The sequence below is a fragment of the Ictidomys tridecemlineatus genome, chromosome X, assembly GCF_052094955.1.
Source record: "Ictidomys tridecemlineatus isolate mIctTri1 chromosome X, mIctTri1.hap1, whole genome shotgun sequence".
NCBI lineage: Eukaryota > Metazoa > Chordata > Mammalia > Rodentia > Sciuridae > Ictidomys > Ictidomys tridecemlineatus.
In genome coordinates, this window is record NC_135493.1 from 95392297 (window position 1) to 95680654 (window position 288358).

Genomic DNA, 288358 nt, shown 5'->3' on the forward strand with positions numbered 1-288358 from the left:
CATCAGAGTTATTTTAACTCACTTCAAAGTGATCCTGGGGAGGAAGAACATTAAATTAGAAGCATTTGGTAAATTATTTTTATATAGAATTATTGCTCAACTTATTAGAATTATAATACTAAAATGTCTTCATCAGTATTTTAGTTACAGTCTGACAAAGATGCAGCATGACCTGTTACCTCTTTATTTTCAGGTAGACTTATGTTCCACTGTTGTAAGATTAAGCATTCATGTGACACTTTAATGTTTACTAAGTGGTTAAGTAGCATATGCAAGTTAATTCTCATAGGAGATTTTTTAAAGTCAGCCTGGATTATTTAAATGGGAAGATATTGCTTTGGGAAGGAAGTATATACGAACGGAGTTAACTGTGAAGGAAATATATGCCACTTTAATCTGAAATTATCATGAGAAGCTGAAAAGGGGTATAACTATTGTCAGAGCAAGCTTCTAACAGACCACATCGATTCTCATCCTAAGGGCTAAATAAGGTCACCTCTTGGGTCATTTCCTTTTCATACAGTCAAGATTTATGGTTTTTTACCATTTCATGTATCACATTACTCCTTTTATATCTGGGTTTTCAGTATTTGACCCATCTCTTCCCTCACAATATCCCTCAGTGAGATACATCCCTTATTCAGGTGATCATTTTAAGGTCATAAACCCATCTGCTTTTCAACTGGAAGAAAAAAAAACTATGGGAGGAAAATTTCTGATGTCAGTCAAATAGTATAAACCTCAGTAACTCTTTAGGTTTGAAGGTTTTTTAAAAAAACCCTAATTCACCCTAGGAGCAGATAGAAATAAACAATAAGGTCATGTGCAAATTATATTTGTCATGAAAATGGAACCTTGACTTCTTTGACTTAGATGATTAAAATAACAGAGTCAAATAGCACAGTGGCTTATTTTTCTGCATTTTTAATGTTCATGTTCAAAATCAGAAGACACTGTCCTTTTGAATTGAGCAAAATCTAAATAGAATAGCTGCAAACATGAATGAACCATATTTCAAAAACCACGGTGTACAAAATGATTAGGGGTAATTACGTTGTTAAAATGGACAAAATAAATAAATTGCCTCACCACAGACGTAAAAATTACATAATTACCTGAGTGAAGGAATAAAATCTAATCAAAGGGCTTCTTTCTTATATAACAATCATGCTCATGTTGCCATGACCTATGAAGACATGATATCCACAAATACGCAGCATCATGGGCTCATCTTGAAAGGGAAATTTTTACTACAAATAAGAACTTACACTTTTAGATAAAATTAATTTTCTCAATCGAAAGAAGAAATTTTTTCTTTGAATCAACAAGAGTAGACAGTTATTTTATCTTGGAATGATCATCAGATCTCTGTCCCAAAAAGAAAAGAATTGTTGGTGAGAAATTGACCTTTATCAAGAAAAGGTTAGAATTCATACCAGGTGTTACATCATAGAATTAGGCTGTTCCTGCAGAATTACAAACACATCTTTGGGGAAAGATTTAGCTTGCTGAGATAGGAATGTGTTTGATCTTACCAAAAAAAAAAAAAAAAAGATATGAAGCTCTTTACTTCTTCCTTTGTGAAAGGCATCTTTCAGATTAATGCTGGTGACAGTGACTCACTCCCCTCCTCCAGTCTCACAGACCTTGGTTCTCTAACTTTGTGTTGTGACTCTGCTCCTCTCCTCCTCAGCAGGATTGTCCTGCCTAGCTATCCTGGGATCCGAGCAGTCTCTTTACCATCATGAGTGTTGCTGTCTATGCTGATCATGCTATCTCATCTTAGTCTCCATTTCTTCATGATTCACTATATGAAACCCCATCCTCTACCTTTCCCTTTTGCTAAATACTCAACATACATTTAAATGCTTTGCCAAGGGCCCACATCATTGTTGCCTTAAACTTTTAGAACAATCTTTATTTCACTGTGTTTCACACCTAAAAGATCCCTATCCTTCCCCCAGTCTTCCTCAAAATAAGCATTTGCATAGTAAATCTCCATATGAGTTGGATGTGTTACAACAAATCATTTGTATTCAGGCACAGTGGAGCATTCCTGTAATTCCAGAAACTCAGGAAATTAAGGCAAGAAGATTTCAAGTTCGAGGCCAAACTCAGCAATTTAGCAAGGCCCTGTCTCAAAATAAAAAGGGCTGGAGAGGTAGCTCAATGGTAAGGCACCCCTGGGTTCAATCCTCAGTACCAAAGAGAGAGAGAGAAGAAAAGGGAAGGAAGGAAGGAAGGAAGGAAGGAAGGAAGGAAGGAAGGAAGGAAGGAAGGAAGGAAGGAAGGAAGGAAGGAAGGAAGGAAGGACAAACAGAACAAGTCATTTGTGTTGGCTAGGATCTGATTATTGTTCCCTGTTTTCTTAACAAAGCAAACACAGGGGCCTCCTGCTTAGTCATCCCTACATCAGAATGGGAAATTATTCAAGCACACTACACCTCCTCAAAAGAACTTTGATTTGTGCCAAGTTAGAACAGAGTTTCTTGGTAACTCAGGAGTTGGTGTAAGCAAATGCTCCCCCCACCTCCAACACACATGCCACCACTACAGTGCCACAGGCTGTACCACTTGTGTCACACAAAAGCATTTACATGTCAGCAGCCTCCTCATTGAGCAATATTTGTCATCCCTTGGCTATATGACCTGCCTTGGATTTGAGGGCAGTGTTTCATGTTCATTTTTAAATGTACACAAAAACACAAACCAATCATTTAAAAAATAATAATAAAAATAAAATGTCTCCTGTTGCTCAGGCACAGAGACCTAGTGATTGGAAAATATTAGATATCCCTAAAGATTTTTTTTCCTAGGGAACATATTGTAATATGGACATTTTGCCTGCCTTGTTTGTTAAAAATATCTGTGAACATGTCAAATTCTAGGTTTAAATTTTTTAACTCCTGCAACCCCTGAATTCTACTAGTTTATTAAAATAGATGATTTTGATGATTTTTAATACACGTTCATGCCCCTAAGAAGTTAATACCTCAGAAAATATATTATTGCAATTTACTGTAATTGAAAGTTCTTTTTACCTCTTTGTAGCAAAGCCTAATTGACATTTGGGCTCCTTCCTACAAGTTGTACTTGCTTGGAAAGAAGGCATTACCAATTGTCCTGCCCTGCAATGAACATGAACAAAGAATGGAAATATGAGAAACTCAACAAGGTCACATTTCACACCCAGACTCAGTAGAACAACTAGGAATTGTCATGCCAGATCATACAGAGACCACCCTGAGTGATTATGGTTACAAATGAAAGAAAACAAGGATAAACACCAGCAGGAAGACTCTGAGCTTCAGTTTACTTTTGGATTCACCAAGGACCAGAACCCAGATTCCTGCATATATTTCTCCTCCCCTTTCCTATGTCCAGGATTCCCACACTCTCTTTCCCAGCCTGTAGTTACTTTCTAGTGTCTCATCAGTGTGGCTCAAAACCTGGGCTCCCCACCACCCATCTCCCACATCTTGCTGTGTGGCACCAGGCACTGTGGTCATGCTGGCAGAGGATAAGGGGAACAGTGAGATCATTAACATCAGAAAGAAATGGTCTGCAGCAAAGAGTGTTAGCTACTGACGCCAATAGCCATTCTATTCTCTCTTTTCTCCTTAGTAACAAAACTTTAATTTTTAGCTGGGCTTGTTGCCACCTGAAAGAAACAACTGCATTTTCCAGCCTTCTTAGCAACTAAATATAGTCTGTTAATATAAAAGCCAAAGTGTTTCTGAAGCCTTCAAGTTGTAAGTTGTGAGTAAATTGTAACCAAAGATCTATACACAGAATTATATGTAGAAGGACTGGCATTGTTGCTTATAATGGAAATGACTCAGTTGAAAGCAACCACTTAGTACTCCTCTGCTTCTTTCTGCCTGCCTTCCTGCTGCAAGCTGGAAACCAACAAGATATTCGATATTTGGAGCTCTGGCATCCACCTTGAATCATGAAGTATTCTTAAGGAGGGACAATCAGGCAATGGAGCAGAAACATCTGAGCCTTGTGCTTCATGGACACTGAAGGGACAGGACAGTATTTCTGGATGCCTTACCTTCATGTTTCCTTTTATGCAAGAGTGAGAAATGATTATGTTTCATTTAAGTCTTTTTTGTTTCTGATTTTTCTGTTACATTGAGATATGGAGAAAGAATGTTCCAGAAGAGAGGGCAGCAAAAGAAAGAACCACAGAGCTAAGGCATACCTGGAAAGTTTAAGGAGCATCAAAGTGACTGTTACAGAGTGACCAAGGAGAAGAATGCAAGATGAGATCAGAGAAGTACTGGAGTCATTCTACGCAGGATCTTGAATGGCCTCCGGAAGACTTTTACACCAAGAAATAGGAGGAGTCATTTCAGGGTTAGATCAGATGAGTGACAGGTGACCTTCATTTTGGTGACATCCATCAGGCCACTGGAGAGGGAAAGCATAGATGCAGCCACACTTGTTAGGAAGCTACTGCAGTAATCCAAAGGCAACATCATGGGGACCTGAACAAACATGGATAAATGGGGGTGGAAAAGAGTGTCACATATTTTGTATTTTCTAAAAGCAGAGCCAATGAGATTTCCTGATAAATGGATGGTGAGAAAAATTGAGGAATCAAGGGTATCTCCAAAATTTGGGGCCTGGACAACTTGGAAGGTTACAGTTGTTATCAACTTACTAGCTGAAGCTAACTTGGAGGTATTGTGTAAAACCAAAATCATCTTTCTCTTTAAATTTAGCGTGTTCCTTTGCCTCTGGTGCTACTTCAGACCTAAATCTACTCAGACAAGCAAGGAAGACTACCAAGGGTCACCTTTCACTCCTTCACTTTGTAATCTCTATAACATCTCATCAGGTCCTCTGATTCCTACTTTCTAAATATTTCATTTATCTATTCACTTCTCTCCTTCTCTACTGCCACCACTTTATTTAAGGCCACCATCATTTCTCATCTGCATTATTACAAGAGCCTCCAAATTGGCAATGAGTCCTCCCTGGATTGAACTATTCACTGCACCACCAAATGAGGGAGTTATTCAAATAACCACCAAATGGGGCAATTATTCAAATGCATAACAGCCTCTCACGGTCCACCATTGCCTATTGTTCTTAGATAAAGTCCAAAGTGCACAGGGTGGTTTGCTAAAACTTATTGTTTTGAGCCAGGCACAGTGGCATAAGCCTGTAACCCCAGAGAGGCTCAGCAGGAGGATTGCAAATTCAAGGCCAGCCTCAGCAACCTAGTGAGACTCTCACCAACTTAATGAAACTTTTTTGTTGTAAAATAATTTACAGAGGGCTGGGGATGTGGCTCAAGTGGTAGTGCGCTCGCCTGGCATGCGTGTGTCCTGGGTTCGATCCTCAGCACCACATACCAACAAAGATGTTGTGTCTGCCGAAAACTAAAAAATAAATATTAAAAAATTCTCTCTCTCTCTCTCTCTCTCTCTCTCTCTCCCCCCCCTCCCCTCTCTCTTTAAAAAAAATAATAAATTACAGAGAAGTTTCAGGAACTATCAAAAAAAAAAATCTTTCTGTATACTCCTTGCCTAGATATACCATTTTACTTCTCTCTTTCTGAATCACTTGAATATAAATTGCAAACACAATACCCTTTGCCCATAAGTACTTTAGGTTATATCTTCCCAGGAATAAGAATAATAACTTAGAATTATCATAATCATAAAATTAACATTGGTGCAATATAGTTATTTAATATATTGATTTTATTCAGATTTGTCCAATTAAGAAAATTGTGTCTTTTATGGCAAAAGACATACGTATACACATATATGTTAAATTTTCAGCTCCAGTATCACACACTGTATCCAGTATTACACTTGCAGTCTCTAAGTGTCTTTTATCCTACAATAGTTTCCTCCATTGTTACCTTTCATAACCTGACACTTATTAAAAGGATAGGTCAGGAGGCTGGATTGCAGCTCAGTGGTAGAGTGCTTGCCTCTCACATGTGAGGCCTGGGTTCGATCCTCAGCACCACATAAAAAAAATAAACAAATAAAAATAAAAACAGTATAGGTCAGATATTTTGTAGAATGTCCTTCCATTTGGATCTGCCTGATGTTTCCTTATGATTAAATTTAGGTTGTGCATGTTTGACAGGAAGAACAGAGAAGTGGTGTATCATTCTCTCACTTCATATCAGAAGGCAGAGCCTTAGCATGTTTTTTAAAAAACTTTCTTCATGATGTTGTTTCTTGTTATTTCTCACTTTCTTCCCATGCAGATCCAAGGCTTTCAAATAGCCCCAGAGATCCATACCAGCCCCATCTCCACTTGGTTAATCTGTGGTGTTCTCTAAAATCTCATAAAGGTTATCTTGTCCACAAAATTTTTCCTTAATGCCCAGGCCTGATTTAGGGTCCTCCCTGTGAGCTAGCACAGCACCATGCACCCAGCTATCTAGCACTTCTTAAGCTATATTTTAATTGCCTTTTTAATTGTTTTTAGCCTCGTATGGATAATAAGCATCAGAGGGCAGTGGCTATGTACTGTTCACTATTATCACCAGCACATAGCCCAATGCCTGGTACACGGTAGGTACCCCCAACATTTTCCTGAGTAAAGCATCACTTCCATGAATCCTCCTTCACTTCTGCAAGCTTTCTCCTGTGCCTTCACAGAGCTCTTCGGAACTCCATTCTCTCTCATAGTTTTGCTAGGTTGTCCACATTTGGTCTTTGTTAGGAGCCTGGAAAATCCTGGAACCACATGGAAGCTCTTTTGTTGATATCACAGCACCTTAACACAGACCTGGAAAGGAAAAAGAAAGGGAAGAGAGGAGGGAGAGGAGGAGTGGGCCTTTGTTTTAGAACTTTGTTCCTTCTGAGTTTGTGTTAAGCAGGTGCAGACTGTTTTGGAATGTCTCTCCAGCCACTCCTCCCCCTCAAAGCCCACTTCCTGTTTATTCTGCCTCCCAATTTCACAGTGGGGAGGAGTGGGGGATGGGAACCAGTCTCTTCCTTTAGAGGCCTTTCCACTCCCTGCAGGCCCAAATTCGGGAATGAATACTTTGAATTTGAGCTTAAGCTCTTTACAAGTCTTTAAGAGAGTTATCAACAAGAATCTAAAACTTCTACTGTGGATTCTCATTGGTGGATATATTAATAAGCAATGAAGTGAATGAAAGAAGAAAAAAGGGAAGAAAGAGGCCTGGGAAATGTGCAGATTGAATAATATATCAGAATTTGGTTGCTGAGTTTTTATAAAGCTTGAAAGAATAAGTCAGGTGAAAGAAAAAAAAAAGCTCTTTTCTCAAAGAGTTCCTTTTTCTTCTTCCTTCCTTGGCCCTCATATTTAATTAACGACTAGCAGATACTTATTCTAAGATTTTGCAAGTTAGAATTTAATCTTCATAATGACAATTGGAAATCCAGTTCCTTCTCTTGTTTCTCTGCTATTCTCAACATGTTGCTACATCTCATTGTCCATTGGTTGCTGGAGCTCCGGCCATTCCAAGTCATTCCATCCAGTAAGAAAGGGAAAGGAGTAAAAGGGATTCTCTCACCCTTTAAAGATATCTAGAAGTCATAAATCACACTTTTACCTGAGCTCTTTGATTAAAACCTTGTCACTGTGGGGCATGGTGATGCATGCCTGTAATCCCAGCGGTTTGGGAGGCTGAGGCAGGATCATGAGTTCAAAGCCAGCTTCAGCTATTTATCAAGGCCCTAACCAACTCAGCAAGACCCTTAATATTAAAAAAAAAAAAAGGCTGGGGATGTGGCTCAGTGGTTAAGTGCCCCTGGGCTCAGTCCTTGGTACAAAAAAAAAAAAAATTGTCCCAAGCTTATTCCTAGCTGCAAGGAATGCTAAGAATTATCTGTTTATCTGGTGTGATCAAGATCAAGGTAAGAAAGACTTGGGGAACTAAGGGAAGACTAGGTATTGGTAAACAACAATCTTTTTTCTTGTACCAGGGATTTAACCTGGGGCAATTTACCACTGAGTCACACCCCCAGCCCTTTTTATTTTTATTTTTTTTAATTTTGAGGCAGAGTCTTGATAAATTGGTCAGGGCCTAATTTGCCCCAGGCTGACCTGGAACTCATGATCCTCCTGTCTCAATCTCCCCAAGTCTCTGGGATTACAGATATGTGCCACTATCCTCAGCATAAACAAAAATCTTTGACATAATTTACTTATCTTTAAAATAAGAATCCTAGGGGCTGGGGATGTGGCTCAAGTGGTAGCGCGCTCGCCTGGCATGCGTGCAGCCCAGGTTCGATCCTCAGCACCACATACCAACAAAGATGTTGTGTCTGCCGAGAACTAAAAAATAAATATTAAAAATTCTCTCTCTCTCTCTCTCTCTGGGTCCTTTGGAGAAAAAAAATGAGATTTGCACCAGTCCTAGCAACAAACCTATCAGGAAGGAAGTATACCCCATAAGTGCACATTAAGGGATAGTTTTTTGCTATTTATATTAAATCTTTATGGTTGTATCTCCATTTTGCAAAAGAGAAAACTAAGGATCCAAGAAGCTAATTAACTCCCTGAGGAAACAGAACAAATTGACAGAACTGGGGCTAAAACCAGACTCTTTGATTCCAAGTCATGGTTTTTCTTCCACTACTGTGTGCCACCTTTCCCTCTACTTCACCTTGCCACAACCACCTGTCTTATTATGTATGACCTTTGTGTTCATGGAGTTGACATCTAATACACTTCTCTCCATTGCAAATCTTTTATGCTGCATTCTCACACTAAATCATCACCATTCAATGAGAGATAAGAGTGTTAGGTACCAGTTGTGAGGACATTGTCAATAAAAAGGCCCTGGGACAACTGGATCTCTCCTACATTCGTTGGCAAGAGAGTAAATGTGGCAATCGCTTTGGAAAACACTTCCAGTAGCTTCTGATAACATTAAATATATACCTATCCTATGAACTAGCAATCTCATTCCTATGCATTAATTATTTATGTCTTTTAAGAGGATTGTACGAGAATGTTCTTTTATTCATAATAACCAAAATAAATAAATAAAATGAAAACAACCTCAATGCCCATCAAAAAGGCAATGGATAGAAATGCATACAATAGGAATCACAGAAATGTATACAAACAAATACTGTTTAGTATTAATAAGGAATGACTACTCAATCAGGAAAATGGGTGAATCTCAGAAATACAATGTTGAGTGAAAGGAGCCAGACACAAAAGTGTACATACTATGTAATTCTCTTTCAACCAAGTTCAAAAACAGGCAAGTTTTCAACCAAGTTCAAAACAAATTACACGGGCATGGGGGTAGAAATCAGAATAGTGTTTGCTTTGGAGTGGAGGGGTCAAAGAGGGTCATAGATTAGAAGTGAAGATGCAATAACTTTCTAAGGTGATGGTTATGTTCTGCATCTTGATTGAGATGTTGATTATGGCTATATGCACTTGTCAAAATTTAATGAACTGTATACTTAATATCTGTGTATTTTAGTACATGTAATTATATGCAAATACAAAGAAAAAATAATAATGAAACAGGAAGCACTACATTAAAAATGCAAAATACTTTGGAAGGGAAAGAAGTGATGATGAAGCAAAAAGGAGAGGAAGGGTCAGATGCATTACATGCCTGTAATCCCAGCTACTCAGGAGGCTGAGGCAGGAGGATCACACTGGGGCAATTTAGTGAGGAGCTTAAAATAAAGTACAAAGGATCTGGGGATGTAGCTTAGTGGTAGAATATCCCTGGGTTCAATACTCAGTACTACAAAAAAAAAAAAGAGAGAGAGAGAGAGAGAGAGAAAGAAAGAAAAAACGGTGAATGTAAGAATTTAAGCACAAATACAATAATAAATGATGTCACTATATTTGAAGCAAGCTTATTTAATAATATAATAGCAGCTCCATAAATAGTGTCTTATTATGCAGGGCCACAGTCACCAATATTAAAGCCTAAAAGGAAAATCAACTTTCTTTCAAGAAAAAAGACAAAAAGAACCTTTTGATAGTATTTTCAGGGGGTGCTTAGAAATTCTACTTTAACCAACCCAAAGGCAACAAATAGATTAGGTACCAAGAGTGTGTAACCTTTTCATTTCCTGGCTATACACTAGAAAGTATGTATTTTAGTTTCTATTGCTTCTGTACAAAAATCCCACAAAGTCAGGGACTTAAAACAACATGGCATTATCACCTTTCAGTTCTGGAGGTCAGAGGTCCAAAATGGGTCTCTCTCCGCTAAAAAGGTGGTGCTGGTGGGGTGCATGCCTTCTGGAGGATTGGAAGAAGATTCTGTTTCCTGACCTTTTCCAGCTGCAAGAGGAGAAGCTGCCTACATTTCTTGGCTCCTGGCTCCTGTTCCCATCTTCATAGCCAACAATGACAAGTTGCTTTCCTCATGCTGCATCTCCAGGACTCTGACTCTCCTGCCTCTACTTCCATCTTTTAAAGAGTCTTGTGATTACATTGGGCCCATCCAGATAATTCAGAATGATTTGCCCCATCTGAAAGCCAGATGACTTTATTTCCATCTGCACCTTTAATTACCCCTTACCATGCAAATTAATATATTCAGAGGTTCTGGTGAGTGGGACATGGGCATATTTGGGGGAACCATTTTTCTCCTTACTCTGATCAATTTTAACACAACTATAATATGTTATTTACAGCATCTCTTCAGCCATCTACTATTTCTAATCCTTTTGTACTCTGAATCAGTCATCAGATGAATATTTCCAAAGGCTCCATATTTATCATAAGTGACTATTCAGGTAAATGTGATAAAATAGACCCCCTCCTATAAATTCTGTTCTACTTTGAATTGTTTTCATTTAGTCAGACAATCCTCTGAAATTTGGAAAAAGGCCTCTGTTTCAGTTATCTATTACTGTGTAACAAACCACTTAGTTGTTTAAAAGAATGAAAATATTTTGTACACAAATCTGAAATCTGGGCAGGGCTCAACAGGGACAGCTTGTCTCTACTCCACTTGGCATCAGCTGGGGTGGCTCAAAGGCTGGGAGCTGGATTCATTTGATGGCACACTCACATGTTTGGGTGTTGATGGTGGCTGTTAGCTGGGACCTCAGTTGTGCTGTCAGCTGGAATACCTAGATGTAGTCTCTCCATGTAACTTGGGCTTCCTCCCAGTATGGCAACTGGGTTCCAAGGGCCAGCATCTCAAGAGATGGCTGTATATTTCATATAAGAGGAAGATATATCTCCTTTCATGGCCTGGCCTTGAAAGTACCAGCCAAATTCATGCAGTCCAAGCAGTCATAGTCACAATGATCCATCTAAATTCAAGGGGTGGGGGGAGATGCAGATTATACCTCTTGATGGAAATTGGCAATGTTGTGAAAGAGCATGTAGGGCCAGAAATAAGGGCAGCTATGTTTGGAAAATATGATTTGCCACAGTTTCTCTGCCCTTGTTCCATTTCCTCGCTTCATTCTTGTCTCTTCCCATTTCTTCCACTCTATTTGTCTCCTTTATATAATTGTCCCTTCCCTTTGGTCTTTTTTCCCCCTTACCCTTTCTATCTCCAGATTAGGACAATCCTGAGTTGGCAATCATAAGATGATGGAAGAGAACTATGGGACCTTCACAAGAGGGGAACCTAAATGCTGACATCAGGTATTATTTAACCACTTGGGACCTACAAAAATGGCAATTTCATATTCTTCAATTTAAAATTTTTGGCTGCCTTTCCACTCAGAGAAAAAGTTACCATAGCCTGATCCCAGGGAAAAATGATTTCTTACTTCCCTTACTCATACCAACCCAGAGATGGTAGGGTGAAATGTGGTAAATTTGGAAAGCCTAAATTAGGTAGTCTTGTCTTGGCACCTCTCTTTTGCCACATGGGGCCAACATGGCTGTAGGATGCAGACATTTTCTTTAGCTCGCAAACCCACTAGGTTTTGGAGATTCCTCCCAGACTTCAACACCGGGGTTAACCAGCTATATATGAAGGAATTGTCAACAAGTACTTAGCACAACAGAAACAAATTATACTCCCAAAGCATCCATGAGTTACAAGCTGCAATGTCAATTAGATACCATAAAATACTATACCTTCTTTTGAATGAGTAATCTACACTAACTACACTCCTTGCATTCTGCACATACTTTGGCTACTCTGGAACATATAAATGTTCTTTCACAATATATATATATATAAAATTTTTTAAAAACAGTGCTTAAAATTAATATTGCATGTGAACAACTGGAAAAAGTTGAAAACCTTGGTCAGAACCAACAATGCAGTACTTTCATTTTTATCTTTCCTTGACTACCAAACAGGAAATTTCCTCAATTAGATGTCTGCCATGAAGGAAAAAAAGGCCATTATCCAAGGACACAGCAAGTTCTGTCAGGTATTTCAACATGGTGGAAGAGTAGTCAGGCTTTAATTGGCCCTATTGAGCTCACCCACAAGCTACAACATTCTTTACCTCAGCAGTATGGTATTCAAAAGGGGGAAAAAAACTACAAAGTTAGTTTCTACCTTTGAAAACATCAAATGAATCATGTCCAGTTTCATCCTGCAAACTGAATGCTGGTTGATAAAAGTGCACATATCAACACTACTAAGATTGATATTGAAAAGTAAAATAGATTCCAGAAAATGCCCCACGCCCAACATTGTTTATTGTGCTAGTTAAAAATAAAGAACTAGGCTGTTTTGCTAGTATTTTTCTACTATTCTTATCTACTGTGTTAGAAACCACTTTCTCTAGACAATTCAAGATCAGAAACTTACCATCTATAACCCTGTACATAACTAGCAATAAGGACATTGTACAATCCAAACCCTTACCAGCTTCAGTTGGGCACACTGGCAGATAATATTTTAAAAACTGCTAGGCAGAGGGTTCTGAAAGAATAGAAAGAGGTAGCAGAATATAAGAAAAAGCTTGAGAAGGTACAAAAAAAAATGTTCCTCTTAAAAACAGAGAATGCCAAAACAGGAAGGACTGACGAGATGGTTGTGGTTTTACTCGGCCTCATTTAGACAGATGCACAACTATATGTTTTCTGTTTTAACTTGACTAAGAACGTTGACATTAAAAAGAAAACAGCAAGCTAAATTAAAACAGGATGGAGACATTTTTGGCAAGGTGAAATCTTCACTGCTTCATGGAAAAAGTATCTGTTTGGATCTAGAGTAGCTGCCTTTGCTCTATTTGCCACCATTGGAGTGCTAAATAATAAGCAGTGGGGAAAGTTCTGTGTACAGATGTGGTTTTCGTTTTCTTTACCAGACATTTCACTAATTAAATACCACTCTTCAATGGAGCAAGGAGACTCCTAAGGAATGGGAGGAATGTGGGAGGTTGGGAGAAAAGCCATGGAATCCTCATTAGTTGAACCAGGAAGAGACTAAAGCTTGAGCTTCTTATTGCCTTTCTGCTGGCTTTACACCCTTTGTTCATCTTGAAAGCCAAGGAGGCAGGACAGAACAAATGGGACTCCTACTGTCCATTCTGCCTCCTTACCTTCCCTACTCCTAAGGCCTTGCCACTCTCCATGGAAAAATGGGTCCTCAAAGCTGACAGCTTATGTCCCTACTTCTAGGCCATACTCTGGGTATGTGAACTCCCAGGGTTCCCTGTCTAAATGGCCATTGGAAGAAACAAACCCAAGCCAGTCGCCAAGACCTTCATAGGCAACTGGCTAGGGTTTGTTTTTTCCAATGGTTGATGAGCTAGTGGGTTGTGCATCCCTCGACCTGAGGCTTGGCAGGGAGCTATGGAAGGGGCTTAGATATGGACACCAGGCTTTCCATAAGTTTGCATGCAAAGGCCCTCTGCAGTGCAAACTGGAGTTTGAGTAGGAAGGACAGAGTGAGGGACTTCTACAGTGGGACCTGCAAGGCAGGAGCCACAGATGTTGAGTCAAACAATGGTACTGGCTTCCAGATACAGAAACTATTATTGGTAGCAGACTACCACAACTATTGTACCTAACAGAAAGCTCTACACAGCTCTAAATGAACTAGAGGCCAAGTCAAGTGTTTTGAGTAACTAAAGAACAAACTTTAAATTCCCTTGAGTTATTTAAAAAGATGGACATCACCTTAAAAGAAAAAAATAATATTTTTCTGCTTAAATTATCTTGCTAATTAAAGCAATATATCCTTGGTTAGAAGTTTTTAAACTTCAAAAGGACTAGTATTTAATTTTAAAAGACCAATCCAATATCCAACATGTTTAAAGTCTCCAAAACTTTCCAAACAACCTTTTTTTTTTATTAGTTGGGGACAAAACATTAACCTCCAAAATTTTAAAGAAAGCACTCCTTCTGGCATTACTTTATCCAAAACTCTTTAAAATAAATCACATGAGAACAAAATGATTGATAAAAATGTGCTAGATGCCCCATAAAAATGATAAATGCTTTGTTGGGTTTTTTTTGTTGTTTTGGGAGGGATTGAATCCAGGGGTTCTATCACTGAACTACATCCTCAGCCCTTTATCTTTTTTGAGTCAGGGTCTCCCTAAATTGCCCAGGCTGGCCTGTAACTTGCGATCCTCCTGACTCAACCTCCTTATAGCTGGGATTACAGGTGTGTACAGGAATTTGCACCCAGTAAGTGCCTTGCTTTTTTTTTTTTTTTTTTTTAAGATATATGGTATAAGGTTTGAACTCTAAGTCTACTGGAACTATGTCCAATGTGCAAACATCTGAGAACCACTGGCAATGTAAAACAAAGGAGAAACAGAGTAAAAAGGAAGAAACAGAAGGACAGAGAGACAGAAAGAGACAATATTTCCCAAATGATTTTTTTCAGCAACTAAAAATAAGGGGAAAATACTGAGGAACACATAAATGTCAGTATCATTCTTTTTTTCTTTTTTTAAAATCAGAAATAGTAAGTTAGTTTTCAGACTAGTCCAAAGAATAAGAATCCCATGCCATACTCTCCAACAAATTAGCTTCGGAGAAGCTAAGTTAGCCCAAACCACTAAGTAATGTTGTACTAGCATAAAAGGTGAAAATCTTGAAGCCAGCAAAGCAGAAAGCTGTTTTTCAGATACAAATCCAGGTTTTCTCAAAGACTGCAGTGTTGAGGTTTTGATGTAGAAAATTCTTCTTAAATGTTAACAATGTTTGGAGGGTAATCAACTCCAATGTGAGCTGTCCTTTTCTGTCCAGTTCATCTATCCATGTCTTCCCTTCAGTCATAAAAGTACATGGACACGGGCACTGTGGGATAGCTTTTCTCTCCCAAGGCTCTATGAGGAGGTGCTTCATAATGTAAGCAAATATTCAAAGACCTTCTGAAGAGATGAAAGTCACTTATGACTTTACCTCAGAAATTGAGCAAACTTGTAAATAGCTTGAGAAGTTGTACCAGGTGAGTCTTATTGAGATGTGTCCTGTTTTTATTTCATAAACTGAGCTTCAATAAAATGCTCAGTGGAATAGTACTTAATGGGCCTGGGAAACCTTATTGGTTCATAAAAAATCCAATGCTATTTAGCAGTAAACATCATTAGTCCTCAGTTCGTATCACTATTTATATATAAAAACACACATGCAGCAGTGTTTTCAAAAACAAAGTTCATAATTGATACACCATTATTTAATTTTGCTAACTGTATCTACCTTTCTGTATTCTGTATACCATCAGAATATTCTAAAAACAAATTGCTTCTAACAAATAGCACATAAAGTTCTTGCCTTCGCTATGACTGTTCAGTTTTAATTGGGACTCCCTCTCATGTCTTGGAGAAAATAGTTTAATAATAGTTTCATGAATGTAATTGAAATTTTACTTTTTAAAATACACATCCTGTCCAAAACCTCATATTTTCAGGGGAGGAAATGGACATATGAACCAATATATGAAGAAAGAAACCTGTAAGGTATTTCAGCAATGCCTGAGGAAACTTAAGTATGAAACTATCTCTATACATATACCATTTCATTTAATTCTCACTGCAACTCCAAAAAATAATTTAAATTATTATGTCTGACTTCAAATGTAGCAACAGGTTATGAAAGTTGAATACACAAAACTAATAAGTAGTAACAAGAGGATTTATACACACAATTTTCTGGCTCCAAAGTCTTTGTGTTTCTTTCTACCATGTGGCCTTGTAGTTTCTTCTTTGAATTTTTTGCTTGTACTTTCAAGGGAACACAAGAGGCTATACACCTTTCTTAGGGTGTTACCCAGATTATCTTCATATATTAACCATTAACTTTCTCTGGCAACTGGCAGGCACCCGTCTTGAGACCTCCCCGTTTTTTTTTTTTTTCCACTGCTGCTAAAAGCTGATAATAGACTTGAGCTGTGCCTGCCTTCAATGCACACAATATGCTTTTTCCTAAACTGTACAATTATATCATTTTAAATTCAAGCCCTATTTGTTTCAAGAATGCCTCATGACTTCCAAGATTGAAAACTGAAGTTGACCTGACATTTATCCCCTCAACACAAATAATGAAATAAACAAAATGCAGAGTGCTGCTTCAGCTGTCCCACCATTCCCATAGGGCATCTTAAAAATATTCCTAAGGGCCCTACAGCAGGCTTGAGCAGATATGCTACCTTTGGTTGCAGACTTGGGGGTCACTAAAAAACTAGAAGCAGAGCTAGGCACACTGATCAACAAAGCTTAGCACTGTTGGGAACTACTGAAAAGGGGCATTGCTTATGTTTTAATACACATAACTACCTCCTAAGGTCAACATAAAACACTTGTAAATAAAAACCTGCTAGGGGTGCACACTAGGATCAATTGGTGTTTCTTTGTACATTTTCTTTTGTCCATAGTAAAATTTCAGACTTTAAAGTTTTTAAACCATTTCAGCTGGTGCTGAGAACCTTAAAAATTCAAAATGGTGATTAAGCACTCCAATAAGCTGGCCAAGTTGGTTGAAAGATACATGTACCTTCCCAAACACTTTGAATATTTTGACTTTTTGTTGAGATGTATGATCCTATTTGGGTACTAAATTGGCAATATAGCTTGGAAGTAAATCTTGTCAGTTGCTACTTTCCAAAAAGAACTAAATACTTGCAGAGATGAGTATCCACCACTCTGAAATACCAGAGAAAATAAAATTTACTTTTTGCTATAAAATATTTTTATTTAACGACTAAGCCACTCACTGGTAGAAGAAAAATCAACACACACTCGTCCAGTTTAATTAACACATTTGCTTTTTTTTTATTCTTTTAGAATATAGTCTACATCTGGATTAAAAAAAAGTTTTAAATAAACTTAAAACATATAACAACTATGGAACCCTTCATCATTCTATGTACAACACGGATAGAATGTCAGTTGGTTCCATTTCGGATACATCCATTTTCTCATGTTATTAATTTCACTGGCTGAGAGGCAAGCTTCATACAAGCTTGTGCACTGCCAGTTTACACACACTGGGGTGGGGGTGGGGTGTCGTGAAAGGGATGTGGTGGGGTGCCACAGGACTACTTACTGTACAGTGTAACAGAAAATCATTAATAAAGTAGTACCGGTTACCAACAGTGCAGTTTGTGCGCTTATCACAATGGAATCGCTGAAGTTTCAGAGCAAGGAGGGGATTTGAAATACTTAAGACAGGGCCACTGTTACAAAAAGAAATAGTGCAAACAGGAAAACTGATGCAATCCTAGCAACGCCAGGGCCTCCACCGGCTCAACAGCAGGGCGGGAGGGTGTTTGCGCGCCCCGCCTTCCCGGCACCCAGCTCCGGGTTGCGTTCCCAAGTGTGGCAACCCAGCACCGCGCCCTGGCATGGCTCCTTCTCAGGCCCTTTTCCTCCGGAAAGAACAGAAAAGAAACCCCAGGAAAGGCACAGGCTGAATGTGGGGCGTCAGCCCAGTCCCATTCCCAGCAACGTAGAAGGCAGGCCCCCTCCTGGGGGGTCCTTGAGCCCCTCTCCAGCCACCAATTTCCTCTCTGCTCCCCAAGGGGGCCTTCACCTCACATAGCCCCACCAACCCCCTGCACATACACAGCCCAACTTTGCCGTCTGCCCTTCGTGCCCCACAACCAGGAAGAAAACAGCTTTTAAGGAAAGAGAGAGGGTGAGAGATGGGGACCAAGTGGATGCTGGGCAGCTGCAGGCGCCCCGCCTCAGTGGCCCCAATTGCCGAAGCCGATCTCTTGCTTATATCTGTTGGTGAGGATGTTGGCTTTGCGGGTGAGTTTGGAAAGAACAGTGTGCAGACCGCGCAGGTGGTAGTGGAACTGCTGCTCCAGGTCTTCCTCACCGGCGTCCGCGCTCTCCAAGTGGCTCAGGTCCACCAGGATGTCCTTGGACTTCCAGGCGGTGCTCTCCTCGCTCCCTGACTGCGAGGGCGGTGGCTGGTGCAGGACTCCCCACTCGATGTCGTTGCGGATGGACTTGAGCAGCACATAGTGGCTGTACATGTCCCGGGAGGGCGCGAAAAAGCTGCCGTTGGCGCTGCCCGGGCTGGAGGTCGGGGTCGTGCGCTCCTCCAGGCAGCTGCCACTGCCGCCTACCTCCACGCCGACGTCGTTGTCTAGCCCGGGCTCCGCCAGGGGCACGTCGCGCAGCAGGCTGGGCACCATCACCGTCTGGTCCATGTTGTTCACGGCACCGATGAAGCGGTTCATGGCGTTGAAGAGCGAGTGCTTCTGGTTATAGGTGTCGCAGATTTGCATCATGGTGGCCGCGCGGGAGTCGAAATGCAAGGGTACAGGGATGGCCGGCCCGGGCAAGGGGGTGCCCGCCTTCAAGCACTCTCTGAGGCCCGCGCAGGGAGAACGGCTATAGCTGGCAAGGCGGGATTCCCACCTCCTCCTCCGCCCTCTCCAACTCTCGTCTTTCTCGCAGCCCGGCCCTGCTTGATGCGCGTTTTCTCCTAGCTTTGGCGTCCGGAAGCTCTTGATGGCGGTGGGTGGTCGATGGGTCGAGCCTTGCCTGATTGGGAGACAGGGACGAAAGAACAGGAAGATTATTCACCCTGTTAGCGCGCTCAGCGCCCCTGCCCGCGCGCTCCTCCCTCTCTGGCAACTGCTAGCCCGGGACGGCGCCAGGGTGGCTCCCTGCGACCAGATGGTCCCACCTCTTCACCTGCTAGTTGAGGGTCACGGAAAGAAGGGATCTACCCCTCTCCCCAGCTTCTCCCTCCGAAAAACCTGAGCTCAAGCATCCACGCTGGCCGGGGCAGCGATGGGGCGAGGGCACCCACCCACCTTCTCTTGTGCCTCGAGATCCCCCGCTCCTTAGCAGCTCAGTGTTTTTTCTGCGGGCAGCTGCTGCCCAAGGGCGCTGCTTCGGTCAGTGGCAGGACTGTGACTGAGGGTGGTGGCCGATGCGTCAGCCCCCTACCCATCCCAGGTGCCCAATTTATAGTCCAGGAAAGGTGTCGGCGTCGTCCTGTGCCACCCCCGGTGTCTCCTCCTCCTGCCTCCCCCAGCAGCGCCCAGATAAAAGGCCCCAGCCGGGATGACCGCGAGTAACACTCGCCCGGCCCTTTCTACAGTGGGGGCGGGGCGCGCCTGGCCAGCTCCGCCTCTCGCCTGATACCCCAGCTGAGGGAGGGCGCCCGGGCAGGGCAGGGCAAGGTAAGGCAGGGCCAAGCGGGATGGAGCAGCGGCGCCCCGCCAACACCAAGCCCAGGGCAAGCCGGCTGGGGGAGGGCCAGGACAGCACCGAAAGCGCCCGTGTCACGACCGTCGGGAGGCCGGGCTGGTGCGCCGGTGCTGGGCGGGCCTGGCGCGCGCTTGCAGGGTGGGATGACCGGAATGCACGTGTTCGGGTTGCAAAGTGAGCCCTCAACCCCAAATCTGGAGTGACTGCAGCCTGGAAATTGATGCCTCAGTTTATTATTAGCCACCGGAGAAGTGGGACCCGCAGCTGCCCCAACTACATCCTGGGACTCTTATGTAAGAAGGGCGACTGGACATGCCGGGTGCACGTGGACGAGCAATGCTCCCGCCATGGTCAGCTGCTGGGGGAGGGGAGGTCAGAGGCTTTTGCCTCTCCTGGCAGGGTCTTTCCCAATCTTTCCTACAACAACTGCTGCCAGGAATGAAGAGCAGTCTACTTTTTTCGAGAGTAGAACATGGCAATGGAGAGAAATGACGTTGGAAAGACCATCGGGGCCCATGTAACCTTTTGGCTGCTCAAAGCTAGTTAGGCCTGGTGTTGGGTGTTCTGATTTAACAGAAAAGTGGAGATGTGGCCAATTATTTTTTGAGAGCGTGTGTGTAACATAAGTCTTTCAAAAGATAGTTCTTAAGCACACGGTCACTTAACAGGGCATAAGCTATGTACCAAATCCCTTGATGTAACTTTTAAGAGCCTTTCACCTTAAGTTTCACTTTGAGGACTTCCAAACCATAACCCATTTTTGTTGTCCCATCTCACACCCTTGCCGAGTCCCTCACCCACCAGTCTTTTACAGTCCTACAGATAATCATGACTGAAGCTTCTAACTTTAAATCCCTTGCCCCTAAAATCTTGGAGGGAGGGGTCCTTAGTATAGTATTTTTCCAACAGGACCCAAAGAGTCAAAAACAAGTATGTAATAGAAGGATTTCTTTATCTTCCTCTTTCTTTCACTTTAAAGACCTATACTTAAATGACTTATACATAAGTATTTTCCATGACAAACCATTTTCCTAATTGTATTCTGAATAAAAGATGACTTGGTGAAAACAGAATGAAAGTCTGGAATCCAGTCTGGGAGACCACCCCCCCCCCCAACCTAGTAGCTCTAGATCATTCTAATCTGTAAAACTGAGACGTTACTTGCTTGTCGACCTATTTTGAGATGGATGGAAAGAAGCGTTATATAAAATTTTAAAAGTATTAAAATAATCTCACCCTTCCTTTTTGCATACATGGGGACTTAGAAACTTTCCAGCCTGTTTCCTTGTCAATAAAACTGGAGTTTCTCCCACGGACTGTACCAAGGATTTTGGTTAAGTAAAAGAATGGATGTAAAAATCATTATGTAAATTGAAAAGTACTTTACAAAGATTAATTGTACTTAGTATAGGACCTCATAACGTAACGCTGTTTATTCCTTACAAAATGTGGAAATGGGCCATGATGAGCCAGATCCTCTACCTCCCCCTCCCGCCCCCCAATGCTTAGGCAGCACTAAAGTATAAAATAGCTCAGGATGGTTTTTAAACCTTATGCCCAGAGACAGAAAGATCATGCGTTCTAAGAGGAAAACTCGAGAAAAACAAATATCCAATTTCAGTAGTTGATCTCATAAATTAAAACGTTCTTTATTCCTCTTCCCAAACCCTCTTGATATTTTAAGTTAGGAATGCGTCCGCTTGAAAACTCAGCACTCAGATTTATTAAATGCTGTAATCCTGCCCTCGTTTTCTCTTCTACCCAGTTCCAATACAGTGTGATTAGTAACTGACGAAAACGGAAAACCAAATGCTCTAGCAAAAGGATCCCATCCCGAGAAAAAAGTCCAGCTTGAGAGAAACCCCCTAACTCCTTCCTTTTGCCCTCCACCCTTTCCTTGATCCGCTTCCTTCCTTCTGTCTGATCTGGATCTCCCAGTTTCTTGACTCCCGGCCACTGTTCTTGCACATTTCTTAAACCCTATCAGAGAAAGATGGCTCATGCACCTGCCTGAAAAACTTCCCAAACCGGGCCACCCAGCTCCCTCGGGCCCACGCAACAACTCACACCCACCGGGGTAACTCCGGAACGAAAAGGTCCTCGGGCCAGAGCTCCTGGCCCTTGGAATCACCCCACCGCCACCCCTCTGGCTTTGGCCAATCAGAACACGTCAGAGAGTGTTATGCAAATGAACCTTTGCAACCCAGCCAGTCAGAAGCCACGGACCCCTCCCCCGCCAGCGTCCTCTTTCACCCCAGCCCCGCCGCGTGGGCGGCCGCGTCCCTGGTAACCGCCCGGCAGCCACCCACCCCCGCCCCGCCTGCGAGGCTGTAAAAAAATAAAAACGGTTCCCTGGGGTAACCTGGGAGCCAAACGGGATAGACCGGGCCCTTCAGAAAGCGGACAGCCTCTCTGGTTGCTCCAGATACATTCCCTACTGCGATCTGGATGTACTGGAGGTGTTTAGCAATCTTCTCAGGACTCTTCTTGCCTCCAGAAAACAGGGGAAAGTCATCCTTTGAACAAACAACTTTTGTGTACTTTTAGTAAGCCTCAAGGCAAAGGGCCTGGTCCCTTACTTTCTAAACAAAATCCAAATCTCCACTAAAAGCCTGGTTTTAGAGCTCAGTGGTTGAATATTTGCCTAGCATGCATGAGGTTCTGGGCTCCATCCCCAGCAGAAAAAATAAATACATAAACTTGATCTGAGATTGTACACCAAGAACATTTCTTGGTGCATAGCTCCAATTCAGGACTTCTTAAATCCTGCTTCTTATTTCTACTTGGTTACTTCAGCAACCAAGAAATCATGTTTGACTGGCTTATCTCCCAAAAAGCCCACAAATCAACCTTTCTGCTATGTCTTTTGGATAGTTTGAGAAAAGACGGCATTGCAGAGGTGACCAGAAATCCCTAAATAATAATAATAATAATAATAATAATAATAATAATAATAATAATAATAATAATAATAAACAAGAACAATTGGTGGGAGAAGGCAGAGTAAAAAAATCAGAGGTCTGGCTTAGAGCTGGAGAGAAGGTGGTATTTTAAGGCTAGAAATCAGCACAACCCAAGATACTGGAGACCTTGGATTACTCTGATACAGAAAGAACCACTTCATGAAAAGTGTCTTGGAAATATGACAATCAGACTGTCCTGTTAAAGGCCATATATCCAACCATCCACTTGTCTTGAAATTGCTCACAACATCTCCACCAAGTGGCTGCCCTGACCCACATTCTTTTGTTTTTCATCCTCCAATATTAGTTCTACTGCTTTGGAGTCTTTCAGAAAGCCATGAAGCATTCAATCGGATGTTTGAACATAGGTATGGCCTTCCTTGAATTCACTATTCTTCAAGTCAGTTATCCTGGGTTCATGTAACAATTCTTCACATTCTCCTTGGAGATGTTCATCTGTCTCAGTACCTGTCTTTGGAAGTAGCTCCACTTTGCTTGTGAATATAGCATTTAGAACTCATTCCAAGTGCCAACTTTTCTGGGACAAAATGGAGTGGCAAAGCCATCTGTTTTATTAGTGAGTGGTAACTTTTCTAGGTCGTGTTTATTGAGCACAAGTATTTAGACATGGTAAGTCATTTTAACTTCACAACAACCCTGAGAAGACAGTAAGGGTCAAAATGTTGAAGAATCAAAGAAGTAGAATTGGAGCTTGACCCAATTTTCTGATACCAGATCCAATGTTCTTTCCACTACCCAACAGATAACTATTTCTTACAATGCTGCCTAATATTTGATCAGTTTTAACAGGTACATCGTATGTTATCCACATAGCAAAATTTTGTGCATCCTATTCTTCAGCAGTAGAAATCTTTTTGGACGAATATACAGAACTTTGTATTATCCATTTAAATTTGATCTCATTATATCTGGCCTATTACTGCAGCCTGCTTTCATATTTTGGGTTGTGATTCTGAGCTTTAAGACACTTAGATATTACCTATACACTTGATAAGTATTTTATATATTCATCCAGTTTTGATAATAGGTACCACCAGTGGGCAAAGGGCAAAAGCTGGATATAAGAGAGTTACTTCAGCTTGATATCAGTCCATTTATTAGCACCTTCTGGCATATATTGTTTCAGCCAGCTAGGAATCATGTTAATTGTACACTCATCCAGTCTGGATGTTTCTTCTTGAGCACAGGACATTATAAGTGACCTTACTAAAGTCCCAAGTTAATGGCCAGTTTTCTTCTTAAGGAGTCAAGAAGGAGGATTTTTTTTGTCAAATCATTGTCACATGATACCCCCAAAAAATAAGAAATAGCAACACAATATTCTGAGTTAATGTGTGTGTGGGGGGCGGGGGATGAAATTCATTGCTTTTGTCCTTATAGGAAACACCATAAAGATTTAGTTGAAAGAAATATAAATAGGATGATGCTTAAACCCAGGAACATTCAGTAGTGAATCTACCAGCTTCAAAAAATTCCTACCTTCAGATATTGGAATGTCTGAATATGTTGGAGTTGGCATTTTGTCACAATTGTGTGTGTGTGTGTGTTTAACCTTCCTTAATGACACATTCAATTTGAGGATGGCAGATAGGAAAGGGCATGCCTCATTTCAGGCTTTCTTACCATCCAAGAACTTTTAAATTTGGTTGTTCCTGGATTTATTAGAATGCCAGGACCTTCTTGTATCATCACCTTCATAGGAATAATGAGAATGTTCCTCCTTTACTCTATCCTGTTTAAATGTGTCAATTTAGTTAGCTTAACTTGTGAAATTAAATTCAGCATTTATAAGATATGACACTGAGTTAACATAAGGAGAAAAGATATAATTATTGATCCTTCATAAGTTCAAATCCTACCCTCCCACACATATATGCATTTTGTTGTGGCTTCAATGTCATAAATAAAATATTATCCAATGAACAGTTTCTATATCCAAGTCTTATAATTTATTCATTTCACCCTAATAATAAAAGAAACAAGTCCCAGATAAATTTGGAATCCATGAGAATTCACCTATATTATACAAGATTCTACAGAGCATGTAAGCTAATTTCATAATTATGAAGAAGAACAGAATAGTATGGCCAACTAAAGCCAAAAAATGATAACACATGAAAGATACATTTGGAAACAAATACAACTCACAAGCCCTTGTAGATTTTGAAGACTGATAAGTCAAGCAAAGATAATAAACCATTGGGAAGCTTTGAAAAAGGAAATTGCTGAGCAGAGGAAACAAATTTTTTGAACCAAAACATCATTAGAAAGCTGATAAATGAGCTAGAAACACCAAGGAGCAAAACAGGCATGCCAGAATTAAATTAAGGCAGAGTGAAGGGTTCAGATTACACAAAGACACAAGAATTAAAGGAAATGTTGAATATAGAAGACAAAGAAAATGCAATCTGAGTATAATCCATGTCACTAAAGAAGAGATTTTAACAAGTCAGTTAGAAATATTTAGATGTTATATGGAAAATTTCCCTTGACAAAATGTGTTTATCACTGGGCCCATTCACGCCCAGCTATAATCCAAGTGGCTCAGAAGGCTGAGAGAGGAGGATTGTGAGTTCAAAGCCAGCCTCAGCAAAAGTCAGGTGCTAAGCAATTCAGTGAGACCCTGTCTCTACATAAAATACAAAATGGGGCTGGGGATGTGGCTCAGGCGGTAGCGTGCTCGCCTGGTATGCGTGCGACCCGGGTTCGATCCCCAGCACCACATATCAACAAAGACGTTGTGTATGCCGAGAACTGAAAAATAAATATTAAAAATTCTCTCTCTTTCTCTTAAAAAAAATTCAAAAAAAAATAATAAAATACAAAATGGGGATGTGGCTCACTGGTCCAGGGCCCCTGAGTTCAATCCCTGGTACCCCACCCCCCCACCATACACACACACACACACACACACACACACACACACATACACCACTGTGTTTATATGCAAGTGTAGTAGATGCACTTATAAGCAGGTAAAATTATTCAGAACAGTTGAAAACACAGCTAGTTTATTTTCAACTTTAAGAAAGAAGTCTTTACATACCAAGCAGGAAACAACGTCACCAAAAAGATGGTGCAGGGGAGGGGAGAATCAAGGCAGCTTTTTACAAGAACATTCCTTGATAGGAGACAGTGGAACTGTAAGAAAGAATATGTTATTCCAGAACATTCTAAAACATGAACTCAAAGCTTTTCTTGAAAAATTTATTCAGTGGTAAAATCTTACCACAAAAAAAAAAATTAAAAAATGAGCCAAAAATTTTAAAAAGTGAGGAATAAAGAAATTCTGATGAAGAGATTCATAGTGGGCTTGAATCCCTTTAAATATAGAAATAAGATTAAATAGTGTAGATACTATGGTCGCAGATCAGAATGTAAATATTTAAAACCCCGACAATGAAAAATTAATGTAAGCAACAAAATTGGAAGATGGGGGAATAAATAGTGGCAGACCTAATCAGCTTTTATTACAGCAGATGAATCAATGATGTTTAAAACCAAATTATGCAATTTAAAAAATGAAGACACAACACCTTAATACTTTTCAAAATATTTTTTCTTGACTTACATGGATCTTTGAAGAACTGATGTATTCTGTAGCAAAGAATGTCTTTTCTAAAGTTTTGTATTTCTTTCAGTACACTTCAGTTAGTACCCAAAATTAGCCAGGTGTGGTGGCACATGTCTGTAATCTCAGCAGCTCAGGAGGCTGAGGCAGGAGAATTATCTGGTTTGGAATTAAATGGTCTTAGTATTTGAGGCAGATAAAAACATTTGTGAACTCAAGTAGTAGTAAAAAATCAGTAAGTCCTCTAAATTTTGGCTCCTTAGGGAAAAGCCACAGTTCTTGCTCTCTGTCCCTGTCAACTACAATTTAAGAAGGTCACTGTTAGAGATTTCCAAGCCTTGCTCATGGAGAGATGATATTCTTGGAGGTAATTCTATAAAAATGATATTTTTCTATAATCCCTGCTTAAATTTTCATTTTTTTTATTGGTTGTTCAAAACATTACAAAGCTCTTGACATATCATATTTCATACATTTGATTCAAGTGGGTTATGACAATCCTCCTACCTTAGCCTCTCAAGCTGCTGGGACTACAGTTGTGTGCCACTGTGTCTGGCCTACATGAACTTTTATAAAAGAAACTGTGTATCACTGCATTAACCAATTGCATTGGTAGGAACATCAGATTGTTGGGGTACAGAAAAAAATAAAGAAAATTTCTTCTGTATGTCTGTTATTGCATACTATTGTTTTTAAATGTTCACTGTGAAACAGATTCAAGTTTGGGCCCCTCTAAAATTGAGAACAACTTCCTCATACTGACAGTAAAGGCTGAAGGGTTCTAACTCCACCCCCTCATGGGTACTAAGGAAACAGAGCAGGAGATCACCACGTGACCGGCCTGTCTAGTACAGGCTATCTAAATCGGCACATTCGTATTTCCTGTCTTTTGTCTCACTTTGCTGCCTCTTCTCTTTTTAAAAGCTTTGCTTGCCCTCAGAGATTCTGAAGATGACATTTTTGAAAAGATAACTTTCTTCTATCTTCCTTCAAAGCTGGCTTTGAATAAAACCTATTTTCCTACCAATTTGACTCCCAATATTTCTGGAGCACCAAGTGATGTGACCTAACCTCTTTCCCTGGAGAGTATTAGGTCCCCCTTCCCCACTCCATAACAATTGTCCTGTACATTTATGTATGGATATTCGCCTCTGTTATGCTGATCTATTTTATTTTATTTTATTTTATTTATTTTGGTACTGAGGATTGAACCCACAGGTTCTTCACCACTGAGCCACATCCTCAGCCTTTTTTATTTTTTGAGACAGAATCTAAGTTGCTTAGGGCTTCATTAAATTGCTGAGGCTGGCCTTAAACTTGGAATCCTCCTGCTTCAGCCTCCCAAGCCACTGGGATTACAGGTGTGTGCCACCCTGCCTGGCCTGATCTATTTGAAATATCTGGAAACCTGATGTCTACTACCATTTTTGTGAAATCTGTACTTCCAATCCTATAGATAGAAAAGATCATATAAGAGGAGTTCTGAGTCTCTCTATGCCCTGATCTACAAACTTAACCTGGCCAGGGACATATTATTTATGTATATATTCTTTTAACCAGGCTGCAGTGCAAAGATTACCAATTTGGACTGCAAATATTGACTTCAGATCAACATTAGTCCTGGGAAGACCAAAATCCAACTGGAGCACAAGAACAATTTCCTTATTTCCTAAATGATATCACAATTAGTAAAAATTTGGTAGTAAATTTATGGGTACACCTTTAATAGGCATCTTGATCTTTCATAAAATTACCATTTTGTTCCTGGAAAAGTATTTCCATCTTTAAGACACAGAGTGTCTTGTCTAATTTCATTTTGTGCAAAGTAGGTGATTACCTCAGCTGAAAGTATAAAGTGTTTGCAGCATGGAGTTTGTTCAGTAATATTTGTTGTAAATATTTATTTGGAGCTGCATGGTATCCATAGAAATGACCCTTTGCTTTCTACTGGCCGGATTCAAATATCTTTCCAGTCCTGACTTAAAATATTAGCAAATGTAAATGGAAGTGGTGAGGCTATTCACATAGTAATTAGATCTTGGATTTTAGAAAAAAAAAAACAACTTGATTTACTTTATCAAAAAGTCTGTTAAGTAAAATAAAAAAAGCAGCATAACCAGATATTAAAGCACATCTTTCTCATTTAGTCTCTTTGTCCGCCAGAAAGAGTTATCTAAATCATTGGGTTTTGGATGTAGGATCCAGACTATTTCAAATGGAAGATTCTTGGGAGTCTATGAAATATTAAATTAAGAAATCTGGAGTACAGGCTTGGTGTTCATTCATTCCATTCTATCTCCTTCTGTTTCATCTAAACATCTGACTTTGTTATATCCAAGATGAAGCAAGTTGGAATCCATGAAATGACCAGTTCATCTGCTTTCATAAATGTTGTTCTTGACCTCATGAAGGGACCAGGCCTTCCATAGGTTCAGTCAAGTACATCACATTTCTTCGTGCCATTTGGGGACTTATTCCATGGTGGGAAAATAGACTGCTTGTGTTGTTACTAGATAATGTAATGTTTATTCATATTTTTATTTTTGTCTTTAATTAACTCTAAGGCATTTACTCGCCTTTCTTCTCACACCCTGTTGTATCCTCCAGACAGAAACAATCTCTCTTTCCTATCTTCTCTTCTCCTCGCCTCTTCTCTCTTCTAGAGAGTCAGAAATTGAAATGGGAAAAATGCCTGGTGAGAATATAATCTATTCCCAAGGCCCCAGTGATTCTGGAGTGCTCTATCATTTACTCAAAAAAGCAAGGTGTACTAGGAGGGCACATTTACCTACAAGACACCACATAAGGTGATATAATAAATTAACAAAACAGAAGAAAACTTCACTACAAATTATAAAGCCAAGGATCAATTCTACAATTATTACTACATTCTTTATAAAGGCCAGAGAAGCAGCTGAGTAAATTCGTTATAATATCAAAATTAGGTTGAAATCAATTTTCCCTAATGGGTATTCTATTTCCTTGAGAGAGTCAGGATGACAAACCACCTAGTGTAACAAAAAAGCAAAAGATCTGGAATCAGAACTATCCTTGGTCACCCCACCTCCTATAAATATTATCCCTGCCATTTTTAAGCTTGTGATCTCAGAAGAATCACCTCCTCTCTGTAAACCTCAGTTTCCTCACCTTGCAGAATTTATGAAAGCATTAAAAATGAGGTGTACACCTTGGAGAATATCAGGCACATGATAGTAAATATGAATGTGTTGTGTGGCTTTTTCACTGTGTATTGTATTTGTATGTGTCTTGAGGTTATATATGAGAATTGTGATTGAAAATAAATACTTTTTTGTAGTTCATCTGTATTTCCTAGTGTAAAACATTGCTTGGGATCTTAAACTTTATCCAACTTGAAAATTTTGGAGCTATGTCATATATTGTCATCTTCTTTCTTTTTTTAAAATATTTTTAGTTGTAGATGGACACATACTTTTATTTATTTATTTTTGTGTGGTGCTGAGGATCAAACCCAGTGCCTCACACATGCTAGGCAAGTGCTCTGCCACTGAGCCCCAGCCCCAGCCCCTTTTCTTCTTTCTTGCCAAGCCTCTTGCTGTGCTTTTCATGTCAGCACATATTCATAAACAATCCACAAATTCCTAATTATGCATAAGGCAAATATTCATACCAGTTATCATTTGAATCTCTGAAATTACGTAGGCTGAAAAAATGGTATTTGAAGAACAAGTCATTTAGAAAGAACTCATAAATTGGAGAAGAAGTCAACATGAAGATATCTGAGGAAAGAGCAGGCCAAACAGAGAAAGTGGCTTGTGCAAAGGCCCTGAAGCACAAACATGTTCAGATTGAGAAAGAGGTTTCATGTGTCTGGAGCAGAAAAAATGAAGAAGGGTGTTTAGGAGATGAGGTCATAGAAGCAATGAAGTCAGATCATGTAGAGACGTGTAAACTATTTTTTTTTTAAAGACAGAGACAGAGACAGACAGAGAGAGAGAATGAGAGAATTTTTTAAATATTTTTTAGTTTTTGGCAGACACAACATCTTTGTTGGTATGTGGTGCTGAGGATCGAACCAGGGCCGCACGCATGCCAGGCGAGCGCGCTACCGCTTGAGCCACATCCCCAGCCCTGTAAACTATTTTAAAGACAAATTTTACGGAGGAAAGAGATTTCATTGTAGTATTTTGAGCTAAGGCATAACATTTGATTTGCATTATAAAGAAGCCCTGTGTTGTTCTCTGGGCTGAGAACAAACTTTAGAAAAGTAAAGGTAGAAATTACATAGGCAATAATCCACGAGAAAAGTGAAAGTGGTTTAGGCAAAAGTGGCAGCAGTGACAAGTGGTTGTGTTTGTGTATATTTTAAAAGTTGAGCAAATCAAAGTTGCTGACATTTTATGTTGAGGTGAGAAAAGGAAGAGAATCAAGAAAGTCAAACAATTGAAAATAGAAAAGAGAGGGGATTCTGAGATGCAAAGGACTGATAGCATATAGCATGTTTGAGAAGGATCAAGAATTCACTTTATATTTTTTCACATTTTTTTCTTGGTGCATTATATTTGTACATTTTGATAGAATTAATGTTACATATTCATATGTGCACACGATATAACAATGTAATTTGACCAATTTCACTCCCCAGCACTTCCCCACTCTCTGCTTCCACCTCTTGATCCCTTTCCTCTCCTAATCTCCCTTTTATTTTATTGTATTATTGTATTGTATTGTATTGGAGTGCATTTTTATTTTTTTATTTTTTTTAAAGAGAGAGTGAGAGAGGGGAGAGAGAGAGAGAGAGAGAGAGAGAGAGAGAGAGAGAGAGAGAGAGAGAGAGAATTTTTAATATTTATTTTTTAGTTCTCGGCGGACACAACATCTTTGTTGGTATGTGGTGCTGAGGATCGAACCCGGGCCACACGCATGCCAGGCGAGCGCGCTACCGCTTGAGCCACATCCCCAGCCCCTGGAGTGCATTTTTATATAATTATAAAGGCATGGAATAGAACTTATTCTAATTACAACCCGTCTTATGAATGTACAGCCAATCCCCAAAATTCAATGGTCCAACGTTCTCTCTGATATGCAAATGCTAACCCACAATAAGGTGGGGGTTGAGGAAGAATAGCAGTTCATTGCATTAGACAAAGGGGGATGAAGGGAAGGGAGGGAGGATAGCAATAGAAAAGAGTGAATGGGGCATAATAATTCATTTTTAACACGTTAATTTTGAGTTATCTGTTAGACATCAAGAAGGGATTTTTCAGAAGGCTGAAGCAGAAGAGTTCAAAGCCAGCCTCAGCAACTTAGCGAGGCCCTAAGCAACTCAGTGATACCCTGTCTCTAAATAAAATATATAAAACAAGGGCTGGGGATGGGGCTCAGTGGTTAAGAGCCCCTGGGTGGAATCCCCAACATCTCCCCCCAAAATAGTAAAAAGAAAATAGGTGATGGTGAAATATTGGAGTCTGCATCATAGTATTTCTTTTAAAGTGTTGCCCCAAATTTTAGTTCCCAAAAGAATGTAATGGACCTAAAAAGGATTTCAGTATAAAAATACACCAGCAACCAGGAACATGCCTGATCTCCTTACCAGCCCCTCCGTCTCTCTGGTATCAACCTCCCTGCACCCTCAGCACCTCCCATTTATTCCAGTGCTCCTCAGAAATTGCTCTTGCTGATGTTACTAATCACTGTTCCTGTTGCAAATCCACTCTTGAGTTCTTATAATGCTTGACACTCAGGGCTAGGGATGTGGCTCAAGTGGTAGCCCGCTCGCCTGGCATGCGTGCGGCCCAGGTTCCATCCTCAGCACCACATACAAACAAAGATGTTGTGTCCACTGAGAACTAAAATAAATAAATAAATATTCAAATTCTCTCTCTCTTTAAAAAAAATGCTTGACACTCTTAGCATTTGACAAGGTTGATCACCTCTACATTGAAAGGGGCTCTTTTCTTTATGTATCCCCACTCCCTTCCAGTTTTCCTCCTTTCTTCCCCTCAGTCTCCTTTGCTAGACCCTAAGGACTCTCTCTTGCACACTGTTCTCTTTTTACGTTTTACTTTTGCCTTGGGCAATCTCATCCACTGCTGGTGTCAAATATTATCTATGTGTGGTTGACTCAAAAATATGTCACTGACACAACCACATCAATATTTATAGCAGCTCAATTCACAATAATTAAGCTATGGAACCAACGTAGGTGCCCTTCAACAGATGAATGGATAAAGTAAATGTGGTCTATATACACAATGGAATATTACTCAGTCATAAAGAAGAATGAAATGATGACATTTGCCCCATAAATGGATGTAGCCAGAGACAATCATTTTAAATGAAATAAGCCAATCTCTAAAAACCAAAGGCCAATGTTCTCTCTGATATGCAGATGCTGACTCATAATAGGTCAGGGGATGGGTTGAGAGAATAGAAGTTTATTGGATTTGGGGGGAGAGATGAAGAGAAGGAAGGGGGGATGGGAATAGGAAAGATAGTAGAACAAATAAGACATAACTTTCCTATATTTACATATAAATACATGACCAGGGTATTCCACATCATGTTCAACCACAATAATGGGAAATTATACTCCAAGTATGTATAATATGTCAAAATACACTCTACTCTCACGTATATCTAAGCAGAACAAATTTAAAAATTAAGAAAAAAATATGTGTCACTAGCCAAAACCCCTCACCTTCACTTTAGCCTCTGGTCTATGGATTCTGCTACTCGTCCGCTTCTCCATATTGATGCTTCCCAGATAGCACACACTCAACACATCCCAAACTATACTTTCAAGAAACCTGCTCCCTTTCAATATCACTTTCTCGTGATACTTTCACCACCAAGCCCAAAATTTGGAAATCATCCTGGACACATCTCTCTCCTTCATTCTTCACATCTAATTAGTCATGAAGTCCTAAGCCAATTTGAAATTTGGCACCTTCAACTCCTTTGCCTTAGCCTGGTGTCCTCTTCTTGTTTTCTGTATGGCTAGCTTGTTCTTGTCTCTAATCATTCTAAGACAAATCCCCATTAGTGTTACTGCAGATCCCATTATCCTGTTGATATCCCTCATAGTATTAATCACAGTCAGTAATTATCTTTATTAATTTGTGTATTTGCTTATTGGCTTTCCCCAAATAGAATATAAGAAGATAGGCTTCTTGTCTGTTTTGCTAATTGCTATATACCCAACACCTAGTGCAGGCTCTGATACATGAAGCCCTTCTTAAATATTGGCTGGATGAATGAGTTAAGTTTTTCTCAGTTAAGTGTAATTTGATTCTGATAAGCAAATATGTCCTATAATATACTGACAGGGTTTGGGTTCTTGTTTGTTTTTTTTTTTTTGTGTGTGTGTGTGTGTTTGTCTTATTTTCTTTTTGTTTGTTTGTTTATTTTTTTTTTCTTGTTTGCAGTACTGAGAACAGAACCCAGCAGTGCTCTGCCACTGAGATACATTTTTTTTTTCATTTTGAGACAAGGTCTCATTAAGTTGCTGAGGCTGGCTTCAAACTTGCAATCCTCCTGCCTCAGCCTCCAAAGTTACTGGGATAGGTCACAGGTGTGTGTCATTGCACCCAATTACTAACAGGCTTTTAAATTAAGAATGATTTAAATCAAATGCCTTGATGGTAACTACTGAGGTGATTTCATGGGTTTTCTCCTTTTACCAGTAAGTATGGCAAATTTGATTAATAGACTCCCTAGTATTAGACCATTCTTATATTTCTACACAAAACATTATTCAGTTGTTGGTTTTCATTCTTTCAATGTGTTGATGGATTCTATTTATAAAACCAATATGAGGGCCTGTGGATGTGGCTCAAGCGGTAGCGCACTCACCTGGCATGCGTGCGGCCCGGGTTTGATCCTCAGCACCACATACAAACAAAGATGTTGTGTCCGCCGAAAACTGAAAAATAAATATTAAAAAAATTCTCTCGCTCTCTCTCTCTCTTTAAAAAAACAATATGATACAAAAAAAAGGGCTGGGGATGTGGCTCAGTAGTTAAGTGCCCCTAGGTTCAATCCCCAGTACCAAAAAAAAGGAAAAAGTTGGGGCACTGGAAGTCTGCAAGCTCTATTTTCCAGACACCATTGCCAGCCAGCTACCTGTCAAGTCTGGTAATAGGAGGAACTAGAGGGAAATTAGAATGTAAGCTGAGGGAAGATGGACTTTCTTTGCATTTTCTGTTGTTGCTGTCAGATTGCCCTAGCAGCAATGGTTCACTCCAGAAGCAGAAGTGTTTCCAGCCTGCAGCTTCTTCTGGTCCCATCCTCATGCTGTCTTCTAACAGCAATATGACAGCCTTCCTCAGAAGTCCTTATGCTCAGAGTACCAGCTCTGAGCATAAGGACCCAGCAGCAGGTAGGTAGGGAACCTCTTCAAAAGTCTGAGCATCAATTTCTCAAAGCCTCTCTTCTGAGATCTTAGACTTGAGTAATGCCAGCCTCTTCTTTCTTGTCCCCCCACCCTAAGGATGGTAGCTTCTTATAGCTATTATGCTTATATGACCTCAATTCTCCCTTTTAGTTCTTTCATCCCTCCAGTGTCTTCATAATTATTTCACCATATTAAAATCTCTCTATTACAAGACTGAGGTGGTTTCCATTTTCTTAGAAGGATACTTACTGACATCACCACCTTGATTATTAGCACATTTGGGTTTCTCTTTTATGGTAGTGGGATTGAACTCAGGGGCACTCGACCACTGAGCCACATCCGTAGCCCTATTTTGTATTTTATTTAGAGACAAGGTCTCACTGAGTTGCTTAGGGCCTCACTAAGTTGCTAAAGCTGGCTTTGAACTCGAAATCCTCCTGCTTCAGCCTACTGAGCTGCTGGGATTATGGGTGTGTGCCACAGTGCACAGCTTGGGTTCTTAAAATATAAGTCAATTTTCATGGTTTTTATATTTGGGGGGAAATATCCATTTTGTCCAGAGTTGTGCCAAATATTTTCTTCTAGTTCACTCAAGTTCATATTCCTGAGATGTTAATCCTAATCTTATATGTAGATTCTTGCATTTGTTTTTATATCCTTCATATTTTTCTTGTTTAGGCTATCTTACTTTTTGACTTTTTTTTTCCTGAAGAAACACTGCTCTTGAATTTATTTGTGATTTCTGCCATTTTTCTAACTTACTGTATTTTTATCTATTTTGTGAATTCATCCTCTGCTTTCTCTGCTGTTTTTGGTGTTCTTTTATTTTTTAAATATCTTAGGTTGGTTATTACTTCATTTGTTCTCATCTCTCCTACTTAGTCACAAAAGTGTTTAAGGATATGACCTTTCTTCCAATTACTGCTTTAGTTGTTTTTAATCATTCTTCACTAGATATTCTGTTTGTGGCTGTTGTATCTTCTTTGGCCAAAAGAGTTGTTCCAGAGTTTTAAAAGTTTTATAAATTAGTCCTCCCTTATCCCTGATGGAGTTTTCCAAATTTTCAGCTTACTGCCTTTGGTCAATGGTTATGCAAAAATATTAAATGGAAAATTCCAAAAATAAACAATTCACAAGCTTTAAATTGCAGGCTGGTTATGAGTAGCCTGATGAAATCTTAACTATCCTGCTCCATCCTACCTAGGATGTGAATCATCCCTTTGATCAGTGTTTCCATATTGTAATAACCCACATGTTGATCACTTAGTAGTCATCTTGGTTATCAGGTCAACTGTTGTAGTATTGCAGTGCTTGTATTCAAGTAATGATCATTTTACTTAACAATGGCCCCCAAATTCAATAGTAACAATGTTGGCAATTTTATTATAATATATTGTTATAGTGTTCCATTTTTATTAGTTATTATTGTTATTTCTTATTGTGCCTAATTTATATATTAAACTTTATTATAGACATGTACATATAAGAAAAACTTAGTGTATGTAGAGTTTCGTATTATCTGAGGTTTCAGGCATCCATGGGGTCTTGGAACATATCCTGCATAGATATCAGGTGTTATTTTATTGTGTATCATAATCCTATTGGATTATTGTGTATTTTGTCGTGTTTTGAAATTAAAGACATAGTATTTTTATTATTTTATGAATACATAAAAACAAGATGTAGTTCCTATTTTCAGAGTATAGATTTCTTAGTCAATTGAGGTTGCTGTAACAAATTATCACCACCCGGATTACTTGCACAACAAACTATTTCTCATGGTTCTGGAGGCTGGAAAGTCTAAGGATCAAGATGCCAATACTATCGGGTTCTTTCTAGTTTGCAAATGGCTCTCTTGCTGCACCTCACATGTGCAGAGAGAGAAAGCTTTCTTGTGTATTCTTATAAGGGTACTAATCCCATCATGAGACCTATACATTCATGACTTAATTAAACTCAAGGCTCCATCTCCAAATACAATTACTTTAGAGATTAGAATTTCAACATATGAATTGGCGGGGACAAAGACTCAGTTCATAGCAATAGAGTTCAATATATGTCTATTCATTCAATTATCTTAATTATGTGATTCAAATCCTCTGTAATATTCTTAGATTTCAATGATGGTGATAGGTAGGAAGTTGGTGGTATACTTGATCTGCCTTAGAGCAGACAGAACTGTTCATCACTTTAGAGCACTTTATCAATTTCTCACTGTAGCTGTTCATTTTTGGTTGTTAATTAATGTATTTTGATTATGTATTATTTGATGAATAATGTTAGTTCTCTATTTGAGTTGTACCTTTTATCATAAAAAATTCATTCTCCTCACCATTTTGATGTTTTCTTAACTCAACCTTAGCAGATATTTATTTTGATGATTTATTCTTTCACTTTGATTCAACTTGTCTTATATGTTTTTGACCATTTTTTCTAATTTAAAACTTCGTATAGCAAATTCTTTTTTTGCTATAATTGTATTTGGTCAGCTCCCATATTCCCTGGGTATTTGAATTCCTTTTTTTAATTTTTTTGGTTGGCTTTTGTCATCAGGTGATTTTTTCCTAAAAAGAACTTGTGGATACAATAGTCTCTGAGTTTTTCTGTATGTTTTAAAACATCTTTCTGGTTATAAAATATCTGGACAATAGCTAGACAGACTATAATATTATTAGGTCACTTTTTCCCCTCAGAGGTCTGATACATTATAATTTTCCCAGTTGAATGATACTGTGGAGAAGCCTGAATTTCACCTGGTTTGTTCTAGCTTTGTTTATGGATGCCCATAAGATTCAATGTACTCACAAAAGTCTAGGAACGTCAGAAGTATATGTGTATTTACCAGGGTAAATCAACTTTTTCTCTGAATTCAATATGTTTTTTCAATCCATAGGTTTGTGTCTTACCTCCTTTCAATAAAGATTCCTTTAATTTTATCACTGAATAGTTTTTGTCCTTTAGATTTCTTTATTCTTTTATTTTGTCTCTCTTCCATAGCTGTCATTTCCCCCCTATATACATTCATTTATTTTCTCTTTTTCAATTCATATTGTTCATTTTCAGGCCTGTTTATTTATTATTTGTTTTTAATATTAGCAATATCTATTGTACACTTTGCCTTTCAAATCTGCCACTTTTTTTTAACAACATGAATTACTGTCTTTTTTGTGGAGAATGTATAACATTTGATAAAATTATGTTGTAAGCACACAGATTGCCATATTATTTTCTGTAGTTTTCTATAGACATTATTTTTTTCTTTAAAAATATCACAGACTTAAAATTTTATTAACATATTTTATGTATATTATTTTTTAAACTCTTTTTAATTCTAATTTGTTATATATGACAGCAGAATGCATTACAATTCATATTTCACATATAGAGCACAGATTTTCATATCTCTGGTTGTACACAAAGTAGAGTCACACCATTCATGTCTTCATACATGTACTTAGGGTAATGATGTCCATCTCATTCCACCATCTTTTCTACCCCCTTGCCCCCTCCCTTTTCCTCCCACCCCTTTGCCCTATCTAGAGTTATTCTAATCCTCCCATACTCCCCCTCCCTATCCCACTATGAGTCAGCCTCCTTATAACAGAGAAAACATTCAGCATTTGTTTTTAGGGGATTGGCTAACGTCACTTAGCATTATATTCTCCAACTCCATCCATTTACCTGCAAATGCAATGTTTTACTCTCTTTTATTGCTGAGTAATATTTCATTGTGTATATATACCACATTTTCTTTATCCATTCATCTATGGTGGGGCATCTAGGTTGTTTCCACAGTTTAGCTATTGTGAATTGTGCTGCTATAAATATTGATGTGGCTGTGTCCCTGTAGTATGCTATTTTTAAGTCTTTTGGGTATAGACCAAGGAGTGGGTTAGCTGGGTCAAATCGCGGTTCCATTCCCAGTTTTCCAAGGAATCTTCATACTGCTTTCCATATTGGCTGCACCAATTTGTAGTCCCACCAGCAATGTATGAGTGTGCCTTTTCCCCCACATCCTCGCCAACATCTTTTGTTGTTTGTATTATTAATAGCTGCCATTCTGACTGGAGTGAGATGAAATCTTAGAGTAGTTTTGATTTGCATTTCTCTAATTGCTAGAGATGTTGAACATTTTTCATATATTTGTTGATTGATTGTATATCATCTTATGAAAGGTATCTGTTCACCTTTTATTGATTGGGTTATTTGGTTTTTTAGTGTTTAGCTTTTTGAGTTCTTTATATACCCTAGAGATTACTGCTCTATCTGAAGTGTGAGTGGTAAAAGTTTGCTCCCAAGATGTAGGCTTCTATTTGCCTCACAGATTGTTTCTTTTGCTGAAAAGAAGTTTTTAGTTTGAGTTCATCCAATTTATTGATTCTTGATTTTAATTCTTGTGCTATAGGAGTCTTATTAAGGAAGTTGGGGCTTAATCTGACATGATGAAGACTGGAGCCTACTTTTTCTTCTAATAGGCACAATGTCTCTGGTTTAATTCCTAGGTCCTTAATCCACTTTGAGTTGAGTTTTGTGCATGGTGAGAGATAGGGATTTAATTTCATTTTGTTGCATAGGGATTTCCAGTTTCCCCAGCACCATTTGTTGAAGAGGCTATCTTTTCTCCAGTGCATGTTTTTGGCACCTTTGTCCCCATAAGATAACTGCAATTATGTGGGCTAGTCCCTGTATCCTCTATTCTGTACTATTGGTCTACCAGTATATTGTGGTGCCAATACCATGCTGTTTTTGTTACTATTGCTGTATACTACAGTTTAAGATCTATTATAGTGATGCCACCAGCTTCACTCTTCTTGCTAAGGATTACTTTAGCTATTCTGGGTCTCTTATTTTTCCAGATGAATTTCTTGACTGCTTTTTTTTATTTCTATGAGGAATGTCATTGGGATTTTGATTGGAATTGCATTAACTCTGTATAGTGCTTTTGGTAGTATGGTCATTTTGACCGTATTAATTCTGCCTATCCAAGAACAAGGGAGATCTTTCCATCTTCTAAGGTCTACTTTAATTTCTTTCTTTAGCATTCTGTAGTTTTCATTGTAGAATTCTTTCACCTCTTTAATTAGGTTAATTTCCAAGTATTTTTGAGGCTATTGTAAATAGGGTAGTTTTCCTCATTTCCCTTTCAGAGAATTTGTCACTGATATACAGAAATGCCTTTGATTTATGGGTGTTAACTTTGTATTCTGCTACTTTGCTGAACTCATTTACTAGTTCTAGAAGTTTTCTGGTGGGATTTTTTGGGTCTTCTAGGTATAGAATCATATCATCAGCAAATAGTGCTAATTTGAGTTCTTCTTTTCCTATCCATATCCTTTAATTTCTTTTGTCTGTCTAATTGCTCTGGCCAGTATTTCAAGATCTATGTTAAATAAAAGTGATGAAAGAGGGCATTCCTGTCTTGTTTCAGTTTTTAGAGGGAATGCTTTCAATTTTTCTCCATTTAGAATGATGTTGGCCTGATAGCTTTTATGATGTTGATATATGTTCTTGTTATCCCTAGTTTTTCTAATGTTTTGAATATGTATGGGTGCTGTATTTTGTCGAATGTTTTTTCTACACCCATTGAGATGATCATATGATTCTTATCTTTAAGTCTATTGATGTGATTAATTACATTTATTGATTTTCATACGTTGAACCAGCCTTGCATCCCTGGGATGAACCCCACTTGACTGTGGTGCAATGTCTTTTTGATATGTTTTTGTATTCAATTTGCCAGAATTTTATTGAGAATTTTTGCATCTATGTTCATTAGAGATATTGGTCTGAAGTTTTCTTTCTTTGATGAGTCTTTGCCTGGTTTTGGCATCAAGTTGACATTGGCCTCATAGAATGAGTTTGGAAGTGCTCCCTCCTTTTCTATTTCACAAAATAATTTGTAGATTATAGGTATTAGTTCTTCTTTATAGTTCTTGTATAACTCAGCTGTGTAATCATCTGGTCCTGGGCTTTTCTTGGTTGGTAGACTTCTGATGGCATCTTCTATCTCCTTGCTTGAAAGTGATCTGTTTAAATGGTGTATATCATCCTGATTCAATTTGGGCAACTCATGTGCCTCTAGAAATTTGTTGATGCCTTCAATATTCTCTATTTTATTGTAGTACAAGTTTTCAAAATAATTTCTAATTATCTTATGTATTTCTGTAGTGTCTGTTATGATACTTTCTTTTTCATCATTATGTTAGTAATTTGAGTTTTCTCTCTGCTTCTCTTTGTTAGCCTGGCTAAGGGTCTGTCAATTTTATTTATTTTTTCAAAGAATCAACTTTTTGTTTTGTCAAATTTTTCAATTGTTTCTTTTGTTTCAATTTAATTGATTTCAGCTCTGATTATAATTATTTCCTATCTTCTACTGCTTTTGATGTAGCTTTGTTCTTTTTTTTCCCTAGGGCTTTGATATATAATATTAAGTCATTTATTTGTTGACTTTTTTTCTTTTAAGGAATGAACTTCATGCAGTGAACTTTCTTTTTAGAACTGCCTTCATAGTGTCCCAGGGATTTCGATATGTTGTATCTCTGTTCTCATTAACTTCTAAAAATTTTTTAATCTCTTCCTTGATGTCTTCTGCAACCCATTGTTCATTCAGTAGCATATTATTTAGTCTCAAGGTGTTGGAATAGCTTTTATTTCTTATTTTACCATTGATTTCTAATTTCATTCCATTATGATCTGATAGAATGCAGGGTAGTATCTCTACTTTTTTATATTTTCTAACAGTTGCTTTGTGGCATAGTATATGGTCTATTTTAGAGAAGGATCCATATGCTGCTGAGAAGAAAGTGTATTTGCTCATTGAAGAATAAAATACTCTATATATGTGAGTTAAGTCAAAGTTATTGAGTTCTTTGTTCAGCTTTTGTTTGGAAGATCTATCCAGTGGTGAAATAGGTGTGTTAAAGTTATCCAGAATTATTGTGTTGTGGTCGATTTGACTCTTGAACTTGAGATGAGTTTGTTGATGAATGTAGATGCTACATTGTTAGGGGAATATATATTTATAATTATTATGTCTTGTTGGTGTATGGTTCCTTTGAGTAGTATAAAATGTCCTTCTTTGTCCCTTTTGATTAACTTTAGCTTAAAGTCTACTTTATTTGATACGAGGATGGAAACCCCTGCTTTCTTCCGAAGTCCATGTGAATGGTATGATTTTTCTTAACCTTTCACCTCCAGTCTGTGGATGTCTTTTCCTATGAGTCTCTTGGAGGCAGCATATTGTTCAGTCTTTTTTTTTTATCCAATTATCTAGCCTATGTCTTTTGATTGGTGAGTTTAGGCCACTAACATTCAGGGTTATTATTGAGACATGATTTGTATTCCCAGCCATTTTTGTTTGTTTTTGTTATTTAACTTGACTTGGTTTATCCTTTGATTAGTTTTTTCTTTAATTTGCAGAACATTTTAATTATGTACATCCTGAAATCCTTCTCTTTAATTTCTTCTGTTGTGCTGGCCCTGGATTCTAACAATGTGGTATCTTGATTTGTTTGGGGCACTTTCTTAATTTGTCTTTTCATGTTGCTTGTGTGTCTTCTTTTCCAGCTCTGTGGGTCTGAGGCATTACCATTTTTACCCTTTAGGCTTACAGTGCCCCTGCAAGGTTCCAAACCTCTCCTTTGATGGGAAATACAATGTTAACAGATCCCAATGTAAACAAAATGCCACCTAAAATCAAATAGCTGCTATTAAGACATTTACAGTTTGGTCACAAAGTACAGAGATGGGAAATTTGATTATTATCTACAATATAATCAGTAGGTTTGTAAAAGGGTTTACAATTTCTGATGGTGAACAAAGAACTAGGGGTGGGGTGTAGTAGGATGATATGCTGAGGAGGTAGGAGGTGAGGATATAGAGTTATTATATCTTAGGATGTGTGAAAGAGAAATCTAAAGAAGAAAGTTAGTAGCAGGAGAATAGAGAGGTAGTAATTTGGGGTAGACAAGTAAGAGGGAAGACAGTAGAGTACATGAAACACACACACACATACACACACACACACACACACACACACATATATATATATATAGTAAAATAAAAATGTTATAATAGTAAAAATTGGAGAGGAAAAAATAATATACAGCACAACTGTAATATACTATTCATTCATCTCAGTCCTCAGTATCCTAATTCATGCAAAGTACTTGGTTTCACATATGTTGGGGATGTGAGGGTGGGAGAATAAAGAGGGAGAAGAAAAACAAATCTTGAAGGAAGAAACAAGGATTATTTTGATTGGAGACCAGTGTCTTTCCTGCTTCCCTTCTCATCCAATGGTGGGGTTGTCTGTTCTTAGTTGGTATCTCCATCCTCAGCATGATGGGGGTCACCAGCGTGTGAAGGTTGGTCTTGGGTGCAGGCACCTGGAAGTGGGGTATGGCACCCACCAGGCGTTTGGGAGACGGCACCTCCAGGATCTCCTTTGGGGTGTGCTCCTGTGATGTGGGTGCCAGGTCTTATCTCCTCATCTCGCCTGTAGACCTCACAGTTCCTGCCCTCTGGATAATTCTCTAAAGTGTATCTCCCTCACCCTGTCCCTTTCTACTTCCTAATCAGCAATCTTCCTCTCCAGGGGTCTTGTGTGTGGACTCTGGTGGCTGCACACCTGTCGTGGAGGGCCGTTTTGCATTGGGAAGTCACTCTGCCGAGTTAGTGACTGCTGGGGATTGGGGAGAATTAGAAAACTATGGGTACCTGGCTATCCAGTGTTCCAAAATGGTAGTTGCCCCAACTAAAGATGATGATGGAGGTGACCCAAGATGGAGGCTGCTGCTTTCAGTGATGGGGTGTTGGGTCGGGTGGGGGGAGCCAGATGATGGCATTGTGGGATGCGTTCAGAGATGAGCTTTGAGGTGTTCAGTGTTGCAGCTGTCAGCTTTCTTCAGAGCCTGTGATGTCCCCAGGTGTAGGGAGGCTACTGTGAGTAGGGAACTATGGCAGTGGCAGTAGCTGCCGAGTCCCAAGATGGAGGTGACTGGGGAGCCCCATGTTGGTAGATGGGGGTCCACACAGGAGTGGCAGCCAGAGTTCCTGCACATGGGTAGCAGCTGAGTGTCCTTCTTGGAAGAAGCATCCGGGGATTCTGCACTGGTGCTGATGCTGATGGTCCCTCTAAGTCACCTGGGAGACCTGTGTTGGCGAGGAGTCAGGAGTTCTGCTCTAAAGCTGAGGCCCGGGGCCCCACATGGCATGGTGGCTGTGATTCCTACACAGGAGCAGCTGTGGAGGGGTCCTCTATCAGTCTTAGCAAAGTAGCATTCCCACTAGTTGAGACCTGGGTCACAGAGGGACACAGAATGCTGCTTCCCTCTGGCCCACTATCATGGATTCCTAGAGTTTATTTTTTATACTTGATTTTTTTGTCTGTTGTTGTTATGGGGGATTAAACCAAGGGACGTTCAACCACTGAGCCACATCCCCAGTCCTTTTATATATTTTATTTAGAGACAAGGTCTCGCTAAGTTGGTTAAGGCCTCACTAAGTTGCTGAGGCTGGCTTTGAACTCATGATTCTCATGCCTCAGCCTCCTGAGACACTGGGATCACAGACATGAGCCACTGTGCACAGTTTTACACTTGATATTTTCCAAAAGGCCAAGAAGTGATTAGACTTTATATTTAGCATAGTCTTAGGCTCATAGTTCAATTAAATGGAAAGCACAAAGTTCCCATATATCCCTTCCCCCATGCATGCACAGTATCACTCCACCAACATCCAGCACCAAAATGGTATATTTGTTAAAATTAATGAACCTACATTTACAATCATCACCCAAAAATCCATAGTTTATATTACAGATGTGCTTTTTATTTCTATAACTGTTTTGTTATTATCCATATTTCCTGTTCTGCCAGCATAGTCTTACAGCTCTTTCTCAGCATCTTACCATCTCTTCCTATCTCTTCCTTGAGCCCTTTTTCCGTTCCTCTTTACAATTTTTCTATGTAATTTATTTATAATTGCACATTTCTTCTTAATTGAGGGCAGCTGCATTTCCCCCTCGTGCATTTTTGGCTTCGCTCTGACTACCATAACTTCACGTCTCACTCATCAAGAAATCACACTGGCTCAAGTTTCAAACTATCTCCAGAATATGATCACATTTTATGTCTCCATGTGCCAAGGAGAGGTCAGGTGTGGCCAATGATATGAAAGAAAAAATTTTTCTTTAGCTCTGTAGAAAAACTTCATGAAATAGAACAGACAACATTGGATTGTGCCTTTTGCCTTTTTCTACTTGCTCTTCGTCTCTTCTTACTGTCAGAGAAGCAGCTGGGTACCTCAGGTGCAACATCCATTTATCATGACAAGGAAGGGTACCACATATACTGAGAATAAGGCATGAATCTATAAGAAAACAGAGTATAAATGATATCTATGAGCAGCCATACCAACTATGAACTATCTATGTCCATACTTCTTGTTACATGGGAAAAATAAATCCTTATTTATTTAAGCTACTATGGTCAATTTTCTGATATCTACAGCTGAAAACCATCTTGACTGATGAACACCACCTATATAGTATGTATTCGTTCCCTAGGGGTGCTGTAGCAAAATATTGTAAACTTGGTGGTTTAAGGCAACAGAAATTTATTCTGTCAACATTCTTGAGGCCAAAGGTTCAAATTCAAAGTTTCATCAGTATTGGTATTTTCTAGAAACTCTGAGAGAGAATCTAGTCCACGTTTATTTCCTGGCTGCTGGCCATCTTCAATTTTCCTTGGCTTGTATATGCATCACTATAATCTCTGCCTCTGTCTCATATGGCCTTTTCCTCTGTGCTGTGTCCTTTTCTGTTTCTTAAAGGACACTGGTTATTGGATTTAGGGTCCAACCTAATCTAGGAAAATCTCATCTCAGGATCCTAACTTTATTTACATCTTCAAAGATCTTCATTCCAAATGAGGTCACATCCAGAGATTCTAGATAGATATATCTTTTCAGAGCAGGGATGCTATTCAACACATTATACTATATGTAATTTTAAACATACATTAATGGGATTAGATGCATCATTTTTATTTTAGAGTAGTCTTATTATTTATATATTTATTGATCTGTGTTTTACTTTTTGCTTCTCCTCTCTTCTTCTCTTCCCATGTACCCTTCTCTTATTCTCTTTTTTTTCTTTTTTTTATTGGTTGTTCAAAACATTACAAAGCTCATGACATATCATCTTCCATACATTTGATTCAAGTGGGTTATGAACTCACATTTTTTACCCCAAATACAAGTTGCAGAATCACATCGGTTACACATTATGTAAAAATGTGGATGTGTAACCTTCTCTTATTCTCTTCCCATCATCATCCCCATAATCCAGGCTAACATATTATGTACCCTTTCATTTTTGTCTGCAGACATCTAATCCAATAGAGACAAAATGTGCATACACACTTTGAACACAAAAATAGAGTATTAGTTATTTTGCCTAATGAACTACCCTAAAACCATGTGACTTAATAGGGAACTTACTTATTATTATAGTTTATAAATCATAAGATTTGAATTAGTCCCTCTTGGCCTGGCTTGACCATATAGCTCAGAGTTGGTTGGAGTCTCTGCTGTAGGTTGGGTCTGTCTGGGGCAACAGAGGCTCTGCTTCATATGTCTCTCATCCTCTTCCTGGGATCAGGGTGTAAGAATATCCTTTAAACGGAGATAGTGGAAGTGCAAGAAGGCAAGGTCAGCCACAAAAACACCTTTCTGCTTGTGTTACATTAGCTCACATCCCACTGTCTAAATTCATAATCAATGGGTAGGGAAATATATTCCATCTTGTGAAGAAAGAAATTATGAAGTTATATTAAAAGGTCATAGATACAGAAAAATTTAGGCCCTTTTAATTAATACAGTCTATCACATAGAAAATACAAACAAACACATATGACTTCATTTGAGTAATGTTTGCTTTCCAAAAATACTATCCTAACTAGCTGAGCATGAAGGTACATGCCTATAATCTCCATACCTCAGGAGGCTGAGACAGGAGGACCTCAAGTTCAAGGCCAGCCTCAGCAAATCAGTGAGGCCCTGACTCAAAATAAAAAGTACTGGGGATGTGACTATATGGTTAAGGACCCCAGGTTCAATACCCAGTACTACAAAAAAATGGTCTTATCATGTAATTTGTTTGAATCTCCCTTTTCTCAACTACACCTAGTAGAAATACCTCTAAGTCATCGTATTTATCTCTTAATACAGTTTTTAAGTGGCTGTATGTTATTCCCTATTCTGAATTTAGTATAATTATTCAGCATCTTTCTTCCTTCTCAATGAGCATTTTATTTGTTTCTATTTTGAGCAGTAGAGAAAAAAACATCCTTTAATATACTTATATAAAAGAACTCTTATCTCTTTGAGGTAGATTTTCTGGAATAGATTTCCTGTGTCAAAAAATATGTCTATCATTAATTTTAACATAAATGACCAAGTTACTTTTCAAATAAAGCTGCAATGCTTCACTTATACCAGCAATTTATAATACTTTTTCCTACATTACTTTCAAGAGGCTGTAGCATCGTTCTTTGTTAATATTTGACACATTACTGTGCATAAAATCATAGTTCATTGCTTCTTCACTTTTCATTTCCCTAATTACTCATGAATCTGGGCATCTCCTTATATAATTTTCCACTTGAATGTTCACTTTCATTATTAGTTTGTTTATACCTCTCTCTGTTTTTCATTGAGTTGTTTTTAATTTTCTTGTCAATTTGTAAGAGCTCTTTGTATATGATAGATATTAAATCATTGTTAGTCTTCTGTGTTTCGATACTTTTCCAGATCTTTGTTTATGGTATTCTTTGTCATATAAAAATTTTGTTTGTGACTGTTTTTACTATTTAATATTTATTTAATTAAATGGTTCCAGAAACATTGGTATGGAGGCTAATTGATGTAATCATCAAGAGGTCAAGTGCAGTAAGAAAGGTCATCTCTTGACATTTGCCTGGAGCTTCCTCCAAATTCTTAGTTCATGCAAATGAGAAATGAAGTAGGATATTTTAATTAAGCCTTAATAAAACTGAAAAAAAGAGAAAGAGAACTGAGAAGTCACAGGTAAAGGACATGTGATTGAGGCCCAAACAATTCTAATCTAACAGAAGAAACCCCACTTGTGTTAACCAAGACTAAAGGAGGAGCTGAGCTACAGTAGTATATTACTTTTCTATGTGTCCCCATGTGACCTACTTATTGGGATGCCAGTCATTCCATTTAGGGCCCACTCTACAGCATGATCACTTTATCTTAACTACATTTTCAAAGACTCTATTTCCAGATAAGTTCACATCCTGTGGTTTCACATGAACATGAAATTTTCAAGAACACTATTTAAGCATGTATAATCTGCCTTCTGCCTATTCCCCTCAAAAAAGTTATAGCCATTCTATATTCAAATTGTACTCCCCCAAATCTTGACCCATTCTAACATTAATCCTAAATCCAAAATGTCATCACCTTAAAATTTAAAAATGTCAAAAAGTTTCAAATCTCAAGAACTAAATCAACTAAATGGGGTTTGGATGAGGCTTGATATGTCCCATTCTGGAGCAAAATTCCTCTCTATCTCTGAACCTATGAAACTAGAAAATAATTCATCAGCTTCCAAAAATACAATGGTGAGATGGGCATAGAATAGACATTCCCATTCCAAAATTGAGAAAATGGTTATAGGACCTAGTAGCCCATCAATCCAAAGTCTCCTTCGGGGTCCTGTCCCAGACAGAGTGATGCAGCAAGCCTCTACCATCAACAGCTTTCCTTGACACTTACTTACATTTTTGAGTATTTACAGCCAAATACAGCTTTTGTTTTTCTTTTCATTTCTTTAGTATTGGTGATTAAGCTCAGAGGCATTCTACCACTAAGCTATATTCCCAGTCCTTTTATATTTATTTATTTTTAAATATTTTTACTTGTAGATGGACACAATACCTTTATTTTATTTATTTATTTTTATGTGATGCTGAGGATCTAACCCAGGGCCTCACATGTGCTAGGCAAGTGCTCTACCACTGAACTACAACCCCAGCCCCTCCTTTTTAATTTTGAGACATGGTCTAACTCAGTGGCTAAGCCTGGCCTCAAACTTTAAATTCTCCTGCTTCAGCTTCTGAAGTCCCTGGGATTACAGATGTTAGCCACCACAGCCAGCCATCTTTTTTTTTTTCTGTACATTCTGCTGTTAGTCTTGGTTCAAAGTGTTTCCTCTGACTCTATATTATACACATAGTCCCATAATTTCTTCTAAAGATTATAGTTGCTTAATTTTACATTTGCATTGCTAAATCTTCTGAAATTAGTTTTCTTTTTTCATGAAAGATGGAATCTATTTTTATTTTTTTTCCAGAGGGATATGAAATTTTAATGTATCACTTACCTTAATGAATCCATACTTTTCCTAAAAAGTAGTTTGAACTATGTCTTTTGTAATTTATTAATTTCTCATATATACTGTAGTATATATAGTTCTTGATCCTCTATTCATTTCCATTGATAATTTCATGTTTTCTTATGTCAATGTCATATCGATTTGATAAAAATAGCTTTTTGATATTTTCTGATGTTTGCTAAAGCCAGTCTCCCTTCTCTGATTTGATTTTCTGAATTTCTATTTTTTTTAATCCCTCAGGGAGTCCATGCACTATCCATTTGGTTACTACTAGCCTAAATTGGATTAATTAAAATTTAATACCTTTAAATTAGTTAAAATTAAAATTAATCAAAATGGGATAAAATTAAAAATTTAGTTCCTTGGTTAGTCTACTCACATCTCAAGTGCTCAACAGTCACTTGTGGCTGGTGGTCACCATACTGAAGAGCTTGGAGGTTGAATATTTCCACCATTGCAGAAAGTTCTATTGGATGGTACTGGTCTGGGTTATCTGACGTTTTGTTGTTTCTAAGGATTATTTTTCTGATGTAAGTTGTTTTTTTAATTTGTGTTATATTTTTATTTTCTATTTTTTTCAGATTGGAGAGTGGTCATGTTGCTATTATCTATGTATGGACCATGCATGGCCCTTCCTTCATTTTGCTCATCTTTAAATGGTGGAAATCCTGGAAAGGGCCACATCTTAATACTATTGTAAGAAGAATTTCTGCTCCCAACCATGACAGAATAACTGGAAACAGATTTATCTTTTCACCATAAATTGGACAAAATATGAGACAAGGGTTTCCAAGCATAAGGCAGTACAGAAGTGTGATCCTTGAGAGACAAGAGACTCACACAAGGTGAACCTGGCATTCACATCATCTTTTTGCCTTAGGGTACTTTTTGGAGTATGGTGCAGAAGATAGAGACCAGAAAGAGTAAACCAGTCTCACTTAGTGGAAGAGCTCAAAGTTTGGGGCAGCTGAAACACTTGGAATTTTCTCACAGGGTAACTAGAGAGGAGGGAAGTAAGCAGAAAAAGACCTAGAATACCTAATCCAGTGTAAGATAAAAATAACAACAGCAACAACAACAACAACAACAAATTACTATCCAACTTTAAGGATTACTAGAAAGCTACCAAAATCAAAACAGAAATTAAGGCATAGAGAAAGACAAGCAAGTTAAACCAACAAAATACAATAAAGATAAATGATAGATAGGTAGACAGATAGATATGCACACAGTAGATTTTTTGGCAAAGAGGCCAAGACAATGCAATAGGAGAAAGGAAAGTCTTTTTAAAGTGTTTTGCTAAAACATCTGGTCATTTATATGTTAAAAACTTATCTCACAACATAAGTAAAAATTACTTCCAGATGAACCATAGATCTAAGAAACTAATCTTTATTGATTAGATATAAATTGGGCTTTATTAAGAGTAAAGACTGGGCCTGGGGATGTGCCTCAGTGGTAAAGTGCTTACCTGGCCCTGGGTTCAAATCCCAAGCACCAAAAAGCAAAAAAAAAAAAAAAAACAGTAAAGACTGGGCTGGAGTTGTAACTCAGTGATAGAGCACTTGTCTGGGTTTGATCCTCAGCACCACATAAAAACAAATAAATAAAAATAAAGGTATTATGTTCATTTACATCTAAAAATTATATTGTTTTTTAAAAAAGAGTAAAGACCTTTTTTGCCAATCCAAAGACAATTAAGAAAATGAAAAGGCAAGCCAGCCTTGGGAGAAAATATTCACCACATACACTCCAAGTATCACAAGAGAATTTCATCTCGAATTTATAAAGAATGTTTTCAATAATAAAATGACAAACAGTTCAATTTAAAACTGCATAAAATATTGAACAAAAAGGGTGATTAGGACAGGCTAAGTGAATGGGGAGGGCTGGGGATATATTAGTCAAAGGTTGTAAAATTTTAGTTAGATGGAAGGAATAAGTTTAAGATATTTATTGTACAACATGGTGACTATAGTTAATAATATATTGTACTCTTGAAAAATGCTAAAAGAATGCATACAAATTGTTCTCACCACAAAAATGATACCTACTAAAGTTAATGCATGTGGTACTTAGCTAGATTTAGTCATTTACAATATATCTGTACTTTAAAACAATTTTGTTGTATGCAATGAATGCATACAATTTTATCTGTCAATTCAAAAGAAGCAAAATGAATCAGTAAATGAATAAGAGACTTGAAAAAAGACAATAGACAAAGGCCAATAAGTACATGAGAAAATGTTCAACATTACAATTATCAGAGAAACGCAAATTAAAACTATAATGTGATACTACTTCATACCCACTAAAATAGCTTATATGTGAAAGTCTGGTTGTGCTATATTATACACATAGTTCCATAATTTCTTCTAAAGATTCTAGTTGCTTAATTTTACATTTGCATTGGTGAGGATGTGGATTAACTGAAACTCAACATGAATGTGGGAGTGTGGAATGGTATGACCACTTTGGAAAACTGTCGGTTTCTCATGAAGCAAAACATCTGTACTAGCCTATTAGTTGCACTCCAATTTTCTCAAGACATATGAAAACTTGTGCCCACAAAAAGGTTTGTATAAGGATGTATAGCACCTTTATTCATAATAATCCAAAAGTGGAAATCAACTAATGTGATACACTCATACAAAGGAACACCAGTCAGCAATAGAAAAGAACAACAGGGAAATCTCCCAAAGACATAATGAGCAAAAAAAGCCAAACACAACAGAGTATATACTCTTATATTACATTGATATCAAGTTCAAAGAGAGGCAAAACAAATTGATGGTGGGGCTGGAACTAGCTCAGCAGTACAGACTTGCTTAGCATGTGTGACACATTGGGTTCAATCCTCAGCACCACATATAAATAAATAACTAAAATAAAGGTGTAAAAAGTACATTAACATTATTTAAAAAACTAATTGTTGGTGATGGAAATCATAATGGTGATTATTTATGGTGGGGAAAGAAGCAGGGTGAGTTAGGGATTGACTACAAGGAGGTATACATGGACTCTCTTGAGTAATAGAAATGTTGTATTTTGTTTTTGATCAAGATGGTGATCATAGAGATATATATATACTTGTCAGAACTCATTGAATTGTACACTATAGATTTGTGCCACTTATTGTAGGTAAAATTTTGCTTTTAAATAAACAAAAAAGTAAGTGTGAGGAAGATAATTGGGAGCATGGTGTGGTTAACTTTTGCCTTTAAATCAGGTATGCTGGTTTTGGAAACTGTGGCCAAATGTAGATCTCTTTCCAGGAGGCAACCCTTCTGTTTGAGCTCTTGACACAGCCTTAAAGGGAGACTAGCACTCACATGGGAGATCTCTTAGTCCAACTTGTCAGTTTCCTGAGCTTTTTCTTTCACAGAGTTACTAGTTTTTGTCTTCCTTTTTTTTTCTTTGCTTTCCAACTCTTGCCACCAGACACTTCCTGGTAAGCTGGTGTCACCCCTGACTCATCTAGAGGAAGTTTATCTGAGTTGAGGAAAGCAAAAATGACATATCCATATTGGCTTTTCTTCAGCCTCACTGCTTATCTTATAGTTTTTCATGTGAAAAAAAGTCTACACAGTGATGATCCCTCTTACCCCCGGCCCACTCATTCCATAGTGTCAACTCTTAACATTACATCTAAACACTTACTTATGGACACTTCAAATGCCTCACATTCATGTGCTTAGATATTTACATCCTTCTTGAGATCTGGAAAGTTATTTGTTAAGTCCCAGCATTGTTCCATAACCCTGTCAAAGTTTCACTGTATTTGGCAACAAATATTTTTCACTATTTGGCTTATAGTAGCCATTTCTTAATTTCATTGTGGATGGATTTTTCTTTTCTTTCTCTCACTCAAACCTGTAGATTTGGAGGAAAAGAGTGCATTTAAATAATATTGAGTCTTCCAATCCATGAACATGAACTGTTTATTTGTATCTGTAACTTAATTGAATTTCTTTATGAGTTGCAAACAGTTTTTTTTTTTTTGATGGAGTCTTTAAGGTTCTCTCTCTATAACATCATGACACCTGCAAATGTAAAATTATACTTCTTCCTTTCCAGTTTGGATGTTTTTTTCTTGCCTAATTGCTCCAGCTAGGACTTTCATTACTATTTTGAATAGAAGTAGTGACAGTATGAATCCTTTTCTTGTTCTTGATCTTAGAGAAAAGACTTTCAACTTTTCACATTGAGTATGATATTAGCTATGACATTGTGATATGTGGCCTTTATCCTGAAAGGATAACTCGATAACAAAAAGGTAATCAACTTGATTAAAAAATGGACAAAGGATCCAAATAGTTCTTTTTCCCAAGAAGGCATGAAAATGACCAACAAGTATATGAAAAAAGTGCTTAACATCACTAGTCATCAAGAAAATGCACATCTAAACCACACTGAGATATCATTCCACACATTTAGGATGCCTATTAATGAGAGAGAGAGAGAGAGAGAGAGAGAGAGAGAGAGAGAGAGAGAGAGAGAGAGAGAGAATCAGTTTTTTGTAAGAGGTGGAGAAAAGGGACCCCTTACACACTGTTGATGGGAATATAAATAGATATAGCCATTACAGAACACAGTATAGGTATTACTCAAAAGATGAAAAATAGAAGTACCATACAATTCAACAATTTCACTTCTGGTAATATATCCAAAGGAAATAGAATCGGTATCTCAAAGAGATATCTGCATTCTCATGCTTGTTGCATCATTATTTACAACAGCCAGGAAAGGGAAATAACCTAGTGTTCATCAATAGATAAATGGATAAAGAAAATATGACATATGCAATTGAAGATTATTCAGTCATAAAAAAGGAAATCTCTTATTGGAAAAATAGATGAACCTGGAGGATATTATGCTAAGTGGAGTAAGATAGACGTAAAAAGGCAAATACTCTATGATCTTACTTACCTATGGAATCCAAAAGGTCCAAATTTCAGAAGCAAAGACTAGAATGATGGTTACCAGGGGCAAGACAGAGATTGGGGAAAATGGGGAGATGTTGGTCAAGGAGTACAATCTTTAAGTTATAATATGAACAATTTCAGAGGATGTAATTTGCACTATGGATGTTGAAGGATGTGTTAATTTGGTTCTTGTAAACACAACACAATGTATGTTTATCAAATCATGAGTTTTTTCTCATCATTTCCCCTCAGCATTGTATTTTAAATTATAGTAAATATTAATAAAGACTATGTGCCCAGTAATAATGGGCTGGGAATTTTGTGTGAATTTTCTCATTTAATCCTCACAACCACCTATGAGGTAAATATTATGATATTCCCATTTCATATATGAGGAAATTAAGGCACAGATTGATTAAGTAATTTAGCCAAAGTAACTCAGATGGAGTGTGCTGGAGCTGGGACCCAAACCCAGGTAAAGAAAGCAACAAAACCATCCTGAAATAATAAAACATTGTATGACATTGATAAAATATTCAATTGATACAAAAGAAGACTTATAATCTGTCTGTGAGGTATAAGAAGTCATGATACAATGAAAGAGAAATTACCCCTTGTCCAGTTTAAGTCACAAACCCTTACTTGTGACAGATCTGCAAAATGGCCTTCATAGAAGTTGTGACAATTGGAATTAAATAGCATCTGGGCCTTAAGGTTAAAAATTACCCAATGTAAAGAAAAAAAATACTTTCTCACCCCTTAGTATATGGTAGGTAGGCCCTTTGCTTCTGTAGGAAGTCTAGATCAGTTGGGTGCTGAGAGTACAGTGCTAGTGGATGCTTCTCAGGTTGGCCCTCCCCCAGCTTCAGGAAACTTCTGCACTGAGAGAAACTGGGGAAATCAGAGCAAAGTTACCTCATGGAGTGGTCCAAGCTTGCTTAGGGAGGTGACTCAAACAGCCTTGGGAGTAGTGACATCAAAGTGGCCAGTGATTGAGGGCCCAATAGGTATCTGTGCCTGTGGCGAGAACAGCTCATGCTGAGCTCTCTGGGTGGACAAACCAGGGATCATGATGCATTCAGAGACAGCACTGTGGTGGCAGCAGGAGAACTTGTTATCTCACTGAGCATGCTATGCTAAATACACTGCTTAATGACATATCCCAGAGATGCATTTATGTGTAGAAATTATTCGCAACCTTTTTGTGTTGGCTTAATATTCCACTATGAGGATATTTTATTTTTTCTGAACAGTTTTTCTGTATTGAATTCATGGTGTTTTAGTCAGCTTTTTCATCGCTGTGACCATAAGACCTGACAAGAACAATTTTAAGGAGTAAAAGTTTATTTGGGGCTCACAGTTTCAGAGATCTCGGTCCATAGACAGCTGACACCATTCCTCAGGGCCTGAGGTAAGGCAGTTACCACCCAGTTAATCTCTATTAGGGATTTAATGCACTGATTAAGTTAAGGCTTTCATAACCCAATCATGTCACCTCCTAAACTTTCTAGCATTGTCTCACATATGAGCTTTTGGGAGACACCTAATATCTCAACCATAAGACATGTTTTTTTTTTTTTAAATCCTTCCATTGATTCCTAATTTAATGAAAAAAAATGTATTTGATAGCAATGTCACTTCCCTGCTCACAAATCTTTATGGCTTTTCATTGTTTGCAAAATCCAATTGCCTTAGAAGAGTTTTAAAAGTCCCTCAAAGTCTACCTTTCTGCACTTCCCACCCATCTCCATCCACCTTGTACCCAGTGTGGCATCCACAGGAGATCTCATCTTTTCCCTATCCCAAATTTCCTCTGTAGGCTGCTCACACAGTTCTTGCAACAAGAGTCCTCCCTTCCATCCCTGCTTCTAACTCTGCCCTCTACATTGGCTGAAATTATTTGTCATTTCCTAGAAAAAAAGCAATCTCCTCCAGGACTCTTTTACTGATTATTATCCCCATCCACACTTTCCTTTAATTCAAATTAATCATTTCTATTCTGGTATTCCTAAAGCATTGTAGTAGTATTTTTAGAATTTATTTTTGCAACTTATATCATGAAATAATTTTCTGGTTATTTGTGTGCATTTCTCACCTACCCACACCCCTGTAGCTCTTGGAGAAACAATTCCTGTACCGGGCTGTTACATGGTTAAGTGATCAATAAATATATTCCTTCTATTGTTTGTTTTTATTAAATGTCTGTAAAACTAAAGCATACATAATAACTAAGGCCAACAGTGCTTATGGTTTTAAAAAAGCAAATTCACGCCACTGCCACTCATCTTTTTACTTGCTTTGTTTTATGCTATTTGGTGTTGGGGTGAAGATCCAAAGCAATTCCTGAAGAAATAGAATTCTATGAACAATTGAAGTTGTTATTTTGTTTTTCCAGCATATTTACATAGTTTTTAAATTTCCATGCTTTGACATATCAACATTCCTCTTAATAGCTTTTTGCCATCTACACTGAGTTTCAAATTAAGTTATTTAGGTTCTGTCCAAAATGACTTTACCAAGCATTGGTAAAGTCTGGATGTTTTACTGATAAGTTAAAATCAACATTTAAACATGTTTACCATGGAGCTGGAGTTGTGGCTTAGTGGTAAAGTGCTCGCCTCACACCCATGAGGCCCTGGGTTAGATCCTCAGCACTACATAAAAATAAATAAATGAAATAAAAGTATTGTGTCCAACTACAACTAAAAAGTAAATATAAAAAAACCATGTTTAGCCATGACCAAACCCATCAAGACACACACATTCAAATGTGTGCATGTTTTTGGATAGCAAATATACTTTGATAAAGCTAAAAAAATCCCAGGACATTAATTATTACTGCCCAATGAAAGTAACCTGACAGACTGAAACTATTTATGGAGTCTCTTTAACGGATAATGATCTGTGGGAATCTACTAGACAATCTTTGGCCATTCTTATTTCTTCCTGTGATAAGAAAAAAAAGTTTTGTGATCATTATAAGAAAGAGTTGTAATGAACTCTTTCAAGGAAATTTTGTCATAATTTAGAGAATCAATACAAAGTTTCTGGTTCTAGAGATAAAAGTCTTTCTGGACTTTTTTGGACCATCCCCAGAAAGTCACTTCAATACCGATGGGATTCTGTCAAATTCTAATGGACAAGAATATAGGCTAGCAAATGTTAATTGTGATGAGTCATGTATTTGGTTTATGTATAGAACATAAAGTCTATACGTTAAAAGGCTTATAATCTCATTAAATACATCAAACTTCCCAATGGAATAACTGCCAAAGAATCTGTGGTCACCTTTAGTTCACCACAGTATTGGTCCAGGATGATGACTCCAAAAATAGCAGCTAGAGCCCAGGCCTATCCTTTGGTAAATATTTATTGGATTAACAAATAGACATTAGAGATATCCTGGAGGGAAAAAAATGAACAGCTGGGCTTTGTGGTAAATTGTTTGCAGGAGTCAAAGGTGAAGAGAGAAAACAAAGTGATCATGATATATCTGGGAAGTTGATGGGCCCTTTGATATTCATATTGACAGCAGTTTTAAGGAATGAATTTTATCTCTTCTTTTACAAATTAACCTCAAAAACCACTGAGGCTGCCCCCTAGAAATTGTCAATTAAAGGTAAAGGACATAGATAAAGATTTGCAAATCAGAATTCCCAGCAATGGTTAAAAATGAAGGAAATAAATTCATCCATGGGAGAGACTGTGGCAGGAATAATTTTAAATAGTCCCCAAGTAGTTTTGTTAATGAACATTAACAAGAATATTTTTGTTGATGTTATTAGGGCTGTTCTCCCATGAATAGTAGGTGCTCCAGAGAGGTCAGTTGTAAAGACACCTGAATCCTGAAAAAGAATTGTTTTAGTGCTAGAATATCAGCGGCTTCCCAAGTTGTTAAGTTTGTGAAGATGAAATATGGTCAAAAGCATAGAGCATCCCTGTTTAAAGTTTACACTTTTAAAAAAAGTGGTCTGGCTGTCTCTAATTCAGCTGAAACAGAAACTTCTTGGCTGAAGCTTATGGGGGGTCTCTTCCAGTCTCTCATTTAAATCCCTCCCTGCTTTCCTGTAGCACGAGTTGTAAAGTGCTCCATAACCCCGTGACCAGGAGAAATGAGAGGTTCTGCTGAGACTGTAATCTTCCTTTAAACAGGTCTCCAGTGAGGGCTGGTGAGTGGTGATATATCACGCAGCTCTCTCCTCTAAGGTGCCCAGTGTCACCTCCACAGCGCTCTCTGCTCCAGCTGCAAGATAGGAGAGCTTCCAGCCAGCCTTAGCTGAGCTCCAGGTCTCCCATGTAGTAGCACCACACAGTGTATTAGCTGCTGAGCAATAGGTCTGGCCCACAGCCTAATTATTAACATTTGAAAGTCGGCTGCTGGGCAACTGCAGGAATAGCTTCTATGACATTTAAAAATATGGATTTTTCTCCTCCTACTTACTGGACAGGCCTATTGCATATTCGTTTGTGGATATACTGTCAGTGTGATTGGAGAAGCTTCACTGTGACTACTGTGACTATTGATTACAGCAAGGACGAGGCAGATTCTTCCAGGGACAATACACTAAATACATATCGGAAAATAAATAAAAGAGATATTTATATTACTATTATTATTTAGTACTAATATTAAGTATATTTACTTAAGCATTTAGGTGCTGGGTTGTATAAAAAGCAAAGCACCACTAAAACGTCATCATTATGGATAGTAGCTCCGTCAATGGGACATTTGACATTCTGTTTAGATAAGGGAGACAGACGCATTAGAACTACATCTCACAACTCAGTCAATAGCCATAATGATTCATAAATATAGAGAGTTCACTTAAAGTCTGACCTTCCAGCCTCTGAAAAAAGCTTTTGGAGTTCCAAGGATTTGCTAATATGTATTTAAGATGGTATTTTAGGCTGGACAGATCATGGAATGCTGAGGGATGTGGGTTGCCTTTCAGAAAAAAAGAATTTCCTCCATGCCCTGTCCAACATATGAACCTAAATTGAACATGGCTCTGGGGAGGTAGTGGGGGTGACCTAACACTGGGTCCAAGATTTTCCTGCAGTTGCTGACAGATTCTGAGATAAGTCACATCCTGAATGTGGTTAACGCTGTCATATGGCTCCTTTCTCAAGGGAAGCGAAGGACCAAGGTATCCATTGAGCGCTCAGCAGATGATGGGAGGGAAGCATCTGTTCCAGAGATGAGATGTGCCAGGGAAATGGTTGGGAGTCTCTCTTCTTAAACCTAGATAGCCCTGACATCAAGGACAGGAGATTGCTTAATCTCTGGCTTGTTGATTTGGGAGAGTCAACTGCCATTTTGTATTGTGGCTTCAAGGGGGAAGCATACATATTCAAGATCATTGACTTTTTATCGTATGTCTCAGTCATTTTACATAAAAACAAATCTGAAAGAAGAAGAAGAATGCCTAAAGAAAAGTGGCCGTAAAAAAATAATGAACACAAATATTTTAAAAGCCTTTTTTGGTAATAGTTAAGAAAAATAGTAATACTTTACATGTGTAGACTACTTTATTGTAGCTAGTGCTTTGTAAATCACTTTACATACATTATATAGGACATTTAAATCTCAAAGCCAACCTACAAAGTGTACAAACATTTTATAAATGATAAATAACTAATACTGAAAGGCAATTAGTTTAAAAATTAACTTACAGATGACATTATTTTAAATGAATGAGAAATCATTCTTTTAGTAATTTAACATTGGCACCAAGACGCCAGAAAGATAGATGATTTGACCTCGGCTTTAAAGTTGTCTTCATTGTTAATTTCCATAAAAACCTCAACATTGTCTAATTATAGGGTTCTGCATTCATTGATCTCACTAATTCAACTGTTTTATCTGAGGGCCTCTCCTGAATTGATAAATCTAAATTGCACATTTTCTAAACTGCTAAGCTCATGAGAAATCTTGAAGGTGGCCCAAATGGCAGTTGGATCTTTTGTACCCATCTAGCACCATCTACTGTAACTTTGCAATACTGGATTTATCATCCTTTTCTCAAGTCCGCGATGTTCAGATTCCTTTACATTGTGTCCTGGCAGTATTCAGGACTAAAGGTGTATGCATATTTATGGTTAAACGGGAAATCAAGCAATTTGGGTGGCAAAACAGGGGTGGGCATGGAGTTTAAACTTCATGATATTGTTCAATATTGTAATCAAGGAATAAGTTTCTCAAATCACCTGTCTCATCTTGAAGTCTGTTATTGCACAAGTTATGTTTTTGCTGGAAACCTTTCTAAAGGGAATGAGTAGCCACACACACACACACACAAAAAAAAAAAAAAAAACCCTGCAAAACCTTTGCAGTTGCTTTGTCCCAGAAGAATGTGTGTTCACATGATTCACACAACTTATCGTTTTATCATTTATCTGCCTCCCTGGAAGTAATAGGACATAAAGAGAATGAAATCAATATTCTTTTCTACTTGCCTAGCACAAATGGATACTTACTTGGGGTCAATAGTCCTTTTTGAGGGTTTTTACGTAATGTACAAAAATACCTTTACTGTAGGTAGGAAGAAGCCAGAAGATGGAATGATGAGAGAAACATATGGTTAGCTGTAATTATTAGCATGTTCCTGGCTTTTGTTTGGGGCTGCAGCTTTGCAGATGCTTCTTGTATTATTCCAACTGATCAAATAAACAATGAAAAATTGACTCAAGTAGGCCATGAGTGGACCAGGGATAGAGTCCATCCTGGACCAGGGATAGAGTCCATCCTGGGTTGGTTCCTTCCTCCTCCAGGCAAATGCTAAAAAACAAAAAGAAAATGAAAAGACAGATGCAAAAATGTGCAGTGCTGTTCATGATAGTCCCTAACTAGAAACCGTTCAAATATTCATCCACGAAAGAATGGATCGATACTGAATACTCACACGAAGCAAAACTCCACCACAATGAAAATGAATGAACCACAGCTTCCACAACAATACAGATGACACTCACAAAAACAACACAATGTGAGAATCCATATGCAAAATAGTTTGAGAGAGAGAGAGAGAGAGAGAGAGAGAGAGAGAGAGAGAGAGAATTTTAAAATATATATATATTTTTTTTTTAATTTTCGGCAGACACAACATCTTTGTTTGTATGTGGTGCTGAGGTTCAAACCCGGGCCGCACGCATGCCAGGCGAGTGTGTTACTGCTTGAGCCACATCCCCAGCCCCAAAATATTTTATACTACATAATTGCACTTATATGAAGTTCAAAAAGCAGCAGACTTAAACTATTTAAGGAAGTCATGCTTAGGTGGTAAAACTATAGAGAAAAGAGAAGTAGTCACTATCATCAAGGTCAGATTAGTGGTTACCATTGAGGGCCTGATATAGTGACTAGGAGGACATGTGAGCTGGAGGTCTGTCATGGGTTGGAAATGCTCTATTTCTTGACCTTGGTGTTTACTTTATGGCAATACCCTTAGCTGAACACTTATGATTTATTCACTTCCCTGATATTTAAAAGTTACAGGAAAATCATTTAAAAACAAATAGTGAAAGCCATATGTGTCTCTATTTCCCACCCACATTCCCCACTCTATTAATTTGAGTTTTCTATATCTGCTCCCAGCTACTGATTTTGTCTGGCTTCATCTTCTCTCCACCGTGTACACTATGCTCTGATCATATTTTATTCTTCAGTGACTTTGCTCTTTTCCAATTTCCATGTCCAAATGCCCATCCCTATTCCCAACCCATCTCTACCCATTGAATGCACATCCATTTATTTAAGGCATAGCCAGAGAATTTCTCCATGAAGTCATCTTTGAACACCTTGGTCCAGGGTAGTGTTTCCTGACTCTAGATTCTCACCCTCCTTCTTGTTGTAGTTGTTGTGCTGTGTCCTTTTTGTCCATAAGCAACACAACTTTGAGCCCAGTAAATATGGACTAAATTCTTTCTTTAATGGAGGAATGCGAATTATCTATTCAGCTATTTGGGACCTAAATTACTTTTGCAGAAGCTTGCCCACAGAAATGGGGTCACTGTTTGTTATGGGGACACTGTTTGTTATGGGGACACTGTTTGTTATGGGGACACTGACAAATAGCTAAACTTACTAAGTGGAGTTTACTGACTGTAAAGACTCTTAAGGCATCAGATGGTGGCATTGGTTAGTTATTTGTATGCATAAAGATGTTCATAAGTAGTTCATTCCTGAGTCAAGACATACCTATGTTGTGAGAGTATGGATATGTTTGTGTGTACATGTTATGGCCTATATTGGGGAACCTTTTCTTTAACAAATGAGCATCTATATTTTAATTGACTTTATAGAATTATTAAAAAATAACTGGTCACCATATTTTGAAGGAGGACTTATAGCAAATGTTGACTTAGGTAGGACTTAAAGCTAATTAAGAAAAAAAGAGCTCTTTAGAGAAGATTCTTGAGAACTGTGCTTGGTTGATTTTGAAAGACACAGAAAGAATCTTCAGATGAAAAGTTCTTTTAATCTGTTAAACTGAGACTGGAACTAATTGTTCCACCATAGGGGTGTTGATAAAAGTGGTTATTGTGCAGGAAAATTAGTATAGTTAAAGGATCACAAATAAGTTAGTTTTATATGTGGGCCCTAAATGCATTATACAGTATTAGATGCAAAGTGCAGTTAATGGCTAACAAATGTTTGAAATTTAAAGCAATTCCAGGAAAAGAAGAATGAAACAAGTCCATGTTATATTCATTAAGCAAATGGCCTCAAACATTTGAGATGTTTCCCAAACACTCTGTGAATTATTGGCTTTAACGTGTTGCAATTTTGTTGCTCAAAGAATTATTGAGAAAATTCCATAGAAGTCCTCAGAACAAAATGGCATAGAATGGCATGGGAAGAATACTATTGTAATATATACTTAGAAAGAGTACAATGCTCCCTGTGCTTTTTCTCAGGACCTAGATGAAGTATAATTCAGGAAATGAAGTCATGTGATTAGAAAATGTCATTAACGTTCTTCATTATGATGTCATGAATATCCTTCATGGTTTAGATAGTTTCTTTATAAGTCCCTTATGGTTATCTCTGTTTTGGAAAAATTTGGAACTGTCTGTGAAGTTTCTGTAGTCTTCATAAGGAAATGCAGCAAAAGATAGGCTTCTGTTTGTGTTTCCCTTGAGTTTACTAGTTTCAAAGCATTGTAACTGTGTTTTCATTGGGGTTCTCTGAAGAAATGGGAAGTTTTGATTCTGAATTTCAAGGTTGTTCTTTTTTTTTCACCACTGTCATTGTGTCTTTGGCAGTTTACAGGTACTTTTCAGTTGTGGATGTTGGAGAAAATGAAATCAACCATAATAAAAATAATTTTGTCCAGGTGGAACATAAATCAGCTGAGGAAATACAGTTCTTTGTGGCAAATAAAAAACATATGTATTACCTAGTGCACTGAAATGTTATTATTCATCAAATGAATGTTATAGATGTGTCAGGATTTAGATACATGAGGAAGAAGAATATGAGGGTAGAACATTGCAATATTACGTGTTTTTGCCTAATGTGGAATAACTGGAAACAAATATGTGAGAAATTATATATGAATTAGAACTACTAAAGTTCACTTCAAGGGTATATGCGGATTTCTCCATTAAGAAGATTATCTGCTATTTCCTCATAATTTACAGTTTGTTGAATGTTACTGAATATCACTACCAAACTCCAACTATAGAACTGAAAAATAAATATTATGGTAGATACAGTGTTAACCAGAAAAATACATGATTACCTGGAAGCAACAGGAGTGTCTAATTATATGTATGTCTGCATATTTGTTTGTATGTAGTGTATATGTTTGTGCAATATATATTTTTTATTTGATAAATTGCTATGGTATGTAAATTATTTTTCTTACCTGAAATAGACATTTCCATCAGTGTCCTTTCTGCATTTATGTGTATACTTTGTGCTATTTTAGTTTCTTATTAAGTGCGCTGTTTTGTAAATATGTGTTTTGCTTCCCAGTTTAATTACGACTTTAGACTGTTTTGTAACTCCTTTGTAACCTTCCTTCAACTATTCCCATAAAGTACTTAATACATAAGACATTTAGGTACTTTAAAAGTCCTTTTAAACAAACAAATGAATGTATTTCTTTGCTATTATTTACCATTGTCTTATTTTAGTAGATTAGACAGAGAGTTTAAGGAACTAATGCAGGAATCTAAAAAACTTTAGAATGCTATAGTTTTCTGGATTCAGTTATAGTAATCATTTTTATTTTTCATATTTTCTTCAATTCTTTGTTCTTTTTTTATGCCGACTTTACATCAAAGCTAGGTGTTCCAGGCTTTACCGAAAGTAAGTAAAAATACAAATTTTCTCCTTTTCTATGACCTTTACTAAGCAGAAAGAGTAATTTCAATTTTTAAAAAAATATTTTTAGTTGTATATGGACTCAATACCTTCACTTTATTTATTTATTTGTATGTGGTGCTAAGGATCGAATTCAGTACCTTCCATGTGCCAGGCAAGTGCTCTACCACTGACCTACAGTCCCAGCCTTCAATTTTAATTTCTAAAATATTTCTCATGCATTTTTTTGTCCTCAAAATATTCCTTAATTGGACCAGAATCTTGTATCCCAAAATCTATCATCTTATAGAAACTTTTTAATAGTTATTTTTCTCTTAAAGCAAAAAAATCTATAAATTAGATTTATAATGATGAATTTAATATAAAATTAATACTACTATCATTTACTTTTTAAATGAGCTTAATGTTTTTATCACTGAAAACTAAGGTTTGTTTGACTTGTCGTGCACACTTGTTGACCTGTTATGCACAAATCAATTCTTCTTTGATAATAAATTAATTCTCTTTCAGTTTCTATTGACCTTCCCTCTCTCCTCCCTTTTCCTTAGTGGTTTTCCTCTTCCTCCTTCTCTTCCTGCTTCTCCTCCTCTTTCTTCTAATTCTCTTCTTCTGCTCCTCTTTTTCTTTCTGTTCTTTCTCTTCTCCCACAAATGAAAAGGGGGAGGGCAGAGGTAACAGAAATACATTCTCAGGAGCTTATGAACATTTTTAAAAATAACATGAGTTAGAAAAGATCTGTGCGAATGAAGACCTGAAACAAACAGAATGTTCTTCCTCATATAAGAGTGGGAACACATTAATACAGGGGCTTATCCATTTCAACACGGGTCAGACTATGGTTTTTAAAAAGTCTACAAATAATGAAATCAATTAGTAGAGATTACAATTATTGCATGCATAAAGTCATGTTTTATAGCATCAAAACTCTTGATACAAACATGTCATAATGTGAAGGTTCCCATAAGGGAATATGTGTAGCCCCTGTGGTTGTTTTTATGTGCAAATATCACAAGGGTTTAAATAGCAAATGGAGAGGAGAGGATTCGATTGAAATACTCTCACTTGACTTGTCACTTAGTTAAAATTCACTTAATGCTAGGTTTTTAAAGTGAAACCAACTGGTGATTAGGATATATCAAAGGGAGTACTGATCCTATAAAAAATGCTGAATGAATGAATTAATAGGTGAGTTGAATGAAGCATGTATCATTTTATTACAAAGTTCAGAATTGTGTATTGCCCTACAATTCTGGGTCCTAATTTCCAAATAGGGGATAATATCTGTTTTTGGAAGATACTTTAGGAAATCATAGTTTATAATTGGTGTGTATTTGGTGGAGTGTATATGGAGGGTAATAATGATGATGAACCTTCTCCACCCCGCTCACTTTGGGGACCGGAAAAGGATTGACAAGTGCTTCAAGGAAGTTGGAAGATGGAAGAGCTGATAGCTTCTTGGTGGTTCAGAGCACTCAGATTATCTGACATTTTCAATATCCTTTATTTAATATAAGAAATGTCATACTGTGTCATATCAGTGGTCCACCCATCTTGTGCTGTCTCCAAAGGTGATACCAATGTTTTATAAGAATGTTGCAATTTGCATGCACGAAATCCTCAGAGGTTAGGGATGTAACTTGAACCTGCCTAATTTCCCCTTAGTGAACTGTTATGATTCTGTTATCCATGAATTGATCCAAATTCACCTTGACCATATTCGCCTTCTCATTCTGCCCAGCTATGTGGGTAAAATGAGTTCCATATGTCTTCTAGTCACTGTATAAACAACTTCTTCATGTTTGTTTTAAACCATTCTCCATAAGTTTTAGGGTATAATACATTCTACGTTTTCCTCAGTAAGCTCATATACGCCCTGGTCATACCTTCTGGGTGCCTTAGGTAGGGGTGGAACAAAACCCTTCCATTTTAGAGGAGAACTGTTGTCCAAAGAAATTAAGGTTTCTAATATAACCCTTCACATTTATGCCCAAATAAAATACACCCATATTTTTAAAGTTCTGAAAAATTCTCCCAGAACAAAAGAAGATTTTTGGTGATAGATTTTGGAAACCTCCACCTCCCTCACTACAGACTGGTTTTCTAACAAAGGCAAAGATTTGGTATGCAAACACTCCTCACCAGAGTACATACAGACTTTCATAATTCACTCAGATATACCAGTCTAACCCTCAATATGTGATAAAAATTGATTATCCATTTAAAGTTGTTTCATGGTCCATGCATGTGTTTCCACTGGTGTTTTAAGTGGCTTTACACAGAGTGAAATAGCATTACTTAAACAGTAAAGTATAAACATAATATGGCTCGTTTATTAAGGTCCCAATGCTGCAGCTGGAAGGCATTCCAAGCAGTCTGGACGCACAGAAAATGTCAATGTCCTTGACTTCATAGAAGCTGAGATAATTAAGACACCTCAATGTAGACTATGACACTTCCCTCCTTCCTCTTTCACAATAGAGGAGGCCCTGTGTTTTATCTTCCTTCTAGTCCAATTTCTTTTTAGTCAGTTATGCATTGTTCACTGTTTGTTAATAAATGTTGTAACTAAAGTTGCAGAGTGGACTTAGGTCTATTCCAGTGTAAAAATCTGGAGTTGCCATCTTTGGTAATGATTGCTACCAAGACAGGGAGTATAAGGTCATGAAAAATGGCAAATTTTTCAAACTATTGGAATTTTGCATAACATCCTGGTGAGATTACCCAAATCTAGTCTACTCTGAGCCTTGGCTGTACCTCAAACAGCAGATATGTGTGTGTCCCAGCCATAGTTCCTAGATAATCAGCATCACTGTGCAAGCCAATCAGAGACTTCAACTGAACACATCCATCTGGTTGCCACAACCCCCTTGGGTCACTTAGATACCCAGTTGACAGTGCCAAGAAGTCAATGATAAAAGTGACACCTCCATATATTTGCAACTAGGATGAAGTATTTCAAAGACGTGCTCCTTACCAACCTCCACAGTTCCCATTGCGATTGCGCTCTGGTTTCCTGCAGCATTAACTTGCTCCATAACACATGCCTTCTTGGCTTTCTCCTTTTCCTCCCACCCCCATCAGTGAGATTCCTAGCATTCACCTCCCAAATGAACTCATTGCTTTTGCATTCTTATCTCAGAGTCTGCTTCTGAAAGAATTCAACCTTACATATTTTAAAAAAGATATTCTCTGGCCCAACCTCAGGTCAACCCTATCAGTATCTCAAGGGAGTGAAACCCAAGAAATTTATACCTTTAATACATATAGTTATCTTCAGACTTTCAGAACATGATGGCCATCAGTGAAGATGGAGTGTTAGAACATGGTTTCCACCACATTCTTCTTGCTGAGGATCCCACAAACTCTAGGAAATTGTGGGTGAAGTTTGGATTCAGACAACTTTCCCTTATATCTTTAGACTTCAGGAGCTCATTTTATTTCTCACATTGGTGCCATAGGTTAAATGAAGAATTCTGAGTTGGCTGCAGATTCCAGTAAATTATTACTGGGAAATACTTTAAAACTAAACTGCATATTTAGAATTGACTCTGGTTGTTTCCAAGAAAAGAAAAGCAATATTCTACTATGCCTTTCAAGAGAGAAGCCATCACAGTTTAACAAGGTAGCATAATGTGAACTGAATTTAGGGGCAAGAACTTCATTGTGCCTATTCACATTTTTTTAGTAATGGGAAGAAAAACAGGCAAAACCAGCTTCAAACCTGTGCCAAACCAGGAATAATGAAGCACTGAGGGTTCAGAATTCACTGGGGCCAGTTCTGAAGGCATAACTTTAAAAGTATAATTTTGAACAGTGTGAATAAAATCACTTTTAAGGCTAAACAATGAATATACATTTTTTTCTGGAAAAAATGTATGGAACTATGTTTATTTAATCTGCAGAAAAGACTACTAACAGGGACAAAAACAAATTGTCATACAACCTACCTTGAAGAACTGGGCTTCTTGTAAGCATACGTTTTAAGTAGAGAGTCATTCATTTAATCCAACTCATGCCTTTGAGTTTCCAATATGGACTAAGTGCTGTGTTAGGCATGGGCGTTACAAAGGCAAGTTGGATATGATTCTGGTTTTTAATAAACTCACTGCCTGAAGTATCACATGTTTTCCCACGTGTATGGAATCTCAGGGGAAAAAATAAGCCATGAGAGTAGCACAGAAGCTATTGAAGAGGTGGAGGAGGGGAGAGGAGAAATGATCAAAGTGTATTATTTATATATATGAATATGCCACAATAAGACCCATTTTCTGTAAACTAAATTTTAACTAATTAAAAAACTAAATATAGTATAGTAATAAGTTTAAGAAAACATATAAGGTAGACTGCATTTAGTATAAAAATATATATGTATTATACATATAATAAATTTTTCTAGTATTTAAAAATAAAAAAAAATAAACCCAGTGGTAGACAAAATGAAATCTAGTGTTTTCGGAACAAGAACATTAAATTCCTGTAATGAGCAGAATGCTGTGTAGTTACAAAGGAGAGAGTGGCTGGTTAAAATAATATAGAGAGGAAAAGATACATCCAATTTCTTTTAAGCTATAAAGCAGTATGTAAATGTGATTTTTTAAGAACATCTTGCCTTGGGGTGGGAGAGGTGAGGAACCTGGTCAAAGAAGATTTCAGGGAGAAAGTTGCTTTCAACCAGGAGTTGGAACACAGTACAGGCAGCAGGCCCAGTATAGATGAAGTTGGGGAGCTTGTATGGGGGCATCTTGCTAACTGTCTATGCAATCATGCATGTTTGTTCTAAACATTTTTCTGCTCTCCTCAAGGCCTCCAAACCCTTCCTGCCTCTGTTTACCTTTCTTCAATATCACAGATACCCATGTGAACTTACTAATCTTTCTTCCTCACAGCCTGTATCTGTATCCACCTTCCCCTTCCCTGACCTCAGAGATGACATGCTCAGAAACTACAAATATAGCATCACTTCTGACCCCTTCCAGCTAGATTCTCTGCTCCTAGACCAGCCCTTTCTTCTATGATCTCAACTATTTCTCCTCTTTTGGGGGCGCAGGAGGACACTGGAGATTGAACTCAGGGGCACTCACCACTTAGCCACATCTCCAGCCCTATTTTATATTTTATTTAGAGACAGGGTCTCACTGAGTTGCTTCATGCCTTGCCATTGCTGAGACTGGCTTTGAACTCGCAATCCTCCTGCCTCAGCCTCCAAAGCCGCTGGGATATAAAAAAGTGTGTGCCACTGCACCCCCTGCCTCTCCCTTTTTGAGATTCTTTTTAAAAAATATTGTCTTAGTTCTCAATGGACTTTATTTATATGTGGTGTTGAGAATTGAACCCAGTGTTTCACACATGCTAGGCAAGTTCTCTACCACTGAGCCATAGCCCCAGCCCCCTTTTTGAGATTCTTGAGCATGCTCTGCACCACTCATCCTAAGTATTCCTACACTACTGCTGTTTGTTTGTTTGATTGTTTGCCTTTTCTGAAATTGCATATTTACATTTCCCTTACCTTTAAAAACAGCTAATGTCCTTCTTTTTCCCTTCTTTCTATGTACTGCTAGTTCATCTCTCTTCCCATCTTCTCCAGGCTTCCAGAAAGCTTCATCAATCCCTGCCCCACCCCCACTTTAATTCTTATTCCCTCTGCTAATTTCTTGTAATCTAATTCTATTTCCTGATAATAAATCTTTCCCTCATAGCACCTGAAAGCAAATGCTTCAAGGGTTTATCCAGGGCCATCTATGGGGTTTGCAGCCTCTGTAGCAATTGGCTCTGCAGGCATCTCTGTACTCCTCCCTGATCTGTTTTTCTCTCTCTTCTCAACTTAAAGGGGCAGAATTTACTCCCTCATTCACTAAATATCCATTGTCTGCCCCATTTCTGCTGGGTATCAGTACAGCACAAACACAAATGAAATCCAGTTTTCCCATAAGGCATTCACCCTTGGGCACCAATGCACCTATCAATGTGTTGGAATGAAATCATATGCCAAGGACTCCTGGAAAGATGAATAGGAAGTGCTTACTTGAGTCTGAGGTTGATGAAGCTTTTGGGATGACCTCTAATGCGTTCAACCCCAAATAGCAATGTAGCTGGTTATAGCAATAAGTCAAGAAGCCAGAAGAGGAAACTGGTTTGTGGATGATGAGTTCAGTTTGGGCTGTGCTTTGTGTGAACTCGACATCTGGGAAATTGAGCCAGCCTTCCTGGTAAAGAGAGGTAGGTTGTGGTAGTCACCTGCCAGGGGGGTGGCTGACACCAGAAGAGTGGGTGAGATCACTAGGAGACAAAGCTATAGAAAAGGAAGTCTAGAGCCAGGTGCAGTGGTGCTTGCCTGTAATCCCAGCAGCTCAGGAGGCTGAGACAGGAGAATCAGGAGTTCAAAATCAGCCTCGGCAAAGGCGAGGTTCTAAGCAACTCAGTGAGACCCTGTCTCTATATAAAATACAAAATAGGGCTGGGGATGTGGCTCAGTGGTTGAGTGTGCCTGAGTTTAACCCCTGGTAACTCCCTGCCCAACAAAAAGATTAGAGAAGTAGGGATAGTGCTATATAGTGAAGACAGAAGGGAAACTAGCCCTGAAGGAGGGCATCTCTCTTTCTACATCCTGCTCCACACCATTGCAAAGGTGATAGATTTGAATCAAAGATCTGTTCTGGTCATTTTGCTGCTTAGAAACCAATCCTCAGTGGCTCTCATATTGTCTGCAAGATAAAACAGAAAAAACAATCTCCTTAGCACCAGGCACTTCAAGACCTAACCCCGTGTACCTCACCTTGTTTATCAACCCTGTCTAGCAGGAGCCATACTCTAACTCACTGGTTCTTGACCTTGAGCTTGAGAAACACACGGAGGGCTTGTTAACACACAGATGGCGGGGCCCCACCCCCAAGTTTCTCATTCCCTAGGTCTGAGGTGGAACCTGAAATTCTCCTTTCTAACAAATTTTCAGAGATGCTGATGCTTTGGGGCCAACCGTACTTTAAGAACCACTACTCTAACCACAGCAGGCTGCCCTGGCCAACAGAGTTCTCTGCCCTTGTGTTTTGTTGGTGATACTGCATGCCTGTAATGCCACCCCGTCATCATTGTCTGTGGCAAAGTTCTAGAAAATTTCCTAGACTGATTCTCCTCAATGGCCTTACATCCTGATTCCTGTCTTCCTCCTGCTACCAGTTATGGGGCCCCTCTAATAAGGTAGGCACTAGGCTTACAAGTGATATGCCAAGGCAACTAGCCCTGAGCCTCTGCTTCCTGGGCCTTAGTCTTAATATGTTGATGTGCTGTCTGCCTCAGCCAGGACCCTGGGTGGTCTTGAGGCTTGCAGTGAAGGGGAATGGAGGGGGGTTAGCAGCTCTGCCCATGAGTCTCTGGAAGAAGAATGATTCAGGGGCTGACTGTTGACAGTATTGGTACATTTGTCTTTTGTCCTCTTTTAGAACACAGATTGCTTAAATGCCAAAGCAGAACTCTTTTCACATACTGTGCCGCCTATAACTGTCTTGTACATAAGAGGTGCTTATTTCTGAATGAACAAAATGAGGAGCAGCAGTGTGTCCAATTTGTTATTTGCTCCTAAGTTTATTTAAACAGAAGAGGCCATGACAGATGACATCTGTGCCGTACACATTTGTCACATTTATGTTAACATGCAGCTTTTGAAAGTGCATTTCATACTATCTCCATTATCTTCTGTTATCCTCCCATTTTTATCTGATCAATTAGGAGGTAGCTTTTGACCAGCTGGCCATTAGGCAGCGAGACATGTATTTACCTAATTGATAGAGCTGGAAAAACTGGGACAATTCCAAATAGGGCATTTCTAAACAATTATTTTTAAAAGTAAGATATTTACTTCACATAGAACTTTGTTTTCCTAAAATACATTTAAAAATTAAAAAGAAAAAAAAAGTGGATTCAATTTTTTTTTTTTTTGAAAGGTTTAACTAGGCTTTTTCAGGTCACAACAAAGTACCATAGCACCATTTTGCCATCTAGCGTTGCAGGTCAGTATTGCGACCAGACTTTTATTAAAGCTTGCGAAGACATGTATGGGAGTTCACTGTATCTTAGAAAACACAAGAGATCCAATTTCCAAAAAGTCAGACTTCTTTCCCATTCCTTTCAAAGTCTACAGTAAACAGCCAAGCTGAGCTGAATTCAGAACATATTGTAATTTGTGCCCCTTAGAAATTCCTCACATGCATCTGCTGGGAGATTTCCCCCAAGATGGGGGAGGATGGCAGCTGACAGCAGGACTGGAAGAGCATCTAAGTTGCTAGACTGCAGCTGACATGAGACTGAGTCTGGCTTTAGTAGTAGACCTGAGTTGATGAGAACACCCAGTGTGAAGGTTACGTGGGTAGTGACTGGAGCAGTTAGCCTTCAAATCCTTATTCAGCCATTTACTAACTGCAAGTCCTCAGCAAGTCATTTAATCTCTCTGCATGTCAATTCCTTCACCTGTAAAATAGGGATGATAATACTATCCTGTTACCCTCAAACTCCTGGGCTCAAGCACTCCTTCCATCTCAGCCCTCCTGCCAGTAGCTGGGACTACAGGCCTGAACCACCATGCCTGGCTATACAATCCTAATTTGAGTCCTTGTTCTATGACATATTATTTGTTAGTCTTTAAGCAAATTTCTTAACCTATTTGAGTTTCAGCTCTTTTATTTCTGGGGATACTTCAAAGCACTGCTTTGACACCCAAAGCAGATTGTTTTGAACACTTCCTCTCTTTATATGACAAAATCTTTTCAGTAGTAATCATGAAATGAAACCTACCATTATAATGGACCCCAGGAAACACCAAGAGTGAATATTTTTTCTTTTGTTGAACTTTCACACCAGTAGAAGAGTATAGGAAACAAATTTTTAAATATTGTAGATCAAAAAGGAAAAATGTTGAAATTAACATTTTTATTTATATTAATCATTTTAAGGAAGGAGGACCTGCATGAGGAAACTTTGTCCAAGTGAGTGAACATCACAAGGTTCCAAGGCTGATTTGCATATTCAATGACAAGTCTCTTGTGTTTTCAAATCTACTGTATAAATGCAGGGATGTGTAGTACCGCAGGGACTGGAGATGCAAACTGCATCTGAAGTGAGCTCAAATGATTCTGAACCAACTCAAACCTACTCTAGGATCGAATATGCGTGGCTAAGGATGTGTGTCAGCGAACTCACTGAGGCTAATGGAGAGGGGACTCTTTGCATTATCTTCCATGCAGAAAACACTGGTTATTAAAGGGAAGTGATGAAGATGTGCCAATTTGAAGCTTACAAATGTGTTAAGACTCAACAGTAACTTATGGAATTGTAGAACTTAATCCAAAAAGATATTTAGGGGACAATGAGAATAACATTTTATCACTGACATGGTTTCAATAAGCTTGCACATGCTGTTAAGTAAAGAGACCAACTTAGGGTTCATTTTATTATTGTTTTTTCAAATATTTTTTTAGTTGTCAGTGGACCTTTATTTTATTTATATGCCATGCGGAGGATTGAACCCAGTGCCTCACACATGCTAGGCAAGTGCTCTACCACTGAGCCACAACTCCAGCCCTCATTTGTTTTTAATTTCTCTACAAACAATGCATCCTCTTCTTCCTTGCACTGAGGACAGAAAGACTGCTTCCACTGCTCTGCCATTGGTACCCATTGCTTCCAAGAGTTCAATGAGATGCTGGGCACAGTGGTGCATGCCTATAACACCATCAGCTCTGGAGACTGAGGCAGGAGGATGGCAAGTTCAAAGTCAGCCTCAGAAACTTAGTGAGGCACTAAACAACTCAGTGAGCTCCTATCTCTAAATAATAATAATAATAATAATACACTAGTTCTGGGTTGAATCCTTCAGTCTCCTAGTACCAAAAAAAAAAAAAAAGAAGGAATTAAATGAGAAAACTTGCCAGGACAATATATTCTATAGTAAATATTTAACACACTTCATCTTCTTTCATGAGTTATCTCCTAATTTCTCTCTTAGCCACCCAAAGCCTACTCTCCATCCCCTCATGCATACAAGCACATAAGTAGATAGTTTTCAGCCTTCAGGTGATAAATGAATGACAAACTAACTGACAAATCTGGCATCTTATACTGTTTGAAGACAAATAATCAGCAGCTTAGGGCTTCACTTGGAAACATGGGCCTTCTCTGGAGTCCCTCTCAAGACATCTTTCAATACTGAAAGGTAGACATTCTGAGTGACATTGGTTCTTGAGTGTGGTGGTGCCAGAGTAGGGGTTGGCCTATGAGCCTGTCATTTGTTCCCAGCCCTTCTTCTCCTCCATTCTGTATCACAAAACACTCCATTTGTCTGGATTCTGGGCAGGTTAGGCCAACAGAAGACTGGAGGGGGAAAGGAAGAGGGCTACCTATTTTTGAGCCCTGTGACTCCCTCAGGCAGTGTCTCCATAATACCTGTGTCTCATCCACAGACAAGTTTCAAGAAAAATGAATGAAGCTGAAGCACTAAGGCCTCTCACTTTTGCACAGGCCTCTTCCAATGGCCTGCATATATAATTTTGAACAGATTTATTGAAATGTAATTTATACCCAAGCACAGTGGTGCATGCCTGTGATTCTGAGACAGGAGGATCACAAGTTCAAAGCCAGCCTCAGCAACTTAGTGGGGCCTAAGCAACTCAGTGAGACTCTGTCTCTAAATAAAATACAAAATAGGGCTGGGGCTCAGTGGCTGAGTGTCCCTGAGTTGAATCTGTGGTACCCCCAAAATATATATACATGTAATTTACATACTATAAAATTCACCCATTGTAAGTATATGGTTCAATGTTTTTTAGTAAATTTATTGAGTTGGACAACCATCACAATAATACAGTTTTAGAAAATTTCCATCACCTTAAATTTCCATCACCCTTAAATTCCCTTGTGTCTGTTTTCAGTCATTCTAGGCTCCCAACCCCAGGCCATGGTAACCACTAATCTACTTTCTGTCTGTATGGATTCCCCTATTCTGGACATTTCATATAAATGGAATCTTAGTATGTGGTCTTTTCTGACTGGTTTCCTTCACTAAGCAGAATATTTTGAGGTTCATCCATGTTGGAGCACATATCAATACTCCATTCCTTTTTATTACCAAATAGTGTTTCATTGACTGGGTCTTCCCTATTTTGTTTACACATTCGGCAGTAAACATGCCTATGTCAGATTTTGCATTTGTAATGTCGATGTACATGTCCATGTAATTTTTCTTTCTTTTTTCTAAAAAAAAAAAACATTCTCCAGATAGTGTAAGTTTCAGGCCCCCTCAAACCTAGAGCTAACTCTGCCTCTGTCTTCAGCCTCTAAGAGTCTCCCTGTCCTTGATCCTTGCTTCCTGGTGTCTGGCCCCTCTCCTTGAGTATGGACTGGACTTAGTGGTTTCCTTCTATCAAAAAGTATGTGGCTAAAGTGTTGTGATATCATTTCCAAGACTCCTTTATAAAAAGACTGTGCCTTCCATCATCCTCCCCCTTTCTTGAATGCTATGCCTCTCAGAGTCCTTGCTCTAGAGGAAGAAAGTTGCCATATTGTGAGTAGCCCTATGGAGACTTCCACTTGGCAGGAAAATGGTCTGTTCAACTAACAGCCAGCAAAGTGAGGCTTGCTGGTCTCCATGCGAGTGAGCCTGGAAGGATATTCTCCCCTACTTGAATCTTAACATAACTTCAGACTCAGCTGAAACCTCCATGAGAGTCCCTGAGCTAAACCCACTAGCTAAACTACCCTCATATTCTTGACCTACAGAAACTGTAAGATAATAAGTCTAGTGTTTCCAGCTAAGGTTTGGAATTTTTTTTTCTTTACACAGAATAGTCAAACACAGTCCCCACATAGGAACCCCTCTTTCTGTGGTCTCAGCACCCATCTTGTAGCCATGTCTCTATCTCCTGTCATATGGCCCTGCTTCTGGCATCCGGTAATCTTCCCATGTCTCCCCATCCTAAGAATGGTAGCAACAGCCTCCTGTGCCTAATCTTTGTGTTGCCTTACTGGCTCCTCTTTAACTTCTCATTCTTCTCTGACTCATGTAACCAACTTCTGGTATTAAACCCCCTCTGTTTGAAATACCTAATGTGGTTTCTGTGTCTAACGTTGCAGGGAAAACATTTTATCTTCTATGACATGTAGCCTCACTTGAGCCTTCACAAGTCTGTTTAGAGAAAGAAAAAAATTAGTGTGGGACCAAGAGTCCTGTAGGTCCTAAAATCAGTCTTCACAAATAAAATAGGCTAAGACAGAAAGCCACCCGCTGAGCTTGCAGATAGCGCAGCAACAGTTCTGAAAGGTGATGACAGAGTGACTGAGCAGCTCTTCTCACCATCCCTCTCTGCAGAGAGCATTCTGGAGCAGGGAGAGGTGTTTGAGCAAGTTTGTATTCTCAAATAGAAGCAGCCATCTTTGGAATTCCCTTTACAGAGTCTCAGAGGCTATAACAGAAGGAGGGAGGCCAAAGGACTGCAAAAAGGGAGGACATGATTAGGATCATAGGGGGCCAAGCCCAACTCCTCTGGGGTTTGGGTGGCTTCATTATACTCTAGTGGAGCAGGAAAAGCAATACATTCTTGTCTCCCTGGGGGACAAAGAGGCTGTGCTTCCCTAGACCAAGAAAATAGAAAATAAGCTTTGGTGTTTGATTCCTGTCTTTCCATCACTATCTTAGTTGGGAGAAGGGGCTGTTGGCTGGGATAATTGTTTTCCAAGGAAACTCTGTTTTTGCTTCTTGTCTTCAACATTGTTGGGTGGAGGCCCAAGAGTAAACCTACCAATGGAGATTGCTCCTGGCAGCTTGGGCTCCCTATGGAGCTGAGTGTCCTGCACAAGCAGTGATCATTCTTCACTTACACCTTGTTGCTCAGTTCTTTCTCCAGTGCTTCTGGCAGCTTCTCCCTTTCCCCAGTGTTATTTCATTGTCCAGCACCTTCAGACCCACTCCCAACCTCTGACTGAGGAATTGGCAGCTTCTTCTGACACAAGTGGGCTCCGCAGCTCTCTCTGAGTCACAGAGGTGATGAATTGCCTTGGAGCCATCGTGCCTCTCTCATCAGTGCAGACACTCAGCTGACAGAGGGACAGACAGAATGTTGGCAATAGGCGAGTCTGATGTCAGAAACCCTATGTGGAGTTTGTTACCGAGTGCACAGTCAGAACAGAGAGAAAGGGTGTACAAAGAGGGAAATTTGGAATAAAATGGCTAGGAGGATTATAAGATTGATTTCACTCTTGCTGAAACTGTCAGCTGTTTGGGGAATCTGAGCCCAGGCCTCAGCTAGAGCTGGGGAGAAGTTAAAGAACAATGGCTAATAAGAAAGGCAGTTCCCCCTCCTTCTACCGACTACTGCTGTTTTCTCTTGCTGGAATAGATTTCACCACTCTATTCAGTATTGACTCTCATCATTTACATCTTCATTAAATATTAATCAGATATCTTGTAATTGTTCATTGCTTTTTAAATCTGGGCTGGCTTCTGGAAGGCAGGGGACTGATTTGTTCTCCTCAGGTTTGGGTCCCCCAATCTCTTTGGGGTGTCTTCATCACAAACAGTTGGGCTCAGAGCTCTGGTCTGAGCAGGGGACCAGCTCAGAAGCAAGGGAGTCACTCATTGCCCACCAGTGTGTTTGATGGTTATTACAGGTGTGATAATGGGAAGTAATGTACATTACGCAGCCTCTCAGGGCTCTTCCAGTGAATTACACATCACTTTGTCCTTTAGTCTGTTAGCACTTCCATAAATTACTGCACAGCCTGGGCAGAACTCACATGGAAAATCACCCATAAAAAAAATGTTTTCTAGTGTCTTTAATTTGGGGACCACAAATCAATTAGGTTAGCAGTCATCATAAACACTTAATGAATTGAAAAACAGGAACCATCTCCATTTTGTGGATATGGAAGAAAATTTGAGGACAAGCAGTAATGGATGTGAAGATTTGGTTTGGTGAGGACCTGTTTCTCCCAGTGGCAAAATATTGTCACATATTTTATGGGGATCATTAAGGGAAAACTGGGTTGGGGTTCTACTGAAATACTTGAAAATGAGAGCGTTCTTTTGATGTATAAGTTTTAATGCTTTTGGATGCATGTAACTAAACATGCAACTAGAATAGTTATAACACTAAGGCTACTTCTCATTTAATATACTCAGAAATCCAGAGGCTGGTGGTTTCAGGGTTGGATAATAGGTTCCACACTAGCACCAACCACACAAGCTCCCTCCATCTTCTTGCTCTGACCTCCTCAGGGCATTTGCTAGGTACATAGACCCTCCCCCATATTGCTGCAAAATGGCTAACATAGTTCCAGGCATTGAAAATAAACATAACAATGTCTGTTTTAGGAAAGAAGCTTTCCCAGGAGCCTCCCCTCTTCATTTCTTACTGACCAGATTGGGTCATAGCCTTACCTATCTGCAAGGGAGGCTAGAAAATGAGAAGCTGGTATTTTCAGTGTCTGGGGTAGTTCTCTGCTATCAAGAATGGAGGAAATAATTTGTGTCCTTATAACCAACAGTGTCTGCTACTTAGCACGTGTCTAGCACTCTCTTAGGCACCATCACATGCATTGTAACACTTACCTAAATAATCTATAATGAAACCAGAATGATCATTAAATTATCTTTAGGGGTTTTAGAAGCCACTTGTTTATCTATTTATCTTTGTAGCCCTAGAGCTATTCATTTTCACAAATAATACTATCCAATAACAATTTCTTCCCTTATTCATGAGTAATATGTTCCAAGATCCCCCCACCCCATGGTTGCTGGAAACTGCAGAAACTACCAAACTCTATGTATATTATGTTTTCTTCTCTATACACATACCTATGACAAAGTTTAACTTATAAATTGGCACAGTGAGAGATTAAAAACACTTATTAGTGATAAAATAAGATAATGATAACAATATACTGAAATAAAAGTTCTGTGACTGTGCGTTCTCTCTCTCTCTCTCTCTCTCTCTCTCTCTCTCTCTCTCTCTCTCTCTCTCTCTCTCTAATATGGAATTTTCCATTTACTCTTTTGGATCATGGTGACTGAATCCTTGCAAATAAAAATTGTGGATAAGGGAGAGTACTATAACTCTAATAATCAAATAAGCTGAAACTTATTATTAAAAGGAAAGACTGACAAATGTTCTCAACATAGAATCAAACAATCTGGTTATTGAGCCTTCATTTTATTTGTTTGTTTCTGCAGACAGTTAACCCAAGAAAAAGACCAAATGGGGTATAGTTAGTATTCAGAGTAAAAACCATAAATTAAAAGGTCTTAATTTTTGTTCTTTTAAGTTGGGTAAGAAGCAAAATTGGCCACAGATATAGACTCACCACAAGGAATGTCTCAGAAAACAGAACTTCAATACTGCGGTATACCAGCATATTAGCTTAAGTTGACCCCATTGGCTGGGCTGATTTCATTTGAGCCCAGTGAGAATACATTATCATTCACCTATGTTTTGCATTGGAGTTTCTGTCAACAAGTAATCAAGTCTCTCCAGATGTTTCATTTGCTATGACAAAGCCACTGTCATGAACAATAATGCACAGATGTTCCCTTTGAAAAGCAGATTAAAAATGTTTCTGTTAATGCATTCAAATTATCAAATGAATTGGGAAGAATATGGATGTGAAATTGGTTTCAGGACCATCTATTTGAAACTGGATTTTTTAAAAATTAATTAACTATAACCTCTTTGAGTAAGATTAATCAAACTTCAACAAATAAAGTAGAAAAATAAACGTTGCAGGTTTTGTTGTCAAGTAAGATTCAAGTGGCTAGAGATTATGAAATTTGACTTTTCACAGAAGGATTTTATTTCTGCATGTTTTGTTTCTTTTCCTCTCCTTTATTTCCCTTACTGTACTTTGACATGGATTCTCTTTGCATTTGTGTTACTTTAAATCTTTGTTTCTGAAATGATTTTTCTTTATTTCCTAATTTTCTCCAAAGACCTGAAAGCTGTGTTCACATTCTCCTGTTGGTTAGCCTTAGTATTTCAGAACTTTGCCCTTTTCAATTTATGCTCCTGTTTGCATAGCTTTCTTATATCTCTTTTAATTTCATTTATATTGTTATATAATTAGTTTCATCTGGGTTTTTATCATATTTTTCTGCTGTTCCTTTGTTATCTGTAGATGTGTTATTTTATTCCTTCCTTCTTTTTATTGATAATATCTCTTGTAAGGGGTTTGAGCATAACCTTTTTCTATTGTTTATCTTTAAATGAGGTGTGTTTTCCTATATTTTTAGGATAAGGATCTTGAATAGTGAGTAAAGTAGAGCTGTTGTTGTGGACAGATGTTAATGCTCCTCCAGAATTAATAAATTGAAATCCTAATCCCAGTGTGATGGTATTAGAAGGTGGGGGTCTTTGACAGGTGATTAGATCATGAGGGTGGGACCCTCATGAATGGGGTTAGTGCCCCTAGAAAACAAGCCCCAAAGAGCCTCTCATCCTATTTCTACCATGTAAAAATAGGATAAAAGGAGTCAGTAGTGTGCAACCCAAAAGGGACGTTCCCCAGAACCCAACCACACTGGTACCCCGATCTCAGGCTCCCAGCCTCTGAAACTGTGAAAAATAAATTTCTGTGATTTATAGGACACCAGGACATGTTTTATCAGCCCAAATGGACTAAGACAGCTCCTTTCCTAGCTCCCCTGTTTGAGGGCTCCCTCTCTGCTTTGACGGAGAAGTGGGGCTGGCCTCATGGGCATATGGCTTGTGCAGTCACACAGGGTCCTTCCTGCTCTGGGTTTCATGCTCTGCTATTGCGGTCATGAAATTTTTAATAGATTTTTGAACAAGGGGCTCTGGTTTTTTATTTTGCACTGTGCTCTGTAAATTATGTAACTGGTCCCACTGAGGAGTATTAAAAACACTGGCTTTTCCATGTAACTGCCTGCATAAGCCCTGAAGTTGGCCTCCTCTGGATCCCTCCCAGCCAGTATCAATCAGCCAGTATGTGAATATATTTCCCTCCCCCCTCCCTCCCCCATGTCTCCCTCCCTCCCTCCCCCCTCTCTCCCCCACCCCCACCCCCCTTCTTTTGGCTTGTTCAATTTGGATTCCACTCCCAACACGATTCTTGCCTTCACAGGGTAGGTTTCAGTTATTCTGCATGGGTGTATTATTGGGTATTTCTGTGGTTCCTGTAGGCTTAATTCATCTCAGTGCCCTATGACCTTCTTGCAGCCTCTTCGTGGCTCCTCGGAGTCTTATCTAGATTCACCTGCAAATGGAAATTCTGAAGATGTCTCGCAGGTCAGCTCACTGAGCATCCCACTCAAAGCAAAATACTCTTCTTTCAGTAATCAGTGTTCATTGGCAATTTCTGTGCCCTAGGTCTTTTAAGATAATCATAATATCCCTTTACTTTCCCTTCACTAACCTCACACAGCTACTAAATTCAAAGGGGTCCTAATGGAGTTGAAATATTCTGGGGTTCATGGACATACTTGTCAATTAGGTTTGTTGAACATGGTTCTTTTACTATCCTGGTTGGTAGGGGAGGACTTGGAGATCTTAAAATATTTCACTGCCATCATAATCTTGTTCCGAGGTACATAAGAATTTTTGGATTTGATGCATTGATTATAGAATCATTAAGCATTATTTACATACAACACCAAATTTTTGCTTTTTAATATTATTTTTAATTGACCAATCATAATTGTATATACTTATGGTGTACAATGTGATGTTTTGAAACATGTAAATAACGAGAAATGATGCACCAGATTTTCAGACTGCTTTCTAGAAATATACTCAGACACATATCATCCAAAAGGCTGAAACATGAAGTAGGAGAAGATGCAGTGTAATTCTAATTGGCAAGCCACATGTGGTCTCATTTATGCCCTCAACAGTAAAATAATTTTTTAATTTGGAACAATTAAAGCAAACGAGAATTGACCAATCAATCAACAATTAGCAAAAGACACACCGTTTTGGAAAAAAAGAAATCATATTTACTGTAAATAAAATGAGGCAATAACATGAAATTTTCCCTCAGTATATGCAGCATTATTTATTTTGGCAAAATAAGACTGTTTAAGTAGGGCAGATATCAAGGATATTTAGAATCATAGTCCATGATGTTCCAACAAAGTCCCTTTTCCACCAAAGGTCACCTGTTATTCATTCATCCATTCCCCAGATACACGGGAAATCTCTTATTTTCCACAGATGTTTAAATGAAGTGACAGAGGCCCTGCTGACTGAGAACTAGGTAGGCAGCCTCTTAAGTTGGCTGCTCAAATAGGGACCAGAAGAAGGAAGCCTGAATCAGTTCAAGAAGTCAGAAAGGATACAGTATTGTATTCCACTTCATTTCTACTATTTTTTTTTCGTGGTATTAGGAATTGAACCCAGGACCTCATGCATGCCAGGCAAGCACTCTACCACTGAACTACATCCATAGCCCTATTGTTTCTCTTTTCTAAAGCCAATTTGCCATCCTAGCTGAAGTAAATCACATTCTTTCTGAAGTCTTCACAATTCTTCAGTTACAACTTTCCTCATTGATGCCACCTTATACTGACATTTACCTTTCTTTGAATTCCAAAGTTCATAACATACTTTCATATTTGTCTACATATTATTTTAGAATTATTCTACAATTGTTTTTGTTTTTTATTGTGTATTTGTATGTGATTTTCTGTATCTGGATTCTAAGCTCTTCCATGATAGATGTCATATCCTCTGTTGCTTTCTATCTTCTCTGAAATCCATTATGATACTGGGTGCATGGGTGCATAATAGACACTGTATTTAATAAATGCCTATTAGAGAGGAGAACAAGTCAGGAGGATCACAAGTTCATGGCCAGCCTCCGCAACTTAGCAAGACCCTATGTCAAAATAAAAATAATAAAAAGGGCTGGGGATGTAGCTCAGTGGTAGAGTGTTCCTGGGTTCAACCCAGAGAGAGAGAGAGAGAGAGAGAGAGAGAGAGAGAGAGAGAGAGAGAGAGAGAGAGAGGGAGGGAGAGAGAGAGAACAAATGAGTGAGTAAATGAGTTGTAGAATTCAACTGCTGCAAACTACATCATGAGATTTGTTTTTCTATGATGGTTTGTTACATGAAATGTGATAGGACTGATTACACATCAAAATATGGGAGAAGGGAGCTGCTTCTGGGATTCAAATTATGCAACTATATTGGCTTTCTTTTGCAAGGTGCTGATTTTAAAATGTACCTTCATGTGAATTGAACAATTATTTCAAAATATACAGCTTGTAGCACATAGAGTGACATAATGTGGTGGGGAGAACATAAGGAGCACCTAGCCTCAAATGATAAAATGTCACATTGACCCTGGCAATGAGTGAAGGTTGCCAAATCTGTCTCACATCTGGCAAATGGGGACAACTGCACCTATCCAGTACACTAGACTATTCTCAGGATTCAATAATGTCTGCAAAGGGATTAACTCAGAGGCAGCAGATAGTAGGCAACCACTAAACATTATCATTTTTTTTCCAGCTCCTTTCATACCATGAAAGAATCAGCAATTTTTCTAAGACTGAGAATGAAATAGAAATATTCCATGTTGAAGGACACTGAACACATGCTTTTTGATGATTCAGAGACTACTTTGAGATTTTGGAATTCCTCAGCATTACATTAATTAAAACATTTCACTCACTATATCTTTTAATCACTATTATAACTAATCATGATTAATTTTCTACTTCTATTTGCCTAACTATCTGCCTGCCTGCCTACCTACTGATCTGTTTACCTATCAAAATAAATGGATTAGTAGGTATTTCCAGAATAAAATAAATACCAAATGGCTAACTTTTCTAAATGTGTATTTTATGTACAATTATAGGCCTTCATTCTTTATAATAGTCTCTCAAATCAGCCCAATATAATAGGTTTACAAATCTCAACAACTGGGAGTCAATTGATACTATAAGCTCTGCATTGATGTTCTAAAATTGGGTCCATGCCATCAAAGTTTCTGAAGTTATGAGACAGATTTGGAGAATAAATCTTTAGCTTTCTGTAATATAGACAAGATCTTTCATCCCAGTCCCCAGCGATCTACAGTTAGAATACTGTTTGGAAAATGTAACAGCTGCAACTTTTCAAAAAGACAAGTCTAATTCTTAAACTCGTCATATATGCAAGGCAGTAATCACAGGGCTGAAAACCATAAAATTTTGTACTGAGCTTGATGTAAAAAGGAACGAAAACAAAAACATCTTTCAACCAAATCACTGGGACACCTCAGCCTGTGATAGAGAAAGAGGTCAGATTCAATTTATTATTTGTTTGTTATCATTCAGCAATACAGTTTCTCTTATGTTGTCAAGTTCACAGGAATAAGATCACAGGAATGTTTAATAAAGCAATGAGTGTCTCTCTGTTTCAATTATTTTCTTGTAAGACTATGAAGCTAATAAGAATGAATAACTATGTTGACAAGAAAGAATAAAAAGATATTTTTAAAAACTACTACCCTACGTTTCATCCTCACCACCAAAGCCTCACTTAGATGTCAAACTGAGACATATCATTCATAGATGTAAGGAAAAATACTGTTCTCAATTAACCACCCTTCAGGTTGACAGCTCAATGACATGATGAAAAATAGCAGCATACAACATATATGATGAAATCGTAGGTGGCAGTATCTCCAATGATTAGGTAAAATATACTTTATTACATTAAATATACTTTAAGAAAGCTCTCACTCTTCATCTGTCTCCCAGATATGTGCATGTGGTATGAGCACACTGTACACATGAACAAACACTGAGTAAGTCCAATGATAAGTGATTTAAGGATGCACAATTATTTCTATATAGTAATTTTGCTTATTAGTGAGAGACCATTTGAAATTTTGGAGACATCTTTATAATCAAGTATACAGTCAACTGTTTGTATTCTTAGATGTTCTTGAGAAAAATATCTATTCACAAGTTGTCAGACTCAATTACATTCATGTGTTGCTTAACAATGAGGGCACATGCAGAGAAATATTGTGTTATCTTAAAATTTTAAGAAAACTTTTAATTTGTTCATTTTACATATACATGACAGTAGAGTGTATTTTGACATACCATACATACTTGGAGCATAACTTCACATTCTTATGGTTGAACATGATGTGGAGTTTCACTGGTCACATATTCATATATGAACATAGGAAAGTTCTGTCTAGTTCATTCTACTATCTTTCCTATTCTTATCCCCCTTCCCTTCCCTTCATTCCTCTTGTGTAATCCAGTGAACTTCTATTCTCCCCTGTCCCCCCCCACACCCACTTATTGTGAGTTAGCATCCACATATCAGAGAGAACATTCAGCATTTGGATTTTGGAACTGGTTTATTTTACTTAGCCCGATATCCTCCAGTTCCATCCATTTACCAGCAAATGCTATAATTTTACTCTTCTTTATGGCTGAGTAATATTCTATTGTGTATATATGCCACATTTTCTTTATCCACTCACTGCTGAAGGGCACATAGGCTGGTTCCATAGTTTAGCTATTGTGAATTGAGCTGCTTATAAATGTTGATGTGGTTGCATCAGTGTAGTATGCCAATTTTAAGTCCTTTGGGTATAAACTGAGATGTGGGATAACTGGGTCAAATGGTGGTTCCAATCCAAGTTTTCTAAGGAATATGTATGCTGCTTTCCAGAGTGATTGCATTGATTTGCAGTCCTACCAGCATTATATGAGTGAACCTTTTACCCCACATCCTCTCCAACATTTATTGTTACTTATATTCTTGATAATTGCCATTGTGACTAGAGTGAGATAGAATCTCACTGTGGAATTTGCATTTCTCTAATTGCTAGAGATGTTGAATATTTTGTTAGTCAATTTTGTTTTTGTGTGAACATGAGAGTATATTTACTAAAACTGAGATGACTATAATGTCATTAAGTGATTTACTCTTATGAGACCACTGTCACACATGCAGACATTGCTGACCAAAATGTAATGTGGCATAAGACTGTATATGCACGCCCTTTAGATAAACCTTATGAATTATGTTGTTTGAATCATCTATATCTTATTAAAGTTCCCCTTCTTGATTAATATATTTATTAAATTTTTCTACAAACTGTGAAGTTGTTAGTTTTTGTAAGCAATGCTATTTTTCACTTTATATATATCACTTTATATATATTGAAGATCTATTGTTAGATGCATACCAGTTTGGAATATATATATATATATATATATATATATATATATATATATATACATACACACACATATATGTACATATATATACATATAAATAATATTTTTCTTTTTATTACTATATAATTAAGTATTTCATCTCAAATAATACTTTCTTACCTTGAAACATATTTCATTTAACATAAATACTGTTTTATCTGATCTCTTTGTGCTATTCTTTACTTGATATATCATTCTTCTTCATCTCTTTAATTTTAACACTTTGGTGCCACTATGTTTTAAAAACTTTTATGGATTATCTAAATAATTTTTGGGATTAATTCATATATATTATTGTGGCTATTGATTTTTCTTTATTTCTAACATCTAATTTGCCTTGTCTTTGTATCATGCTGTTTCTTGGTTTCTTTCTTTTTTTTTTCTTCTTTAGTTGGTCTTACTTTTAATGGCTTCCTTTCCCTTTTTTTTTTTTTTTTTGGTACTGGGGATCAAGCCCAGGGGTGCTTAACCACTGAACAACATCACTAGCCCTTTTAAAATATTTTATTTAGAGACAGGGTCTCGCTGAGTTGGTTAGGGTTTCATTAAATTGCTGAGACTGGCTTTGAACTCACAATCCTCCTGTCTCAGCCTCCAGAGCCGCTGGAATTATAGGTGTATGCCACAGCACCCAGCTAATTGCTTCTTCTTTATTCATCTCTGGTGTCAAGGTTTTCATTGAATTTCAATTTCTATTCCTTCGTGGTCCATTCTTAAATGCTTAACATGTGTACTTAACATGAAAAGTCCCTATCTTTGCCCTTCTCTTGAAGAAGACCTTAAAACACAAACTTGAAACACAATATTCCCATCTCCCATGTTTTTTTTGTCTAGTATTTAGTTGCCCCTTATTTTCAACCACTTGTTATTCACCACATTTATTATTGTTTATAGTGAATGTTTATTTAGATTTTATCTCTATTTTGAGCAAAGACCTAGCTCATTAGTTCTTGCATTCCACTTCTTCTAAAATTTAGTTTTCTCCTTATTGATGCACATCCTTGGGGTTTTTATTTGTTTGGCTTTGTTTTTGTTTTTAGCAAAGATCTATGAGTGGTCAATGCTTGTCATTCTTTGTTTTTCTAAAAAAAGTCTTTGTTTTGGTTCAATTTTGAACAAGAATTTACCAGAGAATAGAATTAAAATTGACAGCTAAAAATAATACTTAACCGAATTCTGGTATTGTTGTTGTTGCTGCTGCTAAAAATCTCTTCTCAGTTTAATTTTTGTTCTTTGATCTCTTTTCTCTGGTCACTTTATAGTTTTTTTTTTTTGTAGTTTCACTCTGTTGTTTCTATGTTAGGATTTATTCTTATTTACCATTTTTGGAATTGATGATTAATGAATGTCTCTCTTCAATTATTGAAAAATTTTCTTAATTATTTTCTTCAAGAATTCTATTTATTTATTTATTATTTTTTATTTTGATATCAGGAATTGAACCCAGGGGCACTTAACCACAACCATATCCCCAGACCTTTTTATTTATTTATTTTTAAATTTTGAGACAGGATCTTGCTGAGTTGCATAGGGCCTCACTAAGTTACTGAGGCTGGTTTTGAACTTGTGATCCTCCTGCCTCAGTCTCTCGAGACCGTGAGATTCTTCTGGAATTATTAGATGTCTGTTGGACCTGCTCATTTTCATGTCCATGTCTCTTAATCTTTTTGCCATTTTTTTCTTAATTGATCTTTGCTGAATTATGAGCAATTTCCTCAGGTTTATTGTCAGCTGTATCTAACCTAGCTATTGAGTTTTTATTCTAATGACTATTTTTTGGTTTCTTTTTAAAGTTCTCTTCTTTCATAATTTATTTTCCTTTTGTTACAGTTTGATTCATTTTTTAGCATTTTTAAATGTCTCATTTTCAACTCTTACACTTATATAACTTAAAAATCTATGATATATCAAAGTGCATAAATGCATTCTACTCCCATGTATAACTAATTAAAACAAATAAAATTTTTTAAAAAATCAAAACAACATATTCCTACCACCCAAAATTAGTTAAATTCATATGTTAGTTTCTAATGTACTTTTCCAGTATTTCTTAATGCAAACATAAGGATTTTTTCACTGTATGTTCTGTTTTTCTTCCTTTATCACCTTAAAATAGAATCATAGATTATATAAATGGAATTATGTCTTACATTTTCACAATAAGATCATGATTTCATAGTATTACATTGTATGGATACACCACAGTAAGTCAAGCAATACCCAACTGGTAGATTTGGGATGTTTCCAGTCTTTTACAGATAATACTGCAGCAAATAACCAATACATGTGTCATTTTATTTGTGATCAGATGTGTCTGTAGGACAGTCATCAAGTGGGATTTCTGGGTCAAGGCATATGTGCATTTGTAATTTTGAGTGATATAACCCAATAGTTCTCCATAGGGGTTGGCACATTTTGTATTCTCACCAAATAGTGCACAAAAGTGCTTCTGATTCTCCAAAGTCTCACTAATAGAATATGCTGTCAAACTTCTTTAATCATTTTTAACATATCTCCTAATAATCTCTTTCAGATTGTTGCATTGTCTTTAATTCTCAGCATCTTCCTACATATCATCTGTGGACTTCTCCTTCATGGAAGATCATTTCTTCCCATGTTTGTGATTCATGTTAGTGAGCCCTACTAGCAGAGTTTTCTTTTTCTTCCTCCTTCTTCTGATTACCTATTGTTATAAATGAATTCTCCTAAAATGTAGTGGCTTAGAGTGACTATTTTATATTGCTTACAATTTTGTGGGTCAGAAATTCGGGAAGGATTTGACTAGGGCAGTTCTTGATTGGATTCTTTCATGCTGTTGCAATCAGATGCTAGTTGATCCTGTGGTCATTTGATATTTTGCTAGGTGAGATGTTATGGTGGCTCTCAGGGCTGAGATGATACTCAGCTGACACTATAGGTGGGAGCATCTACATATCAACTGTCCAATGTGGCCTCTCAGAGTGGTGATACCTCTTTACATGATGTTTAGGGCTCTAGCATAAATACTTCAGTAAACAAGGGGGAAGGTTCAAGATTCTTTAAAGCCTAGCCTCAGAAATCATGCAGCATCATTTTTGCTATATTCTGTTGATCAAAACTGTCAAAACATGCTTGGATTTAAGTTGAGGGACACAGACCCATCTTTGAGAGGAATATTAGTAATTTTGACTAATGCCTTCTAGACCACCACATTTCTGACATTCCATGTATCCTGGATTGTAGAAGGATCCCTACAAGTGTTTTACCATTTGCCCAGTTAGCTTAGAAGTTTTTCCTGGTCTGAAATCACTTTTTATATGTGGGTAAAGAAAATTCACCCTTTATACCCACTTGTAGGACAAACATGGGAACTTTGTTTTCTTTCAGGAACTTTGTTTTCTTTAATTATGGGCAAAGAAAGCTTCCTTTGCTAAATCCTGAACCAATCAGTAGAATTTTTCTAGTTTACTTTCACTACTGGGACAGCACTTCAAGAATCCTGGCTTTATAAAGTGAAATAAATTCAAACACATTGTCTTTCATAAACACAAGGTCATGTCTTCTGCCCCTATATGGGCATTAAATTGCAACACCTGGCCATGAAAATGTACACCCAAGTCTGATGCTGTACCCTTTGACTAGGATGCTCATGAGGACTTGTTTTTGTTGTTGTTGGTACCAGGGATTGAACCCAGGGGCCCTTAACCCCTGAGCTACATCCCCAGCCCTGTTAATTTTTTATTTAGAGACAGGGTCTGACTGAGTTTCTGAGGGCCTCACTAAGTTGCTGAGGCTGGCTTTGAACTTGTGATCCTCCTGCCTCAACCTCCAAAGCCACTGGGATTACAGGCGTGCACCACTTCACCCAACTGAGGACTTGGTTTTGATTCCTTTTTAGTTTTGTATTTGTATGGATTTAATAAATTTATATATTTAAATTTATTCACTAAGGGTTGGAAATAGCTCAGTAATGGAGTGTTTGCCTAGCATACCCTAGCCCTGGGTTCAGTTCCCAGAACCACACAAAAAAAAGTTCTTGTTGATGTATTTCATCCACTATCCCATGCATTTGTAGTGAGAAAATCATCTATAGTAATCCAGTCCACTATAATCCCAGAACTCCTTATTTCTCAAATAATTTTTTTAGGTTAAAGAAAAGAAAGAATTAGTGAATATCTGAACTGAAACTAAGTTTATGAGGTCATCATTAGTGGGCAAGAATGAGTGGTTTCCCTTCACTAACCTACTTTTCTGTAAGGGCATCTGCTTCATATTTTCTGATCTAGATCAATGGGCAGATGCCATTTCAGCCAATCCTAAATGGCAACTGACGCATGTGAAGTCACTGCCTTTTTGCCATCCAGAATAACTATTCTTCTTGTCGTAGATTTGGCAGCATAATCAATAGGACCCAAATGGCAATCAATTTCATGTGATTGCACTTGGTTTCCCATTGATTTCAATGCTGACTCTGTGGCAGAATAATGAGGAAAATCTGATGCCAATCATTGCCTGTGAATGCCACTGCACATCTTGCTAGGTGACTGAACAGCATGAGAGAGAGAGAGAGAGAGAGAGAGAGAGAGAGAGAGAGAGAGATATGCTGGCAAAAAGAGGACAGGGCAAGGCCCAATGACGGAGATGAAGAAAAACATGTTAATGGAGTTGCAAAGAGGAAAGCTTGAATTATGACACTCCTGTGAGCCAGAACACCCCAGAAAAACCTTCTTGGGTTTGTACGGTGGAGGATGAAATCAGCCTCAGGCCCACATAACTGAACAAGAATCCGGTGTATGTTTCCCTGACAATCATGGTGTTTAATGGCTTAATCTTAGGAAATCTTGGCTGTGAGTCCCCAGTAGGAGCTGATATGTCTAATCATGTCATTTTCTTGAAGCCAAGGATCACATTTTTATTTTCTCATTAAGTATCCAAACATCCTCCACCATATGGACATTCAATGAATAATTTAATTAATGGAAATATATGTTGTGCCTACGATCTATGCTTTTTTTTAATCTATGGATCTAAGAAGGTATAATTAGTATTCTCAAACTTTTTCTGTTGACAGTGACTTACTTGTTTGACATCTGATACAATCATCATGCCAAATGAAGGATCATGGTAGATCCTAATAAGGAGACATTGTTAACAATACAATGAAACACACTCAACTTAGAGTTCTTCTAAAGTGTAAACTTTCTTTCACCTCTGTGCTATTTATCTTTGACAAAAGTTTTCAGTAGCATATATTTTGATTTTTTAATTTACACTCTTTTGGAAAAGGAAAGTATTTCCAACAGTTAAAGGTACATGTATCACTGCACATATTGTGTGACTCTACATCATATACAACCAGAGAAATGAAAAGTTGTACTCCATTTGTGTACAATGAGTCAATTTTCATTATGCTGTCATATATACCAAATTAGAATAAATAAATAGAGAAAAAACAAAAAATAAAACAAGATATATTCTATGCTTTAAAAAATAAAAACAGTGAAAGTGAGCTGGACACAATGGTGCCCATTTATAATCCCAGAGGCTAGAGAGGCTGAGGCAGAAGGATCACAAGTTCAAAGTCCCCCTCAGCAACTTAGTGAGGCCCTGTCTCTAAATAAAATACAAAAAAGAGTTGGGGATGTGGCTCCATGGTTGAGTACCCAGTGAATCCCTGGTACCAAAAAAAAAAAAAATACTAAAGTGATAGGGAAAGACATATATGAAAACATGTCCATCCTGCCACTTCCTCCATCCACCTCTTTTACTCCTGCCCCCATTAAGTAAAAACCATACTAGTTTATTATATTCCAGCGTTTCCTTAAGCACATACAATTAATTACTTTTAAGTTTCCTACACAAAGGAATCATATTTGGTGATCCACCCCTTTTTTTCATTTAATAGACCCTACATTTTATTTTTCCATATCAGTACTTAGAGAAGAGTGTTTTCATTCTATTTTAGCAGCTGCATAACACTCCATTATGTGGATATGGCAAAGTTTATGTAATCAGTTCCCTATTAGTGGACAATCAGGTTGTGTCTTGTCTTTTGACATTACAAACAGTGCCACAGTGAATAATCATGAACATGGATCATTTCTCACATTTGCAAATGCATCTGTAGGATAGATTCAAAAGGTAAACACATTTTTAATTCTGATAGTGTCAATTTGGCCTCAATATCCATAACATTTGCATTTCCACCTGTAATGTATAAGAATACCTGCTGTCCATAACCTCACAATAGAAAGTGTTACGAATTTAGATTTTTGTCAATCTGAGAGGTGAGAAATTGTATCTTATCATAATTTTCATTTGCATGTCTATAATTTTGATTGAGATTGGTATATTTTTACAATGCTTAGAGGATGTTTATGTTCGTTTTTCTGTGAATCATTTATGTAGGTTCTTTATCATATTCACCTATTATACTAATCTGTTTTCATTTGCTAATAACAATATCAAAGACTGGTGACAAAGAAAAGACATTTATTTTGGCTTATAGTTGTGGTCTAAGGGTGAGGGGCTGCATCTAGTGATGGCCTTCTTTTTTATTGATTTTTAAAAATAAATAACAGTAGAATGTATTACAATTCTTATTACACATACACAGCACAATTTTTCATATCTCTGGTTGTATACAAAGTATGTTGATACCAATTTGTGTCTTCATACATGTACTTTCAATAATGATGTCTATCATATTCCACCATCCTTGATAATCCCCTGCCCCCTTCCTTTCCCTCCCACCCCCTCTGCCCTATCTAGAATTCATAGTGATGGCCTTCTTGATGGCAGAATCCCAAGGCAGAACACAGTGTATCACACGGTAATAGACAAGGAGCATGTATACATGCATGCACCTCTTCTAGTCTCTCTCTTATAAAGCCACCAGGACTCAGTCATGAGACTTCACCCTAATGACCATGTCTAACCATAATCACATTCCAAAGGTCCCACCCCTCACTGCCATAGTCAGTATAAGTTTCCTCTCTTAATACCTCACACTGAGAACTGAAGTTCAACACAAGGGGATTTGTAGGACACTCAAACCGTATTCAAACAATAACACCCATGTTTTTTGAAGAGAAGCTTTTATGGTTTCTTTTTTTTTTCCTGTTTACATTTAAACCTCCAGTTGATTTAGAGTTTATTCTAGTGTGCAGCTTTACAGTTTGAGGTATGGCTGTAACTCAAATCACTACCTAGTGGTCTAAAAGTCCTCTTGAACATTTTGATTAGAAACGCCATTTCATCATGTATCTACCATTTGTATCATGAAGTAACAGCATGTATGTGGTTCAATTTCTGGAGTTTCTGTTCTCTTCCCTTGGTCCATCTTTATTTGAGCTCTTTCCCAATCTCTAAAATGTCATTGTATGTTTTAATTCTGGTAGAGTTAGTGTCCTTATACTGGTTTTTCCTTTCAGAATGTCACTGGCTACTCTTGCTTGTTTTTGTAATGAATATTTCTTTTTCTTTCTTTTCTTTTTTTATACTGGATAGAACTTTGAGGCTCTTTACCTCAAAGAGTCACATTTTTTTTAAATAGGTCTTGTTAATTTCTTAGGGCCTCACTAAGTTGCTGAGGCTGGCTTTGAACTTGAATCCTCTTGCTACCATGCCTGGATGGATGAATGCTTTTTTTTTTTTTAAATAGTATGGTGATTTTTTTTTTCACAAAGCACACTACATAAATATATTATCATAATGAGAATTTTGACTTTGTGGTTTCAGTCAAAGATGCATTTGCCAATTTATTCAAATAACAGTTTATACTTAGATATTGTGATACAGAACTAATTTGAACTGGGCACCATGTTTGGATGAACCCAAAAAGCTATGCAGACCAAACAAGAGCAACGAACTGTTATCATCTTCCACCTGTCTTCAGTCTGTATAGTGTTGTTACTGCCACATGATCAAAGAACTCCATCTTTAGCCTTTGCTTTGTCCCCCCAATTTTTTTTATGTTGTACATTTATTTTTAAGAATAGTTTGAAGGCAAGATAACCACAAACCCACATAAAGGGTAAGAAAATGCTCAGAAAGCAGAATGCACGGTGGAATAACACCCTGGAACCCCACTGCACCATCAAGTATCTGCTCCTTTGGGCCAGAACAATGGACCCCATTTATGCACACATTTGCAAATTGGTATTTATTATTTACACAAATTTACTTTTATAGTTCAACTGATTTATTTTTATCTCTGCAAAACATTTTGTGGATATTTGAGGTTGGGTTAGAGCACAACCCAATCTTCCCCAGTAAGATTAATGTGTGCAGTTTTTCATGAAACAGCTTTTCACATAGTGGCAAGGGTTTCAGAAATATATCAGGGCTGGGGATGTGGCTCAAGCGGTAGCGGCCTGGGTTCGATCCTCAGCACCACATACAAACAAAGATGTTGTGTCTGCCGAAAACTAAAAAAATAAATAAATAAATATTAAAAAATTCTCTCTCTCTCTCTCTCTCTCTCTCTCTCTCTCTCTCTCTCTCTCTCTCTCTCTCTCTCTCTCTAAAAAAAAAGAAATATATCAGCCTCCTTAAGGGAGGAGTGTAGAGAATCACGGAAGGCCACCTGCATCTACACCACACTCCTCCACACCATTCATGGCTTTCCAGCATCCCAATGTATACAGCAACCCCAGTGGCTTTTAAGAGCCCCTTCCTTACTGTATGAGATAGATTTTGCTTATTATAAAACGAAAAGTGGAGATTGAGGTTGTGGCTCTGTGGTAAAACGCCTGCCCAGCACATATGAGGCACTGGGTTTGATTCCCAGCATCACATAAAAATAAATAAATAAAACAAATGTTAAAAAGGCTGAATGTTTTCTCTGATATATGGATGCTAACTCACAATAAGCAGAGGGGGGACTAGGGAAGAATAGAGGTACTTTGTATTAGACAGAAGGGAGTGAAGGGAGTAGGAAAGATAGTAGAATGAATTGGACATTATCCTATGTACATATGATTACATGACTGATGTGATTATACATCATGTACAACCAGAAAGATGAGAAGTTATACCCCATCTATGTATGATGCATCAAAGTGCATTCTACTGTCATTTAGAACAAATAAAAAAAACAAAGGTTAAAAAAAGGAAAAGACAAAGTCTACAATAAAAATACAGCAACAGATATCCTTTTACATCCATAATGAAGTGTTTGTAGAAGAATATCTGCAGGAGAAATTGGTAGGGGTCAAGGAATGTGTGTTTTTACAATATGAAAGTGAGTGGTGAATTGTTCTTCCCAGAAGATGCACCAATTTACACTCCCATTAACATTAGACAAGAGTTCCTACACCTTCACGAACAGAGGAGGAGAGCAAACATTTTCATATGTAAAAAGCAGTGATTTGTTGTTTTCCATGCATTTCTTTGAACGTGAGTGAGGGATAAGTATGAACAGCAGCATTTATCATGTCCTTATAGCCACATGCGATTCTTATTCTCTGAAATACCTCTTCATGCCCTTTGTCCATTTTTCCATTAACTTGCTAGCCCATCTTTTATTGAATTGGAAGACTTAAGGATTTTAAATAGGGTTGGAAGACAATTGCATTTTAGAAAGTTCTTTTGCTTTATAGCATCATATTGATATTACAGTTTATCATTCACTCAGCTAATGTGCTCATATTTTAGAGATTTCTGGAGAATCCGGGTATAGGTTTCTCAGAGGCTCTGTGAAGGAGAAAAGCTCCTATAAAAATATAAATTTTATAGGTTCTCATAGGCTAGGTCTCACTGAGGAAGCATTTTATTCTTCTTTTTTTTTTTTGAAGTTTGAGGGATAGGCAGAAAATAACAGTAACCAGGAAACGTGACAACAAAAAGATCAGAGAAATTGTACCTTCTGAAAATGAAATAAAAATTTAATATGTCAGGCGATTTCAAAAGTAGAAAATAAAAGGTATACCACCATTGTATTAATTTCTCTGAAACAGTGCTTTGATTTCTCTCTGAAGGTCAGGAACATTTCTTCTTACCCCTCTTTGAAGAATACACACTTGGTCACTGTTTGTTGATGAGGATAATCCTTTTTCTGCACTGAACTTTCTATTTCCCCTTATATAAGATCTGAAGACTCCAGGTGGGTATCCATGCCCTTAAGACCTGGCTTTGAGCTACCTTTTTAGTAGAATCTGTCTGTATTCTCTAAAGTGAAATGGCTGCTCCATCCACAGTACATGCTAAATCCTCCTCCTCTTGGCCTTTTGTGTCATGTTCCCCTTTGCTGGTGAATCCTCCACCCATCACCCATTTGGCTCTCAAGGTCAGCCAACTCCTGCTTCTCTTTGAAATCTTCTTGGCCTCCTTGTTCCCAGAGTCCTCTAGACCTTCCCTCCCCCACCATTTGGCTTTTCCTTAGGTTTTCCTTTCATCTCACACCTCCCATCTATCCCTTCAATGTTGGGAGGTAGCGTCTGAGGATTCAGTCCTTGCCCTTTTGCTCTATCCATCTTCTGGAAAAATCTCATCTACCTCATATTTCCTGTCACCAGGGACCTAAGTATACAGCCTAGACATCTCTGGGGTCATCCTTAGGTTTATCTGGCTGATAGGAACATGCCTGCCAGACATCTATAGGTAGACATCTCTGAGACACCTCAGATTCTCGACCTATCTAGAACTGGACTCATTGCTGCCCTCAACCCTGTTCCTGTCCCTGCATTTCCCATCTCCACTGAGGCCCCACCACCCTCCCAGCCATCCAAACTAAAAATCCAAGTGTCATTCTTGATTTGTCCACCATGCTCAGCTCATCTTCATATGCAGTCAGTTACCAAATCTGCCAATCTGAACCCCTAAATGTCACCCCTTTTCACCCCAACTCTCAGTGCCTTAGCTCAGGCTTGCATCATCAGGATAATTATAGCCACTTTCTTTCTCTTCTTCTTTTTTTTTCTTGGTACCAGGGATTGAACCCAGGGGCACTTAACCACTAAGCCACATCCCCAAGTCCTTTTTTGGTCGACACAACATCTTTGTTTGTATGTGTGCTGAGGATCGAACCCAGGCCACATGCATGCCAGGCGAGCGCGCTACCACTTGAGCCACATCCACAGCCCCCCCCAAGTCCTTTTTATATTTTATTTTGAGGTAGGCCCTTGCTGAGTTGCTTAGGGCCTCGCTGAGTTGCTAAGGTTGGCTTTGAACTTGCGATCCTCCTGTCCCAGCCTCCCAAGCCACTGGGATTACAAGTGTGCACCACCACACCCAGTTGTAGCCATGTATGCCCCTCAAAACCTTTCAGAATGGCCAATTTCCCCCACTAGAAAGTTCTCCAGCTCTGATGCCTAAGGGACGAAGTCTCAAATCCTCAGCCTGGCATATAAAACCTGCAGAGTTCTGCCCATGCCTTCTCCTGCTTTGTTTCTCACAACCTCCACTAAATACAACCCCGCCTACCCCACTGCCACCACCCATAACTGTCCTACACTTGATTTGCCTCCTGTTCCAAATGTCTGTCCTTTGCTCTAATGGTCTTACACTTTCTCTTCACCTGGCCACCTCTATTCATCCTTTAGCACTGAATTCGAGGTCCTCTTCCCTAAGAAACAAAGTATTTTTCTGATACTTTATTCCCTTCTATTTTCCTCCCCTGCTCTGACACACATTAAATGCTTAGTTTGCTGAATGAAAATCCATCAATTTTTGTTCCTCAGCACATAGACTATTGTGTTGATATAGATAAGATTGCTAGGGGGTATTTCATAATACAGCTTTGATTGCTTTATGAAAAGGGATGTTTTTGTGTATTTCTGTGGGACAAAGTTTTCAGAAATTGGCATGAACACCATGACTGATTATATACATCTGACACTTAGTTCACTCATTTGTAACTTTTCCTGACTAAACTTCTAATAGTGTCTCCAAGTGGGAGAAGTGAACCTGTTATGAAATGGGCATGGTACAGGGTGGATGTGTATGGCAATGGGCTGCCCTATAAAGTCAGATGGGTGTGGATATTCCTTCTGGAATCAGAGCACAAGTTGCCCAGTGGTGAGGTGAAAACAAGGGTAAGCCAGAAGCAACCAAGTGACCCTCAGGATGAAGAGGGAGGTAAAACTGGAATTAGACAGCAAAGGAAGATAAAACAACATTGTCAGGAATGCTTTTGTGTGGTTATTACCTTAGCTCCTGGGCTGGTATATTTTACAAATGGTTACTTAGGCATAACAGAGACAAGAGAGAAAATTGGGCAATTTTATCCTGGCTCCTGGTTTATAATAAGGAAATAAGATAAATTCAAGTTCAACCTGGCAGCAATTATCAGCAGTCTCTCTCAACTCACTTGAGCGTGAATGGGTTCTCCAGGTATCCTATTAGTCCACTTCTGTCCGCTTCTGCCCCCTAGTGGTTCATTTGGAGTTGCTAACACTTTCAACCTGTGCTTTTCTGAACCACTTTTTTTTTTTTTCCTTTTGTTCAGGAAAGGGAAGTCGATTTTCCCTGGAAATGGAGAAAAGAGTATCTTTGTGTATAGACCTTTGCATTTTAAAATTGGAATTTATGGAGCATATTTAATTTATTTTGTAACTACCTGCTCCTGAAAGCCTAGCATAACCTATAAAGAACTATTTCAGCTCTTACTTTATAGAAGCTTGGCCATGCTTTCCAAAAATATTGTGGCTTCTTGATTCTAGTAGAATGATTGACACATTGATTTTATTACCTTCATCCTGTCTAGAATTATTAATAGTTCGTTGTTCCGCTTGATCTTCCTTCTCTGTTAATCTTTGTGAGACTTGTGGTTTGTAATCGTTATGTAGCCAGCATTCTCAAATAATGTAGTTTTCATTTTACATTAATCTGAAATGGAATGTTATTGGGTAAAATACCCCTTAGGGGTATAATGAAAAGGACCCATTAATTTTCAGGGCAAGAGGGCTAATTACTCCCCTCCCCCCTAAGTCTATACTAATTGCTAATAACTTTTTATAGAATTGAGTACATGAAGCTAATTTTGATTTCTTCTTTCCAACATATAGCATATCTGAAAAGCTTGTCTAGAAAAAGAAAAGGAGTTTTAGAAGTTCGGGTGCTTGATAAATATGCTTTATGATATTGCAGTTTGTAAATGAGTCAAAATTGATAGAAATTTGGTACTCTGAGAGGCAATGTTCATATTTTTAATTAAAGTAAAGTGTAATTGGGTGACCTGAACATTTTATGAGTGCACACATAAGCAATGTTTCAAAGGAAACATAGGGCTATTTCATAATACAGCTTTGATTGCTTTATGAAAAGCATCATTCTAGAAAATAAAGATGAGGTGCTATAGCATATTGGTTAAGAGTACTGTATTCTTGCTACTAATTGCATGATAATCCCAGCTCCACTGGTGTGTCCTCCTGGAAAGTTTCTCAACCTCCCTGTTCCTTGGTTTTCAAATCTACAAAATGGGAATAATGAATGCACTCCCTAGTTTGTACCCTTCTTGTGAAGATTAAATGAGATAATATAAACCCTTTAGAACACTCCCAGGCATTAAAGCCAACAATGCTAGATATTGCCTCTAGTTGGGGAGGTCTCAGTTGGTCCTCATTTGTCTTGAGTCCAAAGAATTCTCAAAGAACTTTGGTGGTCACTGACTGACCAATCATTGAGCCATATCAAAGTGGTTTGGGGGAGTCTTTAGAAACATTCAGTTCCACCCTTGTCATTTTTGCTGGTGAGGAAATTAAGTTACATCTTTTAAGAGATTACACATGACTCCTGGAACATTCTGAAGCCTAAACTGAGACTTAGGTCCCTCTGGATTCCCATCCTGACATGCTTCAGCTAATGGTACCACATTTCTGTTTAGTAGATATGGCCATGTTAGTGTACCAGTAACATTAGATTCTCAGGGCATTACTGAGACACCATTATTGCTGATTTACATTTACTTCACTCTCACTCTTTTTTGGGGGGGAGGTGGTACTGGAGATTGAACTCAGGGGCATTCCACCAATGAGCCACATCCTCAGCCCTATTTTGTATTTTATTTAGAGACAGGGTCTCACTGAGTTGCTTAGGGCCTCACCATTGCTGAGGCTGGCTTTGAACTCAAGATCCTCCTGCCTCAGCCTCCCAACATGCTGAGATTACAGGTGTGAGCCACCACACCTGGCCACTCACACTCTTAATATTACCTCACTTCTAGCTTGTGAGCAATTTAAACGTTGAGGACTGTGATGGGTGTGTCCTTTCCTGAGAGTGGAAGAATGAAAGACTTTCTGATACTGCTGCAGAGTGGTCTAGAAAACTAGGCATTAGTGGAAAATGAGTTTGGAACATTCCAAGGGTATTTAATTTGGGAACTAGAGGTTCTCAAGAAAGATTGTCTTGCCAGGCACGGTTGTACATGCCTGTAATCCCAGCTGCTCCAGCAGCTGAGACAGAAGGATGGCAATTTCAAAGCCAACCTCAGCAACTTAGTGAGGCCCTAAGCAACTGAGTGAGACCCTGTCTCTAAATAAAATATGAAATAGGGCTGGGGATGGGGCTCAGAGGTTCAATGCCTCTGAGTTCAATCCCTGGTACCAAAAATAAAAAGAAAAAAGAAAGATTATCTTTTCATACTTCCTCCCCAGTTTAAGGCGGTATAATGGACCAATAAAAGTTGTATACATTTAAAGTGTTCAATGTGCTGTTTTGATATATGCAAACACTGTGAAATGATTACCACAATCAAGATAATTATCATATTCATAACCTCAAATAGTTACTTTTGTATGTGTGTGTGTATGTGTGTTTGTGTGTGTGTGTGTGTGTGTGTGTGTGTGTGTGTGTGGTGAGATTTACTCTCTCAACCAAAATCAAGTATACATTATTATTAACAATAATCACCATCTTATTCTTAACTGAAAGTTAATACCCTTTTACTGAAATTCCCAGTCTCTGGCCACTACCACTCCACTCTTGTTCCCATGAGTTTGCCTTCTTTAGATTCTACATATAAAGTGAGATCATGCAATCCAAAGGTGTCTTTTGGTGCCTGGCATAATGTTCTCTGGGTTCATATGCATTATCACAAATGTCAGGATTTCCTTTTTTTAAGGCCAAACAATGTTCCATTATATGCACACACCACGTTCTCTTTATCCATTCATCTCTTGATGGACACTTAGGTTGTTTCCATAGCTTGTCTATTAGGAATAATTCTGCAATGAACATGAAAGTGTAGATATCTGTCTGAGATACAGATTTCATTTCCTCTGAATATATACCCAGAAGTTGGGTTGCTGGGTTATGTTGTAGTTCTATTTTTAATTTGTCAAGGAACCTCCATACAGTTCTCCATAATAGCTATACTCATTCACATTCCCGCCAACAGTGTATAAGGGTACCTTTTCCCACATCCTTGACAACTATTATCATGTGAAATTTTTATAAAGTAACCTCACACCCACATTTTGAGTTTTAAAGAACATACAGTAAAACACATGGATCTTAATTTTTATGAATTTATATTCTTTAATACCCATGTAACTATCATTCAGATCAAAACTAAGAAGATTCCAGAAATCATTCCATAAAGTCTCCTCATGTTCCTTTCCAGTCAACACAGTAACCACTACTATAACTTCTAACCATTGATTAGTTTTATCTGCTCTTGAATTTCATATTAATAGAATAATATACTCTCTTGTATACTCTTTCAGTCAACATTTTGTCTAAGAGATTCATCCATGTTATTGTGAAAAATAATAGTTTATTTTCTATTATTGCTGCATAGTGTTTTGTTCTATGACTATACCATGGTTTATTTATCCATGGCCCTGATGGATTCTCAAGTGTGGAGCTTCTGTGATTAAAGCTGCTATTGACATTCTTGTCTTTTGGTGAACATACACTTTCAGTGTTTTGAAGTATACACTTAGAATAACTATATTATGAAGCATATCAGAATGCTTTTAATATCTATATTTTAACTTTGCTGATAATTACTTTTATATACACAATTGTCCCTCTAATTATCATGGTATGACCCTAGCTACCACCTAGCAGAAGATATCATTCCTGGTTACCTTTTCTTCCCCAACATGAGTCATTTGTCCTGCTAGGCCATTAGGAATTAGGTTAGCTGGCAGCAGGAAGGCCTAGCACAGGTCCCCAAGATTGTTTGGAGGGTTTTGAATGGAACCCTTGTTATCTTTATGTTGACAGGGAATCTTCAGAATATGCCAGGGGACAAAGCATATTTGTTTTCCTGAGGAAAAAAAAAAGAGGAAAAGGGGAATACTTGATTGTCTTCAGCTGAACCAAGTATAAAGCAACAGATTATTGGGCAAAACGCAAGAGGCTGTCAAGGCGATTACATTCTCTACCTAGAACGCCTTGCCCCTTGCTGAGGTAGGTAACAGATCCTGAGAACTTTTGGCCTCCTGGCTTTGATTGCTTCCTGTTTCAAGATATGCAAGATCCAGGGCTGGTTCTACAGCTGGGGTCCACTTCTCTGTGTGTCCCACCTTCATGCATCAAGCACAAGGCTGTAGCCCATAATGCTTATAATAACTTTCACCATTTTGTGAAAAAGACACAAGTTGTTTACCCAAAGGGTAACAGATGCAACTGATTGACTGAGTCACTTTGTTCCTGTCTAGATTGATTTTTATAGTTTTTTTTTTTTTTTTTTTTTTTTTGTGTGTGTGTGTGTGTGTGTTTTGCTGGGGAAGGAACCCAGGGCCTCATACATGCTAGGCAAGTGCTCTACCACTAGGCTATATCTCCAGCCCTTTATTTGAACTTTAAATACTATCTCCCCACAATCTCATGGGACTTTTTGTGAAAGGGCACATTTATCCTCTTTACCTGGGAAGTTATTAGTGATCCTTTCTCTTTTGCTCCTGATACTCTTTGGGGATTACTCTCTGCTGTGTTGCTGGCTTGCAGGTAAGGGGTAGTCTGTGAATGGGTTTAGAGGAAAACTGGGCCACCTTGGAACTTTTCCTGGTAGAAGCATACTTACTTATCTTTAGAACCTCAGTTTTAGGAGACTACAAAGATCAGTATGATAAGGTAATGCTGATGTTGGAGTGGAAATAACTTACTACCAGTTTTGGGGAGGAAAGCTCATACTTTATCGTCATGTTTCATTGTGGTCTAGAAACCAGGTTATGGCTGATTATCAGTTCAGAGAAACACACCAGCCTCTGGAATATTTCTCACAGCATGGCCCAAGTGCACAACTATATTCTTAAAGCTGCTAGTAGGACTTTTACTTATCTAAGGCTCATGAGAAAAAAATCTATTGGAGGCTGGAACATGGGATCTGAGAAGACACCATGTACAGGGAATTCTTTAAAATCCTATTTTCTCATTAACCTATGATTTCAGACATCATGACTTCAATATGGGTAGATTTTCCACTAGTAACGTTACCTAATACTTTGGCTTTCTATTTCCTTCTACCCTTATCACCACAACCCATTTCAGGAAAATTATTACATTAAAAAACCTCTGTTCAAGCCGGTTGTGGTGGCGCATGCCTAAAATCCCAGTGGCTTGTGAGGCTGAGGCAAGAGGATCTTGAGTTCAAAGCCAGCCTCAGCAACAGTGAGGCCCTAAGTAAATAGGGCTGGGAATGTGGCTCAGTGGCCAAGTGTTCCGAGTTCAATCTCTGGTACCCACTTCCTCCCCAAAATCTGTTCCAAAATTTCCTGAAATTTATTCTTAAAGTTAAAATGTGAACAAGGATACGGCCAACATAGCCTTGTACCTACCTTATGGTCCCCTATCTCCAAAGCATCTCTCCTCTCACCCTGTCTTCTGCCAAAGTCTTCCCAAATCTTGCATTCAGACAAGAAGCAAATATTTGGAAGATAAATACTTAACATTTACTCCCAAAGAACTATATAATTAAAAATTATTCGGGGATGGTATTGTGATAAAGCCTATTAATCATTTGAAACTTTGTTTTCATTGATACAAAAGCAATAGTGTTACTGTCTCCCTGCCCCACCACCACCATTTTCATTCATAGTGACCCTAGAATCAGCAAGGCAAAAAAAAAAAAAAAAAAGGAAAATCTTCAAACTAGTCCACCATTCCCTATCTAACAAGGATCTAATGGTGTCCAAATATGCTCAGAAGGAATTAAATGAGAATAAAAATTGCTGGGGAAATTAAAATTCTTAGTTCAAAACATTTTCATGGAGTAAGTGTTACTCTGGGGCATACAGCTACATTTTAGACTTCCTATCTCGTTATAAGACCCAAAACCTCCACAGAGAAAGACCAGAATCTCTGGGAATGAAATGATGTGATTTCAAAGGGAGCTAGTTGACATAGAATCACTTATTTTCAAGTGGACCAGTCACTCTGCATTTACCCAATGACCACATGTGCCCCTGGTAGACAAGCAGTGAATATTTCCATGGTTAACTTATATGAAATGGGACTCATATATGGAATAGGAAATCCAGTTCTGCCATGTAAGCACACTCTGGAATTATTAGCTGCCCTGAACACTAGGTTTGGAAGATCAAGACTCCTGGAAGCATCAGTACGATTGTCCATGAAATTAAAAAACAAACAAACAAAAAACCTACCTTCTCAGGGTACCAGCTTTCACTTCCAGCATGTTACTATAAGTATGCACACATGAACCCATAACTAAAAGCTCAATGCAGCCTGCTTTTTGAACAAGCAGATAGAACTTCACACATACCTCCCCTTAACTATATCTTAGTTAAAGTGGCTTTGGGACCATGGAGAATTGAACAGAGTGGAATTTTTAAAGTGTCTATGTTCTCCCATCCCATGATTTATTTTCATTTTTAAAAAATTGAAAATGCCTACTGCAGATTTAATTTTTCGAACCATGTTTCCAGGAGACAGGGAGAGAAGAAGGGGTGTGCACCCCCAAAGGCAACCTCTTCTGAAAAAGGCATCCAACCTTCTCCCCTTTTCCAGCAATCCTCTGCTGTTTGCTTTATGACTTAATGCATAAGGCCATTCTATTTACTATCTTCAGTGGCTTGAGCTATCCATGTGGCTGCTTTCCCTGGAGGAATTTCACAGATAAATTATTGCATACAATTACATAAAATAAATTCAAACTGAATAGGTGAGTAGCAGGCAGGCTAGTCGGAGTGTTTCTACTGAGTTAATCCCTGGTGAAGAGGGAAAATTGCTGCATATAAATGAGATCTCACTGCTGTCTAAACCGGCTGATAAATGATACCATCTGCTGGCAAGGAATTCTCAGTGCCCTTGACATTTGTCCCACCCACTTACCAGAATAGCCATTCTCCATTATGTTCTAGCTTTCACATGGAAGAAGGAGGTTGGGCAAGGGGCTGTCACCTTTCCTCAGGGGTAGAGGGTTTTAGCTGATGGACTAACACTATAAACTTGGTTCTCTGGGTGACCAAAGAGTCCATATTTTGGGGACATCAATCATATCAGAACTCAGTCTGTGGCCTAAATCAGCATTATTAAACTTGGTCACACATCAGAATCCTTTGGGGAGCTTTTAAAAATCCTAAAGCATAGTCTATCCCACAACTCTCAGGTCACTGAAAAGTACAGCTAAGTTTGGAAACCACTGGCCTAAATCCTAAATCAGTACTTCTTAAAAAAAATTTTTTTTGTGAATATGAATCCTCTAAGGTCTTGTAAAAATGCAGACTCTAATTCAGATTCTGGGTGGGGCCTGAGATTCTGCAGTTTGAATAAGTTCCCAGGTGAAGCCCACACTGAGGAGAACAGATATTTTATTCAGCTCTGAATTCCTCATTAGCATAATCAAACTCAGTGATTTTTCAAACATTTTTTCTTAAAGCTATCAATTCAGTTCTTTAAATCCAATCTTTCAGCAAAACCCCATATATACAACAGGTAACACTGGGGTGGTTCCAAAGGTGAAGGGCCAGTTAGTCCACAATGCTATTCAATCATAATTACAGCATGTACATTCCTTGCTAACGTACATACCATAAACATTGTTAGGCTCGTCTGTCTGAAGTCAATTCTTCTTTGTGAGGTGGGATCTATAATTAGCAAATAATTGAATTTCTGAAAGTTTCTTCAGGATCCTGATTTGGAAAAGTTGGCAGCTTTATTTATATAACCATAAGCCGCTGGTTTCTATATATGCAAAAGCCACCTGTGATCACATTGCCCGGCCCAAAGCATTTGGCTTACACAAATCTGACTTCAGTCCACCTTTAAGTGAACAGATGAGATCATGTTAGAACTTGATGGCCCAGGTTCATGAACTAATTCAAACACACTATGAAAGTTCAACTATTAAAGTAGCATTGCCAACATCACTCATTTTCACTTTTGAAAGCCTATCAGTGATCTTATATATTCAGACACTTACCTTCTCTGCCAACTTCTGTGGAAACATAAGTTTCATAAAGGTAAACCCTGCTCTGTGTTGACCACCATAGCACCACACTTGAGAACAGTGCCTGGCTCATAGTAAGCGTTTAATAAAAAAGTTACAGAATAATTGCATATAGAAAATACACCAAAAATTCCTGTTTTTTCTTTGTGTTAGTTTTGTTTTTGTTTGTGGTGTTGGGAATCAAACCCAGGGCCTTGCATATGCTAGACAAGTACTCCCCCACTGAGATATATCCCCAGTCCCCAAATTCCCATTCTTTTCAATACAAACCACACTGATAGGAATCTTTCCTAGATGTGAGTCCCAGTTAATCTCACCATTACCACCACTCTGGGTTTTCAGTCTTCTTTTAGCCTTATAGTTGTTGGCAGAAAATTGTACATATCTATTACTCCAAAGAAAAGTGTAATCTGGGTATTTGAAGATGGAAGTCACTGCCACATATATGGAATTGAAGCAGCAGAGATGAATAAAATTGCCCAGGAGGAGAGCATAGAGAAGATGACCAAGGTTTGAGCTCTCATGAACTCAGGGTTTAAATAAGAAAATGATTTCCTACTTTGCCCAATTTCCCCAGCATATCTCATGCCATATGCACCAACTATCAGAAATTCCTCCAACTGTAACATGATTTCTAGACCCTTACTATTTGGGAGAGTACTTTGCAAATATTCATTTATCAGTTTATTAATATCCTCTTAAAAATATAATCTTTTTGCTTCTGAAGAAATCACAAATAAAATAATCCCATTATTAACTTTACTGTATCAACCATCACTTAAACACATCAATCCTAATGAAGTTAAAGTAATGGAAGAAAAAATAAAATCAATACCGATGTATCTATTTATCTATCTATCTATCTATTTTTTATCTATTTATTTTTTTATGGTACTAGGGATCGAACCCAGGGATGGTTTACCACTGAGCTACATCCCCAGATCTCTTTATTTTAACATGGGATCTTGCTAAGTTGCCCAGGCTAAACTTGTGATTCTGTTGCTGGAATACAGGAGTGGACCACCACGCACACCTCCCCATATTTTTTTTTAAAGAGAGGAGAGAGAGAGAGAGAGAGAGAGAGAGAGAGAGAGAGAGAGAGAGAGAGAGAGAGAGAGAGAGAGAGAGAATTTTTTTTAATGTTTACTTTTTAGTTTTTGGCGGACACATCTTTATTTGTATGTGGTGCTGAGGATGGAACCTGGGCCGCACGTATGCTAGGCGAGCATGCTACTGCTTGAGCCACATCCCCAGCCCCCTCCCCATATTTTTAATGATATTTTTCAGGGCTCCTTTACCATGAGATATATGGTAATACAGAATTGAGATAATTACTAGATTTTTAAAGGAGAAAGTAGATATCTAGAAACTAGGAAATCTTCCAAGAAAATGAAAAATATTTTTGATATTTATGAAAACTTGCAGCATTTGATTTTGCTATCATGACTTCTAATTCTTAAAGAGATTTGAGGTGATGCCAAAAAAGCCTTGGCTAGCCATGAAAGAAATGGAAGACACCAAGATCAATGAGAATGGAGTGTCAACTTATTTGCTTAGTTGCTTGCCATTCTCTAGTGAGTTAAATATGTGAGACTTTGAATAAGTTCCAAAGGAAAGCAAATCAAATATAATTGTGGCACGCTGCCTGCTAGGAGATGCCCAATGATCACAGCCTCCTGATAGTCAGAGCCTTGTATAATCCTTTCCCCCTGTTTGTGGGCTGCACTTCTTCCCTGATTTCCAATATATACAATACTAAGAAAGTGATAGCCTGTCACTTTACAGTTTAGGTTATAAAACAGTGGCTTCTGTCTTGGACACTATCTCTTTGATCGTTCATCCTGGGGTGAATCAGTGTTAAGCCTTGGGGTAGCCCTATGGAAAGGCCCACATGGCAAGGAACCAAGGGCTGTCCCCAACCAAGTGGATAAGCCCAGGAACTCATTCCTCTAACCCAAGTTGAGCCTTCACAGGAGATTATGGTCCTAAACAATGGCTTGACTCATGAAAGAACTTGAGAGCCAGAGGCATCCAGCTAAACCATACCTTGATTCCTGATCTACAAAAATTGTGATAATAAATGTTTGTTATTTTAAACTGTTAAGTGATGGAGTACCTTGTTATAAAATAGCTAACTAATGCAGTTGCATTTATAGAAGATATTATATTAGCCTTTTCACCATTAACTGTACAAACCTGAATTATTCTGGTAGAAAGATAATCAGCTTCCACAATTTGCTAAGTATATGGAAATTAATCAATATTGTTTGAAAGTGAATATTTTACTCTTCTTCACATATCCCATGGTCTAAATCCAGTAAGTCTTCAAATAATCAGTTTTGAGTTCAATGATGATTCCCTGGAAACATCATAAAATAGGTCAAAACTCCTTTTTTCAATATTTTTTTAGTTGTTGATGGACCTTATTTATTTATTTGTATGTGGTGCTGAGAATTGATCCCAGTGCCTCACATGCTAGTAAGCGCTCTACCACTGAGCCACAACTCTAGCCCTAGGTCAAAACTTCTATGCATACATATTGAATACTATTTGTTGCAGAGAGCTTCTACAGCTAGTTCATTTATCTGTTCTTGGATCATTTTTGTGTTAATCAGCTTATTTTTACACATTTAGGTTATATTAGGAAACAAAGGCCACCTCTTTGCCTCCTCCAAGAAATAAAAATCCAGGGATTCTAAATCTAGAAGAAAATCCAGATTAGACGATAGTAGTACTACTCAAGAACTGACTGTATTTGGAAAGATAAGTAAGAGGTGGGGAGGAAGCAGCTACAATCCACACATGCAAGAAAGAACTTCTATCCAGAATATATAAAGAGTTTCTACAGGGGCTGGGGTTGTGGCTCAGAGGTAGAGTGCTAGCCTAGCACACGTGAGGCACTGGGTTCGATCCTCAGCACCACATAAAAATGAAATAAAGATATCGTGTCCACCTACAACTAAAAAATAATAAAAAAAGAACAAGTTTCCACAAATCATTGAAGATGGGTGAATTTTAGAAAACACACGAGACTTGAACATCTTACAAAAGGATATCAAAATAGACAATAAAAATTGAAAATGTTCAATATCATTAGTAGTAAGAAGAGGGCAATTTTTTTTTTAAAAAAAATACCACTATCCACCCACTAAATGGCTTAAATAAAACAGAACAGGAAGTGTTGATGAGAATGTAAAATGACCAGATTTTTTTATAACCTTACTGGTGGGAGTATAAATGAGTACAATCATTTGGGAAAAAAATGTTAAACATAAAGCTAAACATAGTGTATTTCTGAGCAATTCAGTGTGTGTGTATGTGTTTATATGCATCAGAAAGCATATCCCATAATGCCTGCTGCAGCTCTGTCCATAGTAACCCAAACCTGAAAACAATGTAAATGTCTAGCAGTAGTATAATAGGTGCATAATGCTATATTCAGAGCAGAATCCCACATGGCAATGAAAATAAGACCTTGTTTATGTTCACCATGTCACTCTTTCAGACAGAAGATGACAAAAGAACCAGTCTGTACCTATGATTCTATTTATATGAAGTCTGAGAACAGATAAAATAAATCTATGGTAATACAATGCACAGAAATAGCTGCTACTGGATGGAGGCAGGAGTCTAGGGTTTGCTGACTAAAAGGGGCACAAGGGAAACCTCAGAAGTGCTAAAAATATTCTGTATCTTGTCTGGTTATACTGGTTTCTATATATGTAAAACTCCAAGCTGTATATTTAATATTTTGTGCACTTTACCATATGCAATATTGTACTTCAAAAAGAGGAAAAGGTGCTAGGTGCAGTGGTGCATGTCTATAATCCCAGCAGCTCAGCAGACTGAGGCAGGAGGATCATGAGTTCAAAGCCAGCCTCAGCAAATTAGCGAGGCCCTAAGCAACTCAGCAAGACCCTGTCTCTAAATAAAATATAAAATAGAGGTGGGAATGTGGCTCAGTGGTTAAGTGCCCCTGGGTTCAATCCCTGGTACCAAAAAAAAAAAAAAAAGGAGGAAAAGGTATTTCAGTATTCCAATTTACATTTTAAAAATTTCATTGTAAGAGGGATATACATTACACACAAGATACTCAGAGTTGAAACATGATTACTACAGTTTTAAAGTAAATTTAACAATGTAAAAGTATGTAATATAGAAATCTGAATTTAATTTAGAAAATATATAGCTGTCTTACCCAAGTTTACCAATAAATGCATGGTTTGCAAAAAGATGAGCCTTAGGTTGGGCTCTATTTAGGATTTTACAAAAAAGCCGCATTTCAATATAGAATGGAAATTTTTAAGTGAAATTGAAACGTTCTGAGCTATGTAAGTTTGCACACAATAGCTCTCCTTGATTCTCTAAAAATGCTGGGCTATTGAAGAAGAAACTTCTGAAGGTTTGGGCAGTGCTCTCTATAAGTCTTGTAGGGTTTAGCCCACACAGAGTTCAGGTGAATAAATGCATATAGTTAGAAAACCATCTCCACCTTAAATAAAGCTCATTCTACAGAGAAGAGGGAGGCTTTCCCCCAACTATTTATTTTTAATTAGTGCTTTATAGATGTACATAAAGGTGGAACTCACTGTGGAATACTTATATGTGCACATAGCATCATTTTGTCAAATTCATTCTGCATTTCCTTCCCTTTCCTGTCCCTCCTCCAGAGGGAGCTTTTTAGATCTATTCATTTGGGAACAGATCACTTTATGCTTTTACTGGATTTTTTAAATTTTTTTTTTCATGAATCGTCAAGAAGAAAAAAAATGATTGCAGATAACATATTATACTGCACCTATTGTTAAAATGCTCTTTAAATCAAGTGTAAGCATTTTATACTTGAGTACAAATTAGGGCATTGGGACAACTGAATTGTTGTTCAGATTGCATTTATTCAATCCAACCCAGAGAAGGAAGAAGGAAGGGAAGAATATATGCTCATTAGAAATGATGAAAGAAAGAATAGATGCTTATTGGCTTTTTAAATGAAATTCAGACTTTAAAGAACCCTGCTAAAATCTTATTTATTTCGTGGATTGCAGAGGCCTGAAATAATACAAAGGCTCTATTTTTGCAGCCAACAATCTATCCCGTCCGTGATGAATGATTCAAATTTCTGAAATGTCCATAATAATAAGAATAATAATAAAAACTAACCCATCAGTTTTTTTGCTGCTCCATGCTATTTTGGTGGGGTTGGAGCATCTGTGTGGGGTTGGGTCTGCATGTAAGGTGGGCCACCTCTAATACCCAGAGGAACAGGATGGAATGGAAATGTGTGTTCAAAAACTGTTATAACAGCCAGGCATGGTGGTTCACATCTGTAATCCTAGTGGCTCAAGAGGATGAGGAAGGAGGATGGAGAGTTCAAAGCCAGCCTCAGCAACTTAGTAAGGCTCAAACAACTCACTGAGACTTTGTCCCAGCCCTTTATTTTATGCGTAAATAAAATATAAAAAAAAGGGCTGGGGATGTGTCTCATTGGTTAAGCACCCCTGGGTTCAGTCCCTAGTACAAAAAAAAAAATCATAACAACTAAAGAACAGAATCACAACACAACCATTTTTAATTGCTCTATTTATTAATACATATATCACAAATGTTCACAATATCAATGCATTCGTGTTGGCATGCTAGACAGAGGCATTATTTTTAAAGATCTTTTAAAAATATTTTGACTTTTGTTCCCCCTTCACACTCATTTTTCAATTGATCTGATGAGGTCCTCAAAGTCTGTAATGTCAATGCAAGAAAAAAAAAATACAGGAAAAATACAGGAAGAAGAAGTAAAATAACACAACAGCAATTCATTGGGGAAAAACAAAAGTAATATCATTGCCTTCACAGGAAGCAACAACAGCATTGTAACAGGATTATACAGGTTTCAACTGAGAGGCATAGGCGCACTAAACTGTCTCTACATACCCAGGTATGGAACAATAACGAGCAAGGAGGCTACCTAACGCTCCAAGACCATATCCTCATGCGTGACACATGCTTTCTTCTCCGTAGGAACAATTACTAGTGTGTCTCTTTACCTGTCCTAGGCAGCTTAAAGAAGGTAGGAAAGCATTTTAGTAAAGGGAAAACTAAACCAAATGAGATTAAGTCAAAAGAACAGATAACTAGCATCTGCTTATCTACATAAAGGTATGTGGCATTTATCCACCACGGTCAGGGGCTAACAGGAGTTTCCCATACTACATGCAGGACTCCAAGGGGCCAGTGATGGTGTGATAACCAGTGACCTACGATGAGCTGCAGGTGGACCAAGTACACGTGAAGGAGCTGGCACGCATGGGGCCTCAGGGCAGGGATCACTAGGACTAGCCGCAGGGGGCCTGACTACACTCTGTGGCACAACAGGGCTTCACAAGATGGACACTACACATGATGCCGGTGGAAAGATGAGAGAGACTGGGTAGGAGTGTCAGTTGCACGCAGGGGGTGGGTGGGTAGGATTTGGGGTAGGGGGTAGCAGGAGCAGGGCAGGTGTATTATGTACTGTGCTCTAACATTCTTTGGAAGTCTTTCAGAGATTGCTGCAGTTCCTTTTTAAAACAGGTCTCTTATTCCATCGCTCTTGAAAGACTGAGAGAGAAATTAAAACACAAGTGATTCACCATTAATAAGGACTTGAACAAAAAGGTAACATGCTGAAAAGAACATTTCCATATTTTATGCAATAGCACCCAGCGCACCTCCTCCCAGCACCTGGGAAATGAGATTTCTGCCTATGGACAAGTGCCACCCAGAACAGGTATTTAAGTGGCCAGGCAGTCCTCTTGCAGAGTTGGTTGAAGGGTATATGGCAGTAGTCCAGGGACACTCACCAAGTCCAGCACTCCCCATTGCCACTCACCTTCTTACACCATCTCATACTGATTGGCCGTGATGAACCGGGACAGACAGCAGGCCAGCAACATGCCAATCAACTGTTGCCAGGGAGACAAACAAAAAGGAGACATTCAAGTCACATCAGATGTAATTTTTAATTAAACATTTTAAGTTGATACATAATGATTAAATATATTTATGGGATATAATATATTTTGATATATGGCTATATTTAGATGTAATTTTTAGCAATGGAGGGACTGAGGGTTTCCATTATGTGACCAGGGAAAGGACGCTAGAGATAAATAAGAAACCAGATTTCAATTGTGGGAACTAAGCTGGAGGAAGGCTACACAGTCAACTGAAGTTCTGGAACTGGCCACAGGGTTCCAGAAGAAGCTTGCTCTGGTCAGTTAAGAACAACTTTTGACAATAAGATAACAAATAATCCAATCAACAAATGGGCCAAGGACCTGAACAGACACTTCTCAGAGGAGGACATACAATCAATCCACAAGCACATGAGAAAATGCTCACCATCTCTAGCAATCAGAGAAATGCAAATCAAAACCACCCTAAGATACCATTTCACTCCAGTAAGATTGGCAGCCATTATGAAGTCAAACAACAATAAGTGTTGGCGAGGATGTGGGGAAAAGGGCACACTTGTACACTGCTGGTGGGACTGCAAAATGGTGAGGCCAATTTGGAAAGCAGTATGGAGATTCCTGGGAAAGCTGGGAATGGATCCACCATTTGACCCAGCTATTGCCCTTCTCGGACTATTCCCTGAGGACCTTAAAAGAGCGCACTATAGGGATACGGCCACATCAATGATTATAGCAGCACAATTCACAATACCTAGACTGTGGAACCAACCTAGATGCCCTTCAATAGAAGAGTGGATAAAAAAATTGTGGCAGCTATACACAATGGAGTATTATGCAGCACTAAGAAATGACAAAATCATAGAATTTGCAGGGAAATGGATGGCATTAGAGCAGATTATGTTAAGTGAAGCTAGCCAAGCCCTAAAAAACAAATGTCAAATGTCTTCTTTGATATAAAGAGAGCCACTAAGAATAGAACAGGAAGGAAGAGCATGAGGAAAAGACTAACAGTAAACTAAGACGAATGGGGGGAGAGAAAGGGAGAGAGAAGGGAAAGCATATGGAAATGGTAGGAGACCTTCAGTGATACACAAAATTATAAGAGGTTATGAGGGGCAAGGGGGGGAAAGGGAGAGAATTGAACAACAGCAGAGGAGGTAGAGAGGGAAGATGGGAGGGGAGGGGAGGGGGGATAGTAGGGGATAGGAAAGGTAGCAGAATACAACAGTCACTAATATGCCATTATGTAAAAATGTGAGTATGTAACAAAAGTGAGTCTGCAATATGTATTTGGGGAGTTCAAAACCCAATTGAGTCAAATGTATGAAAGATGATATATCATGAGCTCTGTAATGTTTTGAACAATCAATAAAAAAAGAACAACTTTTGATACTAAGTAATATTAAAATCTGTTCATGTTATGAGAGTAATGAAAAAAAATCAAGCAACACGGAATTAGTAAGATATTAAAAAAGGCCAAAATTTAATTCAAAGCCATAAGCACATGCATTTGTAAAATTGCTCAATATAACATGATACTCTAGTCAAACTTAGCTGACAGAATAATAGTTGTTTCCTTGTGACAGCAACAGAGACACTATTCTTGACTAGGTTCATTTGCTTGTGAGGTAAGAAAAAATCATGGTTTGTAAGAAGTAGAAGGGGAAAGAGGACAGTGGGGCTTTACATTCTCTTTGTCTCTCGACCATATAGCTATCTTAGGCCTAAATGGAATCATCCTCACACAGGGTACGTCTCCTACTCTTTCTGGGGCCCAAAAACAACCAGTCACAGAGTACTTCCACCTTCTCAGAAGGCCCCAGTCTTCCACCTGTCTTTGTGCCTTGGCCTAACCTGTGGCACAGGTGCATGTGATAAAAATGGCTGTGATACTGCCAAGGCACCCTTACGCACATCTTGCTCTCTGCTCATTAGAAACAAAATTCTCATTCATGAATCTGGAGTATCAGCATTCTTTGGATGGGAGCCCAATAGTACACTTGAGCATAGAGGCAGCTTTGGCTGGGCCAATACAGTCCCTTCTATTTAAGCAACTGGGCACATTTTATTAGATCAGAGGTGGGAAATGACCTTTAGAGATAATCTGTTACAGTGTCATTCCACATGTGGTCCCAGAATCAACAGCATGGATTTTGTTAGAAATACACATTCTCAGACATGCTGAATTGGAAATTTTGGGATGAAGCCCTGAAACTGGTACCTTAGTAAGCCCTCCAGAGGAAGGAACCACTCATCCATTCTACCTAGTTACCCTTATCTTATAGACAAAATTCCTGTGGCCATGCTAGTCTGTACTATTGGTCAGCATGACCCTTGAATTCTATTTTCCTGGCTTTTAGCTTAACAGTCTCCAATAATTACCTTACCTCTAAAAATGATAATTGTGTATTGAAATATGCAACCTACAACTTCTAACAGGTAAGGAAAACTCATCAACTTGCTGGGCCCACACAATCTCCTGTCAAGGCTCTCTGGCTAAGAACATTCCATGGCACAAAATATATACATCATGTACTGCCAAGTGGCCAAAGGTATCATGGCTGTATCCTTCAGAATATTCTGTCAAATGAGAATCTAAAATTCCCCCATAAGTGTAAAGACTTTGAACTTTAAAACTTGTCACTTTTTATCTTAACTGCCATTTTCCAGGACCATCATATCCAGAAAAATAATTGATAGTGTCAAAAAATTAGATTCCAGCTAAAAACTAAGTGAGTATTGGGGGCACATCACATGTGTTCAGGCATATCTGGAAAGTTGGGATTATAATATTGCACAGGGTTGTAATAAAGAGTCTATTGAAAACAGATTTAGGGGAGGTTGAGGAATCTTCCCCCAAACTACAGAGGTAGTCCATACATAATGTCACAAAGTGAATAATACCAGTGTTCAGGCTCAGTACCCCATGACTTCTAGACTATGTAAGGTACTGGGAGAAAGTTGTGAACATGCATGATCTCTTCTGCCTCAAGCCCTCTTGAAAGAGTAGCTGCCAAAGACATAGGGAAGAAGTATCATATTCAAAGATGTGCAACCTCCTGCTATAATTTATAGGGCAGCAGGACCTGTCCATCAAATCCTGACAGATGGGCTTTTCCTTGATAGGTCAAAGGCCTTGGGAGCTTGGGGAGAGAAGCATTAAATGATTGACCAAACCCTGCTGTCCTAACAAGAGTTTTAAGTTGGCCAAAATAGCTAACAGGGGGAAAAGTTCTTGCAGTCTATTAAAAGACTAGACTTGGCCTAGTTTCCCTTGTATTTGATACCATCTTTAATCTCTGAGACAACAGATATGCGAGGCTAGTTTCTTCCAACAGGTGACAGCACTGATGTCCCAAGAGAGGGCCAGGAGAAGGAGACAGTGAAGTGGGGGTGAGGGACAAAGAAAGGGAGAGCTCTGTTATTTCCTACCCACTTGGGCCTTTACATAGTAGATCCTCCTTTATTACAGGAAGGCAAAGGCACAATAGTTTCATCAACATCAGTCAACATTTGTGAGATTTACTATAACTCTGGCTGTAAAATTTATGAACAAATGTAACTAAAGCTTTGCTTCTAGGTCACAGATCAATAGGGCTGGATCTTCCTAAACAGGCACATGGTAAGTGGCTACCATCATCCCAGGGGATCTGAAAACTAACTTTGGCTTCCAGGAACCCCGAATCTGCTGGTACCATAAACAGCTACAGTTGGTAGTACATCTGGCTGGAGAAAGTCCCAAGTTGAGCACGGTAGGTCTCAAAGTCTCTGTTCTGCTGGATAAGCCTCACCTTGTGGGTAAGTGGTACTGGCTGAGTGATATCATCATTGGGCTTTGTATTTTCTTTTCTCATCCCAACAACTATGTGGTACATTGATGACACCTAAGCTTGTTGCACAGTGTTTCTATTTGGGGTTTCTTAGGTCCAAAGCTCTTCTCCTCCCAGCATGCCACAATTATATTCAACCATGTCAAGGATTTCTTGAAGGCAGCAGAGATTAATGTGCAACAGGCCAGCTAATCATTTCTCTATGCATAAATTCCTTCTTAGGGATGTGTGAAAGAAGAGTGGAGAACAGCTATTCATCAGATTCTTCACGCCTTAGGGAAGGACCTATATGACTCAATTTCATCTCTAATGAAAACTGGATCCTGCTCTCCACCACGTATATACTCAAGGAAGGCCACATGTGTGGGGATATCCTTGCATAATAAGATGCTTTATCCATGAGATTCCAGATTCACTGAGGTGTTTGTCTCCTCAGTGAATCTGGAATCTCATAACTGCATCATGTCCCTTTATTTTTCTAGGGAAGCCACAAGAGGAGACTTTAGTGATATATATTTTTTTCCCTCCAAGGGGACAGTCCTCTTCCCAAACAGAAGTCTGTGTTCCTGGTGTTAACCTGATGCTACATATAAATGTGTTAAGGAAACTGTATGTTCAAGACTTTCAAATGTATCCTGCATGTTTGAATCAGTCACAAGGTTTTGGATACACTAAAATGTCCCTGCAGTCATGACAGAGATGCTACTGGATGTTACTGTTGAAACAATATAGCAAACTAGAGGAAACTTCAGGGCAGTCATCCCTTTGAAATGTCTTTGGAGGCTGTGTACATTGTGGTGTTTGTGACCCACTCTGGTTTGTCTGTGTGTTGGCATGTTGAGGGTTAAATTCACTTCATGAGCTACAAGAACAATGAAGTGTGCTAAAAGAGAATTTTGAAACTGCAGCAAGAAATGTACTTATATTGACTAAGTCTGCATGCTCTTGTGAGATGAAATGTCACACAGGTTTTTAATAACTGCTTAGGAAGAAACACATTTCTACTTCTCTGCAGCTAAGCTCTCTAATTCACAAGAACAAACCACCAGGCTATGGTTCTTTTCCTTGATCTATGCAAGGGCTACACAGGTCTATTCATTTTGTGATCATTTATTAAGCTGTAAACTTACAATTCACGCATGTTTCTGTACATTCAATTTTTCAATAATCGTTTTAGGAGTGAGATGAAATCTCAATGTAGTGTTTTTGCATGTTTGTTTGTTTTTTTGGTACCAGGGATTGAACCCAGAGGTACTTAACCACTGAGCCACATCCCCAGCCCCCTTCTTAAATATTTTATTTAGAGACAGGGTCTCACTGAGTTGCTTAATGCCTTGCCAAATTGCTGAGGCTGGCTTTGAACTTGCAATCCACCTGCCTTAGCCTCTGAGTTGCTGGGATTACAGGTGTGTCCCACTAGCCTCAACATAGTTTTGATTTGTATTTCCCTGATTGCTAGGAATGTTGAACATTTTTTCATATATTTCTTAGCCATTTCTATTTCTTCTTTTCAGAAATGTCTCTTCAGTTCTTCTGAATAACCCATTTATTGATTGGTTTCTTTGGATTTTGATGTTGTGAGTTTTTTTTAAAGTTCTTTCTATATTCTGGATATTAATCCCCTGGTGGAGGAGTAGCAGGTAAGAATTTTCTCCATATGCAGTATACCACACTGAATTCCACCTGTATGTATTCCTATAAAACACCAAAAATAAGTATGTAGAAGAAAGACAAGTACAGAAGAGGAAGGGAACAGAGTGAGGGAGGAGGAGACAGACAGGGGAAGAACTAGGTACTGCTTATATGATTACGTCAAAATCAACTCTATTGTGTATAGCTATAATACACTAATAAAAATATTTTAAAAATACAATCCAGGGAAGAAAATTTTAGAAGCAAACTTGAATAAATTTAAAGTGCATCTGCATTGCTGAGCAGGAGGGACAGGGGTACAGATGGGCAGATGACCTCTATAGTAAGTAGAACACTGGAAAAATTATTGAGACAATATTAAATGAGCTTTGCTTGGAAAATAATCTGTTGATCTGAAAAAGGCCTCAGTTAAACAAAGTTGTTATTTGGTTGCTAGGTATACATGCTGATCCTTCTGCCCATTGCAATATTATAGCTAGAATGTAACATTTTGCTAGGAGATCAGAAGCATGTGGAGCAATACCCTGCCTGGTGGCAGTAGACTACATTTCAGATCTAGTTTAATCTTGTTCCATTCTTTAATATGTGTGGTTTACTTAATCTGCATAATTATTTCTCCCTTTGTTTTTTTAGAGGGTGGATAGAAATGAGGGGATATAAAACTGAATACCCAAAAGGTGGATTTTCTTTGAAGAAACAGAATAGTCAAAGCTAGAGATTAAAATAATGATCACAAGAGGAAGTTTGATAAATGTGAGCTTTCTTTAAAAGGAAAAATGTCATGCATAATCCACAGGAACTAAGAAAGAACAAAAAAGGACAGGTCAGCCAGCAAAAAACCTCCCCCCAATCCGGATCAGCCATTTGATGTTTTGAGTTGTTTATGCTCCAATTAAGCCAGCACCTTGTTCAGTTAACCTCCATTTGACCTACAGAAGAAGCAAGTTGTTTTTCTGGAGCTAGTCATTAGTTGAACTGTAACCGATATTCCCTTGATGGCAAAACTTCATTTAAGTTGAAAAAGGAAAATCAATAAACAGATGACCTGAGGACTAACGAGCAAGGAGCTCTGACCCCATCTATCAGCCTTTCCCTAGGCACAGGATGGCAGGCTGAGAATGTGGAGGCCAGGGAGGGAAACCAGAGCTGGAGGCAGGGGAGAACCTAGATCGAGCCCCACACAATGATGTAGGTAGGCTACCTGGGAGAATGCAATTCCAAACGCCACTCCAGCGATGATCCCCATGTTCGTCTCCATGAAACTGGTCACCAGATCATAACAACCCTGGAAACAGAGAGAAGGGGTCTCAGAGATGTGTATTGGCCAGTCTAGGCTGGGTTATACACACTTACAACATTCTCTCATATACTTTGACTTGAATTTGGTAAACACAATTGCAACTCACCCTAGGAAATACTGGAATTCCATTCAAACAAATTCAAATGTACAAAAAAGTTTAGAGAGTAGTACAATGAACCCACACCCCACACTTCCCCTAACATCACAATTAATATATAGTCAATCCTATTTCATCTAAACATCTCTGACTTCCATTCCCTGGCTGAGTTACTTTCAAACAAATCCCAGACATAATTTCATCTACAAATGTCTCAGTAGGATTAAATTTAGCATGAAATCTGTAAGCTCTATGAAGCAAACACTGTACAGGCAGAGAAGTAAATGGAAACAGATAAAAAGGCATTCTATATCCTTGAACAGAAAACCCAAGTATCATAAACATAGGCACAAGCATTTTGACAATGAATGAGAAAATCTTGGATAAACAAAGACAAATCATCTGGTTAGAGGGAGGTGTTTGAAGATCTGCCAACTCTCTGGAGTTTTATGGTTCTTCCTAAGGGAAATGCTAAGATTTTGTTTTTTGTAGAGAAAAATCTATTTTCTAGAGTAATATTTTCCAAAATTTAGTACATAACCTTGAACAAGTCACTTCCCCTTTCTGAATGTCAATAACTTTATCCATAGAACTAAGTAAATTTCCCTTTAACACATTATAATATCTTTATGTGGCATGCTTAAAGTCAACAATTTCACAAATTCTAATGTAATTTGAATGCTAAGAAAGTGAATTACCTTTACTTAAGATCTGGTTGGAGTTCAATCACAGTGCTCAACAAATTTGTTGTTGTTGTTATTCCAGATTACATTTTACCAACCTAATCCAGGTAGGAAACACCGAATTTAAAGTCAACTGGCAGTAATAGGAGTGTATGAGTGTGAATATGAGTGTAGGTATATATATATATTTTTTTTTAATTGAAACCAACCAAATCAACCTAGATGCCCCGAATTGATTTATTCAGCTAGGAAGACATGGTCTTTTTCTAGTTTTCTGATAAATGGCTTCAACTTGAATGTATCAGTGTGTGAAAAATGAAGACATAAATTCAATAAATCGGATAAAGGTGGTTCTTGTTCATCGAGAAAGGCATAGTAAGTTGTAGCCAACATCTGAAGAACAGAAACACCCCACTGTATCTCCTATTTTAAAATTCAAATCTTAATTTAACATTTGTCATAGCTTGTGAAAATTCTGCCAACGTCCTATCTTTGAAATGATGTTTTTATATTCATAGTCCGTTTGCAGACAAAAAGTGCATTAACTTAGCAGTGGTTGTAGACATGTGGCTTCCATGCAAGTCACAATCTGTATTCATCGGTTATCTGACACAAATATGAAGGGTAGCACATTATTGTTTCTGGGGACTTGTGGAACTTGACTCTCTCTAGCAGAAGTTTGCTGCGTTTCCTTTTAATAATGAAATGATGTACTACTTTTTAAAAGGTAGTGGAAGGGAGAGGAGTTTGGGTTAGGAAAGAATCACAGCAGGAAGAGAAGTGGATATTCTAATAATGTCCTAAATGGTATAGCAGCTAAAATAGCATTTTGTTGAGCTGGCCATCATTTCCATATCTTCTCCCCACAGTGATGGTCAGGTGAAGGAATGAACTCCAGACCAGCACCATTGTTAGGTCAGTTCAAAATATGGAAACACAAGCTGATAATACCATTCAGAGAGAAGTAATTGTTTTCTTCCTCTGCAAAATGGGTTAGCACAGATTCCACCCGCTACCACTGGTCTCAATTCTACACTTAAGCTGAATATGTTATTTTAAAATTTCAATTTCTTCAGGATGCGGTGGTGTGTGCCTGTAATCACAGCGGCTCAGGAGGTTGAGGCAGGAGGATTATGAGTTCAAAGCCAGCCTCAGCAATTTGGCGATGTGCTGAGCAACTCAGTGAGGCCCTGTCTCTAAATAAAATACAAACTAGGGCTGGGGATGTGGCTCAGTGGTTGAGTGCCCCTGAATTCAATCCCCAGTACCCCCCAAAAATTATGATTTCTACTCCATTCTTCTTTTTTAATAAGGTCACTCTAACCAGTGAAAAGAATCAGAAAAATGAAATAACTACCTGGTATTGGTACAGTGGTACCAAAATAGTTTTCTGTAAACCCTGCTCCTCAAATGTCTGGTTCTTAAATGAGTAGTATCACATCACCTGGGAGCTTTAAGAACTACCCAATTGGAGGCCCTACCCCTAGACCTGCTGAACCAGCACTAGCCACATCCCAGGTTATTTAGAATTAATTTAATGACTTTTAACATTTCCAGATGATTCACATACATACCCATTGAAGTTTGAGAAGCACTCCACTGTAAGGAAAGTTTCCTATTTTGTATTCCAAATAAGAAAGCAAATTAATGCATCATATCAGTAATAGGATTAATCAAGATGAGAAGATGAAAGTGATGTCAAAATAAATGTTTTCCATCTCTGGTTTTTTTTTTTCTGTTATTCACCACATGGACCCAGGGCCCATTTTGCAAATCTCACTATACCTCTGCAGACTGTGAGAACTGCTTTGATATTACAACCACAGGCCATGTTCACATTCAACCTTAAGTTCTGCACTAAAGTGTGATCTTATCTACCCACAATAATCTCTCTCAATTTCCTAATATGAAAGCCTGGTTTTCAGGCATGAGATAAATCTCATGAGTTGCTAAGTCTCCTAGGAAACACCCAGAAACAGAACAGTTAATTTGCTTACCCTCTCAGCATGTCTAAATCAACACAGTCACCAATGGAAAACATCTGCAAGTGGCAGACTTGAACTAAGGAAGAGAAGGCTAGTTCCAGACAGGTTTTGGGAAGAGGTATCTCTGTAGCTGTCAAGCAGAACTCTTTCATCTTCTTGCTCTTACAAACTGGCAAGGCACTCTTATGGAGTAGGGTTCAGCCAATGCTATTAGCCAACCAAATCTGGTAGCAAAACCAAAAAAAAATCTGCCCCCCCAAATAAATGATAAATATCCTGTGTTAACTGTTCACACCTCCTCCCTCCTGCTCTAAGTAATCTGGATAGCATAGGTTTCCTTGGACTGCCAGGAAAAAGCCAAGAATCATCTTTCTGTGCTATCAGAGTGTAGGGTTCAAAACACCCAAAGATCTATACCCAATGACCCATCTATCTACACCACAGGACTCCATATAGCTAGAATGTGGCAGTAGTTAAGTTCTTAAGGGAAAATAAGTCAATGAAGGGGGGCTGGCATATATGAGCACCTACTGCTACTTTCTCTACCCCATAAACAATTCCCTTTTGGAGAGGTCTATAAAAACTAGACAGGAGAAATAATTTGTCTCAAAGATTTGTGTGGGCATTAAATGAGAATGTCTAATGAAACTCAAAAGACAAATTTTAGTGTCCATCCACTTTTTGTTCTCTGGAGGAACCAGGCTAGAGAATACAAGGGCAGTGAGAGAAAAGTTAAGCACCTCTTCCAAGTATTTTAGATGCCCAGAGAAATACAAAATAGGCCTGCAATGGAAAGATGGGGAATAAGTTCCATATGTAGGTTGTCAATTAAATTTCTTTCTAGAAATTATTGTAAATATTATAGATACACTATAGGATATGCTCCCAAATTTTCTTTTAGATATTAACAATAGATCCACCGTATAAGGACCTGATGTACCATTTCTAACAAAAGATGGTGTAATACAGAGGAAGACAAACTTCATCACTGTCATCATCAGGATCACATTTATATCACAGTTGACATTTTTCATCAGAGTTAACAATTACAGTACCCTTTGTCTGTACGAGGCACTATGCTTTAGATACTTTATCTCCTTCATTTTTAATGAATTTAAACCAAATCTCCTGATACTTTCCAATAACTCTAGGGGACAGGAACTATTATGATCCCCATTTTACAGATGGGAAAAGAAAAATCAAGAAAGGTCAAGTAACTTGATCAAGATCACATAACCTACAATTGGCTGAAGCAGAATTTAAAGTAGGTCTGACTCCAGACCCTGTGCTCATGATTTCTGGATCCTTTACTTTGATAAAAGAAGAGCAAGTTTGGGTGAAAAAAAAAATTTTTTTACCTAACATTGGTAAGTTCTGCTTTTATAAACCAGCCTCATGAGCCAAATATCTCATTACCATATATCACTCTTGCCTTCCATAAACTGGAGTGTCCACCACGTGCCAGGTCTGCTTGGCACACCATATAATGGCAGCCTAGTGACACATATGGGTGTTCAGTGGGGATACTCATGAAAAAAGCCAAAAGTAATCTTATTAACTAATGAGAGGTGAAGGAAGCCCCAAAAGTTTGAGAACAGATATTCTCTTAGCCAAGACAGGTAGCTTTTAGTATTGCATCTTACTGAATCATGCCAAAAGCAAAGTAATAAGCCCGGAATGACAAAAAAGCTTCCAGGATGGCAAAGATGCATTGCAGTGTCCATGTTACAAATACCAACATGAAATGGGTGAAATATAGTAACCACCTCTTTTTAAAATTTTTTTTAAGCTTGTTTATAGACCTTTCTTTATTTATTTATATGTGGTGCTGAGAATCAAACCCAGTGCCTCACACATGCCAGGCAAGTGCTCTACCACTGAGCCACAACCCCAGCTCTGTAACCACTCTTAACATTCTAATGTTGAGAGAAGGGCTGTAATCTCAGTAATTGGCCCAGACCATATAGAATTTTGAAGACATCAGAAGAATAGCCTATCATCCCAGCCAATCAGGAGGTTGAAGAAGGAGGACAATAAGTTTGAGGATAGCCTCAGCAAATTAGCAAGACCCTGTCTTGAAATAAAAACTGAAAAAGGCTGGGATGGTTTTCTTAATTTCTTTTTCAGCTGAATCGCTGTTGTGGTATTTAACAAAATCATGTTATATGCATACATAAATGTACCAGAGGGAATTTCACCTTTATGTATATGTATCAAGTACCAATCAAAAATAAATAAATAAATGCATGACAGGAAGATCAGTAGAGGAAGAAGATGGGGAGGGAGAAGGATAGGAAGAAAGAGGGAGGATGAGGACTGAAATAAAATTCCTTATATGTATAATTTTGTCAAAATGAACTCATACTATGTATAATTATAATGCTCAAATAAAAAAAGGACCAGGGATGTAGTTCAATGTTAAAACACTCCTGGGTTCAATCCCCAGTACCCCCCACTAAAAAAAATTTTGGAATTTTATCTTAGTAGAAAAATATGCCCCATGGCTGAATAACCACAGATAAACTCAATAGAAGGCTTATTTTCTCCCCTTTGGTTCATTAAATCACATTTGGCATATGACATTTCTCAAAATCTTTGAGAATATAGACAGCTTTCACATATAGTTGTCATGTCTTCATCATATTCTCTGCAAAGCAGAATACAGAATTGATTTCCCTTTTCCCTAACTACAGAAACTTCATTTCCATCATTTGCACTATGTACTGACTTTCAAATTTCTTTTAGCCATCTTTTTTTTTCGCTCTGATTTCATTGAGACTCAGGATGTTGACAGTGAGTTGAATTGGAGTTGCTGATTTCTTTTCCTATAATGGCAAACTCCCTAAAATAAGGGCCACCCTCCTAGCAGAAGCAGATGATGTCTGTCAACTCCACTCCCTTCTTCCTGCCAAAGACTGGCACCCAGCTGCAAATAATTTCATGTTTAGATGGTGTATTAGCAGAAGAAAGATACCCAGAAAGAAGAAAGTCAACATTCTCTGTCTGACACAAGCATCAGGGTTAACAGGAACCACTTGCTGAACCTTCATAACTGTGCATGGTAGAAGCTGTCTGTGGAGAGCAGTGGAAAGCTGATCTGAGCCACAGTTCTTTCTCTTTTAGAAGGGAGCAGCCTCAAGTGCTTTTCCCAGGCAATCAAGGACCACAAAGGAAGACACCTGACAGCCTCCTGGACTATCCTTTGTAAACTAGGTTGTCAGATTTCACAAAAACAACAAAGTCCTCCCAAACATTCACAACTGCCAGGCATGGTGGTGCATGCCTATGATTCTAGCTACTCAGGAGGCTGAGGCAGAAGGATCACAGGTTTGAGGGTAGCTTTAGCAACTTAGTGAGCCTCCACCTAAAAAGTGAAAAATTAAAACATTCATAACCAGTCCTGCCAGGGTTGGGAGAAAGCAGGTACCTTCTGGTTAACTTTGGTGGCGGCCACAGTCAGATTGTGGAGATCCTGGGGGTTACAGTCAGTTTCGTTCATGCAGCAACTTGGGGGGATGCCATGCTCCAGGAAGTAGGGGCTGGTGCTCCAGTTGGTGTAGTTCTGCACACCACAGCAGCTCAGCTATTAACAGAGAAAGGAGACAAGTAGAGTAGATGAAGGGAGTCAGAGGGAGGAAGAAGGGAAGTACTGGAAAATCTAATGCATAAAATTATGTTGTGTGCATGTACAAATATGTCACAATGAACCCTAATATTCTGTATAATTTTAAATGCACCAATAAAATATCAAAATAATTTTAAATACTGTTTCTGTAATATTAAAAAAAACTAGAACAAGAAAACTCAAAGCCAAAAACCTTCCCAGGTAATCCTGATGGGCAATCAGACTTGTACTCTAGCACCTGACACCCTGAGAGCCTCCCAGCAGCCCAGGCCATTCCCACACCTGCCAGATTCCTTTGTTTCTCCATACACTGCCCTAGACGGTGGATGCAGCTCATCCAAGCTCTCTATATTTAAGACACTGATTCCAGAGAGCCAGCCTTTGGAAACCAACTCAAAGCTAGGCTGTTGTCTACTCTCTGCCTAAATCCTTTCCCAGGATTCAGATTGTAAGGGCAAATAAGCTGTCATCAGAATGCTCACAATCCTTACTGATACACAGCTTACTCAAGGGAGTGGCCTTCTTTGACATTAATTACCTGGAGAAATAAAACCTAGGCAAATACCAGTGTCAACTCTTGAAAATGGACCTTGACCAAGAGCTAAAGAATGGAAATTCACAGCAAATGCTGGTAGCCCAACCTACTGGTTGCCTACAAGACTCAGCCCAGACCCTGCAGGGAGATCCCATCCCAATCTCCTTCCCTGGAACTTACACTGCGCTGCACGTGGTCCACGGCCCGGCTCCTCTCATCATTGCCATTGTAGTTCTGCATAGCATCCGTGTAAGTCCTCAGGAAGGTGTCCTTGATCTGTGGAAGACAAGGGGCAATATGGTTCTAGGCCACTGCAACCCAAATTGACTCAGATTCATACCAACTTCAACCCATGGTAGCCTCTTCTGAGAGTGTCTGCATACATGTTGATCGGAGAGGGAATGCCCTGTTTTCTGAGACAAAAACGCTCAGAAAGTTCACCAAGGGATTTATTAGCTCAGGATTTTTTTCTAATAAAGTGTTGCCCTCACCCCTAAACCAGAGGAAGCCTGGCTGATTCAATGACCCAGTGAAGTGGCTAGTCAGTTTCTGATAGGGTTGGGATTGTGAGCTGCCAAAATGTTAGGCATGAGTTTTCTAGTTATTTTCTTTGCATTGATTAATGCCCGTCTTTCTGTAACTTTCTCTGACCTTGTGCAAAAACAAGGGTAAAAGGACAGGCCATTGGAGTGACAGGAATACTGATGTTTCATCCAAAAACAGATCCTATCATACCATACAGGAGAGGGGAAAAACCAACTTTCACCTGTCTTTACTGAGGCCAAAGTAAAATAAGCTAAAGGACAAGAACTTTTTCTGTTAATAAGGAGTTAACAAAACATGAATGAATACATTTGTAGGGAAATTTTCAAGTTCTGTATTCCTGGTAATTTGATGAAGGTAGGGTGATAGGTATGTTACCAGGTAACCTGGCTTAAGTAAAACTGACCCCTGATTAGTGAAATGCCTCTGGACAGCAAATGACCATATTATTATTACCTGCTGGGAAGCATAAGCTAAGCACGTTGACTTTCCTAACTTGGTATATTTCTTGCTGAAATACTGGAAGCTATGTCCAATGGACAGTTAAAGAAGGGAAAGAACAGTTAGTTACATGAAGCGTCTAAGCCAAGGTGGTGACCATACCCAATTGTGTTATCTCATTTTACTGTACCTGAATTGTTTCATGGACAAGGGAGCTGCACAGAATAGGCCCTGCACCACACTGAGGACTCATGCTGATGGAACAGGCCTACTGTTGCCCTATAGGATAGTTGGGCATCCTTCTGAATAAATGGCATTAAGTGTGGCCTATTTTCACCATGTGAGTTTAACTATTTAGCCAGACTCAAGACCAGAACTGGTGGCACTACAATCCTCCCTACTACACTCAGAGTGTTTCAAATGAAAACAGGTGAGGGAGATAAGGATCTCCAGATCTTAGGGAATGAAACCCATTAAGAGAAAACCCCTATGTGGAACACAGTCATGGCAGTATCCCAGAGAAAGTGGGCAAGGGCTCAGGTAGGAGTCAGACTGCTCCTGAGGTTCACACATGTACTTGGGGCACCTATGAGGGGTATTGAGGCCATGATGTCATCAATTTTCATATCACCTGAAAATAAGAATGAGGATTGCTATAGTTTGGGTTTTCAATGTTCCCTAATGGTCCATGTATTAAAGACTTGGTTTCAGCTCATGGAGCTATTGGGAGGTTGTGGGACTTTTAAGAGTTGGGGAATATTTATATGAAGTCTCGGGTCATTGGGGATGTGCTGTTGAAGGGGATATTGGGACCCTGGCTTCTTGCTCTCTTTTTTGCTTCCTGGGTACCATGAAGTGACAGCCTATTCTCCCAGACACTCCCACTCACCACGATATACTGGGCTACCACAAAGCAATAGCACCCAGTGACCATTGACTGAAACCATAAGCCAAAATAAACCTTTCTACTTTAAGCTGTTTATCTTGGGTATTTTGTCATAGTGACATTGAGCTGACTAACACAGCGGGTCTAATTCTAGATGCAGCACTGTGTGCAATCCCATGTGAATGCTTTGGCATCTGGGATACTGTCTCCAATAAAGAAAAAAAAAAAAACCAAGGTAACAGGGAAAGGAAGAGAAAACACCTAAGGCAGACTCCCATGGGATTTATCTTGACCAAACCCAAAAGCGGGACCTGAGACTAGATAATATCAGACTCAAGGGTCATGGCAATACTCTACCTTGGTAGGATTTCAACCTATACCGTGTTATATTTTCCCTTTTCTACTACATGCCTATGTCCTTCTGCCTTTATAGGGTATAATCATGGATTTCCAAGCAGCAGGACAAGTACTTTGACTTCCCTTTATAGTCTCAGGAATCTTGTTACACAGATACACATGTGTGTCCTATAAAGCATCTATTTTTAAAGGAGTATTTAATCTGTACTGAAGGTCACTACTTTAAAACAGAGTGTAAAATCATATTATGTGATAGCTACATAGTGAAATAGGGTCAACAATGAGGGTTTTGAATCTGGTAAAGTACCTGCACTTAGAACGTTACTAGAATTTTAAGCCATATTAGATGACATTTGGAAAATAGCAGTATCACTAGAGAAACCAGGTAGCCTATATGCACCCTTTACACATTTCAAGCCGTCTCAAAAAATCCCCCTTCCAAAGGCTCCTTAACTGAGTTCTCTACCTTATGTGTACTCACCTCATGACGAAACACAAACCCTGAAATGCCAGCAACGAGCTCAGCTAGGAACACCAGGGACAGGAACATGGCATACTGAAAATCAAGTGGACAAAGACAAAGTCAGACCTCAGAAGTGAGAAGAGGACTTTCTCAGGGTAGGTTACTTCCTGCCAGTGGAAAGTAGAAAAGTCCTCATTCTCCCTACTCAAAATTTAGAAAACACGTGAAACTCTCCAGCTTGCAACAGTAGCACACACCTGTAATCCCAGTGACTCAGAAGGCTGAGGCAGGGGGACCAGTTCAAAGTCAGCCTGGTCAACTTAGAAACCCAGTCTCAAAATACAACATATAATGACTGTGGATTGGGCCAGGGATGTAGCTTGGTGAACCCCTGTGTTCAATCCCTAGTACCACCCCCCCTCAAAAAAAAAAAAAACAATTCTCCAGATTTACCCACATGAGCCTCAATATAAGAATGTGTCTATTTAATATGGATTAGCAATTTAGGGTACCTAGGATGAGTAGAATTCATCAGTGACTAACATGCCTGTTAGTTCAGTTCAACTAGGAGAAATTCAGAAGGCCCAATTAAAACTAAGGTATCCACTATTTTTAACACTGAAATCTTTGAACTAGAAAAAAAATCTGCTCTGGGGTCACAAACAGTTCTTCCCTGCCTGTGAGTCTTTCTTAGCACCTTCCTCATGATGATGATCCAGCACCTGTGAGCCCACCCTCTGCTGCCTGTTCTGTTTTGAATCTGTTCCAACTGTTGGAAAGATTTCCTTTCCCTTGGCTGCAAATCTCCCTACTTCTAACTTCCACTTGCTGGTGTTGGTTCTGCTTTTAGAAGATACAGGAACCAACCTCTCTGACTTCCACTAGCCCTTCATATGTGTGAGCATAGCCAGGATATAAACCTGCTGCTTCTCTTCATTGGGGCAAACTCCTTCACTTTCCTTGGCCACATCTCAAAACCATTTCATTTGGAACTACACCCCTCCCATCTGGGCCTACAGACCAGAATGTGCACAAAATGATACACCTCTTCAGTATGCTGGACACCCCTGAGCACAGTACTCTCAGCACCTTTCTATGGGGCTGCTCACTTCTCTGGTCAGAACACTGCATAGCCTTTTAAAAAGCAAATATGTTGCCCTACTAACCATGTTGCAGGCATTTAAAACCCTTAGTGCTTCTCATCTCCTGCTGCCTACATTTCTTGAAGAGTGTGTGTGTGTGTGTGTGTGTGTGTGTGTGTGTGTGTGTGTGTGTGTGTGTTTGCAAGTATGGGTACTTGAGTTCAGAGATATTAAGGGTTTCCATCTTTTGACTTTGAAAAGCAGATAAAAGGAAGAAAAATGGACTTCTTACCAACAAGGCATATGTTTTACAATCTGCTTCTTCTCATCTCAAAATAAAATACAACAGTTCTGAATGTTTGCAATAGGCTGAAATGATGCCATGAAATTTGGATGGACTTCACGTGGCCATATTACTTATCTGTAAAGTGTACATGTCGTGTAAAAAATAAATATGCATAGAATCATTAGTTATTTTTCTCAGCTACTGGCACATATAGCAAAAATGGAAATACTGGCTTAAAAATGCCAATTTATTTCTAAATATCAACAAAATCCTCTGTAAACACAGCAAGTCACTAAAATATCAAACATGTACTTATGATGCCCCATATACACAACTTCTCTCTCTCAACTTCATACAAAATGCAATTAGAAGCATTGCATTGCTTCTAATTGGGGAGAGTCTCTCAGCAGACCTAGAATCCACCAGAATGTAGTATGGAGCAGTAGTTCGCAAGGAGGCAACTGGGAGAAAGTACATTTGTCTCTTTGATCAGAAGCCCTCCTAGGAGTAAATCTTAAGTCATAATATTTGGGCTGGAAGAAACCTTGATGATTTACTTCAATAATGTTCTTTCATAATTGGGGACAATGGCCTAGAATGGTCATATTCACCAGATCTCCTCTCTTCTTGTTTGTGAAGACAGTTTTCTAGTATCTTTTTTTTTTCTATGCCTCTAAATTTTCCCTTTGCTATTTATCACCAAGGTTCTTAACATTGACTCTAGAGTAGAATCACTGGGGGAGCTTTATAGAAAATGTGATGCTATAGCCTCACCACCAGAGGTCCTAGTTTAACTGGCTAGAGAGGGAACCCTGGCAAAGGTGTTTTCAAAAGGCTGCCCAGGTGATTTAATCATACACCCAGAGTTGAGGGCCATGGCACTAGACCACAAGAAATTAATGCTTATGAGAAGTACTAGAAGGTAGACCAGGGGAGCAAGGATAGAGTGTCAGGTGACAGCTACATGTGTCCCCATATGGCTTCCTTATGGCTTTTCCACTAAGGAAGTGGTACCTGAGGTATGTAGGACCGACCATGATCAAGTCATGTACTACTTCCAAGAGTTTGCCAACAAAACAACTAATTCTTTGTTGCCAGTTGGGAAGGTGATTCCTTTGAAGTGAACCACCCTCATGCCCACAAGTGTCACTAGGTAGAATTAAATATATTGTCACAACCCTAAAGATAAACAAGGATAGGTAACATGACCCTAGTAGAATCTCTGCTTCCCCACTTTTTTGGCTAAGTTTGAAGACTCAAGTTTCCATGAGCAAGATGGTAGATGCTCTAGGATGAAATTAGTGGGGATTAAACCCAGGGGCACTTTACCACTAAGTTGTATCCCCAGTCCTTTTTATTTTGAAACAGGGTCTTGCTAAGTTGCTGAGAGCCTTGCTAAGTTGCCCAGGCTGGCCTCAAAATGGCCTCCTGAGTTGCTGGGATTACAGGGGTGTGACACTGCATCTGGCTTGAAATAGCTCATTTTAAACAAAATTTTCTTCTGAGAAGAGGTTCTTGCTAACTTTTATTTATAAAATTCTTCAACATTAGTGCACATCAATGAAACACATAGTGAGTAGGAAATTAGACAACTGGTCTACCAGAAAGTTAAAAATAACCTTTCAATAGTCTTCCTTTACCCTCTGGGATACACCACTGCTTCATCTATCCCATTAGAGTGTAGGAAGCCAAGTATGGGTCCTGGTAGACCATATTTGCCATTGTATCAGCCCTCTAGTTAGCTCCAACAGCACTGAGCCAGGGAGTGCATGATAAAAGAAGAGGATACACCCACATCCATGCATGGCCAGAGTCAAGGAGGCAGGAAGTATTTTTCTAATGGGAACTTGGACTTGACAGTCAGCTTATGTCTGGATGATGCATTGCCCACCAAAGCTGCACATCATATGCTTCAGGAGATTTCTGAGAGAGTTCAAAACTGGAACTGGACATCTTGCCAGAAGGGCATCAACAGCCTATTGGAATCACAGGCCTCTGCTTTCTCATCATCTACTTCAAGAGACTAAATTTACTGTGCCAGGTTATGTTTGCAGTTGTTTTTCCTACTGGAGGATTAAAGGGTGGATTAAGTAGGAGTTTTGATTAAAATAAGAATAAAAAAATATTAAAGTCTTTTCTGTGGCCTCACAAGGGGACACATAATTTGATTTATATTTTTACAAAAAATGCAATTGAGAAGTATTTTACTGCAACATACTCACCAGCTTCAGCATCCATGGGCTACCACGGCATGTAGCAAAGCATCCAAACAGGCCAAAGACGACAATAGTGGTGCCAGTTCCGATGAGCACATAGGGAGCATTTGTGGAGTTCTCGGCAATAAGGGAGATATAGGTGCCCAGAGTAAGTTTTCCCCAGACTCCAACAGCCAACAGGATCACCCCAGTGATCTAAAAGGGAGAAAGAAGAGTAAGAAATCATTACCCATAAAGTTAAGAATCAGCACAGAATAAGGTGGCTAAGTTTGAAGACTCAAGTTTCCATGAGCAAGATGGTAGATGCTCTAGGATTCCTTAGGCTGCAGAAAGTGTCAGAGACGATTAAGTAAAACCATCACAGGGTAAAGACGCTTTGATTTTGTACAATTAGATCTGCCCCTCACACAGCCTCATATGCACTTATTGTGCTAATTGGAATTCAAGCCAATGATAAAGAACCTTTATTTAACAGTTATTTAAAAAGTGTATCATAAGATCTGAGAGCTTTCCCCCAGCTGCTGCCAGACTCTGAGCTAGGTACAACTCCAGGAATGCATGTGTATATATCGTATGTTTTTATTTTTTTTTGGGGGGGGGGAGGGTTATTGAAGTGAAATGTATATTGTATGTTTTAAGGACATCCTACATGATGTTTTAGGAACAAGGAGATTCTCTTTGACCAGTATCACAAAGAGCTCTATAAAAATAAAATATTTCAAATATTTTTTAATCCTCATTGATGTACTGCCTTATTTATAATACTGCATTCAACATAAAACAACAGAAGAATCTGAATAATTTCTGGAATTAGCTGTAAAGCGATTTTTCTAATCTCACTGATCAGTCCAAAGGAAATCCCTGCAGCTGTCTAAAGTCTAGAAACTTGCATCTATTAGGCCCTTACTATAGAAGACACACCCAGCTTGAAACTCTGCTTGAGTCTCCATTCCCTGCAGGCCACAGGCCCCACCAACTGGGCTAATAAAGCCATGGGTTGCTCTATGCTTCTACCCATCTTCCTTTTCAATTTACCAATATTTTGGCAACGCATTCAAATGGATGGTCTTCTAATTACTACCCCTTCTGACACCATGTGAGGCCTGAAAGGAACTCAAGTGTCCAAGGAAGCCCTTCCTCAGCTTTGCCCCACCCTACAGTCCAATGCCTCCTATCAAATGCCTCAGATACTTGCCTAGCCCACTAAAGCAAAGAGGCAAGATGAGAAAACCCACATGAAACAAATCTACACCTTGCCAAGTTTTCCTTTATCACTCAATATTCTCTTCTGTATCTGTAAATAAATATCTGTAAATATCTGTAAATGAATGCACCAAATACATTCTATACTATGTGCCAAATGACCAGGGTAGTGAAGGTGCTTCTCCCCTTTACACTCTGAAAACACGTTCTGTAGTTTTAAACTATCAATCTCTACTATCAACTTGATTCTTTGTATAAAAAAAAAAAAAGAATGTACTGTGTACCTTTCCCAACTTCGGATAAAGGTGAGCTCTACCTATTTGGGGTGAAAGGTCAGCAAAACAACAAAAGCTTGATGATAGTCCCTAATCCCTCTCCCACCCCAATAGTCTCTCTATTTTCTAGAACCACCATGGTGAAAGCTAGCATTAAAAGTTTCAAATCAGAAAAAAGATTAAAGAGTGAGTGCTAGTTTTATTAGGAAAAGGTGAACGATTGTAATGTGGTGTTGAGGAGTAACTGATACTAATACTTGGGAGACGGTAGCCCAGTGGGGGTTGACTGCCAATGGGGTGGTGTTGGTGAATTAAGAAAACCAAGATCACTTTGCCAAGAATTCCAAATCCTCTGCTGACACCTGGTGGTTGCTAAAAAATAAGTACTTTTCTTGAACAGCCTTTTGTGCCATACTCCTCCAGATGGAAATAAATTGGGAATTGAAATTGATTAGATTATGTTACATGCATGTATAAATATGCCACAATGAAACCCACTAGTCTGCATAATTAATATACACTAATAAAACAATAAGTAAATATGCTTTTTACCACCTGGAATCAAAATTTAAGAATCAACTCAAGTCATTAGGGGTAAAAATGCAATGATGCCTATGTATAAAAGGTCAGTTATTTCTTATTAGTCAATGCCTAGCACAGTCCAGGCACAGGGCTTATTATTCATGAATGGAAATACATTTTCTTTCTTTGAGTCTTAGAACCTATATTGTATAAAACAGAAATTTATTAAATTCTAAATACTTAAAAAATTTCGACATTAGGTAATTACTGTTAGGGAATTTATGGTGGAACCAAACAGAAATTTCCCCCATACTTTCCACTTTAGCATTATTGAAAAACTTCAGTTAAGCTAGTCACTGTTTAGGATGAATGTAAGTCTCATCTGGAGATTTTTGACTCCCAAAGATTTAATAACACTTCAGATATATACAGGGTGTATTATTTACAACTGCTACAGGTTAGTAGGATAGGATTGCTTCAATAAAAATGCATTATCTGATATTATCTTACATTTCTTTAACCAGTGATTTCACAAAGCTCAGTTACTACCATAACAAATTTTATATACAGTATGTTAAAGTTAATACAAATCCTGATTTTAAGGCAAGTGGTTACATAAGACCATTTTTATGCCTTTCTTTCAAATATAATTTACCCTGATGCAATCATTGTTTTGTTTATGAAGAGTATATGAAGCTAGTCTTCACTTAAAGTATAAACCCAAAATACTGATTTTTTAAAATGTACCTACACCATAAATTATACAAATATTCCATTTTTAGAAAAAGTCTCCTTTTGTGGACTACAGTATGCCTCTTAATTTTCGCCAGTCGGTGCAAAGAAACACAACATGGAGGGCACCATATTGCCAGGGAGAAAAACAATTCAACATTCTAATCTTGCGCAGGTCAACCACTTTCGAAGGAACTCATTCTCCTCTGAATAATATGGGGACTAAGTTAGATATACCCCTTCCAGCACCTGTGTGCTAGAAATCTAAGAATAACCTGAAGAGGAAAGGCCTTCTCCAATGTTACTATTATCATACCGAAACACCCCTGATGGAGAAGGTGTATTTGGAAGCCCAAATTCCACAAAAATAAGGCTTTCTGCACATACTACAGCCCACCTTTTCATCCTTATCCCCCTTACTGCCCTATAAGCACCAAGCAGGCTAGTAATCTGGGGAAATAATAATGCTAAAGACAAAGAAGAAAAGACTCAGTATACAAAGGAGAAAATGGATGGGCTATAGTATGTCCTTAGACAGAGTAAGACATATTTGGCAGTGGTAGTGGTGGTGGATTTGGGGTGGGTGTTAGAAGAAATTGTTGGGACATTGAAGGAAATAAACCACAAGCAAAGGCTAATGAGCCACGAAAGAAAATAAACTAGCACATGTTCAAAATTTTCCTACTAGAAAATACTTCTTACTGAAGATGGAACATATATAAAGACAAGTCAAAGACAAAGTCATCATCATTTCTATGATGTTTTTCCTGGTTCCTTTCAACACACATTCACCCATACACACACCTTTGCAAGTACCCACAGAGGAACCACTTCTCAAAATCTGGAAAGTCAAAATGAAAAGCAAGGGAAAAAGTCTTTTGATCTCTCTCTTTCAAAGCAAGTTTGTATCTGAGCTTCTCAGAGCCCTTAAATTTCTAAATTAATCATCAGCCCGTGTTAATCTTTCTCAGGACAGTTTTGTCTTTTATAAGCAATTAGGAAGCAGCCAATGCTGTGGTCTGAGGAGGAGTCAGATAATAGATCAGAGATCTCATCACTACTTCACATGCTCCCAAATCAACACCAAGCCAGGAGGGCAGGCCCAATGCTCCATCAGCAGTCACCAGGATGAGGGTCTCCATTGCTTGCTAACTCTCAGCATTTCAATGCCTGTGTGCTTACACCCCAGCTCAAGATTTATGGGTAACAGTGTACCACTAGCTACTACTAATATAGGCTTGATGATGAGGCTGAATAAAACTATAATTGCAGCATTAGAAAAGGAAGATTAGAACTACAAAACCTATTGTGTAATAGTATGTACTATTTTAAAAGTATAGAAAGAAAACCATATGCTAAGAGGCTTCTGAAAGGCTCTGCAAGAGACTTGTTCAGGGTTCATTTTAATCCTAACGTTGATATATGGGAAGCTGGCAGCAGATATAAATGACTCCCCTTCCTTCTACCAGGTCATCCTGGCTAATGCTGGGAAGACTCCCTGCAGACTTTTCAGCATCCAGATTTCTAGAGAAGAGCCAGGGATGGCGGGCTGCCGTCTTACATCCAGAGGCTTTAGACTTATGCCCAGTCCCTGCAACACAGACCTTCTGATTAAATTGCTACAGCTGCACTCATGTTATGCCAGGTTTGAGTCTGAGAGGGGAAAGTCCTTATTTCTTCTCTTTAAATCCATACCTGGTTTGTGAATCCCACCTTCTAAATGAACATGCATGTCATTCTAATGATGCCATGTGTTCATATTTAGCATATCATAGAATTAAAGAAAAATTTAAATAGAAGTTGAAAATTAAATCATAGAGGTATAATAAGATACCTAGAAGAAACTTCTTCCTATGAAGTCATATGGGATAGAAAGTATGATATCTAAAATCTGACCAGAAGAAATATATAGGAGAGGCAGTAAGGTGAAAAATTTCAGCTAGCTTGCATTCTGAGTAAAAGTCGCAATTCAATCATTCCATAGGTTTATAGGTTAATTCATTCCTGGTATTGTCAAATATCCTTCCCTCATACCAGATAATTATGTAACTCAGAAAAAATGCACAACATAAAAATTCCATAAATATCATCAATATCTATATCTATAGATACCTTATATCAATATCAATATCTATAGATACCTTAGATATTAGGATTATTTTTTGGTACTGGAGATTAAATTCATGGGCCCTATACCACTGAACTACATTCCCAGCCCTCTTTATGTTTTTCTTTTTGAGACAAGGCCTTTCTAAGTTGCTGAGGCCTCCTAAATCGGTGGGATTACAGGCATGTGCCAAGGCACCCAACTCATATGTTAGATTAAGGGGGTTCAAGAAATTTTACATAGACATGTAAAAATTCATAAGCTCACTGACCTAACCAAAGTCTCTCTTTTTATATGAAGATGACTGTCATCTTAATAGAAATAAGACATGTGCTTTGAGCTGTTTCTTTGGAGGCAAGTATTTTTGACACTTAAACCCTTTTGTTCCATCATAGTCATGTCTGTGTGTGTGTGTGTGTGTGTGTGTGTGTGTGTCTGCATATTTGCTCGTATGTGTGTAGAAGAGAGTGAATGTGGCATGGCTGAGAGATGATTGGTATCTTTACAAAGGGATAGATGCCGGAAAGCGAGGAGTGACATCATCCTAAATGCTGATTTATTTAAACTGAATTTAAGAACCCACAGGAAATCCAGAGAGCATGTGGTCTAGGCCCTTGTTTTCTATGTGGCTTGAGGTGACCAAAAGCCACACAGATATCATGTTCAAAAGGCCGTTGTAGGTATGGGGCTGGAGTTCAGGAAAGTGTCAGAATGGCAAGTGAGAGGTTAGGGCAGAAATGACGGCTGAGGGAACAATGTACCTCAGGAAACAGAAGCAGAAGATAGTGAGAAAGTCAAGGGCTAAGGCCTACTTATCACTAGATCATGGAGGAAAATGCTAGAAGATGAAAACAATGGAGACACTGAATAGAGTAGATAAATCCATGAAGGTAACTATCAATGGAAGAAGACATGGAATAAAGGGACTTTCTTCTTTCTTTTGCTCCATTAAAGACCTATGGGAAACCAAACACCAGCATAGTTTATTGACCATGGAGAGAAGGGTGTTCGTGAGCAGACATGGTACTCTTTATTTACATCAAGGAAGACCCACTAAGATTATATTCTGTATTTAAACATACTACATCCTAAAGTCAATTCATAGACTTCAAATTTCAGGAGCTAGGTCACAAGCCTAAAGCAATTGATTACAAATTCTAGCTTCCATTTGGATTTTATCAGTGGCCATAAAACCAGGGTTAAACATGCAGATTGCCTAACAGATCACAGATGCTTTTGAAGATATATAAAGGGCTTTGATGGACACTATGAAAAGTCAGACATTCTAGCTCTAACTGTGCATCCCTCATAGGTTCTTCATGTAGGTAGTGAAGGAACTGATCATTTCATGGGAAATGGACCCAGGCATGCTCTAAGTCTACCAGACAATGTTTCCTTCTTTCAATTATCTCTGAAGTTGTAACCACCACTTTGCACCAGCCATGTTGCATATTTGTGCTTTAATTTGTCTTCTATACTCACAGAACAGGCCCCAGTGACATCTACAAGGGCCCTTTTATTGCTAGAGTTCTTTATGTTTCTTCGAAATGCCCAAAGGTCTTCAGAGGGGCTGATATCAAGCCAACTGTTAACTAGGATGCCAAACATGTTTGTCAAGGGCCTGCACAGACTGAGATCTCTACTTAGCCTGGGGGAGTGTAGCTGGAAGCATTAAGGAGGAATGGTAAGGGCAGGTTATTCTGAGCCCCTTGGTATTATTTTTATTTTTTAAGCACTGATGAGTTCTCCTTGAAAATGTTTAAGACAGGATTTAGATTTCAGATCTGCAGTGATAGGGAGTATCCTCCCCCAACTTCAGATGTTCAAGAGCACATCAAAGGAAGAAAGAATGAGCAAACCAGAGCTTAAATTTTCTAGATGTAGCTCACATCTCTACTTTCAAAATGACCCAGATATATAAATAGACATCACAGAGGTAAATGCCTATTAGGAATTGGGGCCGGCAAAGCCACTTACCAGGAGATTTATGTATTTAGAAATTAGGACCAGCTGTAGTGGCTGAAGTGACAGAAGCTTAATGTTTGGGGGATTCCCTCTTTACCACACCTCCTTCATGAAACCCCCAAGCTGATCTCACTTGTATTAAAAATCTGTTGGTATACTTTAACACACACAGAGGCCACATGAATGCCAGGAGTACTAACAGTGTTAGTGCCACTGGCAGGTGGCCAACCACCACTGAAGGAAGAGCTGTGGAGAAGACTGCTTCCCTTGCTTCCTTTCTCAGGTGATCAGAACTATAAAAATATGGGATAAATCCCAGTTTTAGAACAGATACTCTGGGCTGGGTTTGTGGCTCACCAGTAGAATGCTTGCCTAGCATGTGCAAGGCACTGGGTTCCATCCTCAGCACCTCATAAAAATAAATAAATAAAATAAAGGTATTGTTTTTTAAAAAGAACAGATACTCTCACAAAGATCATGTCAGAATAAGTTTATAAATAAGAACTAAAACTACATGAAAATTGAAGGTTTCTGCTGACCATATGTTTATCCTGTCCTGTATTGTGAACTGTGTACACATCAAGATCTTGAGAGTCCTGTGGAACAGAATACAGTTCTTTACCTCCTTTGTATCCACCAAAGCCTCAGCCAAATCCTCTGCGTGATTTTCCAAAACATTTCATTCAAATATTCTGTCCTAATATCCATGTAAGCAGAATCACTGCTTGTGTGATTATGAGTCCCAGTTTTTAATTTGAAAACCAATCACTCTGCCTATAGTACATGTCCCTCTGGAGCACATAGTGGGAACTTGATGAATACAGAATGAATCTTAGTGATGAGCTCTTCTTCAGACTCAGCTCCCTTACAGTGGCTGTGTCCTCGGGAGTTACTGGATGGGAATGAGTCTGGATAAACTAATCCTAACGATTATACCATAAATGTGAAATTAAATGCTAATCCTGACAGAGCAGCACGTGTGTCTCTCATAAACGTGTTGTTGAACAGATTTGGCTCTCCAGGAGTCCCATTATTTTCAAAAGGGAGAATTTTCTTTCCACAGTTTCTCTATAGGATTATCATCTTTCAAATGTCAAAAACAAAACCAGTCCATATACATATATATACCTATATATGTGTGTATATATACATATATACACATGTGTGTATATGTATATATGTGTGTGTGTATTATATGTATATATGTAAAGTAAATAGGCCAAATGTGGTGATGCAGACTTGTAATCCCGGCAGCTTGGGAGGCTGAGGCAGGAGATCGTGAGTTCAAAGCCAGCCTCAGCAACTTAGAGAGGCCTTAAGCAAATTAGCAAGACCCTGTCCCAGAATAAAAAATAAAAAGAACTGGGGATGTGGTTCAGTGGAAAAGAGAACCTCTGGGTTCGACCCTAGTACCAAATAAATAATAAAGTAAACAAGATGCTGCTAGAACTCAGATAATGAGGAAGTCACTGAATTTCCATGTTGTCTGTGCTATGTGTGGTGGGGTGGTTTGGCAAATTCGTGCCTTCTTTCCGGTTAAATCCAAGCTGATGAGACATAATTTCAGATAATTTAAATGAGGGAAAACAAGGTGCAGAAAACATGTATGCAGTATTCCAGAACAAGATATCAAAAGTGATCTGAGGCTCTCCATTTTGGTGGTTCTAATTTCAACCTGAAGAGATTTAAGGAAAAACAAACCAAAAACCCACTTCTATTATTGATTTATTTCCTCTCAACACTCACATATTCACACTGTACATACATGTGATACTGCCACCAAGTCAGATATAAAGTCATGCACTACACAATTTTCTGAAAATAGTGCCACATATATGTCAGTGGTCTTATAAGTGACATTGTAGCCTTCTTAGTTTGTGTAAGTACACTCTATGACATTCACACAATGAAAAAATTGCCTAACAATGCATTTATCAGGACATATCCTTGATATGTTGCCCAGTGACATGTAATTTATACAGAGAAAATTTACAAATCTAATATTGACAGGGTGTTATGAAAAAAATAACTTTAAGGTAATCTGTTTCTTTGCAAAAATTCAGAAAAGCATCGGGGACATCAACCACTACCATTCAGCATCTCTGGGATTACAAGTGTGCATCACCACATTTGTCCTATTTACTTTACCATTCAGCATCTCTACTACTACCACCCTGTGCCAAGCCTCCATCTGTCCCATCTTTCTGTGCCTGAACCTTGCACCCATGCCCTATTCTCAACACAGCAATGAGAGTGATCCTGTTGAAGCTTAAGCCAAATAATATTATCTTTTTGCTTAAAACCCTTCCACAATGTTCCATCCCCTGGAGAAAGTTCCAATGTTCCTACTCTGAGCTGCAAGACCCAACCTGCTGGGCAGCCTGGGCTGGTTCCTTTGATGTGACCTCCAGTGGCTCTCCTCTTGCTTTCTTGCTCCAGCCTCACAAGCCTCTTAGCTGACCTTCAAACATTCCTGGCCTTTTGCATTTGTTCTTCCCTCTGCTGTATTTCCAAAATCTCTCATTTCTCCAAGTTTCTACTCTTCAAAGAGCCCTTCCCCGATGGCCCTATTTAAAAAAACGAGAGGCTCCTGCTTTATTTTTCTCTACTGCCCTTTTTGCCTTTGAACTATTGATTTACTTGCATAGTCTGTGTCCCAAAAGGCATGCAAGCTCTGTGAGGACAGGATATTGCCTCATTTATTGGTAGATCCCTAGGCACAAGGCAATGCCTGTTCATAGTAGGTACTTAGTATATATTTATTAAATGATTGAATATAAGAGGTGGGTGAGCAAGTGTAAGCTTCAGAAGCCATAAACTCTATCTTTGCTAGCACTGCACTGAGTGAGGAATCCAAATAGTGGACAGGATTCCCAGAAGACCCATGCAATTGCACTCACATAAAAACCTGTTCCTTGGCCAACTCGCTTTCTAATCCAGCACACTGCTTCATAAGTGTCTGTTTTTGGCCACAAGGGGGACTAAATGAGAAAGCATGGGAATGCTTCCTTCTAATCCATCATCACTAATGGAAAAGTAATTTGAAGTTCTAACATCCTAAAACTCCAAGGGGTCTGTAATTGATGGTTAGGAGTCTAAAGAATGAATAGTGCTTATGTCAGAAAGATTTCTCTCCCTTTTAAAAAATGTACAACCAGGGAGCTTACTCTGTGCTGGGTCCTACACTAAGTGCTTGAATACTCTATCTGCTACAATCCTCCCAGTAATTCTATGACACTTGCCTTAGGTCATTACCACTAAGTGGAAAAACAGGTACTCAAAGCCCTGGCTTTCAACTACTGCCTTTCCTTAATGTCCTCTTCAACATGTCTGCAACCTGTCCTTCTCCCAACTCTCTATGCCAAACTTCCATAAGAGCTCAGAAACCGATGTCATCTATCCTAGCACTGATTTGTCTCTGATAAATCAAGGACAGTGTTCCAATCAGTGTCTGAGAATTTGATTGCCACCATCAAAAAAATAAAATCTGCAGTTACGGTCATTAATTCATCTCTTTGAAAATGCTGTCCATTATTTTCTCCCTTGCAAGCATGTAAATCTATCGAAATGAATACATGTTCTACCCCAAGCCATATTAATACTTTAAAAGCCAGAATGGAGAATAAATATCTTCATGTATATGTTGGGATGAGCCAGGAATGTTAAACATGAGAAGCACCAAGCATAACTTATGGAAGGACCAATCTTAAGAATTGGTAGAGCTTGACATACAAACCAAAAATGTAGTGTCTTGAGTACTGTTTTCCTACCAAGACCTTCTGGCAAAGAAGTTTAAGGGACTAAAGTATTCTAATTTGGACCCTGAGAAGAAAATAAGAAGTCACAGTTTAAATATGTTTGATGAGAACCCTCTTTGAAGCTGTGGAATCATTTGTCTTTCAAAGTAGCCCCAAAGCAATGGGCCAAGTCACCAGCTAAGGCAATGGCAATCAAATCTGCTCACCCTACAACCTGGGCACAAGAAAGTTTGTAAACAATTAACTCTGTATTTGTGTGTACGTGTGTGTGAGATTGTGTGTGTGTGTGTGTGTGTGTGTGTGTGTGTGTGTGTGAGAGAGAGAGAGAGAGAGAGAGAGAGAGAGAGATCTGACAGAAAAGAGAGAGAGAGAGAGAGAGAGAGAGAGATCTGACAGAAATAAGACATTTATTGAGCAGTATTATGCTCCTTATATGTCACATTTGTGACACAACACATTTGTTCTTCATCTGTTTTACACATGCAAACCCGAGGCTTTGAAAGATTCAACAACTTGGTCAAAGTCACAGAACTAATAAGTGGTACAGCCCAGAGTCAAATCCATTTCTGTTCAACTTGAAGGCAATTTTTCTGATTATTATGGTACAGTACTTCCTGCAGCACTATATCCCAATGTGGGAAGGACCTAGGGCTGAGTTCTTCCTTATCCAATATTACCCAGTCACCCACTCTCTCCTCTAGATAGGTAAGTGTCATAAAGAAAGGCTCAACTTTACACTGCCTAAGGGTTTACTAAGAGTGAGTCATGAGGAAGCCAACATTCTGAACCAATATCCACAGTCAGTTTTCTAGGCAGTTATTTGTTGTTGTTGCTGTTCTGGGAATTGAACCCAGGGGCGCTTAACCACTGAGCAACATCCCCAGCCCCTTTTTCTATTTTATTTAGAGGCAGGATCTAAGTTACTTAGGGCCTCCCTAAGCTAAGGCTGGCTTTGAACTTGAGATCCTCCTGTCTCAGTCTCTGGAGCCACTGGAATTACAGGTGTGCACCACCACACCCAGCTCTTAGGCAATTTTAAATTGTCAACACCCAGAAAAGATGAAAAAAGGCAGGGTGGCCAGACAGACTCTATACACTGATCCTGTGGGTGCTGGCCTCATCCCTTCTCCTTTCCTGGGGCATGCTTCCTACGTCCCCCACTGGGCATTCTCCAATTGATAAACTAGGCTGTGTTCCAGAATATTATTTATACATTACTTGTTTGGAACTAAAATTGCATTTTCGTTGGAAATAGTGTTATACATGGTAGCTATGTTTCTAGGCCAGTCCTCAAAAGTCTATATTTAAGCCACTATTAGGGAAAGTTATAGGGAAACAGATTTTTGGCTCAATATGAGGAAGAACTTGCTAATAATAGGCATTGCCCAAAATGGAGTGAAGTTGCCTTGGGAGGTATTCCAACAGAAGGTAAATAGCTTTCTGAGTATCCTATCCCCACAGAGGCTCCAGAGGCAGGACACAAGGACAGAAGTCCTATAGAGGGAAAGTCAGCAGGAAAGACTGAATTACACCGATTCTCAAAAGCTGTTCTCATCCTAACTATTGTCTGGGAAGCCTTGTGATTTTCCTAGCCAATTATCTCCCTGGATTTTCATACATGAATGAATAGGAGCTTTAGCAACACAGGAAGCAGGGAAACCATTTTCCCAGACCCTGAGTTTCATTTCCTTTGATCTCCAAAAGGAAATGATAGGGCACATAATTTTGTCACATGAAGAGCAATAGAAATATCTGTGCAGTGTAATGAGGTTGCAACTGAAATGAGCTGTATTCTACACTTGAAGGAGCATTTGCCCTGTTATTTTAATACCTCTATTTTCCCTAGGCAAATATACTTTCTCAGCTAGAGTCAGAAATCCTGCTTGACTTTGAGACTCAGTGAAGCTGAAGCTGGTTAAATTTAAATGTACAGAAGCTACAGAAGTGACTTTCATACTTTTCACATACAGACAAGGATTCTGTCAAAACCCTGACATACAGATTGGATCTAAATAGAGAAAGTGTCTATTAGTAATGGTCTACTGCACCAGTGTTAGCTGAAACTGATTGGCCCACTGACCAGAGATCTATTTCTATAAAACCATGACATAGCTCCTTAGATGGACATGGGGCAAATCCAACTCCAATTTTTACCCCTACCTAATACTGCTGCTGAGCTTGATCTTACAAGGTGTGTGCTGGTTCTCCCTGCTTGGCCCTATCATTGCCTGGCCAGGTCCTACTTGCACTTCAAAGCACAATTCAAATCTCCTGTCTACCAAGAGGTCTTTTCTGATGCTCAAAGATAACAATCATTTTCCTCCTCTGAATGTGCTTAGGATTTTCCATATCTTTTTTTTTTTTGTGTGTGTGTGTGTGTGTGTGTGTTACCATCCCAGCCCTTTATTGTATTTTATTTAGATACAGAACATGGCTGGGTTGCTTAGGGCCTTGCTAAGTTGCTTTGAACTCCTGATCCTCCTGCCTCAGCCTCCCAAATAGTTGGGATTAACAGGCATGTGCCACTGTGCCTGGCCCTAATATCTACTGAGTGACAATTCACCCTGCATTCTAAGACTCTGACCATCTTGTCTGCATTTCCAGTCACCTGCTCCTCAAAGACAGACTAGTCCCTATGTTATTACCTAGTCCCTATGTTATTACGTGTCACACAAACACACACACACACACACACACACACACACACACACACACACACACATCAATCCTGTGGCATTTAGTGCTTGTTTTTGATAATGAAACATAGTCAGAAAGAGTGCTTTTGATCATAGGTAGCTATCATTTAGGACACATCCATTTCCATGTTAGTCTGAGATTTTCAAAGACCATGGGATGAGAGAGGCAGGTCATAGAGCCTGAGAAATAAAAAGGCTAAAGACACATGACAGTCATGTATGGCGCCAGTATTAAAAGCTGTTGCATTACTTAAATGTTGTGTTTAGGGGGAAGAAATAATTACTGTGGTCTTAGGCAAAATAGTAGTTCAGAAAAGTACAACTTGGGAATCAGGCCCCTAACTCAGAGGCCATTGATAATAAGCCTCCTTCCTTCTCCCAAGTCACCATTGGTAATTTACTTTAGAGTGCTAGTCTGATCAGGAAAAAGCAGAAGTCCTTCCCTTCTGGTAGTGTTAGCTGAAAGTGACTGGCCCACTGGCCATTCCCTAAAAAAGCATGTAATAGGCTGAGTCCTACTGTACTCTGCATAAGTTAATAACCAAGGATGTGTTTTCCTGGGTACAGGGAAGTCCCTGGATCTAACTGAATGCTTGGACATGAAGTCAAGTATCCCATGAAGCAGTAGCACACACTGTGAGTGACTGTGACTGGCTGCAATGGCTTACTGGCAGGGTGAACTAGCAGGTCCCACAGATATATTCTGACAAATATATATTCTGATGCTGATCTTAATGTGTGATAGCTTTTGCTAAACCATTCTCCCAACTCATTTTGCTTTGTATTGTTCAATCAGAAAGCATCTTTTTATTAAATATTTTTTAGTTGTAGTTGCCCACAATATCACTTAGTTATTTTTATGTGGTGCTGAGGATCGAACCCAGGGACCCACATGTGTGAGGTGAACGCTCCACCGCTGAGCCACAACTCCAGCCCCTCAATCAGAAAGCATCTTAACCACAGATCATGAAGCTACAGGAAAGAGAAGTCAGATAAGTTACCTTGAGCCTAGGGATAGTTTCCTGATGGCCACAGGCATCTTGTAAGGAACCAAAAGCAACTGGCAACTCCAGGAACAGAAGCTAGGGGAGCTACTCTTTCCCTCCCCCACAGAAAAGGCTCTGGGATTCACCGATCATGCATATCTGCCATATTCTCTATCCATGCAGACTGGCTTTCTCTGTACAATGGCAAAAGTCTGACATTAAAGTACCTCCCAATTCAAATATCCAACAGAGACTGATGAGCAGCCTTGGACAGTAATTTCAACTTCATGGAAGAGAAAATCCAAGGGACAGTCTCAGGTCAGGTGACCTCTCTGATGTATCAGCTGTGATGGGGGCAGGGTCATGTCTCAATGCCTCATCTTATCAGCAAGTGGTAGAACAGATGCTCAGAATGAGCTGTCAGCAAAGCAACCCACTAATTAACATGCCTGTCACCATAACACTTAGCTATCCCTTTTCTCCTGTAATACAGGACAGGGACTGTGAAGCAGTATAGGTATTCAGCCAGACTTGAAACACTCTGCAGTCTCTATGGTCCCAGAGAATGCTGGTGGCAGATCCATTACCAGTGCAATCCTCTGGCTCAGGTCCTTGACGACACTTGACATTCCATGCCAAATGACCTCAAGCAAATAAAGACATTATACTGAAGTAATGGTTTGCTGCCCAACTCACTATACTCTATGGACCATTTAAAGAAGGCCTATCTTAAATGATCCAATGGCATTGGTGGGATTCTCTGGATATCCTCTGACCTGCATTGGGGCTTCCACTACATCTGGATAATTATTGCCCCCTTCTGACTTGTGAGCTCGGCTTCCACTACAAGAGCAGAGATTTCTCCCAATAAGAATGAGGGCTGGGCTGGGGTTGTGGCTCAGTGGTAGAGCGCTTGTCTAGCATGTGTGGGGAACTGGGTTCAATTCTCAGCATTACATTATAAATAAAATAAAGGTCGATCAGCAACTGAAAATATTTTTAAAAAATTGTTTTAAAAAGAATGAGGGCTTGATTGTCAGGAGAGATGTGAACAATGTAGTGTCTCACTGCCATGATATATTAACATATTCATTGAAGAAGTAGAAAGAGCCTAAGAACCAAGGATACATAGCCATCCCTCAGTATCCATGGGAGATTGGTTCTAAGATCCCCAGTGGATGCCAAAATCCACAGATGTTCAAGTCCTTTATATTAAAAAGAACAGTATTTGCATATAACCCCCACACATTCTCCTGTATACTTTAACTCACTAGATGACTCAGAATACCTAATACAATGTAAATGTTATGTAAATAGCTGTCACACTGTATTGTTTAGGGAATAATGACAAGGGAAAAAATCTGTATGTGTTCAGAACGTATGCAATTCTTTTTAAGAAATATCCTCAATCCATAGTTGGTTGAATCCATGGATGTAGCAGGGTTGTCCCTTCCCTAACAGGAATAACAAAATTGTCCTCTGTTAATCATTCAGTTATGCTAAAATGCAAATGCCTAAACTAACCTATGGTGATAGAAGTCCTAAGAGTGACTATCCATGGAGATGTGGAGTGATGGGAGGGGCAGGAAGGGTGAAGAAAATGTTCTTTATCTCAATTGGGGTGTGTTCTGAGGGAGAACTTAAAGATACTAGCAGAAAAAAGTGAAGAAATGTTAATATACAATCATTAGAAACAGCAGAAGGCAAAAAATGGCTCTTGGATTTTATGCAAAAAATCAAATTAAAATATCCTCTTACAATCTGTAAGGTGCTTTACAATATAAAAAGTATTTTCATTCATCAAATTCCAGGAGCACCAGTATGGTGTCCTACACATAGGACACACTCAATACATGCTCTTTTCAATATATTTGGTACCTTCTAGAAAGTAGTAGTATTAAGAATACATTTCTATATGCAAAAATCTGTATCATAGACTAAAATGTATCTCAGTAAAACTCAGGACAAAGTTACCATGATGGTTTATGTATTAAGTGCACATGCTCTCTCACTTTAATCCAAATGGGAGAATAATTTACAGAGCTTAATTAAAGAATTCAAGCAAGCAAAATCAACCTGTAGAAACTTCTGTTAGAATAGTGAGCCTAATTTTTTAAATGTTTTTTATTAGTGCACTATTATTAAGCATAATATTGGGGTTCATTTTGACATAATCATACATGCATGGAATATAATTTGCTCCAGTTCAGTCCCCAGTACTTCCCCTTTTCCCTTCCCTCCTCCCTCCCCCATTCCTTCTACTCTACTAGTCTTTCATCTATTTATTTAAGTTTCTTAAATTGGTGCCTTATAGATATACATGAAGATTAAACTCACCATGGTATATTAATACATGCATATAGCATAATTTGGTCAATATGAGCATAATTTTTAAATGTCTATATTTCCTGCTAAGTGTAATCAGAAGAAAGTCTATAGGCAGAAATGTACTTTCCAAAGTGTGAAGCCTATCTTCTCCCCCAGTGCACCCCTAATTCTTACCACAGGTTACATGATTTTCAGGTTGCATTACCTTACAGATACAGATCAGCACTGTTCTAAGTGGACCACTAGGGAATTTAAGCACTGACCTCAGTGAGGGACCAGGAACTGAGAAAAACTGCTCTCCTGTGGCCACCAATCTCTGGCAATGTAAAGACACAAATATCCCAGAAGTAAAGATAAAAGCAATGAAGTTGCTTGGTTGCACCTGTACTTTCTGTCTTAAAGGCAGAATTTAAAAAAATTAAATGACATCCCCAAATCCCATCGCCTTCAAGCAATTTCTGAAATTTATAATCATTCCACTCCACATGAATGCATATAATTACAGTATATAAATAACACATCATTATACACTTGAACTGGGAAGTAATTAGAGCTTAACTTTTAAAGTGATATTCCTTTTGGTAAGCATATTACAGCTCATGTCCTCCTTTAAGATTATCTGGAAGTTCAAAACCTCTTCCAAGCAATAGGATTGTGAATACACTTTCTCCAACTATATCCACTTCCTTCCTTTGGTTTCTGACATCTCCTATGAAGAACCAGTTTTGTGTGTATCCATCACAAGGTTTTCTGTGCGATTCCACTGCCATCTCAGGAAGAGAGGAAAAACAAACACTACTTTTACAAAATCCCACAGCTACACACATTAAGATTTATATAAGCCAAACTCCTAAACAAAAATTACTAACTGAAAACATAGCCACATCCTCTCTCACACAAAATACTGCAACCTTTTCTCTAATGAACATGAAATATTATAGCAAAAGTTCTGTGTTATTATATCTACATTTTGTAGACAACTTTCTCCAAAGTTTTAGCATCTTTAGAGATTTCATTAGAAAGCACACTAACTACTACTTGCTAAAACCAGAATTTTAAATCTGCTCGACCAATAAAAGTCAAGAATTTGCCAGATCAACCACTCATTGCCATAGAAATGACAAGTTCAGGAACTCAAACATAAATCAGGCAGTCACCAAAAACAAAAAAAAAAACCCACCCTAATCTTTCAGATTTCTCATGTGTAAACTAGTTTAACTTTATTATTTCATAGGGTAGATGAGTGGTTTACATAGATATCATGACTAATGGACTTGGCAGGCACTCAGGCCTGGTAGGTAGGAAATACTAAATGCTGTGGTTTTCCCGCTGTTATTTTATTATTATTAATATTGTTATTATTTAGTATTTCCAAATATTTCACAGAAATATATACTACCAAAAGTGTATACTGCCTAGAATCCTTTCATGTTTTGAATTGCCTCTTAGCAAAGTCTTTATTCTATTAAGTATCTAGACAGTTATGAATCCAGAGATCTGCCCTGGCTTTTAGGGAAAATAACCATAATATTTTGCAACTAGAGAATACTGACCTCCTTATTTCATGCACAGCCATTTCTAGCTCACTTCTCAAGAGAAAGCTTGCGGTTATTAATTTGCAACCAGTGATGGTAGTGGCTTTAAATTCAGCTCTTGGAAAAGGCACAAAGCTTATCAGCTCCTTCATCCACAGGTTGGCTGTAGGATGGATGTCAGATCTCTGGTCAAGAGGGACAGACCAAGCCAGGCAGTAAGAGGTTTGCAGGGCAGAACTAAACACACCCAGAAACCATCAAGGGTCACAAGGCTGCCCCTCTCCACTATCAGCAGGGTGAGAGGCAGGAGGCTAACAGCCCAAGAAAACAGACTCAGGAGTCAACCTCCTGGGTCAGAATAACCCTGTCTACACCCTTATCAGCTAGGAGACTTTTGGCAATGACCTCTGTGTGCATTACTTCATCTGCATCTTGGGGACAGTGATGATCAAGTACTTACTTCACAGGGTCAATAGGAGAATTAAATTAATGCATTTAAATGAGTTAAAAATCTTAGAATAATACCTGGTGCATCAGAAGGATTCAATCAATGTCAGTTACTGTTTCAATCAACATCATCACCTGAATCAACTTCCACAGTTTCACAAATGAGAACACTGAGGTTCAGAGAAGCCAAACATTTACCCAAGATTACACAGTGGCTTAGAGACAGAGCTGGAAGTAGAATCCAAGCCCTTTATTTATCCATACAGAGTCCTTCAGAATGCTGCCTTGTGGGCCTCTAAATAACTCTATCACAGAGAGTTTCTGGGGATCAAGTTTAGATTTATCACAACTGTTTATAATGACAAAATTCAACTTATTCTGAAATTCAAAATTCATTAAGGAAATGCAAAAGATATAAATCAAAAGGGACACATTAAATAACTAAAGAACCTGACAAGGGTATACTGTATGCAGATTTATTTTCTCACTAGTGTACTTCTCCCCATTTCTAATCACCATCTGGTCGATCACACAAGGTTGAGATAAAGATTTAATATCACAGAACACCACCAGAACAACTATGCTACTATTTCTTAAATTCAAGGTCAGAAGCATCAGCACTTCTCAGCAAAATGTTCCCCCGAACAGGCAGTGCAGAATGATTTTAGCTTATGCATCACCCTACTGAATCAAAACCTTTCTCCTGTGCATAGTTTACTGAGGTCAGTGGAGTCTAAGAAGGTGGCAAGTTGGGGCTCTGCTAATTTTATCACACCCACAGGAGCCATATGTCCTATACCAAGAGCAACATTCATACTGTCAGAGTGAGATACCATCCTTCCTGCCTTTCCTTCCCATCATCTGTCATTCATTGCCATCAAAGTAAAATAGGTATAAATTCTAATTTTGCAATAAATTCCTTAACCTAGACTTAGTCTCCTTGTGGCTGGTGTATTTCCTCCCATGTCCAGCTTCCACCTCAATAATTTTGCTTTCCTTAGTAAAACAGGGAAAATTCTATTTTATTATAAGCTAAAACTTCATTCCTTGTTGAAGGACTTTCTGAGGAGTCTTAGCAACCAACCACTTTGTAGAAACACATTCCCCTCATGACCTTTTTTTGCTCTATTGATGTATGCTTTTTTTTTTAACTGAACAAATAGCCTTGTCTCTATACCTTTGCTCATAATTCTCCCCAACCGGAAACAATCAATATTCTACCCATCCTTTGAAGCCCAACTTGGGTCATATTTCCCCCCAGGATTTAAATCCACTGTACTTAAATTTGATGTTCAGCCAGCTGAAGCATCCTCCCCAGCCCATCGTGCCATTTGGTGCCTCTTCTAGTTTTCTGCCTGCACACTTTAAGGACCACTGTGTACCATTCCCTGTCTCTACCCTATTCTTTTCCAGCAGATATCCTCTCCCCTTTTTGGACTGTTCTTCAATATCACCATTGCCACAAGGTGTGTGTGTGTGTGTGTGTGTGTGTGTGTGTGTGTGTGTATGAACATATTCAATCTTTAAAACAATTCTACTTCCCATGTGGTAGGCACTATCATTATTCCCCATTTTACAGATGAAAAAAATAGAGGTATAATGCAGTAAAAGAAGTTGCCCAAGTATCATGTGATCAGTAAATGCTGGAGCCAGGATTTGAGCTAAAGCAGCATGGCTCCAATTTGGCTTTTAACCACTGCCCTCCCACTGCCTACTGTTGTACCTGTTTCTACCACAGAATTCACCATTTCCATATGTACTTTAGCAGGGAGGGAGGCTTCTGTAGGACAGAGGATGGATTTTGTGGAATATTTTATTCTCTCAATGTTTGTTGCTTTTTAGTCAATTTCTCTGAGCACCCTAGACTCCAAACCCATTGTTTACACTCATAGTCATGTATTCTTTCCTTGTTTATTCGTGTTTTCAGCTCTGAGTTCTCCAAATAGATTTTAAGCTCCTGGAAGGTATAGAAAACCTCACACCCTTTTCTAGGTCTACCACAGTACTCAGCACAGTGACAAGCAAAGCATAACTGTCCTATGGATCCCCCCTGGGAGACTGGGTGACTTTATTATTCCTATGATGTTAGTGTCCACTTGCCCTCATTAAGTATCATTTTGCTGACTTTTCCAATTAGTCATGGTCTCCCTGAATCCTAAGTCCAGTCTATGTCCTAGCCATATCTGCCCAATGTACCTAGAAGCTGCTTTAGTCCAGGAAATCACTGCAGACAGGGTTGCAGAGAAGCTGTGGATCTGCTATTGCAACATAAATACACACCCCAGAGCCTGCCAGAAACAGAACAAAAGAAACTGCTAATGGCTTCTAGGAGAACGTGACAAATACCTGCTGTAAAAGGAGGAGGACTCTTTGTACCTAACAGAAATCACTATTTCACACTTTGTAATGAAAATCAAGGAGCCAGCAGCAGCATGAGGCAGCAGCTAGTGGAGACATACTTTACAAATCCCAAGAGAAAATAAGAGAGCTTTCCAGAAGACTAGAAGGAGAAGACCTGGGGGAAAAAAAAAAACATTTCTTCTTTTTTTTTTCCTTTTTTTTTTTGTTTCTGGTCCCTCTTTACCCTCTCACTCTCCTTTTTCATCCTAGCTAGACCACTTATTTGCTACATCTTGGCTAAGATCTCTGAGTCTCAACCTACCACTGGTAAAATGAAGTGATATCTGCTCTGTGGGGACAAAATGCAAAAGCACCCTGAAGCTTAACCCCTCCAGACAAAATTCAGATCTTATTGTTTATAGGAGCTTGAAGGAACATGGGAGAGAAATTTAAAGAAAGGATCACAAGGTTTTGCTAGGAGCACTCTCCAAACAGACAAGACAGAACAGCCAGGCCAGTGTCCGTGAGTGCATGCACAACTCGGTCAAACAACATGATGTGGGCAGCATCTGTGTGTGCATGACTCTCTGGAAAACATGGTGCCTTCACTAACATATGCATTTCCCAGACAAAAGAAAGGAGACATGACACACTCAGGGAGCATGCACAACCCTGCCAACCACCCCCATTGGTGCACTTGAGCAGGTCTGTAACTTCTTTATGATTTTATAGCATACAATACCCACACGAAATGTATTTTTCCATATAGGGGAGACAAAGGGAATAATATGTCATGGGTGGCCAGGGGAGAGGAGGACTAGTAGGGGCTTATATAACGTGAAGCGCCTCTGCATTCAGGTGTCAGCCTTCAGATGACAATCCGCCAAGTCTATGCCAGCACAAAGTAAATACTGCTTTCGGTTGAATGCTCTAGTGCCCCATGTCTCTGTGTACCAATCCCACAATAAGGTACAGAAGGAGAGGAAAGCAAAAGGAAGATGGAGAGAAGGAACAGTGATGGCTCTCTTCCTAAACACTTCAGTTTTAGGGTACACAAGGCAAGAGTATCACAGAGAGAGCCCTGCCTGGCAGAGCTGGTCAGCAGGCAGCTGCTTCCTTCAGAGAGGGTTTCCAACTCCTTTCCTCATAGTTAACTCTATCAACATTACTCTGAAGGTAAAGATAAGCAGGAACTGGGGTTCAGCAAATTAAGAATGAAATATATATCTTCACAAGGAAACGTGCATTAAAAGCATTCTACAATTTTCTTATTTCTCAAATATGAACAAATACAGCACAGGAAAAATCTTCACTTGAGAAAATTCAAAGGCTCTCTTCAGAATTGCAGGCTAAAGAAATTCTTAGAAGGGGCTGCATCCTGAGTATCAATCATGCTGCAAACAAACTCGAGACCTCCCACTGGGAGGTTGTGCCCCAGTCTCCAAGGCCAAGAATTGACACACAAATCCTCTAGCAGAAAGACTGAGCATTGGCTTTAGTTTTTCATCAGACAGACATAAAACCCAGCTCCCACAAATCCCTTGCATGTGACCTTGGGCAAAGCCTCCCTTACCTCATGTGTCAAATCCAATAACCTATCTCATGGAAGTATAGCAAGTAGTAAATGAAAAATAGCTAAACTGCTTAGTACTTGGACTCAAACAAACAAGTACTCAGTAGATATATTGCCAGCCACTGTTATTTTACCTCCAAAGCAGAATCAGCCTTTACTTATAGGCAGATGGCTCCTACTTAATGTGATTTTAAAACCATGAAGTAGCGTCTTGCTTTGATCTCTCCTTTCCAGATAGATGCCAGAGTCCCTGAAATTTTGCTTTTAAAGGCATGTTTTTGTGTTTTTTTTTTTTTTGTAGCCAAATATCAGCATTTGGGGAGAGAAAAACACCCTTAAGAGGCAGTAAAATAGCACTCTATCTCAAAGTACACATGATTAAATTCAGCCTTGGCAAAAGGGGCAAAGGGCTTATTTGGGAGGCACCCATTGAGAAGATTCCCTCTTATCACACATAGAAAATTCCTGGGATTCTCTTTGAGCAGCAATGCTATAAACAAAGAGCTTTGGGATAAGATGGCCCTGGACTCCAACTGGGGTTTTATCAGATGAGTACAGTGTAACTGAGCAAAACCTCACTGAGTTGGTTTCCATGTCCATTATAACAGTGGTAAGACCCAATCTTAGTAATTGCCCATTTGTTTGTTCCCATATTTTGCTGTAATGCTATTTATGTATTTTGAAAGGAGGTAGGTAAGAAGCCAGGAGGAGCTGAAGCAGGTCTCATATAGAGCCCAGAACAGAGCAGGGGCTCAAGAAATGTCCCTAACATTCTTGGTAAAAATTTTTTGAGTACATTCAGGCTTTTAAAATGCAAGGAAAATTCAAGCTTGATACCAAAGTATTTTAAACTTACTTTTTCTGCCCTTCTTGGCTTCCTCCCTATCCCCTTTCAGAACCCATGAAGGTAGCAAAATTCAGAACCAATCCATGGTAGAACAAAGCTGTCAATTTTTGCTTGTGCATATATTCTCAAAAGGCCAGTCCCATCCATGAAGGAGGATTCTGAAAGAAACACTCCAGCAAATAGAATCACAATCAGAAAATAAACAATCCTCATATAAAATGTGCTGATCACTATGAATATGAAGGAAAATGTTCTCATTGCTCAAGGTCAAGAACCACTGCTCAGTGATGGATGTAAACTTTTCAAAGCAGATCCCACTGCTAAAGATTCTCGCACCAAAAAAAAAAAAAAACATAGAAATCACCCAGTGATATCTGCAACCCCCAAACAGGTTAATATTTACATTCAGCAATAACTTAATATGTGGCAGAACATGACATGTGACATGCCACAAGAGTAAAAGAATAGGAAATCACTTCTCACCAGAGGGTTTCATGAAAGTTAGTATTGAGACTAGGCCATGCTAGATAAAATGGATTCTGTTGGCTCAGGATAGATAAGAGAGAACATTCTAGGCAGAAGGAAAAACAAAACAATATCCAAATCAGACAACATCAAGGGGATACCCAACATGGCATGCAATTGCTAGGCCCATGTGCTAGACTCAGCAGAATCTCTTCTCCACCATTCAAGTAATGCAATCTTGGATAAGTTACTTAATTTCCATAAGACACCAAGGCCTTTCCCCAGCAAGATCCCTGATTGCTGTCTTGCATTCTAGAGAAAAGCTGTAAATGACCAAAATGTTTATAGTGAGTCATGCTGGGGGTCATTTAGTTTTCTTATTAACCAAGAATTAATAGAAAACCAATTTGTCTCAACTCACAAAAAGTCTTAAATCCATGAGTATATCCCTTGCCTTAGAATATTCAGTGTGGCCATAATTTAATCTGTCTTTGATGACTTAAGACCTAGCCATGCCCTCAACCATATAATTAAGGAAGGTTCCTCATAGTTGAGGCTTTGCAGAGCAGGATCTGGGCCAACTGCAAAAGCAAGCTCCTGGGAGAGGGAAGCAGTTTGAAACTAAGATAGAAGATAGGGCCTTCCAAGTCAGGACTTTCAGACCTGACCATCTGCATAAGAAAAAAAAACTTTAGACTGAAACCCATATGTACACACATATGCAAATTAAACAATGGTTTCTCTCAAGTCCATACTTCCCCTCACTATGAACACATATCCTGATATTTTCTGCTGTATTATATTTAACTTTTTAAAATGTTGGTCATGATCCACTAAATTGATCTTAGTAACCCATGGTATAAAAACCCTTCTTATAGGTAGCACTCTGTTTGCACCATAGGAGACCTACCCTGTGTTTTCAGGAAAAGTCACATAGCATGAAAGAGATAAAAAATAGTTTCCCAGGTATACATGTCATGCCCTATATAGTAGGAGTGTATGCTGGGGAATACTTAACACTTCCATCCAACAGGGTAGTCATGAATGGCAGGCGACAGGGGGCTCTCTAGTGGCTCCAGGCCTGATTTAACAGCTAACCCACCCTCCTGGGTCTGGGGCAATCTGTTACGTCTTGAGGAGCCTACAGCATACCCTAACATTGACACATCCTTCTGCTAAAGAATAGGCAGAAAATTGCTGCAATGGGAAAACATTTTTTTTTCATAATTCAACTGTCACAAATGTCATGGGAACCCCAAGTCAATTGGAGGCAATTCTCAGAAGGAAGCTTCTATTAATGGGGAGCCAACTGTGTCGCAGGCCACCTGTGTGGTATAGCACTGCTGTCCAGGGAAAATAAACTCCTTGCAACTAGAAGAAACTGTTGGCAGCCACCCATGCTGGCAAATTGTTGTGTTCATGTGCACATGGAAAGATTTCCTATCAGCAGGGGCTTGCTCTCCTGTGAGGAAAGATGGCTGTGTTTCAAGAGGCACCGGGAAGGAAAAACTGACTTCAGCAAAGCAGCACATGAAGGAAAACAAGCCCTTCTGAACTGGGCCACTCGTAGGATTCAGCACTGAACCAAATGACTGTCAGGACATTTCAAAGTCTAAGACTGAAGACACAAGATTATGTATCTCTTAGAGTAGACCAGTCTTGAGCATTTAAAACAGAAATGAACCAAGGAAGGACTCTTAGAGGAAGCAAATATTTGCCAGGGTGCACAAGGTTAAAGCAACATCAGAATAACTGTGTTCACAAAAACATACAGGTCATATGAATTTTAAGCAACATTTTTGGAATTTTACAGGAAGGAAATCTACCCATTAGAATTTCCAAAGGCCAATGTACAAGATAAAAAAAAAAAAAAAAAAGAAAAAAAAACGCAGTCAGCTGAAATTCTACCAGGACACAGGAACTTCCAGTGTGGCCGGCTAAGGAAACACATCCCAGAATGTCAGAATGCCAGAATGAGCCTGGATGACAAAGGGGTCATTTCTTAAAGCCTCATGCTTTGTAACAACTTGGCTATATGCCCTGTGATATTTCTTCAATAGGTCTACAGTTTAATTAGAAAAGTTACAGGAGGGAAAAATCCCTGCTCATCCATCCCACTTACTCTGCTAGTGACAAGGAGCATATGGATCTGGGGTTCTACTCATCCCACCAAGTACCACAGCAGTGTCCTTCACTGTTGGTGTCATCTTTCAGTTGGGTCCACATGATGGCTTTGGATCTAAAGTTGCAACATTTTCCATGATGCTGTACTTACTCTGAGCTATTTCTCATCCAACACTTGGCTCACATATTTGCTTAGCAACCTCATGATCCTAAGTACAAGAAATTTGTGAATAGGGACAACTGTTAGGAACAGAGAGCAATTTGCAATTTTAAACATTGCTCTACAAGGAGACAAAGAATAACACTTCTTCACCCAAAGTCAGCTAAATGGTTATGATACAGTTTATATGAGCAAAGAGAAAGAAAACAACAAAAGAAATGGTTTCTGTCTTTATTGGCAAGCAAGGACAACGACAAGTGGGGAGTGCAGGCACATTTAGCTGTTCTGATCATTAATAGCAAGAGGGTTTTGCACTATTTGGCCTAAATGTGGTCCTGCCTGACGCAGGGGTATGATCCATTTAAGATTTTTTTAAAATCCCTAATTAGCAAGCACATGCAAATTTAGTGAGGCTGCCACTAAACATTTCAAACATTTTGTCTGAAAACTGAATAACAAATTTGCCAAAAAATTGAAAGCCTGACATAAATTTCAAGGAGTGCTATTCATAAAATGAGGTCTGCATAGCGCCCCCTGGAGTTCAAAATGCAGTGCCATGCAGACCACTGCATTATTACTTTAGAAAATGGGCTTTGGGATCAGACAGAGCTGTAGTAGAGTCCCACTCTGCAATTCACTGTTGTAGGACTTAGGGCAAGTGACTCATTCTCTGCCTCAATTTCCTCATCTGTTAAATGAAGATAATATTACTTCCTTTCTTGGCAAAGTAATACAAAGAACTACATGAGATTCTGACTCCATGGTGAATTTCCTGGCAGTATGAGGCATATGGTAAGTGTTCAAAAGACATTAAGTATTAACATCATTATTTTAGATTACCCCAGAGTTTGCTTTGTTTTTCCTCTTTCTGGCAAGGATGTTTCTGAAAACAAAATATCATTAATCCTTATCAACACAGATGGGAAATGGTATCTATTTCTTTAGAAATGTAACCAGAGACCTACATCATCTTCCTCAGGAAATGGAAATAATACAGAAGGAAGACCCCTTGGTGACACCACCTCTGCCCCCAAAAAAGTCTTGCTGAGATTTAACATGAGAAACATTTCATAGCATTTTTCTTCCTTTAAAGGCATCTGCCCTCTTCTAGAAAACCCCTGATCCTTGCTTTTATTGACTGGACTAATTAGCTCTTTTCTCTTTTAACCTTCATAGATCCTGGTAAAGGTGTAATTTACTCTTGTGGAAGAAAGTTCTAAGTCACAGAAATGCCCCTAACTACACAAGGAGTGGAGGGACAATTTGAAGTAGTGGAGTATGCAGAATTCGAACAGCACGTACCCAAGTTCACTGCCTGGAAGCTCACCACAAAGTCAGAATCAGGCCAATGGCCACCCTCTGAGGGGTTACATCCTGCCTTCCCTGTGTCCTCTGTCCTACATAAATGTCCTTGGATTGTGCTTGGGGAAGGGCTCACTTCCCAGATTCCTCTTGACCATGGTTTCTTATCAGCAGCAGTTTAGAAATATCAGTTGGTTGAAGTTCAAGTGCTAGTTTTTTGCACCTCTGAGTTTCAACGTTCTCATGTTCTCTGGGAGCTAGAAAGAAGTTTTATGAGGACCCTCTGGATGGTGCAGAGAACTATGTCAATAAATGTGAGGTCCCTTATGAAGAAAAACAAGATCTGGAGGCTGAGAATTAAGTTCCTAAGTAGACAAAGGAATTGATAATGTTGCTACTATGGCGGCTCTCTCCTGCTTACTTCTAAAACACCCTGTCTCGAGAAGTGATGGAATAGAGCCAGGGACCAACCAAAATAATTGGATGGAGGTCTGCCTAGTGAAACAATAACCAGGGAAATTACAACCTTAACAGCGGAACAAAGAAAGAATCAAATCCCAGAAACCAGGAACACCAGTTCTGTTTTAAATCAGCTACATGACAGATCTCTAAGATGATATAAACAAACCTTTTCCAAATTTTGCAATTATGTACTACACACATGAACTGTAGAATAATAGAGGAGTGCTCAACAGTGTTTATTTTCTAAAGCATTACACAGTTCTGTGAGAGCTTTTAGATTCCCAGGGTATGTGTCAAATTTGCTTTTACCTCTCCCCCAAATTTTCAGATACCCCAGTAGCCTTTTCTGCCAGGTCCCCAACTTCAAATACCTTTCTGTCAGGTACTTCTTTGCATTAAGAACATCACATGTATATTTGCATACATATTTAATAGGTGAACCAATTCGAATTAAGGGTGAGAATGACTGATTCTAAAAATTTGATTTATGTACTTTCAAGTACCAACCACCATAACTTAGAATAGTATTATCTTACATCAATCTTTTCCTGATATGAATGAACTAGTTCTGACATAGGCATGTAGCAATAATCTCAAATATATTAAAATTTGAAATTAGTTAACAAGTTAGCAAACTTATGGATATCATGTAAGAACACAGAACAAAAGGCCATTAAAATAAGTAGCTTTAAAAAAGAACAATATAATTTACAGCTATTAAAATAGGATTCCTTCTATATTCTACTTTATTCGAATTGAAAAGACACTTGGAAACATGAAAATAAAATTTAAGAAACCAAATGACAGTAATCACAAGATAAGAAATGCCCAATTAATTATGTCACCCAATAATAAATTTAGGTTGACATGAACACATATCAAAATATAATCGCTTTATGAATGTATATGTTAAAGAAAATGCTTATGATTAAGTTAACCAGTTAGATTTACTTGGAAAAGTAGCTATATCAATGCCTCAGTCAGCACTATAAACATATGCTAATTAGTTATCACAAAGCTTTAACATAATTATTTTGCTAAAAAGATTAGAGGTGTCCTTAAAAATTAAACTTAATGCCATCTATATAAAAACAGTAGTTTGTGGTCCACTTGTAACCATAATTTTTGTATATAAATTCTATTATTGGAAAGTTCCAATGAGGCCAAATTCAGGTATTAATTAAATATTAATACTTCATCAAAGTATTAATAACTACCTATGGTTGAACCAATTAGGAGGATTAGTTCCTTATCAGATAAAACTAAAATAAATCTTCCCCCTAACAAATAGTATAATGTGAATGGTCTTTAGAATCAGCAAAGTATTATGAATATCTTTAAATATCCTCAAGGATATCTTCCTCAAAGCAGAACCAAGACCAAAAGAACATCCTAAAAAAATTCCTAGTACTTTATTAAATCACACTGCCTCAGAATACTTGATAGAGTGGTAACCACCTCATCTCTGGAAGATAAATGCTAAGAAATGGCAGAAGAGACTTCTGCAGTTAACAATCTGGACCAGATGACCTCAGGCCTTCTATCAATTTATGACTACACATGCTCCTTAAGTTTACCCTCCTACAGATTGTCTTTCTTCCTGGTTGTTATTTAATGGTGTGGTTTGTATTCTTGAGCACTGGAACAAAAACATTTCATTAATAATGATGACAGTGTTGAATATTCAAGTTTTACAGTATAACCTCCCTGATAACAGAAATTTGGTAGATAGTGACTCATGTAACACTTGGTAAAGATGCATTCCCAGTGGCAACTAACAGTCAGTGAACATTAAGGCAAAAGTCTTGAAATTAAACTGGACTTCAACTTTTCCAAGATTAATTAAATGTCACAAGGCCAATCATTTTAAAATTCCTTTTTGGCTGCCAGCAGACAAATGCAAGTGAACTCCTGAAGGTAGAGTGTCTCAAGAGAATTAGTTGAAATTAACTCTGGTTCTTCTTGTTAATCCAATTATCTTTGCCCCCAGCCCAAACTTTTATTGATATTCTTTTTAAGAATACCTTATAATAGGGTTGGTTGGAAATAAAATGTTCTAAAAAGGGTTTAAAAGACATTGATTTTGGAGCAGTTAGGTATAGAAGTTTTTAAAAATATTTATTTTTAGATGTAGTTGGACACAATACCTTTATTTTATTTTTATGTGGTGCTGAGGATGAAACCCAGGGCCTTGCGTGTGCTAGGTGAGTGCTCTACTGCTGAGCCACAACCCTAGCCCCTATAGAAGAGTTTTGTGCAAACTGAACAAATAATATGCTAGCTTGGAATCCTACAATCCTGTCTGGGGGCATGTTACCAATTAGCAGCATCATTGGTCCAGTTACAAAATGCAAATCCACTGTCTCAGGCAACTTCAGAATGCAGTGCTGTTGAAACCTTAATGGTATTAGTACAATTAGAAGATGAGCAGTTTATACTAATTAAGGCAATTCTAATTTTAGATCCAATCCACAGGAGAAGTCCTAAGACCTACAAAGACGGTTGCAAAGGATCTATCAAAGATGTACCAAAGGAGCTGAGGCTGTAGCTCAGTGGCAGAGCACTTGCCTAGCACATGTGAGGCACTGGGTTCAATTCGTAGCACCAATTAAAAATAAACAAATAAAGGCATTCTGTCCACCTACAACTTCAAAATTAAAAAAAAAGAAAAAAGGTGTACCAAAGCTGGAAAAAAAATCTTTGGAAGTTTTACACTGTTGAAGGGGTACTGTCATAACAAGAAAGCTAAGAGGTTAGATAAGTACATTCAACATTACAGTAAAGATAACAGATCATATAGTCAAGAAGCAACTTCCATTTCTCCAATTCAAATTAAGGGAGCAATAGATGAAATGTCTTGAAACTGTAGCAATTACTCTTTTAAACATGGAATTCCAGAAAGTCATAAAAATGAAGATTGAGGCAATGATTATTCAAATGGTCTCTATGCAAACAGGGGTTCAACTGAAATTCCAAAAACGGACTGTGGCATTCAAAAACACACCCACACTAATCCTTCCTGTTCTTTAATTTTTTCTCCAAACTTCCTGCCATAAAATGGAGAGACCACCACTATCAGGATATCAGAATTAAAAGATTCATAACCAATTGATTTAAGGATTCAGATGGAAAATATTTAATTTAATGCTTGTCAGATAAGAAAATTAAGAAAATAAAAGCAGTGACTATTTCTAAAACTATATTCTACCTGTGGATAATGAAGAATTCTAACTAACTGACCATCTGTTATCAATTTAAAGGGAATAATATCCACCCACCCCCTCCTTGCCCTAAAGAAATGTAAAGCATAAGTGAAAGGTTTAGTGTTCAAGATTGATCTAGTTCTTGGTGCTTTATTTCTGCTCTCACACTGTAAAGCGGTGAACACAAGCTGTGTTCATTGCAGATGGGCATCTCTGCACCATTATAGTGCTACATTGCAGGGGTCTTCTCAAGGGGACTTGGAAATAAAAAGAAATGATCTGATTTATCCTGAACCACATTAAAAAGAAAACTCTAAAGAATGGAGATAAAAAAATAAGAGGGGGTGCTGGGGTTGTAGCTCAGTGGTAGAATGCTTATCTAGCAAGTGGGAGGCCCTGGGTTGACCCCCAGCACCATAAAAATCTAAATAAACAAAAAAAGGTAGTGTGTCCATCTAGAAGTATGCATGTATGTATGTATCTATCTATCTATCTATCTAATATATATATATATATATATATATATATATATATATATTTTAAAGAGTGATTAGAAAGAACATTCTGGTTCCCCAAATGGCCTAAAGGTATACAGTAAACACCTTTAGGTATACAGTAAATAAAGGTATACAGAATCATTACATCAGAATAGTAGATGTACTCAAACACTGCCACACTATATATATTTGGCCCTCATTTGTATGTTTGGATTTAAAGTCACATTTATCCATAAACAGTCTTTACCTGGACATGCCAATGTGACATAACCCTCACCATCAGTGCCAAAATGCCCAATTTTTGAGTCTAGATAGAGATCATTTCAACCCTACTAAGGGAAATAGAAACATGAACTAAAAATGAAACCTTCAGATTAAAATTTGTTAGGAGAGGCTTGTGTATTTCCTATGCTTTAAACCTATGACTTATTGACTTTCCAAAAACATTAATATGAAGATGGCTATAGAACACAGAGGTATCCATTTCATATTTTCTTCTAATAACAATTTGGCATTAAGTCCATACCATAAATAGGAATAAAGGTCCATCAGCAACTTACAAAAAAGTCCAAACCATGATGGCAAGACTTTTTGTATTACATGAAGGACACGAGCATTTCCTATTCAAATTGGATAATTTGGATTGTAATTGGACACAAAAATAGTTAAATTAAAATGGCGAGATTAAAGTCATCATTCTTCATTCTTTCCCCCCAAGGAACATTCTAAATATTGAAAACATCTCATTCTTTTCAAGAATGATCACAAGAATCCTGAACCTTCCATAGTAAAAATTGTAAACTGGAAGCCAAATTCATTCTGACTGTAAATATACAATTGCCAATTCCAGATCCCAAAGAAAAAAAAAGTCAATGGCATTTAGATAAGAAGGAACTGGTTTTCAGAATTTATAGACAAGACTCTAAAGACACTTTATCATTAGAGATCAGTGAATACAAGCAGAGACCTAATACAAAAACAAGTCTGGCTGGGGGAGCCCATAAAAAAGGCGAAATTCCTGAAAGTCTTGCTTATACTTGCAAAGCTAGCCATCTTTCAGGGCACTGGAGGCTCTCAGGTCAGAGGAGCATTAAGCTGGAATGAGCTCTAATGCTCTTAGATATTTTGGCCCTGAGCATCACACCTCCTGTCTTTTTTCATAAGAGGAGCGACTGACATGGTAAGTCTTTAATCGTGTATACACATCTATGTGAATGCTGTCCCTCATCGAAGTCAGGCTGACTATTTCAGTGTAGCTTTGCTATTTCACAGGTCTTTCAGAAATAGCAGTGGTTCTCAACTCTTCCTCCAGTGGTATGGTGATCAAGTGAATGGTGTGATGATCGTTGATGCAATGTAAGTACTTCAGGTGAATTGTCCCAAATTTAATCAAGATGCTGCTAACAATAATGAAAAAATACAAAAAACAATATAAATAAATAAATACATGTATGAAGACTTGAATTGGGTGTCAACATACCTTATATACAAACAGAGATATGAAAAATTGTGGTATATATGTGTATTAAGAATTGTAATGCAAAAAAAGTACATGTATAATGACATAAATTGATGTGAACATACTTTATATACAGAGATACAAAAAATTGTGCTCTATATGTGTAATAAGGATTATAATGCATTCCACTGTTGTCGTGTATTTAAAAAAATACTAAAATCAATTAAAAAATAAACCAAAAAGTGGAGTATTTTGTTTATTAAAAAAACAAAAAATAAAGAGAGAAAGAACTATGGTAGAAGATCCTCCATACTGTATCACATATACTTTCTCAATACTATAGATCTGTGCTATCTACTACAATAACCATTAGCCACAGTAGTCACTGACCACTTGAAATGTGGCTAATGCAAACTGAGACATATAAGCCAGGTTCCAAAGAATACAAAAAATAGAGAATACAAAATATCTCAGCATCTGACCTATTTCTTTTTACTTTTTAAGTGGCTACTAGAAAAATGTAACAAATGACTTTTATAACAGAATTTCTGTTGATTTTCTGAATCTGACATGATTTTCCTATATACATAAATGAATACACCATAGTGAATCTCACCACCATGTATATCCACAAGAAATTAACTTAAAAAAACTATGGGTAAATGACAGAAAGACCAATAGATGGAAAGGAGCAGAGGGAGTGGAAAGGGAAGGGGAAGAAGAAGAGGTACTGGAGTCCTAAATAAAGTAAGATTCTGTGCTTGTATAATTATGTCAAAATGGACTCTACTGTCATGTATAACTAAAAAGAACCAATAAAATAAAAGGTAATAATAAAAAGAGGAAACAGAACATCAAAGGGGAAAACACTGGAAATACATGGCATATTTAGGCTACTTAGCACAAACCCAAAGACTACCTAAGGCCTAAAACTTACTGGCCACTGAAAAACAGCTATAAAAATGCAAAGCCAATTGCATTGCACTATATTCCCAAGGTCAGAGGTTCTCATTTTTACTTGAAAAGTAAAGGAGGTACTTTTGATATCTCTCACAATGTAACTCCTCTCTCCTTGCTGCTAGTCCTACTTCCATGAAAATCCCTAAGCCTGTGGTCTAGAAAAACATGATGGGCAGCAGCAAAGGGGTACAAAATTAATGAAGAAGAAACTCAGAGCCCAAGTCAAACTACATCAGAGACATCCATCTCAGCTGAGCATGGTGACTGAGGGACAGAGAAGCTGAGAACTGACTGTCCCATGAGTTATAAAAGCCCCAACCAGAAGAGCCATGGACTGATCCCTTGGGACGCTGGAGTGACAGTGCCACCCTAATTCTGATAAATCCTGTTACAGGGTCCAACACTCAATGGCAGATGCATTTCCTTAGCCATGAAAGCAGAGAATAGGCTGGTTATTCTGAAGTTTCTGAAATTGTTTGCCAAGTTTCTGTAATATATTTGTGCTTAAGTATATTTGTAACTGAGTTGGCCTCTGGTCAAAATTTAAAATCTCACAGTAGGAATCCACATTATCAACTCTGGGCCAATACTAAATTGCATGACTGATTTCTAAAATAAATGGGCAGCAATTTCTCATTATGATCTCAGTGTTTAGATCTACCCCATATGTCAGTTTTACAAAACAAACCTAAATACACCCTAGTGAATGCAGTTCCTTTTAATGATGATGCCATCAAAACCCTCCCCAAATTCTCAGTAAATAAGATAAAGATCCAAGTCAGTAAATTGATAAATATAAATGCTTAAAATAACTCAGCTTCCCCAATCCACCAATGAATGGTCAAGAGGGCAGAAGTATTAAAAACCATGAGAACATGTTGACAGCTGAATATAAAATAAGAAGCTCCAATACTGACCTGAGGTGAAACAGTAGAATTAGGCAGATAGTACAAGCTTGCATGCAGAGATTTTTATTGTACTAATTAAGTCAAATGCATGGCATTCATCTGCAAGCTTCCACAAATGGGTACTATAACCCATCCATACCAAGGACTTTCCCTATTCAGGAAAAGAAGACTGGAATTATTGTTGTTGTTGATTATTTTGATTTTTTGTTTGTTTGTTTTGATTTGGTTTTGTTTTGTTTTTTTTGTTTGTTTGTTTTGTTTTCGTTTTTGTATAAAATTGCCACCACAAGTGATCCCAAGATGAAAAGCTTATGTTTGGTACAATTCCTCTGAAGCTGTGTTCATGGTCACAAGTGGATCCTTACTTATAGATGTAATCAGAATCATTCCAAGAGTCATCCATACACCTAGCTTGAGACCTGGAGGACACTTCTGGGTGTCCATTTGCCAACCCAGCCCCCATGCATGGAGGAGGCATGGGAAGAGTACTTGGTATTAATGCCAGTGGACCCATTTCTGGACATCATCTAGGAAGAGGTGATAGGATCAAGATCTCTGCATCTGGAAAGCCTGTGCTAGACAGCAGGGAAGTTCATCTGCATCCATGGGAAGTCAAAGAGCCAGCCCAGTGCAAGCCACTCTTTGAGTTAGGCAGGCTTGTTTCCCATATTAAAATCCAGAAGACTCTGAGCAGGTTCTCTGAAAGAAAGAGTTATAGAATTCTGTGGCCAATAGAGGATTTAGCAGAGGCTGGGTAGAGAGTATTACCCTCTAAAGAGAGTGTACATCTTGACTGGTTTAGGATCTATGGTCTTCTGTGGCACTTTATGTTAGTCTGGATGTGATTTGGGTATGTCCCCCAAAGGTTCATTTGTGCTGGAAGCTTGGCTCCAGTGTAATGGTTTTGAAACATGGTAGAGTGGTAAGAAGTAGAACCTGGTAGGAGGTGATTAGGTCATAGGACCACCACCCTTCGAATGGATAATGTAGTTCTTACAGGACCAATTTAGTTCCTGTGAGAATGGGTTGTGATGAAAGAGTGAGCCTGGTGCCTCCTTGACCTCTTGCTTCTTCTCTCATTATATGAACACTTCCCCGTATGCCACTAGTTTCTCCTACGTGCACCCCCACTGTGCTGCCATCAACCATGTTGTAACATTGCCGTAAAGCCCTCACCAGAGGCCAAACAGATGGGCCCCCCTGATCTTGGACTTTTAGCCTTCAAACCTGTGAACTAAATAAACCTCTTTCCTTTAAAAAGTACTAAGTTTCAGGTATTTTATTTTAACAACACAAAAAGGACTAAGAGAGTCATCCATGCCATCTACTGCAAGAGTAAAATCCACTCAATTGAGAGTCTTCTAAAAACAGAGAACAAGTTTTTTCAAGAGACCTATGGTTGGCATCACTGTAACATTAGTAGGGGTTTAAGACAACTCTAGAGATTTTACACGGTAATACAGATTTTACATAGCTGCAGTATTTCTCAAGATGGCTCTGGTGATATGGGCTAGGCTTACTCACATGCCTGGGAGTTGCTAGCTATCGTTTGATCTGTGCTGGAAAGCAGGGATGGACATATTCATGAATGCACACTTACCCCAGATCTTAAGTTCACCATTTCCAAAACACTTTCAAAAGCATTGCATCACTATAATCTAATAACCTAAAAAGTGTCAATATCTCCATTTACATATGGGTAAATTGAGACCAAGATGGTTAGTGGATCATACTTTCTTCTGAGAGGGCTCAGAGTGCCTACCCACAATCCAGCTGATGCTTATAGAAACTAATGCTTTTGCTGGTCAAATATCACACCTGTTTTACTTACTTGCTCATCCCTAGATGTAAATCTTTCTAGTCACGGTCTTCAGTTTCTTTCCATGTCTTTCTCAACATGTAGTGCATTGCAAAATGACCCCAGTTCTCCACCCACTATATCCATATCCTTTGTCATATCACTTTGGGATTTACCCTGAGCTTAGCTACGTGACTTAGTCAGATCAACAGGAATGTTAGCAAACATGACACAAACAAAGGCTTAAAAAGCAATTGAGCAATTGTACTTGCTTTCAACCTTGCCCCTGCCTTCACTTTGATAAGACCATGCCCAGGCTTGTCCATAGGTCTCAGGAGGTGAATGAGGTACACACATAGCAGAGGCAAGGTATCCAAGCCCAGGCCAGCATAGATTGACTGACAGCTAACCACCAGACATGTAAGTAAACCCAACCAAGATCATCAGAGCCACCTAAGGGGACTCCCATCTGACTCCAGAAATACATACAATAAATACTTACTGTTATATACTCCCATGTTCTTATGGTTGATTGCTATAGAGTATTAATGTGGTCAAGGATAACTGGAACACTCTGAAAACCCCTTCCAAAGTCTTCCTACTGTAACTTAGTACCTTTGTTGAGGAATAATTCCTCTCCTCTGAATGCACCTTTCACCTCCTAGCCCTCTCTATTATCTAACTCTTATCTGAGAATACCATCTTCTGTGGCTCTTTTCTCCTACACCCAAGACACTCATTGCCATGAGCACAATCAGCATCTCTCTCATGCCCCAGTGCAACTTCCAGACCACTACCCTTCCATTCTTGAATAGCTATCCTGCTCCCTAATGCTCCTACCATCTGCCTATACCAGATATCACAGTCTATTTTTTCCTATTAACATCAAGTTCCAATCCCTTTATATTTTTAAGACTGACAGATGGTTGATGGCTATAGTTTCTATCCCATGCCCTATCACCCAGGGTGACCTCTTGCCTTTAGGATCTCAGTCCCAAAGTACCTCTAATGGTAATGATCTTCCTCTCTATCCCATGGCTGTCACCTGTCACTACTTCCATGGACACAATATAAAATTTGTCAATACCTGGAAACACTCTACCTCTAGAATGTTCTATTTAAAATCCCATTTTCTGACCATATCACTATTTTTCCAGCTCTTGCCTCTTTAGTGCCTCTACATTTGTTCTTTAATCATAAAACATTCATTCAAAATCTGCCTTGTCTCAGGTCCCAGGCTTAGCACCAAAGAAGTGAATGAGAAACAGTCTTTAATGGGACAAACTCAGGTGATTTCCATCCTCAGTAGATTTTTTAAAAAATATTTTTTAGTTGTTGATGGACCTTTATCTTATTTATTTATATGTGGTGCTGAGAATTGAACCCAGTGCCTCACACATGCTAGGCAAGCACCCTACCACTGAGCCACAACCCCAGGCCCTTCAGTAGATTCTTGACACTGACCACTACTGTCTCCTTTGTATTTCTTTTTTGCTCTCTATAAGGGCTATTTTCAAAATAATATCTCCTCAATCTACTTATACTACCCCATGAAATGACCATAGATGACTTCTGTCTTAGAATTCACAAAGAAAATTGAAGCTATCAGAAAAAAAATGGCCTCAACTTCTTGACATACATCAAATTTGTGTGGTTCCACACCAACTTCTTCCTTACTTTCCAATTGTCAAAATCAAAGATGTGTCCTTTTACCTGGTCAAGACTAAGGTTTCCACTTGTGCTCTGGATCCCCATCTCCCAGGTTGTCTATTTTATTATTTCCCCTTTCCACTGGGTCACAGTAGTTATCTTCAGGTAGGACTAGTTCAGACAAACCTCCAAATCTCTCTCTGAATATATTTTCCCTGTTCACACAGAATCACACTGTGGGTATTTGGCAGGCAGCCATCCAAAGGTATCTTTGCTTGTAACCGGGAAATGGCGATCACATGCAGAGGCCAGGTCTGGAAGTGGCATACAATACTTCCAATTTTGTTATATCAATTAGAGCTCAGTTACATTAGCTAATATGGAGGCAGGCTGGGGAAGGCTATCTGTATACCTTTGTGCCAAGTAAGAGAAAATAGGTTTTGGTGAATCGTACTAGACTCTACAAAGGAGTTTTGGAATAAGAAAAGCCAGGGTTCAAATCTCAGGTGAGCTGGACTCAGGGTTTAGACAGATTAAAGGAAACACTAATATAAATCTCCTAAGCCCTACAGGGTTGGAAATGCATCACTCCATGCCCTGGTAACTGGCTACGTACACATAGCTAGTGCTCAAGAGTCTGGGAAAATATAATGCTTAAAGGTGAGGGAAACTGTTTGTCATTTTTCTATCTTCCAAAAATAAAAGATTTTTTAAAATCCCAAGGAGGTTCTAGTCTCTTCCAGAAAGCAAAAATTAAAACACAGCTCTGCAAAGTATTTTCAAGGCCCTTCTGTAGGAATTCTCAAACCTTGGTTGTGCATTAGAATCACCTGAGGAGCTTTTAAAATTAGCACTGCCTGTGATTCAGAGAGACAGCCACGACTGAGAACCACCATCTTAGAGGAATGGGCATTCAATATCATATTTTTACCTTTTAATTCAAGTGGGCAAGGAACAGAAAAAATAATTACAATACATATAGCCAGGAAAGATAATTCTGTGTCAATTATTTGTTTTTTCCTAATGCTTTAGGCTCTAGGAACTCTTTCTAGGCAATGTTTCTTGGTTTAGAGAACATTAATAACTGAAATCTATTTCTAAACAATCTATGAGATTACTGGGCATGAATAATATCCTACTAAAGAAGTCAGTATTTACTGGTAAAAAAAGCAGAGAAGCCTCTGCACTGTTAACATAATTTAATAATCTGAAAATAAATATAATAATGTGCCCTTCCATAGCACTTTCCCCATGAATCTGGTTTTTTTTTTAAAGAGAGAGTGAGAGAGGAGAGAGAGAGAGAGAGAATTTTTAATATTTATTTTTTAGTTCTCGGCGGACACAACATCTTTGTTGGTATGTGGTGCTGAGGATCGAACCCGGGCCGCACGCATGCCAGGCGAGCGCGCTACCGCTTGAGCCACATCCCCAGCCCCCCCCCCCCCATGAATCTGGTTTTAAGGGTCTCAAGAGATGTGCACGGCCAGAATCAATCTGGTAGCAACATATCCTCCTGATAGTAGGCTTGATATAACTTCATGATTCAAAGTTTTAAATAACAGAACTTTGAGAGGGCAGAGTGATAGCTTACTAGGTAAGAAACAGAAACACTGAGCAGAAATGTATGGCTAATACAATATTTGGATGCATCTGTTGCCTGGAATCAGCCTGGGCTATCCTGTCTTTATAAGTAACTATACTAGGTAGCTCTGAAAACAAAAACAAAACCCCCCAAAAGATCACAGAGCTATTTGCCAAAAAAATAAGAATCCATGAAACCTGGCCATATGACCTTGGGTCTGTTTTCTCATCCTTAAAATAAGCCCAGTGGACGACGTTGGGTTGCATTTCATTTCTAATACTAAGATACTTATTTCTCTTCTTTGTGACTCTTATCAGATGGACTAGGGAACAGGGAGAAGTATTTCAAAATATAATTTGAGAGATAAAGAAAGGGGTATAGAAGAGTACAGTTTTGGTAGAACAGGTTTTTGTTTTGTTCTGTTTTGTTTCCAGGCCAGATCAATTCAGTTTGGGGCTGTATTGAGTTTGAAATGTGAAAGCAGAAAAAGCTGTAGGTAGTGAGCCTGGACTTCAGGAAAAAGTTGGGAAGTTTTCTGGATTGAGGTGATATTTTAAGTCATGAGATGGGATGAGGTCATCAAAGGCCTGAGACCTGGGACCCACCCCAACATTCAGAGACTGGGAGAAAGTGGAAGGACTAGTAAAGAAAGCTGAGAAAGGGCTGGGGCTGCCTCAGTGGCAGAGCACTTGCCTAGCATGTATGAGGCACTGGGTTCGATTCTTAGCACTATATATAAATAAATAAATGAAATAAAAAGTCCATTAGCAACTAAAAATATTTTTTAAAAAAGAAAGTTGAGAAAGAACAATCAGTGATAGAAGAAGAAACCTAAGAGAATGGGGTCCTTTGGAAGCCATTGAGAGAAACTTCCAGAATGTATGGTGACCTTTAAAATGTTCAGGGATTGAGGTTTCATTTCAATCCTTGGACTAAAGGAAGGCTTTTGACCTTACTACATGGCAGCATTAGCTTCAGTAGCTTGTTTCATGGTTCCAATGAAAGCAGCCAAGTGTCAGAAACCAAAGGGCCTACTAATAACACTTAAGAATGGGAGCAAAGAAAACTGACAATGATCACACTTCATTGTGTACTAAGTATTGCCTCACAGGTCCCTCCTTAAATCTCTACAACTTCCCTGTATAATGAGAAGGATTCGTTTCACCTGTGAAGACAAATAAAAACAACCTTAAAACTCCAAAACTCAGGATTTAAGGCCAGCCACCTATATTATAAAAAAGCCAGACTAGAACTTGGATCTTTTGTCTTCAAATCTTTGGTTCTGTGTCTCACACCATATGAATTGTGTAAAGGAGGAGAATATCAGCTTCTCATGCTCAGTAGGCAGGGTGATCACAAATGGAGAAATTTTAAAAAAATAATATTTTCATGTCAATTTGCAGATCATATAAGGGAATGAGTGGAAAAGAACTAAAAGTCTGAACTGAACAATTTAGGAAAATGGAAATTAAACATAGGCATGAGAGTTAGGACTGTTTTTCTTTGCCTCACCATGGCTCTACTTTACACTCTGCTGAAGGAGAGTTCCCAACATGGTAACTCCTTCCACTTTTCCAAGTAGCACTCAATCCTAACCAAGAAATTATATATCAGTCATAATCAAAGTCATTAGCTTATATAGGCTCATGAAATTCAGTTAATTTGAGCCTTTCAGACCTAGACAAATGAAAGAATTCTATATTTTAGAATTCACTGAACAATTTCAAGTTCTCATAAAGAATTAATTTCAAGGCCAATAATCAATATATAGTAGCATAGCCAATGTTTGGAAACCTGAAAATTATTTTCTGGCTCACTTCAGGGTTCCAGAAACAGTGTACTACACTAAACTAGTTCTTTTTGGCTTTATAAATTCATTGAGATGTTTTTGAACCATTAGCTATAAAAAGCCAAATGGAAGATCATAAATGCAGAAGTTCCTTATTGAAACAGCATACCCTGGATTAAAATTCTGCATCTGCATCTGTTTCTAAAATCAGCCTCACTAGAGAAAGTAATTATATCAGCAAAACCAAGTGGGATGGGTCACCACAAACACCATCAGAGTCTGGCTGCTGTTTTCTGAAAGGCAAGTGACAAAGCAATTATTCCCTCTTTCTGATAAGGAAGTTACAGTTTTTGTTTTTAATTAATTTAATTCTGGAAGATCAGAAATGAATGTAATACAAAATTTGGAAGATACAAAGGGATATATTAAAAGAATCTCTCTTTTACCCAGAGCCCCTAACCTCTCTATTCTCCTCCCTTAAGTCTACCACCATTATAGTTTGTGTACAGGGGGACTGTCTGAAATATTTTGATGACAATTTCTCTGACCTTCCACTCTTTTCCTTGTATCCTCAGATCTTATCACTGTACTTTGTCCTTTCCCTAGCAGAGTTTTTATTGTGCTGTTGGCTTAAGATAGAGCATTCAAAAAAACCCATGAAAAGCCATGGTTTACCACTCTTCTCATATAGCTACAAGGGCAGACAATATCTTATTCACTGGCCCAGCTATGGTTTCCTAGGATAAATTTCCTGAAAGTTAAAAACACTACATGACAAAATAATCCAGGAAGCCCACCCTGGACTTCTTACATCACTGTGTCAAATGAAGGTTGAAAAACAAAACAGGATTGTCCTTAAAAGTAAAAAATAAAATTCTATATGATAGGTGAATCTTGCTTTTAAAAAAATCAGTACAATAGATATTTATTTGCTTATATCTTGTCTTTCAGGCACCATAGGTCCTATTCAGAAGAAAAAGCATCCCTAATTCTGGCAGACTCTAAGTACTTATTTACTGGGCTTCTGCAAGTGCCAAGCATCCTGCTAAATGTTGGGAACAGAGCAAGAAAAACCACATGCCCTCCCTTCATGAGTCAGCAATTTCAGGAAACCAATGGGCAGAGACCAGTCACAAGTTTTCCCACACTGTTTGTTCCTTACAATGTAGTGCCAAGACATTTTCAACCCCAGCTACCCTTTGTATAGCCACTGCCTGATGGTGGGTTTCTTCACTGCCCCAAGAGGTATGGGTTCCAGAGCTGTGGTTGCTCCCTTGAAAGCTGAGAGTGGACAACAAAGGATTGCTCACACCTTAGGGCCAAGTCACTAGAGGTCAGATCAGGCCACTACTAGAGCAGGGGAGTGGGGATTCTTTCATTACTTTCTGTAGACAGAAATTGTAGGTTCATGATGACACGCCTGTGCTTCATTAAGAAGATGGGCTGTGGCTGGGGCTCAGTGGTGGAGCACTTGCCTAGCATGTGTGAGGCCCTGGGTTTGATCCTCAGCAACACATAAAATATATAAACAAACAAAATAAAAGATCCATTGACAAAAATATTTTTAAGAAAATGAAGAACCTAGGCCTCTATCTCAAATGGAAGTGGCAAAAAATCTCTAAACCAAAGATTAAGAAAAAGATTTTCAAATGCCACATGTTTAGGGCCTATCTTCCAGGAAAGCACTCAAAGACTAAGGCAGGGCTTTACTTGACAACAAGAGACAAGAATTAGGTAGGGGCATGCCATCTGCTCCCAGGAGGGAAAGAATTCATTACTTGGTTTGGTCAGGGTACATGAGACCAACAAAGAGGATTTTCCTGATGATCTGTCATCATACCTGGGCCAGAGCTATAACTGCAAAGCAGAGAGAAGATCAAGACTGTTCTTGCAGAAGTCTTCTCCTCATGTCCCATTATTTCTCTCTTAAAAGGCTGTCTCCCCGCCCCCCCCCACATACATGTCCTGTCATGTCCCTCAGAAACTTCCAACAGTCCTGCACAATAATAAAGCTATCAAATACATTTCTCTACTGCAGAGGATACAAGTATCTTGGAGAAATGAATGGAACAATGTATTATCCTTAAATTAGGAAAATCTGAGTAGCTTCATTTTGGGTTTGGATAGCTTACTACTTTAGTGATTTTTGAAACAAAAAAAATCATCTCCCAATGTGAGCTTTTCAAAATCCTATATTTATTGTTATCTCTAATCCCCCAAATAAAAGATGGTTTGTACAATACAGGAAAGCCCCCACCAATGCTAAAAATCTATTTGCAAATTGTATAAAATTTTGCATTTAACTCTCATGTTAATGATAGCATTATTCACAGTAGCCAAGATATGGAAACAAGCTAAGTCTCTATCATTGGATGAGTAGATTTAAAAACTGTTATGTACCCACAATGGAATATGATTCTGCATTAAAAAAACCCAGGAAATTCCATCATCTGTAACAACACAGATAAATCTAGACGACATTATGTTAAATGAAATAAGCCAGGCGTGGAGAGACAAATAGCTCATAATCACACTTACATGCTAAATGTAAAAAAGTCAGGCTCATTTAAGTAGGAGAATAGAATGGTGTTTAACCAAGGCTCAGTGTGGACAGGAAAAGGAGAGGTGTTGGTCAACATGTACAGAGTTGCTGTTAGATAAGAGGAATAAGTTCTGATGTTCTATTGCACAGTCCAGTGTCTCCAGTTAATGATAAAACATTGTATACTTCAAAATAGCTGAAAGAGAAGATTTTAAACATTCTCACCACAAAGAAATAATAAATGGTTGGGGTAATGGATATTCTAACTGTCCTGATTTGATCATTGCACAGTATCTACATGCAGTGAGGATCACATTGCACCCTATAAATACAATCATTACTTGCCAATTAAAAACTAAAACTTACAAAAATAAAAAGGAAAGAAATATTTTTCAGTTTTGTCTCAGTATGCACAGAGTTGGCAACCAATGAATACAAAATCAAGAATGTCAATACATTTTGGAAGTCACAGAGTTGCTCTGATTTGCCGTCCTAATTAGGAAAACAAGGGTTATGAATATAAAAAATGACAATGTGTCCTGCCTGAAAACAGGCTCCTGCTGGGTAGGTAGTGCACACCTATAATCCCAGCAGCTTAGAAGGCTGAGGCAGGAGGATCACAAGTTCAGAGCCACCCTCAGCACGACCCTGTCTCTAAATAAAATAAATGTGGCTCAGGGGTTAAGGGCACCTAGGTTCAATTCCTGTTATCCAGAAAAAAAAAAGTTCCTGCCTTTCATATAAGCTATCAGCCTCCTTAAGATGTCTATGGACAACTCTGAAAATAAGCAGCAAAGGATCATTTCAGAGACAATGTGAAGGCCTTTCCTACTGTACTCAAGGAGAGACTTGAGACCATGCCTTAGCTAATTACTGATAACCCACCCCATCTCGGGTGCCCTTTGGAGTATAAACAAGGTGAGAGCATAAAGAATATCATTGGGGGGCAGGAATGTAGCACCCTTGCTCTCCTCTTTCTGGAAGCACCAGATACTCAAGGTAGACTTAGCACAGCAGAAAATGGTATCCCAAATGCCAGCGGGGCAGATTCCAATGCTACATTCCTGAGGCCAGTCAGGGGGCCAAACTGATAAGGCTCCTCTGCCTCTTAGTCAAGCAGGAGGCCCAAGATGTCTCAGTGTCCAACAAATGGCCACCACCTGGATATTTAGGCTCTGGACACTAGCAGAAAACTGCATTTCTGAGCTATCTGAGATTTCAGAACAAGTGGGGACTTGACATTCCCAGAAAAATTGGCAAGTTCTGAGATTATGTCTCAGGGCAAAGACGAGAGGAGAATAGAGTCTATTGCAGACAGAGGGACCAAAGGAGCACAATGTACTCAAAGCCACACTTTCATTGCCAGGAAGAAAAGCCATCCAGCTTTCAGTAGAATGCAGCTACTTTGTCCTAGTCTTTGCCCCTAGCATGCCTCCCCACCTGTCACTTTCCACTGAGACTTCTGACCACAGACTCCAATCCCAAATGGCCAGAATCTGTGCCTATTTTTTGGCTGATGCTCCTGAACCTAGCACTTCATCATTAAGAACTGTCTGCTCTATAAACTGTTAAACTCACTAAGCAAAGAACTTAACATAAAGATTCTCCAGCTAGTGTGAAGTGGTACTATTCTCAAGGCAGCTCTGTGATTGAGGGTATAATTGGAGAAAAGACTGTTGTAGTGAAAGATTGGTGAAAAACTGAACTCTCATTACTCTTTTTAGTTTTGTTTTTTTGTTTTTGGTACTGAGGATTGAACCCAGGGGAACTTAACCACTGAGCCTCATCCCCAACCTCTTTTTATTTTTTATTTAGAGACAGTGTCTCACTAAGTTGCTTAGGGCCTTGTTAAGTTGCTGAGGCTGGCGTTCAACTCACAATCCTCCTGCCTCCGCCTCCCAAGCCATTGGGATTATAAGCATGCACCACTATACCTGACTTGAACCCTCATTACTCCCTCACATGCAGCCACAAATGACTGCTCCCATTGGAAAGAAAATCAGAGGGGGAAATTCTGCCTCTAACACCCTGACATGACTGCAACTTCCAAATACCCTGTATCAGGGAATGCCATCCAACTGTCCATCAGTCCCTTTGCATTTCCACACAGAGAAAAAATGCACCAAGAAGGAAGTCAGACTGCTGACTGTCTGGGGGTTTTCTGAACTCTCCCATCTTCCGGAAATACACAAACCAGGTTTGCTATTCTTTCCAGGGAGGAAAACAGATGATGGAGCAGAACAGCTACTGGCAGCTATATATTTACGAGACAGTAAATGTATAATGGATTGTCAACTTAATGAGTTCTGACTTCCCTAACATGCTTATTAAGGTCTCTATCCTCCTGATTGTTTACAATACACATTTCCTGCTCTCCTAGTCTGTACCACCCAACAGTCTTTCCCATTGATGGCCTCATTCTCCCATTCTATTTCTACCTTTCAACAACTGCACTAAGAGCTTCCAAAGTTCACTCTTCCTCCATTGCAAACACCCTTTCCTTATTGCATCTCAAATATCTTTATGGCCAGGAGTGGTGGTGCATGCCTTTAATCCCAGTGATTCGGGAGGCTGAGGCAGGAGGATCACAAGTTCAAAGCCAGCCTCTTATACAAAATAAAAAGGACTGGGGATGAAGCTCAGAGGTAGAGCACCCCTGGGTTTAACTCTCAGTACCAATATATCCATACCTATATATCTATAGATATATAGAGATATATCCATATCTATTTATCTATAGATATCTATCTACCTATAGATACCTCTCTATATTTATAAATACATATAGATAGATAAATAGACCTATACAAAGATAGGTATATATCTTTATGACAATACAGATTGTTTCCCTTTGGCCCTTCTTTTTGACATGAATAAACAAATATTAAAAATAGAATATGAAGATGAGTTTTTCCCAATATCTATTCTCCCCCTGTCTCCACACTGACGAAAATTATTTGTCACCTATTTGGTCAAATGAAAGGGTGAATCTCATAAGCTGAGAACTGGTTTCCCTAAATCAGAGGAGAGACTTGCAAAGCAGAAATGAACAAGAAGAACATACAATGAACTTTGCACAGTGTTTCTCAAAGTGTGGTATGAAGCCTTCCTGCATGACCAAAGCTTTAGCAATCTGTTCCATTCAAAACACAGATTTCTGAGACTTGCATGAGCCCTACAGAAGCAGTCTCTCTGGAGTATCTAGAGCTCATACTCCCAAGTAAAACTGCATTGTCAACAAAGAGCACATCCTTCCAGGTTATCAAGTTCCAAAGCACTCTTTATCTTTGAGCTCTCTTGCAAAAGCAATAGGTGACTGATTAGGCATAAAAACTGTCATTGTCCCATTGTGCTTGACTTCCTTGTCCCCTACACTGGGGGAGGGGGGAATCAGTTTTGACTCCTTTTGCAATTTACTTCCTTTGCTCAACATAAATCATTGCTTTTTGACTTGTTCCTTTTGAACTGCTTATAACATCCGCCAGGTCTCATATACAAGTAAAATAAAATCTTCAACATGTATTCATTTTTATCTATATAAAAGTAATGATTTTGTCTTTTTCTGAATATTATCTTTTAATAGGGGCAGGACCAGGCATCTCTATGTTAAAAAAGTGATTCTTCAACACTTCAAAGTGGGAAATCGAGCATTGTAAATCAAGATTAGCAAAGGACAGCTCTCAGGCTACATGCAACCAGACAGGCTCTTTGTAAATAAAGTTTTCTTGGAACCTAGACACAGACACTGTAAATAGTGACAGAAAGCCTATGTCTTGCAAAGCCTAAAATATTACTATCTGGTCTTTTATGAAATAATTGTGCTGAACTCTGGTTCTGAAGGAATAGCTTTCAAAGCTCTCTATTTATCAAGCATATCTTTCAGAGTCACTGCAAGGCAACTGTGGCCAGGTTGGCCATGGGGTCAGCCACACTATGGAAAGCTCAGTAGAAATACTGACACAGGGTCTGGCACCAGCACTCAGAGATGAGAGGTTTATAGGGGCCCAGGGAAATTGAATGGAGAAGCTCTAAGGAAAACACATTTGAAGAAGCATGTGGCTTCTTATAAATTACGGAAATTTCTTCACATATTTATTCAGTATACACCTGTCACCACCTACAGTAGGCAATATGAATCCCACAGATGAATGGGACAGGAACTCTGCTCTACAGAAGGCCAGAATCCACCACATCATTTTCAGCCACCCCTAAGTAGTGGTAAAGACACAACAGTTAAGACATAGGGTCTAGAGTCAAACTGTCTGTATTAAAAGCTCAGCTCCAACACTTACTGGCAGTATAACCCTGAGCACACCAAACTCTCTGTGACTCAGTTTTCTCATCTGTAAAGGGAGGATATAGATATAGTACCTGTATCTACCACAGAGAATTATGAGGCTTCAATAGTTAACACACATAAAATCCATAGAACAGCTAAGCTTTGTGCCACATCCCAATAATCCCAGTTATTCAGGAGGCTGAGGCAGGAGGATAGCAAGTTAGAGGCCAGCCTTGGCAACTTAATAAGACCCTGTTTTAAAATTTTTAAAAATAAAAATGGTAATACCAGAGATGTAGCTCAATGGTAGAATGCCCCTGAGTTCAATTCCCAGTACCACCAAAAAAGAAACTGAGTTTAAAAAAAAAAAAAAAACTTGGAACAGAATAACAGGGGCTTTAGGGCTCTTAGTGCTATGATAATGATTAGAGCCTCCAGTTACACACCAGCTACTCTAGCAAGCCCACTGCACATTCTCTCTAAACCTTACAATAACCATATAAACTGAATGATCTTCATTTGTTGCTAGAGAAACAGGCCCAGAGAAGTCAATCATTTTTTCTTAAGAATTCAAGATGGAAGCAGAATTAAAACCTGGACCTAACTCCAAATTCCAGTAGACACACCCTTATACAAGTTCTGAAGTAATGGTGACCTCAACATCATAGGTCTGCATTCACAAGGTCCTCTGAATTTCTCTGGTATTCAAAATTAGATTTTTCTGATATGAGAAACCTCAATTTATTTTCTTTGGTAAGAATGGAAGAGAGGATATCCCCACGACGAAGAGATGTTAAAAACAAATTAAAATACAAGGTCAAGTGTTTGATTTCTCTCAAATAAAATACTCAAGGCATATGTTCTCCATCTTTTTCTCCCCTAGGTAAAAAGTCTAGTTAAATTTGAAAGTCAATACAGTAAAGCAGTCTACCAAGTGTCCTTATAGTGCTCTTTTCTTTAGAACTTGAGGGAATATAAAAAGGCCCCAAATGTGCATTTTAAAGTGGTTGAAATTGGTCCAGTGCTCTTAATCCCTTTAAATGAAAAGGCTTCTCTCTATAGAGACTAAAAATAATTTGGCTCAAAACATTATATTAAAATGGAACCCAAGCTCAATTCAAGTATTCATAAGCAGAGGCAGGTTGATAATACTTTGCATAAAAACTTATTTCCAGCTATTTGTTAGTGTTTTATTTTATATTCTTCTAGGCAAATGCTAGCTAGAGTTATAAGAAGGATTAAAAACAGAATCTTATTCTTAACAACTAAGCAGTCATGCATAGAAAGCTCACTGAAGCTGAAACCTGTCTAAGAATAACACTCTCAGTACTCAGGGGGAAAAATGCATTGTTTATCAATATTTCTAATACTCTAATACTCAAATCTATCCAGCCCATATTCAAACCTATAGGCAGCTCTTTAGCACTGAAATATTTTGATGAAATGAAACAAAACATTTTTTGATACCTAATTGGGTCTGAAAAAATGGTATAACAAAGATTTATAAAAAATGATAACAAATAATTAAATCTATAAAGCCTATGAAGCTCCCATTTATGATCATATTCATTTTGCAGATCAATGGCTTCATACTGTTGTAGAAAAAAAAACAAAAGTCTCAATAGGGAATTAAGATGCTGATGCTCGTGACATTGAATATGTAATGAGTTACCTAGCCTCATAGCCACACAGAGAATCAGCCCTTCATTATAGCATGGTTTCACTCATAGGACACACATTCTACTGGGTGGGCCAGAAAACCATGCATTCTTTGTTCTCTAGACAGACGGCACAACAGTGACCATGAATGACCTTCAGACGCAGACTAGCAGGGAAGAGACAGTCTGAGCATTTGGGGAAAGCAGGTGCTTCTCATGCTTTGCGGGTGCCCCATTTGCTCTTTAAAAGCCCAAGCAAGGTTGTTCAGCTCAATACTTGTCAGGATAGTTTTCTCCTTCAGAGTCCAATTAACTCTTAGAGATCCTGATAGGATTCACTGGCATAATTTCAAATCAGCACCTGGTACAAGGAAAGCTAGACTTGTTTAAAAAAAAAAAAAAAAACTTTCATAGGGTTTCCAAACCCAGATCTTGGACTGCATTCAGATTCCAGCATTGCCACTTTCTGGCAGTGACCTTGGGGACACAGCTTAATCTGAGTTTCCATTTTGTCTTTTGTAAACTAAGAATAACATCTATTCCTACTGGCATCTTTACCCACGCATAGGTCTGAACAGTACCTGGCACAAAGGTGTTATATGAATGCTCAGAAGCCTTAAACTTTGAATACTTAAAAAGGTACTGAATTCAATCATGTAAAAAAAAGAAAAAAAAATCCAGCTTCCAGGATGGATAAAACACAGGTATCTAACTTTGCTCTCTTGAAACTCCACTAAGACCATATAGAGGAATTGTTTCTTAAAAGACAAGCCTAAGAGAGCATGAGGGGGCAACACATTTCAGTTTGAGAAACTGTAAAGCAGACAGATGAGTGGCAGCCAACTCAATAGTAAAGGAGGAAAATGATCACAAATGAGCAGGGAGGACAGCTGACAGTGAGCCCCAGGCTCCTACAGAACTGGGCTAAAGGGGAAGATGAAAGTGGAAAAGGAAGCTGTTTGAGAAGCTGGTTACATCCAGATCCTCATTCCATTCCACTGAGGGGCTGCCCCTTCCCCACTCAGGAAAAACATCTTGCCCTTGAATACTCTACTGCAGACAGGAACATTAAGTAACCAGATGCATGCCAAATCCTGAATGCAGAGATACCTCGCCAGTCCTCTTTCCCCAGACTAGACACCAAACCTCCCCTTTCCAACAGGAAAGTAGAAATCTTCTCTAGAGGACCTAAGGCACCAAAGGTGAAAGACCTAAAGCAACTAATGTTGCAGTTTTCCAACAAATGCCCAACCCAGATCACCTTGAAGTGAGCAAATTATAAGTTCCACCCACCTGCTTACTGCTTCATAGCAGCTTTCTAGTTCCCAAGCAACCAAGGATTACCAGACATCTGAGAAAAGCCTCTGCCAAGGAAGACAGATCAAAACAAGCAAACAAAAGAGCAACTTGGAACAGAGACTCCACAGCTAGGAGGAAAAAAAATAAGCAAATATTATATCAATGATATTCTTAGAGACATCAGATGCCACATCCATGAAATAAGAAAAATGATCTCTAAAAAGAAACAGAAAATTAAAAAGTCAAAACAAACTTTGGGGAATTGAAAAATATTGAGAAATCAAAAGCAGTAGAAGTGTTAAAAGATATCACCCCAAATCAGAGTAAACACAAAGAGATTTAAAATAGGAAAAAAATTTAGGAAATCATAAAACTGCTGCAAAGATTCCAGTTCCTGGATGTTTGTTGTAGGATCAAAAGAGGAAAATGGAGATAAAAAGAAATAATTCAAGAAAATTAAGATGTCAGAATGAAATGCTGTATAGTATATCAGAGTACATCTAGCACAGTAGATGAAAACAAACCCATGCCATGGCCCATTAGTGTGACATTTCAGATCCTTGGGGACAAAAAGACTTTATATGCCTATAGAGAGAAAAATGAAATCAGGTCATAAGTAGCCTATCTGGAATCAGAATGGCTTTACCCCTCTCTACAGCATTAGTAGAAAGAGAAGACAGCAAAGCAATGCATTAATTTTCCTTTAGAACTTTGATTTCGACTTTATTTATTTATACTTGGTGCTGGAGATTGAATCCAGCGCCTTCTACATGCTAAATGCATGCTCTATCACTGAGTTCTATAACCTGGCCCCAGATTTCTACTTTAGAACTTGGAATTCAACTCCCAAACTCTCATCAAGTGACGATAGCATAGACATTTTCAGGTATAGAAGCTTCAAAAAATGTACTTCATGTGTCCCTTTTCACAAAGTTACTGGGGGATAAGCTCCAGCAAAGCAAGCAAATGAAGAAGAAAACATGACACAGAAGGAAAGAAGCTCTAACACAGGCAGGAGGCCGGGAGAAGCTCTGGATGAGAGTGAAGGATGGTCTCAGAATGGTCAACATGCACCAAGAGTAGGGCAAGCAGTCAAGACTGGAGCAAGGAGAATCAAGAGAGGGACATGTAGATGACTGTCACTGCACAGCTGCTACTAAATCTGAGCAGGTGAACTGGTCTATATTCTTCTGTTCTGCCTTTTCTGGCCTTAGACTGATGAGATTTCTGCTCTTCTCTGCTGTCTGGACCACCAGAGGACTCTTATGTATTTCACTCCACTGCCGTGTTCTTCTTTGACCTACTCTAAAGAGCTGGAGGAAGGTTTCAATGAGCTGAGAAGCAGCAAATTGAGAGCAGACTGTGACCCTGACTGCATTCCTGCTGGACACCCAGTAGCTGGCCCACTCTATACATGTCAGATGTTCTAACTGAGGGGAACCCCATTTTCTCCTTGATTCATTCATGGTATTGCCCACCAATTTCACCACAGTAAGCTCAAGGAAGCTGAAGTCATACTTCTCCACCAGAGACCTGACTGAGTTTACCTTTTCTTGGGACCTTCACCCAACAGAAGTAAGCCCTTGCTTTCCGTACAAGCTGTATTTGTGCTAGCTTCTCTTGTTTTCAAAACCAGATAATATATTGTTCGGGGGTATGCTTAAATAAAACCAAGAAATTGTGGAACATAAGTCAGCGTACTGGTTACCTGTGGAAACAGGGAGTCTTAATGCAAATGCACAATCAAACAGGGGAGGATCTTTAAGGAATTGCAGTCACCCCATTTCTTAAAACTTGGGGGTGGGCTCATGGGTATGTATTTTATTATTCTTTTTTAATTTACTTTTTAGTTATAGGTAGACACATATCTTTATTTTATTTTTATGTGGTGCTGAGGATCGAACCAGTGCCTCATGCATGGTAGGCGACTGCTCTACCTCTGAGCCACGACCCCAGCCCATGTTTTATTATTCTTTATGCAATGCCTATATCTACTAAATATTCTTTTGTGTTTAGAATACATTTTGCGATTTTAAAAACAATTTGGAATGTAGATGATATTACACATGATACAGCAATCTGTACCATTTGTCTCTGTTGTCCCCCAAAACAGCAGTAGACAAAGTCTGTTCCCATCATCACAATCTTTTTTATGTGCCCCAAGACAGCAGTGACAGAAATGCAGTTCTAGGAGACACTTTATGGCAGGAACAAACAGAAACAGGCCCCTCTGTAATTAGCTTTCATGTACGGCCATAATGAGAAATGCCCTCGTGCCCCTCAACCAGTGGGATTCCTGTAAGCTGACAGGCTTCAGAGAGAAACCAGTTTCTAGTCAGAAAACATTGCTCTTGCCATTTCCCCAGCAGGATTTAGTCTTGTTTGAACAAACTGGCAATTCCAAAATAAATTCCCCAAACAACAGATTCACTTTCTCAGCATGATTCAGATGAAGCAGTGAAAATGTTTACCATTAACTACTGATCCATGTTTGGTCCATTTCCTTAAAAACTACAAATGCTATGCTCATACTGTCACATCTAAGTGTCACTTTGTTTTTAAATATGTATTTTTTTAGTTGTAGGTGGAAACAATACCCTTATTTTTTTTTAATGTGGTGCTGAGGATTAAACCCAGTGCCTCACGTGTGCCAGGCAAGTGCTCTACCACTGAGCCCCAGCCCCACCCAAGAGTCACTTTTTTTGAAAGGCACTTTGCTATTCCATTTCACTAACTTGCTCCAACAGAAAAAAATCTTTCCAAATTCTCATGTGTTGAATGCTTCCTTTTTGTGGCCAAAAGAAAAAGGAATGAATAATTCACAGAGGACTGAAGATACTGCAGCCCAAGCCTCATGCTGTTCAGCCATCTGGCTGAGACATGGCCTGCCTGCCCCACCACCAACAATGTTCTCTTACTTCTTTTCAGATTCATCTCCAAGTTCGGTTGCAGGGAATCAAAACTAACTAGGCACTGATTTAAGTATGAGCATCAGATTTCACTCACCCAAGTAATAAAGTGAAACAGCTTGCTAATATATTTTAATATGAATGGATTCACATCCTGACTTTTCTAAAATATCATCACAACCAGAATCTTTAAGAAGGAATAATTTTTGCCAAACCTAAACTGCCTCCATCCACTTGAAGACTGTTCTTTTGTGAAAAGGTTCCCAAACCAAGAGCTTCTCAACCTTGGCTGTCATTGGAATCGCCTGGGGAGCTTTAGGAACTACTGGGGCCTGGATCCCACCTCCCCAGAATGATTTATCAGGTTGGAGTACAGCCTAGGTTGAGTTTTTAAAAGCTTCTCAGATGATTCTCATGTAAAGCCAAGCATGAGACCTATGGTTTATTGGGGAATGATAATGGTAAGCAGTTTCCTCTTGTCAAAAATATAAACTAACATTTCCTAAAAAACACCATGTGTGTATGCCACACAGCACAGCAAAGTGATTAAGGGCACTGAATCTCCAGTCAGAGTGCCTGAGCTTGACTACCAGCTTCGTCACTCACTGGCTGAGTGATCTTAGGCAATTTCTACAGTTACCCTATGCCTCTGCTTCCTCATCTGTGAGGCTTCTGTAAAGATACCTCACAGAATGGTGGGTATTCTGAAATTTATAGAATACCTGTAAGCACTCTTGTAAGATGCTTTACAAATGTTTACTAAATAGCTGGGAGAGGTAGTGCTTGCCTATAATCTCAGCATCTTGGGAGGCTGAGGCAGGAGGATCACCAATTCAAAGAGCCTCAGCAACTTAGCAAGGCCCTAAGCAACTTAGTGAGACCCTGTCTCAAAATAAAATATAAAAAGGGCTGGGGATGTGGCTCAGTGGTTAAGTGCCCCTGGGTTCAATCCCCAGACCAAAAAAAAAAAAAAGAAATGTTTACTAAATAATCAGCTATTAGTTTCTGTCAAGACCTAAAGAGAAACTATTAAAAAAAACACACTGGCACTGAATGAACTAAAGAATAAACAAGAATCAGACAAAACTTTGGGATGCCAAAAGCACATTTTGGGGATAAGAATCCCTAAAACATTTTATACTACTTCTTATTTTTACAGTGGAACTTTAGCTTTAGCAAAAAGCACATTTTTTGAGATCCAACAGGGAAATTTAACATAACATAGCAACATTCTTTTTTGCTGTGACCACCCTTTTCTTCATCATTTTAGACTTCCATGTCTCCATTAATAACTTGGTGTGAAATCTTAGCACTGTATTTGCAGGAATTGTCAAGAACAGCTTTAGAATTCTAAGATTTTATTTTCAAAGGTATATATCAATGCCTCACTGAGAAGATAAAGACATTTTTCCCCCAAAGGGTTCTCTGCACCCTTGTAGGAAACAGAGGTCCCTGAATTTTTTTTAACTTTAATTTTTCCTACAGAGTTACTGCATGCCAAGAACCATGCACAGAAATCCATTAATTCTAAATGGAATCAAAGTTGGAGATCAAAACTGAATGCAGTCTTGAAATGGATGTGTGAACAGATATTTGGCTGCATATGCTTTTCAACTACACAGATAAATATAAAATAGTATTTGAGGAAAAATATTTTTATACATGTAGTTCTAAACACAGAAGAAACCCGATGATAAACATTTCATAGTCTCTCCCACTATCTTCCACTAATAATAGAACTGGTTCATTATCTAGGCAGTGCAAAAATGTTGCAGGAGGGTTGTGTGAAGACAGACAGCTCCAAACAATATTCACCAGCAACACTTCAAATACATTCAGCTTGCTAATGCTTTCATTCAAAAAAATAACACTTAAATTTTCTAACATCATGAAGTTGCTTTTTAAAAAATATTTTTGGTTGTAGATGGACACAATACCTTTATTTGTCTTCATGCAGTGCTGAGGATCAAACCCAGTGCCTCACATGTACTAGGCAAATGCTCTACCACTGAGCCATAACCCCAGCCCATGCAGTTGCTTTTGCTTTTTAAAAGTAATAGCAACTTGTTTCCAAACATACAGATTGCTAACCAGACATGGGTGAGAGAGTAAGTGAACAGGCCCACATTTCTCCAGGGCAATGTGGCACTGGGTGTTAAAAGTATCTATCCTTGAGCCCAGGATTCAGCATCTAAGGAATTCTCCTTGAGAAATGACTAGAAACTCCTGTAAAAATGCACAGGCAGGATAGGTCATCACAACAGGGCTTAATGGCAAAGCAAAGAACAGGAATATCATGCAGGGGTATTCATGAAATGTAGTCTTGAAGCATAGCAATGTACTGAGGGAAATGGAATGTGTCTGCGATACACACACACACACACACACACACACACACACACACACACACACACACACAGATGTGGCTTAGTGGTTAAGTGCCCCTAGGTTCAATCCCCAGAGAAAGAGAGAAAGAAAGAAAGAAAATTCAAAACATGTTAAAGAAATTTATCTCTGATAAATGGGATTGGAAGAATCTTTCTTTTGGCCAGGAATTTCTAATTATTCAATTATGTATGGATGTCATAATAAAAGGGAATGAATAGAATATGAAGTAAAAAATTAAATGTAATGAAGACATATCAAATATACAATAAAGAAGGGGGGCTGGGGATGTGGCTCAAGTGGTAATGCGCTTGCCTGGCATGTGCAGGGCGCTGGGTTCGATCCTCAGCACCACAAAAAAATAAAATAAAGATGTTGTGTCCACCGAAAACTGAAATAAATAAATAAATAAATATTTAAAAATTCTCTCTCTCTCTCCTAAAAAAAAAGAAGAGGAGGTGACTTTAACATTTCCCACATTTCTCAAGAATCATCTCCAACAAGCTTCAGAAATGGCACCTGAGAAAGTGCTCACATAGCTCTTATCCACTAAGAAATGGCCAGAAAACAAAAGCAATGGCACTGAGCATTTTAAAACCATATGCCATCCTCTTAAGTGAGGGGTGTGTATCCTGGATTCTGCCATAAGGGTGGTCAGCAGTCAGTTATTTGGAACATTAGGTTGTCAGGACCCTTGGTAAAATTGACAGTTCAGTCACTTCACTTTGTTCCCTTTAAGTGGCATCTTAAGAACTCAACAGGAAGTGCAATCTGCCTAATGGAAACAAATGTTTAAAGGAACTAACAGCTCAGTGGCCCTTTTTACTCAACTGCAACTCTCAGCACTCCTCATCTCCTTCCCCTTTGCTTTATTTATCCAATTCTCCCATATTTCTGAAAGACTTGAATTTTTCCCCATGAGAGACCAAGCTAAGTCAAGAAAGATTTGGGGGATTCCAGAGTTGGGTGATGCCCAGAAAGCAAAAACATACAGCTTTGAAGCTACTCAAAATTCACTTGGTGCCAGGCACAGTGATGCACACCTGTAATCCCAGTAACTGAGCCTGAGGCAGGAGGAACAAGAGTTCAAAGCCAGCCTCAGAAACTTAGTGAGGCCCTAAGCAACTCAGCAAGACTCTGTCTCTAAATAAAAAGGGATGGGGATGTAGCTCAGTGATAAATCACCCCTGAGTTCAATCTCTCAGTATAAAAAAAAAAAAATTCACTTGGTTATCTTAATCTCAATTCAGATTGGCTTCTCCTCTTTCCCACCTTGTTATGATTGTTTCTCAAGCCTAAAATTAGACCAGAGACCAGATTCTGCACATAATAAGTATGGCCATGTTTTGCTTTCTGCAGGGTCAGAAAGAAAATGTGTCCTAAAGATGGCTGAGCAAGTTCAGTGATCAGTGCTCACCTTTGGTCCCCATGCAAATTGGATATCCAAACATGAAATCACAGAATAAAGGAACATTAGAGTTGAAAGTGACTTTCCTAATGCTCTAGATGAATGCTACTAAAAGTAGGGGAGCTAGTCTAGCAATAGCAGCATTGATTGCTTGAGTGTTTGTTGAAAATGCAAATTCTCTGTCCCCACCATGGGCCTACTGAATCTGAAACTCTGAGTATAGGGTCTAGGTCTCCGCATGTTTACTCAATTTCCAGGTGCCTGAAGCTTACCTAAGTAAGAACTACTATTATAGAGAAAGAAACTGAGGGTATGATTGTCTTATTGAAGGAAGAGAGAGAAAAAAAGAGCTATACTAAGTGAGACATCTAAATAAAGCCACATTATTTTTCCCTGTTTCAAGATCTGCAATGTTATACCCACAGGCCTCTGGATTATCTTGCATTCCTAGCTCTCTTTTCGTTTTTACATCACTACACTTGGAGAAACTCTGAAAACCAATACAGAGCAGCCCAATGTAGTCTCTGGAGCATGAAGAAGCGTTTAATTCAAGCTCTTTTTACAAGTCACTAGATTAATGAAATTCATCATACAAGGGAGTTCTGGTATGTCAACTGCATGCAAATCATATCTAACAAGCTAAAGTGCAGACTTCTACATTAGCTCCCAGAAAATTGGAGCTGCATATGCTAGGATAGGAATTTGACGATGTATTAATCTAAAAAAAGAACTGGAGCCCCTTATCTTATTTTCTCAGGCTGTCCTCATCTACGTGCACACCAAAATTCAGAGAGGCGCTCTGATTTGTAGGCAGTTCTGTCTCATAAAAAAAAAATGCTGGGTTTCTAAAAGATCACTTCTAAATCACCTGTTTAAAATCGGGACACATTTCCTCATACAAACCATGTTATTAATTATCATAAATGTCTAATCATAATAGATTTGCAATAAAACTGACATCATAAATATATATAATCATTTAAAAATGCTGCCACTGCGGGAAAAGCTTCCAAGCTCCAATTTAGGTGTACCTTCACAAATGGGGCACTGCTGGATATGGTCATGGAGGTGCAAAAGAGTCACAGCAATAGCTTCCGGTGAGGCAGCAATATGGGGACAGATGTCTTTGGTTGCATTAATCATGTACAGGTATTATAGACTTAGGATTCAGGATTCCAGGAGCAAGAGATTACTCTTAACCACATCAGCTACTATTCTAGAAAATATGACCTAATCCACTGGAAGAGGTTGCAACTCTGGCTCTTCTAGGTCCAAGGATCAAAGTCAATGAATACCTTGTCTTAGACATTTTTTAACTTCCTCCCTCTGGCACTTCCAGTTGGGCTAGGTCCTGATGCTTTTTAATTTTAGTCTCCATTTATCACTGAATTTCCTGAAACCATCCTATTTTGAATTTCTTTTAAAATATTAGTTATGCATAAAAGTGTTATACTTTTACATTATATCAAACTCCCCCACTCCTTATTTATTGCTCCCAAATTCTTCCATATTATCCAGTCCTAGGCAAATGCTAATCTACTTTCTGGCTCTATAGAGTCACCTATTCAAGAATTTTATATAAATGGAATCATACAATATGGAGTCTTATGTGACCGGCCTTTTCACTCAGAATATTTTTCCAGAGTCATCCATGATATAGCCTCAGCCAGTGTTCCAGTCATTTTAATTGCCAAGTAATATTCCATTGTTTGAACACACACACATATTTTATTGATCCAGTCATCAATTGATGAACATTTGGATTGTTTGGAGCTATTATAAATAGTGCTGTTGTAAACATTTACATACAAGTTTATATTTGAAGTATGTTCTCAGTTCTCTTGCGATGATATGGAATTGCTGGATCACATGGTAACTGGATGTTTACCATTTAAGAAAACGCCAGTTTGGTTTATATTTCCACCAGCAATGTATGAGGGTTCTAACTTTGCCACATGCTTCACAACATTCCTGTCTTTTTTTATTATAGACAGTCTAGTGAACATTGAGTAGTATCTTATTGCATTTTCATTTCCGTCTTATTAAGGGTTAATATTAAATATTTTTCATGTGCTTATTGGCCTTTTGTATATCTGCTTTAGAGAAACATCTATTCAGATCCTTTACCATTCAACTGGCATATTTGTCTTTATTGTTAATTTTAGGGCTATTATCCATTTGTCTGTTTTCAATAACCTTCCCACTTTGTGTTTTCCTTTTTTATTCATGGTGTGTGACATAAAGGTTTCTCATTTTTATGTAAACTAATCTATTAATTTTTACATTTATTCACTACCTTTGGTGCTTTCTCTTCCCAAGAATACACAAAAGTGACTAGGTTTTATACTTGAAGACACTTTTTGTAAAAATCCCTTTCCCAGACTGTCCTATGATTTCTTATTCAGAGCACATTCATCACATCAATGCAGAAGTGGTTTTCCTCTGTCCTTAGCTCTCATACCTCATCCCAGCAACCAACGAGTGGTGTTTCCATTTTAACGAAAGCTTTTCAGCAACTTAATGTTCCACTGTGGGAGATAATCACATCCTCAGTAAGTAAGATAAGATAAGATAATAAGTAAGATAATCAGCATCCTTCAGTAAGTCACACCTCCCCATATCCAAGGCCTTGTGTAGTCTCCCTGCACAGTGACACTGGAATTGGTGATATGACTTGTGTTGGCCAGTGGAACACTGGCAAATGTTATGTAAACAGAGGCATTTAGAATGCCTGTGCATTACTTCTGGAAACTCTTCTGCTATGTTGTGATGAAGCTTAAGTTGGCCTCCTGGAGGCCACTCAAGGAGGCCTCCTGGAGGCCCACTCACAAGATTTACCCCAATCTAGCATGAAGGGAGATTCAAATAGTTCAATCTAATGCTTGTATGCAGCTGGCTGACTCCTTTGATAATGGTATTAAGGAGGTCAAAGTTTGGTTCCAAATGGACAAATTAACCTATACCAGGAAGATGACACAAAGAAAAAGTCACTACCACCATCTCAAAAAAAAAAAAAAAAAACTTTGTTCTAAAGTCACAGTCCATTTTAAACCCTGGGTGTGTGATCCAGAAAGGGAAGTGCTGGCATAATGCCCATTGCAAAGCAACATTCCTGCTATTTAGAAGAAAAAAATCACCTTTAGTTCAAAACTACTATACGTCTAGGACACTTGCAAGCTAACTAGGCAAGAGAAAAGGGACCTGGGAAACATCAAAACAAAGTTAAATTCTACTTTCAGGGTTCTCCTATTTATAGGTCATCAAATTGTAAGATCTCACTGTTGGCTGGACAGACGTGACCAAAACAGCATAATGTCTCTGGAAGTGACAAACAGCTGGCAGAGCTTATGTACTTCTTGCTGATAGAAGAAACAGAACAAAGAGCCAAAGTACAGAATGGCAGCCAGTAAGGCCTAAGTGAAATGCTTTACACAAGTGGGCCTTCCATTTCTGTGCTTTACAAAAAAAAAAAGAAAAAGAAAGAAAGAAAGGGGGTGGAGGAAAAACAAGATCAAGGGAAACTTAAGACCCTTTGTATGCTTAGGCCTTCCAGCTGGGTACACAGCTCACCCAAATATACATCCTCTCCTGCTGTTACTAAAAATACATGGAATAGCTCTTCCAGAAGAAAATGACCACATATCACCAAGGAGACAGGAAGACACTCATGATATAGTTTTTTAAAATGACTTGGGAAACCAAACAATGCTCAATTCCTCTCTCTGGACGTGCCAAGAGGGTAACTAAAACTCCCATGTAAAGACAGATTTTCTTCCCAGAGAGAATTGTATCTGTTCACATCTGATACTGGGAATCAGCTGAAATCTAAAGTGCCTTAAAACTAGCTCATTGTGAAGGCAGACATTCTGGCATGGACCCTAGAAAAGACTGCCGCCAAAATAAATGCACATTGTCTTGTACCAACTGCTACTAGAAAGAGATTTCAAGGATTCTAGCAGAAAAGAGAATGGAGAATTGACAAGAAGTTGAGTAGAAGAAGAGTGATGCTGGGAGAAATGTGAAGATCATTTTCAGATGGAAGGGTATTTCTCATAAAATTGGAAAGCAAGGTTTTCTTTCTGTGCCATGCAACATAGAAAAAATAGGATGCATATTTTTCTCCCAAGCCTTGCACAGTTGCCTTTCTTTGAATAGCGCCCTTTGCTTCCTTCCTGCTGCCAAGAAAATGTAGGACAAGCTCATACAAGCACCACAAAATGGGACTCCATTAAAGCTGATTGCAATTCATCTCCACATTTCCAGTCCTTGATTGACTCAAAAAAGACTGGCTATCTGCGCAATGTTCCCATTACTTTCTCGTTTTCATAATGCCTACTATCCTTGAATTCACTATTAATATTACATTTTATGTTTGGTCATTTTGCTGCCCATTTTACCTTATAAAAATATAAAGTTTTTACATATGTGCTTAATTAATCTTCAAAAGAGGGTGAAAGGATGGGAGCTGTCCTAACACCTCTAAATAGGGATTTTTAAAGTGTAGAGCTCAGAGAATTGGATAAATTGTATTAATTAAAATCCTTGATTCATCATGGACTCATCATGTTCTTATTTATTTGTGTTTATTTTATTCATACACACATGAACCCATTATCTTACATGTAGACCAGAACATGAACAATAACTTACATCTCCCTCTGTGGTAGTCCCCATTCCCTCCCCCACCTCTCTCATACCAAGATAACCACTATCAGGAATCATGTGCCCATCTTTGAAATAACCCTGTCATGCAATCCTGAGGGACCTTCTTTAACTTATTATATTAATACAATGCATCCTTAGTGTTGTATATTGAATGGTTCATTCATTTCTACTGCTGTATATTACTCATCATATGAATCAGTGAAACCAGGAATTAAAAACCTAGATTAATACTTTGTTGCATTAAGTCATTCCACATTCTTTGCTTCTCAAAAAAACAATGCTAACTAAGCATTATTTGTTTGAAAACCACCAGACATGAAACAGATTTGCTACTGTTTCAATTGTACTTCCTAAGTAATTTCTTCACCCTCAATTTTTTTTTGTATTTTCCAGGATTATATACTTTAAACTGACTTTCCTTATAGATTAGTGATAGCACAACTGGTGCAGATCCAGGCTGCTGGTACAAAGTAGTCCATTAAAACACTAGTCAAATTAGACTCACCCTTACCTTCTCATTTACTCATCATTTCCAGTGACCTCATGGCCAGATACATACTCCTATATAAAATACATGGCACTCATGATACCAAGATGAACAAAACCGTTCCTTTCCCTCAAAGCTCTCACTACCTAATGGAAAGTGGTAAAATAATAATAATAATAATAATAATAATAATAATACATTTCCAGCATTACAAGAGATAATTTACAGAGTCTTAGCTCAGGAGGATACTTCCTGGTAGATGAAGAAAAAAGGGCATATCAGGCAGAGAAAAGATCATACACAGGTACAGAGGTGGAAGAGATTATCAAGCAGTCAGAGGTCTCCAAGCACTGTAGCTAGGTAGTTTCGGGTCAAATTTCAGGATGTCCTGAACTTTATCCCAAAGCAACTTTATCTGAGTCACTTAGATTGCACATAGATGAGGGATAGGATGAGATGTTCTATGCTAGAAAATGGAGGGCATTGGAGGGTGGAGTGTGGGAAAGAGCAGTTAGAACACTAATCTAGGGCCCAGGCAATACATGATGTGAACCTGGACTGAAGCACCACATGAATCACATGACATTCATGTGGCAAAAAGAACACACAGACCCAACCAAACAAAAATGAGCTTAGCATACAAACCAGGGGTCAAAAAGCAACTGCAGGGGTTGGGGCTGGGGCTCAGTGGTGGAGAACTTGCCTAGCACATGTGAGGCCCTGGGTTCAATCCTCAGCACCACATAAAAATAAGTAAATAGAATAAAGGTATTGTGAAAAAAAAATTTTAAAAAGCAACTGCAGTACATTTGTCTCAAGTGCCAAAAAATACCATCTTACAGGAGGAAAAAAGGCTATCTGAAATATTGCTTCAATTCCCAGAAAGCCTCCAAGTATCAAAGCATGTGTATGTAAATTTTACAAGATATCTTTATTTGAAATCATGCTCGCAGAGTGTAACTAGACTTTCAGTCCAACAAGTTAATCTATCATCTGCAAAAGACAAAATGATGTTCAGTTGGAATGCTAGTCCTCTCATTTTTTAAACATGCACATCTTTCTCATTATTTCCAACACTTGGTTCTTTAACGTCACCACAAACACTGAATTAACAAATACTGGACCTCTGTTCCTAGGGAAAATTGGGATTAGGATTCTATAAGCTTCTGATCACCACATTTTTGTTAAATGATTAATACATGACTTTGTTGTATGTGTGTTTCTGTTTATACACACAATTGTCAATTCCTTAACATTAACTCATGGCCAACTTCACTATTACTTATGTAAGAAGGAAACTCATCTAACAAATGTATTTTCCCTTCAAGGCACATCATGGCTTTCTGCTTAGGAACATCAGACAGCAATTCAGCACTGTGCTTGCAGGCCACTTTAAACAGCAAAATCCCCAACAAAAAGAACAAAAATAATGTAAGACATGGCACTAAAGAGACTGTAAAAGGATACTTGTTATATTATGACTGCTGAAACAGAGATGTGTTGTCATGTTCAACTTTAGTGTGGAATATGCACATCAGGTGATTCAAATTGTTTCACCTATTTGCAAGTATTGATTTGGGGGTTACAAATACACTCTAGCAAGTAGGCAAGTTCTCAAATATATAATCCATGAATAATGAAGATAAACTGTATTTCCAAGAGATCATACTCAGCCTTTCAAAAGGGAAAATTAGAGGCAGGCATGGTGGCATGGACCTATAATCCCAGCAGCTTGGGAGGCTGAGGAATGAGGATACCAAGTTCAAAGCCAGCCTCAGCAACAGTGAGGCACTAAGCAACTCAGTAAGACCCAATCTCTAAATACAAAATAGGGCTGGGGATGTGGCTCAGTGGTCGAGTGCCCCTGAGTTCAAGTCCTGGTATCCCTCCCCCCACAAAAAAGGGGAGATTAGTTATTTTTCAAATAGAGCAAAGGTTTCAAAAGGACAGAACAAGTCAGCAACAATATCAAATCTTTAGTTATCTATTCTCCTTGAATGAGCTCAAAAGTGTCTCTTTAGACCTTGTATCAAAATGACCCTTTTGCTCATATCACATGAACCAGGAAAGACTCAGTTTTAAATAAGTTTTTAAATATGAGAAAAATCAAAGCTTTTGAAAAGTGAGAAGCATACTTTTATTTCAAAAGAAAGAAAGAGAAGAAGCAGAAATAAATTCTAGATTCCCTGATTCCAAACAAATTTTCCATCTTCTATGGTAGTATTTCTAAAACTTTGCTATGCTTATGAATCCCCTTGGATATAGTGAACGGTACAACTTCTGACTCAAGATGTCTGAGGTGAAACCTGAGGATCCTGTCTTTCTACCCACCTCCTAAATAATGCTGATCTTTGCACATGCTTTGAGTAGCCATGGTATACATCACAATTTCCCTCAAGAAATTTATCAGCCCCAACACAGACCTATGTTCAATAGATGATAATTACTTAAATTAAAAAGTAAAAAGCACTTAAATTTAGGTTTGCACATCAAATAGTTAAAAATATTTAATCTTCCAGAATAGCAACAGATATTCATGTGAAATAATTTTGAACAGATGATGATATTCATATGCCTGCCTAAATCTATCAGTCTCGTAAGGAAAATAAAACAAAGAATATTGGGAAATCCTTATTGCTTTTTCAAATAGAACCTCAGATCTGGAAGGGCTTTTCCTCCTTTCCTAACAGACTGTTAACTACATTAAGGAAGTAAAGGAACAACCAGGTGAAAGGTACAAAAAGCTTCATTTTCAAGCAACTGACACAAGCCAGCAAAGCACCACTTGTTCATTGTAACATGCAGATAAGGACTGGGGTTATTAGGAAGCTGTTAATGGCAGATAAAGGTATTTGCTTCTCACATCTCTGCACTCTTACTCCCAGATACACACAATAAATCAAAGACGACTCTGAAATAAAGGGCAGAAGAAGTGCAGATCAGGCAACCTGTCATTTTGGATGGAAATCTGGCACCTAAGAGCCTGTGAGAAGGTCACTTGGATGCAAACACCCCAGTGGAAATTTGATTTCTAAGATATAATTCAGACGAGCATTATTCTCCCACAAATATTTGCAGATCTACAAAAATAAAAATTTTATTTTTTAAAAAACCACAAAGCAGAAGAAAAGAAGAGTGTGTTCATGAGGACTTCAGAGAAGTAGACATTCAAAGAAGACAAAGGGGAAGAAAGGTCTTTGGGACACTCAACACTCATCCTTTCACACCAATGATTCCAATTTGATAGTTTATGTTTAATAATTAAAAAATTCAAAGTTCCATTTGAAACTGAGCATAGGCTTCTCCACCACTTAAGCCAGTCTGATTTTCCATGCTACTTGAGAACTCTCCACAGCTGTCTTTTTTCCATACACTAAGTTTCTTCCAGCACACATGGTACCAGTTGTACTTAAGAAGAAAAAAATAACTGTGTGCATTTGACTAAATCTCACTAATGGAACACTGGATTCGTCATATTTTTTAATCAACAAGATAAAAACAAAATGTAGATTAATTTGATGGGAAAACTTCAACTCAGAACTGAGAACACTTTAGAATGTAAATGTTACGGTTTGGATGTGTCCCTCAAAATCTCACATGTGGGATGATGCAAGAATGTTTGGAGGTGAAATTACCATTATGACAGTTGTAACCTAATCAGCAGATTAATCCATTTGATGGGTTAATAATTTGAATGGACTACTAGGTGGTAACTATATGCAGTAGGATGTAGCTGGAGGAAGTAGGTCACTAGAGGCATGCCCTTGGGGATTATATGATCTCTGGCTCCTTGCACTCAAATTCTCTCTGCTTTCTGGCTGCCATGAACTACACTTTCCTCCACTATGCCCTTCCACCATGATGTTCTGCCTCATCTCATTCCCAGAGCTACGGAGTCAGCTAACCATGGACTGAATCTCTGAACATTAGCCCAAACAAACTGTTCCTCTTCTAACTTGTTCTTGTCAGGTTTTTTGATCACAATGATGAAAAGCTGATAACATAGTAAGAGAGTTTTATGAAGAAATATTAAAGAAAGAGGAGGGGGGCCAGGGTTGTGGCTCAGTGGTAGAGTGCTTGCTTAGCATGCATGAGGCACTAGGTTCAATCCTCAGCACCACATAAAAATAAACAAATAAAATAAAGGTATTGTATCCATCTACAACTAAAAATATATTTAAAAGAAAGAGGAGGGATGATTATAGAACTAGAGTATTCAAAGAATAAAACTTAAGATACTGGGCTGGGATTGTGGCTCAATGATAGAGCATTCACCTAGCATGCGTGAGGCATGGGGTTTGATCCTCAGCACTACATAAAAATAAAATAAAGGTATTGTGTCTACCTACTATATATATATATGAATTAGATATTATGAGGACTGAACTTGAAATATCAGAAAAAAAGTCCTCATTTATACATTTGTACAAATTTGTTTGCTTTGCTTAAAATCACGGGAAGAAGGAAATGCAAAGAAAGACTGCTATTTTGCAATACAAATCAGAAATTCTTCAAGGAAACAGAGGGATGAAAATGGCTCTTTGTCCCAGGAATCCTACCATTAGGAATCTGCAGTAAGGAAATACCTTATAAATGGAAAAGATTTTTCATTTAATAATTGTTTGCAATTACAAAATACTAGAAATAACTTAAATGTCCATACAAAGGACAATGACTTCTATGGTACAACCACAATAATAAAGTGTTGTGTTGTTATAAAAAATAATAAAGACAATACCTATAAATTATGTAAAATGATTTGTAAGACAAACTAAATGAAAAAAAGCAAAGTGAAGATTTTAAGTGTTTTTGTTTGACACACAATAAAAATGGTAACTATGTGTACTGATGAATGAGTTAATTAAATTTATTGTGGTCTTCATTACACAATGTACATATATATCAAGTCATCATATTGTAAGCTTTAAATATATATATATATATAAAAGCAATATATATGATATATATTATATATACAGTTTTTATTTTTCAATAAAACATTTTTTTAAAAGCAGAGTGTAAAAAATATTCAAAGTATGCTTTATAGGGTAAAGAAAGAAGGGGACATAAGAAAGCATTCATGTATCTTCACATTTGTGCAAAAGAAATATAGTAAGAATAAACCAGAAACTAAAGCATTTAGATTTCTAAGATAGTAGATAGGAAGGGAGAGAAAAAGTTGAAATGGTAAGGGATACTAGGGATGAGGGAATGATACTTGTGAGTATAGCTTTCGATTTAGCCCTGATTCAGAGAAGCATAGTAATGTTTAACATACTAAAAATATAAGCAAGTAATAAAGTCAACCATTATGTATTTGTTTGGGGGAAGGAGGCCAAATGGAATATACACACTAAAAAAATAACCTACTTATAGCAGAAGTGAATAACATAACCACACTGAAAATTATGAGGAAAAAAAAGAAGTAATCTTATTAACTATGTAAAACAGTATCTTAACTGGCTGCTATATATTAAATAAACTATATGCAGAACTATACTTAAATTATCAAATGCATTTCTCATAAGAGAATGGGGTAGCAGTTCTTTTTTTTTGTGGTGCTGGGGATTGAAGGGTTAGCAGTTCTTAAATTAGTTTGTATATACTATGATTTTAAAAGTTAACATATTTAGAAATATATTTACATATTATACATATTGAGAGTTAGGGTTCGTGGTATCAGAGAAAGAAGGCTAGAGTGCACAATGTGGTTTAGATTAGAATGAAAGGTATTGGCAGAAACTTGGGGTTTTTATAGATGGATGAATGGGTGGGAATTGGATGAATGGATTAACAGATGGAAAGATGGATGGATTAGAAGGAAAAAAGCAAGAGAGGAAGGAAGGAAGGGGACTCAATCTGTTTTGTGCTGCTATAACAGAATACACAAAGCTGGGAAAGTTATAAAGAATAGAAATGTATTTCTCACAGTTCTGGAGGCTGAGAAGTCCAAGATCAATGTGCCAGCAACTGAGGAAGATCTTCTTCCTGTGCTATTTATTCCAAGGTAGAAGGGCAAAGAGAAGGTGAGAGACAGAAAGAGAAACCAAAAAGGGGACAAACTCATCCTTTTAAAAGAAATCTACTCCTGCAATAACAAACATACTCCCACAATAAAGACATCAATCAATTTATGAGGGCTAATTACCACATGGACTAATCACCTCTTAAAAGTTCCCACCTCTTAATACTGTTACAAGGACAAATTTCATCATGAGTTTGAGCAGGAACAAACATATAAACCATAGTCAGATAGACACAGACATGTGTTTGCATGGTTATTATATTTACATACTTTTCCTAAGTGCTGGTAGGGCCAAGAAGCAATGACATTCCAGTACCAATGAATACATCTAATACCCAGGACCTAGTTTCCAAATACCACTTTGCCATAAAAGCCAAGAAATTTTGGGAACAGAAAAAAAAGAATTTACAGAAATAATCTCCAGAATTTTCCAAATTTTGTGCCAACAATAAGCCCACATACTCAACAAGCTCAACAAATCACAAGAAAACATGAAAAGTATACAAAGTTATAATAAAATTGTTCAAAATAATTGGTAAAGAAAAAAAAAGAAAAATCAACAATACCAAAACTTGCTTTTAAGAAGGTCAATGAAATTGGGCTGGGGTGTTGCTCAGTGGTAGAGCACTTGTCTAGCATGTGCAAGGCACTGGGTTCAATTCTCAGCACCACATATAAATAAGTAAATAAAATAAAGGTCCATGAATAACAAATAAAAATATATTTTTTTTAAAAAAAAGATCAATGAAATTGGTAAATCTCTAACTCGCTGATCTAGAAAAAACAGAAGCCACAGATTACCAATATGAGTTTGAGAAAGGCAACATCATTATAGATTCTACAGATGACAAGTATAATCACAGAATGTTATTCAAAAACTTATGTCAATAAATTTAATAACCAAGACAAAATGAACTAATTCCCTGAAAAACACAAATTACCGCAACTAATATAAGAATGAAAGTGACCTAATTATGCTATGTACATGTACTATAGTGAATTTTACCTTTATATATATTTATAAAGCACTAATTTTTTTAAAAAAAGATCTATAAATAGAAGGAAGACCAGTAGAAGAGAGTAAGGGGCACAGGAGTGGGTTGAGGGTAAGGAAAGAGAAAGTACTAGGGGCTGAAGTAAGATATTATATTCAATTCATATATGATTATATCAAAATAAACCACAATATTATGTATAACCATAAGGCACTAATAAAATCATTACAAAGTACATAATCTTAAGTGATAAATATTTATCAAATAAGTTGAATTTATAGTTTAAAACACTTCCACAAAGAAAACTTCAGGCTAAGATAGCTACATTGTTGAAATCTGCCAATCATTGAAGGAAAAATTAAGTATCAATTCTGTACAATCACTTCCAGAAAACAGAATCTAAAGGAATGCTCAGGGCTGGGGATGTGGCTCAAGCGGTAGTGCGCTCGCCTGGCATGCGTGCGGCCCGGGTTCGATCCTCAGCACCACATACCAACAAAGATGTTGTGTCCGCCGAGAACTAAAAAATAAATATTAAAAATTCTCTCTCTCTCTCCTCTCTCACTCTCTCTTTTAAAAAAAAATAAAGGAATGCTCAACAACTCAGTTTTTTATTAAATTATTTCTAATTTGTTATACATGATAGCAGAATGCAATTCATTTCATATTACACATATAGAGCACAAGTTTTCAAACCACTGATTGTACACAAAGTATTTTCACAACATTTGTGTCTTCGTACATGTACTTAGAGTAGTGATGTCTAACTCATTCCTATCCTCTTGCCCCCTCCCTTCCCCTCCCTCCCCTTTGCCCTATTTAAAGTTCCTCCATTTCTTTCATGAACCCGCCCCCCATCTTGGCCATTATGAGTCAGCATCCTCATATCAAAGAAAACATTCAGCCTTTGGTTTTTGGGGATTAGCTTGCATCACTTAGCATTATATTCTCTCAACTTACTTGCAAATGCCATGATTTTATTCTCTTTTAATGCTGAGTAATGTTCCATTGTGTATATATGCCAAAGTTTCCCTATCCATTCATCTACTATAGGGCATCTAGGTTGGTTCCATAATTTAGCTATTGTGAATTGTGCTGCTATAAATATTGATGTGGCTGTGTCTCTGTAGTAGGCTGTTTTTAAGCCCTTTGGGTATAGACCCAGGAGTGGGATAGCTGGGTCAAAAGGTGGTTCCATTCCCAGTTTTCCACGGAATCTCTATATTGCTTTCCATATTGGCTGCAACAATTTGCAGTCTCACCAGCAGTGTATGGGTATGCCTTTTCCCTCACATCCTCGCCAACACTTATTGTTGTTTGTCTTCATAATAGCTGCCATTCTGAATGGAGTGAGATGAAATTTTAAGAGTAGTTTTGATTTGTATTTCTCTAATTGCTAGAGATGTTGAACATTTTTTCATATATTTGTTGATTGGTTGTATATCATCTTATAAGAAGTCTGGTTAGGTCTTTAATGGACATTAAGGGCAACATACTGTATAGCCTTAGAGCTGTACATGAATTTATACCTTGTTTTATCAAATTCATGATTTACCTAACTCCTAGGCCATAAATTAAAAGAGGAATGACAAATTTGGCTATCTGCAACAAAATCTGGTAGTTTTAATTTATAAACATTCTAAAAAAATTAAATATCACTGACAGAAAAATAAACAGAATACAATTACAAACAATTCGTAAAATACAAATAGATGCTTATGTTTTACCTTATAATTAAGAAAGGATATATGTGTATATCATAATTAATTTATAAAAAAAATCTATCAATGGCAAGAGTGTGCTATGACTGAAATTTTCTTATACCATCAACAGGGAAATAGTTATAAACATTCTTTTAGAAAGCTCTTCTAGCTAAAGTTTTCAATATTTCAAAGCATACTTAATTCAACTTTGAAGAACTTAGCTTGAGCAAAAAATGGAAATGTGAAGGCACAAATTTAAGGGCTACTAATCACAGTCTTATATGTGGAAAACTAGAAAAAAAGCCTACATATGCAAGAAGAGGGAAATTGCTAAGTACATGAATCAATGGATGGAAAAATACATGGCCATTTAATATTTTTAAAAGAATCATTAAAGACATGGAAAAATTCTGATTGAATGAAAAATGTCAGGACACAGCATGATTCCAAATCTGTCTCACTCCCTCAGATTTTGAAAGGTCTGTACTGCTCTTTGAGCACAAATTGTAACCTCTTAGTGGCTTATTGCCAATCAAGTGACTAACCAACTAAATGAAGGCTTGAGCACTACAAAATAGAAATTCTGAACTCAATCAATTCATCCTTCTAATGCTAACCTAGCCTCAGCATGGGGGTACCATAGTCACGAATCCATTAGCAAAACAGCCTCCACATCAGGAGAGACACTAAAAGTTAGGTGGTAGAAAAGAATAGGTAGTTAATGAAGAAAAGCAGGGAGAAATGAGGAACACCTGATTTTTTTTTTGTCCATGATCTAGTGCATTATTAATGATAAACTGGGACAATTCTATTAGTGCTTTCTTTCAAAAAATAAAAGACATAAGGCCACTTCAAAAGATCACTTGTTCCAGACAAGACATTCACTCATGGAACTTAATTGCCAGTATATGAAAATGGCACTTTGGGCTAAGATGAGGAGGAAAAAAGTACTGAGAACAAACATTCCCCCCCGCCCCCATACACAAATAGTGTTTTCTTGGCATTTGAAATGTTGTTCCAAAAGAACCCTGATTTTCTCAACTTGGAGATTATATTCCTCATGAATGTTCTGAAATACTAAGGTTACCAAGTGGGGTGACACAAATAATCCCAAGATTACATAGTGGATTTGGCAGGATTATTCCAACAGGATTTCTTTCTCCAGCAATTCTTGATTGGTGGATAAGACCAAGAAGAAAAACCAGCAAATGCAGCATTTTAAACTTGGGAGTATGTTCTTTTTATTTTTCCTTTTCCCAGAGTATAATTTCAGTACTATTGACAGTTTGCCTAAAATAAACCCACAAATAAAACCAGTAAGATTCCTATGGTTATTCTGAGCCATAGCCTATAGTATCTAGATATAGATGAATACCTCTAATGTTTGAATGCTCTAGCCTGTACCTCATTTTCTGCCATTACACAAGAATTAGAATATTCTCATTATAACACAATGATAGGAACATAAGTCAAGTATAACTGCTGACTGCCATTCCATGTAACTTTTCTTGTTTATTCTGGAGCAAACTCCCTATGTTAGCAAACTCCCTATGAAACCCTGAATATTCCACCTTGACTGGAATGGAAAGAGAGAAAACACCTGCCAAGCAGTCAGACTCACTTATCATTTCAAGACTCATCTCAAACCATCTCCCAAGCTCCAATTACAGCAATTAGTGGTCAAGGCAAACCTCTCATTCTAAGAAGGTGGTTCAGCAATGGAAATATGGGTTTCCATCCACTTTACCACAGACAACTGCTACTACTTACCGAGGTTAAATTCAACCACCAAAACAGCCAATGTTCTGGAAATTATCCTTTAGGAGGGAAGTATATATTCTGTTTTTGCTCTATACCTACAAGAACAAAAAATGCACTAAAAATGTCATGTGAACCTAGAAATTTGTGGACATAAAACTTGGTACTTTACGATAGAGGCTAATATGGATTTTCTCCTTTACAATGTGGAAATTATCCTCTTGGCTAATTGTTGAGAAGTATAAATGTGTCCTTCCACATAAAAAGGCATCAGATTAATATTAAAACAGAGTAAAATTCAGAACTCAGCTCCAGGGTGCTATCCTTCATTAATTACTGCATATATTCTACCTATTAGTCCCAAGTTACACAGCAGTATCTAAATTACTTTAAGTCTCTTTCTTTCCTGGAATGTCATTTAATAAATGAGCATCTGAAACTATAGAATTAAAATATAAACAGATTAAAAATATTTATGATAGTGATCCCAAAAATGTATACATTTATCAAAATTTATTATTGCATAGGTGAGCATGTGTATGTGTAAAAATCCTGTGTGTGTGTGTGTGTGTGTGTGTGTGTGTGTGTGTGTGTGTGTATAAAAATCCTACTGGGTACAGTAGCACATTCCTGTAATCCCAGTGGCTTGGGAAGCTGAGGCAGGAGGATCATAAGTTCAAAGCCATACTCAACAACTTAGCAAGGCCCTGTCTCAAAATAAAAAATAAAAAGGGATGGGAATGTGGCTCAATAGTTGAATGTCCCTGGGTTCAATTCCCAGTACCAAAAATAAACAACAACAACAAAAAAAAAAACACTCCATAACGGCTCTGATTAAACAATTAATTAAATTGTTAATTAATTAGTAGGCAGCAATCATATAGATTTTTCTTTTAATTCAGGTAAATGGTGAATTGAGAAAATCTAATGCATATTAATCAAATTAGAGACCCCTAGAACATGAATATGAACTGATAATTAACTCATAAAACATGGAAGTAACAGTGAATGGGAAGCAAATAAAAAGAAGGGGAAAACTTTTTTACACTAGAGTGGGCTTTCTCAATCTCAGCACTACTGACATTTTGGGCCAGATATGCTTTGTTGTGGGGGCCATCCGGGTCTTTGAGGATGGTTAATAGCATTCCTGGTCTCTACCAATTAGATGCCAGTCAACCTTTCCCCTTCGGTTGTGACAACGAAGTCTTTCCAGGTATTGTCAAATGTCCTCTGGGATGGGGTAGGGGACAAAACATCCCCAGTTAAAAATCTCTGCATAGATACCTAGAACAAGATATATTATATAAATTGAGCTAAGGATTATGGTGAAAGTTAACAATGCCAATGAAAAGGACATAAATGAAGAATGTTGGTGGCTTATAGGTCATTTGGGGCACCTTGAATATAGGAAATCAATATAGTCAATACCTTTCTCCCCAGCTAATGAGCATATGCAAATGCTTCTCAAGTATACTTTTCCAAGAGTCATCATTAAATTCACATACTAAGTTTCATAGCCATAAATCATTGCCATTGACCAATCCTCTCAATAACTTCATAAACTGCTCATTTGTTCCAGTAGAACATGGAGTAATTAAAGAATTGATCATATACTCTGAGGATAGAATGAAAATATGCATTAGACTTTTAATAAATGGTTTTTCAAGAAACTGACTTTATAAATTCAAGTCCCTCAATTCAACATTTAGCTGAATTAAAAGAAAAATCTATATGATTGCTGCCTACTAATTAAATAACAAAAAAATGCATATTAAATAAGGCCTTATGTGGACATACTAAGTAAATAGCTAATTTGATCTTTTCATCATCTAACTTATAATATAAAAGGTTAAAAGAAATAAACTGTTTAATAATTTCACATTTGGAAATATATTCAAGGATATAACCCCCAGAAGAAATTAGATCCAAACCACTCAAAACATCCCTGCTACAAATATTTCACTATTCTCAATTCTGCAAAGTGGGGCAAAGCAACAAACACATCATGTTTTACCAGATACAGATGAAGACTAAAAGAAACCTGAGCAATCCATATTGTGCCATAACAGGTCTCCCAACCAGTGAAGGGATTTGAATGTAGTTGAGAAGGACCACTGAATATTTTCAAGAATTAAAAAGAAAAACTTAGGCCAAAGCTTTAGGTAGTGGTGCTAAGTTACAAGGTTCAGAGAAACAAAGAAATAAGCACCTTCAGATGGAGGAAGGACCCCATAAAGGGTTACATATTTTTGTCTCATAGTAAAATTATTTGTGCAAGTACTATCTATAAACATATTGCATATAAATATAAACAATTTTATTAATAAAAACACTGTTTCTTAAAAGTACAACTTATGAGACTGGGGCTATGGCTCAGTCATAGAGCATTTGCCTAGCATGCACCAGGCACTGGGTTTGATCCTCAGTACCACATAAAATAAATAAATAAAATAAACATAAAAAAAAACTTATGAGTCAAAAAAGAAACCATAATAAAAATTTAAGTATTTTTGTAATTTTTTATTTTTTAAATACATGACAGCAGTGGAAAGCATTACAATTCTTATTATACATACAGGGCTCATTTTTCATATCTCTGTATAAAGTATGTTTATGCCAATTTATGCCTTTATACATGTACTTTGTTGTTTTCTAAAAAAGTACAACTTATTAATCAAAAAACTTTTAAATTATAGCAGCTAAAAAAATAAGTTGCCTCTTATGGGAAAATGAAATATGGGTAACAAATAAATGAAAATATACACTTTCTCATTATTAACCAGGAAATTGCAAACTGAAAACAAGCACCATGATACTATACACATCCACATGACTAGAAAAATATTGAGTACTTTAACTAGAGAAAATGGTTAAGATATGGGGCAACTAGAATTCCACCAATATACGATTGTATATTGGTGGAATTCTAGTTTCAAAACCAGTTTAGCAGGATCTTTCAAAACCAGTTTAGCAGGATCTGTAAAGATGTACCTATATATTCATACACGTTCTAGAGGAAATAAAAGAATGTTCATAGCAGCAGTATTCCTAAAAGCAAACTAAGGTTGACCCAAATGTCCAATACAGAATGGAGAACCCGTGATATGATCATACAATTAAATGATATATGGCAATGAAGAAGAATGAATATAGCCCCAAGCAGCTATAAAGATGGATGTCAAATAACATTAACTAAAAGGATAAAAAAAAACTTAAGTGAAAGAAGCCACAAAACACACAAGAGTGTTATTCAATTTACATAATATTAAAAATAAACCACAAAAAAGATGACAGGAACTTGTCCGTTTCAAGAGTTCATTCATAGGAGGTACAGATGTAAAGAAAATCAAGGGGGAGGAATAAGTCTGTATAAAGCTTCCTGGGATATGAGACAACAGAAAGAGGAGGACATCACACAGCAGGAAACTTCTGGGGAGACTGACCATTTTCTATTTCTTAACCTTGGAAGTTAATTACATTAGTATTTGATTTTTAATTATTTTAAGCTATATTTTCACAGTTCTTTATGTTTCTCCCACAACATAAAGACTTCATAGATAGGAAAGTACGATGAAAAAGACCACAGGTTAATTGCAAGTGATGTGACAAAGCCATGTTCATCAGATGCTGTTCCTGTAGAGGTGCTTAGATTCATAATTTCAAAACTACTTGATTGATGTCACATAGCAGATTAAATGTAGAGTTCGTGGTGTCAAAAAAAATCAATATACAAAAAGAAGTCCAATTGACAATGGGTTTAGATTAATCACAAGTTGCTGAATTGATGTTTAATAGATATTTTCAGAAAGCAAACACACAGGGTGGATTTGAGAGACTTAAGATTGTGTACACAGGCTAAATGTGGGCTGAATCTACAACTGAAATTTATTAGCCACAGAAAATTTCTGACTGACAATTATGTTTCAGCAAAATGCTTTATCATTACAAAGCAGGGTACTGTGGGGTCTTTTAATTAGTGGCAAATGTCATAAAATTGAAGATAATGATTCTATGTGTGAATAAGCCATGAAGACAGATCAACATGGATGAAAAAAATAAAAGGAGAAATTTCCAAGATTAGATGTAAAGGAGATGAGAAAGAAGGAAGAATCGGGGTAAGTTTCAGGAAATGGCAGGATGGCCTGCCCTAATTTCATCTTGTTCATCCTAATTACAATTAATGTTTAACAACAAAGTGATGGCTGAGCGTGGTGCTGCACACCTGCTCGGGAGGCTGAGGCAGAAGGATCGCAAGTTCAAAGCCAGCCTCAGCAAAAGCAAGGCCCTGAACCACTCAATGAGACCCTGTCTCTAAATAAAATACAAAACAGGGCTGGGGATGGGGCTCAGTGGTTGAAGTCCTCATGAGTCCAATCCCCTATACCAAAAAAAAAAAAAAAAAAGAAAGAAGAAGACAGAAAAAACTAAGTGCTTTAATTCATAATCATTTCTTTATTGCCCATTATCCAAGACAATCTTTCCATTTCTACTCCACTGTTTATATACTTCCCCCCCCCAAAAAAAACAAAATTAGATCCATATTTTTATGCTAAAACAATTAATAATTAGGAGGACAAATCTATTGCTGCTGTCAACGGGAGAAGGGATAGCAGTGCAAATCATTAATAAATTTCTAAATCACCTGCTTCACCACAGATATGGAATAATCAGATTTAAAATGGCCAGTAAACAGGAAAAAAAAAAAGCTCACTGAATTATCAATCACCTAGATTCTAGACTATGAACCTTCTCATCCTTTAGGTCTCAGCTCAAATGTCACCTGCTCAGAGAGGTCTTATGTGATGTCCCTATCAAGTAGGCCTCTATGCCAATGACTCATGAACTCTTCCCCTGAAGCACTCACCACTGTTTTGAAATCATCATATTTATTTTCTTCTTTGTTGTCTGTTTTCCTCCTAATAAATCATCTTGTTCATTCTGTTCACAGTTAAATCCCAGCACTTGGCATTTAATAGGCACTCAATATTCCTAGAATATTCCATGAATAAATGTAATGAATATATGGGAAAGGCTGCCAGCAAGACAAATCAAATGATTCCTATGCAACACAAGTACTATAATAGATGGGCAAAGTTCAAAGAAGCCATAAAGAAAGAGACTGACTGTAAAGTGGCAGGGAGAGGTTGTCACGAAAGACAAAGCTTCCCAGAGAATGTGTCAGTTGAAGGAAATCTCTAAGACAAGTGAGATTCACTAATCAGAGGAACTGAAGCCAGTGACCAGAATGGAAGTGAAACACAGGGGAGGGAAGGTACCATGAGGATTATAAAGAATCTTTTATCAGCACACACACAAAAATATTTAAATATAGTCTTGTAAGTAACATAAAACAACTACTGTTTTTTAATCAGTTTAGAATAACTACTTCAACAGAATAGGTGGGGCGAAATGAGGGGGCTAGTGGTAGGGGAAACAGGAAATAGCTGTAATGGCGTGATAGAGAAAGGGCATTGGCACTGGTGTGATCATTATTCATCATATACATGTATCGTGTACTACCCCATAAATTTGCACAATTAAAGTAATAATAAAAGAACAATATAAGAAGGATGGTGGCAGTGAGATGAAAAGAAGAGACAGGGTGCAAGAGCTACTGAAGAACTAAAGACCATCATGTTAAATGAAATAAGTCAAACTCAGAAGGTCAAGGGTCATATTTTTTTCTCATATGCGGAAGTTAGAGAGGAAAAAGGAAAACAAAGGGGGGGTGTGGATCTCCTAAAAATCAAATGGAGATCAGTGGAGGAAAGAGACCAAGGGGTGGGAGAAGGGAATCATGGGGAAGTGCTGAGGAGTGATATTGGACAAATTATACTGGTATATTGTGTGCATGTACAAATATGTGACAACATATCCATCAGTATATACAACTATAATGCACCAATGAAAATGTGGGGGGGGGGAACAATTATATTCAACAAGGGTTGCTGATTCATACTACATGAGAGAGGGTGAAGTCAAATCAAAATCTAGGGTTCAGAGTGTAGGCAAATGGATACAACAGATGTGAGGATGATTTGGGGGAGGTAGGAGTGAGGGAAAAAAAGAGAAACTCTAATTCTTCAATTGCTGGATGGTATTGCAAGCTACTTTATGTACAAAAGACAAATGATAACTTTGAATTCTCTGTCCAATTGAGGCTTAACCTGAATGCAGCTTTCTCTGTCTCTGGCCAATGCTCCCAGTTTAAAAACAAAATGTGTGTGTGTGTGTGTGTGTGTGTGTACACACACACATACCAGGGACTGACTGAAACCAGGGGTGCTTATCCACTGAGCCACATCCCCAGCCCTATTTTGTATTTTATTTAGAGACAGGGTCTCACCGAGCTGCTTAGCACCTGGATAAGTTGCTGAGACTGGCTTTGAATTCATGATCCTCTTGCCTTAGCTTCTGGAACTGCTGGTATTACAGGCGTTGACAACCATGCCCAGCTACATACAGATTTTTTAAAACATAAATCTTCCAAAATCCACATTAGTCACACCTTTATATTTATAGGGACCTAATGCAGAGGTAAATCAGAGGTCCCCAAAAAAGAAAGCTAGAATACTGCCATGATTACACAGGAATGCTTGATTTGAGCCAGGCCTCAATTTGAGAGGCCCAAGGGTCCAAAACACTCCCCATTGTCACCTGAGAAAGATCTGGGGCAGGAGAGTAGGCCCAGTTTTTTATGATAATACAAGTAGAACACATATTCATTAAATAATATAGCTTATGGAATAATTCATATTAATGAGCTTTGTATTTGTAATGCATGATGAATTATTATCACTACTGTTGTTGTATATAGTTCATCTTATAAGTGGGAAAAGGGGTCCATGTACAGACCTTCCTTTTTTTTGGCTAAAATATGATCTTAGTAGCCTGGGACACTTCTCATTTTTAGAACTAGACTTTCTCCAGTATTCTCTAATGCCTTAAATTCTTCTCATCAGAGATAATATAGCTAATTACATAGATACATGTAAGAATTCTTCTTGCCATTCATAGGGGATATAAACGACTAGTCAGATTTGTTTCCTAAGAGCAGGTTCAGGGAGAGGAAACAAGATCACCCCAACTGACAAACCCTTACTTAGCAACTGTGCCAATGAGCCTTATCTGTGTCTATGTGTGGATTAGACAGCTGTTTAGCTAGTGTCAGCTCCATAGGAAAATGCCTGATAATTCCCACTGCTTTCAGCTTTGTTTCTTTAGAGCAAATAAAGAGGGGGGAAAAACTGCATCTCCAGCAGCTTTTAATGCCTTGATTTCTAGATTGTTCAAAGTGGCCAAGTGCTTATTGTCGTAGGAGTCAAGTTCACAACCTTACTGTATTTCACAACAGCAGGATAAATAATATTCATGCACTTTGGGCTGCAATTTTGGAGTCTTTTAGACACAAAATAATTTTGTTTTAAATGAGAGAGTGGAAATACTATCCCCATGAAAGTTTTCAGGATTTCTTATGTCTTTCCACACATCAGCCATAAACTGAAAAGGAAAAAAAAGATATTTTATAGATCTGAACCATCAAAATGAATGAGCAGTTGCCCAGTTGTTCACAAGAGGGACATTATAGTCCCTTGGACCATCTTCAGCATCCACTATCCATAAAGCATTATAATCTTCACCTGAGAAACCTAATTTATGAGCTGGGAGGCCAGAAAAGGGTAAGACAAGATGGCCCTGGCCTCAGATTTCTGCAAAGGAAGCATGTGGGATAATTATTCCCATTACAGTTGTAAATTTTGACAGTTTACAGAAACTGAGGCTTCTCCCTTGTGCATGAAGCCTTGGTCAGCTTATAGAAGCCACTTCAAGAGCCAATGAGGATTTGTGCTTCACAGCAGCAAGGATTCTCAGCATAACCTGTAACCCATCTGCAAAGTTTTCCATAGAGAAATGTGCTCCTTGACCTAGAACACTGGGCCCAGTAGGGGTGAAGAGTTCCAAACTAAAACCTCAGTTTGGACATGACCTTGGGTCACACTTTGGACCTCAGCTGCCTCCTCTCAAACAAAGGAGCTGTAATTACTACCTCAACAGGTTGTTTTGAAGATTAATCAAGATAGTGTACATGAAGTGCTTAACACTATCTTTGACCTTTATTGAAGGTTCAATAATCATACTGTAGTAGTAGTTACTAATAGTAATAGCATCACTTTAACCTAATTCAGTTAACTGCAAACAGTGGGTAGTCCTTTGTTGCTGATACCACTATTCATAACTCTCTTTGTTGATGTGTCTTTCCTTTCATTTCTTTTTGTTTCTTTTTCTTTCTTTCTTTTTAGTGCTGGGGATAGAACACAGGGCCTCAAACATACTAAGCAAGTGCTCTATCACTGAGCTACACCCGCAGTTCACTTTGCTCCAGATGGACAACATAATCCTTTTCTCTCTTTGTGCAATAATATTCTGCTTTGAGGGGAAAAAAAAACCAACAAAATCAAGAATAAGAATATGCTCTTCAGCCAAACCTACCAAAGAAGATATCTAGCAGCTAACAGGGTCCATGTCTACCTTGGGTTTTTCATTTTTGCTAAATATGAAAAAAATAGAAGTTGAATTATTTTATGTTCAATTATGCTATATTGGAAACTCTATAACTCACACCCTGAGGAGATATACAACAGTATATACACATACTGATGCTCACCAATGTATCACTTATAAATAAACAAGTATCTATGGACAGAAAATAGATAAATAATAGTATAACCACACAAGGAACGAACTAGGATTTTGAAAACTTCTGTAAAGGGCCAGACAGTAAATATTTCAGGTTTTCCAGGACATACCATAAAGGACTGGGGACATGTCATCCAAAATTTGACTTTCATATTGATTATTTCAAGCTGAAAACTTAAGGTTGCAGAAAGGGCTATCTGACCTGCCCTTTCCTACACAGATCAAGCCATAAAGACTCCTTTGGGAAGGATGCCTTCCCCATTTCAGGATGAGAAATAATCCTTAATCATCAGAGACTGGGAACTGTTGCTGCCATAGGCAGTACAAATAAACTTACTGAAATAACCTTTACCTTCTACCAGCTTTATACCCCCATAAATCTCCTAATGACATCCCTAGAATTTACTGCCCCTAGTCCAGATCCCTTCATCCTGTCATTTGTTTACACATTTATAATTCTTTGTCTAAAAAGCATAAAAGTTTTCTGCTTTGGCCAGTTCTATGGACCTGCATTCTCTTTTGAAGGTCCCTACATGCATGTAAAATAAATAAAAACTTGTATATATTTTCTCCTGTTAATTTGTCTTGTGTCAATTTAATTCCTAGACCCAGCTGCAGACCTAGGACAGAATGGATAGAGGTGTTCTTTAGCCTCTCCTACAATGGTATTTGTTGCACCTGGGGTTTTGTTGTAAAAGCAGCCATAGATAACATATAAAGTTTATTTACAAAAAAGAAATGGCTGGCTAGATTCAGCCCACTGGCCATAATTTGCCAACCTCTAAACCCCACGTCTCTCCATATGGAAACACAGAAAAATTCTAAGCAAAACTACAAGCTTCAAAATGATATGTATAGCATGACCTTTCATTTAGAGTTAAAACTATGAAAGTAATATTTTATAGTAACTCTGGATATGTAAATATGAGTAAATGTATGAAAACAGACCTAACAGAGATAACTTCTGAATTTATGACAGAGAAAATTTTGGGCCATCAACTGCAATTTTTTTTTCAAATTTGTTTAAAAACTAATTACTTGAGGCATAAAAGGTATAATGCTAAGATCTGATAAAGCTTGCTAATAGATACACAGGTAAATATCATATTATTCTCTTAGTATCACATTTAAAATACATCACAAAAATGTTTAATACCCAATAGGAATAGGTATTTTCCTTTATTTTGAAGGACAAGAATTAAAAATCATGTAAAGGTAGTTTTGCTCTACATTAATTTAATCCAATCACTAAAATGGACTGAGTCAATGAAGTGCTGCATTATAAGTGAGATAACATGGTTAAAAAAAGATAGTCCATGTCTGAGAAATAATAGAAAACTATATACTACAAAGTACATAGAAGTAATTCATTGCTAGCCAGGCATAGTGGCACACACCTGTAATCCCAGCAAGCTCGGGAGGCTGAGGCAGGAGAATCATGACTTCAAAGCCAGTCTCAGCAACTTAGCAAGGCCCTATGCAACTCAATGAGACTCTGGCTCTAAATAAAATGTAAAAATGGGCTGGAGATGTGACTCATGGTTAAACACCCCTGGGTTCAATCCCTGGTACCAATTTTTTTTTTTAAAGTAAGTCATTCTATGGGCTGGGGTTGTGGCTCAGTGGTAGAGCGCTTGCCTAGCATGTATGAGGCACTGGGTTCAATTCTCAGCACCACATATAAATAAACAAATTAATTAAATAAAGGTCCATCAACATATAAAATAATTTTTTAAAACATTTATGTTCTAGGTGTAGATGGACACAACACAATACCTTTATTTTTATGTGGTGCTGAGGATCGAACCCGGGTCCTGCCTGTGCTAGGCGAACACTCTACCACTGATCCACAATCCCAACCCTAAAATAATGTTTTTAAAAGTAATTCATTATATATGTAAAGGGAGGGATAATCCTTGGAAAATAAAGCAAAGCACATGGAAAAGAGTAAATCATAAATTATTTTACCACTCAAACAAAATTGTCAACATTTTTACATGGGTATCTCTATTTGTTACATGTATTTTATCTTTCTCAAACTAGAAAACTATATATACATATTGATTTGTAGACATCTTATTTGAACAGTATTTTGTAGTAAAATATTCCTTTATGTCCATCTCTTTTCCTGTATTTTTTATCTCAAAATAATTGGTATACTATCTACCCAGAGTTCACTTCCAACATGTTAGTTTCAAAGACTTTGATCTGAGTCCCAAACAATATAAAAAAGAGCATTTCCCCTTCGTTTGTCTTCTAGACTGTTATGAAAGACTCCCAAAGCACTCATTGAGGTACCAGAGTGCTGCCTATTAGTCATTTATAAAACTGTCAGGTTCACTATTGCCTCTGTATACCAGGACTTTATCTTTTGAAAAATACAGCATACAAAGCAGGTATTTGTTTGTCCTCAAAACATATCTGAAGAATATAAACTAAAACAACTGCCAGCCTCAATTCCCAAATAGAGCAGCTGCTGTTAAGGAGATTAATAAGTAACCCACTCAAATCATTTGCTCCTACCTTGTAGGAGAACCTTTATCCCGTAGACAAGACTTACTGGAAACACAGGCTTCCATTAGCACTGCTGACCAAATGCTTTGCTACACCCTATAACACCTATTATCAGCTAGCAACTTAGTGTTAAATGCATTTAGAACTCTGGGCATATTATGTGGTTGTAAAGGATCCCATACTGGCTTTTCACAACTTGGCCTCCTCTGATAATTTCAATTCTGCCTTGCTAAGCACCTCAAATATCTCTTGGTTCAGCAAGGAGTTTAAAGGAGGAGAAAATAAGGAGGTGAGGAATCACACCCACTTGACCAGGCCTCCCTAAAATCATGAAAAGGCCACTCTTTCAGGTCAGAAGGGAAAAGGTCAGAAAGTAACCTACACAGGTTATTGACCAGTTCATTGGTTCCCGACAGTTCACCAATTCTGCACTTACTGTGTCTGCTACTTCCCCCTGGTTCTCATTCTGAACCTACACCAACCAGGTTTTGTTTCTGGTTTGGGTTTTTTTTTTTTATTTTGTTTTGTTTTGGTTTGGTTTTCTTGGTACTGGGGATTGAACCCAGGGACACTTATCCACTGAGCCACATCCCCAGCCCTTTTTGTTTTTCTATTTTGACACAGAGTCTCACTAACTCACTCAGGCTGGCCTCAAACTTGTAATCTCCCTGTCTCAGGCTTTCATGTTACTGGGATTATAGGCATGAACCAGGGTACCTGCCTCTCTTCTATTCCAAGTTAGAAAGGCTAAAAAAGAACTACTCAGGCTGAGGATCTAGCTCTGTTGATAGATGTTTGCCTAGCATGCACAAAGCCCTGGGTTCAATCCCCAGCACCACAAAAAAAAAAAAAACAAAACAAAACAAAAAACCCACAAAGAACTGCTCCATTCAGATCGCACAACACTGATCATCTCAAACTCCACTGGATCAGCCAACAGGCAAATATCCAAAAGTCAGATCTCCCCCAAGTCAAACAACTGTTAGACTATTGTCTACGCTGTTTTCACACTAAAATAGCAGAGTTGAGCAGCTGCAGCAGAGATGAATGGCCCACAAAATATGAAATATTTACTGCCTGGCTCTTAATAGAAAAGGTTAGCCAAGCGGGAGGCAGTGGTGCACGCCTGTAATCCAAGTGGCTCAGGAGGCTGAGGCAGGAGGACCGTGAGTTCAAAGCCAGCCTCAGCAACAGCGAGGTGCTAAGCAACTCAGTGAGACCCTATCTCTAAATAAAATCAAAATAGGGCTGGGGTTGTGGCTCAGAGGCTGAGTGTCCCTAAATTCATTCCCCAGTACAAAAAAAAAAATAAGAAAAAGTTAGCCAATAACTTCCCTATAGCAGTAATTTCCCAAGTGTGGTTAGCGAACCAGTGCTGATCAGCAAACTTATCAGTCTGTATTGATGAGCTTGCATCAGAAGTAGATATTGTATGAATGTCTAAATGAAGGAGGCAGTATATGAATTAATAGTCTGGCACAAGCTCCTTGTCCCCCCACAATGTTTAATTGACCTTATTATACCATTTGCATTTTAATTTTTAAAAATTATATAATCATAATTATAATTTTATAATACTTTGATATTGTATTTATTTGCTTCTGAGTCTCCAGTTTAGTAGGCTTTCTCTCTGATCCCTTATTGTACAGTCTCTATATTTTCCAGCATGACTTTGTTTTATTTTATATTTGAACATTGAAACTACTAGAAGTTTTCATAAAATTTAAGTAAAGACTCCAATTTTACTTTCTCCAATATAGAGATCTGGTAGTATCAGATTTTAAAAGTAGTTTCCTCTCACTGAAAGGAATACAGCTTTCCATTTATTAAGTAATATACACTAGAACTTATTATTTCTGCACTCCTTAGTGTTTCATTGGTCTATTTGTATATTTCTTTTCTTCTTCTTCCTTTTTTTTTTTTTTTGGTAGCAGGAAATGAACCCAGGGGTGCTTTACTACTAAGTCACATCCCAGCCCTTTTGGATTTTGAGGCAGGGTCTCATTAAATTTCTGGGGGCCTCACTAAGTTGCTGATGCTGGCTATAAACTCTCAAGCTTCCCTGCCTCAGCCTCCTGAGATGCAAGGATTACAGATGTATGCCATCACACTCAGCCTACTGGTCTATTTCTAAGCCAACATCATATTGAATTAATTCATAACTTTATAATTCTGTTAATTATTTATTACTGCATAACAACAGTACCACAAATGTAGAGACTAAAAACAAAAACATTTATTATCCCACAGTTTTTATGAGGCCAGGCACAGCTTAGCAGGTCTTCCATTTCAGGGTCTTGCAAAGCTTCAATCAAGTGTCAGGTAAGGCTGTGTTCTCACTGGATGCCCAAATGAAGAAGAGTCTGATTCTGAGATCACTTCATTGTTGGCAGCATTCAGTTGTTTGCAGATTATCAAATTGTGGGCCTCAGTTTCTTGCTCACTGTCAAGCCAGCGAATGCCCTTAGTTCTTTGCCATATGGCCCTCTCCATAAGGCCGTTCTCACAACCTGGTGGCTTGACTCTTCAAAGCCAGTAAGAGACAGAGTATATCAGCAAGACAGACTTTACAATCTTATGTAATACAATCTTGCACATATATTCACATACATTTGATAGCCTTTGTTTTTTCTATTAATTAGAAACAAGTTATAGGTCCCACACACACCTAAATAAAGGGAGTACACAAAGGCATAAATACCAGTTCATGGAACTCATAGAGGCCAACTTATTTACTGTCTGCCACAATAGTATATTCTAATAAAAAGTAAGGCATATACTTCCTTTTCTCCCCAAATTTCTCTTAATTTCTCATATATTTATTTATTTATCTTCTATAAAATAATACAATTTTATTAAGTGCCCACCCCCCCAAAAAAATTCTGTTGTTGAGCTGACCACAGTGGCACACACCTGTAATCTCACCAGCTCAGGAGGCTGAGGCACAAATATCATGAGTTCAAACCCAGCCCCAGCAACTTAGTGAGACCCTGTCTCAAAATAAAATACAAAAAGGAGCTGGAAATGTGGCTCAATGGTTAAGTGCCCCTCTATACCTCTGCATACCAAAAAAGAGTCCTGTTGGAATTATATGTGGAAATGTATTAAACATACTTTAGAAAACTGATATCTTTATAATATTAAATCTCCCAACTCGAAACTACTTAGGCATCCTTTAATCTCTTCAGGTCTTATTTTGTAATGCTCAATAAGATTTTATGACCTTATTTTATGACCTTCAATAAGATTTTAGTTTTCTTCTTATAAGAGCCTTCTTATTAAGAGCATTTCATACTAAATTTATTGTGAAGTAGTTTTAACTTCTGTTGCTGCTATGAATGAAATGCTTTCCTCCTTTCCTTTTCTTTTAATATTTTTAGCTGTGGGTGGACACAATACCTTTATTTTATTTACTTATATGTGGTGCTGAGGATGGAATCTAGGGCCTCACATGGGCTAGGCAAGCGCTCTACCACTGAGCCAAAATTCCAGTCCCCTCCTTTCCTTTTCTAAGGCTTATATACTGAAATAATAAAAAGCAATTAAAATTTGTACATATACCTTGTATCTAGTCACCATATCAAATTTTCTTAGTAGTTTTTTTACTAGAATCTTTTTTTGGGGGAGGGGGTTAGTATTCAACTGCATATATAAAAAGATATGTCTTCCTTCATTGTTATTTTTTTGTCTTATTGCATTTGCTAAACAAATTAAATAATAAATAGTAATACTAAACAAGAATCCCTATCTAGTTCCTGATTGACTCAAATTATTTTAGTATTTAACCATTTATTTGAATGAATACTTATTGTTCTAATATTTGTTGAATGGAAATCATCTCTATTAAAATTAATGGTGAATACTCCACTCTTTAGGAAATAAAGCATAATACCACTCCTTCAATAAGGGCTGTACATAGTGACTTTCTTTGAAAGGTTACAGTATGGAAAGGGGGAATAAAAATAATGTTGGGGTTGTGGTTCAGCGGTAGTGCACTTGCCTGGCATGTGTGAGGCACTGGGTTTGATTCTCAGCACCACATAGAAACAAAAAAATAAATAAAGGTCCATCAAAAACTAATAAAAATTTAAAAAAGAATAATGTTATAGTGGAGAAACTTGACAAATGATCTCAGCCAGGCTATCAAGATCAATTTCAATAATAAGTCATGTTGATAGTATGTACATTTGATATTATGAAATGGAAATAGCATTTTACCTCTCTAGGGTTTTCCTCCCAAAGGCACACAAGCCCAATCTAATCACAGGGGAAACATCAGAAAAATCTAAATGAAAAGCATTCCACAAAATACATGACCAGTACTATTCAAAATGTTAAGGTCACTAAAAATGAGGGAAATCTGAAAAACTATTATAGCCAAGAGGAGCTTAAGGAGACATGGCTATGAGATATAATGTGGTAGCCTGATTGGGATCCTGGGACAGAAAAAGGATATTAGGTAAAAATGAAAGAAACATGAATGAAGTATGAACTTTTACTAATTAAAATATATCAATATTGGTTAGTAATATGGGAACTATATCATATATATTTCCACAATTTTTCTATAAATTTAAAACTGTTCTAAAATCAAAAGTTCATTTTAAAAATAATGGAACTCATCAATTCTGCATTTAATTTTTCGTGTCAGGTTTACATTTATTCATCTTAGATATGAATATTCTTATTCCAATGATAGGATTGAACTCACGGACCCAAACTCATCATATTATTGGTTTCCATTCAAAACCCTCTGGATACAAGCCCTTTGTTAGGAAACTATAAAACCCAAGAATGGAATCATCCTTAATTTCTTGAAATTTATTAATTTAACACATATTGATATAGGACTTCCCATATGCAAGAAACTAGGAGAAAAGCAATACTCTCCATTCTAAGAAATAATTTTACCAAAACATAGATGTATCACACATTAGTTTATAAAGTACTTCAATGTCATTTGACTACCAACACTTGATTGAGATTAGTGAACACAGATATCCAAATTCTGAAGAGGAAATACACTCACAGAAATTATGTGACTTGCCTAAGGTTATACAGCAAATATCTGAGCAAGATTTCACATAGGTCGAACTTTGAATTCCCTGCAATAGAAGGCAACAGTCAAAAGAATACCATAGAGTGACACAGTTTAGAATATGAAACAAATCTTAGGAACAGTGAGAAGTTCTTAAAAGCTTCATTAGACAAAGAACATGAACCCAAGTAGAGATGTGAATGCAGAAGGGATGTTTAGGAACATTTCCTATCCAGCCTCATTTTATGAAGCTTTAGGTTTCTTTTCAACCCAAAGGGGTCTACCTTTGGGAAGTCCTAGTCCAATCCCTGGAAATCAATAAAATCAATACCTGTTTGAGAAATGCTTACAACAATGAGTTGACCCAGGAGCTCTACACATTATCATTATCATGTTTAGAAAATGGGAATAGAAGTACAGAAACAACCTCATTTCACCAAGAAGAACTGGTAACTTGAGGCAAGAATAAAAGCTTTTACTTCTAGAAGTAGGAGGAAAGATTGATTAGTCAGTAGCCACAGTAAGTGGTAACCACCAGGACCTACTTCTAAACCTATTTGATCAATGGCTATTCATCTCATTCCAATCAATGACAACTTAACTTGCTTCAGAGAACACACTTCTGGAAAGCAATCACAAGGACAGCTTCACACAATTCAAGGTCAACCAATCAACCATAGACACATTACACTGAACATGCTTCACAGCATCAACAATCATTTCACCCAAATAGTCATATTTCTTGTCAAGGTCAACCACTAAAGTCTCTGCAATGAAAAAAATCTCCAAATACCACCATGATACAAAAAAAATATCAGCAATATGCTTTACTTCTAAACTCTGCATGACTAATACAGCTCTCTCATACTTTGATAAGTAATGAATTCAGCTTTTTGTTTACATACTAGATAATGCCCTCATCTTTTGACAGAAGGTAAGCCAAGACTCTTCCTAATTTCTCAGAGCAACTCTGAACAAAAATATATTGTCTATAAGGGATGAAAACTACTCCAACTGCAAAAATTCACTTGAAGATCCTCGCCAGAGCCGAGTTTAGTGGGTACAAAAAAAATACATTGGCTACCTCATACTTGGTGGAATACTCATCTCAAACCAATTCTATAGTACCAGAGATCACACTAGAGGAAAGCATTCATTAAGCAAGTGTTCATTTATAATGAACTGCATCACAGACCATAGAGCCACATCCCAGAAATCAGAAACATCTTGCTGATCCTTTTTTTTAAAAAAAAAATGCACACACCCAGGACCCTAGCCATATTAATTAAAATTGAAATTCCATAAGATGGGACTGAGCAGTTATGTTTTTAAAAGACCCTTAGCAATTCTGATAAGTAATTTTTTCAGTCAGAAATAACTAGTACAATCTCTTAAGAGGGACAAGACCTGGACCCAGACTCTTAGGCAAAGACAACTAAATCAAAAGAAAAATACTAGATACTCCCAAGCTACATCCAGATCCAGGAGACTCAAGATGAACCAACTCTGCTATTATCTACCAAATTTCTCTAGATCAATGGTTTGCAATCTTAATTGCACAGCTGAATCACCTGGGAGCTTATTTTAAAAATATCAGTGCTGGCACCCCACCCAGAACAAGTGAATCAGAATGCCTTAGGACGGAGTCTAAGTATCTTTTTTAGGGAACTTAGACAATTGAGATGGACAAGCAGGATTGAGAATCACTGACCTAGATTGCTCAACTACCACCTGTGCCTAATCCACACCCCTTCATTTTTCCTAAAACACATGATGATGGCAAAAGTCCATCATATTTTGCACCAAGGACTAAAGAAAATATTTCACTACAGAATTGTGATCCTTAATTCCATCACTAAACTGTTCAAAATGCTTACTTGTTCAACTGACCAAAAACCAAAAGGAAAAACGAAAGAAAAACCCTCTCCTATCCCCTCCCCTCCCTGCTGCTGCTGCTGCCACATTCTTTTCTTGATAAATGTTTGGGTGCTATAACAAAAGAGGACAAAAATGTTCAGCCAAGAATGAAAAGCATGCTGTCACAGCAAGAGGGATAACAACCAAAGGAAGAAATTTAAGAGCAGTGACCCAATGATCTGCTTGTCTCCATGAAGAGATAACTCAAATCAGAAGCTGCTGTAATGGGACTGAAGGAGGAGAAATCATAATATATTTTTAAAGCATGTTTCAAATTGTGCATTAGTCATCCATGTCAAGGGTTTAGCATGCTTAAACAAAGAAACACAGTCACAGATGACTTCCAATTCTTGGCATCTTCTAAAGTACTTACTTAAAACAGTATATAATTCTGAACAGTCAATGAATCATCATAATGTAGCTCATGGTAAGATCAAATCAAGAATTCTAGCTGTGATTAAAATGGAGAAAAGCATTTCTTTCTTTTTTTCTTTTTTTGGAAAAAAATCAGCTAGATTCTAAGCATTAAGCAGAAAAGGCTTAATGTTCCCCAAATGCTATAAAAGGTAACACAGACAACCTAACTACATATTGCATATGGAAGGTAAAGTTAATTAAATAAGAAGACTTTGGGTTATAATATGCAAGTTCCATAACGAACAGCAAGATTAACACTATAGGAGCAGAAAAACAGCAAAGCAGTGATCAGTTTAACATAACCCTACCATATACACACAAACACCATACCATAAATTGCTGCTTCCATACTAAATTAATACAGCAAGGACCGAATTAGGTCAGAAGACACACTGGGCATTCACCTGGTGGGAAGAAATGAAAAGGGCAGAAAATGTACTGGCAACCTTCAGAGTTACATTCCCATTTGTCCAGTCGCTGATGACTACACGACCTTATTTGCTTTAGTAAAGCTGTTACAACCTAGAACACTTCCCTTGACATCCAAAAGCTCTTTAAAAATTTTTTTAAAATGATACCAATACTTATTAAAGTACCCCAACCATTGCTGTTTTAGATGCTATGTTCAATCACTCTCAATCAACTGTTTATTTAATTAGTACCATATAATGTCGAGATGTAGATATAAAGGACTTCCAGTTAAACATGATGGATAGAACATATCCATTTACCTGGCTAGCTCCCAAAACTCCAATGAAATGACACTAAGAGGAAATTTTAAACCCAGAATAACAAAGAGAAGAGATGAAAGAAAAGTCAACCACAATGTTATCTTGGAAACTAAGAAAAAGCCAAATCTTTTTTTTTATAGGAATAAATTTTTTTTATTGGTTGTTCAAAACATTACAAAGCTCATGATATATCATCTTTCATACATTTGACTCAATTGGGTTTTGAACTCCCCAAATACATATTGCAGACTCACTTTTGTTACATACTCACATTTTTACATAATGGCATATTAGTGACTGTTGTATTCTGCTACCTTTCCTATCCCCTACTATCCCCCCTCCCCTCCCCTCCCCTCCCATCTTCCCTCTCTACCTCCTCTGCTGTTGTTCAATTCTCTCCCTTGTCCCCCCCTTCCCCTCACAACCTCTTATATGTAATTTTGTGTAACATTGAGGGTCTCCTACCATTTCCATATGCTTTCCCTTCTCTCTCCCTTTCTCTCCCCCCACTCATCTCTGTTTAGTGTTAATCTTTTCCTCATGCTCTTCCTCCCTGTTCTGTTCTTAGTTGCTCTCTTTATATCAAAGAAGACATTTGGCATTTGTTTTTTAAGGATTGGCTAGCTTCGCTTAGCAAAATCTGTTCTAATGCCATCCATTTCCCTGCAAATTCTATGATTTTTGTCAATTTTTAGTGCTCCGTAATACTCCATTGTGTATAGATGCCACATTTTTTTATCCATTCATCTATTGAAGGGCATCTAGGTTGGTTCCACAGTCTAGCTATTGTGAATTGTGCCACTATGATCATTGATGTGGCAGTATCCCTATAGTGTGCTCTTTTAAGATCCTCAGAGAATAGTCCGAGAAGGGCAATAGCTGGGTCAAATGGTGGATCCATTCCCAGCTAAGAAAAAGCTAAATCTTATTTGCACCCAAACACCTGCAAAAGACAGGAGATAGCAGCTTCATGCACATCTGGAACTAGGGATAAAAGGGGGCTAAAATAAGAAGGATTCAGTAAACAGTTTTTTGAAGAGCAATTAGGTCCCCTCCAACTTCCTATCTCTGCCTTTTTTCCCATTCTATTATAGGTTCAGATTTTTTTTTCTTTAAAGGGTGAAACGAAGGGTCTCTGAACTGGAAACACAAGCACAGTGGACATAGATTCAACACTGAATATAGGAGCTTAACAAAGGTTTATATAGTCTATGGAGGCTCCCACATCCCTACCTTCTTTATTCAAAAATTAAAATATTCTTCTATAGGAAATCTGATCAGACAAGAGAAAAATTCTAAAGATATTGATCTTGATCTTGGTTCCAAAACTCAATGCCTCAAATTACCCAAATTAAAATCAGCAAACATGGGAATAAGTTTATGCATAGCTTCCAATCAGCCTTTTAGTAACCCCTCTTAAACATGCACAAAAATGAGGAAAACATAACCAGAAATTTGAGATAAAACTATAATATGCCATAAAACTTGACCAGTTTGGAAGAAACTATACAGGAAGAAGCAAATATTTTTCTCAAAATATCCTAAACTGTCAGAGGGATTTTAAAAAGATATTATACTCTGAAACATGAGCAAGATGATAAAATATAACATGTTATATTTTATCACCTCAAAAAGGAGCTCCTGGAAATTAACATATAAAACTGAAAAGATACAAGAGCAATAAGATACAGTAGAAGAGTTGCCAAGAAAGTGGAGCAAAAAACAAAGAGGCAGGGACTGGGGCTGTGGCTCAGTGTTAGAGCACTTGCCTAGCATGTGTGAGGCATTGGGTTCCATCCTCAGCACCATGTAAACAAATTAAATAAACAAAATTAAAAAAAAAAACAAAGAGGTAGAAAAATGAAGGGAAAAAACTTAGAGGATCAGTCTGGAAGGTTCAATTTCCAAGCAGAACAAAGAAAAGAAATCAAACACTTCAAGAAAATTTCTCCAAATTTAAAGACTTGAGTTTCTAGACTGAAAGGGTATACAGGAAAGAAATGAAAATACACATACATCAGGGCATAGGTGGGAAAATTTCAGAGCACTAAAAAAAAAAAAAAAAAGCAATCAGAAGAGGAAAGCAGGATTTAAGAAGAATCCTCCGAATAACAACTGATTTCTGAATACTAATAAAGAACAACATTTCATGGAGGAAGGTGGACAGCAAAATTTTGATGGTAAATGACATCCAAACTGCAATCCTATATTCAGCCAAACTATAAAATTAAATGTATAAGAGTAAAGCTGAGCATGCTGGAACATGCCTGTAGTCCCAGCAGCTTGGGAGGCTGAGGCAGGAGGAATGCGAACTCAAAGCCAGCCTCAACAATTTAGCAAGGCCCTAAGCAATTCAGTGAGACCCGTCTTTAAATAAAATATACAAAGGGCTGGGGTTGTGGCTCAGTGGTTAAGCACCCCTGGGTTCAATACCTGGTACCAAAAAAATATGTGTGTGTGTGTGAGAGAGAGAGAGAGAGAGAGAGAGTGTGTGTAAATGTATATATGTAAATATATATGTAAATATATGTAAAATAAAAGTAAATATATGTTATATATGTATGTTATATATATGTATATGTATGTATGTATGTATGAAGGAACAAATCAAGAAAGTGAAAGAATATTTAGGATAATGATGCCCACTGTTTTAAAGGCCCATGGAACACTGGTGCAGGTTTAAGGTCAGATTGCAAAAATGCAGATAAAATTCCAACAGCAACAGCTAGTAAACTGATAAACATGTTATTAAGTACTCAATATTTGGCACATAATAGACATTCAAAGAATGCTGAATTGCACTGACATGCAAAAGAATAACTATAAGCTACAGTATATGCCCAAATTCAAACATTGTGCAAAATTTTATGATCTTATTGTTAAGATTTTTCCATTCTATATAATCCAAGTACCTAAAATTTCTGGATAACAAAATTTAAAAAAAAACATTTTGACTACTTTTTAAAATGTTTTCCCCAAAAAAGATTAGTGATGCTTCCCAAATGAAAAAAAATCCTGATATTTCACCATAAGAAAATTTAATTGCACAATTAATAAGCTAATTACCTCCTTACATAGTCAAAAAGAAATCAAATCCAATAAACGAGAGAAACGAAACAAAGGATATTTCTGTTCACAACATTATTCAGTAGGTTTAGATGTGATAGACTTAAATCTTAGCTTAGAACTCAGATGAGCATTTAAAAATCAAAACAGTTTATCTGGTAAAAGTAAAGTTTTCTTGCTTGTTTTCAAATTATATTCATCATAAAGGTGGGATGATTTGTTTTACATAAGGCAAGATAGATATCCTTTCTGTTCAAGCTTAACAAATTAAATTACAGTTAAAAATTTAGATAACTAAAATGTCTGGCAAACTAGATCACAAAAATATGATTGAAATATCATTAGGATAAGCAAGACCCTGTAAAGTCCTCTATTCCATTTTTCTATGTTATTGGCAAAAGCACATTTAAATTGCCACCCATAGACTTAAAAAAAAAACAATTTCAAAAAGCCTCCTCCTATTGAGATGAGCTAAAATAAATAACTAAGCCCAAGAGTAGTCAATAAAATTTCATTATTCAATTATTCCTTAAGTAAGCAAATATCTCCTGAGTAAATCTACTAAGTGCCAGGTGCTGTTTGCCAATATTTAAAGCACAATAACTTACTCTTAGGTGGTATTTGTCCTACCTTTCCTTTAAACCTGAAAATGAAGCATACAAATCAAGGAAAATAAAGGATCTGTTCACTTAGCATACAGGTGATATTATTTAACTAGAAAACAAACCAACCTATTCATTAGAACACAATTACATAAAGAGCCACCTACCTTTTGTCTTCAAATAAAGAATTATGATACACCATAGAGAATGTCTTTCTTCCATTTCTTAAAACATGTAATTGTTTTAAGCATGCACTGGTTCCAAATACCAACAAATATCATAATCTTTGCATGAGGCTCCATATGTCTTCTTAGGATTTACTTCTATGTAAGCCCAATGCAGCAGAAGTTGCTGGCACTGTTGACATTTTGAGCCATATAATTCTTTGTTGCATATTAGAATATTAGAATGGTGAGCAGCATCTGTGGCCTCTACCCACTAGATGCAATAGTGCCCCAAAAATGTGCTCAGACATTGCCAAATATTGGGGGAACTGTCTCCCATTGAAAACTATCACTTTAGAGAAAACACCTCAGAAAGCAAGAGTGATTATGGACAGAAGAGGTGTTCAGGTAAAACAATGATCTCTCATTCATAATTGTAGACTTCTGGTTTCGTATATATGCTCAAGTACATCAACCTTCCCCATATTACTGGCCATTTGACTGTTTTAAGGTCCAATGTCTTCTAATCCTAAATCTTAATTGAGGTAAGGGAAGAAAAGAAGTCCAATTAAAACAACTCACAGTGGTAGAGCACTCGTTTAGCACGTGCAGGGTCCTGGATTCAAGCCTCAGCACCACATTAAAAATAAATAAATAAAATAAAGGTATAGAAAAACCTCACAAATAACATGAAGGAAATATTTCAGCCTAATATTTCCTCCATGTTCCACTTAAAAGAATATCAAGGTCATCATTTGTTAATTAGTTAGCATAATTCCAGAAGTTTGACAAATATTTGAGTACTTACCATATGCCACACACAGTTCTAGGAGCTGTAGAAAAGATTAATGCAGGGGGCTGGGGCTGGGGCTGGGGCTGGGGCTCAGTGGTAGAGCACTTGCCTGGCACATGTGAGGCTCTGAGTTTGATTCTCAGCACCGAATATTAATTAATTAATTAATTAATTAATTAATTAATTGAAGGTATTGTTTCCCTGTACAACTAACAAAAAAGATTTTTTAGGGGCTGGAGTTGTGGCTCAGAGGTCAGAGCACTTGCCTAGCATGTGTGAGGCACTGGGTTCGATCCTCAGCACCACATAAAAATAAAATAAAAAAATTGTGTCCACCTATAACTAAAAAATAAACATTTTAAAATATTTTTTTAAAAAAGACTAATGTATCAACTCCATTTACTGAATTGAGAAATCACTCAAACAACTTTTAGCAGGTAAATCTTTGTGCCATTGGATTTGGCAAAGGATTCTTTTTATGACACCAAAAGCATGGGCAATGAAGGAAAAAATAGGTTAGCTGGACTTCATTAAAATATTTTTTAAAACTTTTATACTTCATGTATACCAAAGAGAAAGTGAAAAGATAGCCCATAGAATAAGAGAAAATACTTGCGAATTATACATCTGATAAGGGTCTTGTACCCAGTATACATTAAGGACTCTTACAGTTTCACAATAAAAAAGACAAATAATCTAAATAAAAATTTTAAAATGACAAAAGATATAAATAGACATTTCTTCAAGAAAATATACCAATAATCAATAATCATGTAAAAAAGATGCTCAACAATAATATTTATTAGAGAAATTCAAATCAGAACAATTAGATATTACTTCATACCTACTAGGATGTCTACAATTAAAAAGCCAGAAAATAACAAAGAATTGACAAGAATGTGGAGAAACTGAAACCCTCACTGTTGTTGGGAATGTGAAATGGTACAGTTGCTTTGGAAGGAAGTCCGGCTATTCTTCAAACAATTAAACATAGAGTTACTATGTGACCTAGCAATTCCACTCCCAGGTATATATCCAAGAGAATGTAAACATGTTCACACACACACACACAAAAAAAAAAAACCTGGTACATGAATGTTTATAACACAATTATTCTAGTAACCAAAAGGCCCAATCAACCCAATGGTCTACCAATGAGCAAAAGGATAAATAAAATGTATTATATTCATACAATGGAATATTATTCAGCCATAAAAAGGAATGAAGTAGTGATACATGCTACAATGTGGATGAACCTTGAAAACACTATACTAAGTGATAGAAGCCAATCACAAAAAGGCAAATATTCTTGACTCCATTTATAGGAAATGTCCAGGATACGAAAATCTACAGAGATGGAGAGTAGATTAATATTTGCACAAGGCAAGTAGGAGGGATTTGGAAGGGGTTAGGAGAGAATGTAATGACAACTAAAGAGACAGGAAAGGGTTTCTTTTTGAGATGATGAAATGTTCTAAAATTGTATTAATAGTGTGAATATACTAAAATATATACTATTTATATACTGTTTTTATTTTCATATATTATTATACTTTAAATAGGTGACTTTCATGGCATATGAATTATGTCTCAATAAAGCTGCTTTCAAAAATCAGCATTCAAGATCCACTGGAAAACATGGCTTTGCACCATGGCTTATTAACAAAAATGGCTTTTTAAAAATACCCTCACACCTAGAGAGATCTCATTCTTCTGATTGTCAGGTAGGAAGTGATCACTGAATGCTATTTAAACTATTGAAAACATCCAGGTAAATATTTTATTTGTGAGTACAAAAATCTTGAAAGTTAAAAAAAAATTAAAATGAAGGAACTTGCCCAGGACATAAAGTACACGGATTATAGGTGTATTAGGGGGCTTTAAGTAATCAGATTCATGGTGTAGGGGGAGAGGTAGAAGCACAGAGAGTTAATGAGCTCATATGAAAAGCCTAAATCTGGAAGACCCCCTTCTTTACCAGCTTGCAGAGATGCGAAGAGAACAAACTTCCTTCCTGAGCATTATAAACCTTAGGAGGCTAAAAATAATCTCCCATATGATTTACTCCAGTAACAAATAGGAAGTCAACTAAATAATAAAGGGACAAACAAAGATTTAAGGAAATGCATAAAAAACCAAACCAATTCCCAGGAATGACTACCGGGAAGTTTCAGCAATCAGCATTATTGCTTTTCCAGGCAAACATCTGATGATAGGATCTGTACGTGCACAGCACACAATTCCACTACTGAGATGTTTCAACCTGTGTTGTTTTCAGTCCAAATAAAGTCCATTTCTATGTTTGCCTAATGCAATCTACTCTATCCTATCTCACTGCAGAGCTCCTGGAAAGCCAGTGGAGTCCATAGTTTTCCAAACCTGAAGAATCACCAATGTCAGTGACAAGGAAATGTCCGGGGACATTAGAGATTTTTTCCTTTTAATCTTTAATAAATCTCAGTTTCTGCCCTGGCTGTTAAAAACAGTCCAGTTCACCATCAGGCCGACTGTGGGTACCTCAGACAGGACTGTGCTCCAGTTTCAAAGCAAAATTAGGGCTAATCTGGAAGGGGGTGCGCAAGGAGAAAAACAACCAGGGGCGAGACTGGTTTTTCCTACAGTGCCTCAGGTTTCAAAATGACTGCCTTGGAAGATGAAATGACCCAGATTATTGGGGAGCGGGGGGCGCAGATCTTCATTCCCCTGCGGAGTAGCTGTGGCTTGGTATGCAAATGGAGACCTGGGGGAGGGGGCATATCTACACGGAAAGAGAAAGAACAGGCAATGGTCTTTAGGTACCACCCACCTCTCCAAGTGAATCACTGCAGTGTCAGCCCCGCACTGATTCCACTTGCCAAACAGGATGAGGTAAGGCACAAGCCTGGAGCCCCCCTTCCTCCCCCTCCTCCTCCTCTTCCCCCTCCTCCTCTCGCTCCCCCTCCTCCTCCCGCGCGCAGAAGGGCGCATCGCACAGCGAGGTGCACCACGCAGCCCCCAGCGGCCCTGGCTGAGGGGGCTGACGTCACCCTTCTGCATTGAGCTTCAAGGACTGGTAGCAACACCAGTTAGATGGGGAATAGAGTTGGGGCGCTATAGCTATCACCAAGTCGCAGGGGTCCTCCCCCAGGACACTGTGAATTGGGTTCATGCAGTGAACAGAAGGACAGGATGAGGAGTAATGGACGAGAATGAAAAGGGATCTATCTTCTGGATCTCCGAGAAACCTCAAAGATGCCCCTGGCTTATATAAGACCCTCTCCCCTCTGCGCGCCTCCACGCGGTGGCTGCGCCCGCCACCCTTTAGTGCGCTTCGGGGACTCGATCGTCCTTGCTTAAGCAGGCAGAGGGCTTTGGGCGCCTCTCTCCTGCAGCCCAGCAGGGTCGCGGATAATTGGGAACCTGGGATCTAACCTCGCGCTCCCTCGCGGGTTACTAGCCCGCCACAGGTTAGCTCCAAGAGGCGCCAAGAACCGGTTGGTAAGGTAGGGTAGGAAGGGGAGTCCAGAAACGAAAACGGACAAATAAACCCGCAACTTTCCCTAGGGGCTGACCCTATCCCTCGAGCTTAAAAAAATAAATCAATACATTAAAAATAATTTTTATAAGATCGACAACCTGCAGGCACCCCCACCACGCAGCCAACTGCAGCCTGGGAGTCCAGGGTCCGAGCAGCCCGGACTTGTGCCCTGTGATCCCGCAGCCCCGACCCAACACCTCGCGCCGGTCTCCCTAAAAAGGGGGCCAAAATTTGGTTTGGGGTTTGGGTTTCCCCCCACTTTCCTTTCTAAAAGAAGAATATCATCACCCAGACTGATGGACGGATGCCCGGCCCCCGGCCAGGTGTGGGCACTCACCCAGAAGACGAAGGAGTAGATGATGAGGAGGGTTTTGAGACAGGTTATCACAGGTTTGGTCTCCATTCTCCTCGATGCCATACTACAGAGCTCCGGCGGCGGCGGTGGCGGCAGGCGGAGGGCGGGCGCGCGGGAGGGGGGAGGAGGCGGGGCGGGGCGGGGCGGGGGTGCGTGCTGCCAGAGGCCCCGTGCGCGCGCAAGCGAAGCCTTGCGCGTGAGGGAGCGCGCACCCTGCGGGAGCTCCCGCCGAAGGAGCAGGCTGGGCAGCCACTGCGCATGCTGGGAAGGTTGCCTGGGCCTGCAATCCCGCGCAAGCTCAGACCCCCAACCGATGTGAGGGTGGGGCTGGGGAAGGGAAAGCAAGAAGTCTTGAGACACTTGAGAGGTCAGGGGAACCTCTCCCAGACCTCCAATGTATTTGGGTTTCTGCTTTCTACAGTGTAGGGTCTTGTATTTGCAAGATGTCTGCACCTGGCTTCATGAAGTTTATGGGCCCCAGTGATCAGTCACGTTTCTACATTTGGACGCCCAGCTGGTCTCAGATAAAGAGGCCCAGTAGTCATGTTCTTGGCAACAAGAAGACCTTGTCTGTGTCAGAAACAAACTGTGACAGGTGGACAGAGATACAACTGGATGAGTGGTCAGGAACCTAGGAACTCAGACAGAGACACAAATCCTCACCACCTCATGAATCTACAGCCTCCCCAGGAGCTCCATTTTTTAGATTTCCTCACACTTGGAATTTTCAAAGCCAAATATCAAAAAGATTCTGTATGAAACATCATTCTCACATATAAAATGTTTAACAGATAACAGTTTGATGGGCTTGAGAATCATTTGCCCCACCTAACAAGTACAGATCACCTCACACCATAAAGAAAACTACATCAACGAGGTCAAAACAATGTTCAAAAACAACTTGAAAATTCCTCCAAATATTAAATATAGAGTTTCCATAAGAATTTCATTCTTAGGTATCCAACACGAGAGAGATGAGAACATGCCCATGCATGTACACAATTGTACATGAATGTTTACATGACCATTATTCATAATAGCCAAAAAGTAGAAAGAACTCAGATGTCGATCAAATGATAGATTGCATATTTGTAAAATGGGAAATTATTCACAAGAAGGAATGAAAAGGAAGACAGGAAAGAAGTGACTATTGATGGGTAGGGGCTTGCTTTTTGGAGTGATGAGAATGTTCTGGAATTAGATAATGGCAACGGTTGCACAACTTCGTGAATATACTAAAAACTACTGAATTGCGTGACTTTTATTGCATGTTATTATATCACTATAAAAAAGTACACTCCACCCAAATTTCCCACAGCTGGTCTGTAAAGGAACACAGTACACATCCTGTAGGAGATTTAGCTTGATTCCTAAGAGAATGTGTGGTCACAACAACACTGCTATCACAAGCTAACTCAATTCTGGGTTAAGGATACATTTTTGTGAAAGAGTGAAACCAGAATCAATAAAGCTTGGCAAAAACCTTTCAGAGTCAGTTGTTGTAGGAGTAATTATTACCTTCAATGAGTTACACATGGTCCCAGGTCAGTGATGTCATTACATCAAGAGGGCACAAATGTGATGAAGAGGAAAATCTGGTTAAGGTAATGATCAATCCTAGAAAAAAGGGTAGTGGAGAGGAATATGGCTGCAGATGGAAGAAGGTTAGGGATAGAGTAAGCAAGGTGTATATCTTAAAAAGGGAGGCTGCATGTTAATTGTCTCTGCTGCTTGCTTATTTTCATCATCTGGAGAGTGTTTTTTTAAAAAAACTATGAATGCCTGTGTCCAATCCCAGCTATTCTGAGTCATTTGGTATGAGGTAAAGGCTCTGCATTTTAAAAAGCTCCTCAGGAGATTCTAATATGAAGCAAAAGTTGAGGGCCACTGCTCCCACTGTGCTAAATTTAAAGCCAAGTTCAGAAGGGAATCTTCTTCACTTTTACAGTCCCCAGGCTGATTTCCTTCTATTACTGAAACAAGGAAAGGATTCTGAAGGGTTCAAACCCAGTTAGTACCCTCAGCCTCAAGAGGTCTTGCCCATGTATAACTACTTTATAAAGGGATCAGAAATCCCACTGTCCAGCCCAACAGAAAGTCTAAGTGTCATAAATAATTTGATGATATATGATATTCACAGGTGACATCCATCAGCCTAAACTAACTCCTGATTTCACAGTTCATCTGGAACTTTTTAGAGTATGTAATTGAGTGTTGATTCTTGAAAACCTGGAGTGCCCTAATAAAAATAAACTGTTTAAATATAAATAGTAACATAATTCATAGGTAAATTAAAATACCCCCTAACTAGATCCTGGCTCCTCAGATTGTGGTTTGTGATAGAGGATGACAAACCATTCCAGTTTGCCAAAAACTGAGGTATTTCCTTGTATCCATGACTTTCGTTGATAAAACTGGAAGTCTTGGGCAAATCAGAATAAGTTGGTCATCCTATCCCCAAATTAGCCGTACTGAAATCCACCAGGAGAGCCTGTTGAAAAGATAAAACCTCAAATCCTATGCCAAGTCAATGTTAACACAATCCCCAGCCATTCAGATGCACAGTAATTAGTTTGTCAGGCAATCACTGATTGAATAATGTCCCCCAAAAGATATATTGAAGTCCTAACCCTAGTACCTCAGAATGTGACCTAATGTAGATGTAACATCATTGCAGATATAATAGTTTAAGATGAGGTCATATTGGAGTAATGTGGACCCTTGATCAAATATGACTGGTGTACTTTAAAAGAGAAAACATGGGGAAAGGGCCATATGAAGACAGAGTCCTATGGGGCGAAAGCCATGTGGCAATAGAAGAGATTGAAGTGATGCATTTGCAAGCCAAGGAATGGTCATCTCGAGAAACGAAAAGAAGCAAGAAAGAATTCAACCTAGAGTCTTATACAAAGCATATATGTGAGCTGGCTCCAGCTTTCTCTGCCACTACTCACCCTTTGGCCCTCCCCATCAGCTGCCTTGGTATGAACAAGTGGGCTTCATTCCTTTTGAGGGCTTTTCATATTGGCCAGGCCTGTTTTTTTTTTTTCATGCTTGGCCCCCTAAATTCTGAATGGTTCATCCTTTTCTTGCTGTTACTCAAATCTCAGTATAGACATCACCTCCTCAGGCCATTTCAGCCAAAAATATCTACCCAGTTCTAATTCTCTGCATAGTGCTTCTCTAATATTTTCATGTTTATGTTATTGGTTTTTGTTTTGTTTTCCCCTGTCCCTCACTGAAATGTAAACTAACAGGGAAAGGCATTTTTGTCTTGTTGACTATTGTATATTCTCAGAACCTAGATGCAGTAGGAAATGAAAGAAAATTACTGAACAGATTATTGGTGCATAGTAGTGAGTGACTAAATGGATAATTGTTGACTGGTGGAATAAGGGTGTCATAATTGAAATGGGCCTTGAAGTATGAATAGGATAATGGTGGTCTTTGAAGTCTGGGTAGAAGTTCACCACAGGCTAGAAATAGCTCTAATAAAGTCAGCTTGAACTAAAACAGAAAGCTTACTCAGAAAAATGGGAAGGCACACTGTAGGACCTAGAGGAGGAAATGAGGCAGAAATGTTGGCTGGGCTAGGGTAAATGTAGGCCTCACTCAGACTAAGGCCAAGTTAAATTCTCTAACATAGATGGCAAGAGCAGTGAAGGGTCTCAAGGTAGTAGAATGCTTATACAAAGTTTGAGCATATGTTCATTCATATATAGTTCTATTTTTTATTGATATATCTCGGTTGTTTCCAGAATTCCTAACTGATAACCCCAAATCATTTTTATCCCAGGAATCAGAAATGTTTTCAGAACTGAGTTTGGATCTTCAAGGGTATGTTTTTTTAAAAAGTACTCAGAAAAAGACTCAACCAAAAGGGGAAGGGAACTGAGCTTGGCAAACTTGGTTCAAGGGGACCTGGTAAGCATTTGATGGTTACTTGGGTTGACAGCTTGATATAAACATGGAATGAGTGAGAGATGCAGGCCCTCACCTTTCCTCCTTAGATTGCCCCTGAGTCTTGGGAGTTAAGGAGATACATTTTTTAAAGGCTAGATTAGGGTGGGAAAAGTCATAAAGAGATTGGGAGCACACAAGGTTTCATAGCCAATATAGCCTGCTGAACAAAAAATAGCAGGGACAAAAAGTACTGTTCTCATTTTAACAGAATGGCAGTTGAATGGCTCAGAACATGGGGTAGGAACATAAGAGACTCAACTTCCTTTAAAACAGAACAAGTTAAAAAGAAGGAAAAGGTCAGTGTCACTTAGTAACAGGACTGTATTAGTAAGACGGATAGTGGGAGCACTCACTGATGGCTAGGAATACTGGGTCGTAAATACATGTGTTGCTGGCAATTTCCTGAACATATTGGAAGAGATTTGAAAGGAGTTGTAGTTCCCTAATTCTTTTTTTTACACCAACAATGCCTCATCTATAAATTCTCCTTACAAAAAAATATATGTACAAAATATATCTGTAAGAATACTGGTTTACATAAGCCATTACCAAAATGGTGAAATTAGAAACAATGCAAGTATTCATCAATAGTGATTCCCGTCTGGATAGGTGGCACACGCCTGTAATCCTAGCGACTCAGGAGGCTGAGGCAGGAGGATTGCGAGTTCAAAGCCAGCTTCAACAACTGCAAGGCACTAAGCAACTCAGTGAAATCCTGTCTCTAAATAAAATATAAAATAGGGATGTGGCTGAGTGGTTAAGTACCCCTGAGTTCAATCCCCAGTATCAAAAAAAAATAGTGATTTACCATATATTCATTCTAAAAAAATGTAGGGTTACCTACTCTTTGCAGATACTTTTTTAAGCACTGCAAGTACAGCTGTAAACAACAACAAAAGATCCCTGTCCTCAGGGAGCTTGTACTGTATTGGTGAAGACAAACAATGAAATAAATTTTAGCATATGCATACTATAGAAGCCTATGATATGATGTTTAAGTATTAGATACATTTACCTGTATTAAAGCAAAAGGTCCATCGAGATAAAATATATTATATATAACTTTTGACATACAAGTTACAGAAGAGAATCATAATATCCTGCTTCTGTGATTATAATCATAAAATTTATTAGTGTTAATAGGAAAAAATAGATAAACTTCCATGGTGTTAGGGAGAAATTTCACCTTTGAAAATGTTAATTTGACTTTCTACAAGCAACACTAAATTTATTATGAAAATATTTTCTAATGCTATATACAAAAAATACTACAAATACTTCCTGAAAAAAATCATTATTGAGACCTTGTATTTACTATGACTGTTGGAACATAAGGAATATGAGTGAAACTTTTTCTATTTAGGGACACAAAAAATATAATTATGACTTTAAAATAATCCTGGTAGATCTCAACCAAATTGGATATAATGTGAAGACATTAATGGTTTTTTTGTTTGTTTGTTTGGTACTATGGATTGAACCCAGGAGCACTTAACCACTGAACCACATCCCCAGACCTTTTAATATTTTATTTTGAGACGGGGTCTCACTAAGTTGCTTAGGACCTTGCTAAGTTTCTGAGGCTGGCCTTGAACTTTCGATCCTCCTTCCTGAGTCTCCTGAGTTGCTGGGATTACAGGTGTGTACCACTGCACCCAGAAAGACCAGTTTTTGAAGTAAACTGTATGATTATAGATCACATAGATAGAACTCCAGTGCTGTTCACTTCATGATGAACACAAATCTGCCCATGGAGGGATAAAGCAAAGCTATTTAGACCTGCTCTAGTTCATATACTGATTCTTGTTGAACTCCAAGGGGGACATGTCCATAGAAAGTAAATATCCATATTTATTGGGTTTGGAAACAATCCCACTGATAGTTTTGTTTTACACATTTATGTTGTGTCTCAAAAGAAATAATCTAAATATCCAGCAATAGGGGATTAGGTTTAAAATGATGCTGTTTTGCAGTAATTTTTCAGTTAGCTCTCAGCTACAAACTACAGATTCCTTTTCTAACTGGCTTCCTGTTAGGTTCATCAATGGGAGGTCCTGGTGGTGGGATTACATTGGAAAAAAAGAGCTTTTTTCCTGTCTTTGGGGAACCCTCCAGATCAGGAGCAACAACAACAGTATTACAGGCAACTATTTGTCCTCAACATGTGTGACAGGATTTGTTGTTGTTGTCATTGTTGTTGGTACCAGGAATTGATCCTAGGGGGGGTTAACCACTGAGCCACATACCCAGCCCTCCCCCTTTTTTTGAGAGGGGAACAGGGGATTGAACCCAGGGGCACTCAACTACTGAGCCCCATCCCCAGCCTTATTTTGTGTTTCATTTACAGACAAGGTCTCACTGAGTTGCTTAGCACCTCGCTGTTGTTGAGGCTGGCTTTGAACTTGTGATCCTCCTGCCTCAGGCTCCAGAGCTGCTGGGATTACAGGCATGTGCTACCACTCCTGGCTGTGTGGCATTTTTAACATTAGTAAGGCTATGGACTCCTGGATTCCTACTCAGTGGTAGCAGTACTTCTAAATGGGGTAGTGATGGTAACACTTGTAGATCTATATCAAGTTCAGGCCTGTGGGCTCTAGCTTAGGAGTAGTAGAGCTCTCTGGTCTGTAGGGAATACTCACTGTTGTCAGTTGTTTGTAAAACTAGCCAGAATTCTTTCTCTCCCTTTCCATGCTATTTTTCATTGCAAGGTTACAGTTCTTCCCAGAAAACGAAGAATCTGTTTCCTCTCTCCTTGAATCTTGGCTGGCCTTGTTTGTTACATTAGATAATAGAATGCAATGAAAATGACATTGCAATAATGCCAAACGGAGGCCTCATGAGAATTCATGGGCTTCTGCTCACTGTCTTGGAACCCTGAGACTACTATGGGAATAAGCCCAGACCAGCTTGCAAAAGAATGAAAAACTATGTGCAACCGAGTCAACCTAGGCTTCTTATCCCAGTTAATTTCTCAAATATGTAACAGAGCCTAGCCAAAAGCAGAAATGGCAACCTATAACCAACCACAAATGTGAGGGAGCTCAGCTGAGACCAGAGAACTATCCACATGAACTCAGCCTAAATTGCTCATCACAGAACTGTTTCTTAAATAAACTTTCTAAGTTTTTTACACATCTGTAAGTTTACAGTGGCTTGTTATGGAGCAATAACTAACTGATATGTACTCTTTTTCTTTGTTTTTTTCAGCACTTTTTATATCTTTGTGGCAAATTATTAACATTAAGTCCTTTTCTGCATTAAATATAGAGAATGGTTTCTGTTTGCCTGAATGGACACTATCAAATACTATGTCTATAGAATGCAATTCTATACAGCTATCAAGTTAATGTTTAAGTGGACCATTTTGACATGATGATTTCCTCACATTATAATTATAAGTGAAATTGCAAAAAGTATACACATACTCAAAATTTTGGAAATGTGTATATACACATAAATACTAATAATTATTACATCATGATTCAATATCTGGTTAAGATTTTTCTTTTATTCTCTACATTTTTTTGCATTTACTAGATGTTCTTTAAAAGCATGTGTTTCTTTTATAATTACAAAACTTTTTATTTTGAATTGTCAATTTTTCAGGACATCTGGATTAATATTTGGTTTCAGGGAGTTATGGTACCTCTACAACCCCCTTTTTAGCTACATATTCAAAATGACATTTTTTTTTCCAAAAAATAGATGACATGAAAAGACTGTCTTCTCTCTGCTAAAAGTATGCTAAGCTAGGTTGTGGCCACTGTCATTGCCCAATGTGTTAGTTTTCCATCTCTGTGACAAAACACCTGAGAGGAAGCACTTAAAAGGGGAAAGGTTTATTTTGACTCAAATTTCAGACATTTCAGTCCATGGTCATTTGGCTCCCTTGTTCCTAGGCCTGTTGTTAGGCAGAACATCATGGTGGGAATTGGGAGTGCATGGAGGTAAAACACACACATGCACAAAGAGGAATGGGCCAGGGACAAAATATACCCTTCAATGGCACTTCCTCCACCTGTTATCTAGTACACTATCTATGCAGCCTGCATTGCCTACCCTGCTTTACTTACCATGACCTAACTGTGCTTATTTTTAGCAGGATGCTCAAATGTTCTTCATGGTAATAAGCTAAAACCAGCTGGGTCCAAGATGGCTGTTCAAATGACTTCTAGTAGACCTCAAACTTAATCATCATCTAATTTTCATGCTAAATGACACACCCACTAGTGCCATGATAGTTTATAATCAACATGGTTGCAATCAGGAAAGACCATATAAGGAAAGAAACTAGCCAGTTCCTGGATTCCTAGGAAACTTCCCCTTCCCCAAAACCTAATAAATATTCCCCCCTATATTTCTGTTGCCCTATATCTGTGACTGCTCAACACTCAGTGAGTTGAGGAGGAGATTTGTGAGCTAGGCTCCCATTTCTCTGTTCTTTTCCCATTGATTATCTATGCTGTTGATACTCCACTTTAGTTTTGTTATTGGCTTCATGAACCTGAACAGGGAAAGGACCTTAATGTTGAGGTTTTCTTTCTTACAAGAGGTGCCAGTATTTCATTGGTGAGACTACTGGCCCCGCTTCTCAAAGTACCATTACCTCCCAATAGCTATTAATCCATTATTGGATTAATCTATTGATGAGGTTAGAGTCCTAATAATCCAATTACCTCCCCCCCCCCAACATTGCTGCTGTAGGTACCAAGCCTTAAACACATGAGGCTATGGGGGTCATTTCAGATTCAAAGCATAACACACCCTGTAGTACATAATAATGCAGTACCATCTAAAGTAGGAATTAAGTCTTTTTTTTTTCTTTCTGCCTCTTTCTAGACTCTATGTCACCCGCCACACAGCAGGTGCTAAAACATCCTCCTGATGTGTTTCCCCTGTATGTATCCAGCTCTAGATAATTTACTCTGAAGTTGTATGAACCTCTGATTACTGGGAATCTTTATTAAGAAGATGTGATGCTTTTACAGACTCCAATATCTGTGACAAATACCACATTCCTATGACATGAAAGATATAATTAATGGAGACTTGGCTCATTAGAATTCAGCAAAAAAGTGATAGACCCAGGTACCCAGCTCCTGCACACACAGATTTTAACATTTTTTGGTCACTTACATCATGTTTACTGACCTTATTTTTTTTAAATCCAAGTAATGCTGTCTACATGATGCTGACATCTATTTTGGTTAGGTTTATTTGTTAGAGAATTATCTTTGCATTATAACTAATAAAATAATAGATAAAAGGAATATATTTTTAAAAATCTTCTACCTAGTTACAGTGAAACGTACTTTAAACATTAAAACATTATAGATGCTAGATGACATAGACCAGAGTCTTGTCTTATTGAAATGCTTGAGTGATTACCTTTAAGATTGAAGACTAGGCCAGCAGATTGTGGATGCAGATGTCTGCATTTCCTCCTGACCTCTGGCACCAGTTTTCACATCTGTAAAATGGGGATATTAATAGAAACTATCTTATTGCCTTAAGTTGAGACAGAATATACAATGTGTTTGGAACAATTCTGGCCTACTAGATGCTCAGTAATGTTAGTTATCATAACAACATTGCACCACCTCCTAATTCCTGAAGTTTGCATCTAAAATAGACCTCAAAGATGACTGAGTTCAATGTTTTCAACTGTGGTAACAATTTGTTAGTGGATTGTGAGATCAATTCAAAGCATTTATTAAAACAAATAGGTATAAAATAGAATAGAAAATATTAGAATGCAATGCATGTGGTAAGAATATAGTTGTTTTATGAAGTTAGTTTTAGGGGAACAGAGGATACAATTGACACTCTGCATGTATCACCTCAAGTCTCTTCTGCTGGTTCTATCTTCCCCCAGTGTCTTTGTGCTTCTCTCTTAAAGAATCTTCTTTCCAGTTCTTTAGACAACTAACCTTCAGCTACTTGTGACACATTAGCCTAATGTACTGTATTATTTATCTGCTGATGCATAACAAATTTCTCAAACACCCACTCACTTAGAGCAACAAGCACTTATTATCTCACCTGGTTTCTGAGGGTCAGGAATTCAGGAGCAACTTAGCTGGGTAGTTCTGGCTCAAGTCTCAGAGTTTAGTCAAGCTGTCATCTGGAGCTGCATTCATTTCAAGGCCTAACTAGGGCTGGAGGATCAGCTTTCAAATACACATGGTGGTTGGCAGGCCTCAGTTCCTGTCACAAGAGTCCATGTCATGGACATCATCATAGGATTGCCCATAAAATGGGGCTTTGCATGTGTGTACTGAATCACTGTGAAACATTTCTTACTGTAAGTCTTGAAAAAAAATGTTGAATTAAAAAATTTGATCTTTATCAGTCCTTTTATTTTACAAATGAATAAATGAGGGTCCAGACAAGTGCAATGATTAGCCCCAAATTACCCAGTCCTCAGTGTTTAGATGCAACTCCTGGTTTTACTTTGACATCTTATGCATAAGTCTCTGGTTGTGAAAATCATTTCCATTATATTAACTCCAACTGTGCCTTTTGATAGTTGTGTGGCTTATGTCAATTTAATCCCTCTGGGCCTTAGTCCCCTTGTCTGTAACATGGGGATAATAACTACTTATGAGAAAACAAAGGTTAGACAGGAATAAAATCAAAATCTGGCTCCACTAGTCACTGCCTTTCCCCTCTACTCCCACAAATTTTTATTGTGGTAAAATGTACATGACATAAAATGTATGAACTTAAGCATTTTTTAAGTGTGCAGTTCAGTGGCATTACATAAATCCATTTATATTGCTGTTTAGCTATCAATACCATCTATTTCCAGAACTCTTTTCATCTTCCCAAATGGAAACTCCATACCCATTAAACAATAATGTTCCATTTCCCCCTCCTGGCAGCCCCTGGCAACCATCCTTCTACTTTCTTTATAATTTTCCATTGGCTGGCTTTTTATAATAGTGCATTTTCTTTGCCCCCATCATAAGCAAAAGATGTATTTCCATTATCCCCATCTTGGGTAAAAAAAAACTAATATTTTCTAGTATATAGTTTATCAAAGTACCTGGTATATGCAACCAATGGGAATTGGAATTATCATGTACATAAAGGAGCTTTGTAAAGTATAAAGCACCATACAAATGGGAGTTATGGTGGTTAATGTTATAATGCTACACCTAAAGAGGACCCCAAATTCTGCCTATTTATATGAGTTTATATATCAAAACATTATAAATTATTGATCAACATCATATCATTATTTAACATTAAGATATGTTAATCAGGCTAGGCTTGGTGGCCTATGCCTATAATCCCAGCAATTTGGGAGGCTGAGGTGGGAGGATCACAAATTCAAGTTCAGCCTCAGCAACTTAGCACTAAACAAGGCAATGAGACCTGTCACAAAATTAAAAATCAAAACAAGGCCTGGGGATGTGGCTCACTGGTTAAGTGTCCCTGGGTTCAATCCCCAGTACCAAAACAAAAAAATATGTTAATCATATCACCAAGTTCATTTTCTTTGAAAAAGCAAATAATTTTTCTTTATGGAAAAATTATCTGAAGACAATATTTTTCAACATGAGTGGTTTTATATTTTAAGAAAATTTTACTTATGTGATAAAGATAAAAGGATCAATTATAAATGTGTGAGATTTTTAGGTTTTTGTATCTCACAAACTGGTACTATGTCTGACCATAAGTCAAATATAATAATGTTTAGCCTCAAAGGACTTTCATTTATTTATTTATTTATTTACAGTAATAAGGATTGAACCCAGGGGTGCTCTACCTCTGAGCTTCATCCCCAGCCCTTTTTATTTATTTGTTTATTTTATTTTGAAACATGGTCTTATAGTTTCCCAGGCTAGGCTTGAATTTGTCTTTCTCCTGACTTCCTCCTGAGTAACTGGGATTGGATGTGCATCCCCATGTCTGGAAAGACACTTATTGAGTGAAGAAGTGGAATGATTTATACTATGTATTAATATAAGACTATCTGTCCTTGTGGACTTAACCACCATTCCATCTTGATGGACCTAATAGTTCAAATTTTTAAAAAGTAATAATTAAAAGGAATGACATATAAACAGAAACTAAGAGAAACCAGAAGATGTTCCAAGATGGAATAATTTAAGGCCTATGTTTAAAAAAAAAAAAAAAAAAACAACTATTCACACATGGTTTAGCTTATCTGCAAATTAGAAGAATGCACTTGCCTAGACAGGGAGAAAAAAAAAAAGATTGATTCTGGGTGAGAGACTAAAAACTAGACGGTTTTTGTTTGGTTGGTTGGTGCTTAATTTTTTTTTAGTTTAAAAAATAAAAATTCTGAGCACATGGAAAACCATGGCTCTTTCTGTAAATAAACAAGCTTCTGTATACATTTCTGGTAGAAAATTGTATATTTTTGTTAGAGATACTGCAAGAAATCAAACACATGCTCCAAAGTGGGTGGGCAAGGCAAACCTTACTTTTGGCAGAAGGGCACACTACTGGAACCTGGCTAGCAACTTCGCTTTAACTGATGGTGCTAATTATGCCCAATTTAATCACCTGCACAAACTTTTTAAGATTTACCTTCCATAAACTTTCCGCAGCTTAAGACATTCTACACTTCGTTGACATCCTTAGCTTTCGGTCTCTTTTTCTTGGACTTTAGCACAAGAATATTGTTAATTATCAGGCACTCAGGGTAATGGGCCCCAATTAAGGCTTTTTTTTTTCCAAAGGTAAAGGCAACCCACTGTGGACAAACATTCCAGTCAACTCTTTTGTAGTGGTGGTAAAATGAAGGTGGGGGCAAACCCAAATGATTATACAACCATTAAACACAATATTTTTAAAAAATATCCATTGAGGGCTGGGGATATAGCTCAGTTGGTAGAATGTTTTTCTCCCATGCACAAGGCCCTGGGGTCTAATTCCCAGTACTACAAAAAAAACAAACAAACAAACAAACAAACAAACAAAACCCTGTTTATCACGGATTCTGATTGATTCTTTTATCCAGAAACTATAAAACCTCTGTTAGGTTCCCACTTCCATGACTGGAGTTACATCTTCTTTCATTTAAACAAAACTTAATACTTTTTAATAAAATGAAATACTTTAATCTTTACAGTACTTAAATCAAAACACAGCTGAAACTTTTTGTATGAATATAGAATTACACCTGTTAGGGTGTTAACTCTTAGTAATCTTGCTTTTAGGTTAAGACCCAGAAACTAGCAATCTTAAACTCTTTTTTTAAGAGAGAGAGAGAGAGAGAGAGAGAGAGAGAGAGAGAGAGAGAGAGAGAGAGAGAGAGAGAGAGAGAGTTTTAATATTTAGTTTTTAGTTTTTGGCGGACACAACATCTTTGTATTTGGTGCTGAGGCTTGAACCTGGGCCGGCCGCACACATGCCAGGCTAGCGCGTACTGCTTGAGCCACATCCCCAGCCCTTAAACTCTTTTTAAAAAAATTACCAATTTATAAAAACACATTTAAGAGACCTAAATATATGTTACCCTTTGGAATTCAAGAAGCCAATAATTTAGTTGATATTTTAGTATCTTAACTTTGCAAATTCATGAGATGTCTTCTCTAACATACACATTTAGGAAGATTAATTCCATTTATGTTAAAACTAACTTACCCATTTCTAACTTAGGTTACCCATGAAAGCCAAGATATCAAACAAGTCTAGTTTACACTGTATGTAAGTTATTCCTGCCAAAGAAAAGCCTTAGCAAAAAAAAGCAATGGATGTTGCACTTTAAACATTTTATAGAGACCAACACTCTGATTCTCTGGTTTTAACAGTGGTCCACCTCATGCTTTGAATACAGCCTTTGCTACTCTGCTACTGAGGTTATATTTTGTATAATTTTTTATTTGTTCTTTTAACATATACATGACAGTAGAATGTATTTTGACATATTATACACACATGGAGAATAACTCCCCATTCTTGTGGTTGTATGTGATGCGGAGTTATACAGGTCATGTATTCACATATGAACATAGGAGAATTATGTCTGATTCATTCCACTGCGTTTCCTATTCCCATCCCCCTCCCTTCTCTTCATTCCCCTTTGTCTAATCCAATGAACTTCTATTCTTCCTTTGCTTTCCCCCTGGCGCCACCCACCACTTATTGTATGTTACAATCCACCTATCAGAGAAAACATTCAGCTGGTGGTTTGGGGGGATTGGCTTATTTCACTTAGCATGATAGTCTCCAGTTCCATCCATTTACCCACAAATGCCATAATTTCATTCTTCTTTATGGCTGAATAATATTCCATTGTGTATATGTAGCACATTTTCTTTATCCGTTCATCTGTTAAAGGGTACCTAGGTTGGTTTCATAGCTTAGCTATTGTGAATTGAGCTGCTATAACTGTTGATGTGGCTGCCTCACTATAGTATGCTGATTTTAAGTCCTTTGGGCATGTACTGAGAAGTGGATTTAAAAAGTAGGACCAATTCACCATCATATTGGTTTAGGAAATGAATACCTCAACAAGATTTCTAAAGTGCAAGAATTAAAATCAAGAAACAATATACGGGGGGGCTCTGGATGTGGCTCAAGTGGAATCGCACTGTCCTGGCATGCGTGAGGCACTGAGTTTGATCCTCAGCACCACATAAAAATAAAATAAAGATATTGTGTCCACCTAAAACTAAACTAAACATTTTAAAAAAAGAAACAATACACAGGATGATAACAAACTAAAAAGCTTCTTCCAGCAAAGGAAACAATCAAGAACATAAATGGAGAGCCTAAAAAATTGAAGAAAATCTTTACCATCTGCACCTCAGATAGAGCATTAATCTCCAGGATATATAAAGAACTCAAAAGAACTTAACACCAAAAAACCCCAATAACCCAATCAATACATGGGCAAAGGAACTGAACAGGCACTTTTCAGAAGAAGATATACTATCAGTCAACATATATATGAAAAAAATGTTCAACATCTCTAGCAATTAGAGAAATGTAAATTAAAACTACACTGAGATTTCATCTTACCCTAGTCAGAATTGCAATTACCAAGAATACTAGTAACAATAAATGCTGGCAAGGATGTGGGAGGGGGGAAGGAACACTCATACATTGTTGGTGGGACTGCAAATTGGTGCAACCACTCTGGAAAGCAGTATGGAGATTCCTCAGAAAACTTGGAATGAAACCATCATTTGACCCAGTAAAAATAACTCAGGTTATTTTTAAATGGGCATGTTTTTGTTTTCCTCTTCTCCCTTTCCTCCTTCCTAACCTGGGGTTAGGGAACAGGATCACCATTTCCCCCATCTTAGACTCAGTTATCTGTCTTTGAGCACACCCCCCCCCATAAGAGACAAGAAATTCAGACTTCAGGGATGGCTATCTCCCAAATTAGTAAGTGAACCACAATCCCCCCTACAGAGAACACCTGGAATGGAGCCTTTGAATAGCTTCTTGAAAAACTCTTTGTTCTCCTTGATGGACAGAATCACAGCCTCTGGGACAGGACCACCCCCCTACATTTCTCCCCTACTAGCAAAGCAATAAACTTCATTATTGAATTGGCATTGGAAACAAAGACTGAGCTTTTGGTAACATGGCCACCTAGAAAACTTGTGGGTAAATACTTTCAAAGTCATCTTTACTCTTACCAATTTAGATTGACCCTTTTTGTCAAAGTTTTATTTAAATCACATGAACTAAAAGGTATTTGGGTCCATTTATTAAATTTATGAGTACTCTTTTTATCTATAAGCCAATTTTGGTACTATGTACATGATATAGACACAAACACATATATAAACATACACATACAATGCACAGATAAAATAGAGCTGTTGCAGATTTTTGCAGTATGACCCAGACTTGAAAAGGGCTCAAAGGAAAACCAATTGTACATATGAGCTCTTTCCATTGTTCTTCCTTGTCCCTAGGCCTAGAATTTTTATTCCCCATTTTTTTCTTCTAGTTCCTATAATTAATTTTCTCTTATGTACTCAACCCCTGAGGCCCCTGTATCCTCAATCCTAATTACTAGGGATTTATTTCATAACCCCCATTCTGTTTTCCTAGATGTGGCCTTGTGTTTCTGAATAGAGTTTAACTCCTACCCTTTTGTGGGCTTTCTTGCATTCGTGTCTCACACAACCTCTGGGATGTCTCAACTACCAAGGAAGTACTTCTCTCTAAAGCTCCAGAACAGATTTTCCTACTTTAGTGCATGTACCTGATCACTTGGGCCCTTTATCTTCATTGCCAATCCACTTCAGATTTTGGGTCCTTTGTCAGCCTCATGGATCACAGTTTCCTTCCCCACTTGGAGGCAATGATAGTAAGGCAGCAGGACGCATATCCTGTAAAGGGAGGGAAATCCCCGACACCACCTAAGTGATGTGTGGATCCCCACATTGGGTGCCAAAATTGTTAGAAATACCAAGGTGTCCCAAGAAATCAAACGTGTTAGAAAGCGGGTGGGCAAGGCAAACTTCTGCTAGGAGGGCATGCTACTGGAACCAGGCTAGCAAGCACGCACACCTGGGTGGGCAGTCTGCCTGCTTTTATGCTTAATGCAGCATTGCCCTTCACCCTGATTGGTGGAGCTTGGGGTTACAATCTATTAGATTGGCTAAATTTAAAATTGGGGCAGACAAAGGGAAGGGCTATAATTAAAATAGCTACAATTGGATCCAATTAAGGCTGAATACTATATTCTGAAAATGGACCACTAGCCTTTCTATTTCTCACATATGAGATGCAGTAGCCATCAAAATTATACATGTAATTTGGACCCAGGAATCCGGCAGTTACATGTGTGCATGTGCACACACACATGCATACACATGTGCACACACATATGTGAGAATATGTATATGCTGGCTTGGTTATTGAAGGTTTTTTTTTGGTAATAGTAAAAGTTTGGAAGACACTCAGTGTCTATCAATTGAGGATTGACTTAAGAAATCATGATACATCCACACAATACAAAGCTATGCAACTATGAAAAGGCTGAGAATGTTTTTTATGTTCTAAAATATGTCAAGTAAAATATGTCAAGATGCCATACAGTGCATATGCTAACTTTTGTGTAAAAAGAAGAAAATATGAATATTTATTTTCAAATGCTGGCAAGATAAACAAACACACACAAAAAAATTCTTACCCTCTCAAAATTGGGGATAAAATAATCAAATTTTCATGGTCAATCCTCCTCCTTGTAAATGGCAATGTACTAGTAATTGAAAAAATGTTTTCCAAAGCCTGTTACTGGGTTCTCTTATCCATCAAGGTTTAAACTAGATGTCATGAAAGTCAGCAGGCAAATGTAAGTAATAGACATCTTCTATGTTTGCAGTGTCAAATTTTTTTTTTAAAGAGAGAGTGAGAGAGGAGAGAGAGAATTTTTAATATTTATTTTTTAGTTCTCAGCGGACACAACATCTTTGTTGGTATGTGGTGCTGAGGATCGAACCCGGGCCGCACGCATGCCAGGCGAGCGTGCTACCGCTTGAGCCACATCCCCAGCCCATGCAGTGTCAAATTTGAATCATCAGGCCTGGAACAGTGGCACATGCCTGTACTACTAGGGAAGCTGAGGCAGGAGGATCATAATTCCAAAGTCAGCCTCAGCAACTTAACAACACCTTGTTTCAAAATAAAAAATAAAGAAATAAAAAGAGCTGGGGATGTGGCTCAATGGTAAAGTGCCCCCAGGTTGACTCCTTGATACCAAAAAAAAAAAAATGTTTGTTCTTGAATCGTCATGCAATTCCTTTTTCAGGATATAATAAATTCACTTGGTCATGGTGTCATAAGAAATTCAAGTTCTTGAACCAAGCTATGTCAATGATAAAGGTAAAAGGCACTAAATAAGAACTGCTAAATGAAGAGATACTGACAATGGAATGCAGGCATACAGAGCTCTGGTAGAACTCATTCAAATAGAAAAAGGTTCATTAATTGTGAATGTTGAAATGCAGATAAATGTTCATTTTGCTACCTGTAAAAGAATTCCATGTCTCCCTCACTGCTTTTTTTTTAAAGAGAGAGTGAGAGAGGGAGAGAGAGAGAGAGAGAGAGAGAGAGAGAACTTTAATATTTATTTTTTTAGTTATTGGCAGACACAACATCTTTGTTTTGCATGTGGTGCTGAGGCGAGCGCACTACCGTCTGAGCCACATTCTCCAGCCCCTCCCTCACTGCTTAAAGATACTGCATTACCTATATCATTTATTTAGCTATGAGAGAATTACTTGCTAGAATAAGCCATCTGTCTTTATGAATTTCTACACACTCACATGCTCTACTCATGTTGACCACACCCAATTGGTTTTTTTTTTCTTTTTCAGTGCTGAGAATCAAACCAAAGACTTTGTGCATGCTAGGCAAGCAGTCTGCCACTAAGCTACTCAGCCAGTCCCTCTTTGTGAATTTCTAGTCATTGTAAATGCCAAGAGAAATACATAGAAGACATATCCATCAGATTGAATAAGCCTTAATTCTATTATCAGAGATAGTCCAGGTAAAGAATGAAAATAATTACTGGTGTTTGGAACACATCCTACTCTAATTATGAACCCCCTCATTTCTGGATTATTTTTCCTGACATCCCTACCAACTGCAAAAGGGATTAACACAGTTGTGGACCATTAGGCCCCAGAGTACTGGAAAAAGTGTCCAGCTATGGCCCACATGAAGGGGAAAATTTGAAAGAATGGTAGGCCCTTTGCTCATCCTCTGGAGAGAAGTGTGGAAAGGCTGAAGAATAAAAGAGCAGAACAGGATTGGATCTTTGTGGGCAGAGTTCCAACTTCACCCTTCCATTGGCCCCTGGGGAAACCCAAGCACTCTTTCCTCACTGTCCCTTGTGGAGGAAAGGGCATCTCACTTCTGATGCAGTCTCTTCTCACTTTGCTGCCAGGAAGTGTTGGTATGCTTCCCTTCCCTTTCTCTCCCAAAATGTCAGACATCAGTCTCCCAGAACCCAGAGGTATATGTGAAGCTGAGTGGCCTCACGTATACCTACTGGACATGGAACCTGGAAGAACTTTAGCACAGCGCTACATTTTCAGCTATTTTTGTTACTTATTCTTTTTGGTTATACATGACAAGATGTATACATATGTATACACACATGGAGTACATATTGTTCTAATTAGGATCTCAGTCTTGAGATCCTAATTAGAACAACTGTGTTAATCCCTTTTGCAGTTGGTAGGAATGTCAGGAAAAATCTCAACAATACACAATGTTGAGATTCACTATGGTGTATTCTTATATGATATATACATAGGAAAGTTAAATCATTTCACTGTCTTTCCTATTTCTCCCTCCTTCCGTTCCCTTCATTCCTCTTTGTCTCAGTCCTTTTTAATTTTTTACTTCAAGACAAGATCTCTCTAAATTACTGAGGTTGCCTCAATCTTGCAATCCTCCTGCCTTGGCCTCCCAAATAGCTGGGATTGTGCCACATCTGTCTGTTTAAACTAATTTAAACATTATACACTGTATACATGCATCAAAACATCACATGACACTTCATAAATGTGTAATTTTCATGTTTTTTGTATCAGTTAAAATTAATTTAAATTTTAAAAAGACATACAAATGACTAATAAATATACAAGATTCTTGACATTGTTGATCATTATAGGGAAATGCAAATAAGAAATACAAATAGGTGTGTGTTCACAATACAACAATGGCTACACTAAAAAGATAGATATTAACAAGTGTTAGTGAGGATTTGGGGGAAAAATACCCGAATAAATTTGTGGTGAGCCAGGAGCAATGGTGTGCATCTCTAATACCAGCAATGTGGGAGGCTGCAAGTGTGAGGGCAACCTCAGCAACTCAGTGAAACCTTGTCTCAAAATTTAAAAAAAATAGAAGAAAAAGAGCTGTGAGGGCTGGGGTTGTATCTCAGTGGTAAAGCACTTGCCTAGCATGTTTGAGGCACTAGGTTCGATCCTCAACACCACATAAAAATAAACAATAAAGGTATTGTGTCCATCTACAACTAAAAAAATAAATTAAAAAAAGAAAAAGAGCTGTGGATGTAGCTCAGTGGTAAAGTGCCCCAGGATTCAATTCCCAGCACCAAAAATAGATAGATAGATAGTAGATAGATAGATAAAATAACTTGTAGTGGGAATGTAAAATGGCACAGCAACTTTGGAGAAAGTTTGGCAGTATCTTAAAAAAGTAAACATAAATTTACCATACAACTCAAAATTCTACTCCTGTGTGTCTATAAAAACAATGTTCATACAAGGACTTGTATACAAATTTGCATAGCCTTATTATTTCTAATAGTCAAAACCCAGAAACAGTTAACATGCCCAACAACTAGAGAATGAAGAAACAAATTATGATATATCCATACAATAGAATTTTATTCAGCAAGTAAAACAAATAGAGTATTGATGTCACAACATTAATGAACCCCAAAAGCATTTTGCTAAGACACATGACACAGAACACTACATACTATCTGATTGCATCTATATGAAATATCCACCACAGGCAAATTTACAGACAGAAATTAAGCAGTGGTTCCCTGGAATGGGTATAAGAATTAAAATTGATGAAAATGGACATTAGGAGTCTTTTTTATTGGTGCATTAATATTATACAGAATAGTGGAATTCATTGCTACCTATTTGTACATGGGTAAAAGGAACATTATAGGGTGATGGAAATGTCCTAAACGTGGACATTGGCAATTGTTGCAAACTATAAATTGACTTAGAAAGCATTGAATTGTACACAAAAAATGAATGAACTTGATGCTATATAAATTAGATCTCAATAACAAAGTTAAATGTTTGTATTAGTAAGGGTTTTCTACAGGAACAGAATCAAGAGGAGGTATGATTATAATATATTGGTTTACACAACCAGAATCTGGACAGTCCACATGGCCATCTGCAGGCTGGAGAGCTGGAGGAACCAGTAGCTGTTCAATCCAAGTTGCTGAAACCTCAGAACTAGAGGGATCAATGATGCTACCTCAGTCTAAGACTGAAGCCTTCTGGAGACTCCCTGGGGAATCACTGGCAGAGTCCACTTTGGAAGAATAAAGGTGTAAGGGGCAATCACAGCAGCAATCAAGAACCAGTTCAAGAAGAATTCAGCTTGCATCTGCTGCTGCTTCCTTGTTCTTCCAACTTTTATTCCATCCAAGCCTTAGGGAGGGTCTCCACTTCAGTTTGCTATCCCACATGCCAATCATTCCTAGACACACCCTCACTGACACACCCAGAAGCCTCCTAATTTTCAGCATCTCTTAATCCAATCAAATTGACAATTCAAATTAACCATTATGATGTTTTTGAACATTTAGGTTATAGGTGTTCTTTTCAACCTTTTATACGGAAATGTTTTCTTACTGTGTTATCAAACTTAAAATGAAGATATGGGCTGGGCTCAGTGGCACACTTGTAATCTTGGCGGCTCCAGAGGCTGAGGCATAAGGATTGTGAGTTCAAAGCCAGCCTCAAGCCTCAGCAAAAGTGAGACACTAAGCAACTCATTGAGACCTTGTCTCTAAGTAAAATACAAAACAGGTGTGGGGATGTGGCTCAATGGCTGAGTGCCCCTGAGTTGAATCTCCAGTACCCCTCCCCCAAATTAAAGATATGTATATCTTTTTAATCAACTAAGGAATATGTGTTAATTAAAGAGAATCTATACAAGAAAAACCCTTCCACAATTGTACTTCCTAAGCTAAACACTATCAATATTTTGGTATCATAGTCTTCACATTCATGGCTACACATTAACTTTGCATAGTCTTTCTTCAGTTGGAGAATCTGATGATTTAAAAACCTGAATGATAATTCTTGATTCCTCCTATCAAAAGGTGGAGTCTAACCCTTTTATTGAAACTAGATGAGCATTTGCAGTGACCTCAATGATTCTAATGTTACAGAAACGATGCTGCATAATTTCTGACCATAGGTTAGGAAAAAACTGCATCACAACTACACAGCTCTCTCTTTGGAGATGCTCAGCTTTGAAACCTAGTCACCATGTGGAACTGAAGCAAAGAATACATGGTACCCAAGGTTGGATACCCAGATATAACCAGAAAAACACTCTGAAATGATTAAGCTATGTACATTGCTTAAAGAAATATCTCACAGAGCCAGAGAGAGTATCAGAGGGGGAAGACAATATTTAATACTGTTGAGAGTTGAGTGGTTTACACTGGTCTTTCAACATAGAGGATTGATTAGGTCAGGATAAAGATCTAAGGTTTGGTAGACATTTCAAGGAGAACATTTTTGAGGCTAGAGGCTGAAAGATTCTTAGGATGTTAATTTCTCTATTGAAGAGTGATGGGGCTTTCAGAGAGTTCCTGTAAATATACGATAATTTTGCTTTGCAACTTTAATTTTCCAGTGAACAGTCTATTGTAATATTAAAATCACGTGAACAAACCAATACAATAGGACAGTCAGGTTAATACAGAAAACAAGTTTTGTAGAGATAAACAGTTTGTTTTTTAATGGAGAGATGACATGTATATGTCTGGCAATGGCTTCAGTTCAGGTCTCATCGGGAAAGCCACCATTAGCCACCAGGCATAAAAGTGACTAGGATTTCAGATGATTCTAGACCCCAGCTTACCCTGAATGAAGCACAGATTAACTCTCTCCTCCAAATCTTGCCCAAATTTTAGAGTTATAAGCAAAATAAACGCTGTTATTTTAGCTTCTGGTAGGATGGTGTGTCCAACACCAGTACAAAACTAGAACAAGAAAAACCCCATATATGAGTCCAACTTCCCAAAATAGGGATTAAAAACTCAAGTTCACAGCACTATTTGTAGCTCCTGAGCAGAGATGTGTCCTAGACCCTGTCAATGAGATGCACCCATGTGAGACTCTTCTTTAGAAGTGAACAATCTGCTATAGTGCTTCCATTTCTTCTGAAGATGTGTCTAGCACCAAGTTATAACAACGACAGTAGTTTCCCAGTGGTTAAAAAGTTGAGTTCCTGCCACAGATCTGATACCAGGGTAGTGACAACGTGGGCTTTCTCCAGGGATCAGTGGCAATAATTCATCAAGTGTGTTTTGATATATGGTTTCAGGGTCTGTTCCTGGAAGTTTAGCTTCAAGTCCAATTCTCCAGCCCTCTAAGCAATAATAAGAACTATTTATGAATGCCTTTTCACCTTAATAACCAATGTAATCAAGAAATTGGTGGCGGGAGTAATTGCAAGAAACAGATCCTCAGGAAAATAGTGTGTGTGTCGGGGGGTGGGGGGAGAATCTTAGATTTATTACATCTAATTGTTGTTGATGATTCTAAAAACTTGACTGATGCCAAGGCAGTCCAAGACATGCATCCATTAAAACAACAGCTAATTAAATTATTATCTGTACTCCTTAGAAATAATAGCTTGTTTTGGACAAAGCTCTGGGATCTAGAGACAGTGGTCATAGAGTAATACGAAAGGCTTAAATAAAGAATTGCAAATTTGCAGTATATGCTAGTTGCTTCTAGCTGAACGTGGCAGCTTGAAGAAAAGAGAGAGGCATCCTCAACATCCTAATGTATTGTATCAAGATAAAAACAAGGCTAGGGTTGTGTGGCTCAATGGTAGAACACTTGCCTAGCACACATGAGGCACTGGGTTTGATCCTCAACACCACATAAAAATAAATAAATAAAATAAAGGTATTGTGTCCATATGTAAATAAAAATCTAACAAAAAGAGATAAAAACAAAATTTGTGAAATTTCTATGACTTTATTCAAAGAGTCTCATTACTCATAAATAGTGAAATTTTGATTTTTTAGGCTGTTGCAAAATTCATTGAGCTAACAGATTATATACATAAAAGTTATCTTTGGATTAGGAAAGAGTGGGATCCCAAGAATTGGAATGGAGACATTGTAGGACTCAGATAACTTAGTACCTCAAACCCCATAGAATTTCTTCTTCTCCTGGTTGATGAAGTTGTTCCTTTATTTCTTGAAGATCCTGTAGCAACCTTGCTGAGAGCATTACCTTGAAAAAAGGATAAAATGCTCCTCAACTCTTAGCCCACTACTTTTGATTACTGTCACACCTAAACTAGAATCAGATCTTAGGCAGGTTCCAGTTGGAAAATTGCAAAGTTACTAATGTATATTGGCCAGAATCAGAATAGGTTGAATAGACACTATACCAAAGAAAGCAGATCAAAATGCGAGATGTTTAGAAAGCACTTACTAGGAGATTCTGATTTTATTATGCTACCTTAAGATTCTGGGACTGGTTCCAAATGTTTGTGCAGTTGGACTTAATAAAGGGTACAGAATCAAGGAGGTTAAGATGCTAAAAATTTCTTGATGTGATATAATAAGGAATCTAAACACTTAGGAATATGGAAAAATCCGTATTGGATTTATTATGCATTACTTATTTGCCCATTTAACTCATGTGGTTTGGTGAACCTCCACTTTCTACATAAAGCTTCTGCATTAAGCTCCTGAAGTAATGTGTAATATACATAGGTAGTGGACCAAGCTCTCACTTAACACATAGTTAAATCTAAAAAATAATTAGAAATATAACCCATTACTTGTTTCCTGACCCTTTCTAGACATAAAGCAACTGGCACACTCTTTCCAAGGACAGAATGCAGGGTACTAGATAATTTGATGATGTGTGTTTCATCAATGACTAGAGATAGCTAATGTCCACTGGTCTCAGAATCTGATGGGAGAAGTATTTCACACTGCTATCCATTTGTTACCAACCAGTTATGCTGTGTATTAAGGCACAGTCTCAAGTTGTATAGAATTGCTATGTTCCAATATATGGGATCAATGGTGAATTATAAGCTATGTGAGTTTCATTTGAAGGTAATTTTGCCCACCAGCAGATATTTAGCAATGACTATAGATATTTTTGGTCATTTCAAGTGAGAGGGTGAAACTGACATCTGGTGAGGAGAAATCACAGATGCTGCTAAGCATCCCACAATGCACAGGATAGTTCTAACTATAACAAAGAATTATCCAGCTCAAAATAGCAATAGCACTGAGGTAGTGAAATCCTGGGTTAGGTGTGTATAAAATATGTACTGAGAATAGAGCGTGACTAGCCTGGCTATGTTGCAAAAAGAGTAGGGGTAAGCAAACATTTTACAGTGCCAGATAGCAAATATTTTAGGTCATATGATGTCTGTTGTAACCATAGACAATTCTGACATATGAAAGACAGTGTTTATGTTCTAATAAAACTTTATGCACAAAAATGGGCGCATGCTTGATTTAGCCTGCTGGCAGTCATTTACCAACCCTCCCTATGGAGATTATCTTGAATGTTCTTGCTATTGTGATTTTATCATTTATTGTATGACAATTTTATTCATTGATAATGCTTTTGTTTTTCAATAGACACTTTTAGTTACCATGAGCTAATAAATGAAGTACATGATTATTAATGACAAATCACTGACTTCATTATTTCTCAAGAAAGTTGATTATGGACAGGTAATTTGCACAACACTTTTGGAGACATTTGCTATTTACCTTGGAAGCCAAAAAAAAAAATACCATTGACTGACCATATAAAATCCAAGCAGATCATCTGTGAAAGACACATGACCATCTATTTTGAAACTTAGTAGTTAATTTAAGAAGGCTAGGCCTAAAGACAACAGTTGAACATATGCATCTTCAGAAGGGAGATATATATATAGTGTGGTGTGTGTGTGTGTGTGTGTGTGTGTATATATATATATATATAAGTAGAACAAGACTCATTCAATTTTGGAAAATCACCATTTTCTAAAATTAATTTAATTCATTTTATTCCAAGTTTTGATTTGTACATAGTCAAGTGACCTGATATATGTTATTGTATTTGATCTATTAGCAGAAGAACTTCACAAAGAAACAAGATCAATTTTATATCAGTATATGGAATGCTTCAAATTTAAAAAAAATCTGTTAATTCTAATATTGGCTCAATTTTATTTTTATCCAATTCATGAAAGCAACATAAAGTTTTTAGAAGGTCATTCTGTCAAAGGGAAAATATGACATTATTACTAAATCTATTTAAAATTGTATTTAAAAATTCAATATCAAGGATATAGTTGTTTGTTTTGTAAAATAATATGAAAATAATTTTCTGTGAAATACAGTGTCATGGCAAAAACAAGGGGTTTTGTTTCATTTTTTACTAAATGACGATGTCTATGGAGCAGAATTGTACTCCGAATTGGTTGACATGCACATGTAATTCAAAACTGATTTCCAAAATCCTATGATGTTACATGGATCAAAATAGAAAAGGTAGTTGTCAAAATTCACAAAATCTTTTATATACAAACACAGTTTAAGGGAAGTTAAAAACCCTTATGGTAAAGTTTATATTTAATACAAAAATATTTTAGAATGGAAGTATTCTCTCTCTCTCTCTCTCTCTCTCTCTCTCTCTCTCTCTCTCTCTCTCTCTCTATCAGGATAGAACTCAGGGGCACTCAGCCACTGAGCCACATCCCCAGCCCTATTTTTTTGGCATTTTATTTGGAGACAGGGTCTCACTGAGTTGCTTAGCACCTTGCTTTTGCTGAGGCTGGCTTTGAACATGCAATCCTTCTACCTCAGCCTCAGGAAACTCTGGGATTACAGGTGTGCACCACCATACCTGGCTATGTGGTTTCTCTTAAGCTGAAGAAAATGCATATAGGAAAGTCTGGGACATTTTTTTGCCAGGGGGTACCAGGGATTGAACTCAGTAGTGCACAAGCCCAGAGCCACATCCCCAGCCCTATTTTTTCTACTTTATTTAGAGATAGGGTCTCACTTAGTTGCCTAGTGCCTTGTTATTGCTGAGGCTGGCTTATGAACTTGCAATTCTCCTGCCTCAGCCTTCCCAGATGCTGAGATTATAGGCATGCACCACCATGCCTGGCTTGGGACACTTTAAAAATATATATATACACTTCAGGCACATTGTAATTTTCAAATTTGTAATTTGGTTTCCTTCTTCCCTAGAAGTCTTTAGTGAGCAGTGCTAAGGTAATATTTCTATGGAAGTGAAATATTTATTCTGGCAACATTTAAATGAACTAAAATTTAAATTTCTCTGTATTTCAGTATTCTGATGACTGTTGTGTATACCTTGCTAGTATAGTTGATTTTATGTTTTTTTAAAGAATTCATTCCAATGTTTTATGTATGAAAAAATGTATCACTAAATGATGCTCTTAAATATTTGCACTACTTGCTGACCTCCACAGAAAGCACTTGAACTATTAAGAAATACAATGAGAGACATAACATCACTAACGAGGAAATAAATTGATAGTCCCTCTCTGCTGCTCATAGATGTTGTTGAGATGAATTTAATAATGGGATCACCAAAAAGGTCATTGAGCTTTAAATGTACCTAAGAACTTGCTAAGGAGAAAAGGGCACTTTATGGCCCTCTACTACTCTGTCCTAAATTCTCTCTGGTAGATATTTGTTGTTTTTCAGCTGCTCAGTATCTACTGCCATTTCCCAAGAGTATTCCAATTTTCTTTTAGGGAATATCAATCCTTCATCAGGATAGACTTGGTGGAAGGCAATGCCAGGTTTCTGCTTCACTTTTTGGAAGCCAAAGGTGTTCAGTCCTTCCCTACCTTGTCCAGTTTGAGAGCCAGGATGGAAAAGTTGACCTGAGCTTGACTAATCTGATACTTTCTCCTAACACTTTAAATCTTGAGCAATTGGTTCAAAGAAACAATTAGAGGACAGGCACTAAGTACCTACTTCCTCCTTTAAGGGTGACTATAGATTCTGTGGACTAGGCCTATAGAGTGACCCTTAAGCCTGATTTTCCAATCTTCTGCTGTTGGCAAAGCAGAGATTTGTTTTAGTTACTTGCAAACAGCAAACACTCTCCTTTCGCTTTGTTTTCCCCTACATCTGTCTCAAATAAATTACCCTATAACTGGCCCATCTTACTTGTCTCTGAGAAAGTCATTTTTTGCTAAAAATTAATTTGCACTAAGGTGTTAAGGACCCAGCATGTTACTCCTTCCAAGAGTCTTAGAAGGTGGTAGACAAGCTGTGAAGGGTAGATGTTTAGATATTTGGTCCCTATATGACTATAGCATGAAATGCCACCATTTATGGAATACTTTACTATATGTGTTACTGTGCTAGGTGAGTACTTCATATACAATTTCCATGACAACATTTTGAAGAAAGCATTATTAAACCCATTCAAATATTTTTTTTCTCCTACCACACTCTCCACCCCAACCCTGTCCACCAATCCCAGGTCTTGCCTAGAGGACTCATATATCCAGTTTACAGATGGGCAGTTGGAGGCTTAGAACAGTAAAAAAAAAAATCTTGCTCAAAGTCATCCAGCTAATATTTGACAGAGCCACTTTAATCTGTTATTTGAGTCAAATCATTCTGTTAACCATTAACATGTACTGCTTCTCTATATGGTGGGAATCTTCTGGGGGGAAAAAGGATTTTTCTCTCTCAGATGCATTATGTACATAATTTACCATTTTTCTGTGAAAGTGGCCTAGCACATGTACCCATGTCCAACATGCCAACATGGAGGCTGACGTTTCTTCTCTGTTTGAAGATGATTGATTAACGGTTAGGTAAAGCCCACAGTACCCTTGTCCAGTTGTTCCCTGCTAAGACTCAACTATCATTTTAGCATATTGCTGAGATAAAATTTACATACAGGAAAACTCATAGATCTCATGTGTACAGGTTGGGGAATTTTAACAAAAATCTAAATAAGATTGGTGGATTTCATTAATGTCAGTCTCCAGGTTATGATACTATTAAGCAAAGATGTTAAGCAAAGCTGTTACTATTGTTACTAGGTAAAGAGTATATGGGATTTCTCTGTATTACTGGGGTTTTTAAATTTTTTTATTTGTTTTAATTAGTTATAGATGACAGTAGAATGCATTTATGCACTTTGATATATCATTACTTTTTAAAAAAATTTAGTTGTAGATTGATACAATATCTTTATTTTGTTTATTTATTTATATGTGGTGCTGAGGATCTAATTCAGTGCTTCACACATGCTAGGAAAGTGCTCTACAACTGAGCCACAACCTCAGCCCTCTGTATTACTTTTTATAATTGCATGCAAATCTATAATTATGTTAAAATAAAAATTTAACAAAATATCATTATTTATACAAACGTATTAATTAAAAATTTAAGTTCAAGCTAATGGCCCCAATATTAAAGTAAAAGAATTTAGGTTACTATGGATGACTCAATAAAATTATATATATATATCAGTCATTGTATTTCTTACTGGTCTAGCAAAGTGGCTTGTTCAGTTACTATGGCTATGTAACAAATTACACTCAAAACTTGGTGACTTGAAATAATGACAGCATTAATTTTGCTCGCACATCTGTAATTTGGGCAAGAATCAGTGGGAAAGTTAATTTCTCTGCCTCATTTGGCATCAATGTAGGGTGGGCAATAATTGAAGACTAGGGCCAGGAAATCATCTGAAAACTCACTCACATGTTTAGTGATTGATGCTGATTACTTGATACTAAGATCTTAGCTAGAAATGTCAACTAGAACATCTACACATGACTTCTTCCTGTAGGTTGGGCTCCTACATGGGGTTCATAACATGGGGACAAAGTCAATGACGAAAAGTCTCCAGAAAAATAAGAGCCCAGTGGAAATTAATAATCTTTATGACCTGGCCTCAAAAAGTCACACAGCGTCACTACTACCATGGTCACAGTCTTGCATCAGATTTATAGAGAGTGAACATTAGTTACATCTCTTGATGTAGGAGTGTCAGTATCTCATTATAAGATGAACATGGTGGAAGGGATATATTTGAGGCAATCTTCAGAATACAATTTAGTACAGGGCATGGCACAGAGTAAATGCTCAATGTACATTTTTTTAATGAGTGAAAGAAAAGGAAGCAACCAACCAACTCTATGCCTTCTTACTTCTCCTTGTAGCACTGTCCCCTCTTCTTTGTCCTACTGAGCAAGGACCTTCAGTCCCACTTTCTGAGGGCTTGATGTGTTGATGTTTCTCTCCATCTCCCAGAATACAATGACTACTGTGGCAGTTTTGTAATTGTAACAACTTGGCAAAACTAGATTACATTTTTCAGATGTCCTTTTTATGTTTCTGATTTCAGTGAGCCACAAGAGAGATTCTTAGGTGAGATTTAGAGAGTAGAAGAGAACAACAGCCATTTTGTAGTTCACCCATATTGTCACTGACCTGCTAACTCACCTAGTTGGAGTGAGATAACAATTGGGCTTTAATTGCTCTACTTTCCCCTGGATCCTCTTTCAGCTGTTCTCCTTCTTGGTTAGATGTATGGGTTTAGCTCTGTAGTAAAGGCTCCACAGCTTCTTTTTTTTCTTTTTTGTACTAAGGATTAAACTCAGGAGCTCCTAACCACTGAGCCACATCCCCAGCCCTTTTTGTTTTTTATTCTGAGACAGAGTCTTACCAGATTGCTTAGAGCCTCGCTAAATTGCTAAGGCTGGTCTTGAACTCATGATCATCCTGCCTCAGCCTCTGGAGCTGCTAGGCTCAGAAGAGTATGTGCCACCATATCACACTTTTCCTAGCTTCTATAGGACAACTGTGCTACCAAGGTCAGGAGAAGCAACAACTCATGAATTTCAGCCCATACTTGATTTCAGTTCCTGTTTATGGACTCGTTTATTCTTGTTTTCCCTCAATTCATAACCAGCTTTCCTACCACCAACACCTGTCCTGAGGTCTTTAATCTCCAGTACCACAAGCAAAGAGAGTGACCTTACACTTTATTATAGCTTCCACAACTGTGTAAGGTCAAGTCCTTTTGTGCGTGTGTGCGTGTGTGTGTGTGTGTGTGTGTGTGTGTGTGTGTGTGTGTATGTGCACATATGCAGTGGTTTGGCTTCTCTGATTGAGCCCTATATGATACAAAATTTACCATCAGAAGTCTCCAGTTTCTTTTTCCTTTTTCTTTTTTTTGGGGGGGGGCGGTACTGATGGTTGAACTCAGCAGCACTCAACCCTGAGCCACATCCTCAGTCCTATTTTGTATCTTTAATTTAGAGACAGGGTCTCACTGGGTTACTTAGCACCTCATTTTTGCTGAGGCTGCCTTTGAACTTGTGATCAGGGTCCCGAGCTGCTGGGATTACAGGTGTGCACCACCACGCCCACCCAGAAGTCTCCAGTTTCTATATATTAATTTTAAAATAGCTTTATTGAGATTAAACTGACATATCTAATGCTTAATATTTTCATTTATCCAACATTCAACAAATATTTTATGAAGTCTATTCTATACCTTTAGTTTTTATTTTTAAAAAAGATATTTTCTTTAAAAGTGGGACTGAGTGTGGACTTTTTATTCTTTTTAAAAGACCTGTTAAATAAATAGATGAGAAAATACATTTTTGTGATAATCTAAACCACATTTTCCCATGGGAGAAGAAGAAGGCTTTGCTGGAATAAATTTGCTTTATCTGGGGACTCTTAAAGGCAGGATGAAATGTTGGGATTTCAAGCTGTGGGAGACATGTTTTGGTTTTAGGCAGGGGACAGGGAGGAATATTTCTGTACATCCTATTGTTTAGCTTTCACACATGCTGTGTCTCATGTAGTACCTCCTGAGGAGCTAGAGAGAGGAAAACAGGATGAAAGAACAAAGAACCTCTTTACACACACACACACACACACACACACACACACTCCTGCAATTGGCTATTTCTCACTCTTCTGCTGGAAGGAAGGAGGAATTGTGTTGATTAGGTAATTTGTCCAAAATGGTCTTCATCAAATCATCTTGTGATAGTCTTACTGACAAGGGCTACTTAGCTGCCTTTAAACTGCATAAATCACAATTAAAAAATCTGTTGCATAAAGAGAAACATTACTGTGACTCATTTTTTTTCCCTTGAAGACGGATAAGCAGCAGCTCATGCATTTTTAGAGAGCTCACAGATGCTATGTCGATGCATCTATTTTGCAATTTAAATATTTCATTTTTATGACTGATATTAAAAGCCTGCAGTATTCTAATGCCACTGGATATGTGAGACCCTTACATAGACTTTGGTTTATTGTATGTAATGTTCAGAGTACCTGGAAGTCTTTTTCATGATGCCTAAATATTGGAAGATTTAAAACATATTATTTTGCCAGAGAATCTGAGTCTTCACACATCAAAGCTTACAAATGAAAAAAAAAGTATAGCTGAGTTTTATCTAAATTAGACCAAATCACTATATAGACACAACTGCTGCACCACCAGGACACACTGGAATGACTGTTGTTAATATATTGAAATACTTCCATACTGGTTGGTCAACAGATGCTGCTCTGAGCTCCCAAAGTCCCCTCAATTGCCATCACAGTCACCTCCTTCCCTCCCCCAAGATCCCATAAGGCCATTCCTTGAGCAGCAAATAAGAAGGTATTTGACCATATCAAACTGCCTTTCGGACCCTACTCCAACACACAGATGAATCTTTTAGTCTGGGGCCTGTGCTATATGCAGCTATTAAATATTTTAATATCTCTCTTACACACAGATGTGGTGGAGAGGAGACTGGCATAGAAATTGGCAGATTTAAGTTGGAGTCCTTGTTTAACCTCTCTGGGCCTCAGTATCCCCCATAGACAAAAATGGGAATTTGGACAAGATTATAGTTAATGATCCTTTGAGGTTTATTCTGGGCTTCTATGATTTAGAAACATCTGAACATTTTCCATTTTCATCAGGAAGTTTTGGTGTCTTGCAGAGGGAAAAGAATGGCTGAAAGGAGTCGGATAACGAATTCCAAAAAGCTGGCCAAGCAGGGGGACTTGTCAAGAAAAAAAAGCAGCAGAAACAAAACAGAACAGTGTATAAAATCCCTGTACAACCATGCTGAGAAAACCATTTGCAATTCTGATTCTGAAACCTCTCAAAAAATTCATCCTGGAGCTGCAAAGTGTCCAGGAAAGGGCAGCTAAAATGGCTGGAAAAATAGGGGACTTCTCTCTTTGAAGGCAGATGAAAAGATTTAGGATGCTTCTGCATGGAAAGGCAAGGATGAATAGGACACAGAGCCAAAGTGTGTATACATTTTGAAAGACATGGAAGAATGAACATTGACTTATCCATTCAGCCATTATAATCCTGCACCTGGAAAGTAACTCTTGAAGATTGAAAGGTCGAAGTGTAGAGTCCTCTCCCCTTTGCAGCCCTGATAGGGGTGTGAAGTTGGCGTGATGAGCTTATGAAATTTGTAACTGCCAAGAAGTGCTATGAACTATTTGCACTGATTCAAATAAGATATATATTATTTCATGGCAACAAATCTATAACCTATGCAGGAACACTTAGGTTCAGTGTATATCGGGGAAAAAGTGTGGACCTCTTCTAACCCAGTTCAGCCACAGTTCAGGAGAGAAGGTAACCCAAAATGACACCTAGAACAATTTGCTTTTCTCTTTTCCCCTAGATTTTGTTTTTCTGTTTTTTTCATATTAGTATCTATCAGAAGGAATGAATGATCACTTCATAAAGAAAATTCAAACAGTTCAGAAGACTATCAAATGAAAGTAAAAAAATGTTTCCCCTACCAACACCTTCTCCCCTGAGGAAACTATAGGAAAATGTGCTTGTTCATTTCTCCCTATAAATATATATGCATGTTTATATATATATATATATATATATATATATATATATATATATATACACCCACATACACACACATATATGCACATATAAGTGAAAAGTGTATATATATGTATGTGTATGTGTATAGTTTATTTAATAAATATCTTGGGTATCACTATATCATCAGGACACAAACTTATTTCTGGTGTAGTATTTCTTCACATGAGTAAGCCATGATATATTTAACCTACCAATCAGAATTTAACATGTTTCCAGTATTTATCATATTTGCAATATTACAACAAATATTTTTTGTATATTTTTTATATCTTGTACTCGCTTTGCTTGTTTGCTAGGGTGCTTCTATATAATAAGTTTCTGGGAAAACAACTGCTACTTTAAATTGTACTACATGATATATTTTGATAAAATGGCCAGACTTGTCCTCTAACATATGCTCAGTTTATGAGTATTCCAATTTTCTAATACTGTCACAATATGGCAATTTTTATGTTTCCGTGTCTTTATGCATCTTCTCCTAGCTAAACAGAAATATATTCAGTTAAGTATATTACTACTCTCCTAAGAACACAGATGTTATGAGTATAGCAAAGTGATATAAATAAGCTTGGGAACTTGGAGAAATGCCATATAACAATATCTCTGTTGGCCAAATGGATAAAATTATGAAGAGTTTTCTGATAAATTTCATTTCCATGTTCCCAAATAGGGTATTTGATACAAATCTTATTTTTAATTTAATTTTAATATATATATATATATATATATATATATCATTAGAAAAGTGTATACATTAGAATACATGGAAAGTGAACACCTGTATACCATTTTCTTCATGGCAATTAGAGGTGGATTGAGTGAAATAATGGGAATTTTCATTTCTGTTGACCTGATCATTATTTAGATCACATAGTCTCCCCTTTCTGCCTCCTTCTTTACCTAATCCTCTACCTGTATATAGTGAAGCAGAAATGATTAATAGAGCTTATACCTTTTAATTTTGTGAGCATTTTAGAGGAGTTAATAACAACAAACATTTTAGGTTGTTTTGAATTCAAAAGCTAAGGAGATAAGTGTAATACATCCCAGGATTATATGCATATTACTGAGACACAGAGTCCTATATCCAAAAATAAATCCCTAGTTAGGAACTTTCTAGCATTAAAAAGCAGAGGGGAATGCATTGGATGAAGTGGGCCTGGAGGGACACCTAGGTAAGGTCAACGTGTGTTGGGGAGGGAGGGTGATGGTCCACATGCTTCTGAAATATACCTGCTGTCCCCAGTTACACAATTTGGTGAAAGAATGCCAGGGCTTGGCAGCTAACTGGTGGTAAGAAATAGCTCTACTCTCTTGTCGGCTTCAGCCTGCAGCATATGGTACCAGGCTGTCACAGGCAGGAAGATAACCCTGGTGTCCTACACCTGAGCCAGTTCTCTCTTGCCTCTACCCTAGCTGCATCCTACTACACCACAGGAACAGAGGCCTGTGTGTCTGATCAAGAGGGAGGTGTTTTTCAACCAAGAATATGAAATCTAAACTAGAATTTCAACTAGCTCATAGATCAGAGCACTAGTTGGCTATTCCCTGGCACTTTGGTATTTATTATCATGCCTACACTTCCCACACTTTGTGACCACGGACATTCACTGGCTTCATGTTGCTTTTTCATTTGAACACCATACTGCATTTTTTAAGCCCTAGTGCTCAGAGGGATTTGTTTGCAGAACCTAGTTCCCATACAAAATAAATAAATAAATAAGAAGCGCTTCCTCTTTTGCAAGGTTGCCAACTAGTTTACTTCAAGGGGCAATTATGTCGCTGCCAAAAACACACTGATAATCTCCCTGTATTTGAATTTTTAAATGAAGCCCTCAAGAGGGTTAGGCTCAGAAAGAAGCAGTGATAGCTTACTTTACTGGACTCAAGCTCCATTTAAAATTTGCATGTTAATAAAGAGAAGTTCTTTCTTTCTATTTTGGGCTGAAAGCGAGAGAATAATGATGAAAGGGAGTTAGGAATTACCTTAGTAATTAGGGAGTCCCCATGGATTAGACTTGCTAATAGAAACCCAATTAAAACGTATTTTTTGAAGGATTTTGTGAGAACTTGTAAATATCCCAGAGCTGGTTCTGGATTGTCAGCTTTTTTGTTCTTTTAAGTTTACAATTATATATTTTTTTGTTTTATGTTGCATACTAAGTAGGACTAGAAGAAATCAATCTCATTAATCAATTCTTTGACAATGCACAAGCCTCTGGTACTTTAGAACTTGAAATGGGTTCATAATTTCTTATAGTCCACATGTCATGGCCTCTCCTTTCAACAGAAAAGCCTGTTACTAATAGGAGAATCTAGGTGGCTTCATTTGTGTCTGAAGATCAAAAAATGGTGCACTTTGTAAGTTCACAGGCTCACTGTCAACAGGCAGGCACCTGCCAGGTTGAGAGGGTACAGCCATCTGGAACAGCAGAGAACAGGGTGGGGAAAGCTTTTTTCAATTTGCAGAGAAAGCAATTACTACATAAAATGAGCAAGATGGGACCCAAAAACGAATGCCCCCATCTACCCACCTGCTGTTCTTGATCTAGAAATAATTCAGTCCTTTGGTTATTTGCAGGGAGCTTTGGGAAAGGAACACATTTCATAAATCCCCATGGCTACAGAGATTGCTGCTATGGTTATGATAGCACGCAACACCCCTGGATTCCTGTGCACTGTTACATGGCTCTATTGACTCTGAGTCACTGACTCCTACTGCTGTGAAGAACCTTGATGTCCTTACTGCTGATAAACCCAGCATGAGGGTTTAAGAGTGATGGACCAAGAAGATGAAATGGCTGCCTCAGGCTCATTGCAGATATTAACACCCTCAATTTTATCTCAGGTGTAAGTCTGGAGATTGGAATGATAAAGGTTATTCCTTTAACCCACAACACTGTGAGTCTGAGAATATACCAGAAAAAGCCTTTTATTGAATCTACTCTTAAGATTCTGGAACTCTTTCCTGGGGTCTTTAGGAAACCAAAGCAAGAAATGTTCGATTCAGTGATTAATCTGTTAATAGTGATTGTTTTGATTCCCCTGGAAGCTGGCATCAAGATAATTATTCAAACATGAGTAACACTTGTTTGGGAGATGATTCCAGGAAACACTAATAAGTGAATAGGGAAGTGAGACAAGGAAGAGAAGGAAAGCAATAAGGGGAGAGTTTTCCATCAAGATACCACTGTGGAATCCCCGGAGAAACTCTGAGAGGTAATATAGAACAGAGGTTGGCAGGTGACCACCCATGGACCAAATCCAGTTGGGTTTTATATAGCTTATTTGCTCATGTATTAGACATCTTTCTATCACTGTAATGAAATACCTGAGGCAATTAACTTGTAAAGAGAAAAAAATCTATTTTGGCGCTTGGACTTGGAGTCCATGATCTAGTTGGCCCTATGGTTTTGGGCATCTGATGAGGTGACACATCATGGTTGAAGAATGTGGTGGAGCAAACCACTTACCTCATGAGCCAGACAACAAAGAGAAAGAGGATGGATTGGGGCCCTACAGTTCCCCTTGGTAGCATACCCACCACGATCTCAGGACCTCACCCAAGGTCCCGCCTCTAAAAGGTTCAACTTCCTCTCAATTGCGCCACCTTGGGGACCAAAGCTTTAACACATAGACCTATGAGGAACATTCAACATCCAAACTGTAGTATGTAAGAATGTGTTTCATGGTTTTAAAATATCAAAAGATATTTTATTTTTCACATAAAAATTATATGAAACTCACCAGGTGTAGTGGTGCATGCCTGTAATCCCAGTGGCTTGGGAGGCTGAGGCAGGAGGATCACAAGTTCAAAGCCAGCCTCAGCAACTGAGCAAGGCCCTAAGCAATTCAGTGAGACCCTATCTCTAAATAAAACACAAAATAGGATTGGGGATGGGGCTCAATGGTTAAGCACCCCTGGGTTCAATCTCTGGTACAAAAAAAAAAAAGAAAAGAAAGAAAGAAAGAAAAAGGAAAATAAAAAACTATGTGAAACTCAAATTTCATTGTCCATAAGTAAAGTTTTATTGGAATACAGCCATGTTCATTCACTTATGAATTATTTCTGGCTATTTTTACTCTACAACAGCAGAGCTGAGTAACTGCAAGAGAGACCACGTGGCCCACAAATCCTGAAATATTTACTATCTAACCTTAACAGAAATAGTTTGCTGACCCATGATGTAGAACATGTGCCTCAGAGTGATCCCATCTGAGAAGCTTGAGCATACTTATCCACAAATTTCTATTCATCACTGGATAAGGTCTGCTCCTGAATGGCTTTAATTTCCCAGTACTTACAGCCTGGCCTGCCGTAAATGGAGAATACCTTGGTAAGTATTCTGAAGTCTATGAAAATTTATTCTCATCCCCCAAATGCATATTTTCATACTTTCCCTAATTAAACATGAAAACACATATTTTGTAAATTCCCAATTTTCTAAATTTCTGAAAAAACACAGTTGCATTCTAGGCAGAACGAAATAAATATTTCTGCCTATTTCACAGTAATGGATGGAAATAAGCTGTATGATAAATTACATAAAAGAGCATTAGGTTCAAAATATGCTGCCTGTATAGAGCAGGGCTGGTGGAATGAAATATTTGTTTATAATCAACAATGATCCATGGTAATGGGTAAGTCAATATCAGAATATCTTTTTTCTTTCAAATAATTTCACCATAGTGAGATATTTCAGTTAGAATATAAAAACCCAATGAAGATTAAATTATATATTTAATGTTTTGGGTACCAGGGATTGAACCCAAGGGATTTTAACCAATGAGCCACATCCCCAGCACTTTTTAAAATTTTGAGACAGGGTTTTGTTAAGTTGCGTAGGTCCTCACTAAATTGCTGAGGTTGGTTTTAAACTTGTGAGCCTCCTGCCTCAGCCTCCCAAGTTGCTAGGATTACAGGCATGCTATACTGTACCCAGCCTTATATGTTTAATTTTATATTCAGTAATGTTATGTTTATAAATAAATAACTGAAATTGATAAAGCATAAAAGGGAAAGGCATTGCCCAAGTAATTGTAAAGCAAAATTAGCATTTACCAAAGACAAAATTTGTTCTGGTACCAGAGTCTAGACATCTCTCATTCCCCAAACTGTATATCCTCTGCATTAGTACTTTTTAAGAACAAATTTTTGTGGTTTTAGATGGAAAGAATGCCTTTATTTTATTGTTTATTTTTATGCAGTACTAAGGATCAAACCCAGTGCCTCATGCATGCTAGGCAAGTGCTCTGCCACTGAGCCAAAACCCGAGCCATGCATCGGCACTTTTAAAATAAAGCCCAAATTCAACCAATTACATACAGGTTTACATCTTAATTTATATAGATAGTGAAGCACCACTAGACTTTCTTTAAGAGTAATAATGGCAGCACTGTTTAAAATCCAAAATGAGGGGCTGGGGCTCAGTGGTAAAGTGCTTGCCTGGCACATGTGAGGCACTGGGTTTGATCCTCAGCACCACATAAAAATAAATAAATAAAGGTATTGTGTTCATCTGCAACTAAAAAAAATTTAAAAAATTAAAAATGAGCAGTTCTGAAAATATTAAATTAAAAACAAAATCAATTTCTCATTCAGAAATTCTCTCAAGTTCTTCTCTGGTTACCATACCTAAGCGCAGTTATTTCTTCAATAAAGTTGTTAAATGCTCCTGAATTTTAGATGTTGGTTATCTCTCTACCTACCAGTAGATTATTGTTAAAGAAAGAAAATCTATTTGTCCAAGCCCAGATTCATAGAACAAACTATACATTTGAATGATCTTGTGCACAATTCCCTTATTTCATACTATATATGCTGGAGAACACCTAGATTAAATGCTGCTAAACTTCATCATGCCTGCCTAAACTGCCCCCCTACTTTGAAGGTTAACTTTCCTGTCTTGGGATTCTCTCATAGACGTACATGCTTCCTATGCAAGACTATCACAGTTTTCTGGTCTTAGGAGGAGGACAGTTGGTGATAGGAGGGCAGGAAAGTACTAATCTTATCTCCCCTGTCCTGCTTCTATTTTTATGGCTTGTTAGGTTGTTCCAAAACAACAAAAGGCACTTTTTCCCCCCACTACTTAAGGTGGTTTCCAATAATTTCGCTCAGTCATTTAAGTATTTATTCACTTGATAAATCTTTGAGATCTAACAATATGTCAGGCAGTAACTCCTCATTTCCCCACAACTTACCCTCAGCTACTGTTCACATAAAAACAAAACACATGCATGCACACACACACACACACACACACACACACACACACACACTTTCAACTTGTCTTGGGTATAGCAGACAGGGCCTGGAGAATGTGTGCACTGTACTAGTGTCTTGCACATTGCCACAACCACAAGAACCACAAAATAGTTCTACACAAATTTAAATGGTAAAGCAAGAATGTGGGTGTTGACTCCAGGCTTCAGACATTCTCAGTTGAACCCTTAAAAGAAAAGCTTTTCAGAAAAGCAATGTGATTTTCCCAGCAAGGTTTACCTTTTGTACTTTGACAGTTACCTGGCAGCTGAGTAGGCCTGGCTATGAAAAGAAATAAAAGTTATTAAGCTTTGAGAGTTCAGAGTTCCAGTTAAGGTGTGGACAATGTGGCTTTGTGGTTAATGAAATGGCTTTGGAAATGGATGATGACTGAAGTTCAATTCTATGCCTGCAAAATTAGTTTTGCAATCAATATTAGAGGAAGACTATCTGTGTCCTCCAATAAGCTAAGCAGTGTGATATGTAAACATGCCAATATCAGTTCTGTTTCTTCTCTATTTTAAATCATACCTAAATATTTCCTTACGGTTCCAGTCTTAAGCTAGGAGATTTGCAAAGATGGTTTATATATTCTTAGTTTACCAGTATTATCTTTCCCTCTTCTATTGGATCTCTTTATCTTTAAAAAAAAACTCACTAACTTCTGATTTCCATATTCTTGGAAGGAGTCCATTATACTGTGCACCAAATTTCACTGATATCTGTAGGATCATATATGCCTCTGTTATTAAAATATTAGATTACCTTTTTAATTGTGATTAGTTCTCAATATTCCTTAGGGTGTTATATAGCAGGAGTAGCAAATGCCTGGTAAGCATGCTGTAATCCCCCTCCCTGTGCAGAGCAGGCATTGCTAACCAGGCACAGTCCTCTGAATGCAGCTTCTGAATATTTCTGAACACAAAGTTCAGGAAATCTTTATCAAGATGAAGTCTGTTGAATTCTATTTGACATTCTTGGTATATTAGGCAATGAATCCTATTCTTAGGGGTTAATATCAAGAAAATTACTTTTGAGATAGGTGTGAGCCAGTTTTTAATTTGGAAGGGATGAAGACAGAGAAAGAGAAGAGCAAATAGAGCATTGCTCATATAAAGCAATGTTTTTCCGAGGAGAATGCTTATCAGATTTCATTTCCATTCTAACAGATGGATTTTAACGTTTAAACAGAATCACTTGGGTTTGAAGAGACCTCTCGTGGGTCATTTAGCTTATATCTCAGCACTACCACAAGATAGATCTCATTATTTTTCTTAAATCCTGTCTTAAAAATGAATGAGTATATAATGAGTCTTTAAATAGTGATTTTACTACTTCCTTTGGTAGCATGTGTCATAATTTCTGTATTCTAATAGCTTCATAACTTCTGGATTCTAATGGCTAACAATTCTTCTTTAATATTTACTTAAAATTTCCCATTACATCAGAAGTTCATTGATGTATCCTCTATATTCACCTTTTAAGCTAACCTAGTGGACAGTCACAGCTGGAAGTGACTGAAGAAGAAACATGAGCTTTGGGTGTCATAGATAGGCGGGCCACCCAAATTCCCTTGAAATTTCACAATTGCTCTTATCAGGTTCCTGTTTTGAACCCCATCTTCAAATGCTGTGAGGACAGTTGGCAATCATGCCTCTAGCACTTTGGATTTACTACTGTTACTGAGGGTTTCAACTTTTTTTTCTTGCTGGCTCCTCCACTTCTTCATACCTAGGGCTGCTTCAGCAGGGATTCCTGCAGTACTGAACCCTATTGTTCAATCCTGACATCTGCATAGGGGAAATGAAACAAATTCTTCTAAAATCATCATTTAGAATATTGACACTAATGTATGATGATGATATCTAGACTGTGCATACCCAGATCTATTAATCTGGGCCCTATAGATGGAATGGGAAGTTAGCTTTGTGGTTTAACTGGAGTGAATAGCCTCCCTAATCAAAAATATATTCCCTAATCAGTGTAAATGCTAAAAATTCAATCACTGAAGTGTCTTTTCTCTTGAATAATCACAAGCCAAGCCAAGACTCTCTTTTAAAATTTGATGAACTGGAAAGGTTAACCCATTAGATCAAAAACTCTAGTATGAATTGTATTTTTCAGCCTACTTTATTCTTAAATAGGTTAACATAAATAGTATACTAGAGTCCTTGGAAGTGGTACTGAAAAGAAAGAAAATATAATAAAAGTGAGTGATGGAAAAACACTGAAGGAAAGTTTTGCCTACTTCCCCATGTGGTCATGGGCTAGCCTGAAATCAATTCTCACACCCACAAAAGTAAGACTTTCTCATTGTGTTTCCTTAAGGCTTGGTTCCAAATCAATATCCTTCCTACTTATCAAGTGTTCTTTATTCATTAATCCAACCTTTGGCTTCCTGAGACTTCAAAGATTACCTTCATGCTATCTTATTACCAAGGCCTGGGAGGCCTTTCTTCTTTTTCGCTTTCTGACAAATCTCAGCTTCCCCTCAAGGCCAAGATCATTATATACCCTCTACAAAAACCTTACCTGAGACCACAAGCCTTGCTCTAAATTTCTTAACAAAAATTACTCTAAGGCATAAAAATGAAGAAGAATCATACTAAGTATTTACTATGTGCCAGTCATTGTACTTAGCACATCTCATAGGTTATCTCTTTTTAATATTAACAACAACCATATCAAGTAGGTATTACTATCATTAAACAATGACAATGAATTAAAAGTTCTGTCTTGTTACTGTAAAAAGAAATCTAACTGGAAAACTGACCTGCACCTAACAGGGAGAGTTAAGAAGGATACTGTGCCTTGTGTTCTTAGTAGAAGCCATTACTTTAGAGCAATTGGGAAGGTTCTAATTCCCAAAACGAGCTAACATTTCACAAAAGCTATCCAACTCATGCTGAGCAGCTTTTAGTATATGAACATCTAGAACATTTATGGGTAAGATGAGATCAAACTTTCCTGGGAAAAGAATGTAAACAAAGGCTGGGGATGTGGCTCAAGCGGTAGCGCGCTCTCCTGGCATGCGTGCGGCCCGGGTTCGATCCTTAGCACCACATACAGACAAAGATGTTTTGTCCACCAAAAACTAAAAAATAAATATTAAAAAATTCTCTCTCTCTCTTAAAAAAAAGTATGTAAACAAAAACAATTTAAAGCAATTATTGGTGACAAGTAGCTTAGATTCAGCAGTGTGCCATTTTGCAAGTGTCTATTTTAAAAAAATTAGTTGTATTAATCAGCTTTTCATCATTTTGACAAAAATATCCAACAGGAACAACTTAGAGAAGGAAACATTTATCTTGGCTCATGGTTTCAGATGTTCCGCCCGTGGTGGACTGACTCCATTGCTCTGGATGCAAGGTTAAGCAGAACATCATGTCAGAAGGCTGTGGTGGAGGAGCATCACTACACTCTTGATGGCCAGGAAACAGAGCAAGAAAGGAGTCATAGGAAAGATGCATCCTTCCAGGGCATAACCCCAGTGACTCACCTCTTCCAGTCATGCCCCACCTGCTTACAGTTACCACCTGGTTAGTCCACTCAAATTATGATGGACTGATTAGATTACAGTTTACATAATCTAAAAATTTCATTTCTGAATATTACTGCAATAATACAGGAGCTTTGCGGTGGGTGGCACCTCAGATCATAAAAATAATCAATCCGGGGGCTGGGGTTGTGGCCCAGCGGCAGAGTACTCGCCTAGCACATGGCAGGCCCTGGGTTCGAGCCTCAGCACTAAATAAATAAATAAATAAACAAACAAACAAATAAATAAATAAAAGTATTATGTCCAACTACAACTAAAAAAAAAAGAATATTAAAAAATAATCAATCCAGATTTTTTCTCTCAGCAATTTCATGGTGTATCTGTTTTCATCCTTTTAACTTTAAATATACCTTTATTGGTATACTTGAAGTGTCTCTTGTGGACAACATGTCATTGGGTATTTTTTTTTAGTTCATTCTCACAGTCTCTGACTTTTACAATTCACATTTATGAAATTATTGATATGTTTGGATCTAGACCTAGTAACTTATCATTCATTTTGTGATTCATCCCTCAATTTTCCATTTCTCTCCTTTTCTTCCTCCTTCTGGATTATTATCTCTTTATATAGTATTTTTAGTGTTCTAGGAATTATATACATACTGAAGTTTTCACAGTCTATGCAGAATTGTTATTATTAGATATGGAAAATGACAAACCCCCAAAATAGTGAGGCCTGGGAAAAGGGAGAAAGAAGGAAAGTCATACATTGAGAGCATTGATTCTTTCCCAGTACATTCTTTTCCAGTAATAAAACAAACCTTGGGGAGAAGGTATCCATCAAACTTAGAATTAATCTGGGAAGAGGCCAAAGCATTGATCCTTCCTTAAACAAATCCTTTCCCAGATACAAACCACTGACCCCAGGCCGTCCATCCAGTCCAGTAAGATAAATCCCAGATACTGACCGCTGACCCCAGGCCCCCTCCCATTTCACCCAGTAAAACAGACCCCAAATTCCTGAGTGCCCAAGCTGACACGCTCATTAATTAAGTCACCTCTCAGTATAACCTATATAATCCCAGTCCCCTCCTTTGTTTAGTGGCTCATTTTACACCAGGAGAGTGGGTCCATTCCTGTGGGTGTAATCCTATTCCTGGATAAAAGGCTGAGATGATCCGTGAAGTTTGCATCTGGCCTGGTCCTTTTGTACTAATAAATATTTTACTGTTTCAAACGGGAAAATATTACTGCCATATAGGTTCCTTCACTACCTGCCTTTATATTGTTAGTTGCCTTTTTTCAGAAGCAGGGGATTTTTTCTTTATTCTTTGTAGTTTTATGTATAGTTTCAAGCATGTGTTATTTACAATGAGAAAAAGAAGACATTTTTATTATAAAATCAAAATAATTAAATGAAAAAATACAAAGCATACAGAAAGTGCTCAAAAAAGTAAGAAATGACTATCATTACAATTATGAGGTTCTGGGGGTAAGAAGTTAAAAGACACATAATAATCTTGAAATCTATTAAGGTAGGGGGTTAGAACTTGGTTTGCTGGGTCCTTCCCCGTCTCTGGGTTCTAGTTTCTCCATCAGGACAACATGTATAGACCCATTGATCTCTAACAGCCCTTTCAGGTCTGGCATTCTCTGCTCTGTTATCAGGGTACCTGCTGCAGACTACAACCTGTGCTTCTTCCCAGAACCTAGTATGCTTATTTTGGTCTCCCTTCTGTCTAGTTACCTTCTCTGCCTTCTAGCACTTTCCATAGCCCCACTGTGGCCACTTCATTCTGATTTTTTTGTCAGCTTGAAATTCTTCCACTTCTCTTTCTCTTCTTTCTTCATCATTCAACCCTCTTGCCACTTCCTCACAGGCTCCATGATGTTCTGGTCACACACTATGGGCCACATCCCTGCCAATCTGTAGTTGCCTTTTATTTTTTAAAAAAATATTTTTTAGTTATACATGAACACAATATCTTTATTTTGTTTATTTATTTTTATATGGTGCTGAGGATGGATCCCAGTGCCTCACATGTGCTAGGCAAGCACTCTGCCACTGAGCCACAACCCCAGCCCAGTAGTTGCCTTTTATGTAGTACATCTACATATATTGAAGACCCCTCAGAAAATGTAATATGTTCGACTTTCAGTCATAACACATATTTTAAAAAAGTAAAGAAGGTAGAATATTTAATTTCTCCAAATATTTATCATTTATATTGCTTTTTTTTCATTTCTGATATTCCAGGTAACATTTCCATTCTGTCTAAAAAACTTCTTTAGCAATTCTTTCAGAAAAGATCTGGAGGTAATAAATCCTTTCAGTTTTCCTTCATATAATAATGTCTTTATTTTATCATTACTGAAAAACTGGGTTGATAGTTTTTTTTTTCTACCCAGCACTTTAAGAAAATATCATTCCAGTTTCTTCTAGCTCCCATGGTTTCTGATGAGAAATTTGTTGATATTCAAATTGTTTTTCTCCTGTAATTAATGTGTTAATTTTACTGGCTCCTTTCAAGATTTTTCTTTGTCTTTAGATTTCAACAGTTTGATTATGATGTATCTGGGCAAAGATTTCTTTAGGTTTATCCTATTTGAGGTTTTCTGAGCCTCTTAAATCTGTAGGTTTATATTTTTGACTCTTATAATTCTATTGATTTATCAACAAATTCATTCTTTGCTTTATTATCTTCATTTTTCTATTGAGCCCATCTTGTGAGTTTTCTACATTGGTTTTGTATTTTTAAGCTGTAAAATTTTCATTTGATTCCTTTTTGTATCTTTTATTTCTTTTTTTGCATTTTTCTTTTTAATTTTTTTTTCTATTTTTAAAAATTTACTTATTTATTTGTTCTAATTTGTTATACATGACAGCAGAATGCATTTCAACTCATAGTACACAAATAGAGCACAATTTTTCACCAAGTAGAGTCACACCATTCATGTCTTCATACATGTACTTACTAAGGTAACGATGCCCATCTCATTCCACCATCTTTCCTACCCCCATGCTCCCTCCCTTCCCCTCCCTCCTCTTTGCGCTATGAAACGTTCCTCCATTCCTCACATGCTCCCCCACCCCCAGCCCATTATGAATCAGCATCCACTTATCAGAGAAAACATTTGGCCTTTGTTTTTTGGGGGGACTGGCTTATTTCTATTCTTTGCCAAAGTTTTCTAGCTTTCCGTTTATTTCAAGAGTGTTTCTCTTATTTCTTGGAGATATTTTAATAATAGTTTAAAGTCTTTGGTAATTCCAACATCTTTGTAATCTTGGCATAGATTTCTTTTGGTTGTTTTCCCATGTGAGTTGAGAGTTTTTTTCCCTGAATCTCTGTGTGCTGAGTAATTTTAGATTTTATCCTGGGCATTTGGGGGAGGTTATAAGACTCTGGTTTGTTAAATTCTATGAGGAATGCAGATAGTTTTTTTTTTTTTAACAGGTGATCAGTGTAACTGGGTTCAGGCTGCAAATTCCAACAGCCTTCTATGGGTTGTGGTTTCAATGGAAGTTCAGTTTCCAAAGCCTTTACAGTGCTGTCTGTGTTTGTCTCATATGTGTGTCACCCAGTGGCCTATCTGAGCCTGGGCAGCATTCTATCCCATAATTCAGTTCTCAAAATCTTTGGTACATCTTTCCATGTCATATATAAAAGTATAGCTAGGGAAGGAAAGTTCATAAAGAAATTTAGGAAGTAGTTTTCTTCATACTTTCTAAACTTTCCCCATTATTTTTTCCTCCCTAGGCCTCATCTTTCAGTCTCTGATGCCAGAAAGGTGAAGCTTTAGCTAACTATGTGGTGCCCATGTCTGGGACCAAACATCAGGATGTAGAAAGAAGAGGGAGGGAACAATGGAGGTTGAATCCATCATTTTGATTAGCTGTTCTAATCAAAAAAGTTTCTTCTCTTTCAGAGTTTAGGCACCTATAGGTCCAGTTGCTGCTGCTGTCTGTTCTAATGCTCTTGCTATGAAGGATTGCCTAGAGCTCAAGAGACCAGAGAATAGGGGTAGTGTTGGATTTTCCCCACTCTCTCTGAGCATAAGTGGAATGCTTTCCTGTTCTTTGAGACAGAAATAGAGAGCTTCTTCTAGAGCTCTCTGGTATGTAACCCAGTACCTAATTCTAGATTTTGAGGCTTTATTTAGTCTTGGCCAAGGATAACAGAGGAAAAATAAATTATCTACTCTAGTTTGGCAGTACTTCAGATTCTTGACTGTCTTCCTTCCTAACCTGCCTACTACTATTTATTTATCTTTCAGAGTGCTCAAATAGCTGCCTTATGCATTCTGACCAGATTTTATGGCTACATTGAGTGAGAGAAACAGGGCGGAGTTAACCCATTTACTTGGACCCAGAACCTCCTACTTATTTTAGCTCTTGTTACAAATATAAATCTTAATTTATTAAAGATTTATTTTTGTTATTTTTACAACTTTTTTTCCTCTAGGAAAAGACTAATCAGTGCTGAAGAACAATATTGACTTAGGTAGAGTCATCTAGAAACAGACTGAGATAGGGATTCTTTTCCTTAATTGTATATATGTAAGTGCCTGAATGATGTTTTGATATTATACAGAGTGAAACAGTATAGTCAAGCAAGTTAACATATTGATCATCTCAGTTACCTTTTTCTCTGACAAGAGCATCTTAAATCTGTACTTTTGACAAATTTCTAGTATACACTATTTAGTATAGTACTCAGGTGATACTTTAGATCTCTATACTTACTTATCTTAACTGGAAGTTTGTACCCCTTTGTTCTACATCTCCCCATTCCAGTATCCTCCTCCCCTCATTCTTCTGGTAGCCAGTGTTCTACTCTATTTCTAGGCATTCAATTTTTTTAAAAAAATTTTAGATTCCACATATAAGTGGTATCATACACTACTTGTCTTTCTGTAACTGGCTTCACTTAGCATAATGTCCTCTAGTTTCATCCATCTTGGCACAGATTTCCTTCTTTTTTAAAGATTGGATAATATTTTGTATGATGTATAAATACCACAATTTCTTTATCTATTCATCCACTAACAGACATAGGTTGATTCCATAGCTTGGCTATTGTTTTTTTTAGTTCTCAGCGGACACAACATCTTTGTTGGTATGTGGTGCTGAGGATTGAACCCGGGTCGCACGCATGCCATGCGAGCGCGCTACCGCTTGAGCCACATCCCCAGCCCTAGCTTGGCTATTGTGAACAATGTTCCAATGAACATAGTGGTGCAGATTTTATCTCCTTTGGCATATTCCCATAAGAGGAATTGCTGGTCATATGGTAGGTCAATTTCTAAATTCTTGGAGGAAACTCCATACTGTTTTCCTTAATGGCTGTGCCAATTTGCATTCTCACAAACAATGTACAAGGGTTCCCTTATATTTTTTAAAAAATTATTTTAAGATGTTGATGGGTCTTTATTTTTTATTCATTTTTATTTGTATATGGTTGTGAGAATCAAACCCAGTGCCTCGCACATACTAGATAAGTGCTCTACCACTGAGCCACAATCCCAGCCCTGGGTTCCCTTGTCTTTACACCCTCACTAATACTTGCTTTTTCTTGAAGTGCTCTCAGAAGAAACCTGTAAGGAGGAAAATGAGGAAAATGGAAAAGAAGCTAAGCAAAGATGTGTTTTCAGCATAAGTCTAGCATCAGCCTGATCTCATAGGGAACTCCAGAGCAAGGATGGCACCACAGTTTTCTCCCTTGAGGCAAAGGGGCTGACCTTCCCTTTGCTCCTAGAGGTATTGAGTATCCCTTGTCTGAAATGCTCAGGACCAGAAGTGTTTCAGATTTTGGAATATTTGCATTGACTTTACCTGTTGAGCATCCTTATTCTGAAATACTGAAAAATATGAAACTTTCAAGTGCCCACATAACACCCCAAAATATGTTTCATGTTTTGGAGCTTTTATGACTTCAGATTTTTCAGTTAGGGATGCTTAACCTGTATGTACTAGTGAGCCACTGTTGTGTTGCATAACCTTTTAGGCATCTCTGGGTGAGGCAGCCCCTATCAGCCAAGAGCAATTCTTGAGGGAAGAGTACAGCTGCAAGCTGTTAGCAGCCAACACTCAGAGTTGCTAAATATAAAATAAATAGAGCTTGTCCTGGCTCTGGGTAAGCTAGAGCAAGCAGCTGGGGGATGGGTACAACAGACTGGTAAACGGGCTCTGGGTGGGGCATCAACACCATCATTACAATGATTAATCACACATTTCAGTGGTGATAATCACTGAATGCTGCCATTTCCTTCCAAAACAAAGAGAACTACTAACGAGTTGTGGCATTGCAGGAACCATGCCTACAGTGAAATAATCAGCCTCTAGGGCAATAGTTCTGCACTTATAGTGTGCATAAGAATCACTTGGGGAACTTATTAAAGATGCAGATTCCAATACCAATCCAGAGATTCTTATTCAGTAGATATGCTATGGGAGCTGCATTTTAACAAGGACCTTCATGATTCACTTTGAGATCATGAGGGTGGTCATACAATCCAGCTGATTTTCATGATAAGCATTATTCTGTTTAATTATCTTCCCCCAACTAAATCTGAAGGTATTATGTGCAGATGTTAAAATGCAGAAGTCCCCCCTATAGTGACATTCACAACCATGAAGTGTAATGTACAGAATGTTTTAATTAAGCCCTTATTGATTCACTGTTCGAGTGATTCAAGTAACTACTTTATAGGAGGCCTGAAATGAGGTGATTATAAGAATCAGGAGCACAGAAGCAAAATCTCAGAGCATGAGCCACAGGATTTATAGAAATTTAGGAAGCAGCTAGCCCCATCGGCAGTGAGTCATAGCTTTTTAAGAATAATTGTCAGAGAGTTTCAGGGGTATCTGAGGCTTACTGACACAAAACGCCTATCTCTGCCAAGTGCCTGGCACCACAGATAAAAATGTATGGCAGGGCTGGGCCTGGAAGAGGAGCATCTGTTTTTACAGCTGTGATTGTCCATATAGATTGGCATCAGCATCAATCATATCATCTTTCACTATAAGGGACAGAATATTGACCAGTACCATGTCTGCTTAATAATACCAGCTCCACTTTGGGTACCTAGATACAGTCTGAGATCAGGAATGGAACAGTATTTCCAAAGGGACATAACAAAACAAAAACGAATATAAGAAATCAATAGACTTACCAAGAGTTCTTTTCATTTCTTCATAAAAATTAGGCTGCATGCTGTGAGAGCAAAGGATTTGCTTAGGAAGATCTATTTAATTAGACAAAGTATCTTCCCACAGAAAGTCTAAAAAATAAGCAGTTATGCTCTGCTGTGTTTTTCTTCTGTGACTTTATTAGCTTATCAAATACAGCACTGCACACTTCAATAGGGCAGTTATTTTACCTATTCCTTTTAAAAAATATTTTTAGAGAGGAACACAATACCTATATTTTATTTGTTTATTTTTTCATGTGGTGCTGAAGATCGAACCCAGTGCTTCACATGTACTAGGCCAAGTGCTCTACCACGGAGCCACAACCCCAGCCCGCTATTCCTTTTTTTTTTACACCTTTATTTTATTTATTTTTTATGTGATGCTGAGGATCAAACCCAGTGCCTCAGACATGCTGGGCAAGCCCTCTACCACTGAGCTACACCTCTAGCCCTATTTTATCTATTCTTGAAGATCAAATGGAAACAGATTCATCCTGTTGTAGTTTCAGAAAAGACAACATGTGAGGGAGCATATTAAGATTTTATGGGCCATTAAAAGTACAGACATTTTAATGATTACTCAGATCAAAATGTCATTTATAGTCATAACAAATAAGTGGTTTGGGGTTGGCTATTCCCAAAGAGAGTATCACTGAGGCTGACCCTTGCCCAAGGGCATGTTTATAAATATATCAACCTTTACAAAAATGCACGAGGCACCTCGTTGTTTATATTCACTTAATGACTGACTCTTCGTCTGCTTCTGACATATAGTTAAATGAGCTTGTTGTTGGCTGATAAATCCTCCTAGGACTCAGGAGGTCAAAGTAAAGAACCAGTGTTGTGTGGCAACCCATGATCATCTGTCTTACTTCCTTTAGGAAAGAGAAGCCCTGAGCTGAAGCAATGAACAGTAGGCAAGAATTGATTAATAGGCATCATTTTCCTGGCTCCATTTATGTGCTTGTGTAAGCAGGCAGACTAGACTAGTCAAGCCTCTGAGAAGAAGTGAAAAATGGGGATGAGTTGGTGAAGCAGCCAGGGAGCTTTAATCCTGGGAGGCCATTTTGTTTCCTGAGTTTTATAGTTTGTAGATGAATACAGAGACCATGCAATGGTATAAGTGCACTGGGTTATACCATGAGTTGTAGGGTAGGCTTTCTGGGATGCTGACTCTTTGATAGAGCAGAGGTGGCAGGTTGTTGATGAGGGTACATCCTTTGGATGCACTTCTGGGGAGGAAACTGGTGGACAGAGGAAGAAGCCAAACTGTGATACAGGCCAAATAGCAGCCTCAGCAGAACCCCAAAGGGAACTCTGGAGCCAAAATGGACCTTCAGAATTGTCTCCAGTTGGGCTGGGGATGTGGCTCAAGTGGTAGTGTGCTCACCTGGCATGTGTGAGGCACTGGGTTCGATCCTCAGCACCACATAAAAATAAAATAAAGTTATAAAAAACATTGTCCTACAAATGTGAAATAAATTAAAAAACAAAAAAAAATTGTCTCTAGTTGGGCCAAGGTGAGTGGAAGTTTATGTTCCTTCACTAATATATTACTAGATATGAGTGACCCTAGAGGTTCATTAAGAGAACAGCTTCTTGGTCGTAGTAAGTTTGCAATTGAAGCAATCTCATAAAGGTCTGAAGATATCAGTACTCCTAGCAGCAGATATGACCAATATTTCACTGGAAGGGGATCTGGGCAGTGTACCAGAGTAGTCAGCAAATGTAGTCAAATTTGAGCTGTGGCTCAAGTGATTGATTGTACCAGAAAATGGGAATCCAGAACTTCAGGGCTAGTTATCATAGGCAAATCAGGCCACCTAAACTTTGTTGCATCTATCTAAGAATCAATTTATTTCAAGATCTGACAGGAAGGGGCAGATGTGAACACTGTGGGACCTGGGACCTGGCCCTAGTCCTATCTAGCGAGGTGAAACCAAGCTAGAGTCAAGTCAAGGGTGGATGTGATACGAGACTGGGCCTGTATGTGGAACATCTGAATGGTGGCTGGGTACATCATCCAAGACATTCAGCAAAAGTCAGTCAACATAGGGCATCTAAAATGAAACAAAAGTCAGATGAGGTAATACTTGGAAGTCTGTGAAGTCTGTTGGAATGTAGAAGATAAGGCACTGGGATAAAAATGATAGCAACTATCCTTTATTAAATGCTTATGTCTATCAAGGACCCTGTTAAGCACTTTAAAGATACCATCTCATTTAATGCTTAAAATTCTGTGTGGTAGGTTTTACTATATATATATTTTTTTTAACCAGGGATTGAACTCAGGGAGGCTTAACCACTGAGCCACATCCCTAGCCATTTTTATTTTTTATTTTGAGACAGGATTTCACTAATGTTCCTTAGGGCCTTGCTAAAGTTGCTGAGGCTGGCTTTGAACTTGCAATCCTCCTGCATCAGCATTCTGAGCCACTGGGATTACAGGCATGTGCTACCGTGCCTGGCCTATTTCCATCTTTTATGAGCAAAGAAATCAGAACAAAGAAGAACTTACTCAAAATTATAT

General features: G+C 38.1%; 2 protein-coding genes across 4 annotated transcripts; both read right to left on the bottom strand.

The window, feature by feature from the left end:
* Positions 1–17116: 17116 nt before the first annotated feature.
* On the bottom strand, positions 17117–21677 carry Mid1ip1 (MID1 interacting protein 1). Of its 3 annotated transcripts, none has more exons than XM_021725562.3 (2): positions 21615–21677; positions 17117–18866 (listed from the first exon to the last, which is right to left on the bottom strand). In XM_021725562.3, the coding sequence occupies exon 2, from the start codon at positions 18608–18610 to the stop codon at positions 18056–18058; it is 555 nt and encodes a 184-aa protein (XP_021581237.1). In that variant the 5' UTR covers positions 18611–18866; positions 21615–21677; the 3' UTR covers positions 17117–18055. The 3 variants fall into 3 exon arrangements, with proteins under 3 accessions (XP_021581237.1, XP_005324023.1, XP_077891094.1); XM_005323966.4 differs by lacking the exon at positions 21615–21677 and adding an exon at positions 19142–19423; XM_078034968.1 differs by lacking the exon at positions 21615–21677 and adding an exon at positions 19020–19044.
* Positions 21678–112272: 90595 nt separating this feature from the next.
* On the bottom strand, positions 112273–235379 carry Tspan7 (tetraspanin 7). Its single transcript, XM_005323965.3, has 8 exons — positions 235221–235379; positions 133648–133836; positions 130076–130150; positions 127548–127643; positions 126635–126790; positions 120344–120427; positions 113575–113647; positions 112273–113303 (listed from the first exon to the last, which is right to left on the bottom strand). Exons 1-7 carry the CDS (start codon positions 235299–235301, stop codon positions 113579–113581), a joined length of 750 nt encoding a protein of 249 aa, XP_005324022.1. The 5' UTR covers positions 235302–235379; the 3' UTR covers positions 112273–113303; positions 113575–113578.
* Between the last annotated feature and the right edge of the window lie 52979 nt (positions 235380–288358).

What these genes read in the sequence shown, in the direction of transcription:
- Tspan7 (XM_005323965.3), bottom strand. Translation starts at nt 235,301, where the DNA reads ATGGCATCGAGGAGAATGGAGACCAAACCTGTGATAACCTGTCTCAAA. An exon ending in GCCCATGGATGCTGAAGCTG is followed by an intron (nt 130,151 to 133,647) that starts GTGAGTATGTTG and finishes CTTGATTTTCAG; the next exon opens with TATGCCATGTTCCTGTCCCT. An exon ending in GGTTTGTGTTTCGTCATGAG is followed by an intron (nt 127,644 to 130,075) that starts GTGAGTACACAT and finishes TGTCTTCCACAG; the next exon opens with ATCAAGGACACCTTCCTGAG.
- Mid1ip1 (XM_021725562.3), bottom strand. Translation starts at nt 18,610, where the DNA reads ATGATGCAAATCTGCGACACCTATAACCAGAAGCACTCGCTCTTCAAC.